The following is a 288,358-nucleotide window of genomic DNA, read 5'->3' as shown; positions in this document are numbered from 1 at the left end:
ATCTACTAGATTCATTTTGTTTATTCAGCTACCATGGTTTTGGTTAGCAGCTGGACTAAAAATAGAAATGCTGGTAATAGCCGACCTCATGCTATGGTTAGCGATTTTTTGAAGCATGCATGTGTCGGGATGTAGGGTTGAGATGGCGGACTAGAGGGGGTGAATAGTCCTTTTAAAAAAATAATCATGCCGGCTAATCAAAATAAATGCGGAATTAAAACTATCGGTCTTGCCAAGACTATACCCCTCTATTTAATTACTCTCATGCTATGGTAGGGGTAAGTCAAGGGATAAATAAATGATAAGTGTAAGGTAATAATGGTATTCCAGAGATAGAAATAGAGACTCATAAAATATAGGACGGCTAAGAAGGAGATTCGTTAAGAGCAAAAAATTCCTAAGTCATTCCTTATTTACTAAGTCTTTTGTACACCCTAATGTATACACTCTCATCTATAGTATAACTAACTTTAGATCTATGCATAAGGAACATTACTAAGAAAGATCAAGAACAAAGCTTGTCTCCATTCACAACTGTGTTCTACTTGCTTACAAATGGGAATGGACTACAAAGGACTCAATGGGAGTGTCACATCCATGATCTACCATATGACCCAGAGTGCAGAATGCTTTTTATATACATAAATATGTATATTTTAGTGTAACTATATATACCAAACCGTTTATGCTATTTAACTCTGTTTAAACATCGTCTAAACAGTCTAAATGCTAAACAAAGGGTGACCGATAGTTTCGTGTTTAGGATAACACTGAACATGGGTTTGCTCATTCAAAAAATATTCCTCGTTTGCATGTGCGTATAATTTAATAAAATGGCGTCGTTGCGTTCATATGCATGCCTTATCCGCAGCTGATTTTAGATTGGGAGTTTGGGCTGCACTGGGTTAGTAACATCTAGAGGATGTCGGCTTAGCATGTATAATGGAGGTTGATGAGGAAGTAGATTGTCAAATAACAGGATTTTTTTTACTATATCATAGCAGCCTGGTGTTTAGAAGGTGGATAAGATGTTTAAGTTTGCACGAATAATGTTTAGTAAGTGTTAACAAGATGATTGAGTCTATCTAAGCACATGTTTGCATTGTAGGATTAGGAATTAGCTTCTATACCATATTTAATGATATGGCAATATTTATTTTCTTGAGTTCCATACCTTGCAGTATACCTGTCCTTAGCTGAGAAGCTCGGTGGCACGGACCCCCTCTTGCTTAGTGTGTTGATGGCAGGTAAAACAGTTATCCACTGCTGTGACGGAGGATGGTGGTTGAGTGGAGATTTGCAAGATGCATCACCTTAGTGAGGGAGTGGTCCTAAGAGAGCGTGCTCACAGGTTCCAAAAGTGTGCACAATATCAGCCCCACATCAGCATACTGAACATTAGCAAAAGCACTACACTACCACAAGCATATACCAAGCCCCTTTATGAGCATTTTAATAAAAAAATAACGACAGCAATGGAGAGAGACATGGAAAATGAGGCATCATTGGGTGTGCTCAGGCTAGGAGAGAGAGGGAAGAAGAGGGTCTTAGGTTTATAGGTACTTTAGCTAGGACCCTGCCAAGTCTATCAAAACTCGGCAGCAATATTGCATTACCGCTACCGGTTCATGCCACGGACTGACACAGGCATATCACTGTTGGGTTGTGACCTTGAACTAATAGTGATACTCCTGTATCAGTGATTTAGTGTTGGGTTGTGGCTATACCCAACAGGGATATGTCAAGGACCAAGGCGACAGTGATAGGTGGCTTTAATTTACTACCAGGTTAATAGGATCTCGATCATTTTGGATTCTAGGCTTACAATTCAGCAGTGAAGCTGGATCATTGCCAACTCTAGCACACCCGGCAGAGATTGTTGGTTCTACAACACTGACATCTATACATAGAGAAGACACAAGTATTTTTTTTTAAAAAAATCCTAACTTTTCTAAAGAATGCACCTATAATACCTTGTGCATTACTGTTCTAGTTTCATCCCTGTGGTCTAATTCGTTCCTCAGGTTTTATGAGATTAGGACTACCTTGCTAAGTGTGGGACATGCAGTTCAGAAACTCTAGTTTTTCTATAGTTAGCACCTCCGGTTGACTAACTTTCTAGCGGCTATGACGAGCAATATTTTTATTCGTTTATCTCTTCTACAAACTTTATAGTAATATATGAGAAGAAGATCTGGTGTGAAATTAGAAATCTGATTGGGACCCCCACATGTAGAACAGAAGATCCGGTGTGAAATTCGAAATCTGATTGGGACCCCCACATGTAGAAACATTGGACCCAATAATGCAACCTCGGCAGACAGAGACATGTACACGGACAGTGAGACGGCACCTGCTGCGACCGAGAAGGATCAGAAGAGCTCACAGGCCAGAAAGCCAAAATTAAATCCATGTGAAGCACAAGCCTGAGCCTGACTCCCTGGAAAGTATTGCAAATCCGAGGTCATAACGGCGGCCACAGTGGCCTCCATCAAATCCCTAGCGACATGCACAAAAATCAAATAAAAAAACGAGAAGCAACGAGAGGCAACCATGTGAAGGCCTGGTTTAGATTGCAAGTTTTTTCACTCTCTCTTCATCACATTAAATTTTTGGACACATGCATGGAGTATTAAATATAGATAAAAAAATAACTAATTACACAGTTTGATTGTAAATTACGAGACGAATCTTTTGAGCCTAGTTAGGCCATGATTGGACAATAATTGTCAAATACAAACGAAAGTGCTACAGTGCCAAATACCGATTCCTAACCCCAATCTAAACACGGCCGAATGAGGGAAAGAGAGGTAGACACAGGTTTTATTGAAAACCGTGCGAGTCTAGCGTTTTACTCGGGCACTAGCAAGTTGGAGCCTATTCAGTGCCAGGAAGTTGGAATTTTAGGCTATTGTAGCACTTTTGTTTTTATTTGGCAATTAGTATTCAAACATGGACTAATTAGGCTCAAAACGTTCGTCTCGCAATTTTCCACCAAACTGTGCAATTAGTTTTTTTTCGTCTACATTTAATACTCCATGCACGGGCTGCAAACATTCGATGTGATAGGTACTGTAGCACTTTTTGGGATTTTGGAGTGGAACTAAACACGCGCTTGATTTCTTGCAATCTCTTTCCTATAGATAGTATATTTAAAACCCCGTTGAGGATGCCCTTAGTTTACGCCAGGAGCAGCACTGACCACCGAGAGGACACATGCGCCCCCTCTCTGAGTCTCTCTGTCTCTCTCCCTCCGTATATCACAATAGGAAACGGCTGATTTGCCGGGAGCAAAAAAATTTGCCGGGTGTTTTTTATCGGGCACCCGGCAAAGGAATTCTTTGCCGGTGCCAGACCTGGAGGCACCCGGCAAATAAAGGCCTCCGGCAAAGCAGCCTTTGCCGGGTGCCGGGCACTCGGCAAATTCCAGCCGTCGGCAAAAATTGGTCTTTGCCGGGTGCCGGCCACTCGGCAAAATATGGCCGCCGGCAAAGGTGGCCGGCTTGACGGCGGCCAGCTGCCGTCATCCTTTGCCGGGTGCCACCCCGTTAGGCACCCGGCAAAGATTTTTTTTATTTTTTTTTTAAATTTCTTTGCCGGGTGCCCCATGACCTGGCACCCGGCAAAAGCTTCTTTGCCGGGTGCCCGAGGTGGCACCCGGTAAATTATTTTTTTTTTGTTTTTTTGACCCCATTTTTTTGTGGGGACTTGCTACAGTAGATATATCCCTATTTCAAAATTTGGGACAATTATGAGTTTGTAACTATATTTCCTTAATTTTTTCCGTTTCATTGAATTTTTCCGACTATTCCAAATTTGAACTGCAGGTACATGAAATAATAGAATTTGGTCATTCAAAAAATAGTATTCATGATATTTAGGCTATGTCGAGGCCGTATGCAGGAAGTGGCATGAAATGTCGCGCATCATGTTGTCGTAACATGACGATGTACTCGCGGGGGAAGTTTATTTAAATTATATAAAATCCAAACGATGTCCGAAAATCACGAAACTTGTTCATGTGTCTTGTTATCACATGTGGAGGCCCTGGTAAAAAATTGAAAAAGTTTCGAGCAAGTTGCGACGTCGGCTGTCTAAAACCCAGACATCTCCACATGTGCTTTCATTAGATGACCCACTCTAAGCGTCTGAATCTCTTGTCCTTTATGCAGCCTCCGTCGGCGGGTTCGAATAACCCATCTCAGGCGCAAGCAGGCGGTGCCGAGTTTCCTTCACCAGGCACTCAGTTTCCTCCCCACATTTAGTTTGTATCTATTTTTCACCGCTTGATGGACATGTGATGCACTGTGATCCACTATCGACTTGTTTCGATGGTAATTGGACCTATTATGTTTGTGATGTCGTGTATGTGAGGTATTGTATTCGCGATGTGATATATATGTGTGGGATTGAGTTTGTGATGAGATGGATGTGATATATGTTCTATATTGTCTTTGTGATGCTTCAGATGTGATATATATCTTTTATATGCTGTGTTTGTGATTATAGAATCAAAAAACAAAATAAAAAAATTAATTTTTGAGGCTTTGCCGGGTGCCCTGGCCCTGGCACTCGGCAAAGCTGGGAATTCCTTTCAGAATTCTCAGCTTCGCCGAGTGCTAGGGCCAGGGCACCCGGCAAAGTTTTTTCAAAAAAAAAATTCTTTGCCGGGTGCCCCATGACCTGGCACCCGGCAAAGAAATTACGAAAAAAAAACTCTTTGCCGGGTGCCCCCGCGGTGCGACACCCGGCAAAGAAATTATAAAAAAAATAAAAAAAATCTTTGCCGGGTGCCTCCCGGCACGGCACCCGGCAAAGAAAATTTGAAAAAAAATTAAAAAAATATTTGCCGGGTTCCTCTGACATGGCACCCGGCAAAGCAAGGGATGACGGAGCCGGCGTCGTAACGAACACTTTTCTTTGCCAGGTGCCGGGTTTGCACTCGGCAAAATCTTTGCCGGGTGCCCGATAAAAAGCACCCGGTAAAGAAATCTTTGCCGACTAACTTTTTGCCGGAGGCTCTTTGCCGAGTGCTGCACCCAGCAAAAGTTTTGCCGAGTGCAAAGTAGCCTTTGCCGGATGCATTCGGCACCCAGCAAAGCGCCTGAATCCAGTAGTGTATGCACCGACAACCTCGGTGTGGCTCAGATAGTACAGGCCACAGGATTCTCGCGTTGTTTTCATGCATCAAGCACACATATATTCAGAGACTACAGACTACGTGGAGAAATCGCCTTATAAATGATAGTATATCAAAGACTTTTTATCATGTTTTGGTTTAGTGGTGTTTGCATTATTGCTGCTACTAAGCGCTGTACCAGGATATTGTGCTGCATGTGCAACGTGCAAGTGCGCCTTGATTCATCATGTACGTCAGCTCCGTTGCATGTTGCCTGTGACTCTGGCTCGATGCCGTCTAGTGCAAACATGTACCGAACAAGCAAATGAAAGGAAGAAGAATTGCTGTGTATACTCCATGTATAGCCAACTTCTAAATAAACGTGGTTTCTTCCCAAACCATATGCTATCTGAATGGATCTTCAAACAACTGTGGTAATTTGATAACAAAGAATACACGGAAATCAAAGGCCACTGCTTTTCCAGCTAGACTAGATTATATTTAGCCTGTTCGCTTGTTGGTTTCAGCCAGCCCAAACCAGCCAGCCAACAGTATTTTCCTCTCACAATAAACCAGCACCAGCCAGCCCAAACCAGCCCAGAAACCAACCAGCGAACATGCCGATATTCTACTGGGGCCTTGTTTAGATCCCATCAAAATTCTAAGTTTTTTCACTTTCTTTCCATCACATCAATTTTTGGACGCATGCATGGAGCATTAAATGTAGGTAAAAAAAATAACTAATTGCACAGTTTGGTTGTAAATCACGAGACGAATCTTTTGAGCATAGTTAATCCATGATCGGACAAAGTTTGTTAAATACAAACGAAACGTGCTACAATGTCCAGATTGTAAAAATTTGTAATCTAAATCAGACCTGGTAGTAGCCATGCGTAACTAAGCTAGCGTCAACTCTTCTCTCCGATGCTCGTCGGTGAGTGCTATCCAGGACCATCGTGGCACTAGGCCCTAGGCTCTGTCTCAGATGCCTCTCTCCACCGAACAAAGCTGAGGTGCCGGTGCTCCCCTCTACAGTGTCTGTGTGAGAGGATGTGCAAGAGTTTCTAAGAGTTTCTTTTTAAAGCCATGGAGTTTTTCAGCACGCCAAAAAAATATTAGGAGAAATAAATAAGATCATCTTCAACAGTTTCTAATAATTCATTCCTAAAATATAGAAGACAATTTTACATTATACTATTTCTAAATTATCATAACCACTTTTATATATTCTTTCTCTCTGTACATCAGCATCAGGAACACTTTTCTACTTTTTATTATTTCACACGCCCTTCCACCCTAGATTGGCAGGCCTATGTGCATCTTCCACGCGCGGATATATCCACGCTTTCCTTGATTTTTTTTCCATGTGCCAAAAGGTTGGGAGGTGGGATTGGTAACTCTTGGAGATGAGTTTTTTTTCTATTCTTAGCAAAAATCCTAGCTTTATTGGGAACTCATGGAAATGCTTAAAAGAAGGCCGTGTGTTTGGAGTGTCTCTTTTGCTCGATCAATTTGCAGACATGTTTCTACGGTTTGTCGATCGGCACTTTGCTTTTCGCTAGGTTGCTTCACTTTATTATATACTCATATCCTTGAAGAGCTAAAGCTGTAATGATGATAAGATAGTTGACCGCATGTCGCGCGTGTGCGGCGCGGTGCAGTACTAGAATCAAAAAGAAAAAGAAAAAAAGAAGAAGGTATACATCACATGGATGACTTTATGCTTGGTCCGTAGATGTGACCTGCGGGTAGCACCAGCAGGCGTCGTCATCCCAGGCCCAGTTTAGTTCCAAAATTTTTGGCAAAATAGGCACTGTAGCATTTTCGTTGTTATTTGGTAAATAGTGTCCAATCATAGTCTAATTAGGCTTAAAAGATTCGTCTCGTGGATTTCGTCTGTAATTAGTTTTATTTTTTATTTATATTTAATGCTTCGTGTATGCGTCCAAAGATTCGATGTGACTGGGAATATGAAAAATTTTGCAAAATTTTTTGCAAACTAAACTGGACCCCAGTCACACAGACAACCTAACGGAGCTGACGTACATGATGGATGAGCACTCACGTACATGATGTTCGCAGTCATCGTCGCAGTAATCATCAGCACGGCCGGGTCGAGTTCGGGTGGCGGAAAAAAAAAAAACGATCTCTTTTGGACTGAAAGTTGTAGCCCGCGTCCGTCCCTCCGTCCGTCCGTGGGTCAACACGTACGGTAGCCTGAGTAGGCCCATTCTGACAGGCATAGCCCATTAACTTTTAGCCGACCCATAGCCCACTGAAATTCAGCGAGAGGAAGAGACAGGTCGGCTGTCAAAATATGATGAGCAGGCCCAATAAGAAAGAGATTCGGCCTTAACTTTGCCAAAGTTTTCCCTTTGATCTTTTCCGATTTGATATAAAATGCAATAAATCGAATGAGTATGAAACTGAATCGAAATCAATTCAAAGTTCATACAGATGTATGCTACTGTTTTAATATATAATAAAAAATGTGAGGTCATGCTCATGCGACTCAGGCATGATTTTAGCCAACCCATGGTAGTGTAAATTCATAGCCTCCCCGCAAAAAAAGAAAACATAAATTCATAGCTAATATTATACGTTCGGTTCTCCAATCCACATAATATGTCCCATACTCCCTTTCCAGGCCTATACTGATAAAACTTCCTACTCCTATGGATTTGTTTTGGACTTCCTCACTGAAGCACATTATTACAATCCACGAGCTGCCAAAAGCCTTTCTTTCATGATAAAAAAAACCTTTCTTATTCCATTCCATGCGGAATCTTGTCAACCCGTTTAACATAAAAAATGCTGAATTTTAAAATATTATTACGAAAGACAAATGGGTTAACCATAGAGCTAAATGAATTCTTTTCCAATGTTCAGTTCATCTTCTTGAAGTCACATTTGCTTCCCAATTAAACTTATAGATCAAATCATAATATTAAGAAAACGAAAGACTCCACACACCTCTCTGGCGCGTTGGCGTACTAGATCCATCATGGATTTGCTCCAATTGTTGTAGTCTTTCTAATCATTCAATCCTCTACATAGTGGATCTCACTAGATTGTTAACCCTCTTAAAACATTCCAACCTAAAATATGTGAGGTCTAATCTGACTTCAACATCGTAGGTTTATTTGCAAACGTGCCAACAAACAAACAAGGTCAAGGAGTGTATATATCTAATAATATTTGTTGGACCCCCAATGAAATTTTGAAATCATTTAGTAAAAAAAACCATTAGGGACTTAACACAACTCTTGCCATGTAATAAAGTTGATAAATGACCCGAATAATACTTTCGACTATTGCAGCATCTAATTAAATTGTCTCGAGTCGCCTCTCAGGCGCCGAGAACTGAATTAATGTTATCCTGTTGCACATGAAGAATCCGCACCCATGTGAGGGCATTCCTAGAGTCCTGGTGACCGGGGCAGCCGGCACGTCACTATTAGAGAAGAGAGGCGTGTGAGGGCATTCCTAGAGTTTGCAGGAATTCTTGTACTTCAGTACTGTACAAAAGTAGGTAGGGTTTTTTCACTTTAGCATTTTTTCCTCTTAATATATATAAGTGGATTTCGTATGCCAAAGTAAAGTTGTGCATTCCAACAATAAACAATGGTTACGAACCAGAAATCTATATCTATATCTATATCTATATCTATATCTATACCTAATAATAAAGAGGCAAAATTTTCGGCCATTTTTTTCGTCCATCCATTTTTTCGTCCACCTGCCTCTAACTACCGGTAGTCGAGAGTTTCTTCTGTCTAGACTTATATGACTCTAGATAGTTAGGACAAATAGATCTCTCTGAGCATGAATAAACTGAACAGGAATAGAAATCCTAATTCAAATAGAAAATAAATTAGACAAAATCTTATTTTACTTTCTATATAACAAAGCATCTCTTTCAACCCGGTTTTTTACTTCCCATAACATAATCTATACCTATGGATGAGTACCCGAATAGAAATTCTAATCTAAATACAAAAGGCAAAAACTTTTATTTTCTGTTTTTTTATTTTTCCGTGGCCAAATCACGTACCAGAAGTCCTATTTACGAGTAGCGACGACACGGAGTCCAATTCTAATATGTACTCAATTCTGTTGCAATGTACAGACACCCTTACTATTTTCTTTTTCCTTCTATCCAAAATTTCGTTCATATTTTTTTTTGTTTGGCGTCACCTTAACTACTCATGTAGAATATAAACTGCTTCCGCTTGCCGTGGAGAAGACGAGTAAAAAAATACCAAAACTCCTATCCTATTCCTAACAAGACTCAAACACACAGTCACGGGCAAGCCTCCAACACCCCCATTGGGAAACTGAGCACCTGAACTGCATATATGTTGATGTACCCACATCCTATCTAAGCACCCCAAGGAGAAAGCCCAAGGAGAAGTTCGAGACGACGAAAAGATCGAGGGCGGCGGTTGACAGCTCCAGATTGCTGAGGCGGCCGACCTAGAGTTGCATGGCGGAGTTGATTCTGTAGTGACAGTGGGAGTTGGGCACCCTGTAGGTGCGGCCGCCATCCCCGCTGCAGTGTCGGGGTACGATGAGTGGAGCGATGTGACGACGATGAGGAGGCAGATCGAGTTGTGGAGCGAACGGACCTTGGCATCGTTCGGTGCCTGTGTGGTGCTGTCGGCAGCTAGGCACTCAATGCTATCGATGCCAAGCTCGAAATTGGCGAGAACGAGATGCCCCGTCGCGGCGTCCTTCGCGTCCGTGGCGAGGCATGCGGCGCCCTTGTCATAGAGCGCCCGCCTGAAGTCCACGTCCCTAAGCAGCCTCCCCGCATGTATGCGGACAGCACGACCACCATCGCGCTAGCGGCCTCCTCCTCTGCCTCCCTCGTGGTCAACTGCGGCGGCAGCGCCGATGCGTGCCTGCACGAAGTCAGCCTCGACGCCCAGCTGGTGCTAAACTGCTGGTGCAAGTCACGGAGAGAGGACGGCGTGGGCGAAAAGTCGTGGAGGACGCCGCCGACGTGCGGATCCTCCGGCGCCGGTGTGGTCCGTGGCGGGCAGGAGGTGGACGAGCTGATCAAGAACATCGACGGGCACTCCACGTACATACCTGTCCGTGTACATGGCCATGGACCGGGAGATCGACAAGGTGAGACAGTACCACGACCAGAGGATGGCAAACTTCTTCGTCCGCAACCGCCCCGGCGTGATCTGGGCCACGTCGGTGGACGCCATCTGGGTGGCGGCTATGTCTCTGTTGATAACCAAATTTGACACATTTTCATAGCCTGTGCTTTACAGTATGTTTAGGCAATTTGTTTGGCCAAATTAGTCAAATTCAAGCTTAATTCGGCTTCATTATCCAATTTGGTTGTAATTTGGTAAAGCTTTCATAATTTGTAAAATGATTAATCAGGCTCGCCAATATTACTTATGCCTGATTAGTTTAACTAAAAAATATTAATGACCAGAGTATGCTTTAGGCATACACACATGTTTAATTATGAACTCGGTTCTATACAAAATCATGGCTGATATTAGCTTAATATTTGACAAACGAGATATTCATATCACTAGTAGAGAAATGACCTTTGATCCACTTCGAAATTTGGCTGTAGTCCCGGTGTTTTTCGCGTCCGGGACTAGAGAAACCTTTAGTCCTGGTAGGTAGATCCAATCGGGACTAAACGTCCCTGCCCAACGGCTACTGCACCAGGCTTTTGCTGGAGGGGACCTTTAGTCCCGGTTGGATCTACCAACCGAGACTAAACGTTCACTTTTACTCTTGGTTTGTACCTCCAACCGGGAGTAAAAGTCTACTCCCGGCTGGAGGCTACGTCCGGGGCTAGAAAGGGACATTTAGTCCCGGTTTCTGTCTACAACCGGGACTAAAGGTCCCCTCCTATATACCCCTTGTTCCTCCCCGAGCCCGAGCCACTTCGAGCTCAGTGTTCTTGCTTCATCGCCGGCCTCTCTTCTTCCTCATCACCGGTGATCACAAGATTTCTTCCATTCCTCCATCGATTCTTCGGTTTTAAAGGTTACCAACTTTATACTCTCATGTTTCATCTGTAGCTTATTTCATTTTGTGGACTAGATATATGTGGTTTTTTATGGTAGATTTTTTTTATTTGTAAGCCATTTAAGCTCAAAATCATTTTAAAGTTTGTATATTTGGATGAAGGAAGGTTAAAGTAGTTATTCAAAACTAGTATTGAGCTTTCATTTCTAGCATGCATAGCCCACTTCATTCTTTAGAGATATAGAGAATTTTAGAGTTTTTTTTATTTTATTTGTTTATAAAATAAGAAATTTATATTATATTAAAAATGAGTATAGAGAGTAGATGGCAACTGCTTCCGGGTCCTCGGCCTCTCATCGGGTTACAAAGCGACTGAGGCCGGACCTCCCTCTCATTGCATGCGGTAAGTGTGAGAAGAAGATTGTGATGGAGTACCGGGTGAGGAAGGAGTGTCCCAACAAGGGCCGTATCTTCTACAAGTGTCCGGATCGCAATGTGAGTTATTTTGTCGCATTTGATGATTATGGTTAATTTATACTTATTTTCATGATGATTGTGATTAAAGTTCTAATTTTTTGTTTTAATTTCAGTGGGATGGCACTGGATGTTCAGGCTGGTACTGGGAGGAAGAGTATATTGAACACGTGCAAAACTCTCTTGCACAGTCGGTTATGGCGGCTGATGAGGCAGTGATCCCGCGGAAGAAGCCCATAGATGTTGAACAAACGCATGATCTGTCTGTTTTAGTTGGGATTGGTCGCGAAATCCTTATGCTGCTGTAGTGCATTTTAGCTTTAGTTTTTTTAGTGATAGTTGGGATTGTCTACATTGTAGCGAGACTTTCATAAATTAATACCTTGTGTGGTGGCATGCATGTCGTATAATTAACTAATTATGTTCTAGGTTTTAATATGGTATGTATGTCATGTAATGCAGATGAGACGGTATTGGATGTACAATGCTGATCACCGCTCCCAAGAGTTCATTGAGGGCGTGCATTCTTTCTTACGTGTGGCCGAGGGAAACAAACGCGATGGTTTCATATGCTGCCCATGTGCCATATGTAAGAATTTGAAGGAATATGCTAGCTCAAGGAGTCTTCATTCACACTTGTTGAAGTCGGGTTTTATGTCAAACTATATTTATTGGACGAAGCACGGAGAAACCGGGGTTGTAATGGAAGAAGGTAAAGAAGAACAATGTGACGATGATGACATTATTGTTGACTATGGGGCCTTCAATGATACTGCAATGGGGAAAGCTAAAAAAGAGGTAGGGGCAGAAGATGAGCCCACTGATGATCTTGGTCAGGCCATTCGTGACGCACAAAGAGAATGCGAAAGTGATAAGGAGAAGATTAAGTTCGAGCGCATGCTAGAGGATCACAAGAAATTGCTATACCCAACTTGTGCTGTGGGGCAGAAAAAGTTAGGTACCACACTGGAATTGCTGCAATGGAAGGCAAAGAATGGTGTATCTAACAAGGGATTTGGGGAGTTACTGAAAATCCAAAAGAAGATGCTTCCGAAGGATAACGAATTGCCCGCCACTACGTACGAAGCAAAACAGGTAGTCTGCCCTTTGGGATTAGAAATCCAGAAGATACATGCATGTCCTAATGACTGCATCCTCTACCGTGGCGAGGAGTATGAGAAGTTAGATGCATGCCCGGTATGTCATGCATCGCGGTATAAGATCAGACGAGATGACCCTGGTGATGTTCAGGGCGAACGTCCCACGAAGAAAATCCCTGCCAAGATTATGTGGTATGCTCCTATAATACCACGCTTGAAACGTCTGTTCAGAAACAAAGACCATGCAAAGTTGTTGCGATGGCACAAAGAAGACCGTAAGGTAGACAATATGTTGAGACACCCTGCTGATGGTTCCTAGTGGAGAGCAATCGATAGAGAATTCCCGGAGTTTGCAAATGACGCAAGAAACTTAAGGTTTGCTTTAAGTATGGATGGTATGAATCCTTTCGGGGAGCAGAGCTGTAGTCATAGCACTTGGCTTGTTACTCTATGTATCTACAACCTTCCTCCCTAGTTATGCATGAAGCATAAGTTTATTATGATGCCGGTGCTCATCCAAGGCCCAAGGCAACCTGGCAACGACATCGATGTGTACCTGAGGCCACTAGTTGAAGAACTTCTACTTTTGTGGAACAGACCAGGTGTACGTGTGTGGGATGAGCACAAACAGAAGCACTTTGACCTGCGAGCATTGTTGTTTGTAACAATCAATGATTGGCCTACTCTAAGTAATATTTCAGGACAATCAAACAAGGGATATAATGCGTGCACGCACTGTTTCGATGACATTAAAGGTATATTCTTGAAAAAATGTCGAAAGGTCGTGCACCTTGGCCATCGTCCATTTCTTCCTGCGAATCACCCCCTAAGAAAGAAAGGCAAGCATTTTAAAGGTAAGGTAGACCACTAGACCAAGCCGGGCAACCGAACTGGTGAGGATGTACTCAATATGGTCAAGGATGTGAAAGTAGTATTTGGAAAGGCACATGGCAGCGAACCTATTCCGAACGACGCCGACGGTCACGCACCCATGTGGAAGAAGTCCATATTTTGGGAGCTACCCTATTGGCAAGTCCTAGAGGTCCGTAGCACGATCGACGTGATGCACCTGACGAAGAATCTTTGTGTGAACCTGCTAGGCTTCATGGGTGTGTATGGGAAGCCTAAGGACACACTTGAAGCACGACAGGACCTGTGGTGTTTGAAAGAACGAGACAACCTACATCCAGAGAAGACAGATGATGGACGCCATTACTTAAGTCCTGCCAGCTACACTCTTAGCAAAGAAGAGAAGGAAAGCATGTTTGAATGCCTAGCAAGCATCAAGGTACCATCTGGATTCTCCTTGAATATAAAGGGTATAATAAATGTGCCAGAGAAGAAATTCCTAAACTTAAAGTCCCATGACTGCCACGTGCTCATGACATAATTGCTTCCCGTTGCATTAAGAGGAATTCTACCTCCAAATGTACGTTTAGCCACCGTGAAGCTATGTGCATTCCTAAATGCAATTTCTCAGAAGGCAATCGATCCAATGGATCTAGCTAAACTATAGAATGATGTGGTTCAATGTCTTGTCAGCTTTGAGTTGGTGTTCCCTCCTTCCTTCTTTAATATCATGACACACCTCCTAGTTCACCTAGTCAAGGAGATTAGCATTCTCGGTCCTGTGTTCCTGCACAACATGTTTTGCTTTGGGAGGTTCATGGGAGTCCTAAAGAAATATGTTCACAACCATGCTCGACCAGAAGGAAGCATCGCCAAGGGCTATGGAACAGAGGAGGTCATTGAGTTTTGTGTTGACTTTATTCCCGACCTTGATCCGATTGGTGTTCCTAAATCGCGACACGAGTGGAGACTAAGTGGAAAGGGGACACTAGGGAAGAAACCATATATTGGTATGCAGGACAATTATTTTAATAAAGTACACTACACAGTTCTGCAAAACTCCTCTTTGGTGGATCCGTATATCGAGACACATAAAGAGTTGCTCCGATCCTAGTTTCAAGGGAAGTCTGAAGCTTGGATTACGCGTCAGCACATGGAAACTTTCAGCGACTGGTTGCGAAAAGAATGTCAGGGTGATGAGAGTATTGATGAGCAACTTTATTTGTTGGCTAGGCAGCCATCGTGGCATATCCTCACATACAAAGGGTACGAGATAAATGAGAATATATTTTACACAGTAGCCCAAGATAAAAGGAGCACCAACCAAAACAGTGGTGTCCGCATAGATGCCACCGACCCTAATGGAAATAAGCAAACATATTATGGCCGCATAGAGGAGATATGGGAACTAAACTATGCACCTACTTTTAAGGTACCTTTGTTCAAGTGCCAATGGGTAAAGGCGACTGGAGGCGGGGTAGCAGTCGACAACCAGTATGGAATGACAACCGTGGACCTCAACAATATTGGGTACAAAGACGAACCATTCGTCCTTGCCAAGGATGTGAATCAGGTGTTCTATGTCAAGGACATGGTTACAAAACCAAAGAGAGGGAAAAACAACAACGACCCAATCAATGAGCCAAAGCGCCACATAGTTCTTTCAGGGAGAAGAAACATCGTCGGAATTGAAGACAAGTCAGACATATCAGAAGATTATGAAAGGGATGACCGAATTCCACCCTTCACAGTGAACAAAGACCCAAGCATCCAGCTAAATGATGAGGACACTCCATGGTTACGGCGCGATCATAACCAAGGGATATATGTTAAGAAGAAGTTCACTAATGTGCCCGATTGATATATATAGTGATGTATTAGACCTATTATGTAATAATTGTGACTTCAGATTTTATTGTCGTGTTTTCATATTTTCTACGGTTTAAATAAATTTTCTGCTAGACGGTGGATTTCCCGTGGAGAATGTGTGATGAAAAACCAAATGATGAACGTTAATAAGATGTGAAAACTAATTTCCTATCGAAAACAATAGTTTTAATGATTTTAATTAAGTAGTATATTTTTGCATGGTGTAAATTGTAATTATTATTTACACTATGTCAAATATTTATACAGTAAAACAAAAGAGTTTAGTTTACAAATTTTTGTTGCGTATAATAATGCAAAACCAAGTCCAAGAATTTTTTTATAATTTTTTGGATAATATTTTATTTATTAGGCAATTAATAACTCTCTGCATATTTATATAAAAGAAATATATAAAAAAGGCAAAAACTTATGGTAATTGGAGAAAGCCAACTGCAGCTCCCCCTTTACTCCCGGGTGGATCAACCACCCGGGACTAAAGGTGGAGCTTTAGTCCCGGGTGTATCCACTAGCCGGGACAGATCCCCTTTACTCTCGAGTGGATCAACCACCTGGGACTAAAGGTAGAACTGCAGTTTTCGCGGCCCACCCAAATGCCCTTTACTCCCAGGTCATGGGTACATCCGGGACTAAAGCTTAGACCTTTAGTCCTGGTTCTAATAATAGCCCGGGACTAAAGATTCTTTAGTCTCGGTTGGTAGCTCCAACCGGGACTAAAGGTATCCCTTTATAAACCATGCCCTAGTTCTCTTCCTCTCTGTCTCCGCCACGCCGTCGCCTCATCTTCTCCACCAGATCGATCCAGTAGTGCCACCGCTCCCAGGCGACCACCCTAGCCTCGCCTCGTCAGCGCGCCTCTTCTCCGGCCGGCCAGCACGCTTCTTCTCTAGCCGGCCAGCGCGCCTCGCTTGTCCTCGCTGGAGTACGCGCCGTCCTCATCCCCGGCCCCCACCTCGCTCGTGCTCACCGGAGCGCGTCGAGCCTTCACCGCGCTGCCTCACCAGAGCTCGCCCGAGCCTTCCCCGCGCGCGCTGCCTCACCGGAGGGCGGCCGAGCCTTCCCCGCACTGCCTCACCGGAGCTCGCCTGAGCCTTCCCCGCGCGCGCTGCCTCACCGGAGCGTGGCCGAGCCTAGCTTGTAATTAGTTTCTCTTGTATGTGCCTGTCAGTTGCATTGTATGTTTGAGCATGTTTGAGTTTCTATAAAACGCGACGTGCGGGACGGTGGAGAACTCGTGCTGCCAACTCCACGCGGCTGCGGTGCCCAGCGGTGCGGCTCGTTTCCATCGGGAGCGCCAGGCAGGCGTCAGTCGTCGTTCAGCTCTGTCAGTCATGGTTTTGTGGTTGCGTTGCTGTCTTGTGCACTTCGTTCGTAGAATCGGAGCCCGAACAGCCGGCCTGATAGTTTTCGTTATGTTGCTGCGGTCCGGGGTGCAATGCAATGCAATGACAATTGACAATGCATTGCTAGGTCAAAATATGGTCGTTTCTATCGACTCCGTGACTAAACATTTTATTTTAACTTTTTATGAAATAAAAAACTAAGAAAATAGTTAGAAAATTGTAGAAAATCCGTACTAGTTGAACGTGATCTGCTCGGCGAGCATGTTCTCTGCCGAGCGGTAACGGACGTTAAGGAGGAGCTTTGATTCTACGAGGGAGAGAGGCAATGGTCGTGGAAGACCGTGTTCCCTTCCTCGTAGAATCGGAGCTCTTCGTTGGCCAAGTACGGTGCCGTCCGGTGGAGAAATGCTCACCGAGATGATCACATAAGCAAGGTCAACTAGTACGGATGGTTATTTATTGAAACATGTTTTTGAGCTATAATGTGATGGATATTTGATAACTTTGGACCTACAAATGTCATCTACAAATGTTACTATCCTCGGCAACCTAAACGCCTGCGAGCTCGCCGATATCGAGCAGGTCACTTAGAATTATTTTTTCCATGAAATGAAATTCTTAGAAATCATGCCTTTTATTTTTTAGAATTAATTTTTCCATGAAATGAAAAACTTAGAAAATAGTTAGAAAATTGTAGAAAATCCGTATTAGTTGAATTTGCGGACCGTGTCCATCTCGGCGAGCATGTTCTCTGCCGAGCGGTAACGGACGTCAAGGAGGAGCTTTGATTCTACGAGGGAGAGCGGCAACGGTCGTGGAAGATCGTGTTCCCTTCCTCGTAGAATCGGAGCTCTTCCTTGGCCAAGTACGGTGCCGTCCGGTGGAGAAATGCTCACCGAGATGATCACGTAAGCATGGTCAACTAGTACGGATGATTATTTATTGAAACATGTTTTATTTTTTATAGATATATCTAGTGGAGTAAAAGCTAGATGGCTGCCCCGAGAGACAACATGGATGAAGAAATGATGAATATTATCAACACCGGCACTCAATTTGCCGATGATGACCAGCATGATGTAGATGGCGGGAGTCAATACCTGGCTCTTGAAGAAAACCAAGAAAATATTGTGCAAGAAAATACTGGCGAGGTATATATATTTATATATATATTTGAATATTGTATATATATATATATATATTTGAATATCTATCATCTATTATGTGTACACATGATATTTATTTATTCTTTTTTTATACGTAGCCCTCTGGATCGACGACCACAACGGCGAAAAGCAAAAATATTCGAGGTCTGAAAAAGCCATTGGCGGGGTGCTACATAATATCGGAATTCAATATCGAGACAGGCGAACCACTTGGTCCACATGCAAGGAAATTCATGCAACACTGTGGGTACCTTGTAAGGGACAAACTTCCGATCAGTGCCCGTGAATGGAAGCAAAAGATCAACGAGCCTCATGTTAGTTTTGTCTCAGATCTTGATAAGAATTTAATTTGGGATGATATCCTTCAACATTTCACGTTGCAAGCGGATGATTATGATGATATCAACGATGATGAATTGAAGGAGCTAGTTCGAAAGTGGGCTATGAAGAAGATGGCCACACAATTCCAGACTTGGAAGAAATCCCTATACACGAAATACATCAAGAAGAACCTAACGCATAATTTCAATGCTTGGGGCCCGCTCGCGAAGTTGAGGCCCTACTGGAATGATTTTGTACAGTACAAGACATCGGAAGAGGGTGAGGAACGGGTGAGAAGGAACCAAGAGAATGCCCTACAGAAGGTATACCACCATGGCATGGGATCTGGTGGCTACGCGACTGCCATTCCCAAGTGGGAAAAAATGGAAGCGGACATTCTTGCCAAGGGTATCACACCAGAATCACTCAATTGGCCCAAACGCGTGAAGAATTGATTTTTCGCTCGTGGGGGAAGACTAGACCTAGAGACTAGGAAGCTGGTTCATGGCCCAAAACTCGAAAGAGCAACACAAAGATTATCTTATGCTCTACAAGATAAAGCTATTGGTGCATTCAGGCCCAATAGAGAGAAGGATGAACTGACGTATACCATCGGGACTGCTGAACACAGTGGCCGAACAAGAGGTTTAGGACGTAACATTTCTTAGGAGCATGGTTTCCCTAATGACAGAGATACCTACAGAAGCCGGTAGAGAAGGAAGGATGAGAAAGCAGCGCGGATCAGCAGGTTGGAGGAATATGTTCGTGAGTCACGGGAGGCGTTGCTTCAAGCACAAGAGCGCGAAAAAAACATGCAAGCTAGAATGCAAGACGAAATCATAAAGCAAGTGCAAATAGCAATGAGTGCCCAAAGGTAGGCATCAGATGCAGGAATCAACATTAATATTAGCCCCCTAATCAGTTGAAAAGCAGCCGCGCTTCCACAGAGTTGCCAAATCAAGATGATGCAATGCTACGTTTCCCTATGGATGACATCACTGCACCATTTACATCATGTGAGCTACATATTCCAAAAGAGAATGCCACAATCATGGTGGCTCTCGGTGTTTTTTCTCCTCCAGATCCTACCAAGACACCAAGAATCCATGGGGCAATAATACCACCTGGATATGTTAGCATCTCAGTGGATAGAGTTAACAAAGGTTTTAGTGATCTGGCTCTTGACATTCCAGGAGGTGATGGGGAGAAGACTCTAGGAGAAGCAGAGAAGACATTCATACTATGGCGCAAGCGCTACATCATTATTCCCGGGGTCTCTAGTCCACCACCGCTTCCTCAATTGCCAGACAATAGGTGCAGACAAAAGTGAACAAAAAAATTTTCACTAATTTTCTATTGACATGCATGATTAAAAATAACAATTTCTTATACCTAATTATTCTTTTTTGTACTCACACAGCAAGGTCTCCGCCAACCTAAGTCTAATTATCCAATCTCCAGATCATCATAGTGCTTCGGGAAATCAGATGGCAATGCCGCCACCGCCGCCACCTCCCAGGAGGTCTCCAACGCCTCCAAGGAGGTCTCCAACACCTCCAAGGAGGTCTCCAACGCCTCCAAAGAGGTCTCCAACGCCTTCCCCGCCTCCCTTGATGACTAAGAAGAAGCTAGCTCCTAAGAGGTCCGCCCCGCAAACGAAGCCGTTGGCCCACCAGCCGGCAAAGAAGAAAGCCACGTCTAATCCAGTTATTCCCCAAAAACTGTCTTACAAGAAAAGTGAAAAAGGAATTAAATGCTGCAGTACAAAAAGAAGTGGATAGTTTCTTAGAAAAAGTGAAAAAGCAACAAGAAGCGAGGGAGAACCCGGAGAAACCGTACTTCTACCTACCTCCAGATCTTCTAAGAAAGAAGGTGGACTAGAAAAGGCGGGAATCTCAAAAGACCCTGCCAAAATCGAACTACGACTGCTCTCTCACCAAGTCATTTGAGGCGGCGCAGAAAAAGACTAGACCAGGGAAAGGTGTTGCACAACTCGGACAACAATCGCAACAATCAGTCCCTCCTCTTATCGTTCATAATGAATATGGTTTGAACTTAGACTTAGACGTCGATTTTGAGGAGCTGGCTCGGTTTTACGAGGAAACTGGTTTGGACCTTGCCCAAGTGCTCATTGAAGGACCATCTGCTCCAAAAGTGGATCCTTGGAAGAAATTTGAACATGGAAAGAGTCTATATAGCCCTAAGGCCTTAGGTGAACTGGGTACGCAAATGTACCTGCTAGACAAGTGGTACATGGCGGTGTGTGAACGGGGAGAGGCCTTTGTTCCTGTCAGAGTTAGAAACCAACATTACTTCCGCGGCGATGATGTTATATATGTTGAGTTTGTAGAATTACACCAACTATGCCACCTGGACTCTCTCGACAAAAGTCTCATTAGCTGCTATTGTCTGTAAGTGTGATTATTTTCTACTATTAAAGTGTATATATATAATGCTACATGTATATATATAAATTATATATCCTCACACTATATTTTTATATATGCAGATATGAGATGACAGAACTCAGAAAGAGAAATGATAATGATGTTGGTTTCATTGATCCAAATGTCGTATTCAAACACTCTAACCCCCCGCCTCAATGGAAGGCTGAACTCGAGAAAAATCTCATGAGGTTCTTAGTGAACCAACAAAACAAGAACATACTCTTCCCCTACAACTTCAAGTGAGTGTTAAATAATTAATGTCGATCATATGGACATTTGTTCAATTATTTGCTTACTAGCTCAGCTATCTCCCATATATATATATATATGTTGACTCTAGTTAATGTCGATCATATTTGTGTATAAAAACATATGCAGCAATCACTGGATATTGATGGTCATCGATATGGCCAATAGTCTGTTGAGCATCTTAGACTCGTTAAAAAAAGAGCAAACAGAGTACCAAGACATGATAGATATTATCCAAGGGTAATTTGGTCTCTCTAGCAACTATATATACCCCGATCTCTTAACTGCAACAATTTTTAAAGGCCAAATTAATTTTTTTTATTTTATTGGGCGCAGTGTTTGGAAAAGTTTCATTGAGGAACACCACATGAAACATTGCAAAGCGCCACTGGATGTAATCGCACACAAAGTAAGTACTAGCTACATTTATATATATATAATTCAATTAACACCATGCATGCTTTCAATTCACCGGATCTTTTTTCTCGTAAAAGTGGGTTCTGAGGCAAGAACAGGGGAGCAACTACTGCAGATATGATGTTTGCGAGTTCATCATGGCGTACGCAAAAAGAACCCCTGAAGAGATCCTCAAAGTACGTTATATAAATATATTCATATATTCACAATTTCTTTTGTTGCTCATATATATAAGTAATCACGTGACCAACACACACACACACACACACACACATATATATATATATATATATATATATATATATATATATATATATATATTAATACTTTTCCTTTAACTTTTATTGAAGACTCTATGGTTGAAGGAAAAAGTCATACGACGTGACCAACTGAAAGCAATTCAAGAGACCATAGCAGGATTTCTTAATGACCAGGTCCTCAACCTCGCCGGCGAGTTCTACAATGACGTCAATGAAACATGGAAGCCAAACCAGATGGAGTGAATTTGTTATCCCAAGGATATGATACAATATACAATGCAAGCTTTATTTGTAATATATATATATATATTATATGTACATAAAATAACATACAATATATGTATATGCATGTAATATATATGTTAGTTTCATACTTTTGTTTGTACAAAATGTTCGAACATTATAAAACGTGTAGAATATGTATATTACTTGCAGCGTAGAATGCGTATTCAAAAACCTATTCGAAAACCAAAACGAATCATCAATTGAAAATAGAAACAAAAAAAAAGAAAAAAAAGGAAACCTTTAGTCTCGGTTGGTAATACCAACCGGGACTAAAGGGCCACCCCACGTGGCTAGGCCGGGAGGCCTCTTTAGTCCCGGTTGGTCTTACCAATCGGGACTAAAGGTGCACCTTTAGTCCCAGGCGAGAAGCCGGGACTAAAGGAGGGGCCCTTTAGTCCCGGATTCGTGCTCCCGGTTGGGAAACCGGGACTGAAGGGGTTTCCCAACCGGGAGTAAAGCCCGTTTCTGTACTAGTGTATCAAAAGAGAACTTTAGCCGAATAATAATCTACTAGATTCATTTTGTTTATTCAGCTACCATGGTTTTGGTTAGCAGCTGGACTAAAAATAGAAATGCTGGTAATAGCCGACCTCATGCTATGGTTAGCGATTTTTTGAAGCATGCATGTGTCGGGATGTAGGGTTGAGATGGCGGACTAGAGGGGGTGAATAGTCCTTTTAAAAAAATAATCATGCCGGCTAATCAAAATAAATGCGGAATTAAAACTATCGGTCTTGCCAAGACTATACCCCTCTATTTAATTACTCTCATGCTATGGTAGGGGTAAGTCAAGGGATAAATAAATGATAAGTGTAAGGTAATAATGGTATTCCAGAGATAGAAATAGAGACTCATAAAATATAGGACGGCTAAGAAGGAGATTCGTTAAGAGCAAAAAATTCCTAAGTCATTCCTTATTTACTAAGTCTTTTGTACACCCTAATGTATACACTCTCATCTATAGTATAACTAACTTTAGATCTATGCATAAGGAACATTACTAAGAAAGATCAAGAACAAAGCTTGTCTCCATTCACAACTGTGTTCTACTTGCTCTACAAATGGGAATGGACTACAAAGGACTCAATGGGAGTGTCACATCCATGATCTACCATATGACCCAGAGTGCAGAATGCATCCGCAGGCAAACAATATCTAAGCACCATGCTTACATAGTGTCGACCACTTAACTCACTCGAGTACTGAGCTAAGAGCTTTGCGAACATATGCATAAATTCATCATCAATCATAACTATATCAAGCATATATCTAGAGCAAACTAGGAACATAATAAAATGCAACATAATATTGAAGTAGCACAAAGTCATAAATATAGAGATACAATGGCTATACCAGTCTTCAGACGATAGATCCGGAATCCTGAGCAATAGCCCACACTCTATTTGAGCCTTGCTAGCTAGCCTATACTAGAAACTTGAAGATTTGGAGATCTACTCACTTCTCTCTAAAAACCCTAATTTCTGATCTAAACTTGACTTATGGCAGCATGCTCTGGAGGGGGGGGGGCAGGGGCTGATTATATAGGCTGGAGCGTCCAACGTGATCCCTCGGAACAAACCAACTTGAATAAATGGTGTAGATGCATCCGAACAATGTTGATGCCACTGGACACGGCGGTGCCCTCCCCAACGGTCAAATTCTAATGGCTAGAAACTAGCCGTTGGTCACCGAACATCCTGTGGTGGTGCCACTGCACAGGAGGGGTGGTGCCCTAGCCGGCCAAGTCCCAAAACACCCCTCTCTAGAATTTTAGGGCGGCGCATGGCGGTGACCATGGCGGTGACCGCCTCGCTCAACCAATGAAACAGCCAGTCTCGGGAAAAATGGGGCGATGCCACCGGATAGGGTGGCGGTGCCCTTGGTGGTGCACCGTCACGCACGCTGCCACTTCCGATGCCTGCCCTCACATGCTCTCGGCAAAGGCCAGGTGGTCGCCGGACACATGGGGGCGGTGCCACCCCAGCTCCTTCTCAACCTCCTCAGCCGGTCACCACCATAGGGGTGGCGGTGCACCGGACATGGGGTGGCGGTGCCACCCAGGAAGCACCCCGAGCCCGGTTTCGCCTCCTCTTCTTCACTAACTTCTTTACCTTTGCAAATGTGTCAACACCACCAAGTGTTCACCAACTTGTGCACGTGTATTAGCTTTTCACAAACATTTTTGAAAGGATTAGCCACTCCTTTTACCACGCCACTTGATCCTAACATGTATGCAAAGTTAGATCGTTCAAGTGGCACTAAATGACCGATATGCAAACAAGTTTGCTCCTCTTGATAGTACGGCCATCTATCCTAAACCCGATCATGCACTTCTCTACACAACCTTTGACTGGTGAAATGAAATACCCTATAAGTTATACCTTTGTCTTACGCATTCCATTCCATCTCCTCCAATGTTGATGCAACACATGCACCTAACATATCACAAATGATATGATTCGCTTTATATCATCACGTGACCTTGTTGGTTCATTGATCTTTACCTCACTTGCTTTTCACCGTTGCCTTCGTCTATCGGCACCAAGTCTTGCACAAGCTTCACCGCCACGCGGTCCATCGCTCCAAAGCCTACAACTTGCCACTACGCCAGATTTGGACATCACTACCGGCATCATCATTGCCGGATTTGTGAGAACCGGCAGTGATGTACCTTCACTGCCCGTTATGAGCTTGAAAATGAGAAACTAATTGGGGCTAGGCTAAAACTGACAGTGAAGCACCACATCACTGCCGGTTTGTGGCTTGAACTGGCAGTGTTTTGGTGGCCACTTATCACTGCCGGTTCAAGCCACAAACCAGCAGTGATTTGGCCCTATCACTGTCGGTTCTACCGAAGAACCGATGGTGATAAGCCTACAGCACAAAAAGGCTACAGCTGTCCTCTTCTTCCTCCTCTCTTCCATCCCAAGAATAGAGGCACCCGTTTGGGCCCTTCCCTCCATGGTTGCGGCTACTCTTCACCATGAAGCTAGCGCTTGGATTTTGAAGAATGGCTTGATCTTTGTGCTTTAAGGTTAGTAACAAACATCCACTCATTTGATTTTGTTGCTTAATTAGCTTCGTGTTGATGGCTACATTGCTTGATTCTCATTCTAGTTCTTTCTCCCTTCTAGAGAGCACTTTTCTAATTGGACATTTGTGCAAGGCTCAAATTGTGGTGAATCCATCATCCAAATGGTTGGTGTCTATGAACACATTTAAATTCCTAGCTAATCATTCCATGGTGGTCAAGGTCATCATTGTTAGTGTGTGATGCTATAATTAGTTCTTAGAAGTAGAGTGGAATAGATGTTCTTCATTGTTGTGCAATAATTGTTTTTTACTAGGATTTTCAATTTATAGGGCCGGGGTTATCAATTTCAATTTTCCAATAATTAGTGTACAATAATATTTTCCACAAATGGTACTTTCGAACTACAATTGTTGTTCATGAAGCTTGATTTCTTATTAATTCTTTGTAATTACTGTCTCAGTATTTTTTTGTGCAGAGATGGATCAAGAGTGGATGCATCTATCCCGAATGGACAAGCGGTACATGCATGGCGTCAGCCAGTTTATCACCGATGCCAAAGCCCATGCTGGGAATGGGAACCCTGTCTTCTGCCCATGCAAAGATTGCAAGAATCAAAGGATCTTTCGTCAAATTGAGTCTATACGATCGCACTTGATTACCAGGGGGTTCATGCCAAACTATACGATATGGACTATGCATGGTGAGGTTGGTGTGAATGTTCTACAGGAAAACAATGATGATGTGGACATGCCTGACGTAGCCATCCACGATGCTGACGAGGAACCCGGTGTCAATACGGAACCTATGGCCAAAGTTAATAATGTGTTTAGGAACACGCTAGCTGACAACAACGAGGATAACGATGGCATTTCTCAGCTGCTACATAATATAGAGACCAGATGTCTTAGTGAAAGACAGCTGAGAAAGCTAGAGAAAATGAGACAAGATGGCAAAACACCATTGTATAGGAATTGTCCAATAAGCAAACTGGAAGCCGACATCATGCTATTAGAGTTCAAATCGACAAATAGATTGAGCGATAAAGGCTTCGATCAGTTGTTAGGTATAATAAGGAAAATGCTTCGAGAAAAAATGAGTTGCCAAAAAAGACATACTTGGCCAAGCAAATGATCTGCCCCATCGGCCTCGAGGTTGAAAAAATCCACACGTGTTCCAATGATTACATATTATACCGTGGAGAAAAAAACAAAGACTTGGACAAGTGCCCCAAGTGTGAAGCTCCACGGTACAAGGAAGGGCCGTCCGATGGGGGTACCAAGACTAGAGGAGGTCCCATGAAGGTCGTTTGGTATTTTCCTATAGCTCCCTAGGTGCATAGGCTATTTACATGTGCAAAGTCAGCCAAGCTGTTGCGCTGGCATGGCGAAGAGCATAAGAAAGATACAATGATGGGTCACCCTGCCGATGGGCATGACTAGAGGACTATCAATACTATGTTCTATAAGGACATCGGTGGAGAGGTAAGGCACCTTTGGTTTGCTTTGAGCACAGATGGGATGAAATCCTTTCGACCAGGTTAGAAGCAATCATAGCACCTGACCAATGACGCTCTGTATATACAACCTTCCACCTTGGGTCTATATGAAGCAGTTGTACATCTAGATGCCACTACTGATCCAAGGGCCAAGACAACCTAGGAATGACATCGATGTGTTTCTAGAACCAGTGATCGATAAACTAGTGGAGATGTTTGAAAATGGTGTGCCATATGTTTGGGACGAGTACAAAAAGGAACATGTCACGATCATGTGAGTACTTATCGCTATAATCACCGACCTACTAGGTCGAGGTTCATTGTCCGGAGAGAAGACAAAAGGCTATACTAGATGTGTCGAGTGCTTGGACGACACCGAGGCGGTAAATCTGCCAAATAACTCAAAGATAGTTTATATGGGACACCGTAGGTTCCTACCTAAGGATCACCCTTACCATAGGAACAGAAAAGATTTCAATGGTACTATTGAGAAACGCTTAGCTCCAAAATATCAAGACGGGCCTGCGATACTTCGAGAACTCAACAAACTAGAGGTTGTCCTGGGGAAGGGGGACCCTGATGGGAGCGTTTGGAAGAAAAAAATCGGTTTTTTGGAAACTACCTTATTGGCCATTTCTGAGTGTACACCACTGTCTTGATCCCATGCACATCACTAAAAATGTGTGCGCTAACACTCTTAACACCTTGATGGAAATTGGGGGGACATCGAAGGATTCACTAGCCACACGCCTGGACATGCAACACTTGGGAATCAGGAAGGAGCTGCATCCCGTGGAGCTAGAGAATGGCCAGTTTGAACTTCCGGTTGCATCATGGACATTGAAGAAGGATGAAAAGCGTGCGCTTATTTCTTTCTTCAATGAATTCAAAGTCCCGACGGGCTATTATGCGAACCCGAAGAGGCTAGTGAACATGAGAGAACTCAAGTTCAACTATGGCCCTATGAAGGCCCATGACTGTCATGTCATTATAACTCAGCTGCTCTCTGTTGCCCTACGTGGTATCCTACCCCCAAAGGTTCATGCCCCAATCATAAAGCTTTGCTCGTTCTTCAATGCGATCTCAAAAAAGGTCATTGATGTGTCCACGCTAGAGCAGCTACAGCGGGACATAGCCAAAACTCTCGTTAGGCTTGAGATGCATTTCCCGCCGACTTACTTTGATATCTCATTGCATCTGCTCATTCATTTTGTTGACCAAATTAGAGCCCTTGGCCTAATGTACCTGCATCAGATGTTCTCTTTCAAAAGATTGATGAAAGTTTCAGGAGGTATGTTAGGAACAGATTCAGGCCAGAAGGGGGCATGGTTGAAGGATGGTCAACTGAGGAGGCCATTGAGTTCTGCACATATTATCTGGACATCAAAAGGGTCAGAGTTCCAGAATCTCGTCATGAGGGAAGACTACGTGGCAAAGGAACAATCATGGAGAAATCTGTTACAGTAGATGACCCTATTTCTTTTAGACAGGCGCAGTTTGCTATTCTCTAGTAAGCTGAGGATGTGATGCCATACATTGACAAGCACATGTAATCACTGCAAACTCTGTATCCGAGCAGGTCACAGGCTTGGCTGGATAAAAAACATAAGGAGGAATTTATCAACTGGTTGCGACGTCGCTTGCTTAGAATCAAGTTGGGTAATCAACTGGATGCCTTAGCCATGGGACCTTTGAGTACATATCTTAAGTACCAAGGGTATGAGATCAATAGATTTATATTTTACACAAAAAAGCAAGATGGAAAGAGCACATACCAAAATTGTGGTGTTCGTTTTGATGCTCACGTCGAAAACGGCAACGTGTAGGCGACATACTATGGTTTCATAGAGGAGATATGGGAGCTAGCCTATGGTCCATTGAAGGCAGCTCTTTTTCACTGCCAGTGGGTCCGGCTCAAGGAAATCAACACTGACAGTGAAGGGTTCACTACCGTTGATCTCACTAAGACCGCATACAGAGACGACCCCTTCGTCCTTGCAAGAGATGTTATGCAAGTCTTCTATGCAAAGGACAACAAGACAAAAGGAAGGCTAAAAGTAGTCCTAGAAGGGAAAGGAAGATTGTCGGTGTCGATGGAGTGATGGACGAAGAAGACTACAGGGGCTATCAGGAAATGCCTCCATTCGGGGCGAACGTACCCCTACCTATCCTTCAAGAGGGTGACAAACCTGCTTACGTACGGCTTGATCACAATGAGGCTCTCATTATTGATGCACCTAAAGATAGTTAGATTATTGTTAACTATGTAATCATTATGCAGATGTTGTAGCAGTAATTCGCACTGAATATCTAATTTATATTTTGTGCACATCTCTATAATTTAATTGTTGACTATATAATCAAATATTGAGATGATGTTCACAAACACTATTATTTGATAATTATAGACCATTAATTAATTATCATAGAATTAAATAATCAAGACACAAATTTTTGTGTTATTTTAGAATATAAACTAACTGCATTATTTCTATTAATAAATAAATAAAGAAAAGCAAACTAATCGAACTCCCTATCCTAGCTCAGCGGTTAAGGCCGTGCACTCTGTACTCTGAGACCCACGCTTGAATCCCAAGTGGGCCAAACTTTTTTAATTTTGCATTTATTATTTAGTAGTGCATTACGACGGGATAAAAGAAAAAGAACAACTAATTCTAACGTAATCCCTATTCTAGCCTAGTGGTTAAGGCTCCAAACTAAGAACCACGAGACCTGGGTTCGAATCCTAGGATAGGGATTTTTTTATATATTTTTTATAAAAATGCTGCAAGATAGTGATTTTTTATATTTTTTTACTAAAGGGCTGCGATGGCGGCAGGGCCCTTCACTGCCGGTTTTGGTTTTAAAACCGGCAGTGATAGCGCTGCGATGGCAGGCTCCAAACCGACAGTCATTTTTTATATTTTTTTACTAAAAGGCTGCAATGGCGGCAGGGCCCTTCACTGCCGGTTTTGGTTTTAAAACTGACAGTTATAGGTTCTATCACAATCGGTTGCTTGAACCGACACAAAAGGCCCCATTCACTGTCGGTTTTTAAACTAAAACCGATAGTGATGTGTAGATGCTCCTCACATGCCAACAGTGTTCCTACTGCCCACAACAGTAGGAAAACTGCTCCCACCTACCCCGACAACTTTAGTTCAGAAACAAAAATGTACCACGAATGCTAGCCCCCTATAAAATGGCCCTCGGCTAGGAGCTAGCCTCTCCATGCATGTTGGTTTCAGCCAGGCCTTATCAGCCATGATACAATGTTTTTCTCTCACAACAAACTATAGATATCGTTATGCGTCGTAGTTCACCAAAATAGTGCACACAAGAGGTACTTGAAGAATGCTACTAAAGATAGAGCAACGCCGAAGATGGGAGATGCCACAAGGTTCACAGAGCCATCTGCTGTGGTGCGCATCTGGAAAAAGGCCATGTACAAACATGGCAGATTCATCAATGCCACCTTGTCATCTCCAACCGGTATAGCTCGTAGACCACCTCGGTGCTGCTGTTTGCCCCTAGTTGGTGCTAGAAGAATGCTACTGAGGTGGTTACATTATAATGTGTTGATACACATTGATTGTAACATTGACCTGTACGCAAATAGGTCTTTGTTATCGTATATGTAATTTTAGTGTAAGGTCTTTGTTATTGTATATGTAATTTATTTCTAATATTTTTGTTATTTTTTGATGTATTTCATTACTATCTAAATAAATATATCGTTGTTGTTAAAACTTTCCCACTGTACTATCTAAATAAATATATTCTTTACATATATGTACCTTCACTGTCAGTTCTACTTACAAATAGGCAGTGATATTAACTTTCACTATTGGTTCTATTTAAAAACCGGCAGTGATATTAACTTTCACTGTCGGTTCTACTTAAAAACCGGCAGTGATGTCCATGCCCCCCTATATAAAACAAACTATTGGCCACATACATCGATCCCACCCACCCACGAACTCTCATAGTCTCATTTCTCACGTTTCACTCTCACTTCTCAAGAAATCCACTCTCTCTCTACGTGATTTGGTCATGGCTCCTACATTTTTCAATGGTATTGATATGTTGTCTTCTCCAATATTCTATCTATATTCATTTGATCTAAATTTATATTCATGTTTCTTTGCAATCTACATTTATATATATTCTTATTCCTTGCATTCAATCTATATTTAATTATGTTGCCACATTTTACTTGGAAGCATTTTTTGTGCATATATTTTATGTTCATATTTTTTAGCATTTTATCGATCAGGTGGTATGAACAATGGACCTCCCCCACCACAAGAACAAGGTTTCCACCCTGGCGATGAGCCACTCGCTCCTAATGTGGCCATTCCACGGTTCCCTGTTCCAGCTATTGTATGAAATATTTTCCAACATCTTTTGTTTTTTGATGCTAACAAATAAGTGTAATTAGTTTAATATCATTGTTGCATACATATATGTCGCACACTATATCCCCAATAGATTGGCTGCAAACAACACTTAGCTGGTTCTTTATCTCGGACATCGTCGAGAACACGGCATCTAATGCAAGTGGTCGGCTATGGACGTGTGAACTTAGTTTTTCCATCCATTTGAGGGGTGCAAATCATCGGAACCATATCCACGAGACGGGAAGATAGAGCTTGAACATGATAAGCGCTCAATTCAGTGCCGTGCGCATCTGTTTAGAGGCACTTCGACGTGTTTGATATGATGTGCCTGATTTCTCGCACTTCAAGGCACTTGCTTTGAATGCTGGTGATATCACCGTCCCGCAAGCAAGCGAATGGTTTGTGAGCTACAACCGTGCGGATGTGGTAAAATGGTCACTTATACCTAAGTCGTGGTTATTTGTTGTTTATTATTGTAATAACATTCTCTAAATTTTTTTCTTTTTCTCCCCATGCAGATTGGGCTCCAGGACCTTACCTATGCTGCATGTGGCTTGTGGGTCGTTCTAGACCAAGCTACGGAGCAACTCAGGTACGATTGGGACTTCTGTAATGGTAACCTCAGTCAGCTCACTGTAGAAGCACACCAGTACTGCATAAGGATTACTAACAGGGGCAGTGGTCGTTCAGTATGTTACATCTATGGCCGACCATTCTTTCGGTATTGTGAGGCACGAGAGAGTGCACTCATACGGCATTGGACTTCATCGATACGAGTGGATACATAATCTGTGACATCAATTACCATATATGGCTACAGAGGCATGTTAGTGTGCGTGGTCCGATCAAACTCGATAGTGATTTCGATAGTAATTAATGTTTATTAGGTTATTTTCAAGGTCGTAGTTTAATTGAGTTCTAATTTTAATTTGTACGGCTTTGTGTATTTAATTATTGTCATGCATGTAATTCGTGTAACATTTGTTGGGCAACTAGAAATATACATTCTAGTGTCATATTCATCTCAAACTTTTTTCTTAGGCTTGCACATGCCACGTGTGAAGGAAACACCTAGTTTGAGATTTTCCGGAGATGGTTTGCTACTTTCTAAGGTTTAATTGAATTTCCGCGCGACGACACCGTTTAATTATAGGTTGAACTAAGTCTACCCACGAAAACATTCAGAATGGTGTCAAACTTTTACACAGGCTCTAATGTGCCCTAGGGATAAGAATTTTATGGAGGTCGATGAAAAAATCTATTGGGTCCAAGATGAAATTCACCGTCTTTTGTCTCATTCGGCATAGAGAAAAATATAATAAATAAAAAAACTGATCAGAAAAAACTCAGATCCTGTGTGGAATCTTAATTTGGGTGTGCAAGCTTGCCAAAAAAATTTCAAGCCATTTTGACATAGGCGGAGTATACATGCTTCACAGAGGTACATGTGCCTTTTCATCGAACCATGACCATACACATAGGTTATCAAGGTTTCTGTGGTTCATAGGTATTCCGGTGTCGTATTCATCTCAAACTTTTTCTTAAGCTTGCACGTGCCACGTGTGAAGGAAACACCAAGTTTGGGGTTTTCCGGAGATGGTTTGCTACTTTCTGAGGTTTAATTGAATTTTCGCGCGACGATACTGTTTAATTATAGGTTGAACTGAGTCTACCCATGAAAAGATCCACAATGGTGCAAAACTTTTACAGAGGCTCTAATGTGCCCTAGGGATAAGAATTTTATGGAGGTCGATGAAAAAATCTATTGGGTCTAAGATGAAATTCACCATCTTCTGTCTCATTCGGCATAGAGAAAAAAATAATAAATAAAAAAACTGATAAGAAAAACCTTAGATCCTGTGTGGGGTCTTAATTTGGGTATACAAGCTTGCCAAAAAAATTTCTAGCCATTTCGACATAGGCGGAGTATACATGCTTCACAGAGGGACATGTGCCTTTTCATCGAACCATGACTATACACATAGGTTATCAAGGTTTCTGTGGTTCATAAGCATTCCGGTGTTGTATTCATCTCAAACTTTTTCTCAAGCTTGCACGTGCCACGTGTGAAGGAAACACCAAGTTTAGGATTTTCCGGAGATGGTTTGCTACTTTCTGAGGTTTAATTGAATTTTCACGCGACGACACCGTTTAATTATAGGTTGAACTGAGTCTACGCATGAAAGATCCAGAATAGTGCCAAACTTTTACATAGGCTCTAATGTGCCCTAGGGATAAGAATTTTGTGGAGGTGGATGAAAAAATCTATTGGGTCCAAGATGAAATTCACCCTCTTTTATCTTATTCGACATAGAGAAAAATATAATAAATAAAAAAACTGATCAGAAAAATTTAAGATCCTGCGTGGGGTCTTAATTTGCGTGTACAAGCTTGCCAAAAAAATTTCAAGCTATTTCGACATAGGAATACATATGCTTCTATTTATTCAGTATATAAAGAAAATTTTTAATATATATAAACATCACTGTCGGTTTCAAAAAACCGGCATTGATGAGAAGAAACCGATAGTGATGCTGGTTATCACTGTCGGTTTATTTTGAAAACCGGCAGTGATATATAAAAAATTAAAAAAAATGTGTCAGCCCATGGGTTCGAGCTCGGGTCTCAGGCTGTAGAGTTCAGACACTTAACCGCTGCGCTAGTATAGGATGTGTGCCAACGTTTATTTATTTTTTATTTTTGACATTTAGGCCACTTAATAAATTAAAAAATTAAACCAAAAAAATTTGGTCCTCCTAGTTTAGACTTACAACTGGCAGTGATCAGCCATTTCCCGAAGTCATTAAAAAATTTATAAAATTGACCAAAAAAATTTGGGCCGCCCGAGACTCGAACATGGGTCTCGGGGGCTAAGTTGCGGGGTGTTAACCGCTGAGCCAGTCATAGGAATTCGAAAGAAAATGAAAAGTTATCCTACTTAACACATAACTGCTACACCACATCACTGCCGGTTTGGGGAATCACCCGGCAGTGATGTACACCCATCAATGTCGGTTTGGGGAATGACCCGGCAGTGATGTACCCCCATCACTGTCGGTTTAGACTTACAACCCGCAGTGATCAGGCATTTCCCAAAGTCATTAAAAATTTATAAAATTGACCAAAAAAATTTGGGCCACCTAGGACTCGAACATGGGTCTCGGGGGCGAAGTTATGGGGTGTTAACTGTTGAGCCAGTCGTAGGAATTTGAAAGAAAATGAAAAGTTATCCTACTTAACACATAACTACTACACCACATCACTGCCGGTTTGAGGAATGACCCGACAGTGATGTACACCCATCACTGTCGGTTTGGGGAGTGACCCGACAGTGATGTACCCTCATCACTATCGGTTTCGACTTACAACCGGCAGTGATGAGATACTGGTATAAAAGAGGCGCGGGTTGAAATTATCCAAATTCATTTCAACCCCGCGCCAACCCCTCCCCCAATGCCGGAGCACCGCCCCACGCCGTCCACCGCCCCACGCCGGAGCCCCGCCCTATGCCAGAGCACCGCCCCATGGCGGAGCATCGCCCCACGCCAGAGCACCGCCCCAAGCTGGAGCACCGCGCCGTCCGTGCCCTCACGCCACTGGAGCACCACCCCACGCCGGAGCACCGCCCCACGCTGTCCAGCGCCCCACGCCGAAGCACCGCCCCAAGCCAGAGCACCGCGTCGTCCATGCCCTTGTTCCTCATCCACGACGTCGGTCGTGCCCCTCCTCCTCCACGCCTACACTCCCACCACCGAGGCCTTTAGGAGCGCGTAGACAGCTGCTTTCCCACCCCCACAGTGAGTGCGTGGCTCACTGCCCGCTATGTGTCTGATGAAATGTCCCACGGTGTTGCTGCTTACTTGAATCAGTAGAGGTGTTGCTGTGAATCAGTAGAGGTGTTGCTGCTTACTTGAATCCAGTAATACTTATTTTGGGGGAACCTTTGTGTAACACATTTTTACCAATTCACTTCTAAGAAGAAAAAAGTTAACTTATGTCTACATTAAGTGACAGTATGTGATTATGTTTCTTGGCTATTCGTGTACTGCTGGTTATGGACAAGGGTTTGCCTCCCTATTGTTAGAAATCTAAAGAAGTAAATTTTGAAAGGAGGTTGTGTGCTGTGTTTGTCAACACAACAATTCAGACCTAAACAGGGATGCAAGTGAGGTTATAGTTATTCAAATATGTTTTAATTTATCTGGAGGATTTGTTCATGTTGAACACACATTAAATTATCTCATGCTTGCTGATGATCTGGTCTAATAGAAGAACCTGTGCTTTAGCAACCAACCTAATGTGAAGTTTGTGAATACTAAGACAAAATCAATGGTTCTAATTTGTAAACAAGGAACAAGAGTAGTGTAGATTCGAATTAAGTGTCACTAGTAGAGATTTGCCATATAACTTGAATAATAACTCTTGTTCAGTGAGTTACCGTTACCACTTATCACATGCCTAATTTACTTAAATGTATAGGCAACCATGGCATGGTATGTAGTGCATGTTGGTCACATGCCTGGGATTTATCGAACCTAGGAAGATTGCTATGCTCAAGTCAATCGCTACCCTGGTAATTTGCATAAAAAGTACAACATAGAAGCTGAAGCTTTGAGGGCCTACTATAGTCATCTGGCCTACCTTGCAAACCTTGAGCAACCGGCCTACTATGGTCCAATGAATGCAAACCATGGCCATCCGCTGGCACTAGAGATTGATGAGAAGCCACCTGCCGGAGATGTGAAGATTAGGAGAATTGCTCCTTGGTCTTGGAAAGATGTCATGCTTTTATTTATGGGTATGGTCATTGCTTTTCTTATTTGGAAGTTGATGTAGGCTTAGTTTCGTAGAATAGTAGGTGGACTTTGTTGTATGTGGTCAATCAAACAATAAATTTGTTCTAGGTGAACATATGCTATTATTTGACTTTGTTGTATGTGGACTTATTATTAGACTTTGCATTAAACATATTATATATATATGAACATATGCTATTAGTAGTTGTCCACAGCCAAAACTAACCACGATCATGTCACAGCCATGACTCGTCCTCGCCTGTTACCCCATCGCTGAAGAACAAATTGGCAACAAGAAATGGCTAATATCGCTGGGACGGGAGAGCCACATGATCTGACAAACAGTGATGGTGTCAATCAGGACAGTGAGAATGAGCAGCCATGGACCCCGTCCGGCCTGCTCGATCTGGGTCAAAATGACCAAGATGGCCAGGTAACTTTGGTATGATTTGACTATATAACCACACACGCTAATCAATTGAGAGGGTCATAGCTTACTTGGTGTCTCCAGCAGAAGCCTTCGTCAGCTGAGGAGCCAGAGGGTTCAGGTAGTAGGAAGGCCAGATCCAAGCGAGGCATGTCAAAGGTTCCTGTTGGTAGGAATGCACACTGGCACATCACTGAGTTTGATGAATTCGGGGATCCACTCTCACCGCCTATAGCTTTGACCAAATATAAGACTATCCTCTGGTTACTTGTTAGGGACTTCATCCTGATTAGGTACAGGAACTGGATTGGGAAAGATGATGACCCGTGGAGGGTTCCCGAAAGTGAGAAGGACTACATATGGGATATCAAGATCCCAGAATATTTCACTTTCCCAACGGAGTATGACAATGAGTTAGTCAAGAAAAAAGTAAAAGAAATCATGGGGACATGCTTCAAGAATTTTAAGGGGACATTGTACAAGAATTTTGTTCTCCAAAATAAAGAGCTAGATTTTGATGGTGGACAGTTTAGCAAGCAGAAGGACTTTTGGTAGGATTTCAAGGATTACAGGTTATCCGAGGAGTACTTAGAACTGAGCAGGAAGAATAAGGAGAACTCGTAGAAAGCGATGAATCCTCATCATCTCGGCTCTTGTGGCTACGCCAAAAAGATGCCAGAATTTGAAGCAGAACTTTAAAAGATGGATCACCTTGCTAAGGATGGCGTTCAGGTTGAGACCGTCGATTGGGAGCCAAGATCGGTAATATACTGTATGGGGAGGAATGTACGCCATGCAGAGGATGGAAGCTTTAGCTCCACAAATCAACCCATGAGCGAACTCATCCAGAGGATCTCCCAGGTAACTGAGGAGGTGAGGCAAGGGACTCGCACTTCTAATAGGGAGAAAGACGTGCTCACCCAAGCACTCGGAATCAAGGAGCACCCTGGTCGCACTAGAGGAACCGGTGTTGTTCCTTGAAAACTAGCATTCCCCCAATAATCTAACACTTACCGGAGCCGCTCGAGGGGTAGAGCGGATCAGGAGGCAGAGTATTTGAGGCGACTAAAAGAGATGGAAGAAAGAATGGACGCACGGATTGAGGCAACTATTGAAGCACGAGTCCAGCAAATTTTGCTATCCAAGGGGCCAGGAGTACCACAAAACCCTAGTCCGACTGCCTTTAGCCCACAGTTTAGGGGTCGCAACGGCTGTGGATCGACCCCGCTCGATGAAGAAGATGCGAATGTGCCTCATCCGATGGATGGCATCACTGAACCCGTCAATGTCAAGTTGTACATCCATCAAGAATGGACAAAGGACAAGGTGGCGCTCGGCCAGGCTTAGCCTACGGGAGACGGGGCCATTAATGGCCGCCCAATTCCACAGGGGTACGCTCGCATCACCATTGACAGAATACTTGATAAGAAGTATAACAAGATACACAATGAGTACCCGTAGTGAAAGACAGGCCGAAACTTGGTCATAACAAGGGCTCTCAAGTGGCCTGGCGCAAGCACTTCATTAAGCTTGACCACCAATTGTCCTCTGATGATGAGGACAACTGTGAGTCTTCACCCACCCACGATGATCACTCACCATCTCCCAACAGAGATCACTCCCCTCCTCATCCCTTGCCATCACCCCTGAGAAGACAGAGGTCTCCTTCTATTCCTCCTCGTCCGACTCCATCTTCATCAGCCCCGAGAAAATAGAAGACTCATCCTCCTCATCCTCCATCTTCATCAGCTCCAGGAAAACAGAATTCTCGTCGCCATCCTCCTCCTCCTCCACCTTAGCCCAAAATAAGATCAAAGGCATCCTCACAGTCGCAGAAAAGGTCCTTGGATTCGGTCGACAATGCTCCCAAAGTGGACCAACAAAAAAGAAAAAGGTCGTTCAGTGGCAGCGTTACAAACTTGATGGAAGGAAAATTTACAGCACACATCTCGACGGAAGATTGCATTAGTTTCTTCAATCTCTATGTCTCACTGCCTCCTTTTTTTGAAGTCCAAATTCAAAAGGCAAACATAGAATCAGTATGCTACAACAAGAGCCGATGAAATACACAATGAAGATTTAAGGAAGATATAGAAGTTCATCGAAGACAACTCTGAATTAACCATGGAAGAGGTCGTGAACATCTATTATGATGTACAAGGGATGGGAACACTGGCAATGAAGTATGAAAGGAGCAATCTTTTGGTTCCCGATCACGAGTATAAAAATTTGACAACATATATGCGCCAGTTGCATGAATATTACAAGGCTCAAACAACAGAGACGGAGGACTTTGGTTTTGAGGTTATTATTCGTTCGCCACATGTTTTTCATTATCCTGAAGAAGAGAAGTTCGATATCGAGTGGGAGTGCTTGTTCCAGCTATACCAGAAACGCTCTCTCGATACACAAATGTTGACGCTATGGACTATGTAAGTAACCTACACGCATGATATTACAATTAAATACTCTCTCGGGACATAAATTGTTAACTTTTGAGCACTTCCCATGATTTTATGTAGGTGTATAGCAAAATTTTGCATTCTAAAATGGAAATGGAATATCATAGGCTTCTTGGACCCCTTACGAGTCAATGAGAAGACATGTCTAGGCCTCCATGGATGTGACGTGGAAGACCTGAAACAGAGATTGATTGCGGTTTTCGATGAATTCAAAATGAAGAACAAAACCCACATACTTCTAGCCTACAACTGCGAGTATGTGTTCTCGGCTTTTAATTTTATGCTTCTTTTTTGTTAAGATTATTCGATAATTAGGATTCTGTGATTGTAGCCACCATTTCGTCTTCATTTGTGTTAATCTTGTCAAAAATCTGATCGAGGTGTGGGACTCGAAGAAAAAACCATTTCATCATCTGGATGCACTGGTGGCAGTGCTGAATTAGTAAGCGATCCTAATAACATATTATTTTCTAATCACACATACCGCTTTCTAACGTTTCTCCTTTTAATGTTGCTCAGTGTCCGAAGAAGACATATCGGTGGGACGCAGGTCCCATTCAAGGTTGTCAAAATAGAGGGGAAGTACCTAAAACAGCCGGTGGGAAACAATGAATGCGGGTTTTATGGAATGTGGGCAATGCTTCACTACATCGGTGGGAAATCGAAAGAAGCCGATAAGTTGGTGTGTATAATCCTTATTTCATTTATGTCTGTTAATCATTCAACAAAATGATTTACTGATTCCTCTTTGGATATCATCTTTTTTGAACGACAGCGCAAGAAATATAACCACGAAAGGCTGTTAGACATGAAGATCGTCGCGCTGCAATCGGAGCTGGCAAAATTCATCTTAGCCGAGGTATTGGAAAAAGATGGAGTATTTTCCATTGCACAATCCGTGAAGTTCAAGGACCAGTATGGCCCAGAGTGGCTCGCCGGATTATTGTAAGAAGTCCGAGAAGCATTGCACAATCTGTGAAGTCCGAGAACATTTCCTTTTTATTTTGAGGGATCGAGATCTTGGTAAGAACATTTGAACTGTAACCGTAACATTTGTAATGTTTGATATTAATGGACCTGACGTCTACGTAGTGTATATAAAGCGAAACCCGATTCCACAAAAAAATATAAATTAAAATAAATTATAAAACAATAAAATGCGAACGTGACATCACTGCTGGTTAGCAGAAAACCAATAGTGTTGTCGTAAACATCACTGCCGATTAGCAACAAACCGGCAGTGATGGCACTGCCGGCTGGAGCCACAGGCTGGCAGCGTTGGCTTAGCCATCACTGCCGGTTCTTGTCACAAACTGGCAGTGATTCTTACCACAACACTGCCGGTTGAAACACAAGGCCGGTAGAGGTCGCACCCAACATTGACACAAAACAAATCTACTATTTTTGTTCTTTACATTCTTCATTCTACTTTTTCCTTCTAGGTCAGTAGTTATGCTTTGCTAGTTTCCCGCAAACAAGCCGCATGCTCCAGCGAATTGGAGTAACTATCCTTTGCTGTTCTTGCATGTAAAGCAGCCGATTCTTCGCTGTAATTGAAATTATCCTTTTACTAGTTTGCTCAAAAACTAGTCGTGTCGCTTGTAGGAAAGTGAAGCAAATAGTCACTGGCGACTCGATGTGTTGATTTTCAGCGTCAACAGTCGCCATGAGGAGGAAACGGGGCTGAAACCAACAACGAATGAGCTGCCACTTTGGCAGCTAAAAGGGTGCCGTCATATATATGTATCTACACATACATGTTCCATCTTTTCAAAGTCGACTCCGTTGCCATTTTATTTTTTTACGATTTTTCATCCGTTTTTTGTCACGTTTGAACAAATAAATAAATAACTATATTTATATCCGTTTCTCTACTTTAGTCTTAACTAGCAAATTTGCCCGTACGTGGCTACGGGTCAAAAAAAATCCATGATATGTTTTTTATCTGGAGTCGTACCTGTGCGTTGCAACGGAAACCCATACATCTTCAAGTCAGACTCCGCGCCATTGCTGCTAGACACGATTTCTTTTAATCTGTATTAGCACACGTCTTGAGTAAGAGTCATGTGGACGATTGCACTGATATACATGTACAATTTACACATACATTTATTTATATTAGATTCGATAACAAACTGCTCATGATTTTAGTTTTCGATTTGATTTGTGGAATCATTGATTGATCCTGTTTCTTTTTTTTTCAGAATGATTGATCCTATTTCTAAGAAGAATAGGTTTTATTAATAAAAATATTATCAACAACTTATTGGCAATATTTGTTTATGAGAAAAGGGTCAAGGTTCAAATACCAATAATGTTAGATTTATCATTTGTTTTTTATTGTTATATGGAGAAAAGGATAAATATACTAATATAAAAAACAAAAAAGCCAGCAAAGGAAAATACCAAAAGAAAGACATAAAGGAAAAAACAAAAAACGGAAAGGAAAACCAACAAAAACAGACGCAACACACGGACGATTCTCTACCTTATCCTTATCCTGTCTATATGCGCACGCGCGTATCCCCGCATCGCTCATAGGGGCTCGACATCGCTGCCGCCGGCCTCCTCCGTCCCTCCCGACACCGCCTCGGTGGAACCTCCCTGCGCCACCGTCCACCACTCCTAGTGCCGGCCTCGCCCTTCCCCACACCGAGCCTTCTTGCCCCTCCCCGTGGCGGTCTTCTCACCCGGCCTCACTCTTTCTAGTGCTAGCCAGAGTACCTACCACCACCCGGTTGTCGCGGAGCACCGCCACCTCCTTGTGTGCCTCGCTGCTGCCATTGTGGCCTTCACCGATGCTGCAGCCCTATGGCCTCCGATCTGGCCGACTTCGTCTGATCCGACGCGGATGAGGTTCCCCACCGTGTGAAGCAGCTGGCCAAGCTCCACGCCTCCGCGTGCTCGTCTATTAGAGAACCTAGGGTTTGCAATTTGTCTCCACTCATATTTAATTTGTGCCTATCGCCATGCTTTCTTGAGGTCGTCAACACCTATTGTTTTGATTTTATATGTTGTTGTCTTTCTAAAGTTAGTCTGATTTGGGTTTGGATTTGGATCGCTATGCTGTGTGGATTTTGATTCACACTTTTAGTCCCGGGCACCTTCTTGTCGATTTGGGCTTGCCAATTTAAAAAGTCCTTGTATAGATTAGAACTCTTTTTCGATTCGATTTGGATCTTTGGCTGATTTATTGTTTCCTTCAATTTCCCACATCCTACTATTATCTATGTTCTACACGGACTTCTCCACAGCTTATATTCAAAGTAAACTTGCAGCGAGCGGGCGTGGGGCATATGGATTCCTAAGTGAACGCGGTAACAGTTGGGTCAATAAATGGACCAGACAAAAAAAATCTAGACCAAAAAATCAATACCTGCTGTGGAGGTGGCAGAAAAAAAACGTGGTACAAATTTTGCCTTTTTATTATTAGGTATAGACTATGTATATCTATACCTATTTCTTCTACACCTATATATAGATAATATTAAAGGGGGAAATTTTTTGTTCCAACCCGTTTTTTCATCCTGCTTTTTTTAAATTCATATAAACTGGTCTCGCGCCCACCGTATCTCATATGCTGACTCAGACTCATGACTCGTGCTCATATGGTTTACGATAACTAGATTCCAAGACGTATTGGGTCACGCCCTTTGTATCTCTACCTGAACTCATATGACTCATGCTGACAATATACAAAGTTTGATTCCTATACATAGATCCCATTGCAACGCACGGGCACATTTGATAGTAAATAAAAGTGTTTCTAAAATACGTAAAAGGGATTTCTGAAGTACATAGCCAATTCATAGTTTATTTTAGCCGAGGATTGACTCAATTTTAGTATAATATTTTTAATGGCAAGAATCAATATAGTAATAATATAATGCATATATCTGAATATCCGGCATCTCAGAAAAACTGCACGTAGTCCGCATGTATGTATGCACAAGGGCACTTCCCATGGAGAAAATTGCATATTTAGGACTCCAAACAATGTGCTTTGCAGATATAGGACTACAAACATCAACTTTGTAGAAATAACCCTCGAAATGTTGGCTTCTTGATTTCCATGGCATTAAGTGTATTTCATCTCTTCTTTAATCTAAATACATGTATTTGTGTCCCAATCTGACCCGGTTGCCCTTCTGCTTGGATCGGTCTCCACATGAATCGTTACGTACAGGTGCTAGTCTCGTCGGTTGGCCGGTGGTTGGCCTTGGCTCTCCACATGAATCGTCACTACTAGAGGCCGTGGCTTTGCCGAGTGTTTTTACACTCGGCAAAGAGCCCTTTGCATTCAACAAAGGCTTTGCCGAGTATAGCACTCGGCAAAGTCCGCTCGGCAAAATTTTTCTCGGCAAAGGGTCTTTGCCGAGTGTTTTTTATCTGGACACTCGGCAAAATAAAAAAAAAATTGCCGAATGCTTGGGGCGGCACTTGGCAAAATATGTTTGGCCGTTGCGGCGCCGGCCATTAACGGTTATTTTGCCGAGAGCCCGACCTAGCACTCGGCAAATTTTTTTTTTAAATTACTTTGCCGAGTGCCCCAGCCCAGGCACTCGGCAAATTTTTTTTTTATTTTTTTTAACAAAGTACTTTGCCGAGTGCCCCTGCCCAGGCACTCGGCAAAACTTTTTTTTTAAATTACTTTGCCGAGTGCCCCTGCCCAGGCACTCGGCAAAGTTTTTTTTATTTTTTTTAAATAATTTCTTTGCCGAGTGCCCCTATTTAGGCACTTGGCAAAGAATTTCTGATTTTTTTTAAAAAAATACTTTGCCGAGTGCCGCGGCAAGGCACTCGGCAAAGAAATTATATATATTTTTTTGAAAAATCTTTGCCGAGTGCCTAAACATGGCACTCGACAAAGACCCCGAGAATTACAATTTTTTTTTACATTCCATTGTAACAGACAATATATATATATATATACATATATATATATATATACATCAATCATCACATCTATATCACCAACATGCATTATATATCACAAGCACACGCATATTTAATAAATCCATCACAAATGCACCAAAGTTCAACATCACAAGTTTGTTATTACAAGTTCAACATCACAAAGTTCAACATCCCTACTGCGGCGACGGAGACTGCAGGTGTGGCCCCGGACTACGGTGAAGGACCGAACTGCGGTGAAGGGTTGACGCGATCAGCCACCGGGGACACGGTAGCGGGATTGTTTGAACCCGCCGATGGAGGCTGCACAAAAGAGAAGAGATTGCATGTGTTAGACTCAAAATTGAAAATTTCGGCAGCACCTCCCCTGCACGGGGAGGTTTCCAACCTGCAAGAAACAATGGCACGAAGGCCAACAATTACAACAGCATGAAGGCCAACAATCCGCCCCAGTCCTCAAGCGCAGTCTAGGGTCCGTCACTTTGACACCTTTCGTAAAGCTCTTGACGTCTTCTCTGAATAGATGGTCAAGAGGGAGGAATTGACGATGTTTGTCGAACGACGAATACTTGCCACCCTTCTTCAACCATATGAACCTCACAGCTTCCTTGCATATTGGGCATAGGAACTTCCCCTGAACACACCAGGCGCACATTAACCCGTACGCCAGGAAGTCGTGCAGGGTGTAGTGGTACCAGACGTGCATTTTGGCATCCGACATCACAACTTGCCCAAAACCTTCTCAATTTTTACCACAGCCTCCACATGCGATAACACGACGCCTCGACAAGTTTCATGATTTTCGGACTTGATTTGCATTTTATATAATTTAAAATCACATTTCCGACAAGTACCTCGACATGTTACGTTAACGAGAAGCTCGCGATTTCATGTGAGTTCCTGCATAGGGCCTAAACATACCCTAAATATCATGAGTATCAATTTTTGGATGACCAAAGTCCATTATTCCATGTACCTGCCGTTCAAATTTAAAATATCCCGAAAAATTCGATGAAACGAAATAAACTAATGAAATATACAAAAAAAAGTCAAAATTGCCCCAAATTTTAAAATAGAGTTTGAATACTGTCACAAGGCCCCAGAAAAAAATTTGGGCCCAAAATAAAAAAAAATATTTTGCCGAGTGCCATGCGGGGCACTCGGCAAAATATGTTTTTAAAATATAAAAAAAAATTTGCCGAGTGCCTGGGGCTGGCACTCGGCAAAATAAGTTTTTAAAAATAAAAAAAAATTGCCGAATGCCTGGGGCTGGCACTCGGCAAAATAAGTTTTTAAAACTAAAAAAAAATTTTGCCGAGTGCCAGCCGTTAGGCACTCGGCAAAATCTGACGGCAGGTGGCCGCCGTCACGGGCCGGCCACCTTTTGCCGAGTGGGATCTTTGCCGAGTGCCGCGGCACTCGGCAAAGCTCAGTTTTGTCGAGAGCCAGGCTTTACCGAGTGCCTAGCACTCGGCAAATCCACCTTTGCCGAGTGCTTTATTTTACCGAGTGCGGCACTCGGCAAAATATTACTTTGCCGAGTGCCCCGATAAAAAGCACTCGGTAAAGTCTTAGGCACTCGGCAAAGTCCAGTTTTCCAGTAGTGCGTTATGTACATGGCTGGCCGCTGAGCCTGGGCTGGCTGGCCGCCAGCTGAGCCATTTGCACAGATTAATACATAATAAAATTAACAAAAATGAGCCATATGCTTGGATCAAGTAATAGATAAAACCATGAATTTAGCATAAACAAGCTCATCTCACAAAACCATAATTTTGTTACATCCAATTGTGACCATCAACTGCTATAGCTGCGGCCAAGTGGCCATTCCACCTTTCATTAAGTGCCGTAGCATCTATGCTCAAATGAGGCCTACAACCTTCTAAGAAACCATCAATGCATGGTTTAAGAGCACAGAAAAAATGGTGGACATATACTTTACCATCCACCTCAAGTACCTCAATCTCCACGACACTCCCAGGGTTCCGCTTTATTACCTCGGCCTTCCACCTAAACAACAGCTCAAAACTCTCTTCCTATTTGCCATAAACCTCAACAAGAGCTCTTTCTTTACCCAGCCATACAGTGTCATATGCAATTGTGACCTTGTGATCTCTCTGCAACTTCTTTTGCAATTTCTTAGCACCAATATTTGGATCATCTCTAAGGATACTCACAGCCTTACTAGCTACCCACTTCTGAGACGGAGTTTTAGTTATCATCCTCATGGTAGACACACATGTATGGTGATGGACCAAAACCGTTACCTACAAAACACAAAATCAATCAGATTCATATTAATTTACAGGAAAAGTAGAATCATCCGTAAATTATACAAAGACTGTGAAACTAACAAAAGAGTGAAAATAGCATCTGCGCTAACAAAATTTAATACAAATTGACTTGTTCTGATTTGTATATGTAATGTCTAGAAACCATAAAAAAAGTCAATGTCGTAAATATATCTGGAAATATTCGCTCAATATGCTAAAGCAAATGGTGCAGGTCAAGGAAATCTGCTATTAAGTAATTGCAAAGACCACAAAGAGAACTGACATGACCTATTTGAACGAAACTGCTAGCTAGAAAAGGCATTAGCTAAAAGTAGAATTAACAAAAACAAATAAATTTATTCACCTCTATGGTGCTTTGGCCTTTATGTTTGGTGCCATTTATTCTCCAAGGGCAATCACCACCGGACCTGCAATAAGCCCTGTATCTGGTCTTACATGACTTATCAGTTCCTAAATCGAACTCCTTATTGATGGCAAATTGTCGCATTGCCATCTTGAACTCCTCCATTGTTAGGTATATTGTACCAATATCCATTGGGGGGATGTTCTTATCATATGAAATCACCATCTCACTTGGTATAGCATCACTTGTAGGAATGGCGGCACCCTCATTATCAACACCCTGTTCATTCATTTGGCCTTCATCAACGTGTGTCTCCTCTTCTCTCAAGCCTAGAACTTCACACATCTGGTTTTCACTCACAAGTGCAATGCGTGTGTCTCCACTATTTGTAAGCTATCCCAATCAACTCTTTCCATATTTACTTCGGACCTAAACAAGTGAAATCAATTTAAATACCATGATCCTACTACTGTGCAGGTAAAATAACATAAATAATTAACACCATTACCTTTGCACATGAACAACAGGAAGATTGTACTGTACTGCCAGAGGAGGAGCAGTGGGCAGCAATGTTCTTGCTAGGGCTAGAGCATTAGACATGGCATCGGTACGAGCCTCCACTGCCGGCGCAACCAGACCTTCCGGTGTGGCCAGGCCATCACCCGGCGTGGGCAGCTCGGCCAGGCCATCAGGCGGCGCGGCCAGGCGAGAGGCCGCTAGGGTTGTAGCTGCTTGGTCATCCATGGAGAGCAGGCGGCCATCCTCTTCGTTGGGTGGTGGCGTTCCATCCATGGGCATCGATGGTAGGGGAGGGAATGGCGACGGCGTCGTGGTTTAGGGCGTTGGGAGGGAACGTCAAAGGAAGAGCGAGATGAAACGTCGGGCAAATGGAATGTCGGGCTTGATCAACGATACGTAAGGCCAGAACGTCACACGGCGGCATGACTCCTCGGTCCTCGTCTCCCACAATTCCCATCTCGCGATAACCATGGCCGCCGACGCCGCAACCGCAGCCCGGGACGGGCAGACGGCCCTCGCGCTCCGCCTGCCAAGCACCTCACGCCCCAGGCTCCTGGCGCTGAGGACTCCTTCGCCGCCACCGCCGCCGCCAACAAGAATGTCGCGTTCTCGCCATTGTCCGTGCACGCGGCGCTGGCACTGACCGCCGCGGGCGCGCACGGCACCACGCTGGCGCAGCTGCTCGCCATCCTCAGCGCGCCATCGGCCGAGGGACTCGCCGACTTCGGCCTCCGCGTTGTGGACCGCGTCCTCGCCAACCGCTCCGGCGCCGGTGGGCCGCACGTGCTCTTCGGCGGAGGCGTCTGGGTTGATGCCGCCCGCGGCAAGCTCACGGACGCGTTCCGCGAAGTCGCCGCCGAGGCCTACAAGTCGGAGGCGAGGACCGTCAGCTTCACCAAGGAGGTTAGTGGATTAGATTAGTTGCTTTTTTTTCCTCGTTCCATGGCATTTCTAAATGTGTTGCAAAAGAGAGAGAGAGAGAGCTACCTTTTCTGCTTCACTTCAACTCTCTTGGATTGTTACTTGTTAGATGCTGAATGGATTTAGAACAGATGGGCGCCTGATTTCTCATTGTATTAGGACGGGTTAAGAACTTAAGATGGAGAAAATTGCAAGTCATCTAGTTTACAAATATTCTTCCAATAGTTGTAAAAAAATTGCTAAATCAATGACTTTTCTTATTCACTCAACAAAGCAGGTACTATATTTGTTAGCTTTTTGCAACCATTTTCAATATCTCACTCTAAATGGTAATTTTGAATTATGAATCTTGCAATCATTTTCAATATCTCACAAGAAGTTTGGAGGTGTTTTTTCAATCTTACAAAAAAAAACAAGATTCGGAGTGGGTTTCGGAAACCCTTGGAGATGCTCTTTATCAAACTAGATTTTTCGATCTCTTATCATAAATAGTAACAGTTTAACCCGGGCTTTGTTTGCATTTGCACATATATTTTATGATCCATCACGCAAGTTGTTCACTAATAACACATACATGCATACATGGTACGTACACTACCGGAAACAGTGACTTTGTCGTGTGCCACAGGCACTCGGTAAAGACCCAAAAATACTCGGCAAAGGCTTTGCCGAGTGTAACACTCGGCAAACAGCACACGGCATCTACAGTGTTGGCAAACAGCTATTTGCCGAGTGTTTTTTATTGCGCACTCGGCAAGTGTCAAATTTGACACTCGGCAAAAAAAAGTGGTTTGCCATTTTTCCAAAATACACTCAGCAAAGGATTATTGTTTGCCAAGTGTTTTTGGGAATTACACTCGGCAAACCTATTTTCCAAAGAAAAAAATATTTTTTTCTCAGCAAACCATTATTGTTTGCCGAGTGTTTTTGGGAATTACACTCGGCAAACCTATTTTCCAAAGAAAAAAATAATTTTTTTCTCAGCATATTTCAGTTTAATAGCTGTCATACAAAACACTCTTAGTACACCGTATCTGCATGCACATCATGCTCCTGGCAACATAATTCTCATAATAACCACATGGACATAGAAATGAAGATGACAAATTTAAGAGACTAATATCCGCCACCCTTGCCTCCCGCCGCAACGCCATGAAGCCCGTCGCCGCCAGCACCACCACCACGCCACCACCGGCCGCTGCCACCACCAAGCCCGCCGCCACCACCACCACCGCTGCTCTCCAGCGTCTATCGCCTAGCTGGTCCAGACCTTCTGAGCTCTCCAGCAACTCCAGCCACATCTAGCCATCATCTTACCATCTGGTCTACATGAGAGAAACAAAGAATCAGCTTATGCATCACAAATCATAAACTAGGAGGTTACATTGAATTGAAGGTCACACTTTTTTTAACAGATGGTTCCAAATAAAAACTTGAAAGCAGGATAACTTCTGATCTATTCTGTTATTTACTTTGCAGAATGTGTTTTCTATTCAAAGCAAGACTAAACAGCTACCAGCCTAACATGATTCAACCAACCAATTATCACACACAAATAAACAGAACATTTCGTCTTATCCTCTAAAAGAGCATTTCATCCTTATAAAGACTAGTCATATTCCTAGTTGTGTCCAACATGTATCCTTAGGAAGACCTACTGGACAGACAACGCAAGCAATGGTGACACAGGTGAAATCCAATCTCTGAAAAAGATAACTTGTGCAATACTACTGAAAGTTGTAACTTCATTAACACATATTTACTTGTGCAAATCATTTTAGTTTAATTGTAATACCATGAGAGTGTGAATAAAATGTGTGGAACTGAAAGAAAAGGTATTGTTTTCTATTGATGACTACTACAGACCCTACAGTACAAGACCACCTCATTTCAAGGTTACAAGATGTGAATAACCTGAGCATAGCGGCAATTAAAAATCAATGATGGATCCTAAAAAATAATGGTGCATGTACACTAGTTAGAGATTTCTTAAAAAGTCTTTACCTTGCTAGAGTGGTTTATTACCAGCTAGCAGCCAACATAGCTACCTGCAGTCCTGCAAGCATCAAACATGTTATCACGAATTTGTCACACTCACACAACTTATATCTTTTTCTCAGATAATATCAGTATATATCACTAATTTCTATCTTAAGCGAGTAAGGCATAAGGCGAGGCGACGCCTTAAGAGTTAAGACCATCCTACAGTAGTATAGAAGCATGTCATACCTTGATGTTGTCTTCTCCTGTGCAGCCCGCAGTTCCTAGTGTGCATCCAACAACACACTGCAATGGAGAGCCAATTCATGTTAGTAGCTAGGTATTTCACAGGGAATATGGCTCCAACAAAATAGAAATTAAATGAGGGACAGGTAAAGATTAACATGTAGATAAGCACACTGCCACAAATAAAACCATTACACTATGCTTGGAGCAATTCAGCTTGTACATAAATGAGCTAGAGGGCAACAAGTATATGGATCTTCTGTCTAGTACGATCAGGTTAAGGAATTCAACCTCACTAATACAACTGATGTCATCTGCATAAAAATACAAAACTGCTGCAAATTAGCCACACTCACCTACTACAACCATTTCATTTCTGGTTATAAAGTGCAGCAAAAGGTAACTCATCCTTAAACACACTCACCTAATACTACAATACTGCTGCAATTAAGCAGCAAATTAGTGAATGTCTAGGAGCAGATATACAAAAATGTAAATTACACCAACATCATCACGCCCAATTAAACAGCCCAGAGGTTGCATAAATTACAATTAAATAGTTCAAATGTACTGTAATAACAGGAACCACGAATCACAAAGCAAAAGCAAAACCTAACCCTAGATCCACGATTTGCAGCACCAAAACAAGACATGCACAGATCCATTCGAGGGAGGAGCTCACCACGGGATGTATGCCCGATCCGGAACTGCAGTGCTCATACGGCGGCGAGGGGAAGGGGGCAGCGCGGATAACGTCACAGCCCGACCAGGGGCACGGCTAGCAGCAGCGCCGGGGAAGAAGAAGGCCAGGAAGGGGCGGCGCCGGGGAAGAAGAAGGCCAGGGAGGGGCGAAGCCCGCCGCCACGCCGCCTACCGCCACTAGAGCCCAGATCCGGCCACCACCGGCCTCCACCGGCCGGATCCGGGAGAGGGAGGGGTGGCGCCGGGGAAGAAGGCCGGGGAGGGGTGGCGCCGGGGAAGAAGAAGGCCGGGGAGGGGCGAAGCCCACCGCCATGCAGCACGCCGCCCGCCACTACCAGAGCGTAGATCCGGGAGAGGGAGGGCCGGTGCCGAGGAAGAAGGCCGGGGAGGGGCGGCGCCGGGGAAGAAGAAGGCCGGGGAGGGGCGGCGCCAGGGAAGAAGGGGAGAAGGAGGGGAGGGGCGGCGGCTTGGGAGAGGGAGGGGTGGAGGGGAGGGGAGGGGAGGGGCGCTAGGGGCCGGGTGCCTAGGAGGAAGAAGGGGAGGGGGCACTGGTTGTCGGGTGCCCGGGAGGAAGAAGGGGAGGGGCGCTGGGGGCCGGACGGTTAAGTAGATATTTTTTTGTTTGCCGAGTGTCTCAGATCGGGGCACTCGGCAAATTTTTTTTATATTTTTCTTTTCTTTCTTTTCTAGAAAAAAGATTTATTTCTTTGCTGAGTGTTGTAGATCTGAGCACTCGGCAAAGTTTTTTTTTTATTTTTTTCTTCTCCTTCTTTTCTAGAAAAAAGAATTTATTTCTTTGCCTAGTGTTTTTTTACACTCGGCAAACCCCCTCTTTGCCGAGTGTTTTTTTTACACTCGGCAAACCAACATTTTTACTGAGTGTTATTTTTTTCCTGATTGTTTTTAGCGCATCACTCGGTAAAGATCTTGTTCGCCGAGTGCCCGAGGGAATACACTCGGTAAACATAAAAACACTGCAAATTTGAGGACGGTAGTGATACATGCAGCTCGTGGCCGCTGTGAATGATCAACTCATGGGTGAAGAAGGCGACGGACAACCTCATCGACTCCATCATCTCCACGGGCGACATCAACCCCGACACCGACCTCGTGCTCGCCAACACCGTCTACTTCAACGGCGCGTGGCTAGAGCCATTCAACCCCTACCGTACGATGCGGGGCACGTTCCACCGTCTCGATGGAGACCACGCCGAGGCGGAGTTCATGAGGAGCGGCCTCCACGTGGCTGGACGTCGCTTGCATGGATGGGTTCAAGGTCCTAAAGCTCCCTTACAAACGTGGCGCCGCGCCACCGGTGCGGGCGGCGGAGTTCAGTGGAGGGCAGCCCGCTAGTAGTGGCCAGCTCAAGCGCCGCCACGGGCAGGTCACCGCAAAGTCCAAGGCACAGCGCGGTTGACGGAGGTCAACGAGGGCACGCAGTACTCCATGTTGTTCTTCCTCCCAGATGCGCGCAATGGCCTCTCGACCATGGTGGACATGGTCACCGCGTCATCATCGTTCCTGTACGGCATCTTGGCCGAGATGAAGGAGAGGCCTGTCATGCTGGGGCTGCCCAAGTTCGTGACCTCAGGCGGCTGGGCCTCTCGCTGCCTTTCTCGTCGGAAGTCGCCGACCTACGTGGCATGTGCAAGGGGGGCGATGGGAACAAAGTAGTCGCCGGTACTGCTGCACGGCGGCCGACGTTCCTATCCAAGGTTGCGCACACGGCGGTGGTCAAGGTGAACGAGGTGGGAACCGAGGCAGCCGCGGTGACCGTGCACTTATGCGGCGGCGGTGGGCCACCGCCCGACCTCGTCGAGTTCACCGTCGACCATCCCTTCACCTTCTTCATCATGGAGGAGCGGTCCGGGGTGATCATCTTCGCGGGGCATGTCCTTGATCCGACCAAGTGATCGGCTTCAGAGATAAACTCAATCCAACCTGCACTAGTTAATCTGCAACGACACAGACTACTTAAAACTGCTTGAATTGCTTAGTACTAGAAGTGTTTTATTGCTATATACTTTGGTTTCACTTTCACCCTGGATTTCTTTGTTTTTTTTCGTTTGTTATTAGTGATTTCGTCTCGTGCCTCCATCTTGTTTATTGGTTCTTTTCAGAATACTAGGTAGCGTGCCCATGCGTTGCTACGGGATAACTAACAATTTATAGTAAAAACACACGGATCGCACGATACGATAACAATACTGTTAAATTAAATATCAACGTTAAAGTGACATTTAATCCAAAAAGCAAAGTTTATGAATTTAACAGTCATGGAGTGTGCTACATCGCAGGCTCACAAACTCTAGAGCTTCCAGAGATTGGGTCGAATCCAACGTAGAACCTCGGAACCTTGCATCTTTTCCTGGATGGGCTTCACTTCGGATACGCCGGTAGCAATATCAACGATCTTCGGTCAATGGACCAAGTCGTATGGATCCCCATACAATGGCTTAGACATGTAGATTTTGTTATCCTTGTACTTGGATACACTTGTTCCACTGAAGCTTTCATTGAAATGTTTAGACACGAATAGTGTCTGATCACTGATGTCCCTCACCCTGGATCACTCCAGCGTATAGTCGTGGAGGTTGCACTTGTAGATCGCGCTGCTGTAGGTGAAGCTCTGTGTCTCATCGAACGTGCTCACCATGGCACCCACAATGCGCAGCTCACCATTTGATTTTAGGTAGCTACGGTGGCAGAGCCCCGCAGGTGAAGACAGCGATGGCAGCAGTGTCGCGGTTGGAGTAGCGCCGACGGCGTTGCTGTTGCAGACAGAGATTTCTCCAGTGCAGTCGATCGCTAAGAACTTGTCTTGGCAGTGGATGATGGACCCCATGGAGAACTCTAGTTTGGTGTCGAGTAGCGTCCATGCGCTGTCGACTCCAACCCGATAGAACGCGACCTCCGTGGAGCACCCAAGCATGGCCATGGCCACGCACTCGCGGCCGGCGGCGTCAGGCGGCTCTGAGAGCATGATCTCACGGAAGAACATGTCCCTCATGTCTTCTAGCTTGATGGCTCTGCCTACGGCATCCGCGTCCCTGTAGCCGTTGGTGGGATGGAGGACCCACCGACCATGGACCCTAGACACGCGTTCTGATGAGGATGCCGGCCGTGACGTGTTCGCCTGCTGGCGGGAGCTCAATGCGGGGGGCACGGGCATCGGCGAATGGATTCAGCAGCATCACGGACGCCACCTTGTCCATGAGCGCCAGCCACCCACACGAGGAGCCGCACGCCACCTTACCACGCACGTCGGGCAGCGTCTTGGACAGGACCTTCTTCTCCGAGACGCAGTAGATGCTGACACGGTCCGAGTCAGGGTCGAATGGGAGCAGCAGGAGTGGCCCGAAGGTCGCGAATGGGACAGTGGCGCGCCATGGGGAGCAAGCGGACCGAAAGGACGCCGCATCGTGGCCTAACGCGAGACACTGCCCGATGGACTCGAGGAGATCCTCTGGCAGGCCGGATCTCCAGTCAGGGAGAGGTAGGGACGTTCTCTTAGGATTGGGAGGTTGAGCCATGGAAGACAGAAGACATCAACTATGGTTCATGCAAGAAACAACAAGCGAGGGTGATGGAACACGTGAGCGTGAAACCAAATGAAAGGAGAAAAAAGCTGTCCCTTTTGCAAATGCAAAGAGGGGGAAGTAATTAAATGTAGGCAGATTTTGGCAAGGTTCTCAGAAATGCAAAGGGGTTCTTTTTGTCTTAATTCTCTTTCCTTCTGTGTTAATTCTCTTTCCTTTTGCTCGTTGCCATGTATGCTGGTGCATGCAAACATGCAATATGTATATGGATAGCACAATAATTTTCTACTTCCTATTTTGCCGTGATTCCTCTATCACATGATAGGCAATATTCAATCAAGGAGAATGGCACGATTAATCAGTAATTCAGATGTCATGGGATCGCAGGCGTGGGCAGACGGACGAACCAAAACAAATGTCGCACCAAAAAATATCCACACTTCGTTCTTTTTAGTTGTAGGAGATAGCGTGGTTAACTGTCACACCCAATTTTAAGGATAAAATTGAATGCACTAAACTCATGTGTGCCCAGGGATCAGTCACACACACAAGTTGACAAATCATATAAAGTATCATCACGGTGTATCTTACATCACGATTAATAACAACACATAGTCTTACACAACACAGCGGAAGATAAAATGTAAACTCTCTCGTGGAACTCCATCATAGGGAAGGTCAAATGGTTGACCACAAGCCTAATAATCCTCATGAAACTCCTCATACACGTTGTCATCTGTTACCCATCTGAGATTTTTATCCAAATATAGAAATAAACAAGCGTAAGTACTTCCCGTACTTAACAAGATAACATGGGGTAATGTAGCTCAAAAAGGATGACACTGGTTTACTGTAGTTAGCACTTTTAGTAAGTCAAGATTTTATTATCAAGTATTTATCAAGTTATGCTTAAGCTCCCATTTACACCCACATAATCAGATATCAGAATCATTTGCATCATATTATCATCGTATACCATCATAAATGAACCACAATGAGTAACCCATTATTCTGTGAGTTTTCCGGGCCGCTCGTGACCGTGAGCACGGCTGTTATAACAGTTTGTAACCCTCTGCAGAGGTGGTGCACATTCACCGCGAGTCGTGATTCCCATATGCTCGGGTTAATTACTCCTATGTCACTACCAAGGTGAGTGGGCAGGGTACACTATGAAGCCATTTCATAGGTTTCTCTAACAAGTTAGGGCCGCTAGGTTTCCTCGGCAGGCAGATGTAGGAACCCCCCTTTCCTATGGCACATATCCATCGTGGCTATACACATAGGAACAGAGGCAGCCCTATACCCAACGTGGCAAGCCCCTTTTGCGCCATAAAGGTAACCTCTAACAAGCTCGAAAAGGTCCTATTACTGAGCTAAAGTCAAAGCCATATGACTCTCACGGTTGCACTATCAGTCCTAGCTTTTGCCGATAGATAAGTCCTTATGGAGGGCCGGGAGCAACATGATCAAAGTCATTTGCACCTTCGTCCTATGGATCAGTTGTTATAAAGCATGTATTACCTTTAGTTCCATAGAACCTTTAACCATTGTTTAGATCATGTTTAGTTAGAGCGCTAGCAATCTACCCATATGCAATTAACCCATAGGAGTCAAGGAAACATGTCATCAAATGACTAGAATGTCCTTATGGTTATCAAAGTTAGACACATGCACATGAGTAAATGATTAAAGTGAATAGGACATCAAGGTAGGCCCATGCTATACTTGCCTTGGTTCACAAACTCTTGCTGATCCTGCTGGTCATCGAAGAACTCTTGGTCTCCAACGTTCTCCTCACCGTCTGAACACGACCAACACGGCAACATACAACATTCCAAAGGCATTCATACAAAGCAAACAATCCTACAGTTAGAACAGTACACCAGCAGTATAAAAAACAAGATAAAATGTTTATGAAAAGATTCTATGTCTCGCCACGATCACGTCAACGCGAAGTTCACAAAAATCGGAGCTAAAACGCGAAAGTTATGAATCAAACGGGGTTTCCTATAGCACTTTATTTAATTAAACCTAACCATGAAATTTAAAATTTGCAAACTTGATTAACAGTGGTACTAACACATAGATTATAAAATTATGAAGCTAACGCAATTTGAACGGGTTAATTCGGAGCTAAAACGAAGTTTTTATGAGCAAAACAAATCTAGTGGCATTTCTGTAAATACTAAAAACGTATTTTGGACTAAAACAGCGTACTTTACGTTTTCAAAACGAGAAAGCGTACTCTGGAAACTGCGCTAGGGATGGCGGGTTCAATTTGTCCGAACCCGAGGGACTCTTTAGCATAATCACCGACGAAGGGGTATCGGCTTATGTGAGCCGTTGATCAAACGATGGAGGGCTCGGATTAGAGAGGGGAAGAGAGAGAAAGGGAGGCCAGCGGGGAACAGTGCAGCTACGGCGGCTTAGCCATGGCTGGCGGCGATGTGGTCACCGGTGCGTGGGGAACAAGGCCTACGGGCCACGGTTCGAAGAACCGAGGACACCGGGAGACGGCGGGTGTGAAGGGGAACCCGCCAAGGCCGATACGGCGCCCGGAGGGGAGGGCCAAGACGGCGGTCGCCATGGCCGGCGGTCGGGAGCAATCGGGCGCATGCGAAACGGCCACTAGAAGCCATGAAACAGGAAATAAACTGCATGGGTAGAGAGAGGGGAGAACGGTGAAGCTCACCGCAGTGACAAACGGGGTCAACGGCGGCTCGGAGACGGCGGTTCACGTGGAGAGGCGGACGGCGGATCCCGGTGAGCGCTGCGGCAGTTGCTGTGTCTTCCTCGGCACCTGGCGAACACGAAGAAGAGAGCGGGGAGGCAACAGGGGTGCGCACGGGGGTCTCGGCACCCTTTTGTAGAGGCCAGGCGCGGGGCGACGCGCCCACGTAGCGAGGCGCGAGCGCGGGGCGGTTGCGGCTTGGACTCACGCGGCGGTTGCGGGAGGTGGGGGACGGCGCCGACAGGTGGGGCTGGGTTGGCAGTGGCTGTGGCGCGGAGAAGGGAGCGGCAGCGGTTGCCTGGCCGAGCTGGGCTGGTCTAGGAAGGGAAGAGGGGAGGGCGAGCGGGCCACAGGGAAAAGAGAAAGGCCAATTGGGCCGGAAGTGAGGAAGGGATGGAGAGAAAAGAAGAAATTCTTTTTATTTTTATTTTTAGAGTTTTTCAAAAGTATTTTTCAAATGAATTTGAATTCTTGTTTTCAAATTTGGTCAAACCAATCATCCCAAGAATGAATATGCAGCAACATGTACGCATCAAGAGGTTACTAACCTTATAATTGATTTTAATTCCACAAAAATTATTTCTTTCCTATATTTCAATGCTCACATAATAACATAATTAAATCAAATTTTCTTATTTCAAAAGACTAAAAGTTTTTGGGTGTTACAATTCTACCCCCCTTAAGATGAATCTCATCCTCGAGATTCGGGTGATTACTTACTCAAACAGTTGGGGATAAGACTTTATCAGATCCTCTTCTCTTTCCCAAGTGGCCTCATCCTCTATATACCGATTCCACTGCACGTTGCACATCTTTGTAGTCCGGCTTCTTGTAATTCTTTCTGTAGTTTCCAGGATCTTTATCGGATACTCTTCATATGTAAGATCTTCCTTAACAGTAAGCTCTTCCAAAGGAATCTGCTCTTCTGGTACCCTCAAACACTTTTTCAATTGAGAAACATGGAACACATCATGCACACCTGACAAACTTTCAGGCAGTTCCAATTGATAGGCTACTTCTCCACGTCTCTCTAGGATCTTAAAAGGTCCTATATACCTTGGTGCCAACTTTCTCTTCATATTGAATCTTTTCACACTTCTCATTGGTGACACCTTCAAGTACACATAATCTCCAACTTCGAAAGTCAGCTCTCTTCTGCGAGTATCAGCGCAACTCTTCTATCGGGACTGAGCCACTCTTAAGTTGTCTCTAATCATTCTCACTTGTTCTTCCACGTCTCTAAGGACATCGGGTCCAAACACTTGAGTTTCACTAGTCTGATTCCAGAACAAAGGCGTTCTACATTTACGTCCATACAACGCCTCAAAAGGTGCCATCTTGAGACTCTTCTGGTAACTGTTGTTGTACAAGAACTCTGCATATGGTAAACTCTTATCCCAACTATTACCATACTGTAGTGCACAAGCTCTCAACATATCTTCCAAAATTTGGTTGATCCTTTCAGTCTGTCCATCTGTTTACGGGTGGTAAGCAGAACTGAAATTCAGCTTTGTCCCCAAAGATCTATGTACTTTATGCTAGAATTATGATGTAAACTGAGTGCCTCTATCCAACACAATTTTCTTGGGAACACCATGTAAACACACTATTCTTTCCATGTACAACTCTGCTAGTCTTGCACCCATATAGGTAGTCTTGACTGGTAAAAAGTGAGCAACCTTGGTGAGTCGATCCACTATTACCCATATTGAATCATAACCTCTTTGAGTGCGAGGAAAACCTACGATAAAATCCATACCAACTTCTTCCCATTTCCATTCAGGAATCTTCATTGGTTGTAACAACCCTGCAGGTCTTTGATGCTCAGCTTTCACTCTTTGACAAGTGTCACACAAAGCCACATACTCTGCCACATCTCGCTTCAAACCATACCACCAATACTTCTCTTTGAGATCCAAATACATCTTTGTACTTCTAGGATGTATAGAATAAGCAGACTCATGGGCCTCTTGTAGAATTGCATCATGGATAGCCTTCAGTTCAGGTACACATATCCTTTTCCTAAACCAAAGAGTACCATTCTCATCCATCCTGAATCCTGGTGTCTTTCCAAGCACTACATTCTTCGATATCTCTTTTAGTTTTTCATCCTCCAATTGACCCTTGCGTATCTCTTGCTCCAATGTAGGCTCTATCACCAATTCCATTGCATTAGTGACAAAACTCAAGTTGAGATACTCCATTTCAGCACACAACTCTGCTGACATAAATGTCATCCCAAGTCCATTAGCATAACTCTTCCTGCTAAGTGCATCAGCTACGACATTTGCTTTTCCCGGATAATAACGCACTTCCAAATCATTGTCTTTGATCAATTCCAACCAACGACGTTGTCTCAGATTCAGATCTGACTGGGTAAAGATATACTTCAAACTCTTGTGATCTATATAGATATCACTCTTATGCCCAATTAGATAATGTCTCCAGATTTTCAAAGCATGAACCACAGCTGCCAATTCCAAGTCATGAGTAGGGTAATTCAACTCATGCTTCCTCAATTGTCTAGATGCATATGCCACCACTCTTCCTTCTTGCATAAGCACACATCCAAGGCCCAAATGGGATGCATCACAATATATAGAGAAGTTCTTGCTTAAGTCGGGCAAAATCAATACTGGAGCTGTAGTCAATCTCTTCTTTAGCTCATCAAAGTTTGCCTGGCATTTATCCGACCATATAAATTTAGCATTCTTTTCCAATAGAGTTGTCATAGGCTTAGCAAGTTTGGAAAAACCTTCAATGAATCTCCTGTAGTATCCAGCCAATCCCAAAAAACTATGAATCTCACTTACATTGATTGGTGGCTTCCAATTCAACACATCTTGTACTTTGCCTGGATCCACTGCTATTCCACCATTGGAGACAACATGACCCAGAAAAGAGACCTCCTTCAACCAAAACTCACACTTGCTCTGCTTAGCGTACAACTTATGTTCTCTAAGCTTTTGCAAGACCAACCTTATATGTTCAGCATGTTCTCTTTCGGTCTTGGACAATATCAGTATGTCATCAATGAATACCACAACAAATTTATCAAGAAACTCCATAAACACCTTATTCATCATATACATAAAGTATGCAGGTGCATTTGTCAATCCAAAAGACATAACGGTATACTCATACAAGCCATACCATGTAGTGAATGCTGTCTTGGATATGTCCGAGTTTCAAATCTTAAGCTGATGGTATCCTGAGCGGAGATCAATCTTGGAGAACACATAGGCTCCTCTCAACTGATCAAACAAATCATCAATCCTAGGCAAAGGGTATTTATTCTTGATTGTAACCTCATTAAGTGAACGGTAATCCACACACATCCGTTGGCTACAATCCTTCTTATCCACAAAGATCATAGGTGCCCCCCACGGGGAAGAACTGGGGCGTATAAAACCTTTTTCTTGCAACTCTTTTAGTTGTTTCTTAAGCTCTTCTAATTCATTAACCCCCATTCTATATGGACGTTTAGCTATTGGTGCAGTTCCAGGTAATAATTCAATAATGAATTCAATGTCTCGGTCAGGTGGCATACCTGGCAAGTCATTGGGGAAGACATCCGGAAACTCCTCCATGACACGATCTTGTTTATGGGCATCACCATCTAGCTGGTTCACTGTGGATGTAGGCTGAGCTTGCACTACCACTTCTACATAGATTCTATCTCCATTGAGTGATGTCACAACCACAGATTTCTCCTGACACTGAATCATTGCCGGTGTTGTTTCATCCAATCCAGTCCCAGAATAAGATCAATTTCCGCTGTTCTCAACACAATAGGTTTCACTTTGAAGTCTACCCCCCTTAAGGAAATGCTAGTTGAGGGACTCCAATAAGAAGCGGGCATACTACCTCCCGGTGAATTTACTAGTATGGGGTTTTTCATGGCACACAAAGGTATGCTATGCATTCTAACAAAAGCTTGGGAAATAAAAAAATGCGAAGCACCGGAATCAAAAAGTACTATAGCAAAGATAGAGTTGGCGCTGAACATACCCAACATGACCTTGGGTGTCTCCTGAGCTGCATCAGATGACACATAGTTCACCTTCACAGTGTGAGGTGGTCAGGCGTTGAACTTCTGATTGCCAGTCTGGTTCTGAGGATCCTGTTGGTTCTGCTTCTTTGGACACTGATGAGCATAGTGACCTACTTCTCCACATCGGTAGCATGCATTGGGGTTATTGGGTGCACCATTCTTCACAGGAGCATTGTTGGGCGGTCCCTGGCGTGTTGCCGGATTGCCAGTCTATTGCGGGGGACGCTGATTACCATACTGTTGCTGATACTGAGGGCGTTGCTGGAACTGGTTACACTGAGGATACTGACCACAGTTTCCCTGGTTAGATGGTTCTTGGTTCCTCTGCTGAAAACCCTGTTGGGGATAAGCACGCGGGCGGGTGTTGCTTCCAGAAGCTTGCCCTTGAAGCCTCCTCTTCTTGGCTTCCATCTCTTTGCGCTTATCGTCAATCACAATAGCGCAGTTCACCAAGGACTGAAAGTTAGGGTAGGTGCTGGACATCAGCTGGAGCTGCAGGCCATCATAAAGTCCCTTGAGGAAACGACGTTGCTTCTCCTTATCCTCAGCTACATCATTTGGAGCATAACATGACAGTTAAGCAAACTTGTCATCATACTCCGCCACAGTCATGGATCCTTGCTTAAGGGATCTGAATTCCTCTTGCTTCAATTCCACCAGTCCATCGGGGATATGATATGACCGGAAGTTGTCCTTGAATTCCTGCCAGGTGATAGCAGGAGCATTGTTGGGGTGTCCATACTAGAAAGAATCCCACCAATCCTGAGCTGCTCCCTGGAGTTGACCAAAAGCATACACCACCTTCTCAAGATCGTTGCATTGTGCTATGTTAAGTTGCTTCTCCACAGCACGCAACCAATCATCTGCCTCCAAAGGGTCTGAGGCATGGGTGAACACCAGTGGGCGACCCTTCATAAACTCTCCATGCTTATCTCTGACCTGAATAGGCGGTGGTACTCTTGCAGGTTCATTATCCAAGCGTTGCATCATGGCTTGCATTAACTGCGCTTGCTTTCCCATCAATTGTTCCATGGTCACAGGTGGTGGTGGTGGTGGATTTATGAGAGCATCACGTCCACGACCACGGCCTCTGCCTCTTCCTCCTCTTGCGGCCATCTGTTTTCCAACAAATGCGCAAAATTTAGAGATTTCCAAATTATAGAGAGCTTACAAGAGATAAGAAACAATCCTGAGAATTTTCTGGACAAGATTCCAAAAACAGCAGTTCAGTAAATCTATCATAACTTGAGTTTTAGAGATCCAACAGAGGTGTACCAAGAACGGTTGGAAAGCTTAGGAGATCAGCTACAACTTTTATTTAGATCACTTTTACAGATTCTGACATACACATGGTCATAAATAGAGCTAAACCGAATCTGTTCTGGGTTTCAGTCTGCGCAGGAACATCAACTTGTGACAGCTAGATCTCACAAACATGAACAGATTTTGGCGTGATTCCAGAGACATTTGAAAGATACAGAAGTGTAGATATCTCCACAAAAATTTTAGAATTTTTGGCAGCCTAGATTTCGAGATACAAGATAAAGAACACAGGTTGCTATAGAAATCAGCACAGCAGAGATAAGATAAAGCAAACTCATCTACATTAAGAACATCATCTAAACTTAAGGTTCCAACCTAAGGAATTTGTGGACATGCCCACAAACTTCCAGCAAACAACCAAACTCCAAATCAACCAAGTTCACAATTAAAAACATCTAATCATCAAAGTTCACAAGACCAACAAGTCTAAACATGACTCACGAACTAACAACGTTGTAATCTTAAACATGGCACCTAACACCTATGGGGCGGTGCCAATCATGGTGAACGACCGATGCTTCTTCTTGTAGATCGGTGGCTACCCAAGTTGAGCACGTAGTTCATCAACATGCTTCTGGAGGCGTCTCTCAGCCCTCTGTGATGCACGCAGCTCTCCCTTGACTTCTTCATCTACCCCCTGCATGGCATGGACATGCTGCACTATTGCTTCCAGAGTTGGGTCACTCTCTGGTGGTGCCAAGACCTGCCAAACACCCTCATGATCATTGCGAGGAAGGAACCTAAAATGATCCTCCCTCATGGCCTCAAAACGACGACCATGGTAGTAGATGTAGGCGTCCTGCGCTGCATCTTCCATGCCATCCAATGCATGGGCCCTCCTGGCAGTGGCACGGTGGATAGTCTCTACCTCATGTCCATTCTTTATGTCATTCCAAGCAGTGACAACCAGCTCTACCTTCCAAAAGGTTGCCTCCAAAGGATGCTGGTACTCTGCACAATGATAGCTGATGGAGGCATGCAGATCAGGGTAGTAGTCATCCAGCACATGAGTAAGGAGAGTGTGGTAGTAGGCCGTCTCAGGGGCTGGCTTGAAGTAGTACTTGCACTTCCAGCCTATCTCCTCATCCACCACAGGAATAGCTGGGGATGGCACAGGTGTAGGTGAACTAGCTAATGACTCCGCTGGGGTAGCTACAGTAGGATAGACAGGTGCGACAGCTGGAGTAGGAGTAGGTGCAGGTGTCGGGGTAGCCATCTCCTCATCGTCGGAAATGATCACAATCTCTTTCTCTGCCTGTGGAGCACGTGGGGTGAACAAGGCATGGTAGCCAGCAGTGCTGAGGCGGGCGGTCTTCGGGTTATGAGACATCTATAGATTTAAAGTGAGCTAGAATTAGAATCAACAATTTTATATAATAGATTAAGGTATGAAAAGCATAAATGTTTTTAATAAAATAACAAGAATAAGTCAGTAAACATGAAACCAGAGGAGCAAAGATGCTAAAGCGACCATTTCTAACTAGGCTTGCGTCATACAGTCAACACGGCTCTGATACCAATTTGTCACACCCAATTTTAAGGATAAAATTGAATGCACTAAACTCATGTGTGCCCAGGGATCAGTCACACACACAAGTTGACAAATCATATAAAGTATCATCACGGTGTATCTTACATCATGATTAATAACAACACATAGTCTTACACAACACAGCGGAAGATAAAATGTAAACTCTCTCGTGGAACTCAATCACAGGGAAGGTCAACTGGTTGACCACAAGCCTAAAAATCCTCAGGAAACTCCTCATACACGTTGTCATCTGTTACCCATCCGGGATTTTTATCCAAATATAGAAATAAACAAGTGTAAGTACTTCCCGTACTTAACAAGATAACATGGGGTAATGTAGCTCAAAAAAGATGACACTGGTTTACTGTAGTTAGCACTTTTAGTAAGTCAAGATTTTATTATCAAGTTATGCTTAAGCTCCCATTTACACCCACATAATCAGATATCAGAATCATTTGCATCATATTATCATCGTATACCAACATAAATGAACCACAATGAGTAACCCATTATTCTGTGAGTTTTTCAGGCCGCTCGTGACCGTGAGCACGGCTGTTATAATTGTTTGTAACCCTCTACAGAGGTGGTGCACATTCACCGTGAGTCGTGATTCCCATATGCCCGGGTTAATTACTCTCATGTCACTGCCAAGGTGAGCGGGCAGGGTACACTATGAAGCTGTTTCATAGGTTTCTCTAACAAATTAGGGCCGCTAGGTTTCCTGGGCAGGCAAATGTAGGAACCCCCTTTTCCTATGGCACATATCCATCGCGGCTATACACATAGGAACAGAGGCAGCCCTATACCCAACGTGGCAAGCCCCTTTTGCGCCATAAAGGTAACCTCTAACAAGCTAGAAAAGGTCCTATTACTGAGCTAAAGTCAGAGCCATATGACTCTCATGGTTGCACTGTCAGTCCCAGCTTTGGCCGACAGATAAGTCCTTATGGAGGGCCGGGAGCAACATGATCAAAGTCATTTGCACCTTTGCCCTATGGATCAGTTGTTATAAAGCATGTATTACATTTAGTTCCATAGAACCTTTAACCATTGTTTAGATCATGTTCAGTTAGAGCGCTAGCAATCTACCCATATGCAATTAACCCATAGGAGTTAAGGAAACATGTCATCAAATGACTAGAATGTCCTTATGGTTATCAAAGTTAGACACATGCACATGAGTAAATGATTAAAGTGAATAGGACATCAAGGTAGGCCCATGCTATACTTGCCTTGGTTCACAAACTCTTGCTGATCCTGCTGTCGTCGAAGAACTCTTGGTCTCCAATGTTCTCCTCACCATCTGAACGCGACCAACACGGTAACATACAACATTCCAAAGGCATTCATACAAAGCAAACAATCCTACAGTTAGAACAGTACACCAGCAGTACAGAAAACAAGATAAAATGTTTATGAAAAGATTCTATGTCTCGCCACGATCACGTCAACGCGAAGTTCACGAAAATCGGAGCTAAAACGCGAAAGTTATGAATCAAACGGGGTTTCCTATAGCACTTTATTTAATTAAACCTAACCATGAAATTTAAAAGTTGCAAACTTGATTAACAGTGGTACTAACACGTAGATTATGAAACTACGAAGCTAACGCAATTTGAACGGGTTAATTCGGAGCTAAAACGAAGTTTTTATGAGCAAAACAAATCTAGTGGCATTTCTGTAAATACTAAAAACGTATTTTGGACTAAAACAGTGTACTTTACGTTTTCAAAGCGACAAAGCGTACTCTGAAAACTGCGCTAGGCACGGCGGGTTCAATTTGTCCGAACCCGACGGACTCTTTAGCATAATCACCCGCGAAGGGGTATCAGCTTCTGTGAGCCGTTGATCAAACGATGGAGGGCTCGAATTAGAGAGGTGAAGAGAGAGAAAGGGAGGCCGGCGGGGAACAGTGCAGCCGCGGCGGCTTAGCCATGGCCGGCGGTGAGGTGGTCACCGGCGCGCGGGGAACAAGGCCTACGGGCCACGGTTCGAAGAACCGAGGACACCAGGAGACGGCGGGTGTGAATGGGAACCCGCCAAGGCCAATACGGCGGCCGGAGGGGAGGGCTGAGACGGCGGTCGCCATGGCCGGCGCCCGGGAGCAATCGGGCGCACGCGAAACGGCCACTAGAAGCCATGAAACAAGAAATAAACTGCATGGGTAGAGAGAGGGGAGAACGGCGAAGCTCACCGCGGTGACAAACGGGGTCGACGGCGGCTCGGAGACGGCGGTTCGCGCGGAGGGGCGGACGGCGGATCCCGGCGAGCGCTGCGGCGGTTGTTGTGGCTTCCTCGACGCCTGGCGAACGCGAAGAAGAGAGCAGGGAGGCAGCAGGGGTGCGCGTGGGGGTCTCGGCACCCTTTTGTAGAGGCCGGGCGCGGGGCGACGCGCCCACGTCGCGAGGAGCGAGCACGGGGCGGTTGCGGGAGGTGGGGGACGGCGCCGACAGGTGGGGCCGGGTTGGCAGCGGCTGAGGCGCAGAGAAGGGAGCGGCAGCGGTTGCCTGGCCGAGCTGGGCCGGCCCAGGAAGGGAAGAGGGGAGGGCGAGCGGGCCGCGGGGAAAAGAGAAAGGCCAATTGGGCTGGAAGTGAGGAAGGGATGGAGAGAAAAGAAGAAATTCTTTTTCTTTTTATTTTTAGAGTTTTTCAAAAGTATTTTTCAAATGAATTTGAATTCTTGTTTTCAAATTTGGTCAAACCAATCATCCCAAGAATGAATATGCAGCAGCATGTATGCATCAAGAGGTTACTAACCTTATAATTGATTTTAATTCCACAAAAATTATTTCTTTCCTATATTTCAATGCTCACATAATAACATAATTAAATCGAATTTTCTTATTTCAAAAGACTGAAATTTTTTGGGTGTTACATTAACTAACCAGTAACCGTGATTGGTCTGGTCTTTAAGAAAACACTACTGAGTTTCAGAGATGAACTCAGTTCAGCCTACACTACTACTCTTCATTTCTGCAATGACAGACTGCTTGAATTGCTTAGTAGTAGTAGTGTTTTATTGCTATACTGGCAGTGGGCTAGTGGCAGGCCAGCACACTCGTTAGTCGTTGCGTTGCCATTACTACTGAAATTCAGATTCTATTTGCACATGAAAACGAACATGGTCATACAACACTTGAAGAAAGGAGCACAGACTGCATCACCATAGCTATATATCCTAATTAACAAGGCATTACTGCTAAAGCAATTACAATCATGCTCAGGAGGGAAGTTAATCTCCTCCTATACTTCCTGGTATTGTCTGTGCTGCTTGTATGTAATGCAGACATCGTTCTCTCTTTGCGTTCAGTTTCAGAGGGGATGCCTTGCAGGATGTGTTGTCACAGCTCTGTAGTAGCAGAAGGTCCTGATAATCTTCATTGGACAGTGTCTCGGCCCTCCTAATTGTTGTCCTGTCCTGCAGATCAGTGGTTTCATTCTCATCCTTCATCTCTTCATCCCTGCGTGCTGTCTGATTGAAGAGATTGCAAATGTTCAGAAGAGGCCACTAGTTCCTTATGATCACTTATCCAGGATCTGTCGATCTGATGACAATAAGCAGTTGTGCATTGTGTCAGCAAAAGAAGGATACATTCAGGCAATGAGCGAGCCGCAGGAGAGCACCAGGGGACAACGGCGGCGGAGGCCACGAGAGTGGCGACAGGCTCAGTACGGTCGTATACGTCCATTGGGCTTGATTGCTTTAGAAATATGGTTCCAATCGAGTGCAAATCCAAGCTGATTGTATGGAGGTGGTTGATACAATGCTAGGTGGAGGTTTCTCAGCTACAGCTTCGGCGGCAATATATGATGAATGTTGTCTGCTCTGGGAGGATTTTGCTGCAATTTCTATTAGCCACTGTAATAGGCCGGGAGAGTAATTCAGTAGCTCATGAGCTGGCTAGGCAAGAAATGGTAGAGGAAAGCACTTGTGTTTGCATAGATGATCCCCCTGCATCTATTCGCCAATTACACGTAAACGATGTAACTATCTTCTGGAATCAATAAAGCTTGCCGAATGGTTTAACCTAAAAAATACATAATAATGCATAAGTTACGAAATTTAGTATGGATTTCATATGCCAAAGTAAAATAAATCATGCATTCCAAACATAAACAGCGGTTGTGAACGAGAAATATAGTGTTTCTAAAATACGCAAGGGACTTGTGAAGTACTTCCGGACTTGTGAAGTACTTCCTCCGTCCTGTAATATAGTACATTATAGCATTCAAAATTTGTTCTCAAATATAATAAATTCTAGAGGACAAAAACCAGTTTTGCATTGAATACTTTCTATTTATTGTCCAGTCAAAATTAATTATGTTGATGATAGCATTTGATTAGAAAATAAAATGAGAATGCGTCTTTTATGTTTTCTCCTAATTTGTAAAAAAAAATCTAGAGACAGAGGGAGTACGTAGCCAATTCATAGGATCGGAAGTAATTTATTTTAGCCGAGGAACGACTGCTTTGAGTATAATATTTATTTAAACCGCTGGAATCAATATAATAAGATATTATAATCACTACCGGGAATGAGAACTTTGCCGTGTGCCTAGGGAACTAACTTTGCCGAGTGTTTTTCGTCGGGCACTCGGTAAAGACATTGCCGAGTGCCAAAAAAACACTCAACAAATAATTTTCGTAAGAAATAAAAAAAAACAAATTGCCACCAGCCGCCGCCCACCATGGCCACCACGCCGCCACCCACCACGGCCACCACGCCGCCACCCACCACGGCCACCACGCCGCCACCCACCACGGCCACCACGCCGCCACGCCCGCTGCCGCCCCACGCCGGACGCCGCCCGCCACCACGCCACCCGCCGCCACGCCACCCGCCGGATCCGGGACAGGGGAGGGGCGGCCGCCGGGACGCCGCTGGATCTGGGGAAGGAGTGGAGGGGGCGGCGCCGGGGAGAAGGGGAGGGGGCGGCAGTCATGGGAAGGAGGGGCGGCCGGGCGGATCCGGCCAGGAGGGGAGGGGCCACCGCCGGATTCGGCCAGGAGGGGAGGGGCCGCCGACGGGGAGAAGGGGAGGGGTGGTGCGGCGCGTGCGGGGAGAAGGGAGAAGGGGAGGGGGCGGCGTGGCGCATGCGCGGAGAAGGGAGAAGGGGAGGGGACGGCGTGGCGCGTGCAGGGACAAGGGAGAAGGGGAGGTGTCAGGCGGGGAGAAGGGGAGGGGCGCGCGGTGTGCGGGAAAGAGGACGGAGGCAGTGCGGGAAAGAGGGGGGAGGCGGGGTTTTATTTCCAGAAAAAATATTTTATTCCTTTGCCGAGTGTCCTAGATCTGGGCACTCGACAAAGTTTTTTTTTCATTTTTTTTCTTCTGCTTCTTTTCCAAAAAAAAAGATTTTTTCCCTTTGCCGAGTGTCCTAGATCTAGGCACTCGGCAAAGTTTTTTTTCATTTTTTTTCTTCTTCTTTCCTAGAAAAAATATTTTATTTCTTTGCCGAGTGTCCTAGATCTGGGCACTCGGCAAATTTTTTTTTCATTTTTTTTCTTCTCTTTCTTTCATAGAAAAAAGATTTTATTTTTTTGCCAAGTGTAAAAAAAAACACTCGGCAAACCCCCTCTTTACCGAGTGTTTTTTTTACACTCGGCAAACCTCCTCTTTACCGAGTGTTTTTTTTGCCAAGTGTTTTTAGGGCAGCACTCGGCAAAGAACTTATTTACCGAGTGCTCGATAAAATACATTCAGCAAATATAAAAACACTCGGCAAATTTGATGTTTCCGGTAGTGAATGTAATGTATATACCCGAATATGGGGCATGTAAGAAAAACTCACCACTGGAAAACTGGACTTTGCCGAGTGCCTGAGACTTTGCCGAGTTCTTTTTATCGGGGCACTCAGCAAAGCAATATTTTGCCGAGTGCCGCACTCGGCAAAATAAAGCACTCAGCAAAGGTGGCTTTGCCAAGTGCCAGGCACTCGGTAAAGCCTGGCTCTCGACAAAACTAGGCTTTGCCGAGTGCCGCGACACTCGGCAAAGATCCCACTCGGCAAAAGGTGGCCGGCCTGTGACGGCGGCCACCTGCCGTCAGATTTTGCCGAGTGCCTAACGGCTGGCACTCGGCAAATTTTTTTTATTTTTACAAACTTATTTTGCCGAGTACCAACCCCAGGCACTCGGCAAATTTTTTTTTATTTTTGAAAAACATATTTTGCCGAGTGCCAGCCCATGGCACTCGGCAAATTTCTTTTTATTTTTTAAAAAATATTTTGCCGAGTGCCAGAGATAGGCACTAGGCAATTTTTTTTTATTTTTTAACACCTTTCGTAAAGCTCTTGACATCTTCTCTGAATGGATGGTCAAGAGGAGAAATTGACGATGTTTGTCGAACGACGAATACTTGCCACCCTTCTTCAACCATATGAACCTCACAGCTTCCTTGCATATTGGGCATAGGAACTTCCCCTGAACACACCAGGCGCACATTAACCCGTACGCCAGGAAGTCGTGCAGGGTGTAGTGGTACCAGACGTGCATTTTGACATCCGACGTCACAACTTGCCCAAAACCTTCTCAATTTTTTACCACAGCCTCCACTTGCGATAACACGATGCCTTGACAAGTTTCGTGATTTTCGGACTTCGTTTGCATTTTATATAATTTAAAATAACATTTCCGGCAAGTACCTCAACATGTTACGTCAACGAGATGCTCGAGATTTCATGTGAGTTCCTGGATACGACCTAAACATACCCTAAATATCATGAGTTTCAATTTTTGGATGACCAAAGTCCATTATTCCATGTACCTGCAGTTCAAATTTGAAATATCCCGAAAAATTCGACGAAACGAAATAAACTAATGAAATATATCAAAAAAAGTCAAAATTGCCCCAAATTTTAAAATAGAGTTTGAAATATTGTCACAAGGCCCCAGAAAAAAATTTGGGCCCAAAATAAAAAAATATATATATTTTGCCGAGTGCCATGGGGGGCCCTCAGCAAACTGGGCTTTGCCGAGTGCCGGCCCAGGGGGCACTCAGCAAAGTTGAAATAAAAAAAACAAGGCACTCAAAGCCCACCGGCCCAACCCCCGTGTGGCCCAACCCTAAGTCACGCCCCCAGCCACCTGCCCGCTCCCCCGCGCCCACCCCAGCCGCCGCCGCGCCCACCCCCGCCGCTGCCACGCCCTCGTCGGCGAATCGCCGGCACGCCCGCGTGCGCCCGTGCCCGCCGCCGGTGAGCCCCGCCCTCGCGCCCGCGTGCGCCCGCGCCCGCGCCCTCCGCCGGCCTCGCCCGCGACCGCGCCCGTCGTCGGCTGTGCCCGCCGCGCCCCACCCCCGTCGCCGGCCACGCCCCGCCCCCAGCCACCGGCCGCGCCCCGCCCCGGCAGCTCCCCACGGCCCGGCCCCCCTCGCCTCGGCCGCCCAGAGGTGGCTGGCTGGTGCCGGGCGGCCGTGTCCCAGCCATCCCTTCCCTGGCCACGCCGCCCGTAGGAGTAGGGGAGGTAGGAGGAGCAGGGGAGGAGGGAGAGAAGGGAAGGGGAGAAGAGGAGGAAGGGAAGAGGAGGAAGAAGGGAGAAGGGAGAAGGGAGGAGGAAGAAGGAAGAAGGAAGAAGGGAGGGAGGAGACGAGAAGGGAGGAGGAAGAAGGAGAAGGGAGGTGGAGAGGAGAAGGGAGGAGGAGCCCCGGCCGCTGTCCACGCCTCATTAGTGGCGGTGCCGTGCCCTCGGCGCCCCACTCCCGACTCTGCCCACCGTCGATGAGCACACTAGGTTCGCCCTTCCCTTTCTATTCAAATCGTGCAATGGATATCGGCCATCGAGACCTTGTTAGTAGTAAAAGTTGTTGTATGTGGTTTTCGGCCATCGAGCCGTTGTTTGTGGATGTTGGCCTTCGTACCGATCTTTTTTGTAGGGTTTTGAAACCTCCCCGTGCAGGGGAGGTTCTGCCGAAATTTTCAATTGTCACTAATGTATTGCCTTTTTATGCAGGAGGAGGCCCCGGCGGAGGCGGTTAGGGCGCTCCATGGCTCAGATCAAAATCTGAGCACTGAGCCCCTTGAGATAGAGGTGATCGTGAGGCTGGGGTAAGGCAGGAAGCACGGGCGGTTGTGGATTACAGACGGCGCCGACTCCTCGAGCTCTGCACCCTCTCTCTCCGACGTGAGGGCATGGAGCACGGCTAGAAGCCTTCCCATACGTGCACGGCCTACTCCAACACTATCGCGGGTCGACGAACTTCAGGTAATTCCAGTTTCACTCGTCGTACATTGAACGTTACACACATTGATCAGATTTGCAATACTGAAACATGTGATTGAAACACTGTAGGCCGAGCTGGCAGAGACAAGGGAGACGCAAGCGCACCTGACCGCAGAGCTGGAGGCCACGAAGAAACAGATGGCAGACATGTATCAGATCATGCAAACCATTGGGCAAGCATCGGGTGTCCAAGTGCAGTTGCCAGCTCCAGCTCCGGTTCGACACTTCACTCCTGTGAGTATGAAAGTTTAATGCGTTCATGCCATTGGGATTGTCGGCCTTCGTGCCATTGTGATTTTCGGCCTTCGTGTCGTTGGGATTGTCGGCCTTCGTACCATTGTGATTGTCGGCCTTCGTGCCGTTGTTTCTTGCAGGTTGGAAACCTCCCCGTGCAGGGGAGGTGCTGCCGAAATTTTCAATTTTGAGTCTAACACATGCAATCTCTTCTCTTTTGTGCAGCCTTCATCGGTGGGTTCAAACAATCCCGCTACCGTGTCACCGGCGGCTGATCGCGTCAACCCTTCGCCGCAGTCCGGTCCTTCACCGCAGTCCGGGGGGCCACACCTGCAGTCTCCGTCGCCGCAGTAGGGATGTTGAACTTTGTGATGTTGAACTTATAATAATAAACTTGTGATGTTGAACTTTGGTGCATTTGTAATGGATTTTCGATGGATTTATTAAATATGCGTGTGCTTGTGATATATAATGCATGTTGGTGATATAGATGCTTGTAATAATAAACTTGTGATGTTGAACTTTGGTGCTTTTGTGATGGATTTTCGATGGATTTATTAAATATGCATGTGCTTGTGATATATATACGTCAATCATCACATCTATATCACCAACAAGCATTATATATCACAAACACACGCGCATATATATATATATATATATATATATATTGTCTGTTACAATGGAATGTAAAAAAAATTGCAATTCTCGGGGTCTTTGCCGAGTGCCATGGGCAAGGCACTCGGCAAAGATTTTTCAAAAACAAATATATAATTTATTTGCCGAGTGCCTTGCCGCGGCACTCGGCAAAGTATTTTTTTAAAAAAAATTCAGAAATTCTTTGCCGAGTGCTTAAACAGGGGCACTCGGCAAAGAAATTATTTAAAAAAAAAACTTTGCCGAGTGCCTGGGCAGGGGCACTCGGCAAAGTAATTTTTAAAAAAAATAAAAAAAACTTTCTGATGGTTTTTAAAAAAACTTCCTCGGCGCGCCGACGGCCGAGGAGCTCGCCGACTTCGGCCGCCGAGGTCTGGGTGGACGCCGCCCGCGGCGGGCTCACAGACGCGTTCCGTGACGTCGCCGCCGAGGTCTACAAGTTGGAGGCGAGAAACGTGAGATTCACCGAGGAGGTATAGATATAAGTTGCTTCCCCCGCCCCCCAATTGTTCTGAGAATTCAAGTAGAAATGTCGCAGCTAATTTTCTGATGGTTTTTAGCACAAGTTGTCAATGAGAGAATTTCCTCTGCATCTTCCAATTTACACAGAGTAGCAGCGCCGCCTCTTTTCCCTTTTGGTGTCTCAAAATTGGTTAAAATTACTGCTGACATGGCAACTTCCAAAAATGAATAACCTGATATAGAGGATATGTTGTGGACATTAGTACATCACTGGTTTGAGAGTCTAAGCCGGTTTAGATATCCAGGTTTTCATATGTTGCTCACTTGCTCTTATATAGTATAGATTACATAATATTCTTATTCCCTGCAAAAAGATATTTGGTCGTTGTGACATTTTGATATCTGTACTTCAACTCTCTTGTTAGATGATCAATATGTTATCAAGATGCTGAATGGATTTAGATCAGATTGGCGTCTAATTTCCCATTCTATTAGGATTGGATTGATTACTGAGAAAATTACGTGCCATCATTTACAAATTTTCTTCTTTTATGAAACTTGATTTTTAGATCACTGATCAAGTAACAGTTTAACCCGGGCTTTTTCAGCTGTTCATTTTTACTACCTTGCATTTGCACATATATATTGTGATCCATCACGCAAGTTGTTCACTAATAACACATGCATGCATATGGTACGTGAAGCCCGAGGCCGCAGTGAAGATATCAACGAGTGGGTGAAGAAGGCCACGGACAACCTCATCGACTCCATCGTCTCCACCAGCGACATCAACGCCGACACCGACCTCGTGCCAATGTCGTCTACTTCAAGGGAGATTGGATGGAACCGTTTCTGCCCCTGAGCATGAACCGGGGCGGGCCTCAGCTCGAGTTTCGGCGCACGTTCCACCTGCTCGATGGAGGGCACGTCGGGGCAAACTTCATGGAGGACTTCAGGAGGCTGGACGTCGCCTGCATGGACGGGTTCAAGGTCGTAAAGCTCCCTTACAAGCCCGGCGGCGCTGAGTCCGGTGGAGAGCCCGCTCGTGGTGGCCAGCTCAAGCGCCGCTGCGGGCAGGTAGCCGCAGAGTCCAAGGCCACGCCCCCGACGGAGGCCAACGAGAGCACGCAGCAGTACTCCATGTTCTTCTTCCTCCCGGACACGCGTGACGGCCTCTCGACCACGGTGGACATGGTCACCTCGTCGCCAGCGTACCTGTACGGAATATTGGCCGAGATGAAGGAGAGGCCTGTCAGCATCAAGCTGCCCATGTTCACGATCACCTTCAGCTGGGGTGACCTCAAGGGCGACCTCAGTCGGCTGGGCCTCTCGCTGCCGTTCTCGCCGGAAGCTGCCAACCTGCGTGGCATGTGCAAGGGCGACGATGGAGACCAAGAAGTCGCCGCCAGGACACGACTGTCTCGGTGCCTGCCCCGAGAAACTCCCACACGAGGGTCACTTTCCCGTCGTCCGTCAGAGCGCGCCTGACGCTCGCGTCGTCGTAGTTCGGAACCTGGAGGTCGAGCAGCGAGTCGACGTACGGGCGGATGCCACCGCCGCCATCTACATTACCGCTACACAACAGGGACCGCTGGTGCCACCTTTTCGTGATGAGAGGGAGGAGGAGATTCGCCATGCGGCTGCGGACGCCAAGGAAGCGCCGCCACCGTCTCCAGTGCAGCAGCCGCGCCGTCCTTGAGCTGCCTAGCACGGGGGCGTACACCATGCCATCAAAGAAGTCCTTGAGCACCCGCTGCACCGCGCTCACGTCGCGCGCGTCGAAACCGTCGTCGCCGAAGCACATCCGCATGAGAAGAGTGAGCACGGCGGAGTGAAGGCTGTCGCGGATAACGACGACGACGTCGTCACGGTCACCCCGGCAGCCGGAGGTGAGGCTGGCGACGAGGCCGTGCGGGCAGTGCGGCACGGTGGTGATGCTGTAGCTGAGGTTCACGCGCTCCGCTCTGACGAACTACACGTGGAATGGGGAGACGGGGCGGTCGGAGAAGGTGTCGGCGTGGTCCACCAGCATGCTGCGTGCAATGGCGCGGTCACGGACCTCGATCGTTGGAACTGCGGCGAAGGACGAGCTCTGCGGCTGCTGGTTCGCCGGAAAACGGCAGTGAACACTACAAGAGCAAGGCCAGCCATGAGGAAGAAGAGCTCCATTCCCTACGTTGGTACTCCCACTTAGCTGAACGCCTGGAGCAAACATTGTTTCCCTGCGTATATATAGACAGATGCATCCACTGGCAACCTAGTAGCAAAGCCACCGCGCTTTGCATGGGCATTTTTAAATCCACGCGTAACCACTACTAACCAAAGCGTTATTCAAGATCCATGCGAGTAGCTACAACTAACACTAGTGGAAGACTGACCAAAGCGTTATGTAAGATGCTTGGGAATAGCTACAACTAACGCCACTGGAATACCCGGTGCGTTACTGCAAGAACGACGTGGAGAGATATCGCACTAACATGAGAATACATATGATGGAAAATTCTGAAATTTACAGAGAAGAACTAATAGTTAAAGCCTTAGAGGAATATGGTTAAACTGATTCAAAATAAAATTAAAGAGCGTCAGTGAATTTGAGTAGGTTCCCCTGAATTTTATGGATCCTTGGCTTACAAATAGGCATTGATAAGTGATCACAACTAGCTCTAGCACAACGTGACCGGCAGTGATTGCGTGTTCTGGCATAGTGTTTACTTATTAAAAAATTTTAGAACATATTCGTGTATCTATTTTCTTATATCGATCTACAAACTACTAACTTTATCTGAATATCTGTTTCCTTTAACATGACAATGGAGTATCCTAGCAAACTTATGGTTTGAATTTACTTTGATATCTATTGTCTGCAGTGGTCACTGCGGGAGAACGCAGATTTGCCAAGTACCACCAGCTTTGCCGAGTGCCAAAAATCGGGCACTCGGCGAAGCCACTCTTTGCCGAGTGCCGGACCGGGTGGCACTCGGCAAAGTCTAGCACTCGGCAAAGAGTGGCTTTGCCGAGTGCCACAGAGTGCTCGGCACTCGGCAAAGGGCGGCACTCGGCAAAAGCTCTCTTTGCCGAGTGCAACACTCGGCAAAGAGTGGCACTCGGCAAAAAAATGGCACTTGACGGCCGAGCCCGCCCACGCCGTCAAATTTTTTTTAAAAAAATTCTTTGCCGAGTGCCGGCCCTGGCACTCGGCAAAGAGGGCGTTTGCCGAGTGCCAAGGCCCTGCACTCGGTAAAGATCCCTTCTTTGCCGAGTGCCACTTCCTGGCACTCGGCAAAGGACCTCTTTGCCGAGTGCCAGGGCCGGCACTCGGCAAAATATATATTTTTTTGGTTTTTTTTTACCCATTTTTTTTGTGAGGCCTTCCCACATTATTTAAATCTCCATGTTCAAATTTGGGACAATTTTGACTTTTTTTGCTATATTTTGTTAGTTTTTTTTGTTTCGTTGAATTTTATGGAATATTTCAAATTTGAACTGCAGGTGCATGGAATAATCGAATTTGGTCGTTCAAAAAATGATATTCATGATATTTGGTGTATGTTCAGGCCGTATACAGGAACTCACATGAAATTTCGAGCATCTTGTTGACGTAACATGACGAGGTACCTGCGGGAAAAAAATATTTAAATTATATAAAATCCGAACGAAGTCTGAAAATGACAAAACTTGTCGGGGCGTCGTGTTACCGCATGTAGAGTCTATGGTAAAAAATTGAGAAGGTTTCGAGCAAGTTGCGACGTCGGATGCCTAAAACCCCGACATCTCCACATGTGATCACTTTTCCCGTAGGTACCTCGTCATGTTACGTCAACAAGATGCTCGAAATTTCATGTGAGTTCCTGGATACGGCCTTAACATACACCATAAATTAACAGATCCAGTATTCCAATGACCAACAACTTAATCAACAATTCTAAACTCGGTTCACATAACTCACTAGACATCACATTTGAACTACTAGTTTCATCTCAGTTCACATTAACATAACAGGAAATAATAAAAAGTTGCCAACCACCAGCAACATAAGTTACTACATAAACAAAATCACCAGCAGACCCCTTGCTTAATGAACCAGCAGCTACGAGCAGCGCCAGTGCCGGTTCTATGATTTTAAGGGCCCTCCGGCGATCTTGTCGTAACGACTCCTCTTGACCATGTATAAAATATTATAATATATAGGCATTAATTTTACTTGCAAAATGAAAGAAAATTCAATAACATATTTTTAATTTTATATGTCTGATAATTATCGAGGAACAATATAGATTAAACAATATATTTATAGATGTATGATAATTATCGAGGAACAATGTAGATTAAAAAAAGCAATATATTCATTTTCTTTTCTCACCCATGACAAATGTTTCTTAGGTAATATTCTAAAATTCTAACACCTAAATTAGAAGAAATATATGACTATATGCGTATAAAATACTAGAAGTCTGGAATCCTATACAAATAATTAATTTGGATTAAAAATAAAAAGGAAAAAATACCTTGGGCCTAAACAACTGATCGGTGATCGCAATTCGTAAGAAGCCAAGAATCAAAATATTGTCGTCGTGGAGCCCTGCATGGTCGCCGTCCTCGTGCGCCGTGTCCGTGTCTCTAGTAGTCTAGCTCTTCGCGGCGGCGCGGCTCGCCAGCTCTGCGTGTGTAAGGCGCACGCCGCAAACTCACGATCAGAGTGTGCTGTGTGCAGCGTGACTCCTCGCATCCTCTCTACCCGAGGGCCGTGGAGAAAGAAAACTAGAAAAGAAATGCCGATGTTGTCTTTTTGGGCTGCCTGGCTAGTTTTATATATCTCTTCTCATTAGTTTGCTAATACCTAATGGACTATAGGACCTGGGGGTTTGTATACCTAGGCTTGGGCCCCTCCTCCGCTTGGGCCCTCGGCCGTCGCACCTGGTGGCCTACCCCTAGGGCCGGCACTGAGCAGCGCTCATGTCGAAGAAGCATTGTTGATGACCAAGATACGCTTGAGCAACGCATTGTTCTCCTCCATTGCCTTGTTGTTTATCTCTGTCAGCTTCTTGTACTCCTCCGTCTCCTTTTGTGTCCTCGCCAGCTTTTCCTCAACTTCTTCACTTCTCTTCCTGAGTTCATCGATTTCGCCTTGTACAACAGTCGTAGCTTCAGCTGCTAGTTGCTCCCGAAGCTCGCTTTCATTTGATGATGATGATTTGGAGGATGGCACTGGTTTGATGCCAACACTCTTCAGGAAAAGGTTTGAGCTGTTCCGGGAGAGCACCTGGGACACAACCTGCACACTGGACACTGTTGTCTCACCTTCAGCAACAGGTTCTGTCCTCAAAGCTTCCATATTTGACTGAAACAGCAATGACCCACCATTAGTTGATACTTATTGCATTAATTTGAGGAGGAAATATCACACAAGATGTATTTTAAAAAATAAAAACCTATGCTGCATTGACAGAAACTGATGCCAAATAGGTATGCAATCATGAGTCATTTATTTGTTGTCAGGTAACTGAATACAAGTAGAAGTCAACAACATAGGATTATTATTTAGCAAGTATGTCTAGCTATATTGGATTATGACCAGGTTTGAACAAAAGACAGAATACAAAATGTTTGAAACAAGACATATTATCCAATTAATGAATAGTTGTTGGCACAGCGAAACAGATGTCGTGACTTACAACTGCTTCTCTTGCTAGTTCAGTCAGACCATGTTTGGAGCTGGTATGGCAGGTCTTGAAGGCCTCCACCGCATCAAGTTCTTCATTTTGTTCTGTGCTTGGTTCTGCATTGTTTTTCTTCTTCTTCTGTTTCATAGATAACCAATTACAGCAAAGTTTTCTTAGATGAAATGCAAAATAAGTTGTTTAGTGCAAATATGTACAGGGTACTCTTTACTTACATATGCATGTAAGTGTGCCACATAGCTGCGAGAACCCGTAGCTTGATGATACTTGACTTTACGACGATTCTGCTTGTTCTTTTCACTTGATTCCTACAAGATAATGAACATGTTAGATGAGATCATAGGTTTAAAATGAGAAGATCCTTTGGAAACTGATTGAGAAAGAATATATGACAAGATACCTATTTATCTGAAAAACAGTAAGATGGTAATTTTTCAACTCCTGCAGAGTTGTCTACTCTTTTATGCCCCTATACAACTTCTATGAAATGTACATCTCAAATTGTCTGAATGCTCACCATGAACTGCCTTTCTATTGTTCTGTTCATGATTTTGTCCTTTAGAATATGTTATTCTATCCTTTGATGAATGGACTGATATTTAAGGGCATATTTGTAATCCTTTTTGTTTGTAGGATATATATGACCAACCCTTTTTTCCCAAGTACATTCTTCTAATTGCTCCAATTTAGGAGCTTAGGGAATCTTTATGTTTGAAAATATTTATGTGTTACACTGCTTTTCATTGAACGGCCTGGGTATAACAAGAAGGATTGATGAGATGATATGTTTAAAATGAGAAGATCCTTTGGAAATTGAATGAGAAAGAATATATAAGAAGATACCCATACCATGTTTTTTGGATCAGACCACTTTGCAACTAGTACCTTCCACTGTTCATCAGTCATGCATGCAACTGGAGAAGTTGTCCTAATCTCATTTGCAGGTACACCATTGAAGTATTTATTCTTGAGCCAATAACGCATTTGTCGCACCCCAGAGCACAGCATATCGGTGCAAGCTTCCTCTGTTGGCTTGTCGTCAGGGTTAATGGCCAAGCGCCCCTAGTCATATGACAATTCCATATTTAGTTAGTCAATTCAGGTAAAACAGATATACATGTTAACCATAGAAACAGTAATGCACTTACAGAGAGCTTTCCCACAAAGTTTTTGTAATATTGATCATCTCTCTTGTATTCTTTCCAATGAGGTAGGATAGGAACCTTCTCCCGAATGATGACACCAGCCTCAGATGCAAACTTGGCTGCTCGAACAGGTTCATGAGGCCTTCTTTTGCCTTCAGCAACAGCTATGGGCATTCTCCTTCCAATAGCTTTTGTCATCCTGTCCAGCTGTGTTCCCTTGGTGGGTGGCCTGGGTCTCCTTGGGGCTCGCTGTGCAGGAGCTACAAAATAGAATTTGCATTAAAATAATTTAGTTTCATGCAGATAAGCAAAACATATGACATATTTGAATGACAAAGAAACTATAACTTGCCTTCAGTGTCTTCCTCTCCAGCTACATTGTCTTCATCAGCACCTGTACTGTCTTGAGCACCAGCTCCACTGACTTCCTCTATAGCTGTATTGTCCTGACCACCAGCTCCATTGCCTTCCTCTGCATCTGTATAAGACCTTTGTGGTGGTATTTCATCATGACCATCTATAGGATCCTCTACATTCTGGCCATCTCTCGCTGAAGGTTGAAGCCTTTTTGATGATCTTGTTTGGGATTGAGGAGGTTGCACCTGTGATCCTTGAGATGCCCTCATTCTCTTACTAGCCCTAACTCCTGGCGCCATGGTGGGACCTATCTTCTTCTTCTTTGAAGCTAGGACTTTCCGACTATGCCCTGCAGGATACTGTGGAAAAAAAATCAAGTAAGTCATGTGCATTAATAAGAAAGACCATATATTAAAGAACAGGTATGCAAGAAACAAGATGCATCTAAAAGCAAGGGCATATATTAAAGAACAGATTAAAAACATTCAAATGCAATGCAAATATTCCCCATCCATTACTTTGAAGATAGAAGAAGCACCTTAGTTGCCAGGGGTTGTGGCTGCTCATCAGATTCAGTGTCATCATCATCACTATCTCCTTGATCATCATCTTCAAGGAGATACTCCGATGAATCTGAATCTTCACTATTTGTTTTCTTGTTTGCTGATTTTTCCCCCTTCTTTGATGCAGATTGTGATACATAGTTATTAAATTAAGTAGATAGATTTTTCAGGCCGAATTCTTGCATCTTCTTTAAATTGTTCGCCACGCGTGTATCCCGGCGTCTCTCATAATCAGTTTTTGGAGGTTCTTACAAAAACAAGCAAATTGTGTCTATTAGAAAATAAAAAGGAGTGAACTAAGTACTAAGAGGTAGTAATACTAGATGCTAGATAGATAAGAGGTAGGAGCTAGTAGTGCCTGCTGAAGAGCTAAGGGATAAGAGGTGATAGGTTATAGGCAACAAGTAATAGGTCAGAGGTAAGAGGTACAACTTTTTTTGTACTGAAGCACAAATACTCTAAATTATCTGAAAATTTTGAAGATAGCTTGTACTGAACTACTCTTTTCCTATCAACACACATGCATGCACTCTGCTACATCCAAATCCATATCATTAAAATGGTCAAACAGACCACGCCAAAATCTATTTGAAGTCAAGAGTCACAGCTACTTTTAGAATTGTACTAACATTGCTTTCAGAAAACATCACTGCTGCTTCAATTTCAGACAAATACAAGTGCAAAATATATTACTAATTGCACATCAATACATAAATACAGATCCAAGATTCAGAATACAATTTGACTGAATGGTTAGCAAACCAAGACTAGGTACTATTCATACGCAGCAGAGTATATAGCAACACACTTGTACAGGCAAATATGGGACAGTGGGTACTATTCATACAATTTGACTGAATGGTTAGCAAACCAAGATTCATTCAGCAAAGCATTTCATTCAGGAACTAAAACAGATCAGGTTCTCTTGCAAAAACAAGGACTGATTGTCTGACACACCAGATACAACTAAGTCTGAACTGAACCTACATTTTTACAGGCACATATGGGACAGTGCATGGTAGTCCCACAGCTAGAGGCACTGCAAAAGAATTGCTTATGGAGCTAACTAGATACCAGGGCAATAGAATTGTACAACAGAATTCATCAATACAGAAGAGTTTTGCTTACCTTGTTCTTGTTCTGCAGGTCGCCTCCTACCTTGCCCCCTTGTTGCCACCATTGCGGTTGTGGCTAGGTTGCGGATGTAGACCACGTGCTCGTCGTCGGTGGTCGTCAAAGGGGAAGCAACCCTGGTGCGGTGAACCCTAGTCGACGGGGAAGCAGATCCAGTGCGGCGACGACCCACAATCCGATGGTGGTTAGGGTTAGGTTGAGGCGAGAAAGAGGTGGATGGGGCGAGATAGGTGCATGGGGCGATGAGAGAGAGGGGGGCGCAGCTCGTGGGTGGGGACGCAGCTCATGTCCCGGCGGTGGTGGATAGGGTTCGAGAAATGGGGGGAAGAGAGAACGAGTGGCCGAGGAGGTGACGAGTGCGGGAAATGAGTAAATATACCTGTGTTTTTGGCGGAATTTTTTGACGAGGGAAATTGTTTTGGCGCCTTGAGGCACGAGAGGTTGCGGTCTTCTTTTTTTTTTGGCATTGCGGGATCTGTTTATCAAAGACTGTGCTCGAGAACTAATGAAACCATTTGAGTAGCGCAATGGTATGGCCCTTTGAGTTTGATCCCGAGCTCCTGGGTTCGAACCCGATGATAGCCAATTTTTTTGGGTTTTTTCAATTTTTGGGTTTTGTCAACATTTATTGTGTTTATTCCTTTTTTTATTTCTCCATGTTCATTTTTTGCCAGATTTTTAATTAGTACAATATAGCTTAATGATTTACCTCGTTTATTTTCAACTATTTATTAAATTTTTTTGCTATTACTGTAGTTATTTATTGAATGACTCAAGGATAAAAGCTACATTACCTTAAGTTAGGTAGAAAAATCTAAAAATTTGGATGGACACCTTATTTTAGTGTATGATCATGACATAAAAATTTCAAAAGGATTTCGACAAAGTGGTATTATACATCTGTAAAGAACTTCAGTCCAGATATATGGAATCTCTATCGTACTTGCTCATAGTCTAAAACGACTAATAATACGTGACGGAGGGAGTATGCCGTTGTGAGGATGTGCATGACCACATTCTTAGAATCAATTGAAACTTTGTTGTCATCATTATACTCCAAAATGAGGTGTCCATGTAAGTTTTAAGATTTTTCTACCTAGCTTAAGGTATTGTACCTTTTATCATTTAGTCATTCAACAAATAAGTACAACAATTTGATTACAAATGAGTTATTATTGTATAACTTGAAATAGTTGAACTAATTAATCAAACTGTAAACTGAAATCTTGATATTAAAGTTAGATATTTTTGTGGAACCTAGAAAATCAGAAAACTAATAAGATAGTGTCATATGATTGCTAATATTTAGAAAATCACAGAACGTAATATCTAATAAAAAATGTTGCAAAAAAAATTGGCTACCACAGGGTTCGAACCCGGGAGCTCGATGTCAAACTCAAAGGGCCAGACCATTGCGCTATTCAAGTGGGTTCGTTAGTACTCGAGCGCAGTTTTAGATAAACTTTACGAGATCCGCATCGCCCATGCTTATGAGATCCCGTTTTACCCCTAAACTGTATCCCTTTTCTCCTTAGTGCATTTGGCTCCTTAGTGCATTTGGCTGATGCTGATGATCACCTTGGTTTTGCACTGAACATGGAACGGGGAAGGGGAACTGAACGAGGCACACAGTTTCAGAGACTTATGTGTATTGCAGTGACTGTGTGAATGGTCGAGGGAATTGTTCGCCTTGGCTTCCAAATCCTTGCTTCCTTTCTGTTGTGAATTCAGTGTATCTTTGGTTTATTCGGCACATTTATTCGAGCTATGATATTCCAGTCTTGAGCTTCTTTGTTCCTAAAAACGAATTGTAGCAGCAATGCATATCTGATGCAATATGTTTGCAGGATGGCTGAACAATTCCAAATGCAGTGTTGCTGTTTGGAATGGCCACCAAGTTGAGCTCTTAAAGAACACCCGTAATCAGAAAGGGATGAGGTCATATGTCATGTTCAAAGATGATACTCTCTCAGCAGGAGTTACTGGAGGGGCAGCCAAAGAAAATGCACATGAGGAAAGAATGGGCACTGATGAGTGATGACAGTGAAGGCTAAGGAGCCAAAGCATGAGCCGAAGCAAATAGTGATCGATTTTTCCTTGTTTTGTGGGCTTTGTAGGTGTCTTGATTGCTGTTATGGTTGCCTGTAAGTCGGCTTTGTATGAGACGATTTTTCAGAAATGCAAGATGGACAAGCTTTGTAATTGTAGTCCTAGTATTTGTTCAGAAATGATGTAATGACAATTAATCCTATGAAATGAAGATCGTTTTCAGAAATCACCAAGTATTTTTCACTGGTTGTATGCAGTTCATGTGGTCTGATTTGAAAGAGTCATGCTACAATTTAGGAATAATTTTGACAGGGTATTTTTCACTGGTTGTATGCAGTTCTGCATGAAAGTGGATACAATTTCAATAGAATTTGGACATATAGGTTGACACAATAGATAGGTAGCACTTAAGTTACAGTAACATAGGTCCAGATAACATGATAGGCCGAGATAACATGTCCAGATTACATGTTCAGATTACAGGTTCAGATAACATGTCCAGGGAAAACAAAACAGTAGTGCAGTCTAGGGACATGTCAGTGGTCCATACTAGAAATCAAAACAGTACGTCAAGGTCCATACTAGAAATCATCATCTTCATCGTCTAGGGACATGTCATCATTGTTATCATTGCCACCATCACTACAGTACTGCAGTACTGTCTCATCTTCCTCCTCATCCTCACTATCTTCACGAATAATAGGTTGCTTCTTGCTGCTTATAAGGTCTTGTAAATTTCCTTCAATTATACTGGCTTCTCCACCTTGAATATTGTGCGTAACCTCATTATCAGCCCCTGCTTGCACTACATGTTCAGTATCACAACAATAATCATCCTGATGCACATCATGACTGGCCTCATCTTTTTCAGCGACATCATAAATATTCCTATGTTCAAATTTCTGCACAACTCGCCAATCTTTACCTAAAGATGTGTCTTGCAGGTAAAATATCTTTTTCGATTGAGTTGCTAAGATGAAAGGATCAGTCTTGTACCATAATGACTGCACATTGATGGATTTGAAATGTCTGTCATCTCGAAGGCCTATCGTCTTGCCTTCTTGCTTGAACCAATAGCATCGAAATAGAACCACCGTCCGATGGACTTGAAGATTTGAGTTATATTGCAACTCAATTACCTCTTTAAGGACTCCATAAAAATCTATGTTGTTCCCATCATGTGAACCTTCAGTCATTACACCACTATTTTGTGTCAGAAGGAAATTCTCACGATCCACAGTGCTATACCGCACTCCATTAACCTTGCAAGCTGCACAAGTCTTAACTCACAGATCTAGACCACATGACAGTGCCCACAATCCTTCGCTAACTGATTCTGGATTCTCCTTGCGTTTGTTCTCAATCTGTTGCAACAAAAGTACTCAGTTAACCAATTACATATGGATACTAATGCATTTACTGAACCTAGAAACACAATGTGTAGTGACTTACATGGCACCTAAACCACTTTGCAAATCCTTGTTCAACCATTTTATCAACATCAAGTGCACCTTGCTGCTCAAGATCGTCCCTGTACAAGCTGCAGGGCAAAGTTAAGTCATAAGAATAATTTGAAAAATTAGAAATAAAACAAAAACTAATCCCCAAAACATCTAATAGATACTTACTCCAAATATTCCTCAGCTTCTTCATAATTATTTAGCACATACCAAACTAACTTATTGAGGTCAACTTCATCAATGTACTGGCTCCTATTAGATCCAACAAGAGTAACACCATGCTTAAAAACAAAGATGTCATCAGGCAATGGCATCTCTCCATCACTACCATCATCATGGTTAAATCTATTGTCAATATCCTCCATATACCTAGAACAAAAAGTCAAGGTGTCACTTGCCATATATGCCTCAGCAATTGATCCTTCTGGCCTAGCCCTGTTCCTTACAAAATTCTTCAAAGTGCCTAGCTGCCTTTCTATTGGGTACATCCATCCGTACTGAACAGGTCCTCTTAGCAGTGCCTCATCAGGAAGATGGACAGCCAAGTGCACCATGACGTCAAAGAAGCCAAGTGGAAAGATTTTCTCAAGCTTGCATAGGATCAATGGAATTTCTTCTTTTAGCCATTTGACAACATCAATCCTTAGATTTCTACTGCATAGTTCCCTGAAGAAGGTCCCGAGCTCTGCAACTGCTTCATATACATCCTTCCTCACCAGTCCTCTTAGGCCAGCAGGTATGATTCTTTGCAGGAGTATGTGGCAAGAATGTGTTTTCAGCTTTCCCTGCACCTTCGAACCATCTTCACTTATGTATCTTGCTAGGTTAGCCGCATATCCATCAGGAAACTTGATACCTTTGAGAAACTTGCAGAACTCGATTTTCTGATCCTTCCCCAAGACATACAGAGCAGGTGGAGCAGTGACTGAGTTGCCATGCTGCTGTAAGTGCAATTCAGGTCTTATGCCCATATCATGCAAATCTAGCCTAGCATTGGTTGTGTCCTTGGTCTTGCCCTGCACATTGAGTAATGTGCCAAGAATGTTTTCACATATGTTTTTCTCTATGTGCATCACATCGAGATTATGGGGAAGCTTCAAATGTTTCCAATATGGCAATCTCCACAACCCAACTTTGCGGCTATAAATCCTTGGACCCTCATTACGCTTCCTTTTATTTCCAATAATTTCAGAATGCTTCCCTGGCCTAGCATCTTTCACCTTCTCTAGCTCCTCTAGGACCTCCTCCAAAGTGAACTTGCCTGGCTGATCTTTGTTTTCACGCTTACCATCGAAAGCCAAGCTTCTCTGCCATGCATGTGTCCTTGGAAGGTAACGACGATGTCCAATGTAACATATTTTACTCCTTATTGCCCGATACAACGGATCCTTGTCGCAATGAATACATGCATAATACCCTTTTGTTGTTTGCCCTAATAACGTGCTCAACGCTGGAAAATCATGTATACACCATAGCACGGCAGCACGAAGGTTAAACTTCCGACCAGTACATGCATCGTAGGTACTGACACCCTTCCATAGATCGAGCAGTTCTTCAATTAGGGGCTCAAGGAACAAATCAAAATCCTTTCCTGGAGATTTTGGACCTGGGATGAGTAAAGACATAAAGCAGTTTGCTGGATTCACGCATTCCCATGGTGGGAGATTCAGCGGTGTCAGAAGCACTGACCACATACTGTACTGCGTACTCATGTTGCCAAATGGATTGAATCCATCGGTAGCTAAGGCAAGCCTCAGGTTCCTCGAATCATCTGCAAAGGTTGGTTCCCTCGTGTCGAACTCCTTCCATGCTTCTCCATCAGCTGGATGGCTCATTACATTGTTGACTGGTGTCCTCGTTTTCTTGTGCCATTGTGTTTCCTCAGAAGTGCGCTTTGAAGCAAAAATTCTTTTCAACCTTGGCAAAAGTGGAAAATGCCTCAATACCTTGTGTGGAACCCGCTTGTTCCCAGTTTCATCTAGACGCCTTGCATACTGGGCACACATTCTCTTTATAATACCTCTTCCAAAACAACACACAATTGTTCTTGCACACATGGATGTTTTTGAAACCAAGGCCCAGTTCTCCAAGATATTTCTTGGCCTCATCATATGATTTTGGCAACTCACTCTGAGGGTATCCTGATGACAACAACTTCAGCATTGTGGAAAATGTTGTATTGCCAATTCGATAACGAGACTTGATATACAACATCCTCACCAGAAAAGAGAATTTTGAATGGCTAGATCCCGGGCTAAGTGACTTCTTCGCATCTTCAAGGACTCTTCCAAACCTTGGTTGTTCTCCATCAGCCTCTGCCGCAGCATACAGATCTCGTATCATCTCTGGTACTCCGTGATCCTCATCATAATCATCATCGGCCACATCCACATGTATCCCAAAGTCATGATCACTTCCTTCGACCTCCTGCTCCAAATTTTCAACTACTACAGTATCTGCCGACTCCCCATGATGAATCCACCTGGTGTATGCAGCTGACATTCCATAAATGTGTATATGGTCATTTACATCATCCTGAGGCCATAAACTTTGATTAAGACATTTGCTGCACAGACAAAGTATGTGGCTGTCTTTGGGGTATCTTTCACTAACAAATTTCATGAACTCTTCAACTCCTTCCACAATGCAGGTGTGAATTGTGTCCCATAAATCCAGCTTCTATCCATCTGTTTTGAGAGTAAACTAAACCTTGCACTCAGTCCTAAAATTAGAGTAAACTCAACAAAATTCAAAAACACATCCAACACATGCATATATACAAAGAAATTCAAAAACAAATCAAACCTTGTACTGCTCTGTCCCACGTGCCGCCGCTGCTCTGTTTCACGATCACCGGCGCTCCTCTGTCCCACGCAAACCACTGCTGCCCTGTCCCACGCAAGTCGCCGCTGCCTGGCGCTGCTCTCCTCGCCCCACGATCGCCGGCGCTGCTCTGACCGCCCCACGATCGCTGATGCTGGTGCACTGACCCACGCGCGCCGCCGCTGCTCTATCCCACGAGCGCCGCTGCTACCCAGCACTCCTCTGCTCGTGCGCCACACGCTGCTCTACCAGCCCCACGCTTGTCGGCACTGCCGCACTGTCCCACGCGCACCGCCACTGGCCGGCGCTGCTCTCCTCGCCCCACGCTCGCTGGCGCTGCTCTCCTCGCTCCACGCTCGTCGGCGCTGCTCTGCCCGTCCAACACTCGCCGGCGCTGCTCTGCCCGCCCGATGATCGCCGGCGCTGATCTGCTGTGCTCGCCCGACGCTACTCTCACGGCGCGAGGGTTTGTCTGCGCCCACGTCCGTGCGATCATGGGTTTAGGGCCCATGAACTGTGATCAATTCAATTTAGGGAACCAAGTTTCAATTATCATGTTATACGTTTACAAATAGAAAAACATGCATGCCTTTATCACAAAACGGCGAGTGCTCTAGTGGTAACGCACTGACATGTCTAGCAGCAGGTCGCGGGTTCGAATCTCCCTGCGTGCGCTACTTTTTGGCAAAAAAAAGGGAGGCGGAAGGATGCAGGTCCAGCTGGACCGTGTGGGCCACGCTGCCCCACTTGTTCGCCGCCACGTCCTCAGGTTGAGACCCGCTGGTGGTACCGCATCGCCACGTCTTCGAGGTTGGGACCCAATGGTGGGACCACATCACCACGTCCTCGAGGTGGGACATGCTGGTGGGACCACGGCGCCACGTCCTCGAGGTGGTACACGAGCCAAACGATCTATGACGATTTAGTTTTGTTGTTTTATGACGATTCTTTTGTTTTCGTCATTATTCTTTGTGCCAAAGCTCCGTCACTTGTTACTTATGACAAAGCTGGAAATTTCGTCATAGAAAGCGCTTGTTCTGTGACGAAATTTGTAAGCGTCATGACTGAATCATCATTGATGAACACATTTCTAGTAGTGCATCGTGCCGACGGTTTTTCTTGCAGGTTTTGGAAACCTCCCCGTGCAGGGGAGGTTCTGCCAAAATTTTCAACTTTTAGTGATGTTGTTCTTCTTTTGCAGAGCAGGACCTATCGGAGGGGACCCGGAGCACCTCGGCGACCCTAATCGTCTTCGTCGGCGTTGCGGTCCTGTCTGCATAGCGCCGACTCGCCACTGCACCGACTCGCCACTGCGCCGCTAGCCTATCTCCACCGCCACCCTAGGTATAATTGAGCTCTCTTCGTTACCATTGTAGTACGTAGATCGGTGTAGCCCAGTTAGGCGTCTCCCGTCCGAAATAGATACGGTTGGAGGTATGCAGATCTCTGCATATCTATGACCGTATCTGTTTCGGATTGTCCACATTTTTTGGACAGCCCGCGGATGCGTAGATGGGTTAGTTTCCATGTTCTGCTCGGATCTGAGATGGAGTTTCGGCACCACCTCACTGTTGTTCTCCGGATACACACTCTCCCTTCCAGGACGTGTATCGGGAGAACAGCGGGGAGGTGCTGCCGAAATTCTATCTCGGATCGGAGTAGAGCATGGAAACTAACCTCATCTACGCATCCACGGGTGGGATTAGGACCTATCCTCACCTATTAGACAGTAGGCACGCCGTGCAGATGCAACTGATGGTTATATTACTCCAATATGTGTATATTCTAGAGGATGGATAACCGTGAGTGGATGTACTAGGAGGTGTCAGTCGACTTACTCGAGACCGAGGGACACGGCACCGGTTGAGGACACAGAGGTGGAGACATCAGAGAGGCAGAGGAGGTCGAGGGGTAGGCCTTGGCAGGAGCCGTCGACTGACCACGACCTTGGCTCGTCGCGCACTTCTAGGGACGATGACGTCCATCTGCCCACGGTGGGCAAGGATGCGGGTCCACAGATGTACGACGACGCCGTTCCACATGCATCTAAGGATAGGGTTCCGCACACATCCGAGGAGGGGGGAGGGGGTTCGACTTCCTCTTCAGCCTCGAAACCCTACTTGCGAGGTCCCAGCCAGCTCCCGAAGCGACCGATTGCACCCGAACGCCGCCCACTGATTGCACCCGAGGGGGATAAGTAAGTAACTTCATATGTTCTTCATTTGATATGTTGAAAAATCATAATAAGAGCTAATGTCAATGGGATCACTTGTGCAGGAACTGGATGCTTGTGGAGGAGGGGTCCCGGCTCACAATGTCAATGGGATCCTAGGACTTCTGTGCAGGGAACACTTCCCTGGTCTGGTGTCGATGTCAGAGGATGAGGACCCAGAGGTACACTCGTTCAACCACTACGCCCTTGTCACCACCGATGCTCCGCACAGAAACTTGGCGGATCAGGTGATTTCGGAGTTGTGGGTAAGCCTCAATTCATTGCATTCATTGGACATTCTTCAAATAAAATAATGGATACCTCGTGTCTTTATGCAGGACTTCTTCAGATGCTAGCCGGGCCAGGAGGCAAGGGCGTATCAGGTGGCTTACGCTTCCTGTAAAAGGCGTGTCTCGGACTTGTATTACGAGGCCCGCCTCCAGGCGCACGTTGACTACAACGCCACCTACCATAAGAGAAGAATCAACAAAACACAGGCGAGGAGACATACAGAGATTTTGACAAGGGAGCAGTACCTACAGGTAAATAGAAAACATCTCCTGTTGATTTATTTTGAGATTAACTTCCTAATTTGATCTTCTGATGGCTTGTAGGCGATTCCAAGCTGGTGCGCCACCCACCCCGATTGCTGGGCTGCTATACTGGACAAATGGCTGGACGCGGACTAGCAGAAGGAGCACCAGGAGAAAAGCGACCAGCGAGCGCTGATGCCAGGTGCCCCTCACCATCAGGGCAGTGCCAGCCTCAGCAAGTATGCAAAGACATATGTAAGTCTGCACCATTTGTCTAATCTAGCCGCGCTCAATTCTGCATGATTTCTAACCACGTGTTGTTGTCTTTCTCGCAGTCGGCGGCGCACGGTGGCCAGCCAATTGGCCAACTCATGGCGTATGCTCTGGCCCACATGGGCCCGGCAAGGTCCAACATCGAGTACAACCCGTATGCAGGCCCAAAGGCATACACCAACTCCAGCGTCCACACCCGCCTCACTTCTTACACGGAGGCGGCAAGGTCAGTCCATGGGCCGGCCTATGATCCGAGGATCGAGGAGCGCCTTGATCCTGAGATCGCGATGCGGGTGGGGGAAGGCAAGAAGCATGGGCAGTTCTAGCTTGTCAACGACGTCCTCAACACGGGCTCTACTCCTCCTCTGAACCGCCTTCGAGCAGCGAGCACGAGCTCTTGCGTGCCCATAAGCCAACGGCCGACAACGGTGGCGGCACTCCAGGTAAGTATTCCAGTTTCATTCGTCGTTCTTTGACTTTTACGTTCCTTAGCTCTGCAATATTGAAACATTGGGGTCAAATGTTGCAGGCCCAGCAGGAGGCCCAGGAAGCTGAGCGGGCGGCTGAGCGGGCCGAGCGGGAGGCCGAGCGTCAGAGGCTACAAGCTGTTGAGGCCCAGCAAGAAGGTTTGCTCAGGTTCGTGCAACAACTTGGTGAGCAACAAGGTTGGCAGATCCCACTACACCTGCTTGCACCACAGCCACCACCACAGGCTACTCCGGTGAGTATGTTTTACTTTCTGTGCTCATGCTTAGTGTCAAACCTAGAGATGGCCTTCATGCCGGATTTGTTGATGTGTGGGCCTTCGTGCCAGGTTAGTTGATGTGTCGGCCTTCGTGCGGAAATGTGGTTGTCGGCCTTCGTGCCGACGTTTTTCTTGCAGGTTTTGGAAACGTCCCCGTGCAGGGGAGGTGCTGCCGAAATTTTCAACTTTTCTTTAAACTCCATACATTTTTATCTTGTCACTCACGTGCAATATCTTCTTTTTTGTGCAGCGGACATCGGGGGCGGCGTCGAACCAGGTTGGAGGGTTGCCAGCATCGCAAGTCGGGCCATCTGCACCCCGACCGTCGCCGGGATCACACGCTGGGGTGCAGTCGCCGTGAGCCGCTTGCGGAGTAGTTTCTATGTATCGAACTTGTGAACTTGTGGACTATGAACTTGTGGTTTGTAATAAATTGTGGATTTCAGACAAATTTGGTCGTTTGTAATATATAAATGTGGTTTGTAATTTATTGTTGTTGAATTGTGGTTTCTATTATATATATATGCATTGTTGTTTAAATGGAAAAGCAAAAAACAAAAAAAAATTAGAGGTGGCTTTGCCGAGTGCAATGACCATTGCACTCGGCAAAGAAAATTTTAAAAAAAAAATAAAAAACACGCTTTCCGAGTGCAATGGTCATTGCACTCGGCAAAGAAAATTAAAAAAAAATAAAAAACACGCTTTGCCGAGTGCCGGTGCTGTGGCACTCAGCAAAGAGGTTGAAAAAAAACAGATTTCTTTGCCGAGTGCCGGAGCTGTGGCACTCGGCAAAGAGTTTTTTTTAAAAAAACCGACGGCGTCAAATCTTTGCCGAGTGCCCGCACGGCACTCGGCAAAGCCTTTGCCGAGTGCCCGAAATTTGGCACTCGGCAAAGCAGCCTTTACCGGAAGGGGACTCGACGGAGGCTCTTTGCCGAGTGTTGCACTCGGCAAAGGCTTTGCCGAGTGCAAAGCTGCCTTTGCCGAGTGCAACAGGCACTCGGCAAAGAGCCCGCCTCCAGTAGTGGGTAGAGAAAATTCAATAAAAAGTGCTTGTGAATTAATTCAGTGATTGCAGAAAATTTACAATGGTAACGAAGCTCAGTTCCTTTTACACTCTTTGTTTATTTTTCTTGCTTGGTATATATTCTGTTAATATGTTTATCTCCCACTACTATATCAAATGTTTATTGTCAGGGCTGGTCTGGGCTTTCAGCTGTTATAGAACACTGTGAAGTCCTTGATACTAAAACTAATTCCAGGATACAAGTAATAAGTTTCCATTGAAGCGCAGACTACAGAACATAATTTTAATGTAGTACCATTGCTTAATATCTAAGATTTTCCATTTTTTAGGTTCTTGGAGGCCAAAAAAATTCAGCTACATGAAATAATTGATTGCATTCAAGCTACTCGCCAAAGACCAACCTAAGGTGATGCTGAAGAAGCTGCGGAATGGTGAGCAAGATGGTGAAGATAATGATCCTTAGTATATGGCGCTTGTGAGTGTGGTCGTTGTGGTGATGTGCTGCGTTTGTTGGATTGTAGTTATCTGTTTTGGCTTTATTTGCTGGTCGGAGGAAGTCTGTAAGTTGGTACTTCTGTATGCCTGCTTTTGCCCTCCCAATATATGGCTGCTGAATAATAAGGCTTATATTGCTGGGGAGCTTTTAGGGTAAGGTTGTTTTCGTTTAGCTCTTAGTGGTTTGCCTTCAGAACTATCTTAAAGATGCTGTGTTTCCATTATCTGTTAATGGAAGTGTGGGTTACCTCGATTCAAAAAATGTGGTAAACTAGCCCTATGTTGAATTAGATTGTTTTTCCAACTCTACCATCGTTCTTGCTTTCACAACTAGAACGAGGTTCTTTGCCGAGGGCCGGATACGCTCGGCAAAGAAGCCTTTGCCCTCGGCAAAGGCTTTGCCGAGAGTTGCTCTCGGCAAAGGCCGGTTGGCACAGTACCTCACGGCAAAGGCTACTTTGCCGAGAGCCGCATCTCGGGCTCTCGGCAAAGGATTTGCCGAGGGTTAGCCGGCCATCGGCAAAAAATTTCACCTTGACGGCGAGAGGTCACGGTAAAGTTGATCTTTGCCGAGAGCCTTAGAAAGCTCTCGGCAAAGAATTTCTGAATTTTTTTCCAAAAAACTTTGCCGAGCGTCTGTCAGAAGAGCTCTCGGCAAAGAATATTGACAATTTTTTTTAGACATTTTTTTGCCGAGAGCTATGGCTCAGCTCTCGGCAAAGGCTTCCTCTTTGCCGAGCGCTATGGTCATGCGCTCGGCAAAGCTGGGATTCTGTGTGTTCCAGAATTCCCAGCTTTGCCGAGGGCATGACCATAGCCCTCGGCAAAGCCACAGCCAGTTTCAAATTTTTTTTTGTTTTTACATTTCCAGTCAACAAATAAACATATATATGACATCCACATCACAATAAGCACATCCACATATCAATAACCACATCCACATCACATAATTCACATCCACATCACATAGAAGTCTCGAAGTTCGAAGTCACAAACAAATCTCGACACATAGACAACCACAAGTGTAAAGTTCGACAAGCAACATAAACAAGAGGCATAGGAGGCGCCAAACTGGTCACGGCGACGGTCCGGGCTGAGAAGGCGCCGTGTGCGATCCTGGGGAGTTGACGAGGAGAAGGTTAGGGTCGTTCGACGCCGCCGACTGACGCTACACAAACAAAGAAGATGCAGAACGTGTTAGACAACATAAATAGATAACCAAGCACTACATGTACTTTTTACCACCATGACCACACCACCACCAACCACGCGACACCACCACCACGACCACACCACCACCACCACCACGCCACCACCACACTACTACTACCACCACCAACAAGCACACCACCACGCCACCACCACCACCACCACCACGCCACCACCACGCCACCACAACCACACCACTACTACCACCAACAACAACCACACCACCACGCCACCACCTCCACCAACCACGCAGCCACCACCACCACCAACCATGCCGCCGCCACCACCCACCACCATCACCACTAGCACTAGGTTTCACTAGGTTTTACTAGGTTTCACTAGGTTTGACATTTAGAGAAACTAAAATATTTGTCATACTCACCGGAGTAGAATCAAGCTGAGGTGGAGGTGTAGCCTGCAGCTGACCGAGCAGGAACTGTGGGACCGTTCCACCTTGGGTCATCGCAAGACCCCGCACGTAGGAGAGCACCTCTGCCAGCTGCCGCTAATCCTGCTCCTGCTTGGCCTCTAAAGCTGCCAGCCTCTGCCGCTCGAGCTCCCGCTCGGCCTCCAAAGCTGCCAGCCTCTGTCGCTGCTGCTCCCGCTCGGCCTCCATCGCCTGCAGCTGTGCCTGCAACATTTGACGCCAATGTTTCAAGATTGCGGAGCTAAGGTATGTAAAAGTCAAAGAACTAGGAATGGAAGAGAACACTTACCTGGAGTGTCGACACCACGGTCGGGCGCTGGCGTATGGCCGGCATTGAGCTCGTGCTCGCTGCTTGGATCTGGTGTAGTGGAGGAACAGAGGTCGTGTCGAGGACACCGTCGCCAAGCCAGAACCGTCCGTGCTTCTTGCCTTGCCCCACCCTCATCACGAGCTCTGGATCAAGCCGCTCCTCGGTGGTCGGGTCGTAGTCTGGCCCATGGACTGACCTTGCCATCTCTGTGTACGCAGAGATGCGAGGGGCAATGCTGGCGTTGGTGAACGACTCGGCAGGGACTTCCGGGGTCCAGTCGGTGGCGGCCGTCGCCTTGCCCAAGTGGGACAAGGCATATGCCTTGAGGTGACCACAAGGGCGGCCACCATGTGACGCCGACTGCGAGAAAGACAATAACATTGTTAGATTTGTTGCAGAATTGAGTGTTAGGTTAGAGAAATGGTTTCGCCTTACCCAAGCTTCTGAGAATTCAGAGAGGTTGCGGCTGCCTTGATGGTGTGGTACTCCTTGCATCAGCAAACGGCGCTCGCGTGCTTCATCATGCTCCTTCTTCTAGTCCTGGCTGAGCCACATGTCCATAATCCTCTCCCAGGCATCCAGATGCCGATTGCACCAATTTGGAATCGCCTACAGGCCATCAAGCAAATGATATATCAGAAGATCAAATTAAGGAAACTTAATCTCAGAAGAAATCAATAGTAATGTTCCGTATTTACCGCAAGGTACTCCTCCTTGGTCAGCACCACCTGTCTTGCCTCGTCCTTTTTGATGCTATGCCCTTTGACCTTCGCGTAGTGCCAAATGTGTGCCTGATGACGCACGTCGTGAATCATGTCCGTGACGCGCTTCTTACAAGAAGCGACCGACACCTGGTACGCCCTGTGCTCCTTGCCCTCCTCGATTCTAAAGAAATCCTGCATAAAGGCGCGAGGTATCAATTACTTATTAGAAGAATGCCCAATGAATACAATGTATCTGTGGCTAAAAGAATACAATGTGTGTCTAAAAGACTTAACGATAGGTCCCTGACGACCCGCTCCGCCTTGTTCCTGTATCTGTGGCCACTACGATCCATGGCATCGGTGGCCAATTCGTAGTGGTCGAACTGAGTGGCTGGCTCAAACATGTCTGGGCTCACCTCCGCCAGGCCAGGGTAGTCATCCCTGCACAGACCTCCTAGGATGCCATTCACTTTGCGTGCCTTGGCTCCAGTCTCCACAAGTTTCCAGTTCCTGCACAAGTGATTACAAAAAGTATTAGTTTGTATTTTAATTTTCAACATTTCAAATGAAGAAGTTTCGAGCACATCTTAAGTTACTTACCTATCCCCATAGGGTGTGATCAGCGGGCAGGCCGCTTCAGGTATTGGTCGACGTGGGAGCTTCGCGGGACCATGCAATTACACTATCGACACACCAGAGGAAGTGGATCCCCCTGCAGTCGCCTCGTCCCCTACAGTCGGCTCGTCCCCTGAGGTGGAGGAGGACCCCCTGCATCCGCATGCTCCATCGTGGCGGCAGGCTCCTCCACGGCCGGACGCCTGTGGTTCCTCCGCCTCGGCACCGGCTCTGGAGGCTGAACCGATGCCTCTGGCTCCTCCTGGCTGGCGTAAAGAGACTGGACGGACCTCCTGGGTGGCATCTCCTACATTAAAAAAGAACAAAACAATTAGCATATATAAACGATACATAATTAGAAAGAGATGCAAAATGAAGATAATTACATGCAAAATGAATATAATTACAAAAAACAGATAATATTACATGTATTAGAAACGATCTCCATGATCGGGATTAGCTGGATTGTACATATCGTCATCGCTATCAACCATGTCCAAATCTTCATCCGCCTCCTCATCATCACTATCAACACCTAAGTGTAATCGGTCAAGGAACACTATGTCCTTTGGATTTTCCACCTCATCTCCAGAGTCCTCGTCCACAACCCTTTTGATGTCTGTCTCCATTTTGACTAGCCTAGTTAAGTCTATCTCAAAGCTCCCTTGTAGCCCCTCTTCGTGTTGATAGAACTCTCCGTCATGTGTTTCTGGGTTCAAGTTGTAATCTTCATCGTTTGGGAGAGGTAGACTACCGTGCGGCGATATTGTGTGAATAACATACCAACCCTTAAGGTTTTCCTTGGTTTGGCAAGCATATGGACTATAATAGACTTGCTTGGCTTGTGTGGCCACAATCCATACATCATCACCTTCATAGACGGAATCATGTCGAGTCTCGACTAGCCCAAGATGAGGGTACTGTCTCGATACCTCAGGATCAAACCACCGGCATTTGAATATGACAGGACTAAAAGGTTCGGCTCCACGAAACTGGAGTTCGTATATTTCTTCAAGTATCCCATAATAGTCCTTGCCATCAGTTCCGGGCGTCATAACTCTGGTATTTATGGTCCTTCGATGCGGCCGACTCTGCTTGTAGCTTGTTGTGTGAAAGCGATACCCATTGACGTCATAAACGTTACATGACATGACCCTAAAGTTGAAGCCATCGGCAACCTGCCGCAATTCGGCACTTATAGACGCACCCCTGTAGCACTACAAAGTCAGGCTAGAGCGTTATGTTATTCACACAAACGACCAACTTGAAATCAAGAAACAAGGGGGAAGTTGGACGGTACCTTCTTTTGGAACCAAGAAATGAAATCCCGCTCCTTAAGAATGGTATCAACTTCATGAGGGCGAGGTCGCCTTGATTGACGCCAGAATAGATTAACAAATTCCCTGTGTAGACAAGAAACATGACGGGGTTGGATGCAGAATAGGGACGGTGTAAGTAACAAGTTCGTTGAGAACTTACTCGATATACGGCGCCACTTCATCTAGGTTGGCCAACAAATATAGCATGATACTGCGCCACTCTTCATTGCTCAAGGTCTTTGGGCTCAATGCACTCGCTCTTCCGAGTGACCCTTTCAAAAGGCTGAGGGTAGATTTATTTTTGTCCTCATTGTAACGAGCCGGTCGATTATGCACGCTAGGAAGGTTGCCCTTATAGTATGTTGTTGTGAAGTTTAACACCTCCTCGTTAATGAACGCCTCTGCCATGGAAGCCTCAATTTTGGCTTTATTTCCACATTTCTTGCGAATAGTCTTTAGACATCTCTCGATTGGATAGCACCAGCGGTTCTGCATGGGCCCCCCATTCGTGCCTCATACGGGAGGTGCACAATCAAATGCTGCATCGACAGGAAGAAGCCGGGTGGAAATGTCTTCTCCAACTTACAGATCAACTCAGGGGCTCTTTTTTTCAAGTCAGCCACCACGTTTCGAGATAACTCCTTGGCACAAAGCTGGCTGAAGAAATAGCTCAAGTCTGCCAGCACGACCCAGACATGCTCAGGGACGAAGCCTCGAACCATCGACGGAAGAAGGCGCTCAATCCATATGTGGAAGTCGTGACTCTTCATCCCTAAGACTCGGCCAGTAGAATGGTTGGCCCCCCTCTTAAGATTCGCTGCAAACCCATCAGGAAACATTAAGTCCTTGATCCATTGGACTACAACCGTCCTGTGCTTCTTTTGCAAGACGTAATCGCCCCTAGGCCTTCTCCATGTCTTGTAGGCTCTTGGTGGTCGCATCTCTAGGTGTGGTCTATCGCATAGCCTTGCTAGGTCCGCTCTAGCCTTAGGGTTGTCCTTTGACTTGTCAGTGTCCATGAGTGTTGCCTAGAGAGCTTCGGCGACATTCTCCTCAGTGTGCATTACATCAATGTTATGTGGCAGGGCCAGGTGCTTAAAATAGGGAAGCCTCTCCAAGCCCGACTTATGAGTCCACATATGTTGAACACCATACCCCACGAAACCAACTCCGTCTTCCTTGGCGACAAGACCATCTATCTGAGCAAGAACCTCGGCGCCAGTTATCTTCTGCGGTTCAGGGTCTGTCGCTACGACACCTTTCGTAAAGTTCTTAATGTCTCGTCTGAATGCATGGTCAAGAGGGAGGAATTGTCGATGTTTGTTGAACGAGGAAAACTTGCCACCACTCTTCAACCTAATGAACTGTAGAGCTGCCTTGCATACTAGGCATGGGAACTTCCCGTGGACACACCAGGCGCTGAATAGACCATACGCCAGAAAGTCATGCATCGAGTAGTGGTACCAAACGTGCATTGTGAAGTTCCTCTTTGTAGCACGGTCGTATGTCAGTACCCCATGATCCCATGCACGGATCAACTCATCAATCAAAGGCTCCATGAACACACCCATATGTTTCCCTGGGTGACCAGGAATTATCAGCGACAAGAATATGTTCTGACGTTGAAGAAGGACACCGGGGGGAGATTGAGGGGGATAACGAAGATTGGCCAACAAGTGTATGGGGCCGCCATCATTCCAAAAGGATTGAACCCATCTGTTGCAAACGCAACACGCACATTACGAGCCTCTAGAGCTTTGTCAGCATAAATGCCATCAAATGTTTGCCATGCTTCACCATCTGATGGATGTACCATCTTATCAGGATTGTATCGGATGCCATTTTTGTGCCATGTCATCTGTTTCGCGGACTCCTCGCTCATGAATAGCTGTTGGAGTCTCGGTATGAACGGAAGGTACCGTAGGACTTTCATGGGGATTCCAAGCTGCTTCTTCTGCCCATCACTAGATTCTACCTCCACATACCTAGAGGACTTACACTTTGGACAGTACTTTGCTTCCGCATGTTCTTTCTTAAAGAGGACGCACCCATTCTCACAAGTGTGTATCTGCTCATACAGCATCTTAAGAGCTTTGAGGAGCTTCACTGACTCGTACATGTTCTTCGGCAGCGCGTGATCTACCGGAAGCAGGGTCCCAAAAACTGCCAGCATACTATCGAAGCAGTCTCGACTCATGTTATTCATGGACTTTAACCCCATTAAGCGTCCAATGGCATCGAGTTGAGAAACATTTGTCTTGTCATGAAGGGGCCTCTTAGCCGACTCCATCATGCGATAGAATGCCCTTGCGGTTTCCTTTGGCTCCTGCTCCTCAGTTTCGTCCGTACATCATTCACCGAAGTGTGCTTGGTGGAATGGTACCCCGCTATCACTATCAAACTCCTCCAAGCGTGGCCTCAATGCCTCATCTCTAATACGATGGCCTTCACCATGGCACACCCACTGGATATAGTCTAGTGTAAACCCAAACTTGCAAAGATGTTCCTCAATGACCTTCCTGGTTTTCCTATTCCTGTTTGCACATTTACTGCAGGGACACCACACCTCTGTCACTGCTTGAGCACCCACACCAAATGCTTTGTCCAAGAAATCCTCAGTCTTCTGTATCCATTCACGAGTGACCTGATTCTGACTACGGCGGCCCATGTACATCCAATCATGGTTATCCATCATCTACCATATATATAACAGAGTAATATAACCATCAATAGCATATGCACCACTTGCCTACTATCTAATAGGTAGGGATAGGTCCTAATCCCACCCGCGGATACATAGATGAGGTTAGTTTCCATGCTCCGCTCCAATCCGAGATAGAATTTCGACAGCACATCCCCGCTGTTCTCCCGATACACGTCCTAGAAGGGAGAGTGTGTATCCGGAGAACAACAGGGAGGTGCTACCGAAACCCCATCTTGGACCGGACCAGACCATACAAACTAAACCATCTACGTATCCGTGGGCTGTCCAAATAACATGGACAATCCGAAACAGATACGGTTGCAGATATGCAGAGATCCGCATACCTACGACCGTATCTCTTTTGGATGGGAGACGCCTAACTGGTTTACATGATCTAGCTAGGGTTACGGACAAAGGGCTTATACCTAGGGTGGCGGTGGAGTGGAGAGGTGACGCGGTGCAGGCAGACCCGAAGGAAGACGCTCGGGGTACTCCGGGTCCCCTCCGTCGGGCTCTTCTCTGCAAAACAAGAAACATAATTTATAAGTTCAAAATTTCGGTAGAACCTCCCCTGTACGGGGAGGCTTCCAAAACCTGCAAGGAAAAAGATGGCATGATGGCCGACATCCACAATTTCGGCACGATGGCTGACACAGCAACATATGGCACGATGGCCAACACATCCACAAAAGGCACGAAGGCCCACTAATCCAGAAATGGCACAAAGGCCAGCAACAGGCGGAAGGGAGGCTTTACCTTGGGTGGCAGTGTAGTCGGGCAACGTGGAGTCGGGATCACCCTCGTCTTTGGCTAGATGTGGGGAAAACAGCAACGACCGCTCGGCGTGACGTGACGACGTAGGGGTGTGACGGTCGTCGGCCTCTCCTTCTCCCCTCCTCTCTTCTCTCTTCCTCTTCTCCCCTGCTCTCCTTCTCCTCTCCCTCTCCTTCTCCTCCTCTTCTCCCCTCCTCCTCCCTTCTCCCCTGCTCCTCTTCTTCTCCCCTTCTCCTTCTCCTCTCTTCTCCCTTCCTCCTCCAAATGCTCTCTGCACGGCCGGCAGGGGCGCATGGGGCCGGCCAGGGGCGCGCGGGGCCGGCCGGGGATGCGCTGGTCGTGGGGGTGGGCCACCGGCGGGCATGGCCGGGGGCGGCGGCGGTGGCCGACCACCGGGCGAGGCGGGGACGACGCGGCCCCGACGACGACGGCGCTCGGTGGGCCGGGCTGCTGCTTCGGCGGCGCGGTGACGGGGCGGGGGCCGCCTCCGGCGGTGCGGGGATGGGGCGGGGGCGGGCTACGGCGGTGCGGTGACGGGGCGGGGGCGGGGGAGAGGCTGCGGCGGCGTGGGGGACCGGCGGCGGCGGCGGGATGCGGCGGCGAGAGGAAGGGGATGCGGGGCGCGCGGGCGAGAGGAAGGGCTGAGTGGGCCGTTAGGGTTTTCCAGCCTGGTCTATGTGATCACATGTGGAGATGTCTGGGTTTTAGGCATCGAACATCGCAACTTGCTTGAAACCCACTCAATTTTTTATCATAGCCTATACATGCGATGAAATGACACCTCGACAAGTTTCATGAATTTCGGACTTCGTTTCCATTTTATATAATTTAAAAATACTTTACACGCAAGTTCCTCGCCGTGTTCCGTGAAAACGATGCGCCAAATTTGGCATCTATCATTGGATACGGTCTCACACCACATGCAATACCATGAATATGATTTTTTGAATCACTCAATTCCAATATTCGTTGCACGTGCAGTTCAAATTTGAATTACCGGGAAGAATTCAAGTAAATGAAATAAACTTATTAAATATAGCTAATAAAATAAAAAAAGCTCCAAATTTTAATATGTACTTTAAGGTACAACAGTAAACCAAGGGAAAAAATTTGGAAGCAAAAAAAGCGAAAAAAAAATTTGCCGAGGGCACAGAAACGACACTCGGCAAAGTAATTCTTTGCCGAGGGCCAAATTCTGACCCTCGGCAAAACAGAAGGCAGGTGAAGGCCATTTGCCTGCCATCACAGGTTTACCGACGGCCATGTTTTGCCGAGAGCCGGACCTCGGCAAAGATAAACTTTTGCCAACGGCCTTTCTTTGCCGACGGCCGGACCCTCAGCAAAGGGCCCGGTTGCCGAGAGGAATTCTTTGCCGACGGCCTGGCCCTCGGCAAATATGGTTTTGCCGAGGGCTGACTCTCGGCAAACCTTTCTTTGCCGAGAGCCCAACATTTGGCTCTCGGCAAAGACGCTGGCTCTTGGCAATGGGCCTGTTTCCGGTAGTGTTTGTTAGTTTCTATTGGCATCTCACTGGGGCACATTTAAAGTGTATGTCACTATCTACACAGAAAGAAAGGAATCTAAATAAGTTTCTCATCAGTACATAATATGATAACTAGTTTTATGTGCAAAAAAAATATGATAACTAGTTTAATCCCATACTAGAAATTTAGATAGAAAGAATGGAAGACACATTGTGTAGCACCCGGTTTTAAGAACAAAACCAGATACACACCATATGTGAGTCCAGAAAGTCAAATCTCACATATAGCTACAAATAAGAGTAACATCGAAAGACAATGCTTAATATATAACGTACTTAGTATAAAGAACATAACCTTAGATAGCAAACAACGGAAAGACAACTCCAATCTTCGGGTGAAGACTCCAATTTCACAAGGACAACTGACTGGTTGATCACAAGCCTAATTTCTCTAAACTCTAACAATCTGGTACCCATCCGGGATTTTTATCCAAATAATTGAAAAAAATAAAGCAAGCGTTATTACATGTCGTACTCAACAAATATAACATGGGGTTCATGAGGCTCAAGAGGCTGACACTGGTTTAACTGCGATTAGCTTTTAATTGTCACAATTTTAGCAAAAGAGTGGCAACAAGTTTATCACCAGCCCATGTAAACACATGATCAAGTAAACATGAATAATGAACAGCATAAACAGTAATCATTAGCGAGCATCTTTATTATCAGTATCATCAGTGTTCATCATCTATTTTGTAAATGTTCCAAGGTGTAAGGAAAATGGACCCTAGGCCCATTTACTTTGGATTTTGGTGTTTGATGACCAACACAATCAAATTGGTCTAATGAATTTGCAAGTGATTGTTTTGTAGTTCAATAGGGTGCAAGATGTGACTTGGATAAAGGCAACGTGATGATCCGATGATCAACACCATAAGCAAGACCTTAGAAGCATAAGAGAAGACCCAAGATATCAAGCAAAGTTCAAGCATGAAGATAGGAACCAAGCCGTACGCAAGATCATGAAGAAACAAGCTCACAGAAGTGACCGGATGCTGGACTGGACGCTGGTAGCACAGTGTTCGGACGCTCCGATCAATAGGCATCAGCAGTAGCGACCGGACACTGGTGGCAGATCGACCGATCGTAGGACAGCAGAGTACGGTCGAGTACAGAGAGGTTCTAGAGCGGCGAAAATGCGACCGGACGCGTCTGGTGGCATGTGACCGGACGCTGGTAGCGTCCGATCTGTTGATCGTGGCTCCAACGGTCGGGACGACTGGACGCGTCCGGTCAGGACATGATCAGCGTCTGGTCAGTAGCAGAAAAGTGGGATTTCGACCCCAACGGCTACTTTTTCAGTGGGGCTTATAAATAGACCCCCCAACCGGCCAAATGAAGTGTGTGGAGCTGAGGAAACATACCAGGGGTGTTCATACACCATTTTAGTGATCTCCACATGCATAGTGCTTAGTGTTTCATTAGGTGATTAGTGTAGGTGCTTTGCGAAGTGCTTAAGTCGATTAGACCACCGCTTATGCGCTTGCTCTAGGTTTAGGCCTAGTGTTTAGTGAGGTTTGCATACATCTTACCACTCGATGCTTGCGCACACCATTGTTGTACATCGGAGGGGCTTGTAGTCTTGCGAGATCACACCAACCGTGTTTGTGATGTGGCCGCCATCGTGTACCGGAGGGAACAAGGCCCGTGGTGTTTCGGCCGGAAGCTTGATAGTGAAGACAGCGGGGAGCATCTGGGAGAGGCTTACCAGAAGGCACGTCGGAGACCCACTTGCGCGTGGGGAAGGCCCAAGGCTATCCACGGAGTTACCCGACCGGAAGCTTGGCCCTTGCGAGGGATTTCTTGCGAGGGGCTCCAACGAGGACTAGGGGGAAGCTTGCGCGCTTCTAGATACCTCAGTAAAAATACCGGAGACATCGATGGGAGTTTGCATATCTCTACCTTGCTCTTTAGCTTCCGCATTTACATTGATTGTATTACTCCTTTTGCGGTAGAGATGGCAACACACTAGCAAAACCGTAGTTGCACATTTAGATAGTTTATCTTTTGCATAGGTTTTGCTAAGGTTAGAAATAGAGGCCACAGTTTAGAGTTAGAATTTGAAGTTGCCTAATTCACCCCCCCCCCCTCTTAGGCGTCACGGTCCCCTACAAGTGGTATCAGAGCCGGTTGGCTCAATTTGGACCTTTGGCTTAACCGCCATTGAGCCGACGCTATTTAGAGTGGTTGGGATGGATACCTCTAGGCCTCCGCTCTTTGACGGCACTAACTTCCCTTATTATAAAGCTAGAATGGCTTGCTACCTTGAGGCAGTTGATTTGGGAGTTTGGAGAGTCACTCGTGACGGGATGAAACCCATTAAGAATCCCGATAAACCCACAAAGAGTGAAGAGAAGGAAATACATTTCAATGTTAGAGCTAAGAATTGCTTGTTTGAATCTTTTAGCATGGATGTGTTTAACCAAGTGTTAACTTTAAATACAGCACATGAAATTTGGTTAAAACTCCAAGAGCTCTATGATGGCACATCTAATGTCCGTGAGCAAAAACATTGTCTAGCTAAACAAAATTATGATTCCTTTACAATGAAAGATAATGAGCTTGTTCGTGATATGTATTCTCGTTTGAATCTAATTATCAATGAGCTCCATTCAATAGGATTAATAAAGCTAGATGATGCGGACATCGTGAGGAAGATCATCTCCGTGCTACCACAAAAGAAATATGCAAGCATCATCACCATCCTTCACAACATGGAGAACTTGAGCACCATGACCCCGGGTATAGTCATTGGCAAGATAGTGGCATTTGAAATGTCACGTAAGATAGGTCAAGAAGAAGCCTCTTCATCAAGCAAAGGCAAAGCTCTCGCATGTAGCGAGAAAAAGAAGATGAAGGGCAAGCAAGTTAAGACAAGCTCAAGCTCCTCAAGCAAAGATGAAGAAGAAGATGAGGATGATGATGAAGATTCAAGTGAAGATGATCAATCTTCCTCCACCTCTGACCTTGATGAAGAATCAATCAAACTAATCAACAAGGTGGAGAAGATGATCCAAAGGCTAAATGTCAAGGGTGTACCCATCCAAATCCAAGATCTCATTTTCACCAATCAAAGAAATGAGCAAAGAAAGAGAGGATGCTATGGATGCGGTGAGTTGGGGCACTTTGTGGAAGTTTGTCCAAACAAGCCCACACCCAAGACAAAGAAGAAGGCATGCAAGAACCAAACCCTCACATCAATAAGGTCATGGGATGATTCTTCAAGTGAAGAAGAACACCATCACAAGAGGCGAGGGCGCAAGCACTCATCATCAAGCTCCTCGTGTATGTGCCTTATGGTAGGAGGTAATGTAAGCTCATCCTCTAGTGAGAGTGATAGTGATGATGAAATGCCTTCTTATGAAGAAATTGTGCAACAAAATCGTAATTATGCTAAAGTTTGCACTAGTCTACAAAAGAAGCTCGAAAAATTAAAAGAAAAGCTAGATAGTTCACAAGAAGCATACAAAACTTTGCTTGAACAATATGAGAATTTTGTTAATCTCAATGTTGAACTACCTACTAAAATTGAGCAACTTAAGGCTAGTGCAACAACAAATGCATGCACAATCAATGATAAGCAACTTGTAAAGAAAAATGAAAAATTAAAAGAAAAGTTAGCTAGCTCACGAGATGCTTATAAAAGTTTGTTTGCTAAAATGGAAACCATGTGTAAACATTGTGATGAGCTAACAAATAAAGTTGCTAATCTTGAAGCCATTAGTACAACCTCCACCAAGGCATCTAAAAAGAAAAGTTCTATCTTTAACATGTCTAAAAAGGATGCCTCTACTTCTTGTAATGATTTATGTTTAGACTCATCTTTGTACAACCAAGTTTGTGTTGAGAAAGTTGTTGTAGATACATGTACACAAGAGGTTGCAAAAGAGAATGAGCAACTCAAGCAAGAAGTAGCTCGCCTCACCAAGGACTTGACTCAAGTGAAAGGCAAGGCGAAGCAAGCCCAACTTCATCAAGATAACATCATCAAGGGAGTGAATAAGCTTGATGAAGGACAAACCGTGGTTTGCTACGTGTGCCACAAGGAAGGTCACAAATCCTATGAGTGCAAGGTGAAGAATGGGGGAGGAGCAAAGAAGAAAGAGAAGAAGCAAACAAGCAAGCTCTCCAACACCTACACCAACAAGGTGGACAAAAAGGCCTCCACACCTTATCTCTTGAAGAAGAAGAATAATGATAAGGTAGTGGCCATCAAGGTGAACAAGCAAGCCAACAATGGGGTCAAACGCTTTTGGGTGCCAAAGGAAATCATTCCAACATGAAGAGCACCAAGAAGGTTTGGATCCCGAAAGGGAAGTGAGAAGTCCAATGGGCCTCGGGGAATTTGGAGACTTGGCAAAGTAAGGGTGCATTTCATGGGGTGCATCATGATGGACAAAGATCATTGCCAAGTGGGTTAGCAAATACTATGGACCCAAATTCCCCTTCCCATGTTAGGTAACTAGATTCAATTTCCTTCGAGTAGTATCAATTTGCATTTCCTACAAGTGGTATTTCTTACAAATTGGTATCTTTAGTCATCTAGTTACTTTTCATGCCTATGTTTGCATTTGCATGCTTAAATCTTTTGTCATGCATACACTAGGTATATCTTATGGTAGGCTTGCTCGGTTTCATTCTTAACCCTTGGAGCAAACCTACATGGTTTAAAATTGTTTAGGAGCACGGCACATAGCTTGTCTTTTGATTGTTCATCTAATATGTGCCAAAGTCCAAATTATAGATAATTTCTCTCGAATATCATCTTCAAAAATGATTCTCATATTCATGAGATGTCATCTTTCAAGTGGTATTATTGATTCTAAAATCAATGTGCATGACTTCTACAAGTATCCCACAATTGTGTGCATAAATTTAGGGGGAGGTTACTCTACAAGTTGGATGCTTTGAGACTAACATCTTTTCAAGCTTATCATGTGTGTAGTAGTCTCATTGCAAGGAAAATGGAGTCCCCGGAGTTAAGCATCACACTTCAAATATCCACCCCCCATTGCAAGTGGTAGAAATCAAATTGGTTTCCACATGTGGTATTTCTAAACCAATATCATCATGTTGATTTCAGTTTGATATTTATATGCCTTCTCTATGCATTATATAGATTAAATTCTCTTGAGCAATGATTTACCAATTATGCATATGCTTTGCCTTCTACCATATGTATGCATATATTTAGGGGGAGCTTAGTCTATATAATGTGAGAGTCAAATTTTGTGACCTATTCCACTCTATATACAAAGGATCACAAAGTTTGACCCTCCCTTGTGCTACTAATGTCTTCCTTTTCGGTGTTTGATTCCAAAGGGGAAGAATTTAGAGGACCAAAAGCAAGCACGAATTTGTAGGACCAAAAGCTAGATCATAATAATTTACAAGTGGTAATGGTCTACAAGTGGTGTCTACAAGTGGTAATGGTCCGAGAAAGGGAGGATAGTGGATTATGGATTGCCTATGCAATGGGGAGAATTCATAGGAAGCAAGGCTTAAATCCATAATGCCACATGGGGACATTTGCAAGGGTAAGATAAGTTTCTATGTAGTATTTTTTAGTCTCACAAGTAGTATCTTTTTAACATCATATAACCTTGCCCCTTGCATTGCATCCTAGCAAGCAGGTAGTTTTCAAACTTCAAAATTCTATTATTTGCTTGCTTTGGTCGTGTTGTCATCAATCACCAAAAAGGGGGAGATTGTAAGGAAAATGGACCCTTGGCCCATTTACTTTGGATTTTGGTGTTTGATGACCAACACAACCAAATTGGACTAATGAATTTGCAAGTGATTATTTTGTAGTTCAATAGGGTGCAAGATGTGACTTGGACAAAGGCAACGTGATGATCCGATGATCAACACCATAAGCAAGACCTTAGAAGCATAAGAGAAGACCCAAGATATCAAGCAAAGTCCAAGCATGAAGATAGGAACCAAGCCGTACGCAAGATCACGAAGAAACGAGCTCACAGAAGTGACCGGACGCTGGACCGGACGCTGGTAGCACAGTGACCGGACACTCTGATCAACAGGCATCAGCAGCAGCGACTGGACGCTGGACCAGACGCTGGCGCCAGATCGACCGGACATAGGACAGCAGAGCCTGATCGAGTATAGAGAGGTTCTAGAGCGGCGAAAATGCCACCAGACGCGTCCGGTGGCATGTGACCAGACGCTGGCAGCGTTCGATCAGTTGATCGTGGCTCCAACGGTCGGGACGACCGGACGTGTCCGGTCAGGACGTGATTAGCGTCCGATCAGTAGCAGAAAAGCGGGATTTCGACCCCAACGGCTACTTTCTCAGTGGGGCTTATAAATAGACCCCCCAACCGGCCAAATGAAGTGTGTGGAGCTGAGGAAACATACCAAGGGTGTTGATACACCATTTTAGTGATCTCCACATGCATAGTGCTTAGTGTTTCATTAGGTGATTAGCGTAGGTGCTTTGTGAAGTGCTTAGGTTGATTAGACCACCGCTTATGCGCTTGCTCTAGGTTTAGGCCTAGTGTTTAGTGAGGTTTGCATACCTCTTGCCACTCGATGCTTGCGTGTACCATTGTTGTACATTAGAGGGGCTTGTAGTTTTGCGAGATCACACCAACCGCGTTTGTGGTTTGGCCGCCATCGTGTACCGGAGGGAACAAGGCCCACGGCATTTCGGCCGAAAGCTTGATAGTGAAGACGGTGGGGAGCATCCGGGAGAGGCTTGTCGGAAGGCATGTTGGAGACCCACTTGCGTGTGGGGAAGGCCCAAGGCTATCCACGGAGTTACCCGACCGGGATCTTGGCCCTTGCGAGGGGCTCCAACGAGGACTAGGGGAAAGCTTGTGCGCTTCTCGATACCCCGGTAAAAATACCGGAGTCGTCGATGAGAGTTTGCATATCTCTACCTTGCTCTTTAGCTTCCGCATTTACATTGATTGTATTACTCCTTTTGCGGTAGAGATAGCAACACACTAGCAAAACCGTAGTTGCACATTTAGATAGTTTATCTTTTGCATAGGTTTTGCTAAGGTTAGAAAAAGAGGCCACAATTTAGAGTTAGAATTTTAAGTTGCCTAATTCACCCCCCTCTTAGGCATCACGGTCCCCTACACAAGGCCGCTCGTGACTGTGAGCACGGCTGATATACCAGTTTTACACTCTGCAGAGGTTGTACACTTTCACTGTGAGTTGTGATTTACCCTTTCGCCCGAGGTAGCGAGCCTCTTGACCCACTACCAAGGAAGATCGCCAAGGTTCACTATGAAGCCTTTCAAAGGTTCGTCTAACAAGTTAGGGCCACTAGGTTTCTGTGGCCTGCGAATGTAGAGCTCCCCTTCTGACAGGCACAATGACACGCAGCCTATACACTGACGGACAGAGGCTGCACTATATCCAACCCAGAACACACCCCTCTTGCGCCATAAAGGTAACCTCTAACAAGCTAGAAAAGGTCCTCATACTGAGCTAAAACCAGAGCCATATAGCCCTCACAGTTGTACTGTAAGTCTCGGATGATCACTTACAGATAAGTCCTTAGGGTGAGGAATCTAGAGCACCATAAATAGCCCAATGCTCTAGCCCCCTTGTTCTATGTTGCTAAAAAGCATTTTTTAATGTTTATTGCATATTACATTAGTCAAGTTACAAGATCATGGTTGTAGTTGAGCACTAGCATCATACTACCCAATGCAATAACCCAAAGGTATCAAGGTACAAGGTAACAAAGTACTAGGAAATCCTTAGTGGTAGTCAAGGTAGACACATGCAGCATAAATTAAATGATTAAAGGTGAATAGAACAACAAGGATGATCCCATGCTATACTTGCCTTAAAACACCGATCCTTCGGTAAGCTTTAATCTTCAACGCTCTTCTTCTTCTTCTTCTTCTTGATCACCACGTATATCTCACCGACTGGACGTAATCATAAAGCACCACACAAGCATCCATACAATCATACACGAAGCAAACAATAGATCTAAATTAGAACAGTACACCAAACATAAAATCAAGATAAAAAGTTTGTAAAACGAATCTACGTCTCGCTACGAACACACAAACACGAAAAGCACTCTAATCGGAGCTACAGTGAAATGGCGCGTCGGTGCGGCTTGCTGCTGCACTAGGCTGAAGGAGAGGAGGGGAGCGAGAATGGGCCGGCGCGCTGGCATGGGCCGAAACCAAGGTGGGGAAGGATGGGCCGCCGGAAGCAGGAGCAGGAGCGGCCGGCTGCTGGGCTGCCACGACGTATGGGCTGAAGACAGAGAGGGGGAGAGTGGGGATTTTATTCTTTTCCTTTTCTATTTCTTTTCTTTTACTTCAAAGCCATTTTTAATTTTATTTGCAAAAGCAATTTAAACCATTTGAAGTTTTCAATCAAAACCACTCAACCAATAAATTAAATGCAAGGGCATGCATGCACAAACATGTCGCTAAACCTTATGATGAATTTTATTGAAAAAATTTTATTTTCCTATGTTTTCATGGGCGCATAAACTCCAAATTAGTTCATTTTAGCTCTATTTCCAAAAATTCAAATTTTAGGGTGTTACACATTGATCTTTTCATTACTCACTACAAAAAATACCCTTATACATGACGGTTTACTTTGGTCACAGACAAGCGAAAATGCATCACAGTTAACTCACCATGACGATCGAAAAAAACGTCATATATCCTGCGTTATATATTTGTTTGCCCAAATTGAGCCGTCATAGATTGACATTTGAGTTCGTCATGGAATAGTTGTTCGTCTATTATAACCAGCCCAGATCCAACCATAGTCACGAAAAAGAAAATCACAGATTAGTGCGAAATCATCACTGCATTATCATGCAGCACATCTTATAATACACCAATCATACAAACAAACATTGATTCTTCCATTTATTGGCATGTCCACTATTGTCACATATAGTTTGAGTACAATCAATTCACAGCCAAACTAACAAGTACGTTTGAACTAAGATTTCATCTCTATGGAGTCTAAAATAAACAAACAGTAGTATCCATGATTCCACGAGTACTTCAATTGGCTTGCTGTCCATATGATGTGCTACCAAGCAAACTTTAGAAGCTTCCTGAAAATCAATATGAATATGAAATGAGTTAGTTTTGAGCAAAGATTCTAAAAACAAATGCCATCTATTTATTAGGATCCTAGTGGAATACAGAAACAATCAAAGTAGACTGTTCTAGGATTGCACTCGTTAAAATCTGTGTTAACTAATAAAACTGATGGTTGTAGCTTCTAGGATTGCACTAGTGAAAATCTATGCTAACTAATAAAACTGATGGTTGGGTCAGTGTGCTCTTAAAGTGGTCCAAGCAATCTCTGATGGCCTTCTCAATGTTTCTGATGTTTGTAATTAGAGTCGACGTATCGAGATGTGGTTTGAACTTTGCTAATATCTCAGCCTGTCCAAAATTACTAATCAAATAGGAAGTTGCGGTATAATATCAGCTTAGATGTAGTTTCTCTTATCCCCACCAGTGTCTAATCAAAATCACAAAGCTACCATAAAATAAGTGATATAGGAGTATGTAAGCCACAACTCATGTAAAATGAGCTATGGACAGCATATGCTCAAAAGGATATTTGGGACTAACAGGACAAAGCTATGTTAGTAAACTCTGTTTGAAACTGTTTGTGCGTCGAAGATACCTCTTCTTTTGAATGAACATGAGACTTGTGAGTTCCATTCAACTGCTTTGCATCTTTGTCATAGTCATTGGCCAACACAGATATATGCCTATGCAGTGTGTTCCTCCTGAACAGAAATATCACGGAGACACCCTTCTTGTTCAAATAACTAACTATATCTTCAGGATTTTCCAAGATTCCCTGGGAAAACACAATGTTGGAAGTTATGGCCAGGTACATATTTAACATATGGTAGGCGTAAGCATAACTCCAATCATTATGATAAAAATGAGCAGGGCAAGTTTCAACATGGATCATAATTGTTAAGTGTCAACGAGCTTGGATGGTGAATTTTGCTTAGTACAGAGTTTTAACTTTTAAGAACTACAACCTGTAGGCATGTTAGTACTCGGCAGTTGGCACATAGCCACATAGGCCAAAGCTTTGAGAAAAACATCCATATATGCAGAATCATGAGTTGAATCGTAGCTATAATTCTTGCAGAATCCAAACTTTGGTAAGGAAAATAGATCATATAAAGGCCTACAACCTGTAGGCATGTTAGTACTTGGCAGTTGGCACATAGCCACATAGGCAGCAGTAGTAATAATTCATCTGAAGCTAGAGATCAGATGCATAATGGAGCCAGACAAGATAGTAACAAGCACCTCTCAATACAATCTACAACTTTCTAGTTAAAATATTTTATATGAAAGTTGTTCAGTGTCACAAATATGTACTTGAAGTTCGTAGATTTGGAAAGTTAAAATTAATTTCCAAACGACCTTGAAGGGTCACATGGTTAGTACGAAAGATGAAGTGGCTAACCCAGTCTGCAAATTTATTGTTTAGAAGTTTTTTAAAGTTGTTAGTTTAGAGTTTCAAATATTTATTTTAAACTCATATACTGTTAGATTCAATTTTTTTGAAATTTTCAAACAAACTTAGATGGAGACATATTAAATAACAAAATTGTACTTCCTGACAAGATTTAAAACTTGAGTTAAATACATGTGCAGTCCCTAAACTTAGCAATAATGGGTGCCACTTAGGTCCTCAAACTTTAAAAACACATTTCTAGGTACGTTGGATCATTCATTTGGGTCCGGCTACACAATTGTTTATCGTCTACCCGTCTATAAGTAATAAACGATTATATAGAGCCGATAGTAATAATTAGTTTTCACCAGTGGTTCATATTTAAAACCCACAGTTTAAAATGGTATTGTGGCCCCAACACTGCTTTTCCCAAGTATTAACTAGCATGCCCTGACCAGTTCAACCCAAAAGCTTTATCTGATGAAGAGAGGTGGGCAATTCACTTATATTCCAACACTCCCCCTTACGATGTAATGCGTTCAAAGGAGTGAGCGCTGCCATTGCTGGTGTAGAGGAGGGACCGCTACCATTCCAGGAATGGTACATGATACATAGCATTGGGAAAGATCTCCTGACCTCTGCCTAATAGCACACAACCTGAGTTTACCAAAATAAATATCACATACACTAGTGATTATCGATTGGTAAACAGATCGCCACCTAGTCTTAAACATCAATTTCTAATTGATCACATAAACTCAAAAACCAGTTTTAGGGATAGTTTTCACAACTGCCTCTACATACTCAAGCACGTCTAGAAATGAGGCAATTGTAGGTGTCAGCTATGCAACCATCCCCTATAAATTGTTTCTAGAAAATGGCAAAAAGTTTAGAAAACAACTCCACGGAAACACAAATTTTTAAGTGCCAACAAGTAACAACACGATTCTCTATTTCTAAAGACAAGACTCATTAAAAACAGAGGATAGAAATGGCTATTTTAAATGCGGGTTTGTAATTTGTGTGGCCCGTGTCTAGAAATGGATGCCACCTTAGTAACCACGTTTAAAAATCAATTTTCAACTGCGGTTGGTAACGGTTTGGCCCCTCAATCTTTTCTTTTTTTATAGGGGGCGGGGGTCACAAGACAACCATAGGGAAAAAAGGACGTGTATCTAGCTAGGAATCGGTTTGTCACTACCTCAGATCTGGACATCACTGCCGGTTCAAAAACCCACTTCACTGCCGGATTTTGAACCGACAGTGGCATACCGACAGTGATGTTGGGTTGACATCACTGTCGGTCCTTAAAAACCGACACTGATCTACATGAAACAGTGTCGGTTGCTGGATCCACCCGGCAGTGTCTAGTTGAACAACACTGCCGGTTTGTAGTTCCAACCGACAGTGATGGTTGCTTCAAGAGTGTCGGTTCTTGGCTCAAGCCAGCAGTGTTGAGCAAGCCTACACTGTCGGTTCATGGATCAAACCGGCAGTGTTGTCGTAAATATCAGTGTCGGTTGGTGGATCGAACCGGCAGTGTCGTTGTAAATATCAGTGTCGGTTCATGGATCAAACCGGCAGTGTTGTAGTAAATATCAGTGTCGGTTCTTGGCTCAAGCCAGCAGTGTTGAGGAAGCCTACACTGTCAGTTGATGGATCAAACCGGCAGTGTTGTCCTAATCATCAGTGTCGGTTCATGGTTCAATCCGGTAGTGTTGGGCAAGCCAACACTGTCAGTTTGTTTCTAACCGGCAGTGATGGTTATGACAATACTGCCGGTTTGTTGCTAACCGGCGGTGATGGCCCGTTCGTATATTATTGTTTTATAATTTACTTTAATTTATATTTTTTCGTGGGATCGGGTTTCGCTTTATATACGCTACATAGATGACAGGTCTATCAATATTAAACATTATAAATATTACGGTTACAATTCAAATGTTCTTATCCAGATCTCGATCCCTCAAAATAAAAAGAAATGTTCTCCGACTTCTTACAATAATCTGGCGAGCCGCTCTAGGTCATACTGGTCCTTGGTCTTCATGGATTGTGCAATGGAAAATACTCCATCTTTTTCCAATACCTCGGCTAAGATGAATTTTGTCAGCTCCGATTGTAGTGCGACGATCTCCATCTCTAGCAGCCTTTCATGCTTAAATTTCTTGCGCTGTCATTCAAAAAAGATGATATCCAAAGAGGAACAGTAAATCATTTTGTTGAATTATTAACAGACATAAATGAAATGGGGATTATACACACCAACTTATCGGCTTCTTCCGATTTCCCGCCGATGTAGCGAAGCATTGCCCACATTACATAAAACCCGCATTCATTGTTTCCCGCCATTTGTGACAAGTACTTCCCCTCCATTTCGACAACCTTGAATGGGACCGGCTTCCCATCGATATGACTTCTTCAGACACTGAGCAACATTAAAAGGAGAAACATTAGAAAGCGGGTATGTGTGATTAGAAAATAATATGTTATTAGGATCGCTTACTAATTCAGCACCGACACCAGTGCATCCAGATGATGAAATGGTTTTTTCTTTGAGTCCCACACCTCGAGCAGATTTTTGGCAAGATTAACACAAATGAAGACGAAATGGTTGCTGCAATCACAGAATCCTAATTATCGAATAATCTTAACGAAAAAAGAAGCATAAAATTAAAAGCCGAGAACATATACTCGCAGTTGTAGGCTAGAAGTATGTGGGTTTTCTTCTTCATCATGAATTCGTCGAAAACAGCAATCAATCTCTGTTTCAGGTCTTCCACATCACATCCATAGAGGCCTAGACATGTCCTCTCATTGACTCGCATGGGGTCCAAGAAGCCTATGTAATCCCATTTGCTTTTTAGAATGCAAAATTTTGCTATACACCTACATAAAATCATGGAAAGTGCTCAAAAGTTAATAATTTGTGTCTCGAGAGAGTAGTTAATTGTAATATCGTGCGTGTAGGGTACTTACATAGTCCACAGCGTCAACAGTTGAACATCAAGATCGCGTTTCTGGTATAGCTGGAACAAGCACTCCCACTCGACATCGAACTTCTCTTCTTTAGGATAATTGAAAACATGTGACGAACGGATAATAACCTCAAAACCAAAGTTGTCCGTCTCTGTTGCTTGAGCCATGTAATATTCATGTAAATGGCGCATATATGTTGTCAGATTTTTAAACTCATGATCGGGAACCAAAAAATTGCCCCTTACATACTTTATTGCTGGTGTTGTCGTCCCTTGTACATCATAATAGATGGTCGCGGCCTCTTCCATGGTTAATCCTGGGTTGTCTTCGACGTACTTCTGTATGTTCTTTAAATCTTTATTGTGTATTTCTTCATCTCTTGTTGTACCGTATTTATTCTGTGTTTGCCTTTCGAATTCAGACTTCAACATAAACGAAGGCAGTGAGGCACAGAGATTGAAGAAACTAATACAATCTTCCTTCTTGATCTGTGCTATAAATTTTTCTTCCATCAAGGAGGTAACGCTACCACTGAACGGCCTTTTTCTTTTTTGTTGGTCCACTTTGGGAGCATTAGTGACCGAATCCAAGGACCTTTTCTGCGACTACGAGGATGTCCTTGATCTTGTTTTGGGCTGAGGTGGAGGAGGAGGAGGATGACGAGAATTATGTTTTCCCGGCGCTGATGAAGATGGAGTCAGACGAGGAGGAGGAGGAGGAGGAGGAGGAGTCTCTTTTCTCGGGGCTGATGAAGATGGAGTCGGATGAGGAGGAATAGAAGGAGACCTCTGTCTTCTCGGGGGTGATGGCTCCGGATGAGGAGGGGAGTGATCTCTGTTGGGAGATGGTGAGTTATCATCGTGGGTGGGCGAAGACTAGCAGTCATCCTCATCATCAGAGGACAATTGGTGGTCAAGCTTAATGAAGCGCTTGCGCCAGGCCACTTGAGAGCCCTTGTTATGATCAAGTTTCGGCCCGTCTTCCGCTACGGGGTACTCAATGGGTATCTTGTTATACTTCTTATCAAGTATTCTGTCAATGGTGATGCGAGCGTACCCTAGTGGAATTGGGCGGCCATTAATTGTCCCGTCTCCCACAGGCCAGGCCTGGCCGAGCGCCACCTTGTCCTTTGTCCATTCCTGGCGGATGTACAACCTGACATTGACGGGTTCAGTGATGTCGTCGACCGGATGAGGCACATTCGCCTCTTCTTCATCGAACGGGGTCGATCCGCAGCTGCTGCGACCCCTAAACTGTGGGCTAAAGGCAGTAGGAGTAGGGTTTTATGGTACTGCTGACCCCTTGGACAGCAAAATTTGCTCGACTCGCGCTTCAACGGTCGCCTCAATCCGTGCTTCCATTCTGTCTTCCATCTCTTTTAGTCTCCTCAAATACTCTGCCTCATGTTCCTCTCTACCCCTCGAGCGGCTCCTGTAAGTGTTAGATTCTTGGGGGAATGCTAGTTTCCAAGGAACAACACCGGTTCCTCTAGTGCAACTAGGGTGCTCCTTGGTTCCGAGTGCTTGGGTGAGCACGTCTTTCTCCCTATTAGAAGTGCGAGTCCCTTGCCTCACCTCCTTGGTTACCTGGGCGATCCTTAGGATGAGTTCGCTCATGGGTAGATTTGAGGAGCTAAAGCTCCCGTCCTCGGCATGCCATACATTCCTCCCCATATAGTATATTACCGATCTAGGCTCCCAATCGACGGTCTCAACCTGAACGCCTTCCTCAGCAAGGCGATCCATCTTTTGAAGTTCTGCTTTAAATTCTAGCATCTTTTTGGTGTAGCCACGAGAGCCAAGATGATGAGGATTCGTCGCTTTCTGTGAATTCTCCTTATTCTTCCTGCTCAGTTCTAAGTACTCCTTGGATAACCTGTATTCCTTGAAAGCCTGCCAGAAGTCCTTCTGCTTGCTAAACTATCCACCATCGAAATCTGGCTCTTTATTTTGGAGGACAAAATTCTTGTACAATGTCCCCTTGAAATTCTTGAAGCATGTTCCCATGACTTCTTTTGATTTTTTCTTGACTAACTCCCTGTCATACTCGGCTGGGAAAGTGAAATACTCTAGGATCTTGACATCCCATATGTAATTCTTCTCGTTTACAGGAACCCTCCACCGGTCATCATCTTTCCCAATCCACTTCCTGTACTTAATCGGGATGAAGTCCCTAACAAGTAACCTGAGGATAGTCTTGTATTTGGTCAAAGCTATAGGCAGTGAGAGTGGATCCCTGAATTCATCGAACTCAGTAATGTGCTAGTGTGCATTCCTACCAACAGGAATCTTTGACACACCTCACTTGGATCTGGCCTTCCTGCTACCCGAACCCTCTGGCTCCTCGGCCGACGGAGGCTCCTGCTAGAGACACCAAGTAAGGTATGCCCCTCTCAATTGATTAGCGTGTGTGGCTACATAGTGACATGATACCAAAGTTACCTGGCCATCTTGGTCATTTTGACCCAGATCAAGCAGGCCGGACGGGGTCCATGGCTGCTCGTTCTCACCAACCTGATTGACACTGTCACCGTTTGTCGGATCATGCGGCTCTCCCGTCCCGGCGATATTAGCCGCTTCTTGTTGCCGATCAGTTCTTCGACGATGGGGTAACAGGCGACGACGAGTCATGGCTGTGACACGATCGTGGTTAGTTTTGGCCGCGGACAACTACTAATAGCATATGTTCATATATATATAATATGTTTAATGGAAAGTCTAATAATAAGTTCGCATACAACAAAGTCAAATAATAGCATATGTTCACCTAGAACAAATTCATTGTTTGATTGACCACATACAACAAAGTCCACCTACTCTTCTACGAAACTAAGCCTACATCAACTTCCAAATAAGAAAAGCGATGACCATAGCCATAAATAAAAGCATGACATCTTTCCAAGACCAAGGAGCAATTCTCCTAATCTTCACATCTCCGGCGGGTGGCTTCTCTTCGATCTCCAGTGCCAGCAGATGGCCATGGTTTGCATTCATTGGACCATAGTAGGCTGGTTGCCCATGGTGTGCAAGGTAGGCCGGATGCCTATAGTAGGCCCTCAAAGCTTCATCTTCTGTGTTGTATTTTTTGTGCAAATTACCAGGGTAGCGATTGACTTGAGCATAGCAATCTTCCTAGGTTCGATAAATCCTAGGCATGTGACCAACATGCACTACATACCATGCCATGGTTGCCTATATATTTAAGTAAATTAGGTTGTCATTAAAACATGATTCTTATACAATTTAATATATTAACGAATAACACACGACCATTGCATAGATAGGAGTGTTTGGAAAATAGCTATTCACGTGCCTTAGTAATAGTTCTTAGATGTAGGAAAGATATAAAGAATATTTTTATTCGTTAAAAACCAAATGATGATTTAGAGAGCCAGTTTAATACTTTTGGATATACTCCTAGAGATGTCTAAGAGTCTTCAGTCTCACTATAAATCCCCCAACCATCGGCGCGAGGTTCTTTCACAAGTATCAGTGCAGGTAAGCATCTTTCCAAATTAGTGATACTTTGATCTGAAACTTACATGGTTGGTAGGGGCAAATATGCATCTCATACTATCCCAGGAAAGTGACATGCAAAAACTCATAATAAGATAGGATTGTTGGAAAATATTCCCAGTTTAATGCACAAGGCTACATAACTATGTATTACTTGTAATCTTGCATAAGTTAATAATTATGCATCTTTATGCTGATAGCATGGAGAAGATGGTTTCACAGAGAAAACGTAAGTTTGTTTCACAGAGAAAATGCAAGTACTTCAAAAACAAACTACCATTAATGTTCAAAGAGCAATTTCTGTCAAGTATAACGAGTCCCTGCTATGTTTATCCTGGTAACCAAAAATAAAATTACACTTTTGTTCTTATCAGTATACTGATGAATAGAGCTGAGCAACGTGCTACTAAGTAACAATGTACTACTTACTAGCAATGCGTCCAGAAACACAAAGAAACAGATAGCACACACTGTGTGGCAAACCTAGGTTCTAGCATTCACAGCTGCATGATCAAACCGTATGACAGCACACACTGCATGATCAAACTGATTCAAGTAAGCAGCTGTGGGACATTTCATCAGACACGTAGCGGGCAGTGAGCCACGCACTCACCATGGGGGTGGGAAAGCAGCTGTCTGCGCGCTCCTGAAGGCCTCGGCGGTGCTCTGGACGGCGTGGTGCTTCGACTTGGCACGGACGGCGCGGTTCTCCGGCTTGGGGCGGTGCTCCGGCGTGGGGCGATGCTCTGGCCTGGGGCGGTGCTCCGGCGTGGGGCGGTGCTCCGGCGTGGGGCGGTGCTCCGGCGCGGGGTGGTGCTCCGGCGGCACGGGGGAGGGGTTGGCGCGGGGTTGAAATGAATTGGGATAATTTCAACCCGCGCCACTTTTATAGCAGTCTTGGCCCTTGGATTAGTAGTGGCATCTGGATGTACGACCACTCCATACAGACCCAAGGTGGAAGGTTGTATATACAGAGCGTCATTGGCCAGGTGCTATGATTGCTTCTAACCTGGTCGAAAGGATTCATCCCATCTGTGCTCAAAGCAAACCAAAGGTGCCTTACCTCTCCACCGATGTCCTTATAGAACATAGTATTGACAGTCCTCCAGCCATGCCCATCGGCGGGGTGCCTCATCATTGTATCTTTCTTACGCTCTTCGTCATGCCAGCGCAACAGCTTGGCTGACTTTGCACATGCAAACAGCCTATGCACCCGGGGAGCTATAGGGAAATATCAAACGACCTTTACGGGACCTCCTCTGGTCTTGGTACCCTCATCGGACGGCCCTTCCTTATACCGTGGAGTTTCACAGTTGGGGCACTTGTCCAAGTCTTTGTATTTTTCTCCACGGTACAATATGCAATCATTGGAACACGCGTGGATTTTTTCAACCTCGAGGCCGATGGGGCAGATCATTTACTTGGCCAAGTATGTCTTTTCTGGCAACTCGTTTTTTTTTCTAGGAGCATTTTCCTTATTATAGCTAACAACTGATCGAAGCCTTTATCGCTCAATCCGTTTGTCGATTTGAACTCTAACAGCATGATGTCGGCTTCTAGTTTGCTCATTGGACAATTCCTATACAATGGTGTTTTGCCATCTTGTCTCGTTTTCTCTAGCTTTCTCAGCTGTCTTTCACTAAGACATCCGGTCTCTACATTACATAACAGCTAAGAAATGCCATCGTTATCCTCGGTGTCGTCAGCTATTGTGTTCCTAAATACATTATTAACTGTGGCCATAGGTTTCGTGTTGACACCGGGTTCCTCGTCAGCATTGTGGATGGCTACGTCAGGCATGTCCACATCATCATCATTTTCCCGCAAAACATTCACACCAACCTCGCCATGCATAGTCCATATCGTATAGTTTGGCATGAACCCCCTGGTAATCAAGTGTGATCGTATAGACTCAATTTGACGAAAGTTCCTATGATTCTTGCAATCTTTGCATGGGCAGAAGACAGGGTTCCCATTCCCAGCATGGGCTTTGGCATCGGTGATAAACTGACTGACGCCATGCATGTACCGCTTGTCCGTTCAGGACAGATGCATCCACTCTCGATTCATCTCTGCACAAAAAAATACTGAGACAGTAATTACAAAGAATTAATAAAAAATCGAGCTTCATGAACAACAATTGTAGCTCAAAAGTACCATTTTTGGAAAACATTATTGTACACTAATTATTGAAAAATTGAAATTGGTAGCCCTGGCCCTGTAAATTGAAAATCGTAGTAAAAAACAATTATTGCACAATATTGAAGAACAACTATTCTACTCTACTTCTAAGAACTAAATATAGCATCACATACTAACAATGATGATCTTGACCACCATGGAATAATTAGCTAGGAATTTAAATGTGGTCATAGACACCAACCTTTTGGATGATGGATTCACCACAATTTGAGCCTTGCACAAATGTCCAATTGGAAAAGTGCTCTCTAGAATGGAGAAAGAACTAGAATGAGAATCAAGCAATGTAGCCATCAAAACGAAGCTAATTAAGCAACAAAATCAAAGGAGTGGATGTTTGTTACTAACCTTAAAGCAAAAAGATCAAGCCATTCTTCAAAATCCAAGCACTAGCTTCATGGTGAAGAGCAGCCGCAATAATGGAGGGAAGGGCCCAAAAGCGTGCCTCTGTTCTCGGGATGGAAGAGGGGAGGAAGAAGAGGACGGCTGCAGCCTTTTATGCAGTAGGCTTATCACCATCGGCTCTTGGCTAGAACCGACAGTGATAGAGCACAATCACTGCCGGTTTGTGGCTTGAACCGGCAGTGATGAGTGCCTGCCAAAAAACTGCCGGTTCAAACCACAAATCGGCAGTGATGTGGTCCTTCACTGCCGGTTTTAGCCCAGCCCCAATCATTTTTTCATTTTCAAGCTCATAACCGGCAGTGAAAGTACAACACTGCCGGTTCTCACAAATCCGGCAGTGATGATGCCGGCAGTGATGTGCAAATCTGGCGTAGTGTGTAGATATTAGTTTATTAATCTTTGTTAATGTAAACATAATTGATATGAGAACTGGATGTTGTCATATATATGAGCCAACAGAGGAAGAACATATACCACAAAAGAATAGCAACGGAAACAACAAGAGTGTTACTCTCCTCATGGCACTCGTTAAGACCTATGCGACAAACGCCTTGTGCGCTGCTCTTTGCATTGTGCAGGTGATCATGTCATTTACTGTCTCAGCCCATGAAGAAGGTATGTATCTATCACTACTACATAACGAGATTATAGCAACGGTACCTTTTTTTAGGGGCAGCTCACTCTGCAGCCGCCCCTGCATTGCCCTCGCCGGGGTCCCACCAGGTCAGCCGCCCCAACAAATGGCATAGTAGGAGCGGCTGGTGATACGAGCCGCCCCTACAAATGGGTCGATTTATAGTGGTGGCTTAATCATCAGCCATCTCTACAAATTTGTGAACTTCGAATTGAATTCTAAGACAGAAAATGACCTAAATTGAAAATGTTGTAAACATTAAAGTTGTAAAACTCATCAAGATACAACTTTGATTTTGGTCAACTTTTCATGTGACTTTGTTTGAAAAGTTTAAATTTTGAATTTCATAAAATGACAACTTCAAAAAACATTTTCAAAGAGTAAATGATTTCAGCTAGAAAAGTCATGAATATAAAAGTTGTATAACTCATTAATATCTAAAACTTTCATTTTGGTCATTTGTTCATCCAACAAAGTGATAAGAACATTGTTCACAAATTTTACATATGTCTCATATGGTTTCATAAATTATACGAGTAATATGTAAGTTTTATGAACAATGTTACTATCACTTTATCGGATGAAGAAATGACCAAAATAAATGTTGTAGGAGTTGTTTATATCACTGGCCATCTTAACTAACTGGTGATTATTTCTAGTGGCGTTTCATATAACCATCTCCAAAAAAATGAGGTGCCTCTTGAATATTTTTAATTTAGTAGTTGGAGGTATCAATTCTTATTATAATCACAGGCTGGTTACATGAAAGCGTACTGAAGTGATTGCTGCTGCCCGCACAATTCAAACAAGTATTGTGTAGAAATAATGAAGCAGTTAAAATTTTCTTATATTAAATCACAATGGGCATCTGATTTCAATCCTGCAATAAATGCGTAAATCAAATCCTTATATACCATATCATTAGAATTGGATGTGGTCACATTAATTAGATAGTGGTACAGGATACCATACATTAAAAACCTATGATGTGTCTCTACCTCTATATAACCTTGAGCTAGCAGAGCAAGAAGGATGACAAAAAGGAAGAGCAACACAAATAACAATCTAATCTTGTGATCATGCCACTCGTTAAGACCAGCGCAATGAAGGCCGTGTGTGCTTCTCTTTGCATTGTTCTTCTGATGGTGTCATCTACTCTCGCCGTATTACATGAAAGTGCGTATCTATCTTCTTTCGATAATGAATGTGTCCTTTTTTTGTCGTTGTGCTGGCCGGTCTAGTGTTAATTTCACTCCAAAACTCCATGCGTACAAATATTTGTACATGCACCATTGTGCACAAAAATATAATTCTACAAGATATTTGTCCCCCCACCCACCCACCCATCGAGAACTGCTTCAATGATCCCTCTGTAATAATTAGCGCACGAATCCCAATGCAGGTGCACCCTTGTTAATTAAATTAATATTAATATTCAATTCACTACTACAGAATCGATTTTTAGGGGTGGCTCGTAACCCTTTGTAGGGGTGGTTTGGCCAGCTGCCCCTACCGAACCGTCTCTACAAATCATGCATTTGTAGGGGCGGTTCCCAGGCCGTCCCTACAAATCGATTTGTAGGGGCGGCTGGTAATACGAGCCGCCCCTATAAATACCTGTTTGTAGGGGCGGTTCAATCTAGAACCGCCCCTACAGTACGTTTTCCCGCAAAAAAAAATTCAAATTTACAATTCAAAATCGTGTTGCCGAACGTCCCGCGACCAATGTTCCGAACCGCGTTCGTGTTGCCGAACGCCCCGCGACCAACATTCTGAACCACGTTCGCGTTGCCGAACGCCCCGCGACCAGCGTTTACGTTACCGAACGCCCCACGACCAACGTTCCGAACCGCGTTCGCGTTGCCGAACGCCCCGCGACCGCGACTACAAGCACAAGAGTATTATATAAACTACAATTACAAGTCCAATTCACAAGAATATATACGATCCATCATTAAATATACAAATTCCATACACATTGTTATCAACGTCCTAGAACTAGCCTTTCAGTCTCACGAAGGTGTTGGTACTGAGGATTTGTACCTAACTCAGACTCTCAGTCATGGTAGACGCCTTTGACGTGTACAATCTGGTCCAATATGAAGTTGCAAAGGTCGCCGACGAGCTCTAAGAGTTGGTCATCCATGTATGGGTCTCTTTTCATTCCTTTCTCTTCTCTCCACTACAAGAGAACAAGTTTTGGTTTAGTATTTCATACCATGTATGAAGTTTTTATACTACGGGTGAAGAGGTTCAAACTTACCCTTAAGGGGTGTCTCCTGTAGGCACCGGTGTTACTCATCATAGAACATATATAGTATCCACAATGCTTTGCTACATCGGCGGAAAATCGGAAGAAGCCGATAAGTTGGTGTGTATAATCCCCATTTTATTTATGTCTGTTAATAATTCAACAAAATGATTTAATGTTCCTCTTTGGATATCATCTTTTTTGAACGACAGCGCAAGAAATATGACCACCAAAGGCTGTTAGACATGGAGATCGTCGCACTGCAATCGGAGCTCACAAAATTCATCTTAGCCGAGGTATTGGAAAAAGATGGAGTATTTTCCATTGCACAATCCGTGAGGTACAAGGACCAGTATGGCCTAGAGCGGCTCGCCAGATTATTGTAAGAAGTCCGAGAAGCATGTGTGAAGTCCAAGAACATTTCTTTTTATTTTGAGGGATCGAGATGTGGATAAGAACATTTGAATTGTAATCGTAACATTTGTAATATTTAATATTGATGGACCTGTCGTCTACGTAGCGTATATAAAGCGAAACCCGATTCCACGAAAAAATATAAATTAAAATTAATTATAAAACAATAAAATGCGAATGGGCCATCACTGCCGGTTAGCAACGAACCGACAATGTTGTCTTGCAAAACACTACCGGTTATCAACAAACCGACAGTGTTGTCTTGCAAAACACTGCCGGCTTGAGCCATGAACCGACAGTGTTGTCTTGTTCAACACTGCCGGCTTGAGCCATCAACCGACAGTGTTGTCTAGATCAACACTGTTGGTTTGAGCAAAAAACCGACAGTGTAGGCTTGCTCAACACTGTTGGCTTGAGCCAAGAACTGACACTCCTGAAGCAACCATCACTGTCGGTTGGGACTACAAACCAACAGTGTTGTTCCACTAGACACTGTCGGGTGGAGCCAGAAACCGACACTGTTTCCTGCAGATCAGTGTCGGTTTTTAAGAACCGACAGTGATGTCAACCCCTCGTCACTGCCGGTATGCCACTGTCGGTTCAAAATCCGGAAGTGAAGGGGGTTTTTGAACCGACAGTGATGTCCAGATCTGGGGTAGTGTCCGCAGTGCGGCGGCCCTTTGTATGCTCCGTGTTCCTGCTTGTAGCCACATTCAATCATATACTAGACAAATGGGGTATTGTATAAGATTATTATGACACGTGGGTCCCATATATCAAAAACAATTTAATAACTGATGATAGGTAATATGGATCTTAATATATTATTCAATTGCAATTACTACTGCAAAACCGGTTTATAAATTGGAATTATATTTAGGACCTCTTTGGCAGGGCTCCGGCGGCTCCGGCTCCCGCACCTGTCGGCTGTCCATGGGCCGATACGTGCCAGGCGGAGCTGGAGCCGCGGAGCCCGAAAAACGAGCTTCTCCGGCTCCAGCTCGGTCTGTGAGAGAGGAAAGGATGAGAGTGAAAAACAGCTCCGGTGAACAGTATCGGGTGTCGGCCGCTGGGCGGCCGACACGCAAGAGCCGGAGCCGCCGGAGCCCGACCAAAGAGGCCCTTAGCTGGTATAATCAATTGAAGTTTAGAAACCAAACGAAGCAATAAATGCTACAGGCAGCACCAGTCTCCTTAATTCTGCCACGTCTGGTTGGTATGCATTTTGGCCGCTGAGCAGCTCGGGCCAGCGATTCGAGCGCCCAGAGATGACTAAAGTTCAGTGAAGCAAATACTCCGTCCCTTCTTATTTGCATGTCGTCCTTAGTCAAACATTTATATCTTGGACCCTCTTCAAAAAAAAAAATTATGTAGGTTGATGACATAAGATTTATGTTTTTAGATTCAATTCACTGTGAAAAATACTTTCGTAGTATATAAGTCATATGTTTGTAAAACTTTAAGGATTTTGTGAAATGCATGCTTAAAGATAGTAATGTTTTATCTAGGATAAACCTAGTGTGACGTGTAAAAAAGAATGGAGAGAGTAACCATAATTGTGCATATAAATCATGAATATTTAGTACATTTTTATTACAGTCCAGGCGTCCAGCATACATATATATATAAACAAGCTCGTGATGACAAATTAAATTATTTGAACGCAGCAGGCTAGAAATAAAATGCAACTCGCAACCAAAGTGACGTTTCCTTGTTGTTGGGCGCCTCGCCTCGCCTCGGATTGGAATCACCTGCATGCATGCTGCCTTTAATTCCTTTGGACTTGGATCCACGCATGCATGTGTGAGTTCTCATGCTCGTTCGCTGAGGTCATCAGTTGGTACCCATGCGGTATTAAACTACAAGTGATCTCTTTAGCGTCATATAAATTTGCCTTTGCATTACATCCTAGCAAGTAGATAGCTAGGTTTATAATTCCGCATTTGTTATTATTTGCTTGCTTTGGTCGTGTTGTCATCGAGCACCCAAAAGGGAGGAGATTGTAAGGAAAATGGACCATTGGCCCATTTAGTTTGGATTTTGATGTTTGATGATCAACACAACCAAGTTGGACTAATATGTTTTGGAAGAGTTTATTTTGTAGTCCATTAGGTTGCATAGCGGACTTGGATTCGTTTGGAACGAGAAGAAGTTGATCCACGTCGAAAAGAAGATCTTAGAAGAGGTAATTGATAGCCTAGAAGAGAAGAGAAGAGAAGAGTCCAAGATGAGAAGAAAACGAAGCCCAGAAGAAGACACGCGAAGAATTTGGAAGCGCCAGCTACAATAGCAGCACCGGCCATATAGGTGGCACACCAGCCATCACACACCGCCCACCAAATCAGGGCTCCAATGGTCGGATTTTTACTGAGTAACGGCTATCTGACGTGGCAAGGTCGATATGAACACCTATATAGCCGGTGCTTACGCAGAAAAACTGGTTGTAGCCTGTGTACCATGGCACCGGTGTATAGACTAGATATACTGTTTGGAATTTATAATAAGCCATTTGTTTGGAATTTGTTCTGTTGTTTTCATTGTTCTGCTGAAGGTAATTCAACATAATTCTTAAATCTGCATCTAAATCAATCACACCTGTAATTATGAATGACAATTCATAGTAACCCTCTAAATTTATACCTAAACTATCCATCTCAGTCGTTATGAAAGATAATTTGAAATAATCTTCTAATATGTTTGTATATTACACGCATCTACTTTTACGAAAGATAATGCAAAATAATTGCTAAGTTTACATTCAAATTATCCTATAAGCCATGATGAAAGGTAATATCAAGTAAATTATCAACCTCAAGCCATTACAAAAAAGTAAATAAAAATGTATCTCAAATCCACATGTAATCAATAAATATATATATATTAAAAAATGGCATCCAATATTCATAAATTAATATATGTACTCTCTCCATGTTCCAAAAGGAAGTCGTTTTGAGGTTGCCTTGAGTCAAACAATTGGTACTTTGACTACAAATAATGTCTTTTGGATTGAGTTTGAAAATTTGTAAGTGATGTAAGTAGATTCATCTCGAAATGTAGTTTTGTAAAAGTATATATCTTGACTATATTCTATAAATATTTTAAAGTAAAAAGTAGCGGTCAAAGTTGTTTTTGGAGACCGTGTTGATGTCCAAAATGACTTCCTTTAAGGACATGGAGGGAGTATATATTAAGTTAAATATTTAGTTTAATAACTTATGAAAAGTTCCCTTCATAATAGATAGCAATGACAATGATAATTCACTTAAAGTTACATTGATACTCTACAATAATAAAATTTTAAGTCATTATTTAAAATAAGTTTATACGTTTTGACTAATATAATAATATTCCTAATTTAATTTTAAATAGTCTATATTATAAAAAAACTACCTATAATGTTTTGATATAACAAAATCCAACATCTTAAGTGTGGCGGTGTAGGTTGAAATGATCATTTATGCCATTGTCAAAATTAACGGGTGGCATCAGACCCAGAATTTTTTTAATAAATAAGAACCCTAAATTTGAATAAAAGATACAATAAGAACTAGTGTTTTAGCTTAAAATTGATTATATATTACGCAATTCTATTATTAATATATTAAAATTTGATGAAAGTAAATATATCTATTGTACCATCATGTACATCAAATACACATACATGTATAAAATAAATATATATTATGTTTTTAGTAATCATGAAAATATTTTATTTATTACTCATATACTAATGATACTAACAGGTTATTTAAAATCACTAGTAGAGAATAGACCTTTGATCCAAAGGCCAAACCAGGCTCTAGTCCCTGGAAATATTGCGCCCGGGACTAAAGAGACCTTTAGTCCCGGTTGGTGGCTCCAATCGGGACTAAAGGTCCCTGTCCAATGGCTCCTGCGCCAGGCCGTTGTGGCAGGGGACCTTTAGTCCCGGTTGGAGCCACTAACCGGGACTAAAGGTCGACCTTTACTCCCGGTTGGTGGCTCCAACTGGGAGTAAAGCTCTTGTCCCGGCTAGTGGCATGGCCTGGGACTGGAAAGTGACCTTTAGTCCCGGTTGGATCCACCAACCGGGACTAAAGGTCCCCCCTATAAATCCTGCTGGCCGTCTTCTTCCTCCCCAAGCCCGCCCGAGAGCTTCAGTTCAAATTTAAGCAGTGTTCTTGCTCTTTCTCCATCCATTCTTCGATTCCTCCGTCGATTTCTTCGATTCCTCCATCGATTCTTCGGTTCTAAAGGTTACCAACTTTATACTCTTATGTTTCACCATTGTCTTATCTCATTTTGTTCACTATATATATATGGTTCTTTATTGTGGTTTTTTTCATTTGTAAGCAATTTGAGCTCAAAATCACTTCAAGCTTGCATATTTAATTGAAGGAAGGTTAAAGTAGCTATTAAAAACTAGTATTCACCGTTCATTTGTAGCATGCATAGCACACTTCATTGTTTAGAGATATAGAGAATTTTAAAGTTTTTTTAATTTTATTTGTTTATAAAATGAGAAATTTATAGTGTATTAAAAAATGAGTATAGAGAGTAGATGGCAACTGCTTCAGGGTCCTCGGCCTCTCATGGGTTTCCAAAGCGACTTAGGTCGGGCCTCTAACTCATTGCATGCGGCAAGTGTCATGGTTTTGCGGTTGCGTTGCTGTCTCTGTGCACTTCGCTCGTCTTCCTCATTTCTTTCTTCCACCGTCAACCTGCTGCGTCTCGGTATACCAGTAGAGGTTTGAAGCACACCGGGGACTAGTGCCTCCGACTAGTATGACAGATGCAATGCAAGACCGTGCAATAGGAAGCAAATCCATTCTCTTTTGACGATACGCTTGAACAGCCGGGCCTGACAGATTTGGTGGTTGAACGGGTCCGTCGGCCGTCGCCGTGCGACTGTACGACAAAGAACGGCATCGATCGACCATAGTATTTTATTGTCCGGAGTCCGGTCCGGGGTGCAATGCAACGGAATGACAATTGACAATGTGTTGCTAGGTCAAAATATGGTCATTTCTGTGGACTCCGCGACTAAACATTTTATTTTAACTTTTTATGAAATGAAAAACTTAGAAAATAGTTAGAAAATTATAGAAAATCCGTACTAATTGAACTTGCGGACCGTGTTCATCTCGGCGAGCATGTTCTCTGCCGAGCGGTAATGGACATCAAGGAGGAGCTTTGATTCTACGAGGGAGAGCGGCAACAGTCATGGAAGACCGTGTTCCCTTCCTCGTAGAATCGGAGCTCTTCCTTGACCAAGTACGGTGCCGTCCGGTGGAGAAATGCTCGCCGAGATGATCACGTAAGCAAGGTCAACTAGTACGGATGGTTATTTATTGAAACATGTTTTTGAGCTATAAAAGCTGCTGGCCGTCTTCTTCCTCCCCGAGCCCGCCCGAGAGCTTAAGTTCAAATTTAAGCAGTGTTCTTGTTCTTTCTCCATCAATTCTTCGATTCCTCCATCGATTTCTTTGATTCCTCTGTCGATTCTTCGGTTCTAAAGGTTACCAACTTCATACTCTCATGTTTCACCATTGTCTTATCTCATTTTGTTCACTATATATATATGGTTCTTTATTGTGGTTTTTTTCATTTGTAAGCAATTTGAGCTCAAAATCACTTCAAGCTTGCATATTTACATGAAGGAAGGTTAAAGTAGCTATTAAAAACTAGTATTCACTGTTCATTTGTAGCATGCATAGCACACTTCATTGTTTAGAGATATAGAGAATTTTAGAGTTTTTTAAATTTTATTTGTTTATAAAATGAGAAATTTATAGTGTATTAAAAAATGAGTATAGAGAGTAGATGGCAACTGCTTCCGGGTCCTCGGCCTCTCATGGGTTTCCAAAGCGACTTAGGCCGGGCCTCCCACTCATTGCATGCAGCAAGTGTTGTGATGAGACGAAGATTGTGATGGAGTACCGAGTGAATTATTTTATCGTATTTAATGACTATGGTTAGTTTATACCTATTTTCATGATGGTTGTGATTAAAGTTCTAATTTTCTATTTTAATTTCAGTGGGATGACACTGGATGTTCAGGCTTCTGCTGGGAGGAAGAATATGTTGAACTCGTGCAAAAATATCTTGCACAACAGGCAGATATGGCGGCTAATGAGGCAGTGATCCAGCCGAAGAAGCCCAAAGATGTTGAACAAATAGGAGATCTGTCTATTTTAGTTGGGATTGGTCGCGAAATCCTTGTGCTGCTGAAGTGCATTTTAGCTTTAGTGTTTTTAGTGGTAGTTGGGATTGTCTACATTGTAGCGAGGCTTTCTTAAATTTATAGCTTTTGTGGTGGTATGCATGTTGTATAATTAACTAATTATGTTCTAGGTTTTAATACGGTATTTATGTCATGTAATGCAGATGAGTCGGCATTGGATGTATAATGCTGATCGTCGCTCCCAAGAGTTCATGGACGCCGTGCATTCTTTGTTACGTGCGGCCGAGGCAAACAAACGCGATGGTTTCATGTGCTGCCAATGTGTCGTATGTAAGAATACGATGGAATATGCTAACTCAAAGACTCTTCATTCACACTTGTTCAAGTCGGGTTTCATGCCAAACTATATTTGTTGGATGAAGCACGGAGAAACCGGAGTTGTAATGGAAGAAGGTGAAGAAGAACAATGGGGCGATGATGACATTTTTGCTGAATATGGTGCCTTCAATAATACTGCAATGGGGGATGCTGAAGAAGAGGTGGGGGCAAATGAGAAGCCCGCTGAAGAAGAGGTGGGGGGTAGAGGAGAAGCCCGCTAAAGAAGAGGTAGGGGCAGAGGAGGAGCCTGCTGACGATTTTGGTCAGGCCATTCGTGACGCACAAAGAGAATGCGAAAGTGGAAAGGAGAAGATCAAGTTCGACCGCATGCTAGAGGATCATAAGAAATTGCTATACCCAACTTGTGATGCGGGGTAGAAAAAGTTAGGTACCACATTGGAATTGCTGCGATGGAAGGCAAAGAATGGTGTATCTGACAAGGGATTCGCGGAGTTACTAAAAATCCAAAAGAAGATGCTTCCGAAGGATAGCGAATTGCCCAGCACTACGTATGAAGCAAACAGGTAGTCTGCCCTTTAGGATTAGAAATCTAGAAGATACATGCATGTCCTAATGACTGCATCCTCTACCGTGGCACGGAGTATGAGAAGTTGGATGCATGCCCTGTATGTCACGCGTCGTGGTATAAGATCAGGCAAGATGACCCTGGTGATGTTGAGGGTGAACGTCCCAAGAAGAAAATCCCTACCAAGGTTATTTGGTATGCTCCTATAATACCACGCTTGAAACGTCTTTTTAGAAACAGAGACCATGCAAAGTTGTTGCGATGGCACAAAGAAGACCGTAAGGTAGACAATATGTTGAGACACCCTGCTGATGGGTCCCAGTGGGGAGCAATCGATAGAGAATTCCCCGAGTTTGCAAGTGACGCAAGAAACTTAAGGTTTGCTTTAAGTACGGATGGTATGAATCCTTTTGGGGAGCAGAGCAGTAGTCACAGCACTTGGCCTGTTACTCTATGTATCTACAACCTTCCTCCCTGGTTATGCATGAAGCGTAAGTTTATTATGATGCTGGTGCTCATCCAAGGCCCAAAGCAACCTGGCAACAACATCGATGTGTACCTGAGGCCACTAGTTGAAGAACTTCTACTTTTGTGGAACAAGCCAGGTGTACGCGTGTGGGATGAGCACAAGCAGGAGCACTTTGACCTGCGAGCATTGTTGTTCGTAACAATCAATGATTGGACAGCTCTAAGTAATCTTTCAGGACAATCAAACAATGGATATAATACATGCACGCACTGTTTCGGTGACATGAAAGGTATATTCTTGAAAAAGTGTCACAAGGTCATGTACCTTGGGCATCGACGATTTCTTCCTGCAAATCACCCCGTAAGAAAGAAAGGCAAGCATTTTAAAGGTAAGGCAGACCACCAGACCAAGCCTCGCAACCGAACTGGTGAGGACATCCTCGATATGGTCAATGATGTGAAAGTAATATTTGGAAAGGGACCTAGCAGCCAACCTATTTCGAAGGACGCCAACGGTCATGCACCCATGTGGAAGAAGAAGTCCATATTTTGGGAGCTACCCTATTGGCATGTCCTAGAGGTCCGCAGTGCGATCGACGTGATGCACCTGACGAAGAATCTTTATGTGAACCTGCTAGGCTTCATGGGCGTGTATGGGAAGCCTAAGGACACAATTGAAGCACGACAGGACCTGTGGTGTTTGAAAGAACGAGACAACCTGCATCCAGAGAAGACAGATGATGGACGCCAGTACTTAAGTCCTACTAGCTACACTCTTAGCAAAGAAGAGAAGGACAGCTTGTTTGAATGCCTAGATAGCATTAAGGTACTGTCTGGATTCTCCTCGAACATAAAGGGTATAATAAATGTGCCAGAGAAGAAATTTGGACACTTAAAGTCCCATGACTGCCACGTGCTCATGACTCAATTGCTTCTAGTTGCATTAAGAGGAATTCTACCGCCAAATGTACATCTAGCCACCGTGAAGCTATGTGTATTCCTTAATGCAATTTCTCAGAAGGCAATCGATCCAACGGATCTAGCGAAACTACAGAATGATGTGGTTCAATGTCTTGTCAGCTTTGAGTTGGTGTTCCCTCCTTCCTTCTTTGATATCATGACACACCTCCTAGTTCATCTGATCAAGGAGATTACTATTCTCGGTCCTGTGTTCCTACACAACATGTTCCCCTTTGAGAGGTTTATGGGAATCCTGAAGAAATATGTTCACAACCGTGCTCGGCCAGAAGGAAGCATCGCCAAGGGCTACGGAACAGAGGAGGTCATTGAGTTCTGTGTTGACTTCATTCCCGATATTAACCCGATTGGTGTTCCTGAATCGCGACACGAGGGGAGACTAAGTGGAAAGGGGACACTAGGGAAGAAAACATATATTGGTAAGGGTGATGATTATTTCAATAAAGCACACAACACAGTTCTACAGAACTCCTCCTTGGTAGATCTGTATATCGAGACACACAAGAACCTCCTCCGATCTGAGTTCTTAGGGAAGTCTGAAGCATGGATTACGCGTCAGCGCATGGAAACTTTCAGCGTCTGGTTGCGAAAAGAATGTCAGGGTGATGAGAGTATTGATGAGGAGCTGTATTTGTTGGCTAGGCAGCCATCGTGGCATATCCTCACATACAAAGGGTACGAGATAAATGGGAATACATTTTACACAGTAGCACAAGATAAAAGGAGCACCAACTAGAACAGTGGTGTCCGCATAGATGCCACCGACCCTAGTGGGAACAAGCAAACATACTATGGCTACATAGAGGAGATATGGGAACTAGACTATGCATCTCATTTTAAGGTACCTTTGTTCAAGTGCCAGTGGGTAAAGACGACTGGAGGCGGCATAGCAGTCGACAACCAGTATGGAATGACAACAGTGGACCTCAACAATATTGGGTACAAAGGCGAACCATTTGTCCTTGCGAAGGATGTGACTCAGGTGTTCTATGTCAAGTACATGTCTACAAAAACAAAGATAGGGAAAAACGACAACCACCCAATCAATGATGAGCCAAAGCGCCACATAGTTCTTTCAGGAAAAAGAAACATCATCGGAATCGAAGACAAGTCAGACATGTCAGAAGATTATGAAAAGGATGACCGAATTTCACCCTTCACAGTGAATAAAGACCCTAGCATCCAGCTAAACGATGAGGACACTCCATGGTTACGGCGCGATCATAACCAAGGGACATAGGTCAAGAAGAAGTTCATTACTGTGCCCGCTTGATATATATATTGATGTTCAATAGTGTGTTATTAGAGATATTATGTAATAATTGTGAATTTATGTTTGATGTTGAATTATGTCACGTTGAAATGATGTGAAAACAAATTTATGTTTGATGTTAGAATTATGTCACGTTGAAATGATGTGAAAACAAATTTATGTTTGATGGTGGGATTATGTCATGTTCAAATGATGTGAAAACAAATTTCCAGTCGAAACACAAGAGTTTTTCTGAATTTAATTAAACACTATATTTTTGCATTATCGAAATAGTAATTTAAACACTATATTGTGTTTTAAAACTTGTTAAAAAAATTAAAACTTTAGGTCACATAATTTTCCTGTGTGCAATAAAGCAAAATAGAATCTATATTTTTTAAAAATATTTTTATGTCTTTTATTTAATTTTCTGTGCAATTAACTATCCTTTTATCATTTGTGTAAAAAGAAATATATTAAAATCCTAATGAATTGGCGGGTAGCGAAACTGCAGTTTGGCCGCCCGCCAAAATCCTTTAGTCCCGGGCGCCACCACCAGCCGAGACTAAAGGTTACCTTTAGTCCTGGGCGCCACCATCAGCGGGGACTAAAGGTGTGACCTTTAGTCCCGGGCGTTAACAGGGCCCGGGACTAAAGGGCCTTTAGTCTCGGCTGGTGGTGGCGCCCGGGACTAAAGGTCCTCTCCCTTATATAGCCTCTGCACCCGCCCCGGCCCTCTTCTTCCTCCTCCCCGACATCGCACGCCGCGACTAAGCGCGCTCGCCAATGCGCCGCCCCCCGACCACCCCGGCCCATCCCCGCTCCGCCGTGGCCATCCCCGCCCCGGCCCCGCTCCACCACGGCCGGCCCCTCTCTGCCGCGGCCATCCCGGCCCCGCTCCGCCGTGGCCGTCCCAACCCTGGCCCCGCTCCACCGCGGCCGTCCCCACCGCCGGACTGGTGCCCTGCCCCCTGAACCACCGGATTGGAGGAGAGGAGGAGCAGGGCAGTAGAGGAGAGAAGGGAGGTGGAGGAGAGAAGGGAGAAGGAAGAAGGAGAAGGGAGGAGAAGGAGAAGGGAGGAGAAGGAGAAGGGAGAAGGGAGAAGGGAGGAGGAGGAGCCTCGGCCGCCGGCCACGCCCCTCGCCGCCTCGTCATCACCGCCTCCGGACGCCCATCACCACCGACCCCTACGTACGTCGATCGTCACCGCCGACCCCTACGTACGTCGATATGTGTTTGTATGTGATATATGCAGAGGAACGCCTCGTTGTGTTGTATGCGGAGCAACGCCATTGTTGTGTTGTATGTGGAGCAATGCCGCTTCGTTGTGTTGTATGCGGAGCAACGCCGCCTCGTTGTGTTGTATGCGGAGCAACGCCGCATCGTTGTGTTGTATGCGGAAGCAACGCCGTCGTTGTGTTGTATGCGGAGCAACGCCGCTTCGTTGTGTTGTATGCGGAGCAACGCCACCTCGTTGTGTTGTATGCGGAGCAACGCCGTCTCGTTGTGTTGTATGCGGAGCAACGCCGCCTCGTTGTGTTGTATGCAGAGCAACGTCGCCCCGTTGTTGTATATGCAGAGCAACGCCGCCCCGTTGTTGTATATGCGGAGCAACGCCGCCCCGTTGTTGTATACCCTAGCGAGAACGACGATTCGCCCTAGCGAGAACGACGATTCGCCCTAGCGAGAACGACGAATTCGCCCTAGCCAGAACGATGAATTCGCCCTAGCAAGCGCCCTGTCATTCTCGCTAGAGCGAATTGTCGTCCTCGCTAGGGCGAATTCGTCATTCTCGCTAGGGCGAATTCGTCGTTTATATGACTTGTTTACATATATGACTTGTTTATATATATGACTTGTTTATATGACTTGTTTACATATATGACTTGTTTACATATATGACTTGTTGACATATATGATTGTTTACATATATGAATTGTTTATATATATGACTTGTTTATATGACTTGTTTATATATGTGACTTAGATTTATTTTGTTTATGACTTATTGTACATATATGACTTGTTTACATATATGACTTGTTTATATATATGTGACTTAAATTTTGTTATATTTGTTAGATATGGCTGCCCCGGGAGACAACATGGAGGAAGGAATGATGAATATTATTGCCAATGCTGGTGAGCAGGATGTTGATGACGGAAGTCAATACCTAGCTCTTGAAAATGAGCAAGAAAATGTTTTGCAAGAAAATACAGGCGAGGTATATATACTAAATATATATTATATGTGAATATTGTATATATTTCTATGTACAAAAGATACTTATTTATTATTTTTTTATATGTAGCCCTCTGGATCGACGACCACAACGGCGAAGAGCAAAAATGTTCGAGGACAGAAGAAACCACTGGAGGGCCGGTACATAATATCGGAATTCAACATCGAGACAGGCGAACCACTTGGTCCACATAAAAGAAAATTCATGGAACACTATGGGTACCTTGTAAGGGACAGAATTCCGATCAGTATCCATGAATGGAAGAAAAAGATCAACGAGCCTGATGTTAGTTTTGTCTCTGATGTTGACAAGAATTTGCTCTGGAATGATATCCTTGCCCATTTCACGTTGCAAGCGGATGATTATGATGATATCAACGATGATGAATTGAAGGAGCTAGTTCGATCGTGGGCTATGAAGAAGATGGCCACACAATTCCAGACTTGGAAGAAACACATATACAACACATACATCAAGAAGAACGAAACGCCAAATTTCAATACTGCTACGGGCCCGATCTCGAAACAGAGGCCCTGTTGGAATGATTTCGTAGAGTACAAGACATCAGCAGAGGGTGAGGCACGGGTGAGAAGGAACCAAGAGAATGCCCGAAAAAAGGTATACCACCATGACATGGGATCAAGTGGCTACGATACTGCCATTCCGAAGTGGCAAAAAATGGAAGCGGACATTATTGCTAAGGGGATCGAACCAGAATCAGCCAAGTGGCCCCCACGCTGGAAGAATTGGTTTTTCGGTCATGGGGGAAGACTCGACCCATAGACCGGTCTGGCAATGTATGGGCAAAAACTCGAAACAGCAGCACGCCGATTGGCTTTTGCTATAGAAGCTAAAGAGATTGGTGTGTTCAAGCCCAATAGAGAGAAGGATGAGCTGACGTATGCCATCGGGACTGCTGAACACACTGGCCGAACCAGAGGCTTAGGACGCAACACTCCATGGGTTCATGGTTTCCCTAATGATAGGGAAACCTACCGAAGTCGCCAGAGAAGCAAGGAGGAGCAAGCAGCGCGGGTGACAATGTTGGAGGAAATGGTGCTTGAAGCAAAGGAGCGAGAAAAAGCAATGGAAGCAAGAATGCAGGAAGAAATCAGAAAGCAAGTGCAGATAGCAATGAGTGCCCAGAGGCAGGCATCAGAGCCAGGAATGAATGTTAATATTAGCCCCGCTGGTCAGTTGAAAAGCAGCTGCGCTTCCACTGAGCTGCCAAAGCAAGATGACGCAGCGCTGTGCTTCCCCGTGGATGATGTCACTACTCCAACGACATCAATTGAGCTACATGTTCCAAGGGGGAATGACATAATCAAGGTCGCTGTCGGTGTTTTTACTCCTCCAGACCCTACCAAGACACCAAGAATCCATAGGGCACCAATACAACCTGGATATGCTAGGGTCACAGTGGATAAAGTGAGCAAAGGTTATGAGGATCTAGCTCTTGACATTCCTGGAGGTGATGGAGAGAAGACTCTAGGAGAAGCAGAGAAGGAGAGAAGGCATCATTATCCCTGGGGCGTCTGCTCCACCGCCAACAGACATTAGGTGCGGACAAAAGTTAACAAAACAATTTTTTGATAATTTTCTATGGGCATGACTAATAATAAGCATTTACTTATATCTCATTATTTTTTGTACTCACAAAGCAGGGCCTCCGCCAACCAAAGTCCAGTTGTTGCTTCTCCCAACCATCATAGTGCTCAGGGCAATGATGATGCCTTTGAAGGCACTGCTGCATCCCCACCATCTCCAACTCCTCCGCCGCCTCCAAGGAAGTCCACAACTCCTCCACCGAGGTCTCCAACGCCTCCGCCGCCTCCAAAGTCTGCACTGCCTCCAAGGCGGTCTCCAACGCCTCCCCTGCCTCCAAGGAAGCTAGCCCCTAAGAGGTCCGCCCCGCATACGAAGCCGTTGCCCTACCCACCGACAAAGAAGCAGAAAGCAAATACTCATCCAGTTATTCCTCAAAAACTATCTTATGAGAAAAGTGAACAGGAATTAAAGGATGCAGTACAAAAAGAAGTGACAGATTTCTTTGAAGGTGCAAAACAGGCACGACGAGCGAGGGAGAACCTGGAGCCATCATACTTCTTCCTACCTCTAGATCAGCTAAGAAAGAAGTTGGAACAAAAAAAAACGGGATTCTCTTAAGAGCGCTGCGAAACAACCGATATCGGACTATGACCGCTCTCTCACCAAGTCATATGAGGCGGCGCAAAAAAAGAAGAGAGTAGGGAAAGGTGTTGCACAACTCAGACAACAATCGCAACAATCAATCCCCCCCCCCTTGTTGTTCCTAACGAATATGGTTCAAACTTAAACTTAGTGGAGGAGGTAGGCGGCTATGAGTCGTTTCTTCGGTTTTATGAGGACACTGGTTTGAACCTTGCCGAAGTGATCGCTGAAGGACCATCTGCTCCAGAAGTGGATCCTTACAAGAAATTTGTACCTGGCCAGAGTCTATACAACCCAGAGAAATTAGGTGAACTGGGTACGCAAATGTACCTGCTAAACGGGTGGTACATGTCGGCGTCTGATGCGGGACAAATCTGTCTTTCTGTTGGAATTAGAAACCACCATTACTTCCGTGGCAATGACATTATCTATGTCGAGCTTGCAGAATTACACCAACTATGCCACCTGGACTCTCTCGACAAAAGTCTCATTAGCTGCTATTGTCTGTAAGTGTGATTATTTTCTACTATATTCACAATTTCTTTATTATATATTCACAATATATATATTCACAATTTTCATGTATGCAGATATGAGATGACAGAACTTAGAAAGAGAAAGGATAATGATGTTGGGTTCGTTGATCCGTATGTCGTATACAAACACCCTAACCCCCCGAAGGATTATAAGCCTCAACCTGAGAGAAATCTCATGAATTTTTTAGTGAACCAACACGACAAGAAGGAGATACTCTTCCCCTACAACTTCAAGTGAGTGTTATTATAAGTAATTAATGTCGATCATATATATGGGACATCAATATTTCCTTACTAGCTAGTTACCTCTCACATACACACACACACACACATATATATATATATATATATGTATGTATATGTTTATGTAGTAATCACTGGATATTGATGGTCATCGATATGGCCAATAGTAGATTGAAAATCTTAGACTCATTGAGAAAACCGCAAACGGAGTATCAAGACATGATAGATATTATACAAGAGTAATTAATTTAGTTTCTCTATAACAACATATATATATAATGGCGCCGATCTCTCAACAATTATTAAAGGTTAAATTATTTTTTTATTTTATTGGGAGTAGGGTTTGGAAAAGGTTCATTGAGGAACAAAAAATGAAACATTGTAAAGCGCCACTGGGTATAATCGCACACAAAGTAAGTACTATAACTACACATTTATATTCAATTAACACCATATGCTGATTTCAATTCACCCTAATTGATTTTTTTGTCATAAAAGTGGGTTCTAAGGCAGGAGCAGGGTAACAACTACTGCGGATACTATGTTTGCGAGTTCATCATGGCGTACTTAAAGAGAACTCCTGAAGAGCAACTCAAAGTACATATATAAATACTTTTTCCTTTATATTATTTTGATCGTATATTTACAATTTCTTTATTGCTCTCATTTGTATAAGTAATTACATGAGCAATACACATACATATATATTAATACTTTTTCCTTTAACTTTTATTGAAGACTGAATGGTTGAGGAAAAGAGTCATACGACTTGACCAACTTAAAGCAATTCGAGAGACTATAGCAGGATTTCTAAATGACCAGGTCATCAACCCCAACGGCGAGTTCTACAATGACCCGAACGAAACGTGGATGCCAAATCTGGAAGAGTGAATTGCTAAGGACATAAACAATTTATATATCAAACCTTTGTAATATATATATATGTATATATGTATGTATGTATGCACATATTATATGTACATAAAATAACGTGTGTATATATATGATCATCATATATATATATGCATGTACGCGTATATTCGTTTGTTATTTATGTACAAAGTTCAAACGAAAACTTACGCGTGCGAAGTACACATATATATTACTATTAGCAACGTATTCAAAAATGTATTTTAATATCAAAACTAATCATTAAATGAAAAAAGAAACCAAAAATAGAAACCTGAAAAAGGAAAAAAAAGGGACATTTAGTCCCGGTTGGTGTTTCCAACCGGGACTAAAGGTCCTGCCCCGTGACGGTCCCTGGCCAGGCCTGGAGGCCCCCTTTACTCCCGGTTGGTGTTTCCAACCGGGACTAAAGGTTCCCCTTTAGTCCCGGGCGTCAAGCCGGGACTAAAGGAGGGTACCTTTAGTCCCGGATTGGTGCTCCCGGTTAGGAAACCGGGACTAAAGGGGTTTCCCAACCGGGAGCAAAAAGCCTTGCTGCACTAGTGAATTACATTAATGACCATGACATATAATTTATAAAAGTTTTTTATTGAGATATTTATACATTCTAACTAAAACATTCTATATGTCTATAATGATTAAATAAGCACATATATGTAGTTTATGGCCTAACATATCCTTATTTTTAAAATTACAAACGAGAGTTAATAAAATATACAATAAGCACAAGAGTTTATATTCAACTTGAGAATATAAAATAAGTAGTAATTAAACATAGATTCATGCCGTCATAAGACATGCGCTGCAGCAACAGCCACCATAGTTTAATCTAATGTGTCAAATAAACACGTATTAAAAATAAAGTGTGCCCTGAAAAGGAACAAACTATGGATATGGATGTCAAAACATTTGGTTATCACAACTAGAGAGTACAAAAGATCTATTTGTGTCTATTGTGTTAGAAAATGAACAAAGTGTAATATGTGCAATTTAATATAAGTATTTTTTATTACTTTGAGATATTAAACAATAACTAATCCTTACGTCTCTTAAGATTCTATCCTATACGAGAGCACGGGTTAGAGGACTAATTTATATTCGCAGGTGAAATGAACTTCTAATTTGTTGTATATCCACATAGTTCAATTCATAAAGTGGGGCATCCAACATGCCCATATATTAGACAAAGTCAGCCATACTGAGATACAAACCAAAGAAAGAAAAATAAAACACACAACCGTAGAATCGAATTAATGTTACACACACTTCAAAAAATAATTAATGTTACATTCTTACCTGTGCCACACAATGATCCCAATCTAGATTCAAATAAAAGTTAATTGTATGAAGTAATTTTTTAGTTAATACATATTAAACAAATAGGGTTTTCTAACCTCGTTGACTTTGATCCATCTATCCAGCAGCTCCAGACACGTGACCTAGATGCCTTCTGCTCCTGATCTATCTACATGCCATGATGCCACAACGGCCCCAGGGCCCTGCTGTCTGAACTCTCCCTCCCTCTCAAACATAAATATAATGTATAATGTATAGTTACTTTCTAAAATAAAGGATCAGCATTTCGCAACTCTGACATGTTACTATAGAAACAACTGCCATCATGGACATAATGACTTGGAACCAAACCTGGCCCTCCAGACTCCATCTTAATTGTGGCAACTAATAACACGACACCATGACCCACTTTTATTTCCCTACAATTATCTGTTGGTAAATGAAGGGCAGACCCGGTGCAGTTGTGAGAGTTGTCTCACTGAGTCACCAGGTCGCGGGTTCGAAACAGCCTCTCCGTAGAATTTGCGGGGGAAGGCTTGCCTCGGTTTTTTCCTTTCCCAAACTGCACTCATGTGGGAGCCTCCGGCACTGGGTCTGCCTTTGAACTCTGCCTATGGTGGGGCGCCTTAGGTGTCCTAGCATAGCAGGACCCAAGCCCTGATAAAGGAGGAGGGTTGTGTTATGCGCGGCGAGCCAATGTAAAAACTTAGCCACTTTTATGGAGATGAAATCCAAAAGAATCCCATTGTGGCGTAACCCTCTTAGCGACACGCCATGTCAGAATCCGGCTATGGTGTTAAATGAGCAAGGGCCGGGTCGTCACCACCGTGACGCGCCGTGTCACGATCTGGGCACGGTATCAAGTGAGCAAGGATCGGGTCATCGCATCCTTAGTGGCGCGCCACATCGGTGCCGTGCCCGGGTGTGGTGCAAAATGAGCAAGGGTCTTCACACCTACCTCGGTGGGTGCGAAGGGTAAGGAAGCTAGTCGAGCCAACTAGAATCTATTTTGGTAGCTAGAATGTATGGTCCCTTACGGGTAAGTTAAGAGAGTTAGTGGACACAACGGTTAGGAGGCGTGTAAATATCTTATGCGTCCAAGAAATTAAATGGAAGGGGCAGAAGGCGAAGGAGGTGGACAATACCGGCTTCAAGCTCTGGTACACAGGGACAACTTCAAATAAAAATGGAGTAGGTGTTTTGATTGATAAGAGCCTCAATGATGGTATGGTGGAGGTGAGAAGTCAAGGGGATAGGATCATCTTAGTTAAACTTGTCATTAGTGATATGGTCTTAAACATAATTAGTGCATATGCCCCCAAGTAGGCCATGATGAGAGTGCTAAGCGGCTTTTCTGGGAAGACTTAGATCGGTTGGTTAGAGCTGTCCCTAGTAGCGAGAAGCTCTTTATAGGAGGTGATCTTAATGGCCATGTAGGTACATCAAGTGCAGGTTTCGAGGCAGTTCATGGGGGTTTCAAATTTGGTAGTAGGAACCAGAAGGGAGAGGAAGTCTTAGACTTCGCCATAGCTTTTGATTTGATGATAGCTAACACTTTCTTTCATAAGAGACAGTCCCATTTAGTGACCTTTAGTAGCGGCCAGTACTCTAGTCAAATCGACTTTGTCCTTACAAGAAGGAGGGATAAACGAACATGTGTGGACTGTAAGGTGATACTTGGAGAATGTTTGGTCGCTCAACACAAGCTGGTGGTGGCTGACTTCCGCTTTCTGGTGCAAGCTCGTGGGAACAAAGAAGCTAGGGTTGCTAGAATGAAGTGGTGGAAATTAGAAGGGGAGGCATCAAAGGTCTTTAAGGAAAAGGTCATTTAAGAGGGCCCTTTGAAGGATAAAGGCGATATAAACAGCATGTGGGAGAAGATGACAACATGCGTTCGGAAGGTTGCTTCAGAGGTGCTTGGAGTGACCAAAGGGAGCAGATGCGACTCGAAAGACACTTGGTGGTGGAATGAAGATGTGCAAAAGGCTGTTAAGGAAAACAAGTGCTATAAGCGCTTGTATGATGACAGGTGTGCAAACAACATAGAGAAGTATAAGGTGGCAAAGAAGACTACAAAATGAGTGGTGAGTGAAGCAAAGGGGCGGGCCTATGAGGACCTTTACCAACGTTTGAGTACGAAGGAAGGAGAGAAGGACATTTATAGGATGGCTAGGGCTCGCGATAGGAAGACAAGGGACTTCAACCAAGTCAAGTGCATAAAGGATAAGAGTGAGCAGCTCTTGATGAAGGAGGATGAGATTAGACACAGATGGCAAGAGTATTTTGATAAATTGTTCAATGGTGAGAACAAGAACACCACCGTTTAGTTGGATGACTCGTTTGATGACACTAATAGGCGCTTTGTGCGGAGGATTCAAGAATCGGAGATTAGAGAAGCCTTGAAGGGATGAAAGGGGGCAAAGCGATGGGCCCTGATGGTATCCCAATCAAGGTGTGGAGATGTCTCCTGGATATAGCTCTAGTATGGCTAACCAAGATGTTCAACAATATCTTTCGATCGAACAAGATGCCTGAGGAGCGGAGAAGAAGCATATTGGTACCAATCTACAAGAACAAGGGAGATATCCAAAGTTGTACTAATTATCGGCGAATTAAGTTGATGAGCCACACTATGAAGTTATGGGAGGGAGTCATCGAGCAGCGCCTGCGAGGAACGATGCAGATATCAACATACCAATTTGTGTGTTGGGTAGGAATAAGGATGAAAACGAAACGGAAATATCCCGAACCGAACCGCATCGTTTTCTATATTTAATCCGATCGAATCCGCATTTTCTTGTCCGACTTTACCGTTTTCGCTTTCGCATTTCAGATGTTTCGTATTTCAAATGTAAAAGTAGAAAACGGTTTAGACATTTTCGACCGTTTTCTACTTTTCTACTTTTAATTTGAAATATTCCGAATTGAAAATTTGGTTTAAACCGAATTTGGCCAACTGCACAGGTCATACAGCCCAATTACAGGTTGTTCACCACACAGCTGCGTTCTTTCTACTGGTGGCCAGCTGCCCTCTCTTATAGACGGCGCCCAGCCTCATCTCTCTTCATCTCACGAGATGGTGCTAAATGTCAGGAAACCAGCAGCATCTACACGAAAGCCTACCTGGGCCATAGCCCATCAAGCTCATCGGTTTAACCCCCACCTGCAAAGTCAATCATTTGATAGTTTTTGCATCAGCCGAATAAATCTTTGTTACTCAAAAGAAAAATCTGAATAAATCTTTAAAATAAAATACTACATCTATTCTAAAAAGATTAATAAAATTATTCTGACTCAGTTCGAGTTCATGTTTCTATAATATGCACTTGTTAATTATTATATGCACTTGAACTTGATCATGTATGCACTTAGTCATGCACTTGGTCTACGGGTCGGTATTCCGTATTGAGTTTTCGTATATCGACCGTGTTCGAATAAATCCGCTCGAATTGGTTCGTTTTTGAAATTCTCGATAATTCGTAAGTTCGCGTTCGTTTTCGTGTCCGGTTTTACCATTTTCGCTTTCGTTTTCGTATTTCAAATGTAAAAAGTAGAAAACAATTTAGGAGTTTTTCGACCGTTTCCGACCGTTTTCATCCTTAGGTAGGAATACCATGGAAAATGAGCTAACAATGGGTTAACCCTAGTGTTATCCAGTCATTCTAGTGAATGGTGACCAAGCTAGTGGCTCAGCAGGGCATAACGTAAATCTCGATTGAATCCCCAAGTGGTATCTGTTTACTGAGTTGTTTGACGCCGGCATGTGTCCCTCACGGGGAAAAATTACTGCAAATATGATTTCAGGAGACTACAAGTTATATTTATGGAGGTGGGCAAAACTTGATAGTGTATCCAGAAATGGACTCTGAACTTCAGTGGCGGTCTATTCATTTTAGGAGACACTTTGTAAAATAATTGCCTCCTAAAATTTATTAAGAGAGGGGGACCTTTTAAGAGGCCCATCTCTAAAAATGAAGACTATTTCCAAAGGCAATCCTCTTAAGAGGCCAGCCTCTGGAAACTAGTGTCCAACCCGAAAGCCCATCTCAGCACTTGGGCATATAAATAGCAGAAACCCTAAGCCCATCTCAGCACTTATCCTATTCCCCAGACTCCACCCACGCCCTCCCTCTCCAAAGCAGCAGCCATCCACCCCTCCCTTCTCCTTCCTCTGCCCCTCCCGGCTCCATCGTTCGGACGAGGTATGGCGGCACGGCGGAGGCATGGTGGTGTGACCCGAGCATGACTAGTGTTTTAGTATTCAAAGTTTAGTATAAACTTTCCCTACCAAATGCCTCCTAGTGAGGATTCCCACGTGCTATGACTTGTGGTGTTGTTTTATCACTACATAAAAACACTAGGAGAACTCCACCATTTTGGTAGTGAATTGATGTTGAGCGAACAAGCATTTGGAGCGCTTAACCTCCCCTGATCACAAGCCAACAGCTAAAATACCAAACGAACATGTGTCCGGGTGTTCCTCGTAGCTGCTGCGGCTGTATATCAGAATGTCATCGAAAACAACCAATACGCAGTTGCGAAGCAGAGGAAACATATTGGTGTTCATAGCATTTTGAATGGTTGCTGGGGTCCCTGTCAACCCGTAAGCAGCCATAACACGAAACGCATAGCGCTAAATTTGTCAGCTCGCATGCAACTGAACTGCCTCTGGGCAGTGGTGCTCCTTTGACCACTTAGCACACCGAGCACAACGGTAAGCCCAAACAGTAGCCAATTTGTCCTCCACCGGTCGACCGTGGCGCTCGTCCACTAAAGGAGGAGATCCCTTATCAGCTCGTGGCGGTAGGGGTAGAGGTTGGGTCCCTTGACAGGCGCGCGAGGCCGGAACGACACCTCCGGCCTGCGAAAATCTTTCCTCCGTAGCGAATCCACCAATTCCTCTTGCAAAAGTGCCAGAACACAATCAGTATCGAGAGAATTTTGGCAATGCAAATGCACATCAGCTCCGATATCCTCCTGAAGCCATCCGCAAAACTCATGGTATAGTACAATGGGTCCTGATTGCGGCCATAAGCATCCAATTGATGAACGAGCTCCGGGAATTTCTCAATGTGTTCAGAATTAGTTCTTGACGGACGAATATGGAAGAGCTGGTGAATCAGCATCTCATGCCGATCCTTGCAAAACAATCGAGGACACGCTGGCAAAATGCCCCCTAACTAACTTAATGACCGAACAAGATGTTCTATGGACAGAAGTCAGCGCGCTGCCGCTCCCGATAAATGCATCGAAGAGATCGTAATTCAGAGAAGGGACTCGATATAAAACAAATCAAAATAGTCTTCACAGCGATTGATCCATACCATCAGATTCTTGCCACCAAACCTGGGAAAAATCATTTTGGGAAGCTTACTGCCAGAACAGGAAGAACGATTGGCAGATTTTGGCCCGCTGAGACTCGAGATGAAACCCAGGCGGATCGGCCCCATCCAACGAAATAGCTTGGGTTCAGAGGGATAGTGCGTACCCTTGACGGGGAGGGGGGCCATGGGTAAACATCACACCATGCCCGGACTCCTGGTGAGAAGGCTGGACACGGTGCCCAAAAGGGCCGACGACCGGATTACCGGCAGATGCTGCCACAGGTTTGGGGAAGATGCCCGCCGGGGACGTAGCACCCGAATCAAGAGCCACTCGCTTCATCTGGTTGCCAAGAGCTCCGATCTCGATGCGCATGTTCTCCATAACGCCGTCGATCTACGGCTTCCAATTGTCGAATACCTTGGCCGCAGACTCCATCTCGACGAAACGCCTGCGAATGGCGACCTCCACTTCTTCCATCCGTGTGGTCTCCGACGACTGCGGCACCGACCCTCGGACGGCCTTGAGCTCATCAAGGATCATCTTCACACTAGGATCCATCGCACCGAGTTGCTTGCGGAAGCGAGTGAAATAATCGTGCGTGCTCAAGCTGCAACGGCTCCAGCCTCGGTGTCTCTAATTAATTCCACTTGTTATAACGTTTCTAGCAAGGAGATTGGGGACGGAAGCAGGGAATTGGGGGGTAGACAGAGGTCAGATTTCCTTGGGGTTCAAGTTTACAGGTTCAAAAGATGAAAATGTATACAGGAGCTTCTCAGCTCATTTATTAGCCGCACGCAGGCGGTCCCACGGAAAGCTACGCCGTGGCGCCTAACGGGTCCACTTTGGCCAGCAAACCCTCCTGTTAGCTTTCTTGGGCCCAATACGATTGAAGCCAACGCCTTCGTCATCGTCTCCAGAGCTTTTCCCGCCCATGCCCTCCTCAGCCGTGCTCACAGAAATAAGGAGAGTAAAGAATCTCTTTGTCTAGAAAAAGGAGACCCTGCACGTAAGCAAAACAAGCTTCAGACCTTCAGTGATGTACCCTGAGAAATCGGCAAGCTTCAGACCTCCGCATGTAGTCGCATGTTTAGTCATAGCATAGAATTGCGGGTGGCGCTGGAGATATGCTGCCCAGTGCGTGTCGCCACAAAGTGTGCGTGCCACGTATGTCGCATAGGCGACCGAGAATAATGGCGCATCACGCAACTCGCGCGAACTGGCGGGAGACCCGGGCTCAAGACCATGTATCCATGTGGCCGTTCCATGGTGAAAGGAAAAAAAACACCGAAAAGTTGTGACGTTGGCTACGCGTGTGTACGTGCGATTGTGGGTTGAGCCTTTGATGAAAAAACACAGAAAAGTCTTCTTCCACTTTTCGGTGTGTTGTATCCACGTGCGGTGCTGCATCCATTGCCTGTTATTACTTAGGCCCCGTTTGGCGCGGCTTCTCCTCGGCTCCTGAAGCCGTTTGGAGCCGTTTATGCCGAACAAGGTAAAATAAAACGACTTCATCTAAAGAACCCCTTAAATTGTTCTCTCACAAAGGATATGTGGACGGTGGAGCCAAAAATAGTGCCTTCACCTGCCTTCACCTTGCCCTGGTGGGCCCTGCATGGGGTTTTGTGAGAGCATGATTTAAGGAGCTCCCGTTTGGCAGGGCTTCACTTCATTAGTGAAGCCATTTTTTTGGCTTCAGCTCCACGAACAGTTCCACCGGTGGAGCTAAAGCGGTTTTGGTAAACCGTTTGGCAAAATGGCTTCCCTGTTAGAGCATGTTTTTAGGGGCCTGGAGGAGGAGCCGGGAGAAGCCACTTTTTTGGCTCCATCCCACCCCAAATCACTGTGAGAGCATGTTTTTAGGGGCTTCACAAGTGAAGCTATTTTACTTTACCCCGTTTGGTAGAAAACGGCTCCAAACGGCTCCTGAAGCCAGTGGAGAAGCCCTGCCAAACGGGGCACCTCCAGCTCTATATGGATGGAGCTGTTTATGGAGCTGAATCCAAAATAATGGCTTTACTGGTGAAGGCCGTGATGTGGACCGATGCCAAATGGGTCCTCAATAAAGTCTGAGAAGAAGATAAGGAGCATAGCTACAAGATCACCATATTCCATCAATGGCAAGGATGAAGAGGTAATCCAAGAGAAGAAGAAGGCTAGGACGGCCGCTACATATAGGACTGCCGAAGAAAACGTTGTTACCAATAATGGTTGTGCTGGTGGTAGCATGGAGCAAGTATGATCCAGACAAGGCTTTCCATTCCTGGTAATGGCACTGACGATGACAAAAATAACATTTTTCTGGTCAAGAGCTGCTACCCATTCACTACGTCAAAAAGGGTTTTTAGGGGCGGTTGTAGACCATTTGTAGGGGCGGTTTGCCCAGCCGCCCCTACGCAAGGGTCTCTACAAATCATGCATTTGTAGGGGCGGTTCCCAGGCCGCCCCTACAAATCGATTTGTAGGGGCGGTTGGTGTTTCCAGCCGCCCCTACAAATTGATTTATAGAGGCGGCTCGTATTACCAGCCGCCCCTACAAATCGATTTATAGGGGCGGCTCGTATTACTAGCCTGTAGTACCAGCCGCCCCTACAAACAGGTATTTGTAGGGACGGTTCAATCAAAAACCGCCCCTACAGTACGTTTCCCGCCAAAAAAAATTTAAATTTACAATTCAAAATCGCGTTGCCGAACGCCCGGCGACCAACGTTCCGAACCGCGTTCGCGTTGCCGAACGCCCCGCGACCAACGTTCCGAACCGCGTTCGCGTTGCCGAACGCCCCGCGACCGCGACTACAAGCACAAGAGTATGCTATAAACTACAATTACAAGTCCAATTCACAAGAATATATACAATCCATCATTAAATATACAAATTCCATACACATTGTTATCAACGTCCTAGAGCTAGTCTTTCAGTCTCACGAAGGTGTTGGTACAGAGGATTTGTACCTAACTCAGACTCTCGGTCATGGTAGGCGCCTCTGACGTGTACAATCTAGTCCAATATAAAGTTGCAAAGGTCGCCGACGAGCTCTAAGAGTTGGTCATCCTTGTATGGGTCTCTTTTCATTCCTTTCTCTTTTCTCCACTACAAGAGAACAAGTTTCGGTTTAGTATTTCATACCATTTATGAAGTTTTTATACTACAGGTGAAGAGGTTCAAACTTACCCTTAAGGGGTGTCTCCTGTAGGCACCGGTGTTACTCATTATAGAACATATATAGTATGCACAATGTACACTCCCAGGCTTCTGTTTGGGGCACTGTGTGTTTTGCATATGAAAATGTTAAGTAATGCTTTTTGACAGCCATGTAATGGAGTACTGAAGAAGTAAGTTACACTTACCGCACATAGTGTTTTTATAGCCAGCTTTTCCTTCCTTGCTGGATCATGCCTTCCATGATGATTAGTGACATAGAACCTAAATGCCCTGTTCGAATTATTTTAGCAAATACAACTTGTTAGTATCCAAAAGTGAACGTTACAAGTATGTATACAAACATATAAGCTAATGAGGATTGTCGATATGTATACGTCTTGAGAATCAATATGAAGTCTTTGTATGTCGCCGGGTCCTTATCTAATGAATCAAAGACCCATGCCATGCTCCTCCCGACATCGACGGCTATACAAATCCAGTGGTTGCTGCATGGATTTAATCATAGAACTAGATAAGCTCTTTTGCATCGAATAAAATATATCGAACAAAGCTTTAAGTATAGAGTTGAGCTTACTCGAAGTTGTATGGTAGCCATATAGTAGAGTGTTGTTGGAGATTTTTGAAAACCAGGGCAATATATGCCGTAACCTTAAGGGACTCTTCCCTTAGTTTCGTCGTACGGATGTGCTCTTTCTCTCGAAGAGTCTTTGCAGCAGCTAGCTCTTTGGCATCAAGTGTCCACCGTTGAGGGTAATTGAAATTTGTTTGGGCTATAGCTTGAGGGTCCACATACCCGACTTTTACACTTGGCATTTGTTTGACAATGTGCACTTGCATTCTACAAATCACGGCGTGGGTTAGTTACAACAAAATTCAAAGATTACATTCATATCATATCGAGAGGACAAGGACTTACAGGCACCACGTGCGAATTAGATTCATCTCCATTTCTCCCAGGTGAAAGCATGTTTGCATGTCATTGAAGTCAAAGACAATTTTCCCGGCTGGGCTTCCAAATGTGCTGGTGGGAAAGCATGCTTGTATGATATTTATGCTCGTTGGGAGAGCACGCAAGTACCAATCATGGAACCTTCTCATTCCAAGTGGTAGGCGCTGGATGTCCCAGATTGGTAGGAAGGGCTTGCCTCTTTCATATGTTTTCGGGTAATCCTTTGACCATTTGATGGCATCAACATTTGGATATTGCTTTGCAATTTGGTGGAGTTTGCTAGTGACGGCCTCCTCAGAACCCCGTGATGGGACTTTTTTAACTTGGTTCTCAGGCTTGAACTGGTCATGGGAATACCACTTGGACACCGACGAGACGTCTTTGATCGGAACATAAACTGGCCTTATGTTGATTGGATACTTCTTCGAAGTTCCCATTCAGGCACGTCCTCATCTTCTTGTGCATCACCTTCTTCAGCAGGCACTCGTTGTTCATGTATTGGTTGTGCTTGTTGAGAAGACTGTGGCATCTCACGATGCACTTGCTCGGTACGAGCTGGAGAAGGTTGTGGCATCTCATCAGGCACATGCTCGATAGGAGGCGGGGAAGAATGTGGCATCTCAGGAATGTGGGGGTCACGAGACGGTGAAAATATCTCCCCGACCTCAACAACTCGCTCCAAATTTGGGAGAGGGGGAGGCGGCGAAGAAGCAGTCAATATAATGTGCCGTTTGTGCCAGAGGATGAAATGCCCCATAACGTCTATGAGTAACACCAGCCCCTCGAGAGTTGCGTAGTCTATCCTCCACTGCATGAACTCGGGCTTCACTGTATGCACCTCGACCCTAGTGTAGTCCGGCGGTATCTTATTATTGTGGTGTAAGACACCAGGAGGATGTGCCACACCCGTTGCCACCTCCATCACAGTGTTCTACCGGCCGCTGAGAAACACCAAGGTGCAACTAGTTGGTTCCCGTAAGCAATCGACTGGGGTTGTGGCTGTAGTGGAACCTTGGCTACTAGGAACTTTCGGAGGGCTGCCAACTAATGCCAGTTCTCCCGGCGGCGTCACTAATATCCGTGGCTCCATAGATAGTCCTTGCTCCTCCAGCGCCTTCGCAACTAGAGCCTTCACTTGGAGCTAAATACTAGTCTCCCGATCTCGGCCATGTTTCTTGTACATGTGCATGTCCTCTTCGAATCCTTGCTTCTAGGTCATCCTTTTCCCTAGCCCCCTGGTGCGGCCTGTGTGCTCCTTGTTTCCCAAGCCAAGGCTAAGCTCGTCCCTCTCTCTGAAAGGATTGAATGAGCCCTTCTCTTTGTCTTCAGCATATTTCAGTATCCTTGATACCGCCTCTTGGGTCTCCGGCTTATCAAACTTAAGATTACTGCCAGATGATTCTGTACTCCTCGCATATATCTAGTTCCTTGAGCGTACCTTCAAGTTCGTCACATCGATATTCCCAGCAGCTGTGGCCTCTTCATCCATCTTCATAAACTGCTCTTCCTTGGCATAGTAGCCACCGGGGCCTAGATGATGGTGGTGTTTGTTCCTCTTCGCCAGCTCGGTGTTATGGGCACTGAGCTCCAATGCCTCCGGTGAAGTCTTCTGAGCCACGAGCTCCTCCCATTGACTAGGAGTTATTTTGCCGAACTCGTTGAAGGGAGTTAACCCCTTTTGGATATACTTCGTGTTGAGCTCCGACCTCCAACGTCGGAATGACTCTCCCATCATCCTGATAGCATTTTTTTTACCAATTCGTGCTTACCCTCTAGAAATCTAAAATTGACCTTCAGCTGCCTATCCCATAGTGCATTCTTTATGTTCTATGGTACCTCTTTCCAGTTAGGGATTGTTGGGTTCAATTTATCTCTTACTAGGGCCCCGATCGCATTACAGAATTGTCCTCTTAATTCCTTCGGCTCAAGGATCTCCCCTGCTGGCCCAACCTCCGTTATCACATAGCAAGCCTTATCTGGATATAGATTTCCTTTTCTATCCCCTTGTTTCCTCTTAGGCTTGGTAGTCATAGTTGTGTCTTGAGTTTGTGGAGCAGAGGCATCGTGATCCGTCTCTGTGGCTGTTGCCTCTGCTCTCCTTTCCTCTACTCCGTCTTGTCCAGCGAGATATCGCGGACGTCGACGTCGTCTTTTCTAAGTTTCAGGAGGGACCTGTATATAGGATAGGTCAAAGTGTTAGCAGAGGTAACACAGCCAAAGATTTAGGAAAATTTACAAGCTAAGGCTTCTTCCCTACCTCCTCGTTCGGGTCAAAATCCTTGTCCAAATCTTCCTCCGTTGGCCTCCTTCTTGCTTCAGGTGGGAAAGGATCCTCGAGACTTTCATATCCCTCTTCTAAGTCATCATCCTCTTCTTCTTCGCCTTCAGCAGCCTCTCCTTCGGGGCCTTCCTCCTCGTCACACTCCTCCTGAGTAAGCATCACTTCTAGATCCTTTTCTACCTCGTTATCGAACTGTTCCTGAGTAAGCTGGTCCTGTAGTGCTTGCTCCTCAAGGGTTGGCTGCTCATCATGCTCGGGGCATCGAGCTGCACTGTCTGTTGTCCGCGACATTATTTCGCGCTTTGTTCTAAAAGATGCAAGAAAGTGTGCTTTAGGTACGCGAGAAGGTATAAGAAATAAAAAAGGGCTATAAACCAAAGTAGTCCTATAAAACAACAATATATCAAAAAAACTAGTAGTAGCAGTAGTAGAGGCCTCAGAAATATGTCAATCATCATCTGATCTTGAAATTGGAGCATCAAAGCATCATAACAGAGAAGAGAGGAGAAGGTAATGTAGGGGCGGCTGCTAATGATGCCAAGTTCCTCACAAGTTCTTGATCATCAGCTCATATTCCATATAATGTATGGACTTGGACAATTTCATTATCGGCAAAACAAAGAAGAGGAGAGGATAGGAGAGGGGAGATTTGGCAAAAAAAAAACCAACAGCTGCTTAGCAAACATAGTGCAGCAGCTGATGGCAAAAGACAGGACAACAAGTCCTGGGCGAGTCCTGGGAGATTTGGCAAAAAAAGCAACAGCAGCCACTTAGGAGTAGCAAGTAGTAAGACGAGTTGTAGGAGTAGTAAGAGGAGGAGTAGTAGGAGTAGTAAGAGGAGTAGTAGGAGTAGTAAGGGCAGTGGAGTAGTAGTAAGAGTAGTAGTGTAAGAGTAGTGAAGTAGTAGTAAGAGTAAGAGTATAAAGTAGTAGCAAGGACAACTTAAGTATTAGTTAAGTAGTAGTATAGTGTAGCAGCAGCAGTTAAGTAGTATAGAGTAGTAGTAGTATAGAGCAGTGGCAGTAGTTATGTAGTAGTAATAGTATAGAAAAGTAGAGAGTAGTAGAGATAGTAGAGTAGAGTAGAGGAGTAGTAGTAAAAGTAGTAGAGTAGAGCAGTAGTAGTAGTAGTGGAGTAGTAGTAGTATAGGAGTAGGAGTAGAGTAGTAGTAGTGGAGTAGTAGTAGTATAGGAGTAGGAGTAGAGTAGTAGTAGTATAGGAGTAGGAGTAGAGCAGTAGTAGTAGTATAGAGAGTAGTACGAGTAAGAGTAGTGAAGTAGTAGTAAGAGTAAGAGTAAGAGTACAGACTAGTAGGAAGGACAGCTTAAGTAGTAGTTAAGTATTAGTAGCAGTAGTACTAAGAATTTGATATTGACGACCACTGCTAGTAAGCATCAAGACAGTGACAACCACTGCTAGTAAGCATCAAGACAGTGACAACCAGTGGCATGTGCTAAAAGTAGTAAGCATCAAGACAGTTATAGAGTGGCATGTGCTAAAAGTAGTAAGCATCAAGACAGTTGAAAGTATGCAATGTAAGTGCCATGGAGCCCAATCAAAACCAAACACAAAACATAGAACAAAATATCCTCCAGCTTCTATGTCAAACATGATAAGTACTTGTGTTGTTTCTAGGATGCTGGAGAAATTTAAAAATGATGTGGAGAAGCAACAAGTAGAGCAAATGACGGATTGGCAAACAAAGCTTGTTATGATGGACTCCAAGGAACGACAGTATATCCTCCAAGTCTCAAATTATAAGGTGAATAGCATTTTGTATTATTTATATTAGGAATTGGCTTTTGCTTGTGCTTCCGGTTCTTGATTTTGACATGCTAGGTGTGGACGACAATCACCTAAATCGAAACTGTCAACTAATACAGTCAAGCAAGTATCATAGTCCAGCAAGTAGCACAAGTTTTCATAAAAAAATACAGTTAAGCCAGCATGCTAGAACAATGCAGCAATATTTTGACAAGCAATCTAGCACATCTCATTACGCAGAAGTCAAACTGATAACTCAACAATGAAAACTAAATTCTTCTCTGCAATGTCATGTATCAATCCAACCATAGTTCAAATGCAAGAACCTACCACAAATCATATCATGTCATACTGCAAATAAGAAATAACATGTGTACTTGCTGATAAAAAACAAATAATTAAGTTTTACTATAGTATATAATCCAGGAAGTCAGAACACATCATTAAAGAAATAACATGTGTACTTGCTGCTAGAAATTTCATGTTCATCACCAGCACCATGTAAAAAAATCCTGCAAACTGCATTCTTAATTTCTAATCCGTTGACAAATTGATATCCCGATACCTAAATTTTTGAAACTGCCACTCTAAAAAAAACATCAATCCTAAACCTGTGTATAAGCAAACACAACCATACTAATTTTTGAAACTGCTTATATCATGTTCAATTTATATCTCACGACACTGCAGCATACTAACTGAAAAAGAAAAGAAAACTTCAATCCTAAACCTGTGTATAAGCAAACCGAATCCAGTCCTGGTGTGTGACTCAATTAGGGTTCGGGTGCTTAGTTTTGGCCTAGAAGGAAGGGAAGAGAGGGGGGCGGGCATACCTGGGCAGCTGGGAGTAGGGCGGCGGCGGTCGGCAAGGCCGTGTTCAGCCGACCGAATCCAGTCCTAGGGCAGGCGAGGTGAACGGGAGCGGGGCGCCGGGAGCCTGCGTCGTTGGCGTGCGGGGGCGGGACGCCGGGGGCCGGGCGCGGGGCGCCGGGAGCCTGCGTCGTCGGCGCGTGGAGCCGGGCGCCGGGGGCCGGGTGCAGGACCGCTGGAGGCTGAAGGCTCCTCGCTCGCCGGCGGCATCGCCGGCGGCATCGCCGCTCCTCTGGAAACCCTAGGGCGGGTGCGCGGGAGGGGGCGCGGGAGGGGGCGAGGGGGCGCGGGTGCAGGGAGGGGGCGTGGAGATGGGGCACGCAGGTGCGGGGAAGGGGCGCGGGCCGGCGTCAATGGGGAAGGGGCATGGGTGCGGGGCAGCCTGACGGCGTCGGAGGAGAAGAGAGCGCCCAAATGAAGACAACACCCGCGTGCCCTCGTTTTTATAGACAGGATGATTTGTAGGGGCGGTTTCTGATCCAGCCGGCCCTACAAATGCATTTGTAGGGGCGGTTCCTGATCCAACCACCCCTAGAAATATATTTTTATTTTTTTAAATTATTAATTTTGTATTATAAAAACAATTGTGTATATATAAAACAATTGTGACCAAAATAAAAGTAATATAAAAACAATTGTGTATATGCACAAATATAATATTTTGTATTATTATATATATGAAGAAATATGTATATAAACAATTGTAGTCAAAACAATATAGAAAACAAAAAAAAAACAAAAATTAAAAATTTGAATTTTAAAACTTCGACTACAATTTTATGACATTAAATGAAATAAAATAAAAATGTTGTAAACATAAAAGTTGTATAACTCATCGACATGTACAACTTTTATTTTGGTCATCTTGTCATGTGACTTTCTTTGAATGATTCAAATTTTGAAAATCAAACAATTTCAACTTGAAACAATATTTTGAAACAATCTCATCGTAGTTATTGTAAGCTTCAACATCGTCCACGCCATCAACTCCAATAATGTGTTGTTTCCCAGAGGCAACCACGTGCTTTGTCTTCTTCTTTGGAGGGAGGTTACTTTGTGGGTCAGACATATAGAAAACTTGTGCGACACGTGAAGCGAGCACCCAAGGGTCATCTTGGTAGCCTAGATTCTCGAGGTCTAGGACTCTCAATCCAATCTCGTTCAGTTGGTGTTGTTTGATCCAACGGCATCGAAACAGGACCACCGTTATATCCCTTCCATAGTCAAGTTCCCATATCTCTTCAATGATGCCAAAGTATTGGATCTTTCGCCCTAATCCATCGAGAGCCTCTATTCGAACGCCGCTGTTTTGGTTCACATATTTACTATCCTTTGCATGGATATAGTACGTATACCTATTGATGTCATAAGCATTCCAAGATGTCACTTGTCTCGATGGCCCCTCCGCCAACCTACTGATGGTAATAGAGTCTATGGTTTCTCCAGGCGGTATGTTTTGGTCCTTCAACCATGTAGTTAGTCGTTGCTTGTGTTGTTTCATGACCCAATCATCCGAACGGCCATTTCTCTCTGCCATTATGATAGCCAAGTGTTCATCAATATATGGTTGCATCAGTTGTGTACTCTGCAAGACACTGTAATGCGCCCGACTCACCTCTTTGTAATCATGGTCGATGAACACTTTTCTACCACTGGTGCCCTTCCCAGCCAGCCTACCCTTGTGATGAGAATCGGGTTTACCAATCCCTTTCTGTACTTTTAGGTACTCTTGACAGCACTCGACGACTTCTTCAGTACTGTAACCCTCTATCATGGAGCCCTCTGGGTATGCTCGATTATGCACGTATCGACTTAGAACCGACATGAACCACTCGTAGGACCACATTTCATGCAAGTAGCAAGGGCCAAGCGCCTGTATTTGATGAACTATGTGAATCATGAGATGTGGCATTTTATCAAAAAAAGCAGGAGGTAAACACATCTCCAGTTGGTTTTCTGTCTCCACCACAAATTCATGGAGGTCACTCAGCTCTTCCTTGCCAATCGTCTTCTATGAGATCTTCGAAAAGAAGTAGCACATGCGGGTGATGGCCATTTTCAAGAACTTTGGCTTTATAGCCCTGATTGCAATAGGTAGAAACACTGTCAGCATCACATGGCAATCGTGAGCCTTGTAGTGTGTTATTGACAAGTCCTTCATCGACACTAGCTTCTTCACATTTACTAAAAACCCAGTCGGGACTTTGATCCCCCTCAGGAAAGTGCATATAGCTCTCTTCTTGTCTGGTGTTAGGTTGAAGCATGCCGTGGGCAGAGTGTATTTTCCATTAGCCTCAGGTACCGGGTGAAGCTGTGGCATCACGTTTAGCTGCACCATGTCTTTCCGTGCTTTCAGACCATCCTTTGACTTGCCTGTGTCCATCAAGGTAGCAATGAGAGTCTCAAAGACATTCTTCTGCACGTGCATATCATCAATGGCATGGGGGACCTCCAAGTCTGGCCAATAAGGCAGATACTGAAAGAAGATCGATTTTTTCTTGAAAGGTACGCCTTCGACGGGAGGTGTGCTTCTATCTCTGTTCGTCCCATCTGGATTCTTCTTTCCATAGACAACGCGCATGTTTTTCACCATTCTGTACACATGTTCTCCGTTATGACATCTCTCCGGAGGGGGTTCAATCTCTGGGGCGTTGTCATAAAATTTAAAGAACAATTTACTGCGGTACTTGTGACTTGTCTTTAAGAAGCATTGGTTCCTTAGGTAAACTATCTTCTTGGATGCATCCAGGTACACCCATGTAGTACCATCCAAGCAAACCAAGCATCCCGTCTTCCCTTTGATCTGTCCAGACAAAGCAAACAACGTGGGGTAATCATTGGTAGTAACAAATATTATTGCTCTACATATGAAGTCCTCCTTTCGGAACGCATCGTACATCTGCTCCCCATGCCTCCATAGCCTCTCCATTTCTTGCATCAAGGGCTCGAGGAACACGTCTATATCAATGCATGGTTGTTTAGGGCCAGAAATAAGAATAGTGAGGAGAAGGTACTTTCTCTTCTGACACAACCATGTTGGGATGTTGTACATGGTCAAGATCACTGGCCATGTGCTGTGGTTGCTCATCCTCTCATTGAAGGGATTCATTCCATCGGTGCTCAAGCCAAACCGTACATTCCTTGGGTCATCGCTGAATTCTTTGTGCTTCTCATAAAACCTTTGCCACTGACTACAATCAGCCGGGTGTGCAATCTTATCATCATCCACCTTGCGCTCATCATCCCACCATGTCATGAGTGCGGCTTCTTTAGGGTTTAGGAAGATACGTCTCAAGCGGTCGGTCACTGGCAGGTACCACATTACAAGGGCAGGAATTCTTCTCTGCTTTGCATCGTTGCCTAATGGAGTGTCCTCTGGGGGCTGAGATTCTTGTACCACCTTTTTTGTACCCTTCTTATTCCTCTTTTTCCCCGTGGAGGGTTCGTCCCCACCGTAAAGGTCATTGTTCTTGTACTGGCTGGCCCCACACCGGGGACATTTATCCAGTGACTTGAACGTTTCGCCACGAAAAAGTATACAGTGGTTGGGGCATGCATGTATTTTTCAACCTCCATTGTCAATGGACTTATGACCTTCTTCGCTTGGTATGTGTTGGCGGGAACTGAGTTTGGTTGTGGCAGCACCCATGACAGGAGATGCAATAGATCATTGAAACTACAGTCTGACCAGCCGTACTTAGCCTTCAGGATGAGCAGCTCAAGCACGAAACGTAGCAATGTCCAATGTGTCGGACAGCCCTTTTCAACACCATACACAGTCTCCTTCGATGCTTTTGTCACTCTTTCCAAATTTTCTAGACCTTTCAGGCTATTTAGTAAAATCTCTGGTCCAAGGGTTCGAATCATGTCCTCTAAATCATCTTCATCCCCGACACGTGCTCCACCATCATTATTGGCACCACCTTCATCGTTACCATCCCAACCACCAGCATCACCACCTTGTTCATTACCAAACTCGAAATCCATTCGTGCATCAAGCTCTGCTGAATATTGGGATAGTGATTCTATGGTTTCGTCGTCGTATTCCTCCTCATCCTCGTCGTTAACAATAACCGTTTCACCATGATGAATCCACACTGTGTAGTCCTCAACAAATCCTCGCATAATCAAATGTGATCTGATGATAGTCACATCTGTCCATGCCATACGGTTCTTGCAATCTTTACAGGGGCAAATAATTTTATCCTTATTCTCTTTCAATGTCGTTGCATGCTTCGTTGCAGCTTCAATAAATTTATCCACCTCTTCACGGAAACCTGCCTTGAACCTTAACGAACCATACATCCAAGAGTTCCTATACTCCATCTTTTACAACAACAACAAAACAAACATTAAAGGACTACTTATTCAGATATATATAAAAATTAATCAAAGTAATAATTATTTGAGAATAATTGTATATACTTCAGATATATATGAATATAAATCTAATATAATTACATGAAGCATACAAACACACCATGGTAGAGGAAAATTAATTAATGGCCCATTTATCCATAAATAATTAAAATACATATTTATTGATTACAATAAACAATTTCAAAGACAACAATTAGCAATAATTATACTTTACCCAATATCTTTCATACAAACCCTAGTCCAATTTCATCAAACATAAATTTACAAAAACGAAATTAATAAAAAAACCAAACCCTAGATCTAGATCATCATGCACATGAAACATCCATAAAACTAACTAATTGTTCACTAAAATCAAGAAACATGGACCAAATAAGGGTATGATCTTGTTCCCCTCCTTAATTTACCCTAGTACATTTAAAACTTGGGTCTAATTTGCTTCATAAGTAGCTCAAGCACCATAGAAGAGAGAGAAAAACAAAACTCTAATTACTCACTAACCAACCATTAAAACTTCAAAAAAAGTGTGGAATAGCATTTTCTTACTTTCTACAACCTCTCCACCAAAAGATTTGAGACCAAAACCTTCCCCCCTTAGTAGAGCAATTTTTGGGAGGTGCTCAAGGCCTCCCCACCTTTCTTTCACGGGTTGGAGTGAGTGACCCGAGGAGGAAGAAGGTGCTGCATGTGTTTTATATGGGGGGCATTTGTAGGGGCGGCTGGTGATTGAGCCGCCCCTACAAATCGGAGCTATAAATATGGGGCCATTTGTAGGGGCGGCTCAATCACCAGCCGCCCCTACAAATACCATTTCTAGGGGCGGCTGGTGATTGAGCCGCCCCTACAAATCAGACCCCGTTTGTAGGGGCGGCTCGTATCACCAGCCGCCCTTGCTGTTCCATTTGTAGGGGCGGCTGGTGTCTGGGCACCCGAGCATGCCACTGTAGGGGCGGCTCCATCACTAGCCGCCCCTACAAAAAATTCGAACCGTTGCTAAAAATCATTTTTTACGTAGTGATTTGGAGTCACGGAGTGAATTCATCGCTTACAACTATTCCGATCCATCCACATAAGGGCTTGTTTGGATGTACATGTATCCACCCCAATCTATATATTAAGTTTCACCCCAATTCACTCCAACACACATGAACTGGGGTAAATACAAGTGCATCCAAACAAGGCTTAACTGATGTCTTACTATAGTAGTATCTTGCAGTGCATGCCAATCAGTCCAATTAATCCAGTGATAGCATCAAAGACTACAAACACATTATAACATAACCACCTCACAAACCTTCTTTTATAACCACGAATAGGATATCAAAGGCGCTAGAGCTTGGTGGAGGAGCAGGGGAGTCACTAGGATTGCTATCAGTGATGAGCCAACGCCTCTAGTTCAGAGGTCATGCAGGCCAACAACCGGATCATACTAGCATTACAGCCACCACACGCCCTAGCATTGGTGTGCCTCTGTCGTCATGAATCTTCTCACCATCTTGACTATGAAGGGAAAGTGTACGTGGAGGGTCGTCTTCTCCGAGAAAGAGAGTGCCTCCCATAGAGAGCACATACTGAGACTAAAAAAGGTGAAGCAACGAGTACTATAGGTGAAACAATGAGTAGAGTTACTGGATTCATGTGGGACTACAAATTAAATAAGACGCCTTAGTTGTCCTTGTGGGATGATGTCCGTGCGTTCGGATGCATGATTTATAGCTAGAAGCCACAGTGGTAGCTGGATACAATAGTTGAGAACCAAGTAATAAGTGGTTAAGTGGATCCAGCGGTCCTTAACACTTCCGGGTCAAGCCCAAACTTAGCAGCGATACCATTATATCACAGCCAGGTTATGCCACAACCCGGCATTGGCAATATCATTGTCGGTTCATGGGTCAATCCTGCAGCGATAACGGTCTTCATTGTCAGGTCAATAAGATCCTCAATCATTGTTTGATTATCCGATATAGTGAAGCATAATCACTACCAGCTCTAGGACACCAGGTAGTGATGGTCCTAGAGGCATTGTGTGTTGCATAGTAGTAGCCGGATAACCAATGTTATCCACACCATTTTAATAATATTACAATAAAGAAAAAAATCAGTATTATGAAAGACATCAAATAAATATCTAATATAAAAATATGAATAAATATAACATTATTACTATTCTATTTAGTTTTTTTATTTTTGAGATCACATTTAATTTGTTATACTCATTAATATCTTGATTTATTTCTTTGGTGGTAATTGTAGTTACTCCAAGTGCCTCTACTGCATCTCTCAGCATGAATTCCTTATAGCTATCCTCGATCACTTTCTTGACTTAAAACTACTATCATCTCTCTCACATATTCCTTTTTTTCCCACTCCCATGGAAGGACATGCAATTTATGTTGAGGCCAAATTGAGCTAACATTTAATTTTCTCCCGGTGTGCCATTCCTTGACAAAGCAACTATTCAAGTATTTCACAAATTATTTTGTTGCTTGACAATCTTGTAAATATAATTTTTAGACCATGTTGCACTTTTAATTGCAGTTCCGTATTTGCCTGTTGCCCTAAAAACATCTTTGAATTCATCACAATGCTATGCCTGCTAGAGCCATTGCTGGCCTACCACGTTATAACGCCAACATCAATCGGGGCCCAAAGCTTTCCCAAACAAATTTTGGAACCATATGACTAATGTTAGTGAGCTGATGATGTCAAGCCTACTGGCCATTTCACTCCGTCGCACCTCTATCGGCCATGCTATGACCTTGTTTGTTCACACTTGTGACCATCTTCCCGTGAAGAAAAAAGCCCAACGATATCCATGTCTCAGCACTTCTGAGCTTCTCATGCATGCATGCCCCCTGGAAGTCGATGGACCACCTGCACGTAACATATCACAAGCAAATTTGCTTTTCCTGATTTCATTAGAATCCTAGCCTCCGAGATATGTTGCTTTCCTAGGTTACCGCCAAGAAATCCATTGAATTTGATATATGGTTGTTTACATTGACACGTTCTATCTGGTTGTTGCCCCTTCATAATTGTCCATAATGATGCCAAAGCTTTGCAGCTGGGAGCACGGGGAAAGAGTGAAAATGGCATGTTTAGGGCTATGGTAAGTGGACATGTCCGGCTCAGATAACTCTTGTGCATAGATGTAATTTCTTTGTGGTTTTCTTCAATTTTTGTTACCATGGCAAAATCCATTGTAGCGTTGATTGAATTCTACGCCATTATCTCTTTGAAAATAATTCTTTTTGTGTTGTTGTTTTTTCCTCTATCTTTTGTCTCATATGGACCGTTATAATGTGGATCTTTACATTAATATTGTAGTTTTTAGCCCATAATAAAAGTGAAAGAGGCAACAATTTTTGTAACTTCTTTTATAATAGTAAACTAACCTTTTTGTGTAGGTGTTTTTTTTCCAACATACGAAAAATGTTTTTCTTTTAATTTTAATTTTTTGAATTCATATATTTATTTCCACCATCATGGAATACAAGGTATTTTATTAATTTTAGTTCATATTATGTGATAAAACAAATGACACATGTAACCCTACCATATTACAATATTTGGGCTGGTGACAGACATTAATGGTAGTTTGTTCACCTAGAATCCTTTACAATTTGGACCAAATTTGAATGTTTGGATACGTTATATTTTAGGACTGAGGGATACCAACTATGATTCATATGGACTGCTATTTTAGAATTTTTTTTTCTCCCAATTTATTAGGAGGAGAAACTATTAACTGTCACATCTTTTATTCAAAATTGCTATTCGAAACAGCTAAATAATGAAGAAAATGATAGCACCAAGTTTTGCGGGGAAAAGACCCATTGCGTAGAATGGTGGCATCCTAAGTGCCCACTGTACCCTTGGAGCAACACATTGTCCTTGTGAATTTAAAAATAATGGCGGAATTTCACTACCGGACTCAGGCTCTTTGCCGAGTGCCTGTGACACTCGGCAAATCCCCATATACACTCGGCAAAGCCTTTGCCGAGTGTAACCCTCGGCAAAGATCACTTGGCAAAGCCGGTGACGGCAAAGGCCTCTTTGCCGAGTGTCTTTTGTCGGGCACTCGGCAAAGGCTTTGCCGAGTGCCCGTAAACCACTCGGCAAAGAAAAGTTGCCTGACGGCGCCAATTGACGGTGACGGTCGCTTTGCCGAACGCCTGACGGAGGGCACTCGGCAAAGCCCGCCCTCTTTGCCGAGTGTCAGGCCTACTACACTCGGCAAAGGTGGCCGCTTTGCTGAGTGGCTAATGGGCGGCACTCGGCAAAGGCAGGGAGGCTTTGCCGAGTGCCTTACTGGTGGCACTCGGCAAAGCCTCCCTGCCTTTGCCGAGTGCAATGGCGATAGCACACGGCAAAGCCTCCCTGCCTTTGCCGAGTGCAATGACCATAGCACTCGGTAAACTTCCCAGCTTTGCCGAGTGTCTTGGTGATTGCACTCGGCATAGCTGGGAAATTTGCTTTTTTTTGCATTTTTTTTGTTTATTGCATCCACACATACATATATCACACAACCATCACATATATATCACATATCACACAACAATCACATATATCACATAGCCATCACATATAATCCATAACCATGACAAATATCATCACAAGTTGTCCACAAGTATCACATAGTCCACAAATATCATCCAAGTGCCGCCACAAGTTCCACCATTCACAAATAAGCATCACAAGCACAAGTTCATCTACCTCTATTGTTGACGGCCACTCCACCGGTCCCACTACGACAGAGGTGTGCCCTGAGCTGGAGGTGTGCCATGGACATCATTCGACGCCGCCAATTGTCCCTGCACAAAAGAGAAGTGATTGCATGTGTGAGACAAGATTTAAGGTAGGTTCTAAAAACTTGAAAAAAGCAACATATTAGTGTCAGTTCGAAATTTCGGCAGCACCTCCCCTGCACGGTGAGGTGTCCAAAACCTACAACAAAACAACGGTACGATGACCGACAACCACATATGCATATTCACATATCATGGTGCATTTGTCTTAACATATCATTTGGATTCACATTCATATATCCATATCCACATTCACATTTAGATTTAAGGTAGAGGAACTCACAGGAGTGACAGCAGGATCATTTGGTGGAGTGAATATCATCGGTGGCGGAACATAGCGTGAGTAAGCTCTAAGACCTTGAATATACTGAAACATCTGCTCCATCCTCCGTCGATCCTCCTCAGCCCTCGCCTCAGCCTCCTCCCGTCGCCTCCTCTCTTTCGCCACCTCGGCCTACAATATTTCACCCCAATGATACAACACAAAGCAAAGGTATGTAAAAATCAATGAACGACGAATAAAACAGAAATAACCTTGAGTGCCTGCACCGTGTGCTGTGTACAGTCCGGCCGTGTGCGTATGGCTGGGCTCGAGCTCGTGCTCCTTGCTCGAATCTCGGAGAGAGACCTAGTACGGGCCGGGTCGATTGCGCCATCGCCAATCCAGTACCACCCGTGCTTCTTCCCTCCTCCCAACCTCATGACGACTTCTCCATCAAGGTCCTCGGAGGTGGGATTGTACTCTGGCCCATGGACCTCCCTTGCCATCGCTGTGTACTCAGTGAAGCAGGTGTGGACGGACGAGTTGTTGTACGCCTCGGGCGGGTCCTCCGGGTTGTAGTGGACGTCGGACGTCGCCTTGCCCTTGTGGGCCTTTGCCCACGCCTCGAACTGGGAGACGGGCGCGCCACCATGTGACGCCGACTGCAAAAGAAACAGTAGGATGATTAGAAATTTGCATAGTTGAGATTTACAATAAAGAAATGGATTCAGCGTACCCATTTAGCTGCGTAGGCCTGGAGGCAAAGGTTGCCTTGATGGTGTGGTGCACCAGGCATGATCAAACGCCGCCCCCGGCAAGCGTTGTGCGTCTCCCACTACTCGGGGCTGCACCACTTGTCCACCATTGCCTCCTAGCAGTCTTCGTGCCCAGTGCACCACCACGGAACCACCTACACGACATCAAGTATATGTAGATCAAATTAAGCTTATTTAATCTTAGAAAAAAATCAGTATTAATCTTATATATTTACCTTCATGTATTGTTCCTTGGTCAGCGTCTCCTTTCTTGCCTCTTTTTTCGTGACCTTCCTAAACTCGAAGGTCGCGTTGTGTGTCACGACGGCCTGGAGGCGTGCCTCGTAGTGCATGTCACCCACGAGTTTGTGACAAGCTTTGTTAGCCGCCGCCCTCGCTGCCACCTCCCATCCCGGCTCGCATATGAAGAAATCCTGTATGTAGACGCAATGTATCCTATCATTATTTGAAGAACGTCCAATGAATGCGATGAATTGAGCAGTGTAGTGAGACGAAGACTTACCCACAGCTCCGTAATCACCCGCCCTGCCTTGTGGCCGTAGATCCTGCCATCCCGATCATATGCATCTGCGCAGACGGCGTAGATGAGGTTAGTTTCCATGCTCTACTCCTATCCGAGACAGAATTTCGGCAGCACCTCCCCGCTCTTCTCCAAATACACGTCCCGGCAGGGAGATTGTGTATCCGGAGAAAAATAGGGAGATGATGCCGAAACTCTGTCTCGGATCGGAGTAGACCATGAAAACTAACCCCATCTACGCATCCTTGGGCTGTCCAAAAAATGTGGACAATTCGAAACACATACGGTTATAGATATGCAAAGATCTGCATACTTCCAACCGTATCCCTTTCTAACGGGAGACACCTAACTTGGTTATGTGATCTACGAACATGATACGGAAAGAGGGGTTATACCTTGGGTGGCGGTGGAGTCAGGCTAGCAGGGCCGTGGCGGGTCGGTGCAGTGGCGAGGCAACGCGGTGCAGGCAGACCCGCAGTGGCGAGGAATACGATCGGGGTCGCCGAGGTACTCCGGCTCGGCTCCAATGGGCTCTTCTCTGCAAAAAAAAGAACATACGGGCTTAATTGAAAATTTTGACAGAACCTCCCCTACACGGTGAAGTTTCTAAAACCTGCAAAAAAACGTACAACACGATGGCCGATAACCACATATGCATATGCATTGGATTCACATTCATATAAACATATATAACCACAACTACTGCTACTACAACCACCACCAGTCCTACTGCTCCTCCTCCTCCTACTACTACTACTACATATATAATCACACAGTTTCATATGAATTACGTTAAGGTTTGGACGCATGATTTTTTACGTATGAATTACGTTAAGGTTTGGGCGCACTGGGAATTGAAATAGCTTAGGAGTGATTCCTAAGTACTACCTCTCAGTGCCATTAGCTAGGATGGTCAAACAGCACTACTGAACTGGCAAGGGTAATAAGTAGCTCGCATTGAAATGATATGATACAGCAGGAAAGGCATCAAGTGCAGTTTAATTAGTCCATCCAACCATGAATCATGTAATAATATATATACTCCATCATCAGTGTGCACCAAGTGAATGGCTGGGTCAAGCCAACCGACACAGTGCTGCTGGTTTTGACCAAATGGTCGCAAGCAAGGGTTCAAGCCACCCACCAGCACTTGGGTAGTTCCTTGCTACTGTATCCCACATCGCAGAGTATACGTGAAGCTTCATCTGTTTCAGAAAGTTGAACCAGCTGCCTAGCTAGGATTATTCAGTTGCACCATGTGTGTTTTATTTGTGGCTGTTTCTTGTTTGAAATCAATCCCAATTCCTTGACAAAAAGATTGTGACTACTGCAGCAAAAGGGAAAGGAAAAAGAAAAGAAAAGAAAATACTGTAGTTTGCAAACAAAGCAGGGATCTGCTTCCTGCGGCATTGCAGCCTTGCAGGTCGTCCATGCTACGTTTGTGCTTGTGACATAAACCAACTGCAAGGTGTGTTTGCGCGCCGCAGAGCTCAATCAGCTAGTACGTACTAGCAGGGATCGGCGGCCATGGTGTTCTTCGCCGGCGTCACCGCGGTGCAGTCCACCCTGATCGCCGACTGCTACATTTCCCACGACCCGGAGCGAGGCGTCGTCAGGAACCGCTCCTACGTCGACGCCGTGCGCCTCTACCTAGGTACGTACGGTCAGCCATCGATCGTCGATGATTTGCCCTTTTTTCTCGACGGAATCTTTGACGAGATGATCATCGATCGATCGAGTGTATGAATCGATCAACCATTCCAATTAATAGCCTGCACCTTGAGTGCGTGACAGAACCAGTCAGCCAGCCTGTTGCTATTATGCATCCATCCATCCATAAATACGAAAGCGTTTTGCAGGACCATAGGTCGCTATATATGCTAGTCCTTGACTCCCTGTAGGAGTCTATAATAAAAACAAATAGTGACTGAAAACTGCGTACTGATTTGCATTAGCATGCATGTTACCGTGAAGCAAGCAAGCGTGGGTCACAAGTTTGAAAATAAAACGGTTAGATATTACTATGTCAGGATCGGTTGCTTTCACAAGTTTGAAAATAAAACGGTTAGATATTTTTGACTGCTTTGTTCAAGTCCTTCCTATCCCCTCTGTATTTGTAGACCTGCAACACATCTGTAGCTTTTCTGACAGCTGGGTCAATGCCTATCGAATAAAAATAAAACAAATACAATAGTCAACACGTCTACCTTTAAATGTTGTTTAAGTGGTTTTGCTTTTGATTTGTCGTTGTAGCAATTTCTCAAGCTTTCCCCCTTCTAAAATTTCTTCCACTAAGCCACTTGCCTATTGCCGGCAAAAAGGTTAACGGGGCTGCCGTGTCACGCCAAGCTTTAGGATTTTACCTAACTAGTGAAAGCTAAACTTAAAAAATTATGCATCGATCACTCTACTAGTGAAAGCTTTATCTCTTACAAGACGAATTCATATCGTTTTTTTGCACTTGATCTCAGTATGAATATGAATTCAATGAAACTACATTCTACAGACAGATAAAATGATATTACAACATTTCACTCCAGGGGAACTAGGAATGAGACAATTCGAAACACCAATGTTCTGCAGCATGGAACCTTTTACCTTATTTCTATCAGACAAAGGGAACATGAAAGAGATGAACAAGGGATTACCTAGCTACTGCACAGGAGGCCGGGCGCCGGAGCCTGCGTCGTCGGCGCGCGGGGGAGGGCGCCGGGTGCGGGACGCCGGGGGCCAGCCGCGGGAGCCTGCGTCGTCGGCGCGCGGGGACGGGCGTCGGGTGCGGGCGAGACGAGTCCAGGCGGCGGGCCGCCGGCGGGAGCGGCCGGCGTGGGCAGGCGGGCACGCGCAGGGCGGGGCGGTGACGGGGGCGGCCGGCGGGCCAAACTTTGCCGGTGGAGGCGGCTTCGGGGCCGCGGCTGGCGGGCGAGCGCGCCGGGCACGAGCACGGTGGGCGGGCACGAGCGGGGCAGCGCGGGAGAAGACGCGGCGGCGCGAGGATGATGGGCAGGGCGGGGGGCAGCGCTGGCAGGGGCGGTGAGGGAGCGAGGGGACGGGAGTGTGCGTGCGTGCGTGAGTGAGTCTCGGCTGTGCCAGTTAAGTCTTGGGTCAGGCCTTTGCCGAGTGTCCGCGATCGGACACTCGGCAAAGCCGGGATTTTTTTAAAAAAACATTAAAAATCTTTGCCGAGAGTCAAGCCGATAAGGCACTCGGCAAAGACTATACTTTGCTGAGTGCTAACCCTAGGACACTCGGCAAAGGTATTTTTTTAAAAAAAACTTTTCTATTTCCTTTCCCCTTTCCTTAACCGTTTTTTTCCAAATTTGTTCCAATACACTTTGAAAATACCTTCTCAAATTCACTCAACAATGCAAATTTGATGCTTCAGCGAAAAATAGACCATGATTTCATGTAGTTATAGCTCAAATTCCATTTATATAATTGCAATTAAAAATTAATAATTATCAAATGGATCCAAAAAATCACTAAAATTTAACATGACACAATCTTTGATATCTATTGGCTATACAAAAAGTTTCGGAGTCAAACCACAACTCGACCGTTACTTTCACTCTAAATCTTACCAGATCATTCTCAACAATCATGAAACTTCTTCGGAGATATTTCGGTTTGTAAGCAATATACGTGACAACTTATGCCACACCTTCTCAATTTTTTACCACAGCCTCCACATATGATATCATGACATCTTATCAAATTTCATGATTTTCGGACTTCCTTTGCTTTTTATAGAATTTAAAAATCATTCAACCACACACTCGGGGTCGTGTTTCCGAAATAAGATGTTCGAAAAACCCTTATAATCTTATAGGTAAGGCCTCAAACTGGGTTGAATAACATGAATATCAATTTTATACTCATTTTTTCCAGATATTTGAATCACTTGCATTTCAAATTTAACTTAATTCAAAAAATTGCTTGAAATGCAATTAATTAGTTAAATATAGCAAATAAATTCAAAAATACACCAAACTTAAGCATGGAGTACCACATGTGGTATGTGGAGAGGTGAAAAATTTTGAAGTGCAGGAGTCAAAAAAAATTATACTTTGCCGAGTGTCTGCTTTTGACACTCGGCAAAGAGCCTCTTTGCCGAGTGTTGCATTTGTACACTCGGCAAAGAGCTGATGGCGGCAGGCTAGTTTAACGGCGGGCCAAAATTTGCCGAGTGTGAGACGTTGACACTCGGCAAAGAAAGTCTTTGCTGAGTGGCATATCTGAGCACTCGGCAAAGAGGACGTCTTTGCCGAGTGCCGACCCTGAGCACTCGGCAAAGACCAGCTTTGCCGAGGGTCGTGTCGTTGTCGAGTGTTCGAGTTTGGGCACTCAGCAAAGACAGCCTTTGCCGAGTGTCGGGGATAAAAAAAAACTCGGCAAAGTTCTTGGCACTCGGCAAAGCTTGCGATTCCTATAGTGTTTGTTTGAGAAGCAGCTAGCAAACGTGCAACATAATGTACATTGTACAACTTGTTACAAAGTCATAACGATGATTTTATGGCTCGGAGATTTATTCAACAATCATGTCATATGTTCTAATATGTTTTGAAATTAAACTTCATACAGTCGCTAAAAGCGTATTGTTCTAATATATTTATATATAAGTATTGACTAGCAAATGTGTCCGTGCCATTGCTTTGGAACCCAATATGTATAGGAATCAGACTCCGTATAATCGCTAGAAGCGAGTTGTTCTAACTTGTATAAGCACCGATTATGACTCGATCTAGGTCACATAAGAGATACTAAGAGTGTGACCTAATACGTCTTGGAATTAGACTCAATATCAATGATATCGCGAGACGCAAGTTGTTCTAACTCGTATGAGCATGGGTCATATGTAAGACATGGAGGGTGTGACCCAACGCGTTGTCGACGGTGGGTTAGATCAGTGCTTATAGGGTGCATAATAAGGATTCTAATGTCTGTACCCTCCCCTCTAGGATGAATGGATTGGATAAAAGTAATGTACCAAAGAAATTACGCATTAATATTTGATAGACATGGATGCAAGCGAGCCATGACGATTTTTGGTAAGCGCATAACATTTTTTCTCTCCCAAAGCACACGAACCAAAAACAAAAGTTATGATAACAAACACAAATCATCCAAAAGATGGACGACACACCTTAACAAACTCTTCCCAAAGCGTCTCCGCAGGGATCGCGTGGTGGCGTTTGCACAGATCCTCTTCACGTCCTGTGCCTTCACGACCCCCTCCTTCGCATACGGCGTCTCCTCCACGATGGTGGCCGTGCACTGAACGGTGAAGCAGTCTCCTTAAGGAACCTGGACTGATCTCGGTCCTCCACGCCGATGAATCACGGACTGCCCCAGGCTCTCTCTCGGGAGAAGACGCGGGTGCCCGAGACACCGTACGATGCTGACGGTCGCCGTACCAGCGTGATGCCCTGGTGATGATGCCCCAGAGCCAGATCGAACTCGACGTGGACGACGGTCCTGGCGGTGGCGTCACTCCGCTAGAGGTGGAGCGAAACGAAGCCGACATTATCCATATTTAGTCGTTTATAGATAGCGACAGAGCCTACAGAAGTCACTACCGGAATCAATAGCTTTGCCGTGTGTCCAGGGCACACGGCGAAGCCCAAAAAGCACTCGGCAAAGGCTTTGCCGAGTGTTACACTCGGCAAACGGCACTCTGCGAACAAAGACTCGGCAAAGCTGTCTTTGCCGAGTGTTTTTTGTCGATCACTCGGCAAACACTTTGTCGAGTGCTAAACCGACACCCGGCAAAGAATTTTCAAAAAATATAAAAAAAAACCACGCCACCATGCCGCCACCACCAAGCCGCCACCATGCCCGCCGCCGCCACAACGTCCCCCGCCACCACACCACCGCGGACTTCACCCTCTCCGACCACTGCGCGAGCTTCCTCCTATCCAAGCAAATAGAAAACCACCATCAGCGACGTGACCCAAAAACATTTACCGCCAAGACAAAACGAGGAGCAGAAAACCAAACAGATCCGAGGAAGATGGGTTGAGATTACCTTGATATCCAACCGGAGCGACTGCCGGAGCACGCCCGTCGCCCGCCCACCAACACCACAGACAGAGAAAAAAGGCAATCACGTCAGTATACAACGCCGGAAAAGCACCAGATCCACGTGGATTTCAACCAGCCCCGCCGCGGATCTCGCTACCTCGCGAGCCGCCGCGCCACAGCCCAACGGGTGCGATCTCGCGTACGCGGTGGCAAAGCAGCAAGGTGGGAGCTGGAAGAGGGGTTCGGTGCGAAAGACGAGAGAGAGGCACGTGCACATACCATGGTGGCGCCCGCGACGGCTACGGAGGCAGCGGCGACGCGAGGAGCGCGACTGGCGGAGGTGCAGCTGTGGAGGCGGCGCTTCTAGGGCTTGCGTAGCGGGGGGGGAGTGTGAGGAGCGCGGCCGCGCGGGCGGTGGCCTCTCACCGGACCGAGAGGTGCAGGCGCGCCGCGTAGGGAGAGGGGAGGAGGTTTGCGAATGCGGGCCTGCGGGTGAGACGAGGTGGAGAGGGGGGTGGAGAGGTAGCAAAGGGGCTAACGAGGCGCGTGAGTTATAGTATAAGATCTTTGCTGAGTGTTCTAAATCTGACACTAGGTAAAGCAGTGTTTGCCGAGTGTCAGATTGGGAGCACTCGGCAAACCATTTTTTCCATAACGTGTTTTTCTAAATTTGTTCCGATGTACTTTGAAAAACTTATTTCTTTGCCGAGTGCCAAAAAAACACTCGGCAAACTTACTTCTTTGCCGAGTATTTTTTCAGCACTCGGCAAAGAGTCACTACGGGACTCAGTGAATTTGCCGAGTGCCAGGGGCACTCGGCAAAGCCCAATTTGCACTCGGCAAAGGCTTTGCCGAGTGTTGCACTCGGCAAAGAGCACTCGGCAAAAAAAGAGTTGGCAAAGACGTCTTTGCCGAGTGTCTTTTGTCGGGCACTCGGCAAAGCCTTTGCCGAGTGCCGACACTCGGCAAAGTTGGAACCGAAAAAAAAAACCCGAAAAAAATGGGAATTTTTACCCAAAAAAAATGGAAATTTTTTTTTAATTGGTGGAGGCCCCCACCGGTCAGCGCCCATCCATCTCCGGCTTTTTTCGCGTAAATTTCACGGCTACGCGGCCAACGGGATTCGAACCCAAGACCTCTCGCTGCGCACAAACCTCCTCTACCACTACACCACACTGTCACTTGTGTCTAGAATCCGTTTTAGTTCCCAATATATTATACTAAACCGAGTGTAAATTCCTTATTTGAGGCCCTAAATGAATTCAAATCAAAAAGTGGTCAACTACAAAGTTTCATAAATTTTTGAGATCTATAATTTTCATTTAGTAAGTTTTTCCATCCGAGGTCGTTTGAAAAATTTGAATTTTAAATTTGAGAGATTCAAACGTAGTTTTGCATGATAAGATGATTTCAAATCAAAAAGTTGTCAACTACATAGTTTCATAACTTTTGGAGATCTACAATTTTCATTTAGGAAGTTTTTTCATCCGAGGTCGTTTGAAAAATTCAAATTTTCAAATTTTCAAATTCAAACGTCATTTTTGCATGAAAAATGATTTCAAATCAAAATGTTGCCAACTACAAAATTTCATAACTTCTCAAGATCTACAAAGTTTATTTTGGTCATTTGTTCATCCGACATAGTGGTAGTAACATTGTTCACAAATCATATATATCTCTCTTCTATTTTCATGAAATTAATATGAGAGATGTATATTTTATGAACAACGTTATTGTCGCTTTGTCAAATAAAGAAATGACCAAAATAAACTTTATAGATCTTGAGAAGTTATACAACTTTGTAGTTGAAAAGTTTTTCATTTGAATTCATTTAGGGCCTCAAAAATTGATTCGAAAAACTGATTTGCCGAGGGCCAAAAAAATACACACGGCAAAATACCTCTTTACCGAGTGCCAAAACATAGGCACTCGGCAAAATACGGCTTTGCCGAGTGCTAGAAAAAAAGCACTCGGCAAACTGAGAGTAAATTGCTTGTTTGAGGCCCTAAATGAATTCAAATCAAAAAGTGGTCAACTACAAAGTTTCATAACTTTTTGAGATCTACAATTTTCATTTAGTAAGTTTTTCCATCCGAGGTCGTTTGAAAAATTTGAATTTTAAATTTGAGAGATTCAAACATAGTTTTGCATGATAAGATGAATTCAAATCAAAAAGTTGTCAACTACATAGTTTCATAACTTTTGGAGATCTACAATTTTCATTTAGGAAGTTTTTTCATCCGAGGTCGTTTGAAAAATTCAAATTTTAAAATTTTCAAATTCAAACGTCGTTTTTGCATGACAAGATGATTTCAAATCAAAATGTTGCCAACTACAAAATTTCATAACTTATCAAGATCTACAAAGTTTATTTTGGTCATTTGTTCATCCGACATAGTGGTAGTAACATTGTTCACAAATCTTATATATGTATCTTCTACTTTCATGAAACTAATATGAGAGATATGAGAGATGTAGATTTTATGAACAACGTTATTGTCGCTTTGTCAAATGAAGAAATGACCAAAATAAACTTTGTAGATCTTGAGAAGTTATACAACTTTGTAGTTGAAAAGTTTTTCATTTGAATTCATTTAGGGCCTCAAAAATTGCTTCGAAAAAATGATTTGCCGAGGGCAAAAAAAATGCACACGGCAAAAAGCTTCTTTGCCGAGTGCCAAAACAAAGGCACTCGGCAAAATACATCTTTGCCGAGTGCCAGAAAAAAACACTCGGCAAAGACGTATTTTGCCGTGTGTTTTTGTTTGCCGAGTGTATTTTATTTGACACTCGGCAAACACGGTCTTTGCCGAGTGCCCGATAAAATACACTCGGCAAAGCCTCGGCACTCGGCAAATCGCCGGTTTCCGGTAGTGAGTTTGTTTACCGAGTGCAATTATTTTGCCGAGTGTTTTTTTAACAGCACTCAGCAAAGAGCTTGTTTGCCGAGTATCCGAGGGAATGCACTCGGCAAACATAAAACACTCGGCAAAGAGTCGGTTTCCGGTAGTGAGTAGGCTCCTTCCTTAAACGCACACGATTCTATGTAGCTGTCGTTCTTGCCCTGATGCATCCTCTTGAGCCGCGAGTAACCCTCGACATTGAGCATGTGGTGGCCGGTGCCGGCTGTCGTTGCGGCGATGGTGGACACGGAGATCTCTGGAGACGACGTGCGACGCATAAGCCATTGGCGTCGGCGTCGGCGTCGTGTAAGGGCACATAAAAAAGCTCGACGGGAACGGCTACATCACTCCAGTGCCGATCCAATTGGGGCTTGGAAAGATATATTTATATTTATATATAGGCAAAAAATACCTGCTATTACTCCACAACCGATCAAACCAAGAAACCTCTTGGGATTCCAAAAAAGAATTTGTCTAGGACTTGTAGAAGTGATCGAACAAGAAATTTTTGCCGTTTAATATTAATAACAAACTTGTCGTCTTGGAATCAAACTTCGTTGTCACTAGACATAAGTTGTTTTAACTCGTACTCCTATAAGCACGGGTCCTATAAATTCGGGTCGCATACAATAGGAGAGTTGTAGGGAGACGAAGACGAAATGAGACAGTTTCTACATTCACGGAGTTAGTTAGGGGTGTTAGAAAATAAATAGGCTGAAACTTTACTTATTTATTATTAGGTATATAGATATAGATTTGAGTCCGGTCACACGTGGACATGGGACAGGGAGAAGCCGACAAAGATGACTACGTAGCCATCTCTTTTGTGGAGCATCTTCTTATTGGCTGCATCAGCATGCACGCATGCAGATATACTGCAGTACGTAGGATATACTGCAGCACCATATATAATACTCCCTCCATCCCAAATTATAAGTCATTCCAAGAATTTTGGAGAGTCAAAGCATCTCAAGTTTGACCAAGTTTATATAATAAGATAATAACATTTATGATCCCAACTAAGTACTAATAGATTCTTTGTTAATTATATTTTTATAGTATATCTATTTGATGCCATAAATCTTTGTAATTTTTTTTATAATTTTTGTCAAACTTGAGAAGCTTTGACTCTCCAAGATTCTTGGAATGACTTACAATTTGGGATGGAGGAAGTAGACAAGTAGTAGCTCGTTATGTGCACGGTATGATGCATGCCTTGAGTGAAGGCAGTTTTTTTTTCCCAAGGGCACATGCTCTGTTGCTGTGGACGCTGTGCACGAATCTTAATGCGAATCTTGTGGTCCATAGCAGCAGATAATGTGCCCTTAGGGGCAAATTTTACTTTCTCCGCCTTGAGCGGCGTCTTCATATGCTACCCGTCCACTTCAATGAGGTCAACAGGAGCACAGCCACCTCCTGCTGCCAGCACCCCCCACTGGAACGCACGCACCAGTGCGGCGAGCAGGAGCCTGACGTGAACCAGGCCGAGCCCCATGCCCGGGCAATGCCTCGTCCCGGCACCGAACGGCAGCATCCTGATGTCCTTGGCCCCGGCATCGGACCCACGACCTCCCCCTCGCCACCGGCGAGGAACAGTTCCGGCCGGAACTCGTCGGCGTCCGTCCACGTCCTGCTGTCCCTCCCGATGGCCGCCGGAACGATGGTGAAGCGCACAACCGTTCTGCTGTCACCCTCCTCCGGCGGCAAGTGCACACCGATAGCTGCCGCCCACCACGACGTCACGCTGTATGACCGCCACCGGCGGGTGCAGCCGGAGGCTCTCGAGAATAACCGCGCGTAGGTACGGCGTGTCGACGGCGACCTCGCGCTGGTCGCTGCCGCCGTGGACGTCGACCTCGCGGCGGAGCTTCTCCTGGACCTCCGGCTGATTGACCAGGTGAGCGAGCGCCCACTCGACGCAGGACACGACTGTCTCGGTGCCTGCCCCGAGAAACTCCCACACGAGGGTCACTTTCCCGTCGTCCGTCAGAGCGCGCCTGACGCTCGCGTCGTCGTAGTTCGGAACCTGGAGGTCGAGCAGCGAGTCGACGTACGGCCGGATGCCACCGCCGCCATCTACATTACCGCTACACAACAGGGACCGCTGGTGCCGCCTTTTCGTGATGAGAGGGAGGAGGAGATTCGCCATGCGGCTGCGGACGCCAAGGAAGCGCCGCCACCGTCTCCAGTGCAGTAGCCGCGCCGTCCTTGAGCTGCCTAGCACGGGGGCGTACACCATGCCATCGAAGAAGTCCTTGAGCACCCGCTGCACCGCGCTCACGTCGCGCGCGTCGAAACCGTCGTCGCCGAAGCACATCCGCAAGAGAAGAGTGAGCACGGCGGTGTGAAGGGTGTCGCGGATGACGACGACGACGTCGTCACGGTCGCCGGTGCTGCACGGAGGCCGACGTTCCTGTCCAAGGTTGCGCACACAGCAGTGGTCAAGGAGGACGAGGTGGGAACCAAAGCCGCCGCGGTCTGCGATGTCCTGCGTGGTGGCGGCGGGCCACCGCCTGACCTCGTCAAGTTCACCGCCGACCATCCCTTCACCTTCTTCATCATGGAGGAGCGGTCCGGGGTGATCGTGTTTGCGGGCATGTCCTTGATCCGACCAAGTGATCGGCTTCAGAGATAAACTCAGTCCAACCGACACTACTTTTCTGCAACGACACAGACTGCTTAAAACTGCTTGAATTGCTTAGTACTGAGTAGTAGTGTTTTATTGCTACTAATAATAACTTTGGTTTCACTTTCACCCTGGATTTGTTTTTTTAGTTCTTATTAGTGATTGCATCTCTCGTGCCTCTATCGTGTTTGCTGGTTCTTTTCAGAATATAGTCTGGTTATTTTAATCAACCAGTAACCATGGCTGGTCATGAAGAAAACACTACTGGTAGTGGCAGGCTGGAAGCACACTCTCTCCGTTGCCATTACTACTGAAATTCTCTGTGCACATCAAAACGAACAACGTCATGACAACACTTGAAGAAAGACACACACACTGAATCACCATAGCTATCTATCCTAATTAACCAGGCATTACTGCCAAAGCAACTACAATCATGGTCAGGAGTGATTGAGTGAAGTCAATCTCGTCCTATACTTCCTGGTCTTGCCTCTGAATCTCTGATGCTTATATGTAATGCAGACATCGTTCTCTCTTCGCGTTCAATTTCAGAGGGGGCGCCTTGCAGGATCGATGTGTTGTCACTGTCATTTTGTCAGCCTAGCTCTGTAGTAGCAGAAGGTCCTGATTTATCTTCATTGGACAGCATCTCGGCCCTAATTGTAGCTGTCCTGTCCTGCAAATCATTGGTTTCATTCTCATCGTATCTTTCATCTCTTCAGCCCTGCATGCTGTCTGATTGAAGAGATTGCATCTGTTCAGAAGAGGCCACTAGTTCCTTATGATCACGAATTTTCACGATCTGGCGACAATAAGCCGCTGTGCATTGTGTCAGCCTGTCAGCAGAAGTGTCGACGAGGCCAGGGCATTGCGCAGAGGCGGGGACAGCGCGTGCGCGTCAGGAAGGTTGCTGGCACACGGTCTTCTTCCTCCTCTAGTCCTCTGTCCGCACACAACTTCTCCCTCCACCGCCTTGAGCACCGCCCAGGCCGCTAGCGACCTCACCGCCCCGCCGCCCACCTTGCCAGACCTTCCCCGCCCTTCACCTATCCCAATCGAACACCTTGCCGGCGACTCCTTGCCCTACCGCTGACTCTGCCCAACCGGATATCTCCCACCACTCGCTCGCGGCGCCTCGCCACCTCGCTCGCCGCTCATAATCCGCCACCACCGTCGGTCCGGCCCCTGCCCATGGGTCCTTCTTCTAAGCCCGCCGGCAGGGCCGGTCCTGATTTTTTGGAGGCCCAGGGCGAAACTACAATCCGGGGCCCTTTATACATACATAACATTGATAGTACTAAATGTAAATACATATATATAAACACTTAACTGCGGATGCAATAGCAATATTCATATGAAACAATTCATAAATATTAAATTACCTTAAAAATTCCTATATTAAATCACCTTAAAAATTCCTTCTAACATTCCTCGATGTGAAGTCATTGATAATAGTATCAATATCGATCTCATCCAACAATCGCTTCTCAATGCATAATGTTGCCAAACCATTTAACCTCTCTTGAGACATTATAGATCTCAAATAGTTCTTCAACAATTTTAGTTTTGAGAAGCTTTTTTCAGCTGATGCCACAGTCACAGGCATAGTAAACAAGATCCGATAAGCAATGGAAGCATTAGGATAACAACCAGCCTTTGTAACAAACTCAAAAATCTCCATAGCTGTCATTGGTGTATCCGGCAAAGTGAATTATAGAACACTCAACTCGGAAATTAGATCATTTAAATCAATGTCAGATGAACCATTTAGAGAGAAAACTGCTGCTAGTGTTGTGCAACACACTTTTAGCTCAGGACCATCCAATGCCTTTAAGTTTGCTGAACTCATTAAAAATCCAAATAATTCTCTGAATGATTCCAATTCTTGAAATCTAGTCTCCAATGAACGGACTGCCATATCAATTATAACCGCGAAGTAACTAACTTTAAATTCCTTCTCACCTTCCAAGAGTGCTTCCTCACTATTATTTTCATCAAAATGCTTCTTTCTAAGAGCACGGCGCTTTACTTGGAACGATGGCTCAACACCCATTTCAGATGCAATTTCCGTTGCATTGACCTTACTAGAAGCATACCCATCATTTCTATAGGTTTTAAAGTAATCCATTATGCCTTGTATCTGCTGCATGGTAGACTCAATGCACATAGATGGTGACTGCAACTTCTTGCTTACTTTATTGACAGCAAATAAAACATCATGCCAAATATAAATTCAAAGCTGCCAAGTACTTCCAATAAATTCTTTGCATCACTTCTATCCTTTGGTTCTACATCTCTATCTTCACTCAATGCAAGTAAAGCTGCCCTTAGCTGAGGAGCTTGATATCTAATTGCTGCAACACTTTTAATACGACTCTCCCAACGTGTGTTGCACAAAGATTTCACAGTTAAACCATCAACATGATCAAGCAAAAATTTCCATCTTTTAGTAGAACCAGCAAATAAGACATATATCCGTTGCACAATTCCAAAAAAGGAGTTAGCTTTGCTACAAGACTTAGCCATATCACAAAGAGTAAGATTAAGACTGTGGCAAGCACATGACATATACAAAGCTCTTGGATTTATATCACGCAATCGACTTAGCACATGACATATACACATGACATAGTTTTCGTTTCATATTAGAACCATTATCATAACCTTGTCCCCCTAATGTCATCAATATTAAGACCAAAGGACTTAATGGAATCAACCAAAACATTGAAGAGCCCAGAACCAGATGTGTCATCTACCTTCAGGAAACCAAGAAAGTACTCCTCTATTTTAATTTTACCTTCACTCATGTTAACACATCGAACCAACAAAGTCATTTGTTCTTGATGACTAACATCTGGGATGCAATCAAGAATAACTGAGAAATATTTGGCCTCTTTAACAATCTTGATGATAGAATTTGTAATGTCAGAAGCCATAAGAGAAATCAACTCATTCTGAATTTTGTGGCTAAGATAATAATAATGAAGATCATTATTTTGAATACGTCTAAGATGGTCTTGCATTACCAAATCAAACTCTGCGACCATCTCAACACAAGCTAAGAAATTGCCATTTTGGTCATTATAAAGCTGCTCGTTAGATCCTCTAAAAGCCAAATTACGTCTACCAAGGAATTTTACAATGGCAACTATTCTCATCAGTACTTGCCTTATGTGCTCTTTCTCCTTGGTGATTTGCTGATGTAACTCTTTATCAATTGTCTCTTGTTTGCCAAATCTAGTTCTCAATTCATTCCATGAGTTCATATTGGTAATATGCTCAACAGTAATTTCATATTCCTTCATCCTCTCATTGATATATTTCCAGTCTCTATACCCATCATTCCCCCAATAAACTCTTGCACTTTTTAGAATTAAAAAGCTTACAGCAAAAGCAAAATACTTTATCCAAGTGTTTGGAATAAACTAGCCATTTCCTGTCACGTAGCTCTCCATTACTCATTTTTCTATGATAATGAGAATATGCAAAATGCCTTAAATTATCATCGAAAGGGAATACAATATTATCTTCTCTTATAGGCCCCTTTTCAACTAATATATCCCTTGCTTTGTTATCAAGATTATCCCAATTTCTTGGATCATAAATATCCATGTGACACACCGATTGCTCATCAAGACTACTATTTTCTGTAGTATTTGAATTAAATACGTGCTCATCAATACTCACATTGTTTTCTTCCATGTTAATGCCAACATTGTCATCAGAAGGACCTTCATCTTCTAGAATAATTTGTGTTGGTTCCTTCCAGACAACTATGGCCAACTCGTTTGGATCTCTTGAAGTGTTTGGATTATTCTTCAAAAACTTATGCATAGAACCCCTATATGATTGTATGAACTCATCTATTTGTGCTTTGTTTTTCCTTTTCTCACTGCCGGAAGCATACTTTCTTGATGACATGATGCTGTTAAGATTTAGAGAAACAATTAGCTAAAAAAAGTAACTCATCTACTCGCGTTGTTGGCTCAGTGTGGGCGTGTGGCACACCGCCGATCGTCGATTCGTCGTCGCTCATCTGGGTCAGGCGGAGTCGCGGAGATCGCAGCGCGTGCGTCACGTGGCGTCGAGTCCAGCGTCTCGCGGTCTCGCCTCGCGCAGGCGCAATAGCCGCAGCCTCGCGTCTCACGTCGTCGGGCGCCACCGCCGCCGCGCGTGTCGCGTCCGCCCACCGGTCCGTGTGACCGCAGACCGCGTCGTCACCGCGGAAGAGGAGTCGAGGAGTCGAGTCGCGTGTCGGCGTGTGCGTGTGGCTTCTCGCGGACGCTAGTTCTTTCTTTCTGTTTTTTTAATACGGACACCATCCTTCTCGTGGACGCCAGGACTTGCAGGACGACAACGTTCAGTACTGGGCCAAATACTAATATACCTGGTGTTTGCATACTTGGGGTGGGGCCCTACCTAGTTGGGGGACCAGGGCGGCTGCCCCGCTTGCCCACATCCAGGGCCGGGCTTGCCCGCTGGCAATGGATGTGCTGCACAATCCGAAACCCTAACCTTCGCCGCCGCCACGCCTTGTCCACCATCTCGCCCGCAGCGACCTCTCCACTGGCCACACTGCCCAATGCGTGCCCCACCCCCTTCGTCCTCAGTTCCGGCCACGGCGTTGTCGTGCACGCCGCTTTAGTTAGTGGCACACGTGGGCCTTGGGGACTAGGGATGAAAACGGTCGAAAAAACACTCAACCGTTTTCTACTTCTGCATTTGAATAAAAAAAAGAAAGCGAAAGCCGTAAAGCCAGACACGAAAACGAACACGAACTTACCGAATATCGAGAATCTCAAAAACAAGATAATTCGAGCCGAATTATGTCAAACACGGTCGGTATACGAAAAATTAATACGAAATATTGACCCGTAGGACCAAGGGCACAACAATTAACATGTCCTACAACTTTCTTAAAAAATATCTCCATTTGACACACCGTTAGAAAGATACGATTTTTCTAAGGCAGAAAACGCATGTACGCGATTAATATACAGTTGAAACTTTGTTTAAATTTTTTGAACATTTTAAAGTCCTCAAATGAAAAAACTAAAAACTAGAAAGTTGTAGATCTCGTCAAGAGCTACAATTTTCATATAAAAAATCATCTTCATCTAAGATCGTATGAAAAGACACAATTTTTCTAAGGATGAACTTCTAGTGGGCCAAATTTGGTTTAAACCGAATTTCAAATTCGGGATATTCTGAATTAAAAGTAGAAAATGGTCGAAAAAATGTCAAAACCATTTTTGTTCTGATTTTGAATTTATTGTTCTAAATTTCGAACCAGATTTGAATTTGTCCGAAAATACAAATTCGATCGGATTAAATTTAGAAAACGATACGGTTCAGTACAGGATATTTATACCGTTTTCATGCCTAGGGACAACAGCGGCGGAGGACAGGAGAGTGGCGACCAGGCTCAGCACGGTCGAATATGTCAATTGGGCTTGATTGCTTTAGAAATGGACCAACAATATTGGAAAGCAAAGACTCCATTATTTCACCTCTCTTGCAAGTTTGAATTACCTCCCTCGATTCTAAAACTGGATTTTTAGATTCCCTGAATTCTTAAAACTGTTCTAAACCCTCTTTGAATGGTTTCGAAAATGGTTCTAACTGTTGTGGCGCCACGTCAGTCATCCTACGTGATGCCATGTCAACTACAAGAGAGAGTTGCAGTGCCTCCTAGACCAGACCAGGCCAGTGCCATAACTGTGCTGATGACATGATAAGATCCAGACTTGCCAGTATACACAAGACGACTTCGGTTATCCTCACATGCATTCTGAACTCTGAAGCGTTGAGAGTCCCAGTGCCTCCGTCAACAGTGTAACTAGATCTCCTGCTCGAAGCTGAAACCTGCACAAACATGAACGTATAGGCACATTATTAAGCAGTTGGAACCCGGAATAACAAGGTTCTTCGATTGCTGGACAAGTGACCTACAGATTGCAACCTGATGCAACCAAGGCAAAGCTATATACAATCGTAGTTGTAACCTGATGCAACCATGCCAAAGCCATATAAACCTGTACTTTTTGAACTTTGTGATGCAAAACCAAATGCAGTATATATATACAGTTGCAAGGCTAGAAGTTGCCAGTTAAACTTCAGGAGATGGCTCGATGGTATTTTGATGGAACAATGGAAAATGATTCGGAGGATAATCAAGGTTAAACCAAAAACGAGGGGCCAATTACAAAAGCTACTGCTGTGTTAACTATCAGAACTTCTCAGACCATGACTATAGATGTAGTCCTATAAAGCATTCATGACAATTATAAACTATTAAAGCTAATGCTGTCCTACAGGAGGGGGGGAGAGGGGATGGCCCAGTTTTGCCTCCATGAGCCTCTGCCTCTGACGATAATATGATACAAAGAAAGTGGCAAGGCAGTCCTACTTGTTGCTTTTGCGAACGTGATGAATCCAGCAATCATCTTTTGTTCCAAGTGCGGAGGGGCTAGAGAGAAATGGGGGCTAATTGTTTGTCTAATAGGTGCTAATAACACTCCAAATTATACTCATCAATGTTGGCTGTGGTTACGCATATGGCTTCCAAATGATAAGTCGATGCATGTTCTATTAAACTCAGCTATTTGTTGATCAATTTGGAAGTGTCGAAATAAAGCATGTTTCGATAAAAAAAGAAACAAACATCCTCTTGAAGTTGTTAGATGTATATATGTACTTTCTATTTTCCTTCTACTTGGAGGTGTTCTTTTCATATGTACAAACCTGTATACTTGTCCCTTTGGGGCCTGGAATAGAATCGGCTGGCCACTTATTCTAACATGGTATCAAGCTAGAGTTTCCATCCTTACCTGAGCGACGCCGGCAATTCCAGCGCAACCGGCCGACCCACGCTTCATGGCGCCGCCGCTAAACCAGCTCCGCGTCCGCGCCCCAACGCGCGCCTCGCGTGGGCCCGCACTGTTGTCCGCGCCGCGCCCGCCTCGCGTGGCCCCGTGTGGCACCGCTCCTGCTCGTACGTGCCACCCCCGCGCCCCCATCGCACGACCCTGCCTGAGCCGCCAGCCTGCGTCGCCCGAGCCCCACTCGCGCGGCACGCGCTCGCCCGCCTCCAGGCCGCGAGCTCTTCCTGTTTCCTCTCCTCTGTTTCCTTCTCTGCTCCTATTTCTCCAAAAAAACAGCTAGTTGCTTCCTTCCTTCAATGGCGTCCCCTAGGCGCACTGGTGGTCCTGGTGCTATTCCTATCCCCCGCTGCCCTGTCTTCTTCAATGGCACCAATTGGGGAGATTTTGCTTTCCATATGGAGGTTCATATGGACAGACAGCTGCTGTGGGGCTACCTCAATGGAGGTTCATATGGACGGACAGCTGCTGTGGGGCTACCTCACAGGGGAGCGGGTCTGTCCTTTGCGTCCCGTTCTCCCAACATCGCCCACGTACCCACCAGATGTTGCTGATGATGCCAAGAGTGCTTTGCTTAAGGCATTTGAGCTTGAGATGGAGAGCTACCAGTCTGATCTCGGTGTCTATAAGACTTGGCTGCGCGAGGAGAAATCTGCTAAGGCCATTTTACTTGCAAGCATGGAGGTCGATGTCGCCCGAGGTCTTGCCACTTCACACCTTATGTGGGACCACCTTCGTCGCAGTTACGAGATCCGTAACGAAGCGATGTACCTCGCTGTTGTTGAGGAGGCTCAGTCACTTCGTCAGCTTGATTCTACAGTTAAGGACTTCCACCGTCAGATGACAGCCGGCTGGCATCGTCTCGACGGTTTGGGTGTTGAGTTCTGCAGTGGTGGCACTTGTCGGTGCTGTGACCGCCACCGGGACCAGAAAGACACACTTCGCCTTCACGAGTTCCTCTCTCAGCTTCGTTCGGAGTTTGAGACTGTCCGGGTGCAGTTGCTGACTCGTCGTCTGCGCCAATCGCTCTCAGAGGCGATGCCTGAGCTGCGAGCCGAGGAGACCCATCTTCGAGCTGGAGGTGTGAGTCGTGCTCCGCCACAGCCTTCCGTCCTGGCGGACACACCTCCCTCGGTTTCCTCGCCTCTGTCCTAGTCTCCAATGGTGGCGGGGGCTCCTTTTGGTGTTCAGTGTGGCTATTGCAAGATTTATGGTCATGAGGAGGAGTGTCACAAGAAGCAGCGCAACAGATAGGGGTGTCGTGGCAGACACTTCTCTCAGGGCTCCTCTTAGGGCTCTGGTGACTCTTCTACTCAACAGGGCACTCGTTCTGCCTTGTTTTGTCACCTTACTATTGCGGCTCAAGCCTCAGCTCACAGGACTACTACTCAGGCGTCTAGTTCTGCTCCTCCTCTAGGTATATCATCCCCGTGGTTCCTTCACTCTGGTGCTTCTTTTCATATGACGCCCGACTCGACCAATTTGTCCTCTATATCTTCTCCTGATCCACCTATTTTTGTTCGAACTGCGGATGGCACTTCACTTTCTGTTGCTGGGAGAGGCATTCTTTCGACATTTTCCTTTGATGTTCCTACTGTTTCCCACGTTCCTAAACTCACCATGCAATTGTTGTCCATGAGTCAAATCACTAATCGCATAATTCTTGAATCTGATTCTTGTTGTGTTCAGGACCTTTGTATAGGCCTTTTGGTGGGGACTGGGCCTAGGCATCGAGACTCACAACGTCTATGGGAGCTTGATTGGTTGCATCTTCCTTCATCCACCTTGGCTCACTTGGCTCCCAGTTCTCCAGCATCTGCGTCCGCTACTTCGCCTACCACTTCTTTTGCGTAGTGGCATCGTCGTCTAGGCCACCTCTCTGGTTCTAGATTGTCCAGTGTAGTTGGTAGTGGTGTCTTAGGTCCTGTTTTTGGTGACACTGTGATGTAGACAAGGCCCGATCTTCCGAAAGGTATGATAGCGTCGATTAGTGGAGACTCGACATTCACGATCTTGGCTTCGAACCAAGACTGATTCAGACCCCCGCAACCGTTACACCACTGCTCCGTTGGTTATCAACCACGCAAACGCGATTGACCTCGCCGAGAAGGCTTTCCTGCAAGCGAATCGAGAACACAAGAAAGAACGGGATGAACGCAATCTAAAATTGCAAATAGATATGAGGCTTATGAAAACAAGGAGGAGTTCAAGTCTTTATTCGAAAGGACTAATCGCCACAGGCGAACAAAATCAAGAACTGGGGCCCTGGTTCACTGCAAGCAGCCTTGGCGGCACAGTTGCAGCAAAATGATGTCTGTTTCACGAGAAAATCAAGAACTAAACAAAACCCAAACCCTAAGGAGAGCGACGGCTACTAATTATAGAGTCTTGGGCGTCACCCCCCTGGACGCACCCCCTAATGGGCCCAAACATGATACACGGTCCAACGGATCAAAAGACGGTGTCGCAGCACCCTGGCAGATTCTGGACGCTGATTTATTTCGACGATTCCCGTTGATTCCGAAGAGCTTTTGACGTGAGACCACTTGCATTAGCTTCCTTATCTAATTAGCTTTCCATCCATATATAGATCATTGAAAACAGAGTCCGAACGCGCCGTGTGACTAGTTTTATGACAGACTGGTCCTAGAACCTGGATGGGCTCCAACTTTAGTTGGACTGGGCCTCCACCATGAGAAAGATGAATTGGACGCCCATACTAGACATCCTCCTCTTCTTGGCTTGTATTTGACGAAGTAGTGATGTCCTCATCATCCTCCATTTCTTGAATTGAAGTCGTCCTCGACTGAAGTAGATCATTTCCTCTATTGGATGACAACAACGATCGCTCTGGAAGAAGACGTTCATCTTGGCGCCCAATCATTCGCAAAGGCGGCTGCCATGGTGGCCTCCCTGCTGGGAATTCATCCTCCTTCTCCTGCAAAAGATTAGTACCAACAAGAGGCATAGCACTAGAAGCAAGACCAAGTGGACATATAGACGATGTACAAGTTAAAGCATAACATGGTTCATTATGATCAGAAAGAGTAGATTTAAGAGCAAATAAAACTTCTTTCATGTTACTTGATGGTTCATTTGCTGGTTTGCTAGAGTCTTTATCATGGCCTTTCTGTTTCTTTTCAGCAAACTCCTTTTCATATTGCACAATTTCAGCAGGAGTTAAAGAAAGTAAAGCAATGATCTCTCCTTTAAACATAAAAGTATATCTATTTTACCTACCATAATGCACAACATTATTATTATATTGCCAAGGGCGGCCTAACAAAAGTGAACAAGCTTGCATAGGCACGACATCAAAATCAGCATTATCATGGTATGATCCGATAGAAAAATGCACACGAGCAGATTGTGTTACCTTTGCCTTACCACTATTGTTGAACCACTGGATATGGTATGAATGTGGAAGAGCACGTGTAGATAAACCAATGGTCTTGACAAGCTCAGAACTTACCAAGTTATTGCTGCTCCCTCCATCAATTATAGCACGAACACGGAAAATATTGACAATGAGGAACATTTGAAACAAATTATGGCATTGTAGCTTGTCTACTGGCTCAACTTGTGTACTCAAAACACGCTGAACAAGGATTGATTTGTAGTCTGCAGTGCATGCCACACTATCAATTACCTCATCAGGATCTTCAGCACTATCCGTAAATTTATCTGCATAAAGATCAGTTGCAAGTGCAAATTCATTCTCTTCATCACTAGCACTAACATACCCATCATCATCAGTAGCAATATATGCGCGTTTGCTAAGGCATTCTTTAGCAATATGTCCCATGCCCTTGCAGCGGTGGCAAACAACTTTAGAAGAGCTGCTAGAGGAAGGTGTAGCAGATCCACTGAAAGAAGGTGTGATAAAAAAAACTCTTCTTTACAGGCGCTGGTGGTGTCTGCACATTAGAAAATTTACTCACCTCGGTTGGACGTGAAGGAGTGGACGGAGTCGTGGAACGCCTAGGTTGTCATCCCTATACTTTCCTTTCAGCTTTAAGAGCATAATGATATAATTGGAAAAATCTAGTCCATTCTTTATAGTCAAGAACATCCTGTATATCACGACGCAAACCTCTAAAAAATCTAGAACACTTATCAATTTCATCCTCCTATATGTTACTACTCGCTAGACCAATTAAAAGCTCCTGATAATATTCCTCAACAGTCTTACTACCTTAATTTAAACGTTGCAGTTTTAATCGCAGATCACGCTGATAGTATGGAGGAACAAACCTCGATTTCATTCGTCGTTTAAGTACTGTCTAAGTTTGAGGTATTTGAGCATTAGCATTAACATTATTGCAAATATCATTCCACCAGAAAAAAGCAAAACTAGTAAACTCACTAGTAGCAAGTCTAACTCTATATTCTTCAGGTACTTGATGGGAGCTAAATTTTTTATCTACAGCCATCTCCCAATCTAAATATGCTTCAGGATCAGCAGAACCAGAAAAAGGAGATATCTTAAACTTGGTTTTAGAGAAAGGTTCATTATTACCTTGGTTATTACCTCCCATACCGCGTCGGTAAAAGTTCAACCGATTACGGTTACGTGCATTCTCAGCACGTCATCGAGCTTCAGCTTCAGCTTCAGCCTCTACATCGCCATCCTCCTCCTCAGAGAGATCATTAGCAGCAGCATCTTCAGGACGTGGTTCAGGATGTCGTTGTTCAACATCTTCAATCCTCTTGGCCAAGTTGGTGATTTGTTGAAGGATCTCATTAAACTTGTCATCAAGAATGGCACGAAGCTCATTCTTGGAAACACAGTCATTGAAATCTGTGGGTGTGTCCCCGTTTCCTTTGCCGTTCCCTCTGACTTTTCCTGACATGGTTAGAAGATAGCAAAAGACAACACAAAAGTATTATCCCTATCAACTAATTAGGTTGTGGACAAGAAAAAATAAGGCACTCAACTCTCAAGCGTCTTACCACGGTCTTACAAACGTTCTTACCAAAGCCACAGGCGGTGCAATCGGTCGATGACTGTGATACCGTTGTAGCTTAAGTATAACAGTTGCAAGACGAACCTATACTTGGTTAGAAGAAAGTGGAGCTTGGACAAACACAATATAATAGCAAGGAATAGCAATATTCGCAACTGAATAGCAAAGTTAAATAAGTATCCCGAGTACTTATCTTAGTTGCTGGCCTACTCACGCTCCAAGTACCAGATGAATCAAGTGATGTGAATAGCAGGAATATGATTAGGAACAAGGCGAAAATCAGCACACGCAAACATAGCTCAAATGACGCTATCTATGTGCTCCTCTAGATATTGTTCCACTTTTGCTCCTCTTTTTTCTCTGTTTTTGGGCTATCGTTGTTTTTTGGGATTCTGACTTTTTCTTTATATTTTTTTGATTTTTTTTCTTCACTTAGGAGCACAAAAGAAGTAACAACAAAAAATATGAGCTTAAACAGGTGAAAGACGTGGCCTATGAAAAATTCAGAAGACGTGCTCAAAATTGACAAAAAGCTTGTGATCTCGAAAAGAGAATCTTGTGACCAGTTTTTGGCCAAAATAAAATTTTTCGAACCCGACGAAGCGTGGGACGGACGGATCCGAAATTTTTTCTGATCGATTTTGATATATGGAACGTCAAAATCTAAATTCGTATGCGAAAACTAGACCAATTTTAAAAACTAACTCCGAATTAGAGGACAAAACGAAAACAATGCGCGCAAAAGTTGTTGCGGCGGCTATGGATAGATGCAAACAGTGAAGACAAGAGTAACAAATTAGATGGCGTGGAGTAGGGTTTGATGGATACAAAGGAAACACAGCAAGACTTGAAGGTGTTCACGAATTATGATGAAAAACAAAGGAAAAGACACAAACTGGACTAAAAACGATCTAAAATCAGCAACCAGAACTTGCCCTAGGACACAAACTCAACAACGCGAAACAGAGACGAAATTGCACAGCACAACGAGGCTATAGGACAGGGGATATGTGGCAGTGTATATTTTGTTAGCTTTTTGTGGACTATAGGTAATACAAAAACAGTAACAATCTAATGGAAAAAACAAAGTTATACCTAACGGGAAACAAGGTCTCTGATACCACTTGATGTAGACAAGGCCCGATCTTTCGAAAGGTATGATAACGTCGATTGGTGAAGACTTGACGTTCACAATCTAGGCTTCGAACTAAGACTGATTCAGACCCCCGCAACCGTTACACCACTGCTCCGTTGGTTATCAACCACACGAACGCGATTGACCTTGCCGAGAAGGTTTTCCTGCAAGCGAATCGAGAACACAAGCAAGAACGGGATGAATGTAATTTGAAATTACAAATAGATATGAGGCTTATGAAAACAAGGAGTTCAAGTCTTTATTCGAAAGGACTAATCGCCATGGGCGAACAAAATAAAAAACTAGGGCCCTGGTTCACTACAAACAACCTTGGCGGCACAGTTGCAGCAAAACGATATCGGTTTCACGAGAAAATCAAGAACTAAATAAAACCCAAACCCTAAGGAGACCGACGACTACTAATTATAGAGTCTTGGGCGTCACCCCCTGGACACGCCCCCTAATGGGCCCAAACACGATACACGGTCCAACGGACCAAAAGACAGTGTCGCAGCACCCTGGTAGATTCTGGACGCTGACTTGTTTCGACAATTCCCGTTGACGTGAGACCACTTGCATTGGTTTCCTTATCTAATTAGCTTTCCGTCCATATGTGGATCGTCAAAAATAGAGTCCGGACGCGCCCGTGTGACCAGTTTTATGACAGACTGGTCCTGGAACCTAGGATGGGCTCCAACTTCAGTTGGACTGGGCCTCCACCATGAGAAAGATGAATTGGACGCTCATGCTGGACCTCCTCCTCTCCTTGGCTTGTATGTGACAAAGTAGTGATGTCCTCATCACACTGCTCTACATTGTATGGGTTGTAAACTTGGCAAACAGTTGCAGCTCCCTTATCCTTCTAGTGAGTCTAAGTCGCAGCGACCTTTTCATCTTGTTCACTCTGATGTTTGGGGTCCTGCCCCTTTTGTTTCAAAAGGGAGACAATCTTATTATGTTGTATTTGTTGATGACTATTCGAGATTTACCTGGATTAATCTGATGTCTTCTCGTGGTCAATTTCTTTCTATTTACTAGCAATTTGCCACTATGATTTGTACACAGTTCGACTCTCCTATTTGAGTTTTTCATGCTGATTCTGCTGGTGAATACATCTCTACTGCTCATCGTTCCTATCTTGCTAAGCATGGTACCCTTGCCCAGTTCTTGTGTCCTGGTGCTCATGCTCAAAATAGTGTTGCTGAGCGCAAGCATCGCCACATTCTTGAGACTGCTCGTGCTCTCCTGATCTCCTCTGAGCTTGCTCCTCATTTTTGGGCTGAGACTGTTTCTACGGCGGTTTTTCTCATCAATCGCCAACCTTCTACTGCTCTTCAGGGTTGCACTCCCTATGAGCGTCTTTTTGGCACCCCACCTTCCTATAGCCATCTTCGTTGTTTTGGGTGTGTTTGCTATGTCCTTCCACCTTGTGAGCGAACCAAACTCACTTCTCAATCTGTTGAGTGTGCTTTCCTTGGGTACAGTACGGAACATAAGGTTTATCGCTGCTATATACCCTATTGCTCGTCGGATGAGGATTTCTCGGGATGTCACCTTTGATGAGTCCTGGTCTTACTATCCTCGTTCCTCCTCTAGTCCTTCTGGTACTGCCGAGTCCCTCTCGTTCCTCGCTTTACCTGAGTTGTATCTTCAGCTGCCGTCTTCACCCTCTTCATCAACTCAGGTATCCATTTCTCCGCCTTCGCCACCTCCTCTTACTTCACCTCCACCACCTCCTCCTACTTCTCCACCTTTGCCACCTCCTCCTACCTCTCCACCACCAGTCTCTCCTTCCCCACCACAGTTGTGTCATGCGCGTGAGATCACTCACTACTACATGTGTCGTCCACGGCCTTCACCGCCACTTGACTCTTCTTGTCCGTCCTTGGACCTCCTCCTGCGTCTTCTCCTCACTATGCCCTTCATGACCGCAGCACCTTTCGTCCTCCCGATAGCCTTGGCTTCACTGCTGCCGTTTTGGCTGAGCCTGCGACCTATAGGGAGGCTGCTGCTCACCAGGAGTGGCAGCATGCTATGGCTGAAGAGATTGCTGCCTTAGAGCGTACTGGCACCTGGAATCTTGTTCCTTTACCACCTCATGCCACTCCTACCACTTGCAAGTGGGTGTACAAGGTAAAGACCCGCTCGGATGGCTCTCTTGAGCGCTACAAGGCTCGTCTTGTGGCGCGCAGCTTCCAACAGGAGCAAGGTCGTGACTATGAGGAGACCTCCGCTCCTGTCGCTCACATGACTACTGTTCGGACTCTTCTTGCAGTTGCTTCTGTTCGTCAGTGGTCGATATCTCAGTTGGATGTCAAGAACGCCTTCCTTAATGGCGAGACCTCCGTGAAGAAGTCTATATACAGCCACCTCCAGGGTACTCCATTCCGGATGGGATGGTTTGTCAGTTGCATCGTTCTCTCTATGGTCTTAAGCAAGCTCCTTGTGCTTGGTTCGAGCGTTTCTCCTCTGTTGTCATCGATGCTGGCTTCCAACCTAGTGACCACGATCCAGCTCTCTTTGTTCACATTTCTCCTCGTGGTTGCACACTTCTTCTCTATGTCGATGACATGATCATCACAGGTGACGAATCTCAGTACATTGCCTTTGTGAAGCAGCGTCTTAGTGAGACACGACACCCACATCCTATGGAGCTTAGTGTTCACCTCCGACCAACTGACGGTGCACCACTTCTTGATCCCACTCGCTATCGTCAGTTTGTTGGGAGCCTTGTCTATCTTGGATCACCCATCCTGATATTACTCTATTCATATCTTGAGTGAGTTTGTCCCGGCTCCTACCCAGCTCCACTATGCTCACCTCCTTCGTGTTCCGCGATATCTTCACGGAACCATCTCCCACCGCCTTTTCTTCCCTCGCTCTAGTTCTCTCTAGCTTCAGGCGTACTCTGATGCGACCTGGGCAAGTGATCCCACTGATCACTACTCTCTCTCAGCTTATTGTGTTTTCCTTAGCTCCTCCTTGATTGCCTGGAAAACCAAGAAGCAGACTGCAGTTTCCCGCTCGAGTGTTGAGGCTGAGCTGCGTGCTATGGCGACTGTGACTGCAGAGGTTACATGGCTACGATGGCTTCTTGAGGATTTTGGTGTGCCTGCCACTGCACCTGTTGATGCAAAAAGTGGATCTGCAAACACAAAGGGCTAATACCTGAATCGATATCCAAAGCGTGCCAGTCGATTTGACCTGTTAATCGACAAGGATGAAGATAGGAGCACTTTGGTCCTGACAACAGCGATACGCCCGGAAGTCATGGCCAAGAGGTACTCACGCGGAACTCGAGAATCGCCGAAGGCCGCACTGAAGCGATGCGACTCGCCGAATCAATGAGAACTCGTAAAGAAAAAAATAATATGCAAATTGACGAAGTCGCCGAAAAGTAAGTAGATGCAAATAGGAGTAAAAATTGGTTTCGATATTGATTGATATATCCATTACATTGCCCCTCAATCTATATTTATACCCTGATCTAAAGAGACACAACCAAAATACAACTCGGACACCAAGTCCATATCTAAGGAAACACGTGACTCTTTACATGAATCATACTCTAACAAATATAGAAAAGGAAATCAACTCCTATCTATTTCCCTATCCGCTCCAATTACGATGGAAATCTCACCAACCTCCTTTCCATCGGCATACTTCCTGTTTCATCGGCAGTAGTCTTCAAGCCTCCCTTCATCGGCATCGACAATAACATCTCCAACCTTATCGGCAACGCTCGAGTAAATCAACTTTTCCATCGATCACCACCATTCATCGGCAACCATCTTTACAAGCTGATTTTCATCGGCTGTCAACGTATACAGTAACTTTCCACCTGCCGATTAGCCCACTCTGATCATTTTGACACGTGCAAAAAACGGTGTCAACACATGCCCCCCAATTTTGGAGTATAAAACCATTAATGCTCCGAAATTTACTCCAGATAACGTTTGCCTTCGCCCAATTACCGTAACTCATCCTCCAAGCCAAAACTTGATCTGTTATCAAATCTAATCAAATCTAGTCCTGATTCACGCACCTCAGTAAATATCGCACAATTTCCAACCACTCTTGCCCTGAATATGGTTAAGATACCGAAACAATAATCCATCGGCAAGATCCTAACATAATAATGCCGCCATTTTTAGAATTAAAATATCCTGTACCGAGATCTCTTCCAAATCATGATTACTTGTCATCAAATCATCTGTACAATTCCTTGATTATCGTGTGAACAGTTACCATATCCATCTGAACCATCTCGACCTACATGCGCGCGGCATAGAGATAAGTCCAAAATACCCCTATTCCGAGCGGCTTATAAATAGATTTCTCTGGAACGCTCGTCTTCTACCCTCAAACCCCAATCTTTGGCATTCTCTCTTTCCGGCGGCGACTCCGACGAACAACTGCGCGACCTCAACCAACAAGAACTTTTCTCCAGCGTCAACCTCGAGTCTCCAGCTCGTGCCCCCATCTACCTCAAGATAATGGCAATCAACTTCAACGTCCCTGCGGTTCGTTCCACTTCCATTACCTTTTACCTCGATTCCTCTGGTCTTTGCGAGTTCATACAGTTGGTAATTTTTCCTCTTTTTTTTTCTTCGGATCCTCCAAACTTAGGAACTTCACAACAAATTAGTTATTCCAACCGATCAGCCGCATGTCCAATGCCTAGGACCAATGGGCAACCCAGATCCAACTGATCTGATTAATGCAGAGGTTAACAGAATCCCCTTTAGAGCCCAAAATTTCTCTCTGAATTTATGGAAAGATACATTCCGATCTTGGCCCAAAACCACCAAAGGGTGGAAAGATTGGTACTTGAGGGTTAACAGGCCGATGCAAGTACACTGGGCAGAACGGAAGCTAGACCAATGCATTAGGCTATCCATTGCCGATATGCAAAAGAACGAGTCAATGATGATTGCAGCTGCTTACTTCTGGTTAGACACAACAAACACTTTCATGTTTGGACATGGCCCAGCCACTCCCACACTTGCCGATGTCTACATGCTCACTGGCTTGGACATTTCAACTGCCGATGAAGGCTCCATCTATGGCAGAAAATCTGAATATAGGGTGAATACCCGCAACATCGGCGGTTGGACGGGATACATTCAAGAATGCCAGAGGACCGGGACAGTTAACCAGAGCGAACATGCCACATTCTTGAATATGTGGTTAGAAAAATTTATCTTCTGCGGTCGATCAGTAGGACCAACCAACGCCTTCCTCCCCGTGGCTGAACTCTTGGCCAATGGTGTAAGGTTCCCTCTTGGCCGATACCTTCTGAGCTCCACTTATCATCTTCTTCATCAAGTGTCTCAGAAACTTTTGCTTGGCGAACCCATCGGCAACTTAGGAGGCCCGTGGTGGTTTATCAACATGTGGCTGAATGCCCATATGCACAAGCGTTTGCAATGGGACTTCTTTGCCCAACAATTCCCATGAGAAATTGCTGAAGACCACGTGCTTGGGGATGAGGAATCGGCAACACGCTCACCCCTCAATTTTGGTGAAGCCATAATTGTCCTCCCTGGAACAGAGGCCAATGAAGACCAGATCGGCAGATTCTTCCAAAACTTCTACAATGGCCTTTCTCGTGATCATAGGGCCTGGGTACCTTATATCGACGAAGAAAACAGATTCCCCCTTCTTTTCAACTTTGCCGATGACACTCTGAATCAGGATAATGAACTCATGATGGCCATCATTACTCCCAAGGCAATCCCGGTAAACACATTCGGTAGCGGGAAAAACACCAATATTATGTATGAATTTGACAATCCATCGGCAGTGTCCCGTCAATTGGCTTTTGGGCATCTGCCAATCAAACTTTGTTTTGCCGATGTGATCAAACCCAGAGAAACAATCACTTGCGGAACAGATTGGAACAGGGTAGTGCGACTCTCCCCCGATGCCGATACTACAGATGTCGATCTATCCATCTGGACGCCAGTATCTTTCATCACCGAATCATATAAGCAATGGTGGCGAGAATGGAGGGACCAACTATTCGCAACATCTGCTCACACATATCGGCACATGATCGACCCTGAATATGCCATTCCCGATGACGCAGTAAGTTTCTTTTAACTCCCTTCTGCTTTTTCCTTTCATATATCGGTAACTAACTTTCTCGTGACAGGTTAACAACCCAGCACCATCTATGAGCAAAAGTGGGAAACCCTTCGATCTTCGGCCTGTTTCCCCGATATCACCGATCGGCTACAACGCCCCCACCTTAGCTGCTTTGACTCATCAGAAGACCCGTGCCAAGACCATCACCTCCAAGTCCAAATTGGCTACAGCTAGGGCCACTCCATTGGCTGCCGCTACAACCTTGATCAAGGCATTCAAGGTAACAACCCTGTTTATTTCTACTCATGCCGATCACAAACTGTATTAACATTAATCATCAGGGTGTAAGAGCCGCTGCTGGATCGTCATCGGCAATTCCTCCGACATCAAGCACTACTACCTCTGACAAACCTTCAGAGGTATTCCTTTGATTTCACATTTTATCTGTTAAATATCATACCTTACACTTGTTTTGCAGCAACAAATGAGTACATCGGCAAGCGTACCAGATGTTCAATCTCCACAACCAACAAGTGCCGATGCCCCCCAGCCAACTGTTGTTGAAGCCCAAGCAAAGCGCAAAGCCTTGACAGATGCCGAGACACAGCCAAAACGACAAAAGTCCATGCCGATCCCCACATCTGCCCCAACGTCTGCAAGCCGGCCAGAATCAGCCGATGCAACTGAGCAAACAGTCAATCCTCCTGTACAGGACATACCACCGGTCATCATACCCCAAGGGCCAACCACCGATGAAGCCACAGAGGATATCCCATCGGCAAGCTCAGCCGATCCTCCACATGGCATACTCCAGGCTGCCTCCTCCAGCCAAGTACAGGAAATTGCCTTGAAACAGGTAAGCCGATTGACCTAGTCGATTTATAACATTCATACTTATCCTTAACTGACCTCTTTTTCTTTTTCTCAGGAACAAGACTCCCCAAACAGCCTATTTTCCTTTGACATTGACGTTTCTGACGATGATGGAGAGGAAACAAGTTCTTCCCTTGCATTGGGAACAATATCGGCAGAAATTAAGTCCAAGTTGGAAGCCCTCCTGTACTTGTTACAACAGGATACCGCCCAACTGGTAGATGACTCGGACCCCGCAAAGGCAATTTTCAAAACAATCCGTGGCCAGGTCCCTGCCGATGTTGAAGAAGCACTCTTCCCAGCAGCCCATTTAGAAAGCCGCCAACTGCAATATCAACGGGCTGCTCAATGCATTGCCGATAGAGCAGCTCAGGCTCAACTCAAAGAAGAGATGCTACAACTGAAATAGATTGCCGATGAGAAGCACAAGGGCATCGGCAACTTGCAGACTTCGGGCGCTGAACTTAAGCAGAAAATCTCAGATTTATCGGCAAAGAGGATGGCTCTATTGGCTGAATTGAAAGAAGTCGAGGCAGCCTTAACTCATGCCCAACACGAAGAAAGCCAGCTACCCGATGCCATCAAGGCCCTTCAGCAAGAAAGAGACATCCAGGCTCGCAAAGCTTTGGCCATGAAGAAAAAACTCAAGCCTGTGGAGGGTGCTGCCGATGAAGACATCAAAGAAATGAAGGAAGCCGACCAGATTCGCCTGCATGCGATATTGGCTATCCAATCCTTGTTAAACTTGTAAATCTTATCTATTGCATCGGCACTTTTATGAGACATTGATATCCTTGTATAATTTTAGCCGATAGGACTGTTATCGGCACTTATACTTTTATGCATCCATCCAGATACTAGGGTAATATTTCTTTAAATATTTTCCATTTAATGCTCTGGGAAACACAACCCCTTCAAGGGTTTCTAGAATATATGCGTTACCAGGAACAGACTGATTTATCCGATATGGACCTTCCCAATTAGGAGACCACTTTCCAAACTTTGAACTTTTAGTCCCAATCGGTAAAATCAATTTCCAGACCAGATCTCCATCGACAAATTCCTTTACCTTCACCTTCTTGTCATACCATCTGGCTACTCTTTTCTTATTTTCTTCGATGCTAACTAAAGCCCTTAACCGATGACCCGCCATATCTTCCAACTCATCCTTCATAAGAGTATCATAATCATCGGCTGTTAGCTGATTTTGAGAACGTACTCGCCTAGAGCCAGTTTTAATCTCCCAAGGCAATACTGCATCGTGTCCATATACTAACTGATAAGGCGTTACTTTGGTTGCGCCATGACATGACATCCGATATGACCACAAGGCTTCATTTAATACTGTATGCCACCTCTTAGGATTTTCTCTAATTTTGCGCTTAATGAGTTTGATGATCCCTTTGTTAGAAGCCTCAGCCTGACCATTAGCTTGAGCATAATATGGAGAAGAATTTAAAACTTTAATTCCCATACCTACAGCAAACTCATCAAATTCTCCCGATGTAAACATAGTACCCTGATCGGTAGTGATAGTTTGAGGAATACCAAATCGGTAAACAATATGCTCTTTCACAAAATCGATCATATTAGCCGATGTCACCTTTTTTAAAGGAATTGCCTCAACCCATTTTGTGAAATAATCGGTAGCAACCAGAATAAATTTATGTCCTTTGCTCGATGGCGGATAAATCTGACCGATGAGATCGATAGCCCATCCCCGAAACGGCCAGGGTTTAATTATAGGGTTCATAGCCGATGCAGGCGCTCTTTGAATATTACCAAACTTTTGACACCCCTGACACCCTTTAAAATATCTAAAACAATCTTCAAGAATAGTCAGCCAATAGTATTCATTCCTTCTGATCATCCACTTCATCTTGAAAGCCGATTGATGCGCTCCACACACTCCTTCATGAATTTCACCCATCAAACTTTTCGATTCATCACTGCTAACACATCTGAGTAAAACTCCATCTATAGTTCGATAATATAATTCATCATCGAGGAGCACATACTTGGTAGCTTGGAACCTTATACGTCTTTCAACCTTTTTATATGAATCCTTTAAATAATCGACAATCTCCTTTCTCCAGTCATCGGTATCGACTGCCGATGTTAGCACTTCCTGAATAGGCTGATACCCTGAAGCATGCTGAGCTAGTCGATTAGCCTCCTCATTATGCAGTCGAGAAATAAGTTCAAGACGAAAATCTCTAAACCCTTTCAACAATTGCAAACATCTTTCGTAATACGAAATTAAAACTTCACTTCGGCATTCATAAATCCCAGTCAATTGATTTATAACTAGCATAGAATCACCAAAGATTTCAACAGCATCGGCACGTATCTCCTTCAGCAATTCTAACCCTTTTATCAAGGCTTGGTATTCAGCCTGATTGTTTGTTGATGTAGCAACAATCGGCAATGAAAACTCATACTTCCTTCCTTGAGGTGAAATCAACACAATGTCGATCCCTGCTCCTTCACCACATGTGGACCCATCGAAGAAAAGTGTCCAAGGAGCAACCTCCAGAGAGTCCACTGTATTACAATGCTGAGTGACAAAATCAGCCATAACTTGCCCCTTAACTGCCTTAGTCGATTCGTAACGTAGTTCAAATTCTGATAATGCTAAAATCCACTTGCTGATTCTACCACTTAATATCAGCATCGACAGCATATACTTGACTACGTCGTCTTTGCATACGACCGTACATTCGGCAGATAACAAATAATGTCTTAATTTGACACAAGAAAAGTATAAACACAGACATAATTTTTCGATGGCCGAATACCTTGTCTCAGCATCCACTAATCTTCTGCTCAAATAATAAATAACATGTTCTCTCCCTTCAAATTCTTGAATAAGAGCTGAACCGATAACGGTATCATCAGTTGACAAATACAACCTGAAAGGTTTCCCGTGTTGAGGTGGAACTAGCACTGGAGGACTCGTTAAATATTTCTTAATTTCATCTAGGGCTAACTGCTGCTCAGCTCCCCATACAAATTCCTGATCGGCTTTCAATTTAAGTAATGGACTAAAAGCCTTGATCTTACCCGATAGATTAGATATGAATCTTCTAATGAAATTAATCTTACCGATCAAAGATTGCAATTCAGTTTTATTGGTAGGAGCAACCACCTTGTTAATTGCATCAATAGACTTCCTACTGATTTCGATGCCCCGCTGATGCACCATAAAACCCAAGAATTGACCTGCCGATACACCAAATGCATATTTATTAGGATTCATCTTCAATCCATGCTTCCTTGTGCACTCCAGTATCTTTCGTAGATCGGCTAGATGTTTTGTGATATCTCCAGACTTAATCACTACATCATCAATGTAGATCTCCACTAATGTGCCGATGTATTCATGAAAAATAAAGTTCATAGCTCTTTGATAAGTAGCGCCGGCATTTTTCAAACCAAACGTCATGACTATCCACTCAAACAACCCTACATGACCTAGACATCTAAAAGCAGTCTTGGGAATATCCTCTTCAGCCATGAATATTTGATTGTAACCTGCATTACCATCCATGAAGCTGATAATTTGATGTCCGGCTGCAGCATCAATCAACAAATCAGCAATTGGCATTGGATAGCCATCCATCGGTGTGGCTTTGTTGAGATTCCTGAAATCAATACAAACACGAAGTTTTCCATTCTTCTTATAAACAGGAACCACATTAGAGATCCACTCTGCATATCGACACTGCCGAATAAACTTTGCCTCAATAAATTTAGTTATTTCAGCCTTAATATCAGGAAGTATATTAGGGTTGCATCGGCGCGCTGGCTGCTGATGTGGCCGAAATCCAGATTTGATAGGTAACCGATGTTCAACTATCGATCGGTCTAATCCAGGCATCTCAGTATAATCCCAAGCAAAACAATCTTTATACTCTTTTAACAAATCAGTTATTTGCTGCTTACACTTGGAATCTAACTTAGCACTAATAAAAGTAGGTCTTGGCCTATCGCCATCACCAATATCTACTTTTACTAAATCATCTGCCGATGTGAACCCTTGACCTAATTTTCCATCATCGGCAAACCTATCCATTAAAACTCTTCTTCAGAACCGACTGCTTGGATCGGTGGAATTTCATAATCAGCAACTCTAAGGAACTCTTTTTCCCAAACTTCTCCTGATATGCATTTAGTTCGCTCATAAGTATCTGATTCTGCCGATGCGATGATATAAGAAGAATCACCAGGGACAACCTCAATCTTATCCCCAATCCACTGTACGAGGCATTGATGCATTATAGAAGGAACACAACAATTAGCATGAATCCAATCTCTCCCTAGAAGCAGATTATATGCACCCTTGCCATTAATAACAAAGAACGTTGTCGGCAAGGTTTTGCTGCCGATGGTCAATTCAACGCATACTGCCCCTTTAGCTGGTGACACATTGCCTTCAAAATCCTTCAGCATCATATCGGTTTTGGTCAAGTCTTGATCTCCCTTACCAAGTTTCCGATACATCACATAAGGCATAATATTAATCGCAGCCCCTCCATCGATAAGTATCTTAGATACAGGCTGCCCATCAACTCTGCCTTTCACAAACAAAGCCTTAAGATGTTGTCTCTCGTCATCGGTAGGTTTCTCAAAAACAGCCATCATTGGATCTAGTGTCAACTGAGCTACTTGATCAGAGAGAACAACTTCTTCCTCATTATCAGATAGTGCCAAAAACTCCATCGGCAACATGAATACCATATTAACATCTGCCGATGGACCCTTATTTTTGTGTTTTACCTGCCACTGCTGATGACCAGACCTCTCATTGGAGGAATTTTCCTCTCGATATAAATCCTCCTGATGCTCACGCTGCATCCTTCTTTTCTGTGTCTTTGTCAGACCCTCCGGGCACCATCGAGGAAACTTGGTCTTCCAAACCGGCTGATAATAGGTCCTAGTTGATTCTACACGACGTATATTAGGGTCCCTGTAGAATATTTCTTCATCGGGAACTCTTGCGTTTGCCATTTCCTCCAGCTCCTCTTGATTCCTTGGAAAATATCCAGCGCGTTTACCAAGCCTCTCATGTACACTAAGTCTGCCCCCCAGCCGATCATGCACTGATGCTCTGCCTCTGATCGGCTCATTGATAAATAAACCCTGATTGCCAGGTCAAAACCTCCTTCCTGACCGATTGACCCCGTAATAACCATTGCACTCAGGGCAATTTTCAATAGTTGGCAATTTAATACCTTCTTCCCAGCAATGGATGAAAAATGGGCACCTCCAATGATCTTTATGCCGATACCATTCTTCCCGACGTCTCTCTTCTTGCTGTTGTCGATATCGGTCATTACGCTGACGCCAACCCTCCTGCTGCCTTCGATGAGTAATCACAATGCCAGGTCGAGGAGGATTTTTGGAACTACTGCTTTCTCCCAGCAAACCCTTACTTTTTGCATCATCGGTAGTTATCCGATGTTGGGGATCCACTGATGCGTTTTTCTCAGCAGCCTCTGACGTCAATACCTTGGTCTTCCCTTTGGCCTCCAACATATTTGCTGGAAAAGGGTGTTGATCAATTTTCATCGGCTTCTGGGCTTTGGAAGTACCAAACTTAATTCTCCCAGATTCAATAGCCGATTGTAACTGTTGCCTGAACACCTTGCACTCATTTGTACTGTGTGAAGTTGCATTGTGCCATTTGCAATACAAGATCTTCTTCAACTCTTCTGCCGATGGGATCACATGATTAGGTGACAGCTTAATTTGGCCCTCTTGGAGCAGAAGATCAAATATCTTGTCGGCCTTGGTGATATCAAAGGTAAACTTTTCTGGCTCTTTCTGACCAAAGGGACAAGATATCGGCTTTTTATTCTTAACCCACTCAGCTAATCCGATAACTGGTTCTTCATCAGAATCAGAATCTCCTACTTCTTCAACAAATGATACTTTTTTACTCCAATTCTTTTTAAGTTCAAAGACCCTAGTATCTTGATCAGAGATCCTTTGCACAAGATGACTGAGGCTTTCAAACTCCTGAGAAGCATATCTGTCTTTAAGATGTGGCAATAACCCTTGGAAAGCCAGATCGGCAAGCTGCCGATCATCCAGCATCAGGCTATAGCACTTATTTTTTACATCTCGTAGCCTTTGCACAAAGCTTTCTACCGATTCATCATTACGCTGTCTCAATTTTACTAAATCGGTAAGCTTCTTTTCATGGATTCCAGCAAAGAAATACTTATGAAATTGTTTTTCTAGATCAGCCCAAGTAATAATAGAATTTGGTGGTAATGAAATGAACCATGTAAATGCCGATCCAGACAAAGATGATGAAAATAATCGAACTCTTAATTCATCTCTGCTAGCTGCCTCTCCACATTGAATAATGAAGCGATTGACATGTTCCATCGTTGATGTATCATCTTGCCCAGAAAATTTAGTGAAATCTGGTACCTTGTACCGATTTGGGAGAGGAATTAAATCATATGCAGGAGGGTATGGAGTCCGATAAGAATAAGTATTGACCTTGGGCTTTATCCCAAACTGATCCTTCATAATTTCTGCTATCTTATCGGCCCAAAAAGCATCAGCCTCCTGCTGACGAACTGGCTGAATTTCTACTAGAGGTACCTGCTGATATCCCTGCACATATCTTTGTGGCCCACGATCTCCAGCAATCGGCATACTTGCCGTTACTTGTGGTCCATTAACCTGCTGGAAAGGATTCATCGGCTGAGCTGCCGATGCTTGATTTTGGAAACCAGCTTGCATATGACCTTGTTGAACCCCTGCAACCTGCTGATTTTGCTGAACTGTATGTTGAACAGGTAAATGTCCTGACCAACTATTATTAGAACTCATCGGTACAAAACTTACCGATGGCTGGTAATTTGCTGACATTGTTGGATAATTATAACCAGCTTGAGGCATGAACTGAACCCCAGTTTGACTCATAGCAGGGGCTTTCTGCTGCATCGGCAGTAAGCTTGCCGATGGACTTGGATTGGGTGTTTGAACCAAAGGCATCTGGAAACCTCCTGGAGTTGGTTGCACAGTAGTTGCTGTAGCATATTGAGGCACTTGAGCCATCGGCGAAACAGCCGATGGTATAGGAGCTTTTCCTACTGCATCAAACACTTGAGGTAACCCAGGATTGAAGGCAGATGACTCCGGAGGCATACCATATCCCCACCAATTAGCAGGAATCTGGCTATTCTGAGACACAGGGCCGGACATAGCTGATGCCGATAGATCTGTATTAAGCCGAACTCGTCCTCCTGGTAGTACCTAATCTGATCGTATCGGTGTAGATTGAATATTAGGTAAGCCTGCCAATACTGGAGGAGAAGTAACTTCTGTACCCACAACGGCCGAGGGAGCCGATGGAGCATTGACAGATGCCGGCTCTGGTTGGTGATAGGCAGGCCCAACGTAATGCGGTGACGCTTGTCCTTCTTTGAGAGTTCAAACCACAGCATTATGAACAGTATTGGACAGCACATTGGAATGATTAATCAAAGCATGATTTACTGCAGAATTAACCATTTCTTGAAGTTTACCAGGATTGGAGTCAAAGGTAACCTGCCGAGGCAACGGCAAATCTTGCTTCTGGATGACTTGTCCACTCTTGTTCAGGCTAAACGATTTCAGACAAAGCTGCCTGTATTCTTCTACAGCCTTTTCCATAGCCTGCCTCTGCTCTTCCTTAAGATCTTCTTCTGATACTGCGATAATGTTCCCTGAATCGATCTCGGAATTGAACATATTGATCGGATTGATTGGTCCCACTGGGCGTGCCAAAAGATGTGTTGATGCAAAAAGTGGATCTGCAAACACAAAGGGCTAATACCCGAATCGATATCCAAAGCGTGCCAGTTGATTTGACCTGTTAATCGACAAGGATGAAGATAGGAGCACTTTGGTCCTGACAACAGCGATACGCCCGGAAGTCACGGCCAAGAGGTACTCATGCGGAACTCGAGAATCGCCGAAGGCCGCACTGAATCAATGAGAACTCGTAAAGAAAAAAATAATATGCAAATTGACGAAGTCGTCGAAAAGTAAGTAGATGCAAATAGGAGTAAAAATTTGTTTTGATATTGATTGATATATCCATTACATTGCCCCTCAATCTATATTTATACCCTGATCTAAAGAGACAACCAAAATACAACTCGGACACCAAGTCCATATCTAAGGAAACACGTGACTCTTTACATGAATCATACTCTAACAAATATAGAAAAGGAAATCAACTCCTATCTATTTCCCTGTCCGCTCCAATTATGATGGAAATCTCACCAACCTCCTTTCCATCGGCATACTTCCTGTTTCATCGGCAGTAGTCTTCAAGCCTCCCTTCATTGGCATCGACAATAACATCTCCAACCTTATCGGCAACGCCCGAGTAAATCAACTTTTCCATCGATCACCACCATTCATCGGCAACCATCTTTACAAGCTGATTTTCATCGGCTGTCAACGTATACAGTAACTTTCCACCTGCCGATTAGCCCACTCTGATCATTTTGACACGTGCAAAAAACGGTGTCAACAGCACCCACTCCTCTCTCTTCTGACAACACCGGTGCGATCAGTATTGCTCAGGATCCGGTCAAGCATGAGCTCACCAAACACATTGGCATTGATGCTTCCTACATGAGATCGTAGGTGCATGATCAGGTTGTGTTCCTCCACCACGTGCCTTCAGAGGTTCAGCTAGCGGATTTCTTCACCAAGGCACAGACACGAGCCTATCATAGATTCTTGCTCTCCAAACTCAATGTTATTAATCCACCATGACTTTGAGGGGGGGTGTTAGATGTATATATGTACTTTCTATTTTCCCTCTACTTGGAGGTGTTCTTTGCATATGTACAAACTTGTATACTTGCCCCTTTGGGGCCTGGAATAGAATCGGTTGGCCACTTATTCTAACATAAGTAACCACAAAAGCTTGTTTTTTTCTTATATTTTGGGCAGAGTCGTTGAGGCTAGGTCTCAACAAGAAGTGGTTGATGGTCACAATGCCACAACACCCTCGCCTAAGAATCACTGCCACTGAAGAGCTGGCCGAAGAGGAGAAGGGTGGTGCTCATCTGGAGTTGATCTGATATTTGAAACTCACTCCGGAACTCTAATGCTGCACTCCGGAACTCTGATGTTTCAACTACTTATCTACAACTCTTATGTTGACTACTCATCTGCAACTCTTATGTTGATACATGTTGTGTTTACTTTTGTTAGTGGGATATGTACACGCATAGGCTGGTTACTAAGCAGGTTGGTCACCGGAGGCAACTGATGCCAGCTTGTACCACTTTCTTTTGTCGCCTAACTCTCTGCCCGGCTTTTCAATCTACTTGATTTCTGTTGTTAATGGAAATGGAGTTTATCCTGGTTTGGAAAAAAAAACCATGGCAAAGCTGCATGAAAAGCCTAAAGTTTTTTTTCTCGAACGACACAGGAGAGCTGTGTGTCATTTCATCAAGAAGATAACAACGGAGGAGAGGCAGAGCCTGCTCCCCCAAGAACCAATTACAGGACTCTTAGCACCACACATTAAGAAAAATAAAAACAGACGACCACTGCCCAAGAAACGGCTAAACAGCTAAAGGTAGCAACCTACTAAAAAGCTGTTGCAGAGCCTTAGCTCCAGCCTCCAGCCCAACACCACAACAAACACTCTTCAGAAACTACAGATAAAACTCTTTGAACACAGCGACTAGCACCCTCAAAGACACAAGCATTCCTATGCTTCCACAACTCCTAGGCAACCAGAATGATGAGTGAATTCAGTCCCTTTCTTATCTCTTTTGGAGCAGCCTTGATTGTTTTAATTTGCACCAGCAGGCAACCTAAAGGTTTCACATCATATCTGATAGTAATAGCTTTCCGAGTGTACCTTTTATACCAACCCATTCCAACTTATGAAGAGCCATTAAAGTGAAAGTTATCCAAGCAACCTGAGATGGTCTCAGGTGAAACCATCTAACTTTGACAGCATGGAATGGGCATAATACAACTTCGTTTCCTAATAGTTGAAGCAACAGTTACTTGAGGCATGGATGTGTTTTAGTTGCAGTCACCTCATCTCTGGTGTCCATGAGTTACCTTGTGATGGTCTTGCTACTTTTGGTATTCTGGACTAGTATATTATTTTGAGTCTAATTAGAATTATTATGTTTTGTCTCCAATTTTGATCCTAAGCAAATAGATGGAATACCAGGCCCACATGTCATATCATAATATTTGAAAAAAATTAGAATGGCTACATTTAGAACACCATTTTTCTGCACTAATTTTGTCACAGCCCCAATTTTGAAAGGCGCAAGACATACATCATCTTTAAGCTCTGATTTTGGCAAAGTGCCACAACTTTGGCCATGGCCAATATTTGGAGCCTTTTCATTATATTTTATACATACAGAAACAGGGTCATACAAATATAGTAATTTATATAAATTGCCAACAGAAAACTTACTTCCAGAAGTCCAAGTGTCATCAAATCAGGCCCTAGTCAGTTTTGGAGGTCGTTGGATCTTGAATTTCTCAGGGAATAAACCATAGGAACCCAAAACATCCAAGACTTTGTGAACCCGCTCATCACCATCATCACATCTAACTTCAACATTAAGGTCCTTCAATACAAGGGATTGCTTCCTTAGGTCATAACTTGCTCCTATTTCCACTAATCTCTCATGTATCTGTCAGAACATGTATACCAAGTTAGGCCATCATACATGTTTACTTTAAATAGACAGATTATTATCACAGAGAATTCATGCACCTCGGGAGGCTCAAACTGAATAATGAGCTTCTCTAGAACTGGTGAGTGCTGGAGAAAGCATATTAATGCACCAAGGTTATTAGTAATGCACCACTCATTGAGTAACAAAGTTTTTAACTTGCTAAATACAGGGCATCGTGTCAAATCCTTCCTGAAAATGAACTGCATAAAGGAAAATTTAGTAAGAATAACTCAACATCTCAACTTGTGCAGTACAAGAAGCATGATGAGGGGATGCAACTGAAGTGAATAGGACCATTCAGTATGTATTTAACATTCAAAACTGGCTAGGCGTCATGACATGATTTTGGCCACAGTTATCTACACAATACATATTTCCCAATGGCTATTCCAGGTTCCAACTAAGAAACAAATGCAAGGACAGAATGGAAGGCGAACAATGAAAAACAATTAAGTGCTAATGGAAAACATACCGGTGCTGTTGCAGCTGTTAACTCCAGATTTGTACAGCTTGACAAACCATGAAGAAGAATGCAATTATTGTTTCCATAGTTGTCCTCATAGAACTGGCATCCCCAACATGACTCATCCCCGCAATCACCAATCTCATAACTATGTTTACAAAAATCATTGCAGTATCCAAGTCTGATAAATGCCTCCACTAGGTACGGCATGCTCACGAGCAATGGAGTCATTCCCATACAGTCAACTAACAGAAGGATAATGAGATTTGAGGCATACATTTGGGTACGGGCATACCCAATGAAGTGAGATTGTGCCATCATGAGACGCTTTAGTGACGGGGACATGATTCTATCACAGTAAATGCCACAATCAGTCATCTTCAGATGCTTTAGCCTTTAGAGACACACAACTTGAGAAATCCAGATCGTCCTGTGTCTTGACCCGGGTAAGCTGAAGTGCTGTCAGGTGCTCCGAGGTGATAAGTCCCTTGGGAAGCAGCCAGCGTTGATATTTATCGTGGCTGGTGACAGAGAGTTTGGCAACTGGGCATGATGAACTGTAGCGAATCCAAAGCTCCAAATACTGGACAGCCTCATCAAAATTGTCACCTCCATAGGAGCTGAATTCGGCCACATGGAGAGGTAACCGGTTGCGGAAGAACAGCAGGTCGTTGACGAACCTGTTCAGGGCACTCGCGCCACAGTACCTCGACGTGGTGGCAGGGGTGATGCGGAGAGCAGGCACCTCCTTCCACAGGTTGCGCCAGCGGTGGGCAAGCACACACGTCCGCACTGCGTCCCTCGATGGAAGGAAGGACAAAAGGTCCAGCAGCAGACCTTCTGGGAGCCCACTGGGTCGGTCTGTACTTCCATCCGCAGTCTTCCTCTTGCTCCTCGCGGCCTCACTCCCCTGAGACATTCCGTTGAACAGGTGCTGACCGTCCGGTCTGGAACGTCAAATAAAACAAATCCTGAGGTATCCCGGAGAGAGTGAGAGGGAGAGAGACAGACAATCAGACTTTACTCACCGCGTGACCGCCTCGCCGATGTACCTGCAGCTCGCGTCGCCGCCGCCGACGAAGTCGGGGGGAGACTGGAGAGGCAGCTGAGAGAGCGGACACCGAGTTGGTTGGTCCAATGGATGGGAACTGGTTCGTCTGTGATTCGAAAATTTATAGAAGATTCTCAAAAAATATAGAAAAAAATATTCTAAAAATAAAACCAGTTGCATTTTTTTCCTAAAAAACATGTTCTATTTTTTTCCTTATTTAAGACTCTCTGAATTATATATCCTAAAATCTAAAACTGGATCAAATATGAAATAGAGGATGCATATCAAGACTAATCTTTGCAAACCGCAACGTGAATTGTGTACCCTATGCAAACTAAAAAAATTGTTTCCTCAAGAGCAATATCTTACTTAACCATTGAGACATGCATGGAAAATTGCAAAAAAAAATGTAATTCAAGCTCTGATTGCACATTAACAACATAAATAAGAGAGTCATGTCTTTTTCTATGGGACTCATGTCAATGACATGTGCATTGAGACATTTTTCTATGCACATTAACAACCATTGAGACATTGTCTTTTTCTATGGGACTCATGTCAATGACATGTGCATTGGACCATAATCGGCGGTCAGTGGCGTGCGACTTGGACGGTAACATCCGGATGTTCAACTTCTCAGACTCTTAGAACCGATGTTTGCAACTTGGTTGACAACGTCCGAATGATGCGACAGTTTCCTCGTTCATCGTTGTCATCGTAGTTGCACACGCACTAAAACACATGATCGAGGAGGAAGATAATTTGAATGGGCTTGAGATGCCATACTTTTTCTAAAATCATGTTCTATATTATGGTGCTTAGCTTAGAAATATAGAAAAAATATGAAACTGGATTCATATTTTCTTGTGTTAAAACAATCTTTCTTTAAATTTCTAATACTAAATCAGAGTTTAGTATTTTTAAATGCATATCTATTCTAGAAAAAAATATTTAGATATTTTTGGAAAATTTATTTCTACAATTTCATGAAGTCTAATTAACATCCCTAAATCGTGTTGAAAGCAATTTTTGCTGACGTGCTGCCACATTATCTGTCTTATACGGTAACTCTAAGGAAGGTAAATTGAACTTTCATGACAGGTCAGACAATTTTAAGAGTTAAGGGAGTTTAAGAGCATCTTCAAGACCCACTCCCAATCTTGGTTCTTTGGCAAGATTAAAAAAAACTCTCCAACAACTCACTATCTCAACTCTCAATCTTTTCCACACTTGGTATAATCGACCTAATTGCGATGATATACACACTGAGTATCCATTGACCAATCCAAAGGTGGAAGAATGTGGAAAATAATAAGGAGTAGGACAGGGTTCCTGATGCAAATGTACAAGAGAGAAAGAAAATATAAAAGTAGTTGGTATGATTTAGATTACTAATGCAAAATTACATTCTATCTTTTAGGAGCGGGATTTTAGAAATGGTTGAAGAAAGCCAACAAATATGTTGCTAACTTTTTTTAGTCACTTGGAAAACTATTAATTTACTAAGTGATTTTTTGGAAACTATTAGAGATGCTCCAAAAATCTGGTTTTTCAATTCACAAAGATAAATCAGACTAGCACAATAATTAAGAAAGGTTAGAACTATTGTTACGCGTTGAGCTGATGCTTTGGAGGCCCAACTATTTGGGTGCCTTGGGCCGGTACTGACGCGGGATCGCCCATACGCATGTGGCAGCAGGTACGCCCTCGTCGACGCCTGGGTGTCTGTTCAAATCTGGTTGTCACTGTTGGCACAGGTTCCATGATGAGTGTAACCAGTATATATGAGGAAATAGAGATAGAGTTAAAAAAATTGCTAATTATGCGGTTCCTGTTGTCTTATCATGGGCCGATTCCTATAGTATTACATGTAATATTGTTTTTTACCTTTTGTACCATGTAGACCGTTAAAAAATATGGGTACTCAGGCCGGTGTAACCAGTCCCGTGTCCAAATAGTCCTACAAAGCCTATTTAAATATTATTAGATATTTTAAAGGTTACAATATCAGGTTTTATAGTCGAGGAGTTTACGTAGTTAACCCTTTATATGTAAGGGGTTATTGGACTTTTTCAGATCGCCACATTAGCGAAATCAGCTTCAAAACCATCTTAAGAGGTTCTTTAGATTATTTTTAGTAGTTTAAGAGTTAAAATATTTGGTTTTATAAGTGGGGGTGTGAAGTAGACAACCACCGATATAAGACCACAATTTTTAACCAACCTTAATATGTTCCGTAGTCATTGCTGGTCAAAAACAAAACAAACTAGTGGACATGACCCGGAGTAAAGAGAGTCGGCGCTCAAGCCGCCATTTTCTTCTGTCTCTCTCTCTCTTCTTTCTCGGTTCGTCTATTCCTTATCCCTCTTCCGTTCCTCGGTTCGAGGTCCATCATTCCCACCCTTCTTGCTTTTAGCTTGGAGCTATAAAACTTTCGTCGACGTTACACCACTTTATGTCATGTCTTAGCCACTTGAGCTTGTATTCGGACATGTTGCTCACATTTCATCTTTTTTAAGCTCACAACAACTGCACACTAGAATTTACAGAGGTTAACTCTTTATTGTACCATTTATTATGAGTCTAGGAATTTAGTTGATTTAGTGTTGGACAAGGCTAACTAGGTTCAACAAAAAAAAATAGCTAACTTATTTCAAGCCTAGCTCTGTGACCTCGTCGGACATCTATGAAACTAGGTAGCGTATCCGTGCGTTGCTACGGGACATTAAAACTTTTGTACTAAAAACACAAAGATCGCACGATAAAATAACAATACTGTGAAAATGTTAAAGTGACATTTAATCCAAAAAGCAAAATTCGTGAAATTAACATCGTCACGGAGAGCACGGCGTCGTAGGCTCACCGACTCGGTAAGGGCCGAGCGACAACCTTGCCCATACCTATAACAATCCAAAACTTAATGCATTAACCATGAATTTACGAGTAATCAAGTTTAGAGAAAGAAGAATCGATGTTGTAAAGATAGAAAGGATAAATAGATCGATAGAACTATCATAATTGTCATGAACTCTTTAAGGTTTTTTCCTAAGCAGCTAGTTCTTAGTTTGCTATATAATGTCAAATGATTTGTGCATCCACCGGATAGCAATCTGGACACTAATAGACTTCGATCACATTAGAGAAGTTGCCGATGCCAGACCTTAATCTTTGTCCAAGAAAATACAAAAGATATGCCCTACAGCAATCGTCACCTATGTGGCCGGTGTACAGCAGTCACCGATGGTACTTCTCCTTATCCTTGGTCGCTCTTGGAGGCTGCAACTTCACGCCACCATTGAAATTGTAATTGGTAGCAGACACATTGCTCTGTTAAGATATTATCATATTGAAATGGCTCCACGGTATTAACAAATTCGTAAGGACTCATTGCTGGATGAACAACTAGGAATTTGTTTCAATCTGTAGTGTATAACACTTTCCATAAGGGATACTAAAATTGGATAAGAAGCAGAATTTTGAACCACCATAAGATGTCTAGTAGAAGAGGGAAATATACCTTTATTTTTCTCCGTCACATTGTCTATCTCAAAACGAATCAGTGTAACCATGCATTCAGATACCTTTCTATTTGATCTTCAATTGATAGAAAAAACTGACAAGGCTGATGCACGCACGCACGCAACCCAATCCAATATCTTCCATTTTTTTCATTATAATTCTTCAATGAAGCATCCGATTTAAAAATAGTTTTTATCGTTGAAATCCTGACATTTTTGTGCACGATTCAAGATCCATTGTGAATATATTTTTGGAAAATTTTAAATTCATAATTTTGCACATTAGGATATAAAGATTTATGCTTCCGTCTACGCATAGAATCTTATGAGTGAGAGCATACAAACATGGATAGTAAAAATGTGGAAACAATCAGAGAAGCGAAAATGTTGAGCACCCTCTGCAGCTACCCAGCGATGCTCTTGCCATGGCCACCATGTGTTTCTGCAAGAGGAACAAGAGATGAATAAAAGAACTAAAGAAATCCCCTTCGTCCATGCATAAAAAAGAAAAATCCATCACCTCAAGCAGTTCATTGGACGTAGTGTGCTGCCCAGGATATGCCGTCAAAGCTTGTTGCCTGGGGTAGGAGAGGAGGGACCGCCTCCATCCACTACTGCAACATTCAAGTGGGGTATCAGCATACTGTAAAAAATCATTGAATCACAAGGAATCTGATAGAGCAGGTGGAAGCTTGCACGGGTCAGACGAGAAGAGAAGCACTAGGCGTGATGGGTTGTTCTATGGGCTGAGCATGCCAGAGTTGTAGTTGCTGCTTGCCCGACTGGAGCCACGAAAGGGGGAGCCGCCCCTGTGATGCCGATGGAGAGGGGAAGGTTGAAGTAGCTAGATCAGGGGCCGCACCGCCGCCAGGGGCTGCCGAGCACGCGGGTTTGGCCAGGCTGTCGCCGGGGGCCGCGGAGCTCGATGGCCTAGCCACACCTTGTTGAGCTAGGGAGGAGGAAAGGGCATACCTTGTCGATCTGCTCGCTCCTCATCCCGCTCGATCTGCTCACCCCTCATCTCGCTTGAGGCTCCTCCTGCCTACCGACCGGATCTGAGGGGGCACCGCCGCCGCTGGTGCCGTTGCAGGGTGGTCACGCCATCGTCCCTACATCATGCCGCGCCTGTCCTGGGAGTCGCCGCAGGTGCCGGTGGCGCGGTGGAACAGGCCAAGGGCCGCCGTCGCCGGCCCCTCGGCCACACGGCCGTCCTAGCCCCCACGCGATGCAGCCAGGGCCCGCCATGCCCGCACATCTGGCCATGCCGAGGCCGAGCTCGCAAAGCTTCGCTGGAGATGGGAGGCCGCCGTGAGAGGGAGCGCCACCGGCGAGGGAGGAGCGCCGCCATCGCCGGTGAGGGAGGAGCGTCGCCGCGGCCGGGAGGGAGGAGCGTTGCCGGCCGTCGGGGGGAGGGAGCGCCGTCGAGCGTCGGGTCACGAGAGAGACGAAGGGGGATTTTTCTTTTTTATTAGCCGCGGTATCGCAGGGGTGGGCAGACGGACGAACCAAAACAAATGTCGCACCAAAAATTGTCCACACTTTATTCTTTTTAGTTGTAGAAGATTTAGCTCAGTCTAGGCTTTCGTTCTATTTTGTTTCTGCTGTTTTTCTGAGAAACTGGCTTCCCCAGTCTTGTATCAAACTTTGCTTTCTTAAAAGCTGAGGTAAAACTCTCGTTAAAAAAAATTGTATATTCCATTGCAACAGTATGTTTGGTAATACTATAAAAATAGGGTTCTCAAACCATCTGAAAATAACACTACATATTTTTATAATTTTATAGTAAAAGGTGTCTGAAAAAATATAAATATTAATGCTATTTTCTAGAAATAAATGTTACTCAAATTAATTTTCTAATGAGTTTTTTTAGAAGAATTAATTTCTAATGAGTTGACTCATCGACGACGGAGTGAGAATGTTTTAGACTTGAACACGCACAAGCCCACGCCGCGGCCACGTCAAACGGCACCACTCCTCGTGACCTCGTCTCCCATTTCGACCACCATGGCCGCCGCCACAACTGCAGCCGCAGACGGCCCTCGCTCTCCGCCTCGCCAAGCACCTCACGCCCCCGCCTCCCGCCGCCGCCGCCGCCACCAACAACCACAACCACAACGTCGCGTTCTCGCCGGTGTCCGTGCACGCGGGCGCAGCTGCTCGCCTTCCTCGGCGCCCCGTCGGCCGAGGGGCTCGCCGACTTCGGCCGCCGCGTCGTGGACCTCGTCCTCGCCGACCGCTCGGACGCCGGCGGGCCGCGGGTGCTCTTCGGCGGAGGCGTTTGGGTGGACGCCGCCTGCCGCTCACAGACGCGTTCCGCGACGTCGCAGCCGAGGCCTACAAGTCGGAGGCGAGAACCGTGAGCTTCACCGATGAGGTTAGTAGATTAGATTAGCTGCTTTTTTTCCCCTCGTTCCAAGTTTCCAACACAAATACTACTATTCCCAGCAAAAAAGATATTTAATCGCTGTGACATTTGGATATCTGTGCTTCAACTCTCTTGCATTGTTAGATGATCAATATATAAACCAAGATGCTGAATGAATTTAGATCAGATTAGGCGCCTTATTTCCTATTCTATTAGGATTGGATGAGATGGAGAAAATTACATGCTGCCATCATTTACATACAAAATTCTTGTTATCAAACTTGATTTTTACATCACTAATCATAAATAGTAACAGTTTAACCCCCAGGCTTCATTTGTTCATTTTACTACCTTGCATTTGCGCACACATATATATTGTGATCCATCAAGCACGTTCACTAATAGCACATTGCATGGTACGCGCAGCCCGAGGCCGCTGTGAAGATGATCAACTAGTGGGTGAAGAAGGCCACGGACAACCTCATCGATTCCATGATCTCCACCGACGACATCAACGCCGCCACCGACCTCGTGCTCGCCAACGCCATCTACTTCAAAGGCGACTGGATGGAGCCATTTCAACTCCAGTTCACATCCCCGGGCACGTTCCAACGGCTCGACGGAGGCCACGCCGATGTGGATTTCATGGAGAAATACCGGAGGATGGACGTTGCCTGCATGGACGGGTTCAAGGTCCTAAAGCTACCTTACAAGCTCGGCGCCGCACCACCGGCTCATGGCCAGCTCAAGCGCCGCCGTGGGCAGGTCGACACAAAGTCCAAGGACATGCCCTCGACGGAGGTCAACGAGAGCACACGGTACTCGAGATGAAGTTGCGGGATGTGGACCTGAAGCTGCCCAAGTTCAAGATAACATTCAACTGGGGGAACCTCAAGGAGACTCTCTGCCAGCTGGGGCTGACGCTGCCGTTCTCGCCAGAGGCCGCCGACCTGCGGGGCATGTGCAACGGGGACGAAGGTGACGGCAAGTCACGGCGGACAACGTTCCTGAGCAAGGTTGCACACATGGCAGTGGGCCAGTGGTTAATGTGAACGAGAAGAGAACTGAGGCTGGAGCAGTGGCATTCCACGTGCGTGGTGGTAGCGGGCCACCGCCTGACCTCGTCGAGTTCACCGCCGACCATCCATTCACCTTCTTCATCATGGAGGAGCGGTCTGGGGTGATCGTGTTCGTAGGACACGTTCTTGACCCTACCAAGTGATACTCTGAATTCTAAAATGTCACTAACTGCTTCCTGGATAAATTCGGCTGTTGCTCGTGAAGTACTGTTATGTTCTTATAATTACTGCTTCCTGGATCAGTTCGGCTGTTGCTCGTTAAGTACTGTTATGTTCTTATAATTACTGCTTCCTGAATCAGTTCAGCTGTTGCTCGTGAAGTACTGTTATGTTCCTATTCAGCGGCTGGGGCTGAAACGATCGTATACGATCATGGATTATTACTGCTGGTTGGTTTAGTGTAAGAGAAAAATACTGTTCTGGCTGAAATTTACGATCATTTACGACCAAGCGAACAGACAATTTTGGTGTTACTGTGGACTCAGTTCAGTGATTGCATAGGGTACTCAGGAATGGACGAAATGTTTTAGTGATTGCAACTGTACCTCCATTTGGTATTCTGTGTATCTTTTCGGAATATAGTCTGGGTAAACATTTACCATAACAATTCTAGAACTTAATTAAAAACAAAAAAAACCTGAGAAACACTCACATTTCAATTAATTCCATGTGTTTTTGCAAACCAAACCATCTCTATGGACAGCACAGCCCTGTTAAACTGACTCAACAGCAACTCTTGAATTGCCCCGTTCGGCTTACCCCATATTTGGCTTGTTCGGCTTCTTTTTTCAGCCGGAACAGTGTTTTTCTCTCACAACAATTCAGCCAGAACAGTGTTTTTCAGCCAGTTTCAGCCAAAATTCTGCCAGCCGAACGGGGCAATGTCATTATAGACTAACTCTAATTTCATTCAAAAATATGACAGTTTCTGCACAATAAGCCAAGCTCAGTGGACAACAAAAGTATAGCAACCTGAATCTGGCCAAACCATGTTCACTAAGTATTTCACCACATGAATGAGACTGCAGAACACTGTAAGCACATTGTGAACATGAAAATGGAAATTATATTATTTGCTGTCATTCATGGATAGATGACTGCAAAATAGTTAAGAACACAAACCACTCTATAGTGGTACAATAGATGTAGCAACCTGAACAAACAACAAGGAAGCCTACAAAACATCAAGTGGGGACAAGGTACACTGAATCATCATAACTCTCTATCCTAATAAACATGGTGATGATCGCTAAAACAATCACAATCATGCTCAGAACAAAAGTGAATTTTGTTCTATACTTCCTCGTCTTCACTATGCTGCTTGTAATACATACATCATCCTCTTTAAGTTCAATTTCAGGGGAAGCCTTGCTCGATGTGTTCTCAGCCTCGGTAGTGGAAAGTCCTGATTCATCGGCATTGGATAGAGTCTCAGTCCTATCATTGCTGTTCTGCATATCAATGGTTTCATTCTCATCCTTCATCTCATCAGCTTTGCTGTCTGAATGCAGAGATTGCATCTGTTCAGATGAGATCACTAGTTCCTCATGTTCCTGATCTGGTGATGATAAGCCACTGAGCTTTGCAGTGGATTGCCCCACAATGCTAGCAGAGTCAGAGTCGTATGAGCTTTGAAGCAATCGGAGAAGCTTCCTTGGTGTTGAGTATATCTTCACGTTATCAATGCTGATCGGCCTGTCTGAAGCCTAAGGGGGGAAAAAAGAACAGTAAAGTTAATTACTGGCTCAACTGAGGAACTGTACAACGCAACTCATGAAGCACACATTGCACAAAAAGAACATAAAGCAAATCTTGGAAGATTTATTAAAACAGTTGAGATATGTAAACATATTTACCCTGGGACTGGGAGTCTTGTCTCTTGATATGGAGCCATTTGGGCTTCGTGACACAAATCCTGCAAATGTGTTAGTGCACTCAAAGTTAGCATCAGTCACCTCACTGTCACAGACCTCGCTCAAGTCATCTTCATAGGAATTGCTGTTTGAGCAAAGCTGAATGAACAAGCCATCCTTCAGAGAAACATCGACGCCATCATTGTTCCACAACCTCCGGTTCGTGCGCAGACTCTGACCAAAGTTGCAAGAGGACTGCCCGACTGAGATCGGCGACTCGGTGAGTGTGCTGCCATTCATGATAGACGAATCCACAACCTGGGATTCCGGGGACCTGAACTGGGCTGGAGAAGCAGCGACGGTGGAGCCTGCAGGGCTGCCCTTGGCACTCCAGAGGCTCCTGCACGGGCTCTTCTCCCTTCTCTTGTGAAAATTGGTGCCAACCATTGGGCTTGTGCCAACCTCATGTCTTGATCCATTCTGCGAGGCGATGCTCTTCGCGCTCTGTGATGCCTCAAATGCAGCACCTCGCACGAACGGCATGCGGTCATTCTGGCACTTCTCCATCACAGCAATCACCCTGCCAAGCTCTGAAGACAAGCACCTGGGGTCAACAAACTTCATGAAGAAGTTGATCATCTGGATCGCGGAGAGGCGCTTCTGCGAGCTGCTCTCCGCCGTGTCCCCATCAAGGATCTGCAGCCCCGACCGCACAATGGACCTCGCGTACGCCTCCGCAATCAGGCCATTGTGCTTCACCAGCGCCATGGCGAGGCCCATGTGCGCGTTCGAGCGCGTCGCCCGGTCGTGCATCGCCCCGGCCACCTTGAGGCAGACCTCGTTAACCATCTCCCCGGACGCGAACCTCCAGTTGGTGGACTCGACGAGCGCCTTCAGGCACAGCGCCGCGCCGGACGCGGCGCCGCCGTCCTGCTGGGTCGTCCCCATGAGTGCGCCGCAGAGCGGCCTGCAGAGGGACGCGATGATGGTGGCTATGATGTTGCCGATCTGCGGCACGATGTTGCGCCCGTGCACCCGCGCCAGCACCTCGTAGAGCGAGATGGTGAACTCACCGGTCGGCATGCCGGCGCCTGCGGCGCCGCCCGCGGCCGTGGTGGTGTCGGAAACCTCGGCGAGGAAGTGCGGGATGGACTTGGAGTCCAGGTGCCTGGCGTAGGACTTGAGCGCCTTCATGGCGGCGCGGCGGCTATCGGCGTCCTTGTCCAGGTTGTCCAGCTCCTGCCGCAGCAGCGGGCTCAGGCTCCGGCCCATCGGCGGCCGGCGTGCAAGAAACGAAGCTCTGTATGCAGAACAAACGAAACAAACAATTCAGACTCATAAAAAGGGCGCGTTTTTTAGGCGTCTGAGGACAGAATCAAGCGCAGGAACCACGGAATCGGCGGCCGCGTCCATCGAATCTCGACGGGCGTCAGATTTTAGCTGCCTATCTCGCCCGAAATTACTGATTTGCATTCATAGCGCAGCGCAGGGGAGAGTTAAAAGAGGAAATGGACGAACATTAACCGACCAAGAATAAACCACGGAAGTAGCGAGTAACCGAGACTGCTAAGCGTAAGGAGGCCACTTTTCTTTCCTTAGAGTATCAGCGTTCTTCTCCATCGCTGTTTTCGTTCGGCGTGCACGCTCAAGTTTCTTCTCCATCTTCTCCCTGTACACAGTAACATGTCTCATTTCCTCCTCTTCCTTGTGTTCCTTTTCTGTAGCCTCCTCTCTCTGCGTCTCTTCTCCATCATCTTTTTGTCCTCTGTCTCCCACCGTAACAGTTTATATATCCATTCCTTGTCTTCAGGCTTCATCTCAGTGTCAATCCACTGTTCAAATCACAGAGCGGTGGAGAGGTCTGCAACAAATGCAATTGTTACAAAACAAAAAAATCATGCAAGATGTCATATGATACAAAATAATTATTACACAATATCAATTCCTCACCATCTTGTTAATGCGGCGCTGACGAAGTGTAGGCTCAAACGCAAAATTGGAACACATTCAATACCTCTGCCTATACGTGTCCTCTTCATCAGACTTGGCTACCTTGGAAGGATCGCCGCAAAAGCACATGGACACCGGAACACCACTAGGCAGAGCCAATGGGTCGAAGGTATTTCCGGTCATCCGGCCATAACTACAATTTAGCCATTTTTTATTCTAAAAACCAAAAACAATTAACATTAAGCCCTACACCTAGGGTTTCCTATTTGATCCACAACAATGAACCCACGACATAACAACGTGCGCTGAGGTTACCTTGGTTTGCTAGCTTTTCCACGCCTTGGCATCCTACGGTTGTATAATATAAATATTAAAATTGCATAAAACCCTAAGTAATGACGATTCTTAAGTTGAAAAATCCGACTAATATATACCGAATCGATGTGAAAAAAAACTAGGAGGGAGCGAGGATACCTTGCTCTCGAAGATCTACGGCTCAAATCAAAGTTTCCAAGGTCCAATATGCCGATTCTTGTGGTAGGCGAAGTGGGGAGAGAAAAAACCTAAGAGGGAGAAGAAAGAAGAGGAAGAAGGCTCGGGCAGGAAGATTAGGCACCGAGTTAAAACACCACCTTGGCGTCATAGATCTTGGCGTCGAGAACGGCGCCAATAACCACGGCGCCAATAACCCCAGCGCCGTGTTGCCTGTCAGGTCAGCGTCCACGCCGCTAACGTGGCCCCAACCTAGGCGCCAAACCCTTTGGCGTCGAGACTTGTAAGCTCGGCGCCACAAACGAGCGCCGAGCTAAGGGTCCAGATTTTGAAAGCATACCTCCTGGGGCATATTTGTGAAAAACTTAAAAAAAAGGCCAAAAAACAAAAAATTCGGCCTCCCGCGCCAGCTCGCCGGTGGGTGCGATTCCAGCCCGCTCCGGTGGCGCAGCAAGCAGAGGGTGGAGTGGAGAGCGGAGGCGGCGGAGCAGGCGAAGAAGCAGGCAGGGCCGAGGGAGCGGCAAAGAAGCTGCGGCCCGCGAAGGTTCGAGATGGATCGGTCGATGTTTAACCAGGTGCGAGACCTGACCCGTCATGAATCAGACGGTCAAAATCGCTTGAGCGCCAGATCCTATGATTACCGGGCTAACGAGCGACGTGGCCTAATCGGGTGCCCGAGCTTGAACCCTGGATTCGAAAGGAAGAGATAGCTGTCGGCGGGGTGCGGCGACTAGGAGGCTGAGGTTGCGGCTGAGCGGCGACCCACCAGATACCAACAAGTGAAGCAGATAGTCAGCGGCGGTGCGTCACATGGGACTATGGGACTATGCGTGTCACCTGGGACTATGGGACCTGTGTGCCTGTGTGCGTCAAAAAAACTCATAATCCTGGCTCCAGCTGCGTGCCTTCGTACACCAGGCACACAGGTGGTCTCATAGTCCCATATGAGGCACTGGCACGAGCAGTTTCCCATATCCTTTTCCGGTTCGGACTTGAGGTGGCGTTTGGATATAATTTGGGCAAAGGGATATGGAAATAGATGGGTTAGCCTGGATATGAGATCCCTATCCTATTCCCCTGTTTGGAAATTTGGTATGGGATAAATCTATTTTGTGGGACCCATTGATTAACTGCTACAATAAAAATGCACGTTCTTTGTCTTCTACAGAGTACACTCGAACTCGGTGGTTCTCGGTCTCTCCTCCCACTGAAGCCACGCATAAGCGTGTGTTTGGTTCGGGGTCCGAGTGGGTTGGACCCATTTTTAGAGGTGTTTGGTTGGAAGGCTGGTGGGTTGGGTTCATCTTTGGAAGGGAATATACTGTGTAGATGCGGGTCGGCTCCAATCCACCGAAACTAAGAAACCGGACCAACCCAGTTGTCGTTCGCGCAGACGCAGAGGACGTGAAGGAGGGGCGGGGCGCGGGGCGACCGAGCAGGGCCGGTCGGCGTGCGCACGGCGTGGAGGAGATGCGCCAGTTGCCGCGCGGGCGTGGGGGGCAGGGTGGACGGAGCAGGGCCGGGCACCGGGCGCACGGCGCGAAAGCGAAGCGCTAGCGGCCGCGCGGGCATGGGGAAGTAGGGCCGGCCGGCCGGCGCACGGCGCGGAGGAGATGCTCCAGCGGCCGCACGGGTGTGGGGGAGCAGGGCCGGCGACCTCGGACGGCGGCGCAGGCGACCTCGGCCAGCGGGAGCGGCGCGCTTCAGCGCGTGGCCTCGGCGAGCGCAGCAGCGCGCTTGCGTGGCGCAGCGGCGGCCGGTGCGTGGCCTCAGCGAGCGGATGCGATGCGAGGCCGATGAAAGGAGTCCAGAGGCTGCCACATGGGGCCACCAATCAGTGACTTGACCCACTCAACAGAACCTTTAAAACCAAACACAAAACTAGGTTGAACCCAACCTAGTCAACCAAACATGAGACGGGTTCACCCTATCCCAAAAATCTGGGTTGGGTTCGACCCATTCTCGGTGATCCCACAATCAAACACACGCTAAGAGCGCCGCTCGGCTTCCCGCTGCTCGCTTGCTCCCGCGTTGCCACCTGCCCCGCCGCTCTTCTCGGCGAGGAGCAAAATTTACCGCCGGTCCCTCAACTTTGTCGGCGGTGTCATGCAGGTCCCCGAACTTCTAAAGTGGTATCTGTATGTCCCTAAACTTGGCAGACGGTGTCATGCAGGTCCATGAACTTTCAATGTGATCACCGCAGCCCTAAACTTCGCCGGCGATGTCATCCCAGTCCCTTAACTTTCAAGGTGATCACCACAGGTCCCTAAACTTAGCTGGCGGTGTCATCTCGGCCCCAATGTAGTCTAACCCATTCTATAAGCTGGCGTGGCACACTGACTGTACGTTAGACATGGATCCAACATGTGTTAATTAATCAATCATTATTTATATAATATTTATCATAAAATTATAAATTATATAAAATAATTTACATCAACAAAAAATAAATCAAAGTATTAAAATAATTTACAACAACAAATATATTACGTTCAAACTATGATACTATAACATTATTATTAAAACTTTTAATACTGTAATACTATTATTAAAAGTTCTAATACTATATTGAATTTTGCTATATTTCTGTCAACGGATTTCTTTGATATGTACTCACTCTGTCCCTAAATATCTATCGTTTTTGCTTCCCAAGAAACAACTTTGATTAAATATATATTAAAAATATTAATATTTATGCTACATAATTAGCATCATTAGAAAGATCTTTGAATCTGGTTTTTTTTTAATAAATTTATTTGGAGACACAAATGTTGCACGCATTTTCTACAAATCGAGTCAAACTTGTGGCACGCACACTAACGGTGACAGTTATTTAGGGACGGATGGAGTATCGGTTGAATTTTGGACCGTTGATTTGCTTCGAGATTCGTGCTGTCTATTGGGCGTACATGCAGCTAACGGGTGTGGAAACCTCGGTTTGGAATCTGAAGACTCTTGTCATTTTTTTAGCACAATGAATAATCCATTATTTAGTTGTCGAGGTTTCACGCAGCTTCCACCCAGCACATCCTAAACATAAAGAAGCGTACTGTAAATATGTTATTTCTCTAAATCAGCTTAATTTCACATGAATAAACTAACTCAAGTACAGGAAGGCATAAACATCACTATTAGCCAAATCTTTGACAGTACATAACTACTATGCAAATGTATGACCTTCCAAGCACTACAAGGATCATCATTGGCAAAGAAATAAGGCACGATGAGTATAGAGCATGATCAAGGGAAAATATTAATAGCCAACATGAAGTCAATCAAAGACTAGAATGCAGTAAAGTTTCGAAGCAATGTGAACAGTGCAGGCCATGTCTTCTTCCCATCACTGGTTTTTTATTTAAGAAATATGACACCATTCTCTAATATTCCACCATAATATAGAGTCATGGAATGATTTTGACACAACCTATGAGTCGTAGTTGATCGATGCATGTACGTTAAGGCACCGTTCGCTTCGCTGAAAAAAATAAGCCAAAACACTGTTCTGGCTGATTTGTTGTGAGAGAAAAACACTGTTCCAGCTAAAAAAATACGCTGAAAAGTACGGATTATAAGACAAACTGAAAAGAGTGCGATGCAAATTTATAGAGTAGCAGTCAGACCACGTTTCTAGAACTACTTTGGCTCAACAAACTGCAATGATCTCAGGCAAGCAAGGTGACCAAATATAGGTTGCAAAACAATTACATTCTTTGATCATGTAAGAAGCAGCTAACAAAAAGGGTGCACCATTTCGATCTTTATCATGGAAATGTGGCAGGTTAATACATTTCACAGCTCACAATAATGATGAGTCAGGCAACCAACATGGTGTGTATTGCTTTTCATACCTGAATTATGTCTAGGTCAAATGTTTGTCCTTCTGTCTGTGTTTACCAAAGCATGGCATAGATAAGCCAGGATTATGCATATGAATGAAATAAAAATTGATCACATGGATAGTATGTACCTGGTCCCAAAAGGCATGGGAGGAGCAAGCATGATAGCAGGAATCTAAAAATCCCCAAAATCCAATGGACAATGTGGTGCTTGGTGGTACTCTTTCAGGGTGCCAAGTTATAACCTCCACTAGTACCCTGCTACTCACAACTCTGTTTCCACTATCCTGGAAGCAACACTCGATCACAACGCCTATGTACAGAACAGGCGAATATTTTGGTAGCCAATAACTGTGTGTTAAATTTTTACTGTGTTACCTACTGAATCGAGCAATAGCTAAGAAATCTGTAGACCGAAGCTTAACTGAAGGAAAAAAGACGTGATCATACTAGAAAAGCTAAATATAATAGAAAAGTCCAGCAGGCCAGCACAAGTACTTTTTCAATAAAGTTGAGGGCCACTGAACCATAGTGCAGGAGGCAGGGAAAAAGGTCATGCTTAATACAGCCAACAGTGTAGCACAAATTCTTTTACAAAAACAACAGTTGTTAAAATACCACTGTCCATTTGAGCACATGAAGTTGTCAAATGTGCATGGAAAGGGATACAATCAACATAGAATTTATGGATGCGCTAAAATACATGAGCAATGCTGCTACAAATAGCGGACTGTATTTGTCAAGGTAAACAAAGATGGTGCATCGACATGGCAGAAAAGGATCCACTCACGGACGGAGCGCAATGGGGGCCAAACTGGGCTCCGGCCCCCCCTTGTCCAAAACAAAATTCCCAAATATTGTTCAGCCCACGAAGCCCAATAGCCAGACAGCCCAACAACGAGAGCAGAATAGCTGAGCAGAGTGCCTGACTCGGTGAGTCGGGGACTCTTCCGAGCCTCCGACCTCCGCCGCTCCGCCAGACCGCTAGTCCACCACGGCGCCGCACCGCGCCACCGCCAGCCCCCAGCCGAGCAGACACCGGCACACCAGCAGGGGCAGCCGCTCTGCATCTTGACTCGTCCTCCCTCCATCATGCGGTCCTGCAGGGTGTAGGCTGCAGCGCAGTAGTGGTGGTCGCTGGCTCGACGCCTCGTCGGCTCGTCGCCAGGTTAATTTTTCTTCTTCGATCTCCAACTCCAATCTTTTGCTCTATTTCTTTTCCAGGTGGTTTTGCTAGATGCTTGATTGAAATAAAAAATAACTGGAAGCAATTTTTTTATTAGGTAGCAACAATGGTTCGCATGAAAACTGTGTCTCTCCATTCTTTTTACAAAAGAAAACGAGATGAATCAGATGTTGGGGAAGAGGAAGATCAAGCTCCTCCAATACTTTAGCTAGGTGATTTGGAACACCAAAGGCAAGAAGGAAATGAGGAAGAAGCAGCAGCTCAGTTAGATGAATTGGATCAGCTGAGGCAAGGAGAACAAGAAGCTGCAGTTGCAAATGAGTTAGATGATTTAGAGCCACAAAGACAAGAAGTCCAGGAAGAAGCAATTGGAATAGCAGAAGAAGATACAGAAGGAGCCGAAACTGAGGAAGGATGTGGTTCCTGTTACCTAGTTTTTTCAGCATCTTCTCTTTATTGTAAACATGGTTGATTCATCATCAAAGCGTCATGATGAGCTCCATGATGCCCAAATGGTTGAACTTGCACGCTTGCTTGCTGTTGATGAGCTCGAGACAGGTCAAGGGGAAAACCAAATCCGTTCATTGAGACGTCCAGGAGATACTAGGTGGGGTTCTCACCTAGGCTCTATTTCCAGCCTTATGAACATGTTTAAAGCAGTAAGTTCAGTTCTGCAGAATCTAGCCACCGACTTAACAACAGGTGCAAACCGTGCTGATGGAGATACTTCTTTTAAGTACTTGACATCATTTGAGTTTGTGTTTGTGCTGTGTATGATGAGGGAAATGTTAGAAATAACTGAACAACTTGGCCAAGCTTTACAAAAGAAATCGCAAGATATAGTAAATGTTATTCGCCTTGTGCAAACCACAAAAGTACTTGAGAAAATGAGATCTGATGATGGATGGGAAACTTTTTTTTGCCAAGTTGTCGAGTTTTGCATGAATCATGACATTCTTATTCCAAATATGGAAGAAACATACATTTTGCGTGGTGGCCATGCTCGTCGTCAACCTGAACATTTTACTAAGGAGCGCTACTATCGAGTGGAGATATTTCGTGCAACCATTGATACCCAATTGGCTGAATTAAACTTGAAGTTCAATGAGAAGGTAATGGATCTTTTGTCCATTAGTGTTACACTTGTACCAAGAAATGGATTTGCAGATTTTCAAACAAAAGAGATATGTAGAATGGTTGAGAAGTACTACCCGTTGGATTTCAATCAGCAAGAAATGATTGGGTTAGAGCGTCAACTAAACCATTTTATTATTGATGCTTCTACCAATGAAGACATGAAAAATATTTCTACCTTGGTGGACCTATGTCGAGGCTTTGTTAAGACAGGACGGCATAGAATCTTTAACTTGGTTGATAGATTGATCTGTTTACTTGTTACTCTCCCAGTTTCAACAGCTACTGCAGAACATATTTTCTCTGTCTTGAAGATCATCAAGACAAGGCTGCGCAACAAGATAGAGGATCAATACCTTGCCAACAGTTTGCTTGTTCAGGTCGAAGGTGAAATTGTAGAACACTACACCTATGATGATATAATCTCAGATTTCAAGGATCTGAAGAATAGAAGAGCAGACTTTTAGGATTTGATAGTCCTATGACGTTGGACACATATTTTGGCTTGCCTTGTTTAATAGTTTGTGGTCACTTGTATTTTGTGAAATACTGAAATGTGACCCAACTATAAATATATACAACTAGCTAGTTTTAGTCCATAACTTGGTTAAGAGTAGTTTGACAGTCTCCGTAGTCACTTGATATGTGATTAGTTAAATTTATCATAGTATATATGGTTTTATTTCTGATGTCAACATATTTCACTTGTGTTTTTTGTCAAGTTGGCCCCCCTTGATTTTGTGCCGTGCTTCGTCGCTGGATCCACTAAACCAATATATAAGCAAAATAAGACGATAATCCTAAAAACCGATCTGAACAAATTATCTATCTTCCAATAGTTACTAATAGCAAATTCCATATTTACCTAAGAAGTTACCTGGTGGCAGCAGTTTAACCTCATAGTTCAAAAATAATGGCATACTCAGTCCTTGTCCTTAGGATTCAATTACAGTCTGCAATGAAACCAAAAATCAAATTCGTAACAGGCTTATAAGCTATGCACCTAGCTGCAAAGAAGAGAAGAATGATTAAGGAAAGAGCAGAAATCAAAATAATTAAAGAAAGAGCAAGAATCAGAATACCTTAATATTGAATCGTAACAATTTTTGCAGATAGCAGTGAAGCGTGGGAAACAAAATTGGATTGTTGCCAGGGAGAAGTAGGTCATCATTGCATATGCCAAAGTGCTTCAGTTCATTAGGAATGCAAAACAGGACCATGCACATGTAATGGTTCGTATCACTCCATACGCCAAATGCCTCCGTTCAAAAAAAAAGTGGAATAGGAACATCATAAAACAGCGGTGGCCATCCCGAGGGGCTCCAAACGCCAAACGGCACCGAGTCCCCCAGGGCATCCGACTAAGAGAACCTGAACCTCCCCTAAACATACGCCCGGCGGCAATCGACCGGCTCTGGGGACGGACCCTACACCGACTGCTCCAGCGCCCACCCGAGTGCCTCCTGTTGCTGAAGGAGGAGCAAGGCACTCGGGTAGGACGACGGCTGGTGGGGCAAACCCCTTCCCCGAGAACCCGGAGGCCGCTCGAGGGAAGGAAATCACCCCTCCATCTGCTGCTCCAACACCCACCCGAGTGCCTCCTATTGCCGAAGGAGAAGGAAGGCACTCGGGAGGCAAGACCGTTGATGGGGCAAACCCCCTTCCCGAGACCCCGGAGGCCGCTTGAGGGAAGGAAACCGCCCCGCCACCTTCGAAGAAGAGCGCGCCCAAACCTGGCACCTTCCAGATTGCGACCCAGGAACAGTTCTGGTCCACTCTCACCAAGAGCGACCTAAAACCATTTGGGTCACTGGTGTCGGATGATGAGATCGGTCGGGTGCCTCAGACTCCCAGACCAATCCCCTCCATCACTCCAAATCCTGAGGCAGGGGAGAGCATCGTCCGACCCCGTCTTCAAGTAAAAGTCACCTCCAGGTACATTCTTGCGACTTATCTTCTGCTATGTGTGCATGATCCGACTCCTACAATTATCACTGCAGGAAAAGAAACATCTTACCAGTCAATAGTCCTGGGGCGACGATCACTCTACCTGTGGAGGCCGATCCTGCCAGGCGTTTGGAGGTCAGTCCTGAGGCGACCATCACACTGCCTGTCGAGGCAGAGCCCACCAGGCTTGAGGAGGTCAGCATTCCAACAACCTTGGCCCTCCCATGCATCACAGAGCCATTTGAAGCATCGGGAGAGCTACGGGATGAAGCACCTCACAACTCCCCGACTGCTGACATACCAGTCAAGCAGTCGGAAAATGTCAGAGGTATGTTTCTACATTCACTCCCATCATCTTTCTTGTTCTTCAATCTCACTCCGTTACTCTTCAGACCCTTCTCCAGATGTTCCCAGTACCAGTCAGCTAAGCCCCGAATACGGCCCGAGTCCTCCCCGCTGAGCATCCTACATCCGCCCTCTGTTCCACGATGGTAAACATTGGGTGGATGATTCGGACAAGGTGGAGTTCTACGGAGTCGATGGGGAACTTCATACAATCAACTTATATGAAATGGCTTGGGACTGGGACAGGCTGGAGGAACTCCATCACGAGTACACCGAGAGCATTAGAGTAAGTTAATCCTTGAGAAACTCCCGAGTGTCCTCTTCATTATTGTCTTAAATTTGTTCTTCTTGCAGGAGACGAAGGACCAAAACCGGACATGCATGTAATTTAACCATGACACTGTCCCGGAGATCCACAGGCTCGAGGCCAACTTAGCCGCCGCCTCTGCTGATAATCTTATGCTGTTGAAGCAACTCGCAGACGATAGATCTAAAGCTCTCTCAGAAGCATCAATCACCTCCTCAAGGAGATCTGAAGCTATTGAGAGAGCGAACGCCGAGTTGCGGAAACAGCTCGAGGAGGACGACACCCGAGCCAGAGAGCACCAGTCGGAGAAGACCCGAATGCTCCAAGAAATCGAAAATACCAAGAGCCATACATGGGAAACAGTTGAGGTGAGTGCCCCACTACGCAAACAGCTCGAGGAGTCGGTTACTCGGGCGAAGAAAGCCGAAGCAGAGAACACCCGACTGCTCGCTGCCGTGGAAGGCATAAAGGAGCGAGAAGAAATGTCTTCGAAATACTCCGGTAAGAAAACCTTTAACCTTTATGTCATCTCTCTCATTTGCTGATTTGCCTCTGGGTTTACAGAACTCTAGAAGTCTGTTGAAGAGAAAGAGAAAGAGGTCCAAAAGATCAAGGACGAGGCTCAAAAAGAAATCCAAAAGACCAAGGACGAAGCTCTCCAGACTTCTGCTGTGATGAAGACTGAGTTTGACAGTAAGTCCCTGATCCCTGGCTAATTCATAAGCGCCAACTGATTCTTTGTTCTGCTGACTGACTTATTACTCTGCCGACTGCCTTTTATTACAGCATATCGTTATAAAGTCTTCAGCCAGTTCGAAGATTTTCAGAGCCGACTGAAGGGCGAAGCAAGAAGGCTATCGGCCTTATCAGCAGCGGCGACTTCCACCCTGGGCTACCTACATCCAGATGGTGACCCGAACGCTTCACTGCCACTGACTGTCCGCATTGAAAGCATCCCCGCACAAGTGCGGAAACATTGCAAAACAGTCAGCACAGCAGCGGTTGCCCAGGCGGTGTCAATCCTGAAGTCCCACTACCCCGAGATAGATTATTCCATCATCAATGACGGGTATGTTGTTGAAGACACCGAGGAAGCAGCCAGATTGTATGTCGAGGCCGAACCACTTGTCCGAGACTTTACCAGTGAGCTTGATGTAGACCCCTAAGGGGCATTCGGACTCGTGTAATTGGCACTCTGTAACATAGATTTTGTAATAAATGAATATTTGTCTTCAAAAATATCCATGTAGCCAGCTTTGCATGTCTTGTTTATTTCTGTGATATCCGAATACACAGCTAGCCCCCGACTGCTTGTAATTTCATAATTGTGAAAGTAAAAGCAGTAAGAAACACCGAATACTTAAAGTAAAAGTACAGTTAGCCCCCGACTGTTTCTTAACTTCGAAATGTAGAAAAGAAACATAGCCGTGAACACTGTAAGCCTTAGAGAATGAAATCATGTCCCGAGTGCTTGTATTGAACTGAAAAATGTACAAGGACTCGAAAGATGCTTCTATTATACAAAAATTCTTGGAAACAAAACTTTACAAGTAGCCCCCGAGTGCCTAAAGCAGTCGGAAATGTTGTAAGCCAGCCAAACTACGTGTAGAAACGATGCAGCTGGTCGATGTTCCAAGACTTCTGTACTGCATGTCCGTCTTCAGTTGACAATCTATAAGCCCCCGGGCGGAGTACTTGTGAGACCACATAAGGGCATTCCCACTGAGGACTTAATTTATTTCGGTTCTCAGTGGTTTGCACTCGCCGGAGTACCAAGTCGCCAACATTGAAAGCCCGACTGCATACACTTGGCTGATGGTAACGCCGAAGGGCTTGTTGATACAAAGCAGAACGGACTGTTGCTCGATCTCTAGCTTCTTCAAGGATATCAATGTCGAGCTGCATGGCTGAATGATTTGAGTCCTCATTGAAGTTAACCACTCGGGGTGATTGTAGCTTCAGTTTTGACGGGAAGACTGCTTCAGCGCCAAAGACTAGGAAAAACAGAGATTCCCCAATTGAGCGGTTGGGAGTAGTCAGTAGTGCCCAAAGGACACCAAGTAGCTCCACAACCCATCCAGACTTATAATTGTGACATCGATCAAACGACTTCTTCTTGATACCTTGAAGAACCAAAGCGTTTGCACGCTCGACCTGTCCGTTGCTCTGTGGGTGTGCCACGGAAGCAAGACAAATCCGAGTACCCATGTCGTCGCAATAAGCTGTGAACTTCTTACTAGTGAACTGAGTGCCCTGATCGGTAATGATTCTGTTGGGAACACTGAACCGGCAAACTATCCCGCGTATGAAGCGGATAGCAGCGTCTGTCGTGATCTTCCCGACTGGTTCAGCCTCAATCTACTTAGTAAACTTGTCAATTGCGATGAATAGGAATTTATATCCACCCCTGGCCCTTGGAAAAGGACCAAGAATATCCAACGCCCATATGGAGAATGGCCAGGTAATGGGAATGGTTTGTAACTCCTATGCTGGCTAGTGTATCTGTCGAGCATAAAACTGACAATTTTCACAAGTTCGCACAATTTGTTGGGCGTCAGCAACAGCAGTCGGCCAATAAAAACCATGGTGAAAAGCCATTCCCACCATGGATTTGTAACCGACGTGGCTGCAGCACATGCCCGAGTGGATATCTTGCAAAAGGGATCGTCCCACTTCCAAAGATACACACTTCATCAGAATTCCAGAAGGGCTTTTACGATAGAGACTCCCATCGATGACTGAATAATTTTTGGCCTGGCGTTGAAGCCATTCAGCCTTACCCGGGTCGGTCGGCGAAATGTCTCTGACTAAGAAATCTAGAAAATTAGAAATCCAGTCGGTTTCGATGTTAGCCAGTTTAGGAGGAGTCGGTGGCTATTCTGCAGCAATAGCGATAGACGGCTTATATAATGCTTCCATGAAAACCATCGCGGCACAAGAGAATGCTCTGACCCCATTTTGGCCAAAGTGTCCGCTTCTGTGTTGAATTTGCGCAGAATATGAATGACCTCCAAGCCTTCAAACCTATCCTCAAGTTTTCGGACTTCCTGACAGTATGCTGTCATCTTGGGATCAACTGTATCATTATCTTTCATAATCTGCGCGATAACCAGCTGAGAATCTCCATGAATCACCAACCTCTTTATACATAAAGAAATAGCAATCCAAAGACCATAGAGAATAGCCTCGTATTCTGCAGCATTGTTGGACACTTCGAAGTGTAATAGCAATATATACTTCAGCTTCTCACCAGTCGGTGAAACCAATACAATACTAGCTCCGCCGCCCTCCCACTTAAGAGAGCCATCAAAGAACATAGTCCAGTACTCGTAGACCTCAACTGGTGTTGGAGTTTGATACTCCAACCACTCGGTCATGAAATCGGCCAGAGCCTAAGACTTGATTGTTGTCCTTGGTCGGTACTCAACATCGAACATCCCGAGTTCCGTGGCCCATTTGGCGACTCGACCCGTAATATCTCGATTACGAATGATGTCACCAATGGGGAAGGAAGTGACAACGGTGATGTGATGGTGTTGAAAATAATGCTGTAACTTTCTAGAAGTGATTAAAACAGCATAAATCAACTTTTGTACCTGAGGATATCGCACCTTTGAGTCGCCGAGTACTTCACTGATAAAATAGACCGGACGTTGAATATTCTGTGCCTTATTTGGCTCTGTCCATTCTATGACCAATGCAGTACTGACAACATGAGGTGTTGCTGCGATGTATAGCAATAATGGCTCCTTATCGATCGGGGCAACCAGGGCAGGTGGGCTTGACAAAAATTTCTTCAAGTCTTCAAACACTTCCTGAGCTTCGACAGTCCATGTAAAACTATCTTGCTTCTTGAGCAATCTGAAGAAGGGCGTTGCTCGTTCCCCAAATCGAGAAACCAATCGGCTAAGGGCTGCTAAGCAACCAGTCAGTCGCTGGACATCCTTCTGAGAGGTCGGGACCTTCATATCGAGGATGGCCTTGATCTTCTCGGGGTTAGCTTCGATAGCGCATTGAGAGATAATAAAGCCCAACAGCTTCCCTGATGGTACGCCGAAGACACACTTTTCCGGATTGAGCTTCATCCGGTACTTGCGGAGATTGTCAAAAGTCTCTGGCAGATCAGCCAAGAGATCATTCTGAGTTCTTGATTTTACCACAATGTCATCAACGTATGCCTCAACATTTCTCCCAATCTGGTTATGCAAACAACGCTGAATGCAACATTGATACGTTGCTCCAGCATTTTTCAGACCAAAAGGCATAGAGACATAACAATAAACGCCAAATGGCGTTGTAAATGATGTATAGATACAATCGGACTCTTTCAGACTTATCTGATGATATCCCGAATATGCATCTAAAAACGAGTACAGATCGTAACCCACCGTTAAATCCATGAGCTGATCGATGCGTGGAAGGGCGAATGGATCACTCGGACAAGCTTTGTTACGGTCGATGTAATCAACATACATCCTCCACTTGCCATTCTTCTTCTTCACCAGGACCGGATTTGCAACCCAGTCACGGTGATGAACCTCCTTGATGAACCCGGTAGCTAGGAGCCGAGTAATTTCTTCCTTGATGGCTTCTTTTTGGTCTACGGCAAAGCGTCTGAGCTGTTGTTTGATTGGCTTCACCCTAGGCCGAACGTTCAATTTGTGCTCGATCACCTCCCTCGGAACGCTGGGCATGTCCGATGGTTGCCATGCGAACACGTCCCGGTTGTCTCAGAGAAAGGTGACGAGCTCGAATTCCTACTTATGATCGAGCTCGGCACTAATAATCATCGTCTTGGAGGGCTCGGCCTGGTCCAGCACTACCCTCTTGGTTGGGCAGTCGGGCTGGGCCAAACCCAAGTTCTTCGAAGGAACCTCGCCGAGATCTTTGTGATGTTTTGCGGCGCGATCAACATTCGCCGCCTCCAGGGGCACTTCAAGAGCCTCGATGAGTTGGATATGTTCCTACTCATAGGTATAAGCATGTTGGACATCACCTCGTACTGAAATGATGCCGTTGTGAGCAGGGATCTTCATGACTTGGTATATGTAATGTGGTACCGCTAGGAATTTTGCTATGAACGGCCTTCCCAAGATGGCATGATATGACGTCTTAAAATCGACCACCTCGAAGTTGACTGTCTCGGTATGATACCTGTCCCGAGTGCCGAAGGTCATCGGGAGCTCAATGTTCCCGAGTGGTACAGCGGGCTTCCCAGGGACAATGCTATGGAAAGGCGCTACACTCGGCTTGATCCGACTGCGTGGGATCTTCATGTCGTTGAGTGTTCTAGCGAAGATGATGTTGAGGTCTGCCCCACCATCAACAAGCACTCGGTTAAGTTTGACCTTGCAACGGTGGGTGCCACCATGAGTGCATGCCTCCCTGGCTGAGGCAAACAGTCAGCATGGTCCTCTCTAGAAAAAGTGATCGGATGTTCCGACCACTTGAGATACTGGGGGGTAACGACCGCTGCTATGTTAATCTCCCGAGCGGTTAGCTTTTGCCGCCGCTTGGACTCGTACACAGAAGTGCCCCTGAGTATCATGTTGAGCTCGACATTTGGCTCCTGGAAATCTAAATCCTCCCCAAGAGCTAGCTGCTTGCCTCCCGGCTTTGACCTAGAAGATTGTTCTTGGGCACCCTTTAGGATGCGCTGAAATTTAAAACACTCACGAAGGGAATGAGTAGCATTCGGATGAAAAGTGCACTTACTGTCCATCACCTTGTCGACATCAAACATCTCCCATGACTTGCCCTGCGGTGTAGGGTGATTGACCGCCACGACACTGTGAGAAGATGTCCTTTTCCTGTCTCGACTGCCTTTGGGCTCCGACTAGGGCTTCTTCCCCTTTCGGTCTGAGTGGTTGTACTCAGCCTCCTCCTTCTCTTGGCAAAGAACAGCTTCTTTAGCAGCTGCATACCCTTCAGCTATCTCAAATAGCTGTCGAGCATCGCGTGGCTTCTTGCGCATCACCTTCCCGATGAAGCCCTTATTGGTGACTCCCTTGATGAAGGCTGCTGTGACGGTGGAGTCAGAGCAATCAGGAATGGTGTTGCGCGTCTACAAGAACCGCTTGATGTAGTCACGAAGCATCTCGTTCTTGCGCTGGTGGATTTGGTAGAGGTCCCTATCTTGCCCAGGTCGATCACATGTGCTAAGGAAGTTGGCGATGAAACAGGTCCATGTAGCTCCCTTCAACATGACAGGAAGGTAATTTGCCATTACCTTATCGTCGCCACCCGCAGCGCGAATAGCGACTTTGTAGATTTGCATCCATTCTTCAAGATTTGAAACCCCGTTGAACTTCTCGATTGCAGTCGGTCGGAAATTGGCTGGCCACTCGATGTCCTAGAGACATCATCCGAGTGGCCAGAGTCCCGAGCTTGTCGCTGTCCGCTTGCCCTCGGCCTTCTCTGCTAGTCGGGCGTTGATTGTGTCACAAAGATCTTTCCATCCCATAGCCTTTGATTTTTGCGTCGCGCCTGATGACGCATACTAAGAGCGGCCGGATGTAGCGGTACGGTGGGTGGACTGCTGAGTACGCATCGACTCACCTGACAATCGGGGAGCGTCTCCCTGACTGCCAAATTGTCGCGTTGAAGCGTTGGGCTGATCGACCTGAATGGCAGCTGCATTGACAAAGGCACTGATTTGATTCAGCGCCGGTGCCAATGGGTTGTCCACCGGGATCTGAAGCCCTTGGAGCAACGTCGCCGCCATGATGACATTAGCTCCAATCGACCGGAAAGTTGGGGCCAGAGCCAAAGAAGACGGGGCCATCAGGGGCGAAGCTGGGAGATGACAAGGAGTCCGTGATGGAGCTTGGCGCTGTGGAGTCACCCCCTCGTTGTTGTTGTTTGTGGGGGTCACCATGAAGACCTCCCGAGGCCCGTGGGACCTTCTCTGCCTCCTCCAGCGGCGTGGCACCTCATCCCAAGTCCCTAACTCGGAGTCAGAAACATTAGAAGTCCACATGATGGTTGCCACCACCAACTGCATAGCAGTTGGACGCATCAGTGTGACTGTGCCCTGGCGATCGACGATGAAGTCCAGCGTCTCGAAGCGGAAGACGGAGTTGATGAAGTGGTTGGTGGCATATTCCACAGTGACATTGCTCGAGAAGACAACGGAAGCCATCACGATTGTAGCATCTCCGATGTCGAATGTAGGGAAAAGTTTTACGGCAACCCCCCCCTACCTGGCGCGCCAACTGTCGAGGGCGAATCCCTCGATAGTAAAGATTCAAAGGGTCACCAGAACAACAAGAGGCAATGGCTCACGAGACTCGAAGATTTAGAGGTTCAGGCCCTCGGAAGAGGTAATACTCTACGTACTGTCTTTGTGTGTATGTATTATCAAGAGAGTTTTCTCCAGAATGCCCGAGAGTTTAGAATGTGTGCGTGCTGGACTACTTATAGCATCTAGTAGCTGTCCAGGACAGCTTATGGCATCTAGTAGTGTCCAGTAGAGTCTAACCTTTCCTTCACCGACCAGACCCTCCTTTTATAGTCCAAGGAGAGTTAAGGCCGATCAATGGGTTGCAGTTACTAGTAACAGCCGATTAACAGCCGATTACTAATAACTGCCTAATCAACAAGCTACTAGAGCCTGTTATTATCCTATACTAATATCAACTTATTACAGCATTTAGTACAAGATATGCGCCGCGATGTGCCGACGACCCTTGCCATTTTCCATTCTGTCGTTCGACCGCCCGAGTGGTCAGACTCGTCGTCCGACTGCCCGAGTGGTCAAGCTGCCTGTCGAGTGCTTCCTTGTGGATGTGGCACCTTGCTTTGAGTCAACCCATCTCAATCCAGTCAATAGGACACCTGGTACTAGACCATGGTGTTATTTGCCGTAGTCGAGACTTCTGTCTTGATATCCATGACAGCACATGAGGAGCAAGACAACAACAAGGTGGTCAAGACCTAGGTGAAACAGGTTCATGACTCTGCCTACGATGTTGAGGACAGCCTCTAGGATTTTGCTGTTCGTCTGAAGAGGCCATCCTCGTAAACTATAATCTGCCGCTGCCCCTCTCTCTCACTCACGGGTGGACAGCAGAAGTCAGCTCTGCTGTCCCATCTAGTCACTGTAACAGCATGGCAATAGGTCATGTCTGTGTACTAGGATTAGATAGTAGTAGTTGGGGGTTCGAGTACTTGCCAACCACCCGTGTACCTGGCAAGATATAGTAGAGTTGTATATATTCTAACCAAAGGCAATGGAATAGAGTAGTTCAGTTCGCCACATTTAGTAGCAGAGTCCAGCCAATGCTGAGCTCGTGTGTGTGCTGTTCTCAACCTCTCTTCAACATCTAGCCTAGTGTGAGTGTGTGAGTGTGCCGGTGAACGGATTGCTCACCCGTGCGAGAGATCTCGGGCCAACAATCCTGGTGGCGATTCCCCCACACGCTGCTTGAGCGGCGCCATGTGCCCAAGCAGATGAAGGAGCTCAGGGCCAAGGTCGAGGATGTGAGCCAGAGGAATGCGCGCTACCATCTCGTTAAAGGCTCCGGCTCCAAGGCCGCCGCCACCACCGCTGTGGAGCAGTCTAGTGCTATTGATGTGGCCATCTTTGGTGTTGATGATGCAAGTCATGCCTCAAAGCAAATGAACCAGAGAGTGGTCCTCGTCTAGTTGATCAGCATGGATGACGAGGACCCTAAAGTGATCATGGTGTGGGGAACAAGCGGCGATATCGGCATAGCTTCCACCATCTTGGAAGCTTATGAGAACCAAGATGTCCAAGGCAAATTTTCAGGACGAGCATGGGTCAGAGTGATGCATCCTTTCAGCCCAAGAGGCTTTGTCCAGAGCTTGGTGACCGAGTTTCAATTAGCCAAAGGGGTTGAAGTTCTCCTGGAGATAGAGCAAGATTTAGCTAAGAAGTTCAATGAATATGTGAATAAGAAGAGGTGTCTCATTGTGCTGAATCACCTATCCACCATAGAGGAGTGGAATCAGATCAAAAAATGCTTCTAGAATATGAAGAAAGGAAGCCGAATCATAGTGTCAATGATGGAAGTTGAAGTTGCAAGCTTATGTGCTGGGCAAGAAAGCCAAGCATCAGAGCTAAAGCGATTGTCTCTTGATCAAACTCTTTATGCATTCTACAAAAAGGTACTATTATTTAGTCACTCTATATTTAGAAATCGTCTCATTCTTAATATTACCTTACCTCTTCATATCCTTCTAATTCAATTACCTAGGCTAGTTAATGTGTGATTGGAATTACCATGTCAATCACTACCCCAGATCTGGACATCACTGCCGGTTCAAAACCCCACTTCACTGCCAGATTTTGAACCGACAGTGGTATATCGGCAGTGATGGGGGGTTGACATCACTGCTGGTCCTTAAAAACCAACACTGATCTACAGGAAACAGTGTTGGTTCCTGGCTCCACCCGACAGTGTCCAGTTAAACAACACTGTCGGTTTGTAGTGCCAACCGATAGTGACGGTTGCTTCAAGAGTGTCGGTTCTTGGCTCAAGCCAGCAGTGTTGAGCAAGCCTACATTGTTGGTTCATGGATCAAATCGGCAGTGTTGTAGTAAATATCAGTGTCGGTTTATGGATCAAACCGGTAGTGTTCTTGTAACTATCAGTGTCGGTTCATGGTTCAAGCCGGCAGTGTTGAGCAAGCCAACACTATCGGTTCATGGTTCAAACCGGCAATGTTATAGTAAATATTAGTGTCGGTTCATGGATCAAACCGGTAGTGTTCTCGTAACTATCAGTGTCGGTTCATGGTTCAAGTCGGCAGTATTGAGCAAGTCAACACTGTCGGTTTGCTTCTAACCGGCAGTGATGGTTACGACAACACTGCTGGTTTGTTGCTAACCGGCGGTGATGGCCCGTTCGTATTTTATTGTTTTATAATTTATTTTAATTTATATTTTTTTGTGGAATCGGGTTTCGCTTTATATACGCTACGTAGACGATAGGTCCATCAATATTAAACATTACAAATGTTATGATTACAATTCAAATGTTCTTATCCACATCTCGATCCCTCAATAAAAAAGAAATGTTCTTGGACTTCACACATGCTTCTCGGACTTCCTACAATAATCTGGCGAGCCGCTCTGGGCCATATTAGTCCTTGTACCTCATGGATTGTGCAATGGAAAATACTCCATCTTTTTCCAATACCTCGGCTAAGATGAATTTTGCTAGCTCCGATTGTAGTGCGACGATCTCCATGTCTAGCAGCCTTTTGTGCTTAAATTTCTTGCGCTGTCGTTCAAAAAAGATGATATCCAAAGAGGAACGGTAAATCATTTTGTTGAATTATTAACAGACATAAATGAAATGGAGATTATACACACCAACTTATCGGATTCTTCCGATTTCCCGCCGATGTAGCGAAGCATTGCCCACATTACATAAAACCCGCATTCATTGTTTTCCGCCGGCTATGATAGGTACTTCCCCTCCATTTCGACAACCTTGAATGGGATCGGCGTCCCACCGATATGTCTTCTTCGGACACTGAGCAACATTAAAAGGAGAAACATTAGAAAGCGGTATGTGTGACTAGAAAATAATAGTTATTAGGATCGCTTACTAATTCAGCACTGCAACCAGTGCATCTAGAAGATGAAATGGTTTTTTCTTCGAGTCCCACACCTCGATCAGATTTTTGGCAAGATTGACACAAATGAAGATGAAATGTTTGCTGCAATCACAGAATCCTAATTATCGAATAATCTTAACGAAAAAAGAAGCATAAAATTAAAAGCCAAAAACACATACTCGCAGTTGTAGGCTAGAAGTATGTGGGTTTTCTTCTTCATCGTGAATTCATCGAAAACAGCAATCAATCTCTGTTTCAGGTCTTCCACATCACATCCATAGAGGCCTAGACATGTCCTCTCATTGACTCACAAGGGGTCCAAGAAGCCTATGTAATCCCATTTGCTTTTTGCAATGCAAAATTTTGATATACACCTACATAAAATCATGGGAAGTGCTCAAAAGTTAACAATTTGTCTCGAGAGAGTAGTTAATTGTAATATCGTGCGTGTAGGGTACTTACATAGTCCACAGCGTCAACATTTGAACATCGAGATCGTGTTTCTGGTATAGCTAGAACAAGCACTCCCACTCGACATCGAACTTCTCTTCTTCGGGATAATGGAAAACATGTGGCGAATGGATAATATCCTCAAAACCAAAGTCGTCCATCTCTGTTGCTTGAGCCATGTAATATTCATGCAACTGGCGCATATATGTTGTCAGATTTTTATACTCGTCATCGGGAACCAAAAGATTGCCCCTTTCATACTTCATTTCTGGTGTTCCCATCCCTTGTACATCATAATAGATGTTCGTGGCCTCTTCCATGGTTAATCCTGGGTTGTCTTCGACGTACTTCTGTATGTTCCTTAAATCTTTATTGTGTATTTCTTCGTCTCTTGTTGTAGCGTATTTATTCTGTGTTTGCCTTTTGAATTTGGACTTCAACATATACGAAGGCAGTGAGGCATAGAGATTGAAGAAACTAACACAATCTTCCTTCGAGATATGTGCTGTAAATTTTTCTTTCATCAAGGTGGTAACGCTTCCACTGAATGGCCTTTTTCTTTTCTGTTGGTCCACATTGGGAGCATTCGCGACCGAATCCAAGGACCTTTTCTACGACTACGAGGATGTCCTTGATCTTGTTTTGGGCTAAGGTGGAGGAGGAGGATGACGACGAGAATTCTATTTTCCCGGCGCTGATGAAGATGGAGGAGGAGGGGGAGGAGGAGGAGTCTCTTTTTTCGGGGCTGATGAAGATGGAGTCAAACGAGGTGGAATAGAAGGAGACATCTGTCTTCTCAGGGGTGATGGCTCCGAATGAGGAGGGGAGTGACTCTGTTGGGAGATGGTGAGTGATCATCAGGGGTGGGTGAAGACTCGCAGTCGTCCTCATCATCAGAGGACAATTGATGGTCAAGCTTAATGAAGCGCTTGTGCTAGGCCACTTGAGAGCCCTTGTTTTGACCAAGTTTTGGCCTATCTTCCGCTACGGAGTACTCAATGGATATCTTGTTAAACTTCTTATCAAGTATTCTGTCAATGGTGACACGAGCGTACCCCAGTGGAATTGGGCGGCCATTAATTGTCCCATCTCCCGTAGGCCAGGCCTAGCTGAGCGCCACCTTGTCCTTTGTCTATTCCTGACAGATGTACAACCTGACATTGATGGGTTCAATAATGTCGTCCACCAGATGAGGTAGATTCGCCTCTTCTTCATCGAGCGGGGTCGATCCGCAGCTGCTGCGACCCCTAAACTATGGGCTAAAGGCACTAGGAGTAGGGTTTTGTGGTACTACTGACCCCTTGGACAGCAAAATTTGCTCGACTCATGCTTCAACGGTCGCCTCAATCTGTGCTTCCATTCTGTCTTCCATCTCTTTTAGTCTCCTCAAATACTCTACCTCATGTTCCGCTCTACCCCTCGAGCGGCTCCGGTAAGTGTTAGATTCTTGGGGGAATGCTTGTTTCCAAGGAACAACACCGGTTCCTCTAGTGCGACCAGGGTGCTCCTTGGTTCTGAGTGCTTGGGTGAGCACGTCTTTCTCCCTATTAGAAGTGTGAGTCCCTTGCCTCACCTCCTCAGTTACCTGGGAGATCCTCTGGATGAGTTCGCTCATGGGTTGATTTGAGGAGCTAAACCTCCCGTCCTCGGCGTGCCGTACATTTCTCCCCATACAGTATAATACCGATCTAGGCTCCTAATCGGCGGTCTCAACCTGAACGCCTTCCTCAGCAAGGCGATCCATCTTTTGAAGTTCTGCCTCAAATTCTGGCATCTTTTTGGTGTAGCCACGAGAGCCGAGATGATGAGGATTCGTCGTTTTCTGTGAATTCTCCTTATTCTTCCTACTCAGTTCTAAGTACTCCTCGGATAACATGTATTCCTTAAAATCCTACCAGAAGTCCTTCTGCTTGCTAAACTGTCCAGCATCGAAATCTGGCTCTTTATTTTGGAGGACAAAATTCTTGTACAATGTCCCCTTGAAATTCTTGAAGCATGTCCCTATGATTTCTTTTGCTTTTTTCTTGACTAACTCCCTATCATACTTGGCTGGGAAAGTGAAATACTCTGGGATCTTGACATCCCATATGTAATCCTTCTCTCTTTCGGGAACCCTCCACCAGTCATCATCTTTCCCAATCCACTTCTTGTACTTAATCGGGATGAAGTCCCTAACAAGTAACCCGAGGATAGTCTTGTATTTGGTCAAAGCTATAGGTGGTGAGAGTGGATCCCCGAATTCATCGAACTCAGTAATGTGCCAGTGTGCATTCCTACCAATAGGAATCTTTGACACGCCTCGCTTGGATCTGGCCTTCCTGCTACCCGAACCCTCTGGCTCCTCAGCCGGCGGAGGCTCCTGCTAGAGACACTAAGTAAGCTATGACCCTCTCAATTGATTAGCGTGTGTGGCTACATAGTGACATGATACCAAAGTTACCTGGCCATCTTTGTCATTTTGACCCAGATCGAGCAGGCCGGATGGGGTCCATGGCTGCTCGTTCTCAACAAACTGATTAACACTGTCACCATTTGTCGGATCATGCAGCTCTCCCGTCCTAGCGATATCAGCCGCTTCTTGTTGCCGATCAGTTCTTCGGCGACAGGGTAATAGGCGATGATGAGTCATGGCTGTGACACGATCGTGGTTAGTTTTGGCCACGGACAACTACTAATAGCATATGTTCATATATATATAATATGTTTAATGCAAAGTCTAATAATAAGTCCACATACAACAAAGTCAAATAATAGCATATGTTCACCTAGAACAAATTCATTGTTTGATTGACCACATACAACAAAGTCCACCTACTCTTCTATGAAACTAAGCCTACATCAACTTCCAAATAAGAAAAGCGATGACCATAGCCATAAATAAAAGCATAACATCTTTCCAAGACCAAGGAGCAATTCTCCTAATCTTTACATCTCCGGCGGGTGGCTTCTCTTCGATCTCCAGTGCTAGTGGATGGCCATGGTTTGCATTCATTGAACCATAGTAGGCCGGTTGCCCATGGTTTGCAAGGTAGGCCGGATGACTATAGTAGGCCCTAAAAGCTTCAGCTTCTGTGTTGTATTTTTTGTGCAAATTACCAGGGTACGATTGACTTGAGCATAGCAATCTTCCTAGGTTCGATAAATCCCAGACATGTGACCAACATGCACTACATACCATGCCATGGTTGCCTATACATTTAAGTAAATTAGGTTGTCATTCAAACATGATGTATTCTTATACAATTTAATATATTTACGAATAACACACGACCATTGCATAGATAGGAGTGTTTGGAAAATAACTATTCACGTGCCTTAGTAATAGTTGTTAGATGTAGGAAAGATATAAAGAATATTTTTTATTCATTAAAAACCAAATGATGATTTAGAGAGCCAGTTTAAGACTTTTGGATATACTCCTAGAGATGTCTAAGAGTCTTTAGTCTCACTATAAATCCCCCAACCATCGGCGCGAGGTTCTTTCACAAGTATCAGTGCAGGTAAGCATCTTTCCAAATTAGTGATACTTTGATCTGAAACTTACATGGTTGGTAGGGGCAAATATGCATCTCATACTATCCCAGGAAAGTGACATGCAAAAACTCATAATAAGATAGGATTGTTGGAAAATATTCCCAGTTTAATGCACAAGGCTACATAACTATGTATTACTTGTAATCTTGCTTAAGTTAATAATTATGCATCTTTATGCTGATAGCATGGGGAATTCCATGACAAGTTTGGACATATATTAGTTCTATAGGTCTAAAGTATATATACTCCATCCTCACATCCAAAAACATTGAGCATCGATGGCACAGTTCTAAAAACATTGAGTACCTGCCTGATGGGAGCGCAGTTGCAATTGCAAGCTACGAGGTGAGGCCAGCCATTGGTTTCACATATGTATCTGGCCAAGCTCCAATGATGCACAAGATGGTTTCACAGAGAAAACATAAGTTTGTTTCACAGAGAAAATGCAAGTACTCCAAAAACAAACTACCATTAACGTTCAGAGAGCAATTTCTGTCAAGTATTACGAGTCCCTGCTATGTTTATCCTGGTAACCAAAAATAAAATTACGCTTTTGTTCTTATCAGTATACTAATGAATAGAGCTGAGCAACGTGCTACTAAGTAACAATGTACTACTTACTAGCAATGCATCTAGAAACACAAAGAAATAGATAGCACACATTGTGTGGCAAACCTAGGTTCTAGCATTCACAGCTGCATGATCAAACTGTATGACAGCACACACTGCATGATCAAACTGATTCAAGTAAGCAGCTATGGGACATTTCATCAGACACGTAGCGGGCAGTGAGCCATGCACTCATCGTGGGGGGAGGGGGGAAAGCAGCTGTCTGTGCGCTCCTGAAGGCCTCGGCGGTGGGACGGACGGCGCGGTGCTCTAGCTTGGCACGGACGGCACGGTGCTCTAGCTTGGGGCGGTGGACGGCATGGGGCGGTGCTCTAGCGTGGGGAGGTGCACCGGTGTGGGGTGGTGCTCTGGCGTGGGGTGCTACTTCGATGTGGGGCGTGCTCCGGCATGGGGCGGTGCTCCGTCGTGGGGCGGTGCTCCGGCGTGGGGTGGTGCTCTAGCGGCGCGGGGGGAGGGGTTGGCACGGGGTTGAAATGAATTGCGATAATTTTAACCCACGCCACTTTTATAGCAGTAGCTCATCACTGCCGGTTCTGCTTGTAAATCGATAGTGATGGGGAACATCACTGTCGGGTCACTCGCCAAACCGGCAGTGATGTGCTGTAGCAGTTAGGTGTTAAGTTAGGTGTTAAGTAGGATAAGTTTTCGTTTTCTTTTGAACTCCTACTAGCGCAACAGTTAAGACCCCTCAACTTAGCCCCCGAGACCCGTGTTTGAGTCCCAGGCGGCCCAATTGTTTTTGTTCTATTTTATAAATTATTAATTTATTTTGGGAAATAGCTCATCACTGCCGGTTTTGCTTGCAAACCGACAGTGATGGTGTACATCACTGCTGAGTCATTCCCCAAACCGGCAGTGACATTGTGTAGCAGTTAGGTTTAACTTAGGTGTTAAGTAGGATAAGTTTCCGTTTTCTTTTGAACTCGTCCTACTGGCGCAATGGTTAAGACCCCTCAACTTAGCCCCCGAGACCCGTGTTCGAGTCCCAGGCTGCCCAATTTTTTTGGTTTAATTTTATAATTTATTAAGCGGTCTAAAGGTCAAAAAGATAAAATAAATGTGTTGCATCCCTAAATCGAACCGAAGCCTACAAGTTCTAGAGCAGCGGACAAACCATTGAGCTATCACCTAATTTCGGAAAGTTTGAAGGAATTTATTCCTTTGAGTGATTATCTGTCCCTCTTTTGCGCATAGGCCCTTCAACTCCCTGGCCACGCTGGTCGCGCGGTTCCCATATGAAGAGCTACTGTTTTAATTACCCGGTCCATGAAGCGCGGTTCCCATGAAGAGCCCTTCAGTTCCCCACGAAGAGACGCCACATTTACCCATCCATCGGCTGCTCGCGCTGGTTTCCAAACGCAGGCGCACTCCGTCTTCCCAACGCAGGCGTGCTCCATCTTCCCAACGTAGGTGCAATGGCGATTCAACTGTGGTTCCCAACGCAGGCGCGCTCTGTCTTTCGAGGGGTGCGAGTTATTGCACCATGATCAGTTCTACCACCGACACACCTATATAAGCCAGGCCCCCATGCACATAGTCGGCCGCCACACCACCGCGCGTCAAGAAAGCAAAGCACTGCCCTTCCCACGCACACCTCGCCCTGGCCCTCGACCCGCCGCCATGCACAATGCCTCGCCGCTTGAAGACAACATGGGCAAAGCTGAACCCGTCGTCCTCACGTCGCCCCCCGACACCGTCGTCCGAATCAGAGGGCGATCCGGACCGTGAGACCGCATCGGAGGAGGAACCGGAACCTCTTCCGGTGGAGGAGGTTGTCTTCAACTCGTTGGAGACAGCTCGGAAGGAGGAGGAGGACCGGCACCTCCGCGCCATCACACAGAAGGAGACCGATGACTGCATCCTAAAGCGCGTCGTCGAGATCTCCAAGGAGGAGGAGCGCCGCCGCGAGGAGGAGGAGAAGCGCCGCCGCGAGGAGGAGGAGTGCCGCCGCCAGGAGGAGACCGAGCGGTGTCTCGCGATGGACGCAGAACGGCGCTGGCGCAGGGCTGAGCGAAAGAAGCGCGAAGAGGACCGGCAGCAGGGGGACGACGCATGCGGCAACACCGGCAGTAATTAGTAGCACTACTAATTAATCAATGCCTTAGGTCGATGTAATAATTTACTGGTGCTGAAAAAACCATGTCGTCGAATCCTTTGTTTGATCATCATCACCTTGGGTTGATACTTTGCATTGCATATGACCTCTCGTTTTATTTGCTTACATATTGGATGTTGCATTTTGTATGACCTCGTTTTGCTTACCTCGTTGTCACGAAGACCGTAGTATATGATACACTATGTCCCGGAGATCGAGGGGGCCAACAAGACTGTTGCTCTTCTAGATAATACCGTGTTGCAGCATGTCTGTCATCTGTCACATCACTGTTGGGCCATTTCCCTATGTGGTTACAGCATAAGTAAATTATCTTTTCCACATCTTTCGAACACCTCCTACTGGCTCAACGGTTAAGGCCCCGCAACTTAGCCCCCGATACCCATGTTGGAATCCCGGGCGGCCCAATTTTTTTGGTTTAATTTTATAATTTATTAAGCGGTCTAAAGGTCAAAACGATAAAATAAATAAACCATGGTACACATCCTATACTAGCGCAGCGGTTAAGTGTCTGAACTCTGTAGCCCAAGACCCGAGCTCGAACCCGAGGGCTAGCATAATTTTTTTTAATTTTTTATATATCACTGCCGGTTTTCAAAATAAACCAACAGTGATAACAAGCATCACTGTCGGTTTCTTCTCATCACTGCCGGTTTCTTGAAATAGACAGTGATGTTTATATATATTAAAAAAATTTGATATACTGAATAAATAGAAGCATATGTATTCCTATGTTGAAATGGCTTGAATTTTTTTTACAAGCGTGTACACCCAAATTAAGATCCCACACAGGATTTTAGGTTTTTCTAATCATTTTTTTATTAATTATATTTTTCTGTGTGGTGAATGAGACAAAAGAGGGTGAATTTCATCTTGGACCCAATAGATTTTTTCATCCACCTCCACAAAATTCTTATCCTTAGGGCACATTAGAGCATGTGTAAAAGTTTGGCACCATTCCAGATCTTTTCGTGGGTAGACTCAGTTTAACCTATAATTAAACGGTCTCGTCGCGTGAAAATTCAATTAAACCTCAGAAAGTAGCAAACCTTCTCCGAAAAATCCCAAACTTGGTGTTTCCTTCACACGTGGCACGTGCAAGCCTAAGAAAAAGTTTGAGACCAATACGACACTGGAATGCCTATGAACCACAGAAACCTTGATAACCTATGTGTATAGTCATGGTTCGATGAAAGGGCACATGTACCTCTGTGAAGCATGTATACTCCGCCTATGTCGAAATGGCTTAAAATTTTTTTGGCAAGCATGTACACCCAAATTAAGACCCCACACAGGATCTTAGGTTTTTCTGTTCATTTTTTATTTATTATATTTTTCTTTGTGCCAAATGAGACAAAAGAGGGTGAATTTCATCTTGGACCCAATAGATTTTTTCATCAACCTCCACAAAATTCTTATCCCTAGGGCACATTAGAGCCTGTGTAAAAGTTTGGCACCATTCCGGATCTTTTCGTGGGTAGACTCAGTTCAACCTATAATTAAACGGTCTCGTCGCGCGGAAATTCAATTAAACCTCAGAAAGTAGCAAACCATCTCCAGAAAATTCTAAACTTGGTGTTTCCTTTACACATGGCATGTGCAAGCCTGAGAATAATTTTGAGACAAATACGACACCGGAATGTTACACGAATTACATGCATGACAATAATTAAACATACAAAGCCGTACATATTAAAATTAGAACCTAATTAAACTAAGACCTTGAAAACCTAGCTAAATAAACATTAATTATTATCGGAATCACTGCCGGGATCGATCGGGCCACGCACATTAACATGCCTCTATAGCCATATGTGGTAATTGATGTCACGGATTATGTATCCGCTTGTATCGATGAAGTCCAATGCCCTAATGAGTGCACTCTCTCGTGCCTCACAATACCGAAAGAATGGTCGGCCATAGATGTAACCTACTGAACGACCACTGTCCCTGTTAGTAATCCTTATGCAGTACTGGCGTCCTTCTATAGTGAGCTGGCCAAGGTTTCCATTGCAGAAGTCTCAATCGTATCCGAGTTGCTCCGTAGCTTGGTCTAGAACGGCCCACAAGCCACATGCAGCATAGGTAAGGTCCTGTAGCGCAATCTGCATGTGGAGAAAAAGAAAAAAAATTAGAGAATGTTATTAAAATAATAAACAATAAATAACCACGACTCAGGTATAAGTGACCATTTTATCACATCCACATGGTTGTAGCTCGTAAACCATTCGCTTGCTTGCGGGACAAGGATATCACCAGCATTCAAAGCAAGTGCCTTGAAGTGCGAGAAATTAGGCACATCATAGCAAATACGTCGAAGTGCCTGTAAATAAATACGCGCGGCACTTTATTGGGCGCTTATCATGTCCGGGCTCTGTATTCCCGTCCCGTGGATATGGTTCCGATGATTTGAACCCCTCACAGGGATGAAAAAACTGAGTTCACACGTCCATAGCCGACCACTTGCATTAGATGCCGTGTTCTCAACGATGTCCGAGATAAAGAACCAGCTAAGTGCTGTTCGTAGCCAATCTATTGGGGATATAGTCTGCGACATATATGCATGCAACAATGATATTAAACTAATTATAATTATTTGTTAGCATCAACAAACAAAAGATGTTGGAAAATATTTCATACAATAGCTGGAACAGGGAACCGTGGAATTGCCACATTAGGAGCGAATAGCTCATCGCCAGGGTGAAAACCTGGTTCTTGTGGTGGGGAAGGTCCATTGTTCATACCACCTGATCGATAAAATGCAAAAAAAAATATGAACATAAAATATATGCACAAAAAATTCTTCCAAGTAAAATGTGGCAACATAATTAAATATAGATCGAATGCAAGGAATAAGAATATATATAAATGTAGAATGCAAAGAAACATGAATATAAATATAGATCAAATGAATATAGATAGAATATTGGAGAAGACAACATATCAATACCATTGAAAAATGCAGGAGCCATGACCAAATCACGTAGAGAGAGAGTGGATGTCTTGAGAAGTGAGAGTGAAATGTGAGAAATGAGACTGAGAGAGTTCGTGGGTGGGTGGGATCGATATATGTGGCCGGCAGTTTGTTTTATATAGGGGGGCATGGACATCACTGCCGGTTTTTAAATAGAACCGACAGTGAAAGTTACTATCACTGCCGGTTTTTAAATAGAACCAACGGTGAAGGTGACTATCACTGCCGGTTTCTAAATAGAACCGACAGTGAAGGTGCATATATATGAAGGATATATTTATTTAGATACTACAGTGGGAATGTTTTAACAACAACGATATATTTATTTAGATAGTAATGAAATACATCACAAAATTACAAAAAATAGAAATAAGTTACATATACGATAACAAAGACCTTACACTAAAATTCCATATACGATAACAAAGACCTATTTGCATATAGGTCAATGTTACCATCAATGTGTATCAACACATTATAATTTAACCACCTCAGTAGCATTCTTCTAGCACCAACTAGGGTCAAACAACAGCACCGAGGTGGTCTACGAGCTATACCGGTTGGAGATGATAAGTGGCATCGATGAATCCATGCCTCTGCTGTACATGGCCTTTTTCTTGGTATAGTCTAGAGCACATCGGATTCGGCTCGGCACCACAGCGGATGGCTCTGTGAACCTCGTGGCATCTCCAATCTTCGGCGTTGCTCTATCTTCAATAGCATTCTTCTAGTACCTCATGTGTGCACCATTTTGGTGGACTACGATGCATAACGATATCTGTGGTTTGTTGTGAGAGGAAAACATTGTATCATGGTTGATAAGGTCTGGCTGAAACCAACATGCATGGAGAGGCTAGCTCCTGGCCGAGGGCCATTTTATAGGGGCTAGCAGTTGTGGTACATTTTTATTTCTGAACTAAAGTTGTCGGGGTAGGTGGGAGCAGTGTTCCAACGGTTGTGGTCATGGGAGCATTGTTGGCATGTGAGGAGCATCTACATATCACTGTCGGTTTTAGTTTAAAAACCGACAGTGAATGGGGCCTTCTGTGTCGATTTGAGCAACCGACTGTGATAGAAACTATCACTGCCGGTTTTAAAACCAAAATCGACAGTGAAGGGCCCTGCCGCCAACTTTAGGTAAAAAATATGAAAAAAAAACAGTGTCGGTTTAGAGCCTGCCATCTCAACCTTTTGTAAAAAATATAAAAAAGTTTGGCATGCCTGAGATTCGAGCGCGGGTCATGGGGTCGAGAGTGCGTGGCCTTAACCGCTGAGTTAGGATAGGGAGTTCGATTAGAATGGTTTTATTTTTTCTTTTATCCCATTGTAATGCACTACTAAATAATAAATACAAAATCAAAAAAGTTTGGCCCTCCTGGGATTCGAACGTGGGTCTCAGAGTACAGAGTGTGCGGCCTTAACCGCTGAGCTAGAATAGGGAGTTCACTTATTTTGCTTTTCTTTCTTTATCTATTAATAGAAATAATGCAGTTAGTTTATATTCTAAAATAACACAAAAAATTGTGTCTTGATTATTTAATTCTATGATAATGAATTAATGGTCTATAATTATCAAATACTAGTGTTTGTGAACATCATCTTAATATTTGATTACATAGTCAATAATTAAATTGTAGAGATGTGCACAAAATATAAATTAAATATTCAATGTGAATTACTGATACAACGTCTGCATAATGATTACATAGTTAACAATAATCTAACTATCTTTAGGTCCATCAACAATGAGGGCCTCATTGTGATCAATTCGTACGTAAGCAGGTTCGTCACCCTCTTGAAGGATAGGTAGGGGTACGTTCGCCCTAAATGGAGGTATTTCCTGATAGCCCCTGTAGTCTTCTTTGTCCGTCACTCTATCGACACCGACAATCTTCCTTTTCCCTTCTAGGACTACTTTTAACCTTCCTTTTGTCTTGTTGTTCCTTGCATAGAAGACTTGCATAACATCTCTTGCAAGGACGAAGGGGTCGTCTCTGTATGCGGTCTTAGTGAGATCAACGGTAGTGAACCCTTTGCTGTCAGTGTTGATTTCCTCGAGCCGGAGCCACTGGCAGCGAAAAAGAGTTGCCTTCAACGGACCGTAGGCTAGCTCCCATATTTCTACTATGAAACCATAGTATGTCGCCTGCACGTTGCTGTTCTCGTCGTGAGCATCAAAACGAACACTACAATTTTGGTATGTGCTCTTTCCATCTTGCTTTTTTGTGTAAAATGTGAATCCATTGATCTCATACCCTTGGTACTTAAGATATGTACTCGAAGGTCCTTTGGCTAAGGCATCCAGTTGATTACCCAACTATATTCCAAGCAAGCGACATCACAACTAGCTGACAAATTCCTCCTTATGTTTTTTATCCAGCCAAGCCTATGACCTGCTCGGATACAGAGTTTGCAGCGATTGCCTGTGCTCATCAATGTATGGCATCACACCCTCGGCTTGCTAGAGAACAGCGAACTATGCCTGTCTGAAAGAAACAGGGTCATCTACTGTAACAGATTTCTCCCTGATCGTTCCTTTGCCACGTAGTCTTCCCTCATGATGAGATTCTAGAACTCTGACCCTTTTGATGTCTAGATAATATGTGTAGAACTCAATGGCCTCCTCCGTTGACCATCCTTCAACCATGCCCCCTTCTGGCCTGAATCTGTTCCTAACATACCTCCTAAAAACTTTCATCAATCTTTCGAAAGGAAACATCTGATGCAGGTACATTGGGCCAAGGGCTCTAATTTGGTCAACAAGATGAATGAGCAGATGCAATGAGATATCAAAGTAAGTCGGCGAGAAATGCATCTCATGCCTAACAAGAGTTTCGGCTATGTCCCGATGTAGCTGCTCTAGCATGGACACATCAATGACCTTTTTTGAGATCACGTTGAAGAATGAGCAAAGCTTTATGATTGGGGCGTGGACCTTTGGGGGGAGGATACCTGCAGGGCAACAGGGAGCAGCTGAGTCATAAAGACATGACAGTCATGGGCCTTCATAGGGCCATAGTTGAACTTGAGTTCTCTCATGTTCACTAGCCTCTTCGGGTTAGCATAGTAGCCCGTCGGGACTTTGAGTTCATTGAAGAAAGAAATAAGCGCACGCTTTTCTTCCTTCTTCAATGTCCATGACGCAACCGGAAGTTCGAACTAGCCATTCTCTAGCTCCACGGGATGCAGCTCCTTCCTGATTCCCAAGTGTTGCATGTCCAGGCATATGGCTAGTGAATCCTTCGATGTCCCCCCGGTGTCCATCAAGGTGTTAAGAGTGTTAGCGCACACATTTTTAGTGATGTGCATGGGATCAAGACAGTGGCGTATACTCAGAAATGGCCAGTAAGGTAGTTTCCAGAAAACCGATTTTTTCTTCCAAACGCTCCCATCAGGCGCTGCTACTGCATTGTCCCCCTTCCCAAGGACAACCTCCAGTTTGTTGAGTTCTCGAAGTATCGTAGGCTCATCTCGATATTTTGGAGCTAAGCATTTCTCAATAGTACCGTTGAAATCTTTTCTGTTCCTGCGGTAAGGGTGATCCTTAGGTAGGAACCTATGGTGTCCCATATAAACTATCTTTGAGTTATTTGGCAGATTTACCGCATCGGTGTCGTCCAAGCACTCGACACATCCAGTATAGCCTTTTGTCTTCTCTCCGGACAACGAACCTCGACCTGTCAGGTCAGTGATTGTAGTGATAAGTACTCCCTTGATCGTGACATGTTCCTTTTTGTACTCGTCCCAAACATCCGGCACACCCTTTTTCAAACATCTCCACTAGTTCATCGATCACTGGTTCCAGAAACACATCGATGTCATTCCCAGACTGTCTTGGCCCTTGGATCAGTAGTGGCATCTGGATGTACGACCGCTTCATACAGACCCAAGGTGGAAGGTTGTATATATAGAGCGTCACTAGCCAGGTGCTCTGATTGCATCTAACCTGGTCGAAAGGATTCATCCCATCTATGCTCAAAGCAAACCAAAGGTGCCTTACCTCCCCACCGATGTCCTTATAGAACATAGTATTGATAGTCCTCCAGTCATGCCCATTGGTGGGGTGCCTCATCATTGTATCTTTCTTACGCTCTTTGCCATGCCAGCGCAACAGCTTGGCTGACTTTGCACATACAAACAACCTATGCACCCGGGGAGCTATAGGGAAATACCAAACGACCTTTACGGGACCTCCTCTGGTCTTGGTACCCTCATCTGTCGGCCCTTCCTTGTACCGTGGAGCTTCACACTTGGGACACTTGTCCAAGTCTTTGTATTTTTCTCTACGGTACAATATGCAATCATTGGAACACGTGTAGATTTTTTCAACCTCGAGGCCGATGGGGCAGATCATTTGCTTGGCCAAGTATGTCTTTTCTGGTAACTCATTTTTTTCTGGGAGCATTTTCCTTATTATACCTAACAACTGATCGAAGCCTTTATCGCTCAATCCGTTTGTCGATTTGAACTCTAACAGCAAGATGTCAGCTTCCAGTTTGCTCATTGGACAATTCCTATACAATGGTGTTTTGCCATCTTGTCTCATTTTCTCTAGCTTTCTCAGTTGTCTTTCACTAAGACATCCGGTCTCTACATTACGTAGCAGCTGAGAAATGCCATCGTTATCCTCAGTGTCGTCAGCTAGCGTGTTCCTAAACACATTATTAATTGTGGCCATAGGTTCCGTGTTGACACCGGGTTCCTCGTCAGCATCATGGATGGCTACGTTAGGCATGTCCACACCATCATCATTTTCCCGCAGAACATTCACACCAACCTCGCCATGCATAGTCCATATCGTATAGTTTGGCATGAACCCCCTGATAATCAAGTGCGATCATATAGACTCAATTTGACGAAAGTTCCTATGATTGTTGCAATCTTTGCATGGGCCGAAGACAGGGTTCCCATTCCCAGCATGGGCTTTGGCATCGGTGATAAACTGGCTGACGCCATGCATGTACCGCTTGTCTGTTCGAGACAGATGCATCCACTCTCGATCCATCTCTGCACAAAAAAATACTGAGACAGTAATTACAAAGAATTAATAAGAAATCGAGCTTCATGAACAACAATTGTAGCTCGAAAGTACCATTTTTGGAAAACATTATTATACACTAATTATTGAAAAAATTAAAATTGGTAGCCCCGGCCCTGTAAATTGAAAATCGTAGTAAAAAATAATTATTGCACAATATTGAAGAACAACTATTCTACTCTACTTCTAAGAACTAATTATAGCATCACATACTAACAATGATGATCTTGACCACCTTGGAATAATTAGCTAGGAATTTAAATGTGTTCATAGACACCAAGCTTTTGGATGATGGATTCATCATAATTTGAGCCTGACACAAATGTCCAATTGGAAAAGTGCTCTCTAGAATGGAGAAAGAACTAGAATGAGAATCAAGCAATGTAGCCATCAAAACGAAGCTAATTAAGCAACAAAATCAAAGGAGTCGATGTTTGTTACTAACCTTAAAGCAAAAAGATCAAGCCATTCTTCAAAATCCAAGCACTAGCTTCATGGTGAAGAGCAGCCGCAACAATGGAGGGAAGGGTCCAAACGCGCACCTCTGTTCTCGGGATGGAAGAGAGGAGAAAGGAGAGGACGGCTGCAGCCTTTGTTGTAGGCTTATCACCGTCGGTTCTTATCACTGTCGGCTCTTGGCTTAAACCGGCAGTGATGAGTGCCCGCCAAAACACTGCCGGTTCAAGCCACAAACCGGTAGTGATGTGGTCCTTCACTGCCGGTTTTAGCCCAGCCCCAATCATTTTTTCATTTTCAAGCTCATAACCGGCAGTGAAGGTACATCACTGCCGGTTCTCATAAATCCGGCAGTGATGAGGCTGGCAATGCTGTGCAAATCTGGCGTAGTGAATAGAAACAGAAGAACTACTATATGCTTTTGCAAAGAAAAAAAACGCAGTTAAAACTTAACAGCTAATGGTTTGGTTTTTCATTTGTGCTCATGGGAATGCATTGTAAATCTTTGAACTTTTCAAAACACTAGCCACAGATATACATAGAACCATGAAAGTATTCAGATTAATCCATCAACCCAACCCATGCCCCTGCATAGCCATAAAAGATATTTCTGCTAGAAATCATGTACTAATTGGGGCCCACAGCTAATCTAAATTTCTTATCTTTGCCACCTCTTAATTGTTCATGCTCTAATATTGTAGATGCTTTCTATCAAATTTTGATAGATTCTGGTTACTATTTAATATACATTTCCTCCCTCATTGATAATTTTTTTTAATGATAATAACAGCTCTCGTGACGGGAGCATATTATGAAAGAGGTGCTATGGTGCCAAGGGGGATCAGAAAACTTAAAGATTTGCACACACTATCTGAAGTGAATGTCAGAAGGGGCGGAAATAACGTTCTACGGGACATCGGAATGCTCACGGGATTGCGTAAGTTAGGAGTGACCGGCATCAACAAGAAGAATTACCATGCGTTTTGCTTGGCCATTTCCAATCTCAGCAGACTAGAATCACTGTTGGTGAGTACTGAGTTCAGGAGGAATGCCAGGTTTGCATGGTTGCTTGGATGGGATATCCACACCTCCCGAAAACCTGCACAGCCTCAAGTTGTATGGAAATCTAGAAAAGTTGCCAGAATGGATCAAGGAGCTGAGGTCCAGCATCTGGTGAAGTTGAAACTAATGGGCACTAGGCTTTTGGAGCATGATGCTACTATGGAATTGCTTGGGAAACTACCGAAGATAGAAATTTTAGTTCTGATGTTCAAAAAAAAAAATTAGTTCTGCTTGAGTCATGGTCATCGTTTCAGAGTGAAGAACTTGATTTCCAACCTCAGAAGACCAAAATATCTTTCGGAAACCTCAGGGTGATCACCCTTGATGTGACATGGACATGTTACATCAACCTAGTCAAGTTTGAAGGGGCAGTGCCCAAACTTGAGCGGCTGGAGGTCAGAGGGTCAGTAGAGAATGAAATTGAATTTTCTGGCCCTGAGTTTCTCAACAAAATCAGCGGGGTTCACCTTGACCTCTGGGGTAACCGTCCTGTTCGCTTGGCTTATAAGCCGTACTTTTCAGCCAACAAACATTATTTTTCCCTCACAATAAATCAGCCAACAGTACTTTCAGTCATGGCAGCCAAGCGAATAGGGCAAACGTTCCCGCCCAACGGATGATAAAGAAGAAAATCCAGGAACAGCTTGCTCAGAATACAAACGAACCCATTCTGACGGTGGATTGAGTACGTCTGGAACAGGCATGTACGTTTGCTGTTTTTGCGTGACTCTCTGATACATAGATACAACGGGAATCCATCAAAGTTGTTTGCGGCAATAAGTAAGAAACGCTTTATCATATCAGTGGGCTGCCTGGGAGACTCTGCCAGGTGGGTCCAGGTCCAGTATGGCACGTGTACGTGCGTACCAGTGCCCGTGCCGCCATTTCCCTGGTGTGCGCGTGTTGTCTATTTTGTGTGTTCAATTCAATTTTTTGGTGGAGTACGTGTGACGTGCCTGTGCCTCAGGGTGGGTTATGAATACCCCCTTCAACCTGTTTCTACTTGCTTTCTGATAATCCATCCAATGGTATTATTTATATGGCCCATGCAAATACTTGTTTTCAAGTTGCCAAAGTTGTGTTACATTTTCAGCTTTCTATATATGCATCGACTGTGAACTGTGATTGAGGTAAGCAAGACACATATACGTTGCTGTCTGCAGGGGTAAAGTCAGGATCTGGTTCCTCTCCCAGACCACATGCGAAGAGACTAGTTTGCTTGAGGGAGGCAAGAGGCACATATGCCTTGCTGTGGACATGGGTAAAGTCGCAGAAGAATCTGGCTTCCCTGCTTCCAGGGCAGCCATTATGGGTTTCCGCTGTTCTGCTGGCAGCTCAGTCATTTACATTTATGGGAGACCTGTCATCAGGCAGCAGGTCGTATGAACATCAACTCCTCCATCTGCCACAAATCCACAGATAAACACAACTCGCTCGCAGCTCCATGGAGGCGACGGCGCTGAGCGTGGGCAAGTCCGTGCTAAATGGAGCGCTTGACTACGCCAAATCCGCGTTCGCGGAGGAGGTGGCCTTGCAGCTCGGCATACAGCGCGACCACGCGTTCATCACCGACGAGCTTGAGATGATGCGGTCTTTCATGATGGAGGCGCACGAGGAGAGGGACGACAGCAAGGTGGTCAAGACCTGGGTGAAGCAGGTCCGCGACACGGCCTACGACGTCGAGGACAACCTCCAGGATTTCTCTGTCCGTCTGGAAAAGCCATCCTGGTGGCGATTCCCTTGCACGCTGCTGGAGCGGCGTCGTGTGGCCCAGCAGATGAAGGAGCTCAGGGCCAAGGTTGAGGACGTCAGCCAGAGAAACGCGCGGTACCAGCTCATCAAAGGCTCGGGATCCAAGGCCGCCACCGCCACCGCCACCGCTGCGGAGCAATCTAGCGCCATTGCTGCGGCCATCTTTGGTGTTGATGATGCAAGGCATGCCTCCAAGCAAATGAACCAGAGGGTGGACCTCGTCCAGTTGATCAGCATGGATGACGAGGACCCTAAAGTGATCGCCGTGTGGGGGACAAGCGGCGATATCGGCATAGCTTCCACCATCATGGAAGCTTATGAGAACCAAGATGTCCAAGGGAGATTTTCAGGACGAGCATGGGTCAGAGTGATGCATCCTTTCAGCCCAAGAGGCTTTGTCCAGAGCTTGGTGACCGAGTTTCAAGCAGCTGAAGGGGTTGAGGTTCTCTTGCAGATAGAGGAGGCAGAGCAAGATTTAGCTAAGAAGTTCAATGAATATGTGAACAAGAAGAGGTGTCTCATTGTGCTGAATGACCTGTCCACCATAGAAGAGTGGAATCAGATCAAAAAATGCTTCCAGAATATTAAGAAAGGAAGCCGAATCATAGTGTCAACAATGCAAGTTGAACTTGCAAGCTTATGTGCAGGGCAAGAAAGCCAAGCATCAGAACTAAAGAGATTGTCTCATGATCAAACTCTTTATGCATTCTACAAAAAGGTAATATTCAGTTACTCTATATTTAGAAATCGTCTCATTCTGAATATTACAATACCTCTTCGTATCCTTCTAATTCAATAATCTAGGCTAGTTAACGTGTGAGTTGGAGTTACCATGTCACTAGAAACAGAAGAACTAATATATGCTTTTGCAAAAAAAATAATGCAATTAACTCTTAACAGCTAATGATATGGTTTTTCATTTGTGCTCATGGAAATGCATCGTAAATCTTTGAGCGTTTCAAAACACTAGCCACAAATATACATAGAACCATAAAAATGTTCAAATTAGTCCATCAACCCAACCCATGCCCCTGCTGGTGTGTTAATAATGATAAAAGATATTCCTGGTAGAAATCATGTACTAATTAGCGCCCACAACTAATCTAATTTCTTATCTTTGCCCTCTCTCGATTGTTCATGTTCTAACATTGTAGATGCTTTATTACCTCTATCCAATTTTGATAGATTCTGGTTAAAAATTAATATACATTTCCTCCCTCATTTATATTTTTTTAATGATAATAACAACTTCTTTTATACATTCTACAATAGCACTCAGGAAGGGCAGACACTATCCAGAAAAATTGAAGGCAAAAGGACCATCCTAATTAATCATTGCTTTCTTTTGTTTAGGGTTCTCAAGAAGGAAGCGATTCATTGAGCACAGTGTCTAGCCGAGAAGCAGCCACAATCCCTACAGAAGACCCTACACAAGTCCCTGTTGAGATAATAAAGGGTGATCTATCTATTGCTTTGGAGGAATCTCAACTCATTGGCCGAAAGAAGGAGATAGATGACATTGTCAAGTTATTAATTTCAAAAAATAGCCAACAGGTTGAGGTGATCTCTGTGTGGGGAATGGGTGGTCTTGGAAAAACCGCTCTAGTTAGCAGTGCTTATAAAAGCCCAAAGCTGAGTGACAAGTTTGAGATGTTTGTTTTTGTCACAATCATGCGTCCTTTTCATCTTGCGGAACTACTTAAAACCTTGGTTGATCGACTAGATCAAGGATCTTCTACAAAGCAGCAACTGTTGGATAATAATAGAGCTGGCACCAAAAAATCATTAGCAACAATGAGTGTTGAAAAGTTGATCGAGGAGTTGAAAAGGTTTCTAAACATGAAGAGTTGCTTGATTGTTCTGGATGACGTGTCATCTATCTTGGAATGGGATCAGATAAGACCATGTCTGGTCTCTTGTCATTTGAAGGAGACAAGCCAAATCATTGTGACTACAAGAGAAAAAGATATTGCAGAGCATTGCTCAGGAAACCACGACAATGTCTACAACTTAAAAGTCCTAGATCCGGATGACGCCCTGCACCTCTTCCGCAAAAAGGTAACATAAACGTGCTTCCTCCATTTTGCTTCATTTATTTTGAAAAACATACATGCACACATAAAAAATATTTAGTTTAGAAACATGAAGTCTCAAATATGTCTTCATAATCTCATGATCTTTGTTATTTTATATGTATCTTCGAATAGAAATAGCACTAAAAAATTTGTGTTGGAGACTCATGCGAAAAACATAAATTTTTTTATTAGTGGGCATTGACATTTAGCGGTAGCCTCCTCCAAAAGCTATAGCGGGATACAGCGGAAGCAATTTCATTTAGCGGTTTTGTAGAAAACATGAAAAATATTAATTAGTTATGTAGAAAAACATGTCATTAAGGAAATTTTTGTGAATACAGATACTCACATACATGTATAAGGATCTGTGATACATATTTCTAGGTCTATTACATAACATTCATTAAAAAGATCAAGATACTCACGGCTATAATCAGTATTTATATTACTTTAATGCTCAAAACCAAACAATTCAAAAATTGTACAATAGTTCATTACATCTTTTATTATTTAAATATCACAACAAAGATGCATAGATTATAGTCAAAAAGAGCAACCAATGAATATTTGCCTTGGTCAATATTTGCGGTGTTAAACGTATTTGCGTGGCTAAACCAAATAGCGGTGTTTAGCAGAGCTATATTGTCATTAGCGTTAACAACGGAACAATTGGCAATATCATAGGGGTAGACCCTATGAAAAAGCTATAGCGGAGCTGTAGCAAGCTATTTAAAACCTTTGTAGCAGTACAAAGGTTTTAAGACATGCATATTTAATGTCCTTTTTTATAGCTTTTATTCTCATTTCTTAAGTTCCACTTAGCTTCTCACACATTTATTCTTGAGTGAACCCACAAACTATTCTATCATTTACAAAGAGTTCCTTCAATGCTATTTAAACTTATTATAACCTTCCCTTATATACCACTGAAAATTATGTGTTTTATTCATTGCCATCAATTTATATTTTTTGATCCCTTATATACCATTGCTATGATTTTTACATGAAACTTGAGAGTTAAGCAAGCTTTGTGGCTCCTTCCTTCCTAAGATAGTTTATCCAAACAAGAGTTATCACTCCCCAAATCCATCTCTCCCTTCCTAAATTGTAACTCTAGTCAACGGGCCACCGACCAGCACCGAGCACGGCCTGGAGCGCAGTTAGGCTTGCACACGCGGGGCAACGACGAGGATGAGGCGCGGGATGACGATGAGGACAAAATGTGGGCCAGGAGAGAGTGGCCACAGGCATAGGCAAGGGTCCACATAGGGCACATCGGTCAAGACGAGGCACGGGCAACATGTAGGATGACCGCAAGGGCATGGTTGCAAGCTGGGCGATGACTAGCAGGTTGGGCAAGCTGCGGGAGGCACGCGGTGAACGCAAGAGAGGATGCGCTCGGCACGTCTGAGGCTAGACATGGGCCGTGGCATCGCATTGGTGGGTGTGCCATGCACCTGTGCCATTCTCGAGGCTGAAACACATGAGCCAGGGCCGGATAACTGGGCAAACAAGCTCCAATGAGGCAGCACGTCATTGAAATGACCAGTTGATGGCTAGAGGGGTGAATAGCCTATTAAAAATTTTCTACAAAGCACAACACTTAGCTCTTGTATTAGAAACAAAGGAGGACCCTAATAATTACTTCAACTAGACTTACAAGCTAAACAAGCACCCCCAACACATTTCTAGTGGAAGAGTAAAGCAACTAGTTGCACACTAGAGCAACAAGCACGGCTAAGCAAGATAGCTCCTCAACAAGTCTAGTGAACAAAGGTAAACAACAAGCTAACACTAGAGCTAGGCAACTACTCAAGCTAAGGCACAAGAGTTACACAACTACACTAGCTAGATGGACAACAAGTAAAAAAGCAAGTGTACGGAGCTCAAACCACACAAACAATAGAGGGGACACAATATTTTTCCCCGAGGTTCGGTAGCTTGCCGACTACCTACGTCTCTATTGAGGCTTGTTCAAGGATTGTTGCTCCTCTTCAAGCTCTAAGGCTCTGACGTGAGCACTCACCTATGAGCCAAACAATCACGAGGTAGACCACAAGCCCTGATCCACTAGAATTGCTCTTCGCTTCCACCGGCAGGGTCAGCACAAGAGCCCCTCATAAATCCTCCTCCAAAGCGCCCGTACAACCTCTATGCGGTGCTCGACAGAGTCTGTTTCCTCCAATCCATCTAGGTGGTGGTAACCACCAATAAAAATAAGAATTTCATAGCTTCTACTATCACTAGTGCCACTAGATACAAACACTCAATGCACACACTCTAGATCTTCTCCGATCTCACTCAAATGTGATCTCAATGTAAGAAAATGTGAGTAGAGAGGTTTCTTGAGCTCCAATAGGTGTGGATATCAGTAGGAGTTGTCAAGGGAGCTAAATTTCCTTACTACAGCCTCTATTTATAAGCCCACCCAAGAAAATAGTTGTTACCCACTCAGTGGGCTGGCTGCATACACACCACAAAGCTCTGGTGGTAGCACCAGAGCTCCAAATGTCTATGTTAACAGCTACTTTGAACTATCCATTACATAGCCCTTTCTTCTATGATATTTTGTCTAGTGACACTAGAGAAATCTAGTACCCCTCAGGAGCTAAAAATGCGTCAAAAACATACTCTTTGGAAACAACCTCCGTTGAACTCTTGGTAACTCCACCAGAGATTCCCGGTGCATTCTAGAGAGCACCCGAAGGGTGCAAAACCCCACGCGAATCCTCTAGTGATCCCTGGAGAATTATGGTGCCAACTCAATGCTCTCGGGAACATTTTGCATAACGTATTTTGGCCAACCAGAACTCTCTAGTGTTGTTCACCATAAGGTTCTAGTGAGTCTTTTGAATTCTCCCACACGCGTTAACTTCGTCGATCTCCTCCACATTTTCTAGCCCATTATCTGGTGCCCCTACTCTAGTGAGCACCAAAAGATAAGGTGATCTCTATTTAAACAACTATGCATGGCTGGGCAACCTAAGCTCTAGTGGTGCACCCTCTGGTGACCACAAGAGTTATTCGGTGTCAAGCCCCTATTTTAGGGTCCTTTGTGCATTATGTATCAGTCCCTGGATCAGTAGCTGATACACACAATTTGAACAAAATTGATATCAAAAACCATACTTTTATTACTAGCGGGGAAAACACATTACAAAGTTCATATGTACATAGCTGGGCCATAGGCCTTGATATATATATCAGAGTTCTAACACGACAGTCTTAAGTCATCGTGGCTCCATTCCTACAGGCAACTTGGACTGCGGACGTAAACCCTAGACTTATTTCTATATCCTGATCCTAGCGTAGTTCCTTTGGCATAGTCGTACGGCTCCGTCTTCGCATGCACTTCTATTGTCCTATTCTTGCATAGCTTGGATAATTCGATCCTCATATATATTCCCATAGCTTACTTCCTAAAAACATAGAATAGGGAGGATTGGGTACATAAAGTACTCAGCAAGCCCTAACTTGGGGTGGAGGTTAGGCGGATGGCGGAGGCTATGTGTGGTGGTGGTTTATGGTGGTGGAGGGATATATGTTGGTGATGATGGATAGTTATGTTAGGAATAAAGTCATATTAAAAAGGTGGTTGGGCCCTGGGAGAGTATTAATCCTTCTCGCCAGTTCTTGGGGTTTATAGGTTACATCCTACCAGATTAATAGATTCCAACTTACCAGATTATCACATTTTCTTTATATAAAAGCATCTAATCGTTTGTGAGCTCATCCCAACGATTGCCCATTCCGAGGATGTAGCTATTCGAATAGATTCAATACACTCTACAGAGATTGTACAAATTTCCCCACACGATAGGCATAATTTCTAACCATGCGCGGTGGCAGAAATAGGCCAAACGAGACCCCGTACCTGAAAGTACGCAACCTTAGATGTCCATATAATTCTACCATGGCTTCTCAGGGGTTGGAAAAACTTCATATTATACCACATCATCCATATCAATAATTTGGATGATACCACATCATCCATTTCAATAACCCAGATGATACCACATCATCCGGTCAATAAAAGGGGGGCTCGAACACGGCCAATCAAGGGGCTTAACATGGAAGATCACTTAGCAATCACGCCAACCGGACCATGCCATGGAAGATCCCTCAGCAACCGGGCCTTCTCCTGATATTCCGCTACCAACACCGGCCTTCTAGTAGAAATTATACTTATATCTAAAGGGGTGTGGAATCAAGTCTACCCATATAGATATGTGGCTGTACAGGATATCTGGCTAGGTGAGATGGCAAATGAACTGGTCCTTATATGACCAAAGCGAGTATCTCCCAACAGGAACCCTCACTAGGCGAACCTGCCAAAGGTAATCCACACCATGTGGAAATACCCCCACTCACTCCCGTCAAAAATAGGTTTTAGTTTACTAGTTCAATTATCATCACGATTAATGTTCTTAGTCCATGTCATAAAGTTCATATTATTCCTCAAGTATTCATCATATATCTTATATGCTCACAACAGTGATCCACTTAACAACATTAATAATGATAATATAAATTGTGTTTATTAGGTAATTAATGGAAAGTGGGAGGGAGTAGGTTGTATGGTGGAGATGGTGAATTGCGGTGATGGTGGAGAGATAGGAAGGGAAGTGATTTTAGAGATGGTGGATTATGTGGAGGGGATAAGGTAGGTGGGTGTTAGGACTTGCCTCCACTCACTGGCGAGTACATCCATATTCCAAGGTCCGATCCTTCTTATGCCTATGATTGTGCTTCGGGATCCCATCGTCCTCTATCTACGTTGTCTAGCGTTGGCAAACAAAAAGCATTTCAAGTAGCACATACAAAGCAGTCATAATCATTCAAGGGGGCGGTCCTAGATGGGTTTGCCTTATTTGGTTGGTGGGTTTCTATATCTAAGTTATCATTATTATGTCAATTTGAAGTAAGAGTTGGATGAAGAGGTCTCATCCAACAAGATGTGGCTTTTGTAGGTTAGGTTGGAAGGGTGTGGTCTCCTGATGGAAAACCAGACCACATTATTATATTTCACTATTATGTGAACCTGAAGGAGAAAGCCTGACTAAGTCATTATAAACGACTTGTCTGACTCCTAAAGGTCCACCGGGGTTTAGCGGGGTTAACTAGGTGAGTTTATGTATACATATTAATATACGTGGGAGGAGCTTGGGTAGTTAGGTATATGTATATACATTTTTATACACATACAGGGGGTGTAGGTTACTCGGAGGTGTAGGGTTATGATAGTGTAGGTTATGGCTAGGGTTAGTGACATATACGCACATGCATATGTATATGCCTAGGATTAATTAAGATGGAAAAGTGAGATGTAGAGGTTAGCCATACATAGGCGTATACCTAGGGTATAGGTGTCACGGGGTATATCCATGTATGCATACTATTGTATGTGATAGTGTGTGGGTATATTCGAGTATGTATGTTGTACACATACGCGAATATACGGTGATGGGTGCTATTATGGGTTAGTGTTAATAAAAAAATAAGAAAGGAAAAACAAACAAACTAGAATTTAAATGGGAACCAAATAGTAGAGCAAAGGATATAAATGGATAGGGCTTGATTTTAGAAGATTTTTGGTGGAGGAATCAAGGGATTTGGATTCAAGATGAAGGAGATATTGATTTTCCAAGATTTAATAGAAAAAGGATATGTGGAAATATATTTTAGAAATTATTTCTAGAATTTTAGTTAATGGAAAATGAGTGAAATTATTTGGGTAGGTTCTAGGGTGACTCTAGTTTATTTTAGAATTTTTTGAGAATTTTTCTGTAATTAAAAAGGCTTACTTTAATCTTCTGTGTATGTTCCCGTGTACCCCTAGCAAGTTCCTGTGGGCGACATGTGGGTCCAGGCTGTGGGCGCTGCCTGTTGGCACAGTTCGTGAACCGTTTCTTTACTGCGCTGTGCACCAGTTCTCTCCACCCTCCGGTTCATGTGCACCATGCCCATGGAGTTGGAAAGAGGAGGGATGGGGTGGTGAGGCTGCCACGTGGGGCCTGAGCAGCGTCGTGGTGCCTCCCCATTGGCGACGTGGCTGGGGCGTCGGCATTAGATGCCTTGGCCGCTCGGTGCCTGCCGGTCGTTCTCATCCACTCTGTGGGCTGGGAGACAGAAACAGAGGGGGGGGCGAGCGAGAGAGAGACGCAGGGCGCCAGTAGCGTATGGCGAGCGAGCAGGCCAGGGCAGTGGCTTGGCTCGGCGGCGTCCTGTGGAGGTGGAGCAGAGGGAGAGACAGAGCAGCGGCCGGCGGTCTCGGCGGCCTCGGGGTGGTGGCGCAAGGGGGAGAAGTAGAGCGGCGGGCGGCGGTGGTAGTCCAGGGCGCCGACGAAGTGGGCCCCCAGTGCGGAATGGAGAGAAGAGGAGCAGAGCAGAGAGGAAGAAGGGCAAAGCAGACCGGCGGATGGCTGGCGGGCGGCAGCGGCGCTCGGCTCCGGCGACTCGGTGCTGCGGCGGCAGCTGCAGGGTGGCTTCGGTCCTCAGCTCCGATACGGAGCTAGTCCGGGCAGTGGGCGGAGAGGAAGAAGAGGGAGAAGGGGAGAGCAGGGGCCCGGTGGAGCAGAGCGTGGCGCTCGGCCTCATCGACACCCTCCTATCTTCCCCTTGGTTCTTGCTTCCTCGATGATGGCCGCGGCGAGCTTCGCCGGCTCCCTTTTATAGGCGCGGCAGGGCGGTGACCACGGCAAAATATCCAGCCGACCGTTGATGGTTGCCTGCCGAGAGGATAAGGACGGCGTACGGCAGTTTGAGCTGGACGACGGGAAACTGGGAGTGGATGAGCTCGCCGGAAAATGACGCGGAAGAGAGGCGGTTCGCCGGAAAATATCCCCGGTGGTCGTTCTTCACGTGCGCAGAAACTGCCGCGGCATACGCGGTGGCTACGTGGCGTGGCGCGGCGTTCACGCGGTGCGGGCGCGGTGAGGCGGCGCTCTCGTGCTGCTCGGTCTGGGCCAAGCCGAGGGGACACTTGGGCTGGGCCCAATGGTAGAGGGGGTGAGCGTACACAGTAGACAAGTTTCCTTTTCCTTTTGTAAATAATAGATGATGGATTTTTCCAAAAAATGAGAAAAGGGTTTTGAAATAATTTGTTTTGGGTTCAAAGAAAAGAATTGAAAAATCAAGGAAGTTATTTTGGTGCCACAATTCTAGAAAAGCAAACATTCAAGCATTCAAGCAAACATTTCACACAAACACTCAAACAATTACAAATACAAAGAGCATGCATATGGTGAATTTTGATGCAAGGATTTTAGTTGTAAAAAAAATTTCAAGTTCAAATTTTTAGTAAATTTTATCTTGATGCAAAACACAGGGTGTTACATTTGGTGAGGGAAAAAACCCTACACTAATTCCTTCTCTCAAACCATTTTCAATTGCGCTAATTCGAAATGTACCCCCACGTAACCAGAACACCTTTAGCACTTGATTTAGCATTTTTGAAACATTTTCAAAGGATTTTCTCTTGCTTTTCTTATCGTGTCACTAGATCTAACACATGTGCAATGTTAGACCTCACCTAGAGGCACTAGACAACCATATTAGCTAATGAATTCTCCTCATTATAGTACGGTTATCTATCGTAAGCCCAGCCATTAACTTCTCTACACACCTTGGTTGGTGAAAACAAAGCCCTACTCTATTATGCATTTTCCTTCAGGCTTCCTCTTTCCACCAACATCCTTCTCCATCTTCTTCGCCTCGAGTTAAGCACTTCATCTCCATGGTCATCACCATCTCTTCTCATGGCTCGATGTATGTCTCAACCTCACTTTGTGGAACCTAGCTTAATCATCTCCAAGAAAGCATTAGTCCACTAGTTCTCACTCAATTACCAAAATCCATACAGGTCTTTTAAGCATGCTCCTGCTACGGCACATGTTGGTCTGGCCGCCCAAAGAGTCTTTCCTCGAGGGTCCAGTGGGAGGCGGTGAACGTCGAGGTGGTGGGCGTGGGCATCGTCTGCCTCATGGTCACGCACGCGCTGGCGATGGTTGGGCACAAAGTGGTCATGGCCAAGGTCGTCGTAGGCCTATGGCGGTAGACGAGGTGGCGGTAGTTAAGTTCTCCATGCTCAGCGACGGTTAGGGTTTTGAGTAAGGTCTCCACGCCCTGCAGCCTTAGAAGGTCAGGGCCCGAAGGCTCGTTCGGCCCGGCAATGGTTGCGGGTTGAGAGGCAGCAAGGTGCTAATGTGCAGGGCGGCAGAGGACATCTAGTTGGGCAGAGTCGGTGGCGGGGACGACGAATCGCTAGCGTGGTGCCCGAAGAGGGGCAGGGTGGAAGGTGGTGGTCGAGGTGACATAGGGAGGACGAATATGGGTGCGGAGAGAAAGAGAAGAAAGACGATGGGTTTAGAGAGAAGAGAGTGAAACAAAACATGCTCTGATACCTCTCCTTGTGCTTATTGATTAAAAGGGTCAGCCTAAGGCTAGCATGCAGGATTGCTGGTAGTCGAGCAAGCCGAGCATGGTCGAGGTGCCTCGGCCACCATGCACACAAGTGAGCATGGGCACCTCTTGGTCCGAAGTAGGGAGAGAGTCAAACTGGGAAGAAGGCAAATGTGGCTAAGGGGACTTTGGTCATTTCCACATCAAACGAACAACCCGACTAGCCCTAATAGTAAAGGAATCCCCTTAAATGGCATATAAGGGAGCAATAAAATTACAGAATGGCCCTAACTACCAAATGTAACACCGAGGATATTTTTAACCTATTCAGATGTTACCATATGTCTTAAAAGTTCTGCTAAAATTGCTGAAAACTATGGGATCTTCCTGTGTAAACTGGATGCCTCGGATAAACACAACAAAAATATATCACATGAAAAATAAGTAAGCAACATATAGCCATCAAAGCCCAACCCAATGACCAAAACATTCCACCATCCTAACCACACGACCATTACAACGACAATAGATATTCCATTGACCAAGGCTAACATAATTAAGTAGCTAAGACTAATTAAAATAGATCACATATTTGCAACGATTGTGTGTGCTCATGAAGGAGGTGCTACTTCCAATCTCATCAGTGAATAAATCACTCAATTGATACTTAAAGCCAAATAAACGCAAGAGCTAGAAGAAATACTCAACAAGTACGATTTAGGATAAAGAAAATGTATACCATATCACTAAACCATTAAGAACATCATAAGGAAAGTATCTTTTCCTTTTCTTTGAAACATCAATGAAACAACGATTTCCATATGATCAATATTCGAAGACATCGTTAGCATTTACTAGCACAAATGAGAAAGCGATGCCAGCACTTATAAAAATATGAATACAAGAACTAAAGTCCATATCCTGTTGCACTGAAGCATGAAAAAGTTTCCTAGAAAAAATAACTTGAGTAAAAGGTAGGACAGCGGAAAACATGAATCATGAAACTTTTGACAAGCAATGGTGTCATTAAATTTGAACCCAACCACCATATGAATATACAAATAACGAAAAATAGCATTGAACAAGTTGACGAATCAACCAACATGCCAGCTATGATATCACACAAGTTTGTTATGCACTTGCCTTGATAAGAGCTCACTATTAGATACTCACCACTGGAACTCTTGGCCCATGGAACAAACCAACACTTAGGAACTATTCCATGATGAGTATGAGTCTATAGCATCGATCTTGAACTATTATAACGATCAATGATTGCAAAATTTTCATTGTTTGTTAAACTACACCAAACAACAAAATTATTTTGATGAACTCTCCAAAACCCTTAATCATATGGGATGGGAACAAAACCTTCATTTTTTTAGAAACATATCGATGAGACCTAAGTATTTTGTTTAGGATATTGTTGAGATTTTGATCCAACTAACTCTAGAAACTCATTGAATAAATCAGCCTATTTACCTTGAGATCAAAATTGATCTACGATGATTAAATGGGCCCCAATATGAAATTCATACATGTAGCGACTAATTTGGATCTTAAATGGGACAACATGTGTCTTGTAACACACCAAAACAAGGAATTGGCGACTTGGGACATTCAATGCAAGGATAACTCAAAAAGCTTCATAAATATGGCTGCAGTGGCTAAAATCGTTCCATGAGTTAAGAATCATATAATCCAGTTCTCACGTTAGCACAAGCGAGTTTGACTAGGCATGTACTTGCACATGTGCACTACCAGGTTGCGGAGAATTCCTATCGGCTCTGAAAATTCCTGACGGTTTTTAAAAAACCGACGGGAATTAAGATAACTCCTGTCGATTTGAAAAAACCAACAGGAAACACTTGTAGGATTCCTGTCGGCTCCCAAAAATCATCAGGAATTCGATAAAACCGTCATGAAACGTGTGGTACTCGTGACAGTTAGACTGAACCGACAGGAATTTTGTTCCTGTCGGCTACAGACCGACAGGAGACCTCGGTCTCTCCAAATAGCGAAAAAAACACCGCGTCCTTCTTATTCGCGCACGTGAGATGGCTTGGCACGAAGAAATCCCGTGCTATTTTTTAGTGGGCCCATCCACGAATTGGAATAGTATATAAAAGAACCCAAAAACCCTAGGCCCATTTGTCCACCGCCGCCCACATCTCCCGCTGCATCCGACGCCGCCCCGTTCTGCTTCGGCGTGGGATTGGAGCTGGCGACGCCGCCACCCCTGCCCTCCCCCTACATCCGCTCCCCCAGCTCACGGCCTCACCTGCATCCACCGCCCCTGCCCTCCCCCTGCATTCGCCCCACCCCGCTCACAGTCTCAATTGGATCCGCCGCTGCCGCCCCTCACCTGCATCCCCCCCCCCCCCTCACAGCCTCAACTGGATCCGCCGCCGCCGCCGCCACCCCCGCGGTCTGCACGCACCGGTGCCGGCCCCTCCGACTATACCCGACGCCGGCCCCACACTTAGGGGTTCATTTCAATAAAACCACGCTAGGTAGAGGTGTGTAGACTAGGGCATGCAAGCAGACTTAAGCGTGGCCAAGAGGCTAGAACAATGATGAAGAAATAGGTGCATTAATATAACATTTATAATTGAAATATTATAGCATAGCAAGTCTAGTCGTGTAGGCATGGGCCTACTCGCTAGTTCTAGTAGTAAGTGAGGAGAGACCTAAGTAGTTTTTACTTAAATTGTTTCATTTAAAAAATACTTAAACTGTACCCATATCAGGTATTTGGGAAGACCGAAGGTTTGTTTGAGAAGAGACACGACTTGATTGAAGAAGAAAAACAAATCCTAAAGAAGTGCGGTGGACTTCCCCTTGCAATAGCTGTCATAGGTGGCTTCTTGGCAAGCCGACCAAAGACGGTAGAAGAGTGGAGAAAGTTGAATGAGAATATCAGAGCTGAGTTAGAGATGAATCCAGAGCTTGGGATAATAAGAGCTGTGCTTGAGAAAAGCTATGATGGTTTACCCTACCATCTCAAGTCTTGTTTCTTATATCTGTCCATATTTCCTGAAGACCAGACCATTAGTCGAAGGCGTTTGGTGCATCGGTGGATAGCAGAAGGTTACTCTTCTGAGGCACATGGGAAGTCTGCCAGTCAAATAGCTGATGACTACTTCGTGGAACTCAAGAACAGAAGCATGATTTTACCATCTCATCAATCAGTTTACAGCAGGAAATCAATAGACTCTTGCAAAGTCCACGATCTCATCCGTGACATTGCCATCTCCAAGTCAATGGAGGAAAACCTTGTCTTCACATTGAAAGAAGGCTGCAGCATGAATATCCATGGCCCAATACGCCATCTTGCTGTAAGTAGCAACTGGAAGGGAGATAAGAGTGAATTCGAGGGCATAGTGGACATGTCCCGAATACGATCGCTGTCTCTGTTTGGGAAGTGGAAGCCATTTTTCATTTCTGAGAAGATGAGATTTCTACGAGTGCTCGACTTGGAAGGGACTAATTGGGATCTAAAATATCATCACCTTGATCAGATTTGGAAGCTTATTCACCTAAAATACCTTTCTCTACGGGGATGCATTGACATTGATCTACTGCCAGATTCATTGGGCAACCTGAGGCAACTCCAAACGCTAGACGTCAGAAATACATGCGTAAGGGCTCTGCCAAAAACCATCATCAAACTTCGGAAGCTACAGTACATCCATGCTGGACGGAAAGCAGATTACGTAATAAGCGAGGAAACTGATAGTTTAATGAAGAGGTGTATTGTGGGGTCGTGTCTTTGTGCAACTTGTTGCCTACCTCTTGTTTGGGACATTGGTGGCCGCAGCTGTAAGGCCCTTACCCGGCGTGATGCATGCACTTTTGCTTGCTGTGTGCAAATCCCAGCTCTCGTGACAGGAGCACCTTATCAAGAAAGAGGTGCTATGGTGCCAAAGGGGATCAGAAAACTTAAAGATTTGCACACACTATCTGAAGTGAATGTCAGAAGGGGCGGAAATAACGTTCTACGGGGCATCGGAATGCTCACAGCATTGCGCAAGTTAGGAGTGAGCGGCATCAACAAGAAGAATGGTCGCGCGTTTTGCTCGGCCACTTCCAATCTCAGCAGGCTGGAATCACTGTTGGTGAGTTCAGCAGGAAAGCCAGGTTTGTGTGGTTGCTTGGATGAGATATCCTCACCTCCGGAAAACCTGCAGAGCCTCAAGCTGTACGGCAATCTGGAAAAGTTGCCGGTATGGATAGAGAAGCTCCAGCATCTGGTGAAGTTGAAACTAGTAGGCACGTGGCTATTGGAGTACGATGCTACTATGGAATTCCTTGGGAAACTACCGAAGCTAGAAATTTTAGTTCTGCTTGGCAACAGGTCGTCGTTTCAGTGTGAAGAACTTGATTTCAAATCTCCGCAGGGCGGAATAGCATTCGGAAGCCTCAGGGTGTTTACCCTTCAAGTGACAGCGAACATCAAATCAATCAAATTTGAGGAAGGAGCAATGCCCAAACTGGAGCGGCTGCGGGTCAGAGGGGAAGTAAACAATAAAATTGATTTTTCTGGGCTAGGATTTCTCCCAAGCATCAAGGAGGTCCAGCACACAGTTTTCTTTACTGTGGATATATTGGCACAGGATAGACGCCGCTCCTGATCCTGAGACTCAAAACAAGATATTGGTGGAAGACATACAGGAACAAAGGCCCAAGATAGGTGAGCTCAAGACAGCTAGCTGAGAATACAAACGAACCCATTGTGACAATGGACTTAGTACGGTGGACTGAGTGAGTCTCGGACAGGTATGTACGTTTGCCATTTTTGCGCGACTCTTTGATAGATACACAGGAATTTATCAAAGTCCTTTCGGCAATTAAGAAACGCTTTATGGTACCTACGTGTCTTTCGCAGATACAGGTTCAGATGATCACCCGTCAGAGGCTGAAGAAGATCAGCGGGCTGCCTGGGAGCAACTGCCAGGTGGGTCCAAGTCCAATATGGTGGGTGCGTACCAGTGCCCGTGCCTCCATTCCCTTGTGCTTTGGTGTTTTTGAGTGTTTCAATTATTTGTGCGTTTGAGTGTTTCAATTATTTGTCCTACGTGTGTTATTTATTTCATTATTTGTGTGTTTGAGTGCTTCAATTCAATTGTTTGGTTGTACGTGTGACGTGTCTGTGCCTCCGGGTGGTTATTATATATGAATGCCCCCTTCATCCTGTTTCTACTTGCTTTCATCTGTTTCTGAAGATATGAAGATGTTGTTACAGTGTTACGTGACAAGAATCCACTCAGTGGCATTATTTATATGGCCAGTTCAAATACTTGTTTAGAAGTGGCCAAAGTTTATTTCCTTTTGTATGTCGACATACACATGCGCTTTATCATGGTTTCCATTTTCTGTTTGGTGAGAACTATATTGCTAGATTTTGGAGATGATGTTAATTAGCTGCAATTTATAAAACTAGAGCTAGCTCATGAGATGAATCATGAATGGAACGGAAGTACAGAACGGAACAGTGGGCTTCACGCTAGCGAGCCACGGAGCCCCCAAGCTAGTAGTGGTGGGCCTAGTGATTTCAGTTGCCAAGGAACCGAGACTTTGGGAGCCCAACGCGGTGCTACTAGTTGGTACACGCAGAGAAAACAAAAACAACCCAGATGCTTCAGCTCGCACACGCTAAACGACAAAAAAAAATTATAAATGAACTCTTGCCACCGCCGCCGGAGATGAAGCAGGTGGCAGTGTCAGGGTTTGGGATTTCGGGGGTTTCAATGCTCTCCGCGCTTAGAATGGGCTGCCACAGAGAGGTTGCTAGAGAGGCAGTGGTCGTGGTCGAGACGGCGGCGGGTGACGGGGGCACCTCCCACCGAGCAGTGGAAGAGGGTGGTTGGGTAGTGCCGGCTGCGAGTGTGTCCACTAAAGAAGAAGAAGAGAAGAAGCTTGGGATTAGCATGACAGTGGTGGATGGCAGAGGCGGTGGCACGCCGCTAGAGCCTGGCTGGTGGTGGAGGCGGGGGTGCTCGTGCCGGATCTAGAGTAGAAGCTCATGTGAGGGGTGGCCGTGGTCGAGGGCGGTGGTGGAGGTGACGCCCACGGCACCAGGGCTAGGCAGGATGAGCCAGCCGCGAGGGAGTGTGCGATGGCCGAGGAGTACAATGCTCTCATCACTAACAGTACTTGGCGCCTTGTGCCTCGACCGCCCGATGCCAATGTGGTCACTGGCAAATGGATGTTCAGGCACAAGTACCACTCCGATGGCTCCCTCGCCCAACACAAGGCATCCTGGGTGGTCCGTGGCTTCTCACAGCAGGCCGGCGTGAACTACGATGATACATTTGGCCTGGTTGTAAAACCGGTGACGATCCAAACCATCCTTAGCATCGCTGCCTTGCGTGCCTGGCCCATCCATCAGCTAGACGTGAAGAACGTCTTCCTCCACGGCCACCTCGAGGAGACTGCCTACTACTAGCAGCCGTCTAGCTTCGTTGACCCCACCAAACCTGACTATGTTTATCTCCTGTAGAAATCCTTGTACGGGCTCAAGCAGGCGCCCAAGGCCTGGAACTAGCGCTTCGCCACGTACGTCTGCAGCATGGGCTTCACTGTGTCTAAGTCCGACTCATCTCTATAGAAAGACAGATATCGCATCGCATCGCATACCTGCTCCTCTACGTCGACGACATCATTCTCACGGCATTGTCCCGTGAGTTGCTATAGCTCATCACGGCATGCCTCCACTTCGAGTTTGCCCTGACGGATCTTGGTGACCTTCACCACTTCCACAGCATCTTCGTGACGCGCGACAGCTCGGGGCTATTCTTATCGCAACATCAGTACACCGTCGACCTTCTCCAGCGGGCTGGCATGTTTGAATGCCATCCCACTGCCACGCTCGTGGATGCACGGAACAAGCTATCCGCCACCAGAGTCTCGTAGGTGCCCTCCAGTACCTCACCTTGACATGGCCTGATTTGGCATATGTTGTTCTGCAGGTCTGCTTGTTCATGCATGATCCCCTCACTACCGGAGGCGGCTTCTTTGTTGAGTGCCTCAGGCACTCGGCAAAGGCCGATATACACTCGGCAAAGCCTTTGCCGAGTGTTACACTCGACAAAGGGCGCTCGGTAAACAATTTATCGGCAAAGATCTCTTTGCCGAGTGCACTTTATCGGTCACTCGGCAAAGCCTTTGCCAAGTGCTAATTTGACACTCGGCAAAGAAAAGTCGCCATGACGGCGGCTTTGCCGAGTGTCAAGGTCAAGCACTCGGCAAAGGTTGCTGCTTTGCCGAGCGCCGTTGACTCAGACACTCGGCAAAGGTGGCCACTGTGCCGAGTGCGACAGGCAAGACACTCGGCAAAGGTAGCCTATTTGCCGAGTGTCCTGTCAAGACACTCGGCAAACAGGCGACCTTTGCTGAGTGCCTGGCCCGTGGCACTCGACAAATCTGTGATGTTTGCCGAGTGTTTTTTGGAATTACACTCGGCAAACCTATTTTTCAAAGAAAAAAATAATTTTTTTTCTCAGCATATTTCAGTTTAATAGCTGTCATACAATGTACAATTATCAATGGTCAAACCCATTTAAACAATTATCAATGGTCAAACCCATTTAAACAATTATCACAATTAATAGTCTCACGGTGCCTATAGAAAAGCGATTACAATTTGACATGTAGAGTATTAGCCATTAAAAGGCAACTGTATATTCACAGATTCTAACATTTCACCAACATCTATACATCAGCGTCTATCGCCTAGCTGGTCCAGACCTTCTGAGCTCTCCAGCAACTCCAGTCACATCTAGCCATCATCTTACCATCTGGTCTACATGAGAGAAACAAAGAATCAGCTTATGCATCACAAATCATAAACCAGGATGTTACAATGAATTGAAGGTCACACTTTTTTAACAGATGGTTCCAAATAAAAACTTGAAAGCAAGATGACTTCTGATCTATTCTGTTATTTACTTTGCAGAATGTGTTTTCTATTCAAAGCAAGACTAACCAGCTACCAGCCTAACATGATTCAACCAACCAATTATCACACACAAATAAACAGAACATTTCGTCTTATCCTCTAAAAGAGCATTTCATCCTTATAAAGACTAGTCATATTCCTAGTTGTGTCCAACAAGTATCCTTAGGAAGACCTACTGGACAGACAACGCAAGCAATGGTGACACAGGTGAAATCTAATCTCTGAAAAAGATAACTTGTGCAATACTAGTATACTACTGAAAGTTGTAACTTCATTAACACATATTTACAAATAAAAGGATAAGCATGTTTGGTTAATAATTGTTAGGAGTTACTACAGTTCTGAAATTAATACAAATTAAATAAAATAAATTAAAGAAATATAGAAAAAGTCCGAGAAATGTGCCACATTGGAACATGGAGTACCAAGTATTGTATGAGGACTGCAGAAAAAGTTTGGAGGTCAAAAGTGAAAAAAAAATGGTTTGCCGAGTGTCAAAAATGACACTCGGCAAATCACCGCTTTGCCGAGTGTCAGGAGAAGACACTCGGCAAAGGGTTACGGCGGCTACCGACCGTTAACGGCGGCGGCCCTTTGCCGAGTGTCAGGAGAATAACACTCGGCAAAGACCAGTTTTGCCGAGTGTTATTGTTTGCCGAATGCTCGGCACTCGGCAAACCACATCTTTGCCGAGTGCCAGTTGTTTGCCGAGTGTTTTCTCTCTGGCACTCGGCAAACAACCTCTTTGCCGAGTGCCCGATAAAAAGCACTCGGCAAAGTCTGGGACACTCGACAAAGAAGCCGTCTCCGGTAGTGCCTCATGCCTCACCTCTGGAGGATCAAGCGTATTCTCCGGTACATCAAGGGCTCACTCTTCACCAGTCTTCACCTGGGCAATGGAACCGTTGATCAGCTCACCGCCTACTCTGACGCTGATTGGCGGGCTGCCCCCACACATATGCCGCTCCACCTCCGGCTTCTGCATCTTCCTCGGCGACAATCTGGTGTCCTGGTCCTCCAAGCGCCAAACTACGATGTACCTTGGCGACGATCGTCTACTACGACAATTTCAGCGCTGTCTATATGACCGCCAACCCCATTCATCATCGTCGTACCTAGCATATCGAGATCAACATCCACTTCGTCCGCGAGAAGGTTGCTCTTGGACAAGTTCGCGTTCTCCATGTTCCTTCGGCACACCAGTTCGCCGACATCAAGACCAAGGGTCTTCCCTTACAGCAGTTTTCGGATTTTCGGACCAGTCTGTGCGTTCGTGATCCTCTTACTACGACTGCGGTCGGGTATTAGGATTATTGTACAGCTAGCGTATTGTCCTTTGTATAGCTACCGTATTGTATGCATTGTACTTGTACATGGCTCTATATATATGAAGGCACCCCCCACAATGCATGGGTGTACAGTGATTCCCCTCATTCCTTTCTATCTTTCTACGATCTTTGATAGTGATCATCCCTCTTTTGATTCATGGAGACAACCCTTCTCCGAGAAGCTAAGCTTCAGGCACATAGATTTGGTGACTAAAAAAAACAGATTTCCTCTCCCTGCTAAGGCTCTTTGCTTAAGCTCCTGCTCTTTCTCTTGCTTGGTTGTTGTACAGTTTTCTTTTTGTTGTCTTCTCCCTCTTCTATTCGTTGTACAGTTGCTTGTTCTATGGTTCTTTTTCTTAATAAAGTCTTACAATTGGGGACACGTGCGTGGCTGTGGCAAGCAGTACAATGGGCAGGGACGAGCAGGGGCGGATCTACAGGGTATGCCAGGTATGCACTGGCGTACCCTGCAGGTCTAGCATGTATAGAGTATATATACATGTATATTTATTTGTAGTAAAACAGAAAAACTTGCAAAATAACTAACTGAGGCTACGCTGTGCGGCGTGAGGTCTTTTCACTTTCGAGGCCCACGACCTCACCCAGTGACACGGCCTATACCAGCTACGCGCCGGCCTACGGCCACACGACGTCACTTGGAAGGACCCCACACGACGGGACTTTATGGTAGGAGTCCATCGATCCAATGCCGCTAGGTCTCAGATCACCGCCGTCTCCGATCAACGAAGCAGTACACGCGGTCAGGCGAGGCTACGAGGACACGACGTCACCACTAATCATGATTAAGATGGTCAGATTGAGGATCCGCCCCAGCTACTTCGCTGCTGCTACCGAGGTATTCCATCTCTGCTTTTGTCTCTTCTCTTTTATTTTATGTATGTAAAAACATAACGCCTATTGATATTGCTAGGCAACGACAATTGTTGATAGGGTATTTTCTACAATGATTTAGTGAAAGCAAAATTAAGAATTTGTTAAGAGGCATTTTTAAATGAATAAAGATAATATAATCGAAACATTCACATCCCTTAGAAAATAGTTTAAAAAGTCAAATAAATAGTATGATAAGTCTCTTATATACTCTCTTTTATGTTTATATTTGGGACTGTTAATATGACGTTTGAACTATTTATATTAACATTTGTCTTTCAGTTTCATACTTATCATGTAATTTAGTGTGTGTATATCAAATTACGTTTAATTTTACAATTATTACCGAATTGAGAAATGGTTTTACCAAATTATATATGAAAATTTTTGGACGGCGTACCCTGAGTTCAAATCCTGGATCCGCCACTGGGGACGAGGGCGTGGCATCTTGCGTGACCGCTAGGCCTAGCGGCACGGATGAAATTGACGAGTGAGAGAGAATGCGTGTGGAGAGGATAGGGAAAGATGTCACATGCTCGGTTTTGATAGTTGGATAGTCAAAGGTTTCTGATTTTGGAGTTTCATGGCCAAAATAAAAAATCCGACGATAGTTCGATGATAAAAATGGACTTCTTCATTACTTTTTTCGTATATGTGAAATAGCATTATTAATAATTTCCCCTTTGTTCCAAAGATTCTATAAATGGTTCTGTTTGGCTGGCCTATAAGCCGCTTGTGCTGATTTGTACGGCTGATTTGTTGGGAGAGAAAAATATTATACCATGGCTGATAAGCGGGCTTATAATGGCAGCCGAACAGAGCCTAATTGGAAGAGGGCCTATGCCGCTCGGTTACATAGGAAAAATGCAAATTGTTTATATTCCTTCAATCATGTCAGTAATCCAATCAAGAGAATGTTTGTGCACATAGAAATAGCATATACAAGGTTCATATATTTTTAAATTGTTTTCTCAACATGATCCCTAAAATGACCTGAACTGCATGGATTTTGGATGTGACTTTGTTTTTGTATGTAAAGTCGAACCTTCATTCTCACATTTTGATAGTACAAATAAACATATCTAAGCTTAGTTATTTTATACTTTAAGAACTATAAAGCTTAAATTGTATCAATATCAGGTATTTGATGATGCTACATATTTGGAAGGGCAAAATGATCCAAATTTGATTAAAGAAGCAAAACAAATCCTAAAGAAGTGTGGTGGACTTCCCCTTGCTACAGTTGTAATAGGTGGCTTCTTGGCAAACCGACCAAAGATTACAGAAGAGTGGCGGCAATTGAATGATAACATCAACGTGGAATTAGAGATGAATCCAAATCTTGGAATGATAAGAACAGTCCTTGAAAAGAGCTATGATGGTTTACCCTACCATCTCAAGTCTTGTTTTTTATATTTGTCTATTTTTCCTAAAGACGAGAACATTAGCAGAAGGTGCCTGGTGCATCGGTGGGCAGCGGAAGGTTACTCAACTGAGACACATGGGAAGTCTGCCATTGAAATAGCTGATGACTACTTCATGGAACTCAAGAATAGAAGCATGATTTTACCATATCAGCAATCAGTTGATAGCAGGAAATCAATTGACTCCTGCAAAGTCCACGATCTCATGCATGACATTGCCATCTCAAAGTCAATGGAAGAAAACCTTGTTTACAGACTTGAAGCCAGCAGCTCTAATATCCATGGTGCAATTCGTCATCTTGCTATAAGTAGTAACTGGGAAGGAGATAAGAGTGAATTCGAGGGCATAGTGGATCTGTCCCGAATACGATCATACTGTGTGGCAAGTGGAGGCCATTTTTCATTTCTGACAAGATGGGGTTTCTACCTGTGCTTGACTTTGAAAGGACTAATAGTAATCTACAATACGATTATTGTGATCTTGTAGACCGTGTGCTTGACTTTGAAAATACTAAGAACGATCTAAAGTATCATCATCTTGATCAGATTTGGAAGCTTATTCACCTAAAATACCTTTCTCTAAGGGGTTGCGGGGGCATTGATATACTGCCAGATTTATTGGGCAACCTGAGGCAACTCCAAACGCTAGACGTAAGTGTAAAGGCTCTGCCAAAAACCATCATCAAACTTCGGAAGCTACGGTACATCCATGCTGGGAGAAAATCAGATGTAACGGGTGAAATTGATAGTTCAATGCTGAGGTGTATTGTGGGCTCGTGTCTTTGTGCAACATGTTGTGTACCTCTTTCTTTTGAGCATTGGTGGCCCCAGCTGTAAGGCCCTTACCCGGCGTGATGCCTGCACTTTAGCTTGCTGTGTGCAATTCCCAGCTCTCGTGACAGGAGCACCTGAAGAAAGAGGTGCTATGGTGCCAAGGGGGATCAGAAAACTTAAAGATTTGCACACACTATCTGAAGTGAATGTCAGAAGGGGCGGAAATAACGTTCTACGGGACATCGGAATGCTCACGGGATTGCGTAAGTTAGGAGTGACCCGCATCAACAAGAAGAATGGTCGCTCGTTTTGCTCGGCCACTTCCAATCTCAGCAGGCTGGAATCACTGTCGGTGAGATCAGCAGGAAAGCGAGGTTTGTGTGGTTGCTTGGATGAGATATCCTCACCTCCGGAAAACCTGCAGAGCCTCAAGCTGTACGGCAATCTGGAAAAGTTGCCGGTATGGATAAAGGAGCTCCAGCATCTGGTGAAGCTGAAACTAGTAGGCACGTGGCTATTGGAGCACGATGCTACTATGGAATTCCTTGGGAAACTACCGAAGCTAGAAAGTTTAGTTCTGCTTCGCAACTGGTCGTCGTTTCAGTGTGAAGAACAAGAACTTGATTTCAAATCTCCGCAGGGCGGAATAGCATTCGGAAGCCTCAGGGTGTTTACCCTTGAAGTGACAGAGAAAATCAAATCAATCAAATTTAAGGAAAGAGCAATGCCCAAACTGGAGCGGCTGCAGGTCACACGGGAACCAAGCTGCAATGAAATTGATTTTTCTGGGCTAGGATTTCTCCCAAGCATCAGCGAGGTCCAGGTCAGAATTTCCTTTCTTGGGACTCGGGACAAGATATGTGAGGAAGAAGTACAGGAACTAAGGCGCAGGAAAGGTCAGCTCAAGAAGAAAATCCAGGAACAGCTAGCTCAGAATACAAACGAACCCATTGTGACGGTGAACTACTCAGGGGGTGTTAATTTTAATCGTCGTCCCCTCAGATGTTTGACACATGCATGAAGTATTAAATATAAACTAATTACGAAATTAATTATATAGTTTGCGACTAATTTGCGAGACGAATCTTTTAAGCCTAATTAGTCCATAACAATGTTTTGCTACAGTAAACATGTGTCAGTGATGAATTAATTAGGCTTAAAAAATTCGTCTCGTGAAGTACTGACGAATTATATAATTTATTTTTTTATTAGTATCCGAACACCCCATTCAATATTCTTCCGACATACCTCCTAAATTTTAGTAGCTGAATACAAACAGCCCCTTCCTCTACTGACTGAGTGTCGGACAGGTATGTACGTTTCCCATTTTTGCGCGACTCTCTGATATATAGATACACAGGAACTTATCAAAGTCCTTTCGGCAATAAGAAACGCTTTATGATGATATCAGCGTAGACCCGTGTCTTTCGCAGACACAGGTTCAGATCACCCGTCAGACGCTGAAGAAGACCAGCGGGCTGCCTGCTAGCAACTGCCAAGTGGGTCCAAGTCCAATATGGCACGTGTACGTGCGTACCCGTACCCGTGCCCGCGCCGCCATTACCTGTTGTGCGCGTGTTATTTAGCGCGTGTTCAGTTCCACCCTAAAATTCTAAAAAATACTACAGTACCTATCACATCGAATATTTACGGCCCATGCATGGAGCATTAAATGTAGACGAAAAAAAACTAATTGCACAGTTTGGTGGGAAATTACGAGACGAACGTTTTGAGCCTAATTAGTCCATGTTTGAACACTAATTGTCAAATAAAAACGAAAGTGCTACAGTAGCCCAAATTTCCAACTTCCTAGAACTAAACACGCACTTATTTCCTTATTTGTGTGTTTGAGTGTTTCAATTCAACTGTTTGGTGGTGTACGTGTGAGGTGTCTGTGCCTCCGGGTGGTTATGAATACCCCCTCCAGCCTGTTTTTACTTGCTTTCGGCTGTTTATGAAGATATGAAGATGCTGTCACAGTGTTACGTGTCAAGAATCCACCCAGTGACATTCAGCCGGTTCGTTTCGGCTCGTTTCGGCTGATTTGGCTTAAAAGCCATGGCTAAAAGTATGATTGGCTGGTTTGGTGTAAGAGAAAAATATTGTTCAAGTCATAACTTATAAGCCAGATACGAGCAAGCGAACAGGCTGATTATTTATATGGCCCATTCAAATACTTATGTTAGATGTGGCCAAAGTTTATTTCCTTCTGTGTGTTGACATACACATGCGCTTTATCATGGTTTGCATTTTCTGTTTGGTGAGAATACTGCTACATTTTGGAGATGATGTTAGCTGCAATTTATGAACTAGAGCTAGTTCATGAGATAAATCGTGGATGGAACGGAACAGTGGGCTTCACGCTAGCGAGCCAGCGAGCCCCAAGCTAGTAGTGATGGGCCTACTGATTTCAGTTGCCAAGGAACGGAGACTTTGGGCCAAAGCCCAAAGCGGTGCAACTAGTTGGTACGCGCGAAGAAAACAAAAACAACCCAAATGCTTCTTTCAGCACGTGCATGCAGAAAGACTTCTGCACACACTAAACGACAAATAAAATACAGATGAACTTACCTGCCGTCGCCGCCGCTAGAGATGAAGCAGGTGGTTGCGTTAGGGTTCAGGGTTTCGGGGGTTTCTATGCTCTCCGCACTTAGAATGGGTTGTCGGGGAGAGGTTGCTGGACAGGCAGTGGTTGTGGTCGAGACGGCGGCAGAGGGCGGAAGTGCCACCCGCCGGGCGGTGGGAGAGGTTGGTTGGTCAGTGCCGGCGGCAAGGGCGTCCACCGAAGAAGAAGAGAAGCTTGGGATTACCGTGACGATGGTGGATGGCGGAGGCGGCGTGCCGCTGGAGCCCGGGAGGTGGTGGAGGCTGGGTTGCTCGCGCCGGATCTAGAGGAGAAGCTCAGGCTAGGGGTGGTCGTGGTCGAGGGCGGCGGTGGAGATGACGTCCACGGCGCCGAAGCCGGGCAGGGTAAGCCAGCCGTGGGGTAGTGTGAGGAAGAAGAAGAATAGAAGATAACGTGTGAGGAAGAAGAGAGAAAAGTGTACGGGCGGGGTATACTCTACGTCCGCGTGCGCCTGCTAGTAGAGTCCTAGAAACAAACTAGGGTGCATGTAGGTCCACCACTCTTTTTTTTAAACGGATCAGGCAGGAGAGCTACCGACTATATTAAAAAGAAGATGAACCAAGACTGGGCAACAACAAACAGCAGCACACGATAACACGAAAAAACTAGGAAAAAACAACAACTCAGGCCGGTTGGATTGGGACATCAACACGCGCCGAACGCAAACTCAAAGAGAAAATCAACTCTAGGCGGTCGGACTGGGACATCGACACGACCCCAACAAAGCCGAAACTCAAAGAAGCTGCACACCACACCGCCTCCAAACCACCGTCAGCCAGTCACCATACTGCATTGCCGTCCCCCGGCCGACGAAGGCGTCAAGACGAAACTTCGTCGTCACCGCTCACGTCGTTGTTGCCGATGAAGTCCCACACCGAGGTAGCTTGCTGCGAAGCAGAGCTACTCACAGCAGGCTGCTGCAAGCCATGTAGCCTTCCCACAATCAAATCCGCTTGCGCCGCCTCTCAAGACGCTGTCCCGCGCCGGACTAGCCACTGACAAGTAGGGCTAGCCGCCGTAGTCCGCTGCAAGCTGCCAACTCAAGCGTGAGTAGCTGCCTCTGGCGCTCTCCAATCTGACCCAAACCACCGAGATGCACGAGCGAACCCTGTAGCTTCTAGCAACCTAGTTGGCTCAACGAAGGTGAAGTGTCACACGCCAACTCCAGCAGCCATCAAAGCGCCTCCTTGCACCGGAACGATAGCCGCTGAGCGGGACCGCCCGCCGCAACTCCACTCAGGTCACCTTAGCGACACAAATCTGCTAGCCACCACCTCCCACGTCGACCTCGTCGCCAACTCCGTGAGCGCCTCCCACGCTGGCCTCCTCGCCATCTTCGTGGTCGCAATGGCACACGGTCCCGCCAGACTGTCGCCCTCCACTGGCAAACAGATGTGTAGCCCTCCATTCGCTGCGCTAACGCACTTGTCATGGCTACCTTCCACCACCATGGACACCGAAACTCGAATCCTCAACTAGGCCTCCACCTTCCTCGCCATTGTTCCGGCCACCACCACAGATGCGCCATGCAGAGGGAGAGGGCCTTTCGATAGACGTTTCCAAGAAAGTAAGGGCCTGTTTGGTTCCTTAGATTGGATTTTAGTTCATGTCCCATCGAATGTTTGGACACATGCATGGAGTATTAAATATAGACAAAAAATAACTAATTACACAGATTGCGACTAATTTACGAGACGAATTTTTTAAGCCTAATTAGTCCATGATTTGACAATGTGGTGCTACAGTAAATATGTGCTAATAACGGGTTAATTAGGCTTAATAAATTCATCTCGTAAATTAGTCTCCATCTGTGTAATTAGTTTTATAATTAACTCATGTTTAGTCCTTCTAATTAGCATTCGAACATCCGATGTGACACGGACTAAACTTTAGTCCTGGATCAAACACCCCCTAAACGGCGCCCAAAGGTGTCGCCATCATCGGCCCAAAAAATGGGCAAAGCTTTCGTCATGGCCCCACAACCCCATGCACGATAGTGGCCAGCCCAAACTCGTTACGCTAGCCTTCCCAGCCGCGCTGTCGTTGTCGCCGAACTATGAGAGGCTGGTGTGGCCCGCTCGACCATCGCCCG

At 44.8% G+C, this 288,358-nt stretch overlaps 7 protein-coding genes, 1 long non-coding RNA gene and 10 pseudogenes across 8 annotated transcripts; 9 read left to right on the top strand and 9 right to left on the bottom strand.

The window, feature by feature from the left end:
* The first annotated feature begins 47,076 nt into the window (after nucleotides 1–47,076).
* Nucleotides 47,077–52,369, top strand: LOC136480435 (putative serpin-Z5; annotated as a pseudogene).
* A 20,679-nt stretch (nucleotides 52,370–73,048) lies between these two features.
* Nucleotides 73,049–179,990, top strand: LOC136480434 (putative serpin-Z5; annotated as a pseudogene).
* Nucleotides 74,617–77,015, bottom strand: LOC136483901 (cytochrome P450 89A2-like; annotated as a pseudogene).
* Nucleotides 78,157–82,128, bottom strand: LOC136483900 (uncharacterized; annotated as a pseudogene).
* On the bottom strand, nucleotides 84,713–85,622 carry LOC136482489 (uncharacterized; annotated as a pseudogene).
* Nucleotides 178,464–179,747, bottom strand: LOC136483898 (cytochrome P450 89A2-like; annotated as a pseudogene).
* A 1,702-nt stretch (nucleotides 179,991–181,692) lies between the features above and the next one.
* On the bottom strand, nucleotides 181,693–187,000 carry LOC136480433 (uncharacterized). The gene is made up of 6 exons (XM_066477975.1): nucleotides 186,812–187,000; nucleotides 185,701–185,846; nucleotides 183,475–183,906; nucleotides 182,646–183,344; nucleotides 182,176–182,424; nucleotides 181,693–182,086 (listed from the first exon to the last, which is right to left on the bottom strand). Exons 1-6 carry the CDS (start codon nucleotides 186,998–187,000, stop codon nucleotides 181,693–181,695), a joined length of 2,109 nt encoding a protein of 702 aa, XP_066334072.1.
* Nucleotides 187,001–210,423: 23,423 nt separating this feature from the next.
* On the bottom strand, nucleotides 210,424–211,474 carry LOC136483188 (uncharacterized). Its single transcript, XM_066480257.1, has 3 exons — nucleotides 211,139–211,474; nucleotides 210,705–210,866; nucleotides 210,424–210,621 (listed from the first exon to the last, which is right to left on the bottom strand). Exons 1-3 carry the CDS (start codon nucleotides 211,472–211,474, stop codon nucleotides 210,424–210,426), a joined length of 696 nt encoding a protein of 231 aa, XP_066336354.1.
* Nucleotides 211,475–211,499: 25 nt separating this feature from the next.
* On the bottom strand, nucleotides 211,500–212,048 carry LOC136480432 (F-box/LRR-repeat protein 13-like). The gene has a single exon (XM_066477974.1). The coding sequence runs from the start codon at nucleotides 212,046–212,048 to the stop codon at nucleotides 211,500–211,502; it is 549 nt and encodes a 182-aa protein (XP_066334071.1).
* Nucleotides 212,049–216,814: 4,766 nt separating this feature from the next.
* On the top strand, nucleotides 216,815–218,894 carry LOC136480431 (putative serpin-Z5; annotated as a pseudogene).
* Nucleotides 218,895–220,200: 1,306 nt separating this feature from the next.
* On the bottom strand, nucleotides 220,201–222,520 carry LOC136482487 (protein SINE1-like). Its single transcript, XM_066479700.1, has 2 exons — nucleotides 220,999–222,520; nucleotides 220,201–220,848 (listed from the first exon to the last, which is right to left on the bottom strand). Exons 1-2 carry the CDS (start codon nucleotides 222,265–222,267, stop codon nucleotides 220,327–220,329), a joined length of 1,791 nt encoding a protein of 596 aa, XP_066335797.1. The 5' UTR covers nucleotides 222,268–222,520; the 3' UTR covers nucleotides 220,201–220,326.
* Nucleotides 222,521–228,923: 6,403 nt separating this feature from the next.
* Nucleotides 228,924–230,060, top strand: LOC136480430 (uncharacterized). The gene has a single exon (XM_066477972.1). The coding sequence runs from the start codon at nucleotides 228,924–228,926 to the stop codon at nucleotides 230,058–230,060; it is 1,137 nt and encodes a 378-aa protein (XP_066334069.1).
* A 2,564-nt stretch (nucleotides 230,061–232,624) lies between these two features.
* LOC136484410 (uncharacterized) lies at nucleotides 232,625–233,070 on the top strand. The gene is made up of 3 exons (XR_010765933.1): nucleotides 232,625–232,693; nucleotides 232,757–232,885; nucleotides 232,979–233,070. It is a non-coding gene; the product is annotated as an uncharacterized lncRNA (long non-coding RNA).
* Nucleotides 233,071–235,049: 1,979 nt separating this feature from the next.
* Nucleotides 235,050–235,569, bottom strand: LOC136480429 (uncharacterized). Its single transcript, XM_066477971.1, has 2 exons — nucleotides 235,217–235,569; nucleotides 235,050–235,071 (listed from the first exon to the last, which is right to left on the bottom strand). Exons 1-2 carry the CDS (start codon nucleotides 235,567–235,569, stop codon nucleotides 235,050–235,052), a joined length of 375 nt encoding a protein of 124 aa, XP_066334068.1.
* A 4,514-nt stretch (nucleotides 235,570–240,083) lies between these two features.
* LOC136480427 (putative disease resistance protein RGA4) lies at nucleotides 240,084–241,183 on the top strand (annotated as a pseudogene).
* Nucleotides 241,184–260,480: 19,297 nt separating this feature from the next.
* Nucleotides 260,481–276,494, top strand: LOC136480426 (disease resistance protein Pik-2-like; annotated as a pseudogene).
* An 887-nt stretch (nucleotides 276,495–277,381) lies between these two features.
* LOC136480425 (uncharacterized mitochondrial protein AtMg00820-like) lies at nucleotides 277,382–277,711 on the top strand. Its single transcript, XM_066477970.1, has one exon. It carries the CDS (start codon nucleotides 277,382–277,384, stop codon nucleotides 277,709–277,711), a length of 330 nt encoding a protein of 109 aa, XP_066334067.1.
* Nucleotides 277,712–280,959: 3,248 nt separating this feature from the next.
* LOC136480424 (disease resistance protein Pik-2-like) lies at nucleotides 280,960–284,661 on the top strand (annotated as a pseudogene).
* Nucleotides 284,662–288,358: the final 3,697 nt, after the last annotated feature.

The sequence above is a fragment of the Miscanthus floridulus genome, chromosome 9 (assembly GCF_019320115.1).
Source record: "Miscanthus floridulus cultivar M001 chromosome 9, ASM1932011v1, whole genome shotgun sequence".
In the NCBI taxonomy this organism is placed as follows: domain Eukaryota; kingdom Viridiplantae; phylum Streptophyta; class Magnoliopsida; order Poales; family Poaceae; genus Miscanthus; species Miscanthus floridulus.
This window is presented reverse-complemented; position numbering and strand designations above follow the sequence as displayed.

What these genes read in the sequence shown, in the direction of transcription:
- LOC136482487 (XM_066479700.1), bottom strand. Translation starts at nt 222,267, where the DNA reads ATGGGCCGGAGCCTGAGCCCGCTGCTGCGGCAGGAGCTGGACAACCTG. An exon ending in ACAAGACTCCCAGTCCCAGG is followed by an intron (nt 220,849 to 220,998) that starts GTAAATATGTTT and finishes TTCCCCCCTTAG; the next exon opens with GCTTCAGACAGGCCGATCAG.
- LOC136480429 (XM_066477971.1), bottom strand. Translation starts at nt 235,569, where the DNA reads ATGACCGAGTGGTTGGAGTATCAAACTCCAACACCAGTTGAGGTCTAC. An exon ending in GTCCGAAAACTTGAGGATAG is followed by an intron (nt 235,072 to 235,216) that starts GTTTGAAGGCTT and finishes CTATTGCTGCAG; the next exon opens with AATAGCCACCGACTCCTCCT.
- LOC136480425 (XM_066477970.1), top strand. Translation starts at nt 277,382, where the DNA reads ATGGCCGAGGAGTACAATGCTCTCATCACTAACAGTACTTGGCGCCTT.
- LOC136480432 (XM_066477974.1), bottom strand. Translation starts at nt 212,048, where the DNA reads ATGTCTCAGGGGAGTGAGGCCGCGAGGAGCAAGAGGAAGACTGCGGAT.
- LOC136480430 (XM_066477972.1), top strand. Translation starts at nt 228,924, where the DNA reads ATGGTTGATTCATCATCAAAGCGTCATGATGAGCTCCATGATGCCCAA.
- LOC136483188 (XM_066480257.1), bottom strand. Translation starts at nt 211,474, where the DNA reads ATGTCCCCGTCACTAAAGCGTCTCATGATGGCACAATCTCACTTCATT. An exon ending in TAACAGCTGCAACAGCACCG is followed by an intron (nt 210,867 to 211,138) that starts GTATGTTTTCCA and finishes TCCTTTATGCAG; the next exon opens with TTCATTTTCAGGAAGGATTT. An exon ending in TTCAGTTTGAGCCTCCCGAG is followed by an intron (nt 210,622 to 210,704) that starts GTGCATGAATTC and finishes ATGTTCTGACAG; the next exon opens with ATACATGAGAGATTAGTGGA.
- LOC136480433 (XM_066477975.1), bottom strand. Translation starts at nt 187,000, where the DNA reads ATGGGGGCGCGGGGGTGGCACGTACGAGCAGGAGCGGTGCCACACGGG. An exon ending in CTTATCATGTCATCAGCACA is followed by an intron (nt 183,907 to 185,700) that starts GTTATGGCACTG and finishes AAATCTTAACAG; the next exon opens with CATCATGTCATCAAGAAAGT. An exon ending in TTTTATTTGCTGTCAATAAA is followed by an intron (nt 182,087 to 182,175) that starts GTAAGCAAGAAG and finishes TAAAACCTATAG; the next exon opens with AAATGATGGGTATGCTTCTA.